General features: G+C 50.6%; 1 protein-coding gene across 4 annotated transcripts; it reads right to left on the reverse strand.

Annotated features, from left to right (window-relative positions):
* Positions 1-4,906: 4,906 nt before the first annotated feature.
* On the reverse strand, positions 4,907-185,666 carry SSBP3 (single stranded DNA binding protein 3). 4 transcript variants are annotated; one of them, XM_050803302.1, is made up of 18 exons: positions 185,224-185,666; positions 184,140-184,212; positions 183,859-183,920; positions 181,162-181,246; positions 59,141-59,230; positions 35,398-35,478; positions 34,455-34,514; positions 29,201-29,267; positions 29,023-29,099; positions 20,675-20,739; positions 19,625-19,673; positions 18,963-18,998; positions 18,388-18,442; positions 16,662-16,732; positions 8,184-8,262; positions 7,884-7,912; positions 7,690-7,791; positions 4,907-6,606 (listed from the first exon to the last, which is right to left on the reverse strand). In XM_050803302.1, the coding sequence occupies exons 1-18, from the start codon at positions 185,277-185,279 to the stop codon at positions 6,577-6,579; spliced, it is 1,167 nt and encodes a 388-aa protein (XP_050659259.1). In that variant the 5' UTR covers positions 185,280-185,666; the 3' UTR covers positions 4,907-6,576. The 4 variants fall into 4 exon arrangements, with proteins under 4 accessions (XP_050659259.1, XP_050659248.1, XP_050659276.1 ...); XM_050803291.1 differs by having other exon boundaries at positions 20,675-20,763; XM_050803319.1 differs by lacking the exon at positions 35,398-35,478 and having other exon boundaries at positions 185,224-185,644.
* Positions 185,667-287,354: the final 101,688 nt, after the last annotated feature.

Below are 287,354 nucleotides of genomic sequence, written 5' to 3' on the forward strand. Positions count from 1 at the left end.
GTGTCTTGACAGCTGCCCCCTCTACAGACAGGTCCTTGCTTCTCCAAATCCCAAATGTCTATCAGCCTCGTCCCCACTCCCTCATTCAATGCAGGAGAGGAAGTGATGCAGCAGAACCTGAGGGCCTCAGCCAGCCTCCAGCCCAGTGCAGGCTCCCCAGCCAGTGAGCTGGTGAAGGAGCAGGAGCATGCTGCAGGGAGAGTGCTGCACCAGGTCATGCTGGATAGTGCAACCCCACGATAGGAACTTCCAGCAACAGACTTTTGGAAGTGAAATGGTGACATTCCCATTGTGAACATATTTTTCACTGTCTCATGTATTTAAGTGCCTGGTTGATCCATTCAAAAATTCTTCAGTTCATTTCCAGCAAGCTTCAGTGGCAAGGGAATTCTAATTTGGCTGGGGGAGAGCCACTTTCCCCCTCCTGTATTCCAGCTGCCCTGTCAGATCCTCAGCTTCCTCGCTGGCAAAATGGGGATATGGCACCTCCCTTCCAGGTTTCCCCACCTTTGGATCAAATAGATTCCATTCGACAAGGAGGTTTCAAGTCGATGGGTTTGGAGTTCTCAGAAGCCTGGTGGAAAGGTGAGCTTGCTTGAGGGGACCTGACTTTAGGCTGCTCTCTGTTCTCTCCCAAGGCTGGCTCAGGCTGGACCCAGGGCAAGTGTTTGGCAGAGGCTCTGTGACAACTCACAGGGCTCTGGGAAGGAGCAGGACAGGTTCCTCTTGGACTTTAGACAGTATCTCCCTGGTTCCTTTTTTGCTGTGGGTGAAAGTCTCAGAAAGCATGCAGGTGACACGAGTGTCTCTGACTGTCTCTCTTTAACATGGACACTCAGATGTCCATGACCCACAAGGCCTACCTGCTTCACTGCTGGAAGACCCCCCCCGGTCCAGGGACCCTCTCCCCTCAGAATACATCTCCTCATACCCAAAGACTACATCCAGGGAGTGGGCTTGCTGCCCAGGGCAGGACCTCCATCCCTTAGAGGCCAGCCTGTCAGAGCAACGTGGCCCCTGCCATGTTCACTCTCACACACGCACACGTGCGCACACACATGTATGCACGCACACCACACTCCCACACATGCCCACAGTCACACTTCCACCCACACACACACACCACACCCCCAGACATGTGCCCACATGCACGTGTGCACGTGAGACCCATGGGTCTCCTCCTCCCCAGCTAGGCCAGTGATGGAACCCAAGAATAGGTCCAGACTGGAGATTGAGCCCTGAGGTCCCTCACCATAGACCTCCTCTAGGGGCAGCCCATTGAATAAGCACCTACTGTGTGCCAGGTGTTGTGCTGGGAGCGACAGTTACAGAATGAGGGAGATGTGGTCCCCGCCCTCTGGGAGCTCCCGGGGTACTGGGTGGAGACGGCCAGAGTAGTCGCCTTTGGATTGGCAGTAGCAGGTACCCACAAAGGCCACCTCCTTCCCCACACCTGGGCACCTACCCACCCACAGGTGACAGCATGCCATAGGGAGGGGTGCCACTGAGCACATTCTGGGGCGACTACTCAACAACATCCAGTTATTCCAAGAGCACTCATCATGTACCTACTGGGCACCAGGACCTGTGCTGGCAATTCTGGGGACAAAGAGGGCTTGTACATGGTCCCTGGCTTAGAGGATCTCCCAGCCTGATGGGGGAGGCATACACTGAACCAGGCTGTGGGGACCCAGGGAGAGCGCTATCCCGGCCCAGAAGGCTTCCAGGAGGAGGGGCCATCTGAGCTAGGTTCCAAAGGGCAAGTAGGAACGAGGAGGGGCTGGCAGGAACAAAGGCCCTGGCTGGGCAGACATCCACAGAGTACCGCAAAGTTGGAGGTGAAGTGCTGAGGGACAAGGAAAAGCAGGAGTGCGCATGGCCCTTCCATGCCCTGCAGCTGCCTGGAAGCTGTGAGGAGCGTGGACTTGGTCCCAGAGTCACAGTGGGCGTAGCCACCTGGGTTCCCCACTAGCAAGAAGCCCTCTCCTCTCTGCACCCCTTTTCTTCTCATGGTCACCAGGGCATCTCGCTCTTCTTGCTCTCCTGGTCTTCTTCTCACTGCTTTGCCACCTTTGTGGGTCGCTCCTATTCCCCAGATCTCAGGGCCCAGTCCTTCAGCCTCTTCTCCATTCATTCCCTAGATGATTTCAGCCAGTCTTATGACTTTAAAGACCCTCTAAATGGCAACAACTCCCACGGTATGCCTCTAGTTCAGACCTGCCTACTTGATGTCTTTACTGGATATCAAATCAGCATCTCAAATTTAACTCACCAGAACAGAGCTCTTCCTGCAGCCTGCCCCACCTCCACAAACGGCATCTCCGTCCTTCCGTATCTGTTCACTACTGTATCCCTAGTGCCAGAACCACCCCTGGCATAAAAGGGGTGCTCAGCAAACACATGAGTGGATGGATGGAAAGAAAGAAGTCTACGGAGGCTCAAAAGTGAGATGGTCTTTGTGGCATTGGAGGGCTGACATGGAGGCAGGAAATCAAGGGCATGGCTGAATTCCAGAAACCAGATGCCAGGTTCTGTGGCTCCGCAGGCGCCCTGGGAATAGAGAGGAGGATAGAACAGAACCTCTGTCTTCCAGCACCCACCCTCGTTGGTCTTTTATTTCCAAACCCCAGCCCCAACTCCAAGCCCCCAGTGCTTATACCCAGTGAGCCCAGGGCTGGGCAGAGCAAGGCTCATCTGCGTGTAATCCCACCCTGCCCAGCCACTCTGCCCAAGTCCAGGGGAGCCCCATGGCCTTAACTCCAAGAGGCCCAGCTCCCCTCAGTTCAGGGCCAGAGCCCTCTGGAGCACCCCGGGCATGTTCTGGGCTCAGTCTCCTGGAGTCTGTGGAATTTGGGAACACAGCTGGTGTACCACTTCATGGGAGAGCAGAGACTGGGGCAGGGGATTTCTCAGGTCACTAGGGAGCCAGCCTGAGCAGCCTTACCCCCAGCTGGAGCCCTGCTCTGGCCTAGCGCCTTAGTGGCTGTGCTGCTGCTGGTGTCAGTGACTTGCCTTAAGTTTCTTCTTTCCTGGCTCTGGGGTAGGGGGCAGTGGGGATGCCCAGCAGGGAGGCAGGTGAGGGGTCCGCTGTCTCAGGCCTGGTCCTAGCTCTGGCCCCCTAGGCTGGCCAACCCCTAGAATCGAGTGCCTGCGGACAGCGATGACTCCAGCAGGAAAGCTGTGGTCCGGCCCCCGACTCCGGCACCTCTCAGTGATGGCCTGAAGCCCTTTTTTGTGAAAGAACTGGCATGACGCTTCCTTTTCTCCTGCTCATTTCAGTATCTTTCCACTGGCTCATGTAGAGCTCTGGTCTGGCCCCAGGCAGTGATGAAAATGCTTAGTGAACAAGAACCAGTTCTTTGCTTAGAGATCTGCCCCCGAGGAAGGCCAAACTAACCTGCATCCTGGCCATTTGTGTTATGAAGGCAACTGCAGGGCTGCTGAGGGGCCCCAGGCTGAGGGGTAGCACAGCACACAGCAGGCGCTCCCCCCAGGCTGGGCCCCGTGACCTGCCTTCCTCCAGCTAGGCACCCCAATCCCATGGCTCTTGTCTGTGCCTGACTCCTGCTCCAAGGAGCACAGGTATTAGATGAATATCCCATCCTCCCAACCTCCTTTCCCCAGCCCTGGGTCAGCACCATTGATACAGGTTAGTCACAGCCTCAGTCTCTTCATCTCTCCAATGGAGATGCTTTTCCAATAGTTCAAAGGTGTCCGTGCTGAGCAAAACCCCAGGAAACCTTGTTCCAAGGTGAAGAGGGAAGGACCAGATGGAATCTTCTAGATCCTCCCAGCTACTCCCCAACACACCCATTTGGACTTTCCCCACATGAGTAACAACATCACTTGCAGCGAACACATGCTGCTCTTAGTCCGTGCACGGCACTGTTCTGAGCACTTCATGGTGCTAACCTCCTCACAGCCCATGAGGCAGCCAGCCCGTCAGCCCCCATTTTGCAGATGAGAGAACTGAGAACAGAAATATCAACTAATTTGCCCACGGCCACACAGCAAGTTGCAGCAAAGGCAAGATTTAAACCTGGGAATTTGCTATCTGGTCCCCTAAGGGCCTTATAAACATGGGCTAAGCCTATCCTTTGCTTGGACCCTCTGTCTCCCACCCACCCCGGCATCTACTCCTGCTGCAAACCTAGAATGAGGTCCCCAGAGCTCCAGGGAAGAAGAAAGTTCTTTCTAGTCGTGCAAGTCAGCATCCATAGCGGCTTACCTCACCCTAGCCCTCAGCATTTCTTGCCTAAATGTCATCTGGGAATGGCTCTCTCCATATCCTGCCAGCCCCACCTGATTCATCTCCCAGGATGCCACCAGCATACACTTTCCAAAATTTACTAAGTAGACTGCACTACTCTCAAAACCCTTCAAGGGCTCCCAGTGCCTTGGAGCCTTAGGAAAAAAAAAATATATATGTATCAACCTCCCTGTGCCTCCCAGTCGCAAACAGCAGGCACTTGAGGTTGGGGGCTTGGGGTGAAGCCAGTCCCACCTGAGGGGAGAAAGCAGGGAGTGGCTGTGGTTCTCCTGGCTGATAGCGACTCCTCATAGACAACAGAGGGCACCAGGAACCTTTTCCTACTTCCAGAAAAATAAACAACATTCCAGCAAACCAAAATGTGTTTGCAAGACAATAAATGGAAAATGGCTTTTAGAAGGCCCCCAAATATTTAAAGACGGATACCTCCCTCCCTCCCAACCCACCTTCCGCCGAGGCCATCGCGACTCCACAAGAACACAGAACTCGCAGGCCCAGGAAAAGAAGGCAGACGCCTCAAACACAAAACATCTTGTTATGCACCAGGAACAAAAACTGTGCCCAACAAGTCACCTTGCATTTTGTAATCAGTGTAATAAACTCCAACCCACGTTCCCCAAACATGTCAGGAAGGGCTGCGGAAAAAAGATGTCCCTTTAATAAAACGTTATCAACATATATCGTACACAAACTACAATGTATCATAATTACTTTTTTTCCTCTCTTAATTCAGAACCAGACTACAAGGTAAGAAAAAACACAGAAACAGCTACAATGTTCCCAATAATCCGCACAAAGTCTTTTTTCAGGCAGATGATATCTCACATAATATGATATACATGGATCAGAAAGGGAGGGAGTAAAACAAAGACCAGCTACAGGGGAGGGAGGAAGGAGAAGGGCATGTCAATGTACAAAGAATTCGGGTGTCTTCCAGGGCAAGACACAAAGGTTTCTGTGGGGTGATGAGGTGAGTGGGGCCATGAGCACCCTCCCGGGAGGGGACAGGCTCCACCGTCGGGCTTGTTGGTTTTTGAAAATAAAAACAGGACCGGAGACAGCACGTCTGTTTGGTTGTTGGTGTCCCCCCACCCCCCACAGCTGCTCCAAAGTCTTTCCATCCAGTCCCAAGCATATACAGAGCAATTCTGGTCAGTATCCCATCTTTGAGAAAGGACGAATAAAGAGAAAAAGAAAACCGGAACTCGAGCCCCCCAGCCGGTGCACATGACGACGCTGATGCCAGGATCTCGGGACCAGAACGTGGAGGTCACTGTTTCCATGTCCCAGGTCATAGCCATCCTGTCAGTGGCAGCCTCTCCTACTCTGCGTCAGGCCACCACCCAGCTGGCAGGATTCTCACTGGGAAGACTGGGGTGGGGGCGGAGGAGGGGCTGGGAGGTCCAGGAGAGGAGGAGGAAGGCGTCCTGGGAACGGTGCATGCCACCGGGTCACGGCGACGGGCTGGGCTGTGGTGGAATCCTGAAAGGGGCCGGTAGTCCGGCCCCTCTGGCCACAGGATGAGGGTGCTGGGTTCTGAGGTCCAAGCGTGCCGCTGCCGTTGCCGTAGAAATCAAGCTAGAACAAACGCGTTCCCGCTCCTCCCCTGCCTGTTGCACAAACCAAAACCCCAAATGGAAAACGGTGACTGCCTTTTCTTCTTTCCAAAAAAGGCCTTTTGAAAGAAACCACCGATTGTAAACTGTCCAGTTTATTATTATTATTTTTGATGGCTACAGACAATGTGGGCTCTCACACCTAGACTAGCGTTTCTGGTGGAAGGGCTTGGGGACAGACAGACAGCAGGGCTTCTGGTTTTTTTTTTTTTTTTTTTTTTTTTTTTTTTTTTTTTTTTTTTTTTAAGAAGAAAGCATAGAGGTTGATTGGGGTGGGGGGCTTGCTAGAAGCTTCCATTTAAAAAAATTTTCCCCAAAAAACCCCCCCTGAAAACAAATAAAAAAATCCCAACGGTAAAACCCCAAACAAAAAACAAAACAAAAAAGTGTCGTGTACGGAAAAGGTCCTTTGGGGAAAGGGCAAGGGGTGCGATTTTTCTGGTCACTGACTTGAAATACATTTTTGAGTTTTGTCCTTCATGTTTTATGGAATAAAAAGTTCGGCCTTTTTATTGCATGAAACTAAAATTGGGAAAGGTGGGGGGCGTGGATGGGGTGGGAGGGGGTTGAGGGGAGCAGGGAGATGCCCTCCCCACCAGCTCCTGGATAATGACACCTCACTTCTTGCATAATTTCTGGCATCTTCCCGCCTGCAATGCCCGCTCTCTCAGCGTCTCGGAGAAGGGGGGATCACACACTCATCGTCATGCTTGGAGAATACTGGAAGGGAGAAGCAGAGAAGGAGGGGGTGAGGATTGTGGGGAGGCCGCTGACACACCGAGGTGCCAAGAGCCTGGTTTGACTGCACAGAACTGAGCAGGGCTCATTTGGGGCTGTGGTTGGGCTGAGGGGTGCATGGTGGCATGGAGTGCGCAGGGGGCCGGCAAGGCAGGGTAAGGGTCAGGAGGTGGGAGCTAAGAGCCACTTCTCAGTGCCAGCCTGACCTTCTGTTGGGAACTATGGCAGCTGACGGTGCCTCCCCTGCTCCTGCCCTTGTCTGAGTCAACCTCTTCTCTCCAAAGGCAGTCACAGCCCCTGCCCCTTGCCCAGTGCAGGCCTCCAGACTGCAGGGAACTGGGCTTTGACGAGCCAGAGCACAGCCAGGGTGCCCTGGGGTGGGGCCAGTCTGGGATTCTTTCTGTTTTTGTTTTTGAGACAGGGTCTCACTCTGTCACTCAGGCAGTGGTGCGATCAAGGCTCACAGCAGCCTCAACCTCCTGGGCTCAAGCAATTCTCCCGCCTTAGCCTGAGTAGCTGGGACTACAGGCATGCGACACTACACCCGGCTGATTTTTGTATTTTTGTGTAGAGATGAGGTTTCGCCGTGTTGCCTGGGTTGGCAGTCTCGGGTTCTTGAAAACTGCTTAATCATAACACTGTTTCTTCAAATGAGAATGCACACAGAAGCCCACTACAGAAAAGCAGCCAGCCAACCCCGCTCTGTGTTGAGAGCCCTGAAAATCACGGGCTGCATGAACCTTTTCCCACTGGACAGATGGAAATGGACCTGTGGGGCAATACTGCTCCAACTCCCTCAGCCCAGGCTCTCCCGGCCATATCAGCTTAATTAGTGCCAGAGGCATCCAGCCTGCACCGAGCTGCCTCCAGAAGGCCCCACCAGCAGGCAGTCTCGGGGCAGCGTCAAGGCTGCACACTTCTGCTAAAAAAATAACTGAGGTGGAAAGCCCATAACATGGTCACCAGCTCAGCTGGCAGGCTGCGGCCCGGCTCTGTAGCTCGCAACTTGTTAGGTAAGAGTCCAGGCCGTGGGGACAAGAGCAGCGGGCAGGGGGCGAGGCTTACATTGTCGTTCTGAAAGGAGTGGAGGAAGTTCCCTCCTAGCTCGCCGTCATCTCGAGGGGTGCCTGGAGGATTGCTAATGCCACTTATGTTGTTAGGAGAATTCTGTAGAAAGAGGAGAGGAGGTGAGCGCCTGTGTCCCCAACAACCTGCCCACACAGATGGGGCGCCACCAGGGAGACCGAGTGCACACTCACTTTTGGAAGTCCGTCTATGTCGCCTGACCCTGGAAAGAAAAAATAATCCAATTCAGTTTCTTGCTTGCTCTTCCACAGAGGGGTCCCCCCTCATCCCTGGGCTCCTCGGGCCTCTAAGCCCTTCCATCCCAGTCCCACACTGTGCGGAGGACTTTCTGTGTGGCATCCCTCTCAGGATCTTCCTGTGTGCCCAGCCAAGGCAGGCCAGGGCTGTGTACCAAGCCCAGCTGAGCCAGGAGCTGAGGCACACAGCTGGTTGCCCCGGCAGGGTGGGGCATGGTGAGGGCAGGGGCCGCTCACCTAACGATCCATTCATGTGGTGTGGCTCCATGCCGCCCATGCCGCCCATCGGACCGTCCGAGCCGGGACCCATCGGGAACTGGGGAAGAAGCACAGGGCATGGCAGCTCAGCGGGCCCAGGCCCTCTGCACCCCTCACAAGCAGGGAGCTACAGCCATGCCAGAGTCCTGGCCCTGAGGAACCCCTGCTCCAGCAGGCTCTGCTCACACTCGGACATGTCCTGCCTGGCAGCTGGGCCAGGCTCCTCACCTCAGCCCTCCGAGCTGCAGGGCAGAGGTGCTCATTCCAATGACCCAAGTGAGGGAGAGGGACTGGCCCGCTGCCACCCAGCTCCGCGCAGAGGCAGCTTTCAATCTGAGCCTCTCAGATCCCACCACAGGGCCCCCTCCATCCCCCGTGTGGAAGGTGTAGTTCCCCAGACAGAGATACATGTGGATAGCTCTCCGACCGTGTCAGGCCAGGGACCAAAACACCAGTGCTTCCCATCCCCACTTCACGGGTGAGGAAACAAGCACTGAGAGCAAACACTTTGCTTGAGGTCCCAGAGGCTGGAAGTAGAGGAGCTGGGACTGGAACCTGGCAGCAGGCCTAGAGCCATCGTGCTGGCCCTCTCCAAGCTAACAAAAGGAAGAAGTTAGAAATGAATGTTTCCTAGGGCTGGGCGGTAAGAAGAGGTGGGGTTTGATGAGTGGGGGGGAAGAGGGAGCTAGGGCACCGGCCTAGGAGGGACTGCATGGCATCCTGGGACTGTGGGGTGGTGGTGGGAGGTCACTAATGAGGCTCCCATGCACAACTGATGGTGTGGCAGATGGGGACTCAGAGATAAGAGTCGATTCTACCCACCCGCAGGCCTATCTGAACTATCAAACCCATCTCGGAAAGGAAGGCCAGAAAGGTCACATCCCACAGCCACGAGTCACAGGGCTGGGGAGGGGTGGCTGAGCCCAGCCTGGAGCGCCAGGGCCCTGTGATGCAGACTGGATCTGCATCTAGTGGGAAGGGAGTGGAGGTGGTGGAATGGAGGGCTGTTTTGGCACCTGGCCGGGATTGGGCACCGCAGACGCAGAGCTGAGTCACACCTGAGCCCCAGCCCAGAGGAGCAGCTCATGGATACCCAACTGCCCCACAGGAGGACAGAGATGCTGACTTCCAAAGACAGCTGCAAAGTACAGCTGTGGCTTCAGAGCAAGGCAGAGAAATCAGAACTGGCTGCCTGGAGGAGGAGGAGAGCATCGACAAAATTGAGGGGTAAAATCTGGGCAGGCAGAGCCCATCACGGAAGTCACTCTAGGCAGGGGTCCCACATGAGCAGGGGTGCAAGGGGTAAGGCTGTGACCAGGCTGCAGAGGCACAGCTAGGGTATGAGCTGCTTCCCTGTGCCTACCCAGACTGGGGGAAGGGCGGCGCATCCTTCCCTCTCCAGTGGACCCCCCACCAAAGCAGCTCACAGGCTTTTGGGAACATTTTGCCATCTAGCAACAAATTTCATGCTTATTAACCCAAGTGATGGGAGGATGAAAGTAACCAGCTTTCTAGGGAGTCAACCCAGGACACAGCCATGCCAGACCCCAAAAATCCCCAAACATGATAATACAGAATTATGCATATGTATGTCATTACCATAACATGAATATGTCATTAACATCAATGTATTAAGAAACTGGTAGTTCTTCAAAATGACGTATTATTGTATACTTTCTGTGTATTATCTTAACAGTTTTATTGAGATATAATTCACATGGCATACAACTGATCCATGTAAAGTGTAAAATTCAGTGGTTTTCAGTATATTTACAGGGTTGTGCAACCATCACCACAACCAATTTTGAACGTTTCCATAACCTCAGAAAGAAATCCTGTACCCGACTGCAGTCATTTCCATCCCCCTCCAATCCCCGGCCCCAGGCAAACACTAATCTACTTTCCGTCTCCACGGATTTGCCTATCCTGGACATGTCATATACACAGAATCATGTGAGCTTTTGTAGCTGGTTTCTTTCACTTAGCATGTTTTCAAGGTTCATCAGTGTTGTCACATGAATCAGTACTTGATTCCTTCCTATGAACAAAAAGTAGTCCATCGTATGGATGTACCACATTTCATTGATCCATTCATCAGCGGAGGGAACGTTCAGGTTGTTTTCACTGTTTGGCTATTCTGACACTAATGACACTGATGTACCAGCTGCCGTGTGGACATACGTTTTCATTTCTCTTGGGCAGATCCCTAGGAGAACTGCTGGGTCATAGGGTAACCCAATTCTCATATCACAGTGGACATCACTAGGCTGTCTGATCTTTCAAGGAAACGTGAAGCTGTTTAAAAAAGCAGCTATGCCATTTTACATTCCCACCAGCAGCTCTGAGAGTTCCACTGCTTCCACGCCCTCGCCAACACCAGTCATTATCTGTCTTTTTTACTACAGTCGTCCTAGTGGGTGTGAAGTGCTATCTCACTGTGGTTTTGATTTGCATTTCCTAATGACTAACGATGCTGAGCATCCTCTCATGTACTTACTAGCTATTTGTAATTTTTGGAGAAATGTTCATTTATATCCGTGTCCATTTTTAAATTAGGTTGTTACTGAGTTTTTCTCAGAGTTACGTATTTTGAATTCAAGTCCCTTATCAGATACCTGATTTGCCAATATTTTCTCCATTCTGTGGTTTGTCTTTTTACTTCCTTGACACCTCTGAAGCACAAATCTTCATCTCCTATGAAGTCCAGTTTGTCTACTTTTTTCTTTTGCTACTTGTGCTTTTGGGCTTGCGTCTAAGAAGGCTTCGCTTAACTCAGGTCATGAAGATTTACTCCTGTGTTTACTTCAAGTGTTTTGGAGTTTTAGCTCTAACATTGAGATCTACGGTCTACTTTTATTTATTATTATTTTTTAATTTATTTTTGAGATGGGGTCTCACTCTGTCAGCCAGGCTGGAGTGCAGTGGCGTGATCTTGGCTCACTGCAACCTCCGCCTCCTGGGTTCAAGCAATTCTCATGCGTCAGCCTCCCGAATAGCTGGGACTACAGGCACACGCCACCATACCCGGCTAATTTTGTATTTTTAGTAGAGACGGGGTTTCCCACGTTGGCCAAGCTGGTCTCGAGCTCCTGACCTCAAATGATCCACCTGTTTCAGCCTCCCAAAGTGCTAGGATTATAGGTGTGAGCCACCGTGCCCGGCCCCCCATAATCTACTTTAACTTTTGTGTGCTGCTGTAAAGACACAGTTCAATCTCATTTGTCCGCATGTGGATATTCAGTTGTCTCAGTATCATTTATTCTGTATTACCTACTTTTCCATTATATTAATGCTATTATGTAAACAACAATAGGAACTAGTTAACAGCAGCAATTAGTAGCAATTAGAAGGTGGACTAGTTAAATGATTGATATGTATGAGAAAAAATATTAATATTTTTATAACGTTTCTGTCCTCTGATAGAGAAATAACTTTTTATTGGAATACTTAAATTTGACAGGCTATGTTACGTTAATTATTTTATTTTTTAGAGATGAGGACTTGCTCTGTCACCCAAGCTAGAGTACGCTCAAGTGATCCATCCACTGCCTCAGCCTCCTGAGTAGCTGGGACTACAGGCTCGAGCCACTGCACCTGGCTTATTATTTATGTTTTTAAAAAATAGAACATAAGCCAAGCGTGGTGGCTCACACCTGTAATCCCTTTGGGAGGCTGAGGCAGGAGGATCTCCTGAGCCCAGCAGTTCAAGAACATCCTGGGCAACATAGTGAGACCTCATCTCTACAACAACAAATTAGGGGCAACATAGTGAGACTTCATCTCTACAACAACAAATAAAATTAGCTGGGTGTGGTGGCACGTGCCTGTAGTCCCAGCTACTCAGGAGGCTGTGGTGGGAGGGATCCCTTGAGCCCCAGATGCTGAAGCTGCAGTGAGTCATGACTGTGACAGAGACCCTATCTCTAAATAAACAAACAAACATAAACACAATAGGATTAATGAAACGAACATTACTAATATTTAAATAAAAAATGTTTCTTTCTGCCCCAGGATACATTAGAACATTCTGCTCTGCTTCCTTTCCCATTGGTCTCTGAATTGCCTAAAGCCTTTATAGCCTTTAGGACATCTTTTTAAAAAAAAAAAAAAAAGATGGAGTCTGGCTCTGTCATCCAGGCTGGAGTGCAGTGGCATGATCATGGCTCACTGCAGCCTTAAATTCCTAGGCTCAAACAATCCTCTTGCTTCAGCCTCCCACGTAGCTGACTACAGGCATACACCACTGCACCCAGCTTAGAACATCTTTCTTTTAAATGCACTGGTAAAACTGAATAAAGTCAAACTTAAAACCCATTTGACTTGTCACTCTGTTTATTTAAAGCCCATGTTACACTGACTCCTGGTGTCAACCTAACACGATAACACCAAACTAAATATCCTCTCCACACAACCCTTGCACACAAAGTACTTTGGGTTTTACTTATAAGCACAGGTTTTGGGACTTGTAGGAATTCACGTCCAGCTCTCCAAAGATGCCCATCCATTTTTGTCCAGGGGCTGGCTTTGGTGGACCAGCTGCTTGTCAATCAGGCCTTTACATCTGTAATTCATCAGATGGGCTATCCCTGTCTAAGATGCCCACCTTTTTTTTTTTTTTTTTTTTTTTTTTGAGACAGAGTCTCGCTCTGCTGCCCAGGCTGGAGTGCAATGGCACAATCTCTGCTCACTACAACCTCCACCTCCCAGGTTCAAGCGATTCTCCTGACTCAGCCTCCTGAGTAGCTGGGACTACAGGCGTGTGCCACCATGCCTGCTAATTTTTTTTTTCCCCCCAAGACGGAGTCTCACTCTGTCACCCAGGCTGGAGTGCAGCGTTGCAATCTCAGCTCACTGCAACCTCCACCTCCCGGGTTCAAGCGATTCTCCTGCCTCAGCCTCCCGAGTAGCTGGGATTACAGGCACCAGCTACCACGCCTGGCTAATTTTCATATTTTTAGTAGAGACGGGGTTACACCATGTTGGTCAAGCTGGAACTCCTGACCTCAAGTGATCCTCTCACCTCGGTCTCCCAAAGTGCTGGGATTACAGGCGTGAGCCACCATGCCTGGCCAGATATTCATCATTTTTTAACACTCCAAAGCACACTAGATGATGTTCTAAATTAAATTATAAAAACTGATTTTAAAGCACAGAGGTAATCTGAAGTTGCAAAACCCAAGCTGGATTCCAAATATGTTACAGTCTTAATGAAGAAACTGAGAAAGTCCTGTTTAACTTGACTGCCTTTTCTGGTGACATTTTTTGAGTTCTCAAGCATTAAATGGGTCATCATTTCTGCTGCATGAGTTTTTGTGGCCCCCTCCCCGTGATACCCAACGATCCAAGTGTGGCTGGCTAGCCCTATCTAGGCTCCTTAGGGCTTCTTAAGGAGCATCAGACAGTACTGGCGAAACAGTATATACATTTCTATTTTATTTTTTATGTATTTATGTTTTTTCTTTCTGAAACCGAGTCTCACTCTGTCACCCAGGCTGGAGTGCAGTGGCGTGATCTTGGCTCACTGCAACCTCCACCTCCTGGGCTCAAGCGATTCTCCTGCCTCAGCCTCCCGAGTGGCTAGTACTACAGACATGCACTACCACACCTAGCTAATTTTTGTATTTTTAGTAGACATGGTGTTACTATGTTGGCCAGGCTGGTCTTGAACTCCTGACGAACCCCAAGTGATCTGATTACCTCGGCCTCCTAAAGTCCTGGGATTACAGGTGTGAGCCACCGTACCCAGCCTATGTATTTATTTATTTTTTTTATTTTTTTGTTGCTGAGATGGTGAGGATGTGTCGCTTTGTTATCCACGTTGGTCTTGAATTCGTGGCTTTAAGTGATCCTCCCACCTTGGCCTCTCAAAGTATTCAGATTACAGGCATGAGCCACCGTGCCTGGCCTCTATTTTATTGTAATTCCTTTTTCCATTCTCATCTCAATGCATTTCCAAATTAGAGAAGGACATCCTTCTTGTCTCGCACTTTAAAAAATAGCAGTTTCCACGGCAAGCCAACATTTTAACATCTTTTCTATGGCCAGCAATGACAGTCATCTCGTGGAAATGTCTGAGGCATTCTCCTGTCTGTAAAGTCAAAGATCTCATTAAGTGCTTCAGCATGTTTTGAGGAAATTGAAAAGTGACCCAAAACTTTCATTATGAAAGCTGGTATCACAGGTAAGCAAATTACACCCCTTTGTGGCAGCGTTGGGCACAAGGTGTGAACATTTAGCAGGTAAGATGTTTTCATTTTCATTGGTAAGAAGCTTATGGACTAAATGAAATTTGCTCAAATTAACTGTGTACTGTCTGCCAAATATGTAGATAAATGAGCAAAGTCTAGGTTGTATTTGGACAAGAGAACAACAATCTCTTACGTCTTCAGTGGCTTCACTAAGATCTTCACAGAAATCGAGATGATTTGAAACTCCAGTTTTCAAATCAACATACCTAAGAGCTAGTGGAAACCTATTGCCGTGACTCGAGGCACACCTTTAATGCTCTCGGAAGCATGACTGTTGGAAGGATCAGACAGGGTCAGCACTACTGTAAAGAGGCAATGCATCTGTTACCGAAAGTCCCTCTTCCCTTTGGTTCACACACAGGACTTTTAGTTTGTAGCCTCCAAATCAGGAAATGTAACCTTGGTTTGTGGTGCAATCAAGGGAACAAGATGATAATGGTGCCCATTCAAGGAGCATGCCCAAGCTAATTCCGCAACCGCTGATTTTGACTGAGAACTGCTGTCTCTTTGGAGGTCAAAAAAATCTTGATTTAGAAAGATATGCCTCAGACTTGAGACTCAATGTCCAATGTGCCTCCACCTCCCCTTCTCCACAAGCCCAATCCCACATTCTTTTCTGCACACCGCGCAGTACATTCTGTTTGGATTCTTTCCTCCCTAATCCAGTTGTGTCCTTGCATCTGTCATTAAAGTCACATGGTCATTTAAACTTATTTCCCAGTGATGTCTGGGTCACGCTGGTGCTGGCATTGTCACCATTCTCATTTTCATCATCTGAACTCTTAGGAAATACGGTCACAACATTCACGATGTCAAGACTGAAACCAGCCCCGTCTAGACAAAAAGCCCAACATTGAATCTGTAGCAGACTCCTAGGCGGGTGCTGCCAACGTGCATGACTGCAGTGCATGGAGTTGCAGCCTGAGTGATGTGATCCATGGTGAATCACAAGTCCTGATGCCAGCATCCATGTCAGGAAACATGGCGACAGTGACCACTCGAGGCAGATCGTCTACGCCATTTCCATCCGATGCTAGAAACAGTGTTGTCATCCCTCTGTGTGGGGGTTTTATACTTTCCACCCAACCTTCTGCATCACTGACAAAACCCATGACTTTTTGTGTCCTGGGATTCCTCAGGATGTATGGCTTTTAGTGTTAAAAGCCAGATGCTTGGTCACACCAGTGAGGACCCTGACGAAGGAGGCAGGCCAGAGACCCTCCCTCAGAGGGCTGCTGGGAGAGAAAATGTAGGCAATATCCAGCACGGGGCAGCCCACGTTTGGGGTTTAACACGTGGGGTGATCCGGGTGTCACCTCAGGAACAGAGCCAACAAAACCAGAGTGCCCCAAAAGGCCCCACCCCCTCAACCAGGCCAAAGCCTCGCAATTTGAGGCCCCAGGCCCACTCTCTGGCTCTATAGTCCATAGACCTTCTTTCCAGACCCTGAGCTCCTGGAGGGACAAGGCTGAACAGGTTCACCTGAGGCCTGCATGGAGGAGGAAGGGAAGGAATTGGAATGGAAGGGTTGCCTGTGGAGGGGAAGCAGATCAGGCCCTGTCCTCAGGGAACTCCTGCTGGGTGAGGAGACAGGCTGCAGCTGACTAACCAAGTCCCACCCAGTGGGTGCAGGAGACACAGGAGGAAGTGGGGCAAGAAGGAATCAGAAATGGGGAAATGTGAGCTGCAACATCACCCAAGGGCTGCAACTCTGAGGCAAAGAAGCTGCCAGGTATTGGAGTTCCAGAGCTCCTGGCAGCAGCATAGCCAGGCAGGTCCCCCAGCGAGCCGTGTCCCTTTGCTGCTGGCTCCACCCTCAGCTCCGCAGCCCCAGGAACAGGCCCAGGAGGAGGAGGATTGCCCAGGCCAGCATAGCCACTCAGCTGGGCAGAGACCAGGCCAGACCCCACCTGCAGTCTGGCCCTTCCCCCACCGGCACGGCAGGAGGTGGCAAGTCCCAGCAGCACAGCCTGCGCCCTGGCTCTAACCAGAGGGTGGCTATCGTCCCACCCCTTCCTCTCCCATCCCCTGCTGCCTATGAAATGGGAACTGAGTTGCCCAAGAGTTAATCACTTTTCTGACGGTTTATTTTATTCATCTTTGGTAACAAATGGCTGAAATCAATTAAACTTGCTTTCCCCTCAGCTGATGAAGTTAATTATGATTTGTTATGGTGTCTGATATGTAAATTATTAGAAAGCAGACTTACGTTGGACCGGCTGCCTCCAGGCGGCACCGGATTAATCATTGTGTAGATGTTGTCACTGGAATTTGTTGAATCTGTAGAACAGTGGAAACCCACAAGTCGGGGTGATTAATTCGTTTCTTAATTAAAACAAACTCATGGCACTTGAACTCATTCCTTTGTATTTTATCACCTAAAATTTCCTCTAAGTACCACCATTTTCTGGCTAATTTGTATTTAATGAAGATTCACAAAGTTTTTAATCACAGAAAATTCAACTGTGAAAACCACTCAACCCCAGCAGTGTGGACACGGCACAGGAGGATTACAGGTTCAAACTCTTGTCTCCCCACCCTACACCAAATCTGGTCCCCAGACACTGCCTGGGACAACATGGGGGCAGCAGAACCACGACCTGTGCTCTCCCCCCACCCCCCTACAAAGTGGTTTTAATCAAATCAGGGAGAGGGAAATGTGGCAAATTACCCAGAGGCCACCCTGCCAGGCTGATGGGGCAGGAGGGAGAGGCAGGGATGGGGCTGGAGACGCATTCACATATGGAGTGGGTGCATGTGGCCCAGTCGGAATGTAGGTCATGCAGCTCATCAAAATGCAGCAGCAGAGAGACAGCCGGAGCGGGAGCCCAGGATCCCGGCTGCGGCCAGCTCCACCCCTGCGGCCGAGCAGCTTCCCTGCTATGGGGAGCCGAGGAGGGGAGGGGGCGGGGGAGAGTCCCCTCCATTTCCCCAATTAGCCAAAAAAGTCTCCGGCTAAAACGTTTCTATCAGGAGCAGGCACCGTAATTCTTGGGCAGAAATCCAGCTACCTCTCACTTTTTATTTTTGGGGTGGGTAAGGATCGTATGTTGAATTCCTTCTAGCTGGCTGGTACGCTATTCTTAGCTGGGAAAGAAACATAACTGTGATGCTGTGTGTGTGTGTGTGTGTGTGTGTGTGTGTGCGTGCGCGCGTGTGTGTGCGCGCACATGCCCACGTGTGTGCACGCATGCCCTCTTTTGTTTAAAGAAACAGGGAGGACCGGGTGCGGTGGCTCACGCCTGTAATCCCAGGACTTTGGGAGGCTGAGGCGGGTGGATCACCTGAGGTCAGGAGTTCAAGGCCAGTCTGGGTAACATGGTGAAACCCCATCTTTACTAAAAATACAAAAATTAGCTGGGCATGGTGGTGCATGTCTGTAATCCCAGCTACTCGGGAGGCTGAGATAGGAGAATTGCTTGAGCCCGGGAGGTGGAGGTTGCAGTGAGCCGAGATTACGCCATTGCACTCCAGCCTGGGTGACAGAGCAAGACTCCGCCTCAAAAAAGCAAAAAGGGGAGAAGGGATCTCCTATATAGAGGACCAGAAGCCAGGAGCTATGGAAACTCGAAAGGTAGCATGCCTCAGAATCCTGGTCCCAGGATATCAGAACTCCAAAGCCCCTTTTTGAGTCATCTGGGGAAATGCCCACCCCGAACAGGGTTCTTCCCAACAAGAGGGGTTCAAGGACAATGGAACCCGTTCCTGGACTGCTCTGCTCAGCCCTGTCCTTTATTCAGCAGCATCAGAGAAGAGGAGTAGGTTAGCGTCATCAAGGGACTCCTGCCCCCTAAATGCCCAGTGGAAGATGTGCTGCTCAGGAAGGAGTGGCTGGTAAGCTTTGGCTCTGCAACAGTGCCCTCCCTCCAGGACTCTCTGGCAACATGCCCCGCCCCCACCACCAGACCCTCCGCTTTCCCCTCAAGCGCTCTTACCTGCGGGACTGGGCATAATGGGTGTTCCTGGAGGGCCGCCACCACCAGGGGGTCCCTGAAGATGAGAAAAACTGACATCAGACGCCCATAGTGGTGACGAACGTGGGGAGGGGCCAGCATCCTCCCTCCCTGGTCAGCAGCAACTGCTCACCCCGGACCCAGCCGCTGTTCATCTTGCTACACCCCCAGCGCTCACTCAGGGACAAAGTGCTTAAGCTTGAGAAGGGGACTTGGATGTCCCCCGTACCTTTCTTCAGACCAAGAGGCCCCTGTGGGTGTGTGTAACTGCATTATGTGCTCACAGGCATGCCCCCTGGAGAGGCCAGCAGTGGACGCCGGGGGGCCCACTGGTCAGCTCCCCAGAAGGCAATTCCACCCCCAGGTCTGGTTTGGGGATTTCTGGGCCACCTCGGGTCCGTACAGATGACTGAATATTGACAGCAAGTTCTAGCAGGTTAGAACCTCTGCTCAGAAGAGTGTGTGAAAGGGAAAGAAACGGGGACCCCAGAGCAGTTCTCTTGCACACTCAGTCCCACGTGGCTAGACAACACAAGGCTCCAAACCCACACACTTACCACATAGGTACCAGGTGATGAGGAGGAGTATGGAATCTAAAAACAAGATGTCAGGGAGCCCCGCGTCAGAGTCACTGAGTGCCCTCAGCTGCCACACCTCCCTGAGGACACGACCCACTCTTCACAGGAAAGACATCGCCACCCAGTGAGCTGGCCACCTGCTTGGTTCCCCTGGGAGGGCTGGGACATGGCTGAAGCCCAGTTCTCTCTGCTATATCGAACTGACCCTGAGACCCTGGTCTCTCACTCCCCAGTCCTGGGAGGGAGCCACAGACACAGGGAAGACATAGGAGGCCCTCCGGTTTGAGAGGACAGTAAACAGCTTTACCCCACATTCCTCTGGCCTTCACTCCACTGCCTGTGCTGAGCCCCTTACCCGCACCTTCCAGCCCTGCTGGGGAGGAGGTAGGGGCCTCCACTCTGAACAGTACTCTCTGAGCCCAGGTTCTTAGCTTACTCCTTCAGCGCAGGGGTGGAGCCCTTGCTGACCCCTGCACATTACTGCCAGGCCTCCATCTCCACACGGCCTTCTCCCTAGAAGCATCAGGAGAGTCCTGCTGCATCTCCCCTTCCCCGTGACACCTACACCTAGGGAGAGTAGCTCCCCTGCACCCAGAACCCCTCCCCTGACAAACGCCACCCCACCTGACCTAGGTACTCACTGAGTTAGCACTGTTAGGATTGGGCCAGGGTCTGCCAGCTCCCGGGCCCCTGGGACAGGGAGAAAGAGATGTGAACAATGAAAAAGGTGCTGTAAACTCCAAGGGGTAGAGGCAGCAGGGGCAGAAGGAAAGGGCTGAAATAACCAACAGGAAGTCCTTCCTACAGCCCTGGGGTTTACAGCCTTCTGGCTCAGGGCAGTAATGGGTAACTTCATGGATGGAAATCTATGAATTGCTTTAAATTACAGGTAAACTTTACAAAATATATAAAATTAGATATAAAATATGTAAAATTCCCTCTCCATGTACATTTTCCTAGGAAGGGAATCCACATTCTCACAACGGGGTTAAAGATCACAAATGCACTAGAGAACAGTGGCTGAACTGTCCAGGGGTTCAACTCTTGAACCTGCCACTGAAAGGTACGTGAGCCTGCGCAAGTTACTTCACCTTTCTGTGCCTTGGTGACCTCATCTGTAAGGGGGGTATAATAATGACCGCATCAGGCTGGGCGCGGTGGCTCACACCTAGCACTTTGGGAGGCCGAGGCGGGCAGACCATTTGAGGTCAGGAGTTCGAGACCACCCTGGCCAACATGGTGAAACCCCGTCTCAACTAAAAATACAAAAATTGGCCAGGCATGTTGATGGGAGCCTGTACTACCAGCTCCTCACGAGGCTGAGGCAGGAGAATCGCTTGAACCCGGGAGGGGAGATTGCAGTGGGCCAAGACTGTGCCACTGTACTCCAGCCTCGGCAATAGAGTGAGACTCAGTCTCAAAAAAAAAATAAAAGTAATCGCGGCATAGGGTAATCATGAAGATGAGGCGAGCTGATGCACGAAGCATGCCTGAACTGTGCCCGGCACACAGAGGTACTCTATGAGGCTGAGCTCTCATCACCAGGATCATCAATATCCTCATATTACCGAGGAGGAGACTGAGATCCAGAGAGGTGCCAGCAATGACCCCTTATCATGAGTCTCACAGGGTGCCAGCAGAGAGGGGGGGAGACATGGGCCGAGTCACTGGCCGGGTCGTTTTTGCCTTACATGTTAATCCCGGGCATGGCGGGGCCGAGGGAGTTGGGTGGTGGTCTCATGCCGCTGCCATAATTCTGCAACGATAACCAAGGGTCAGTCTATGAGAAGGAGAAGGGAACCAGAGAGAGGAGGAGGGAGGAGAAACAAACAGACAAAACATAGTGAGAGGGTTAGTCTGTGAAAAGATCGATGAGAAAAAATAATACATTCTTTCAAAAACGGTGGGGTGGGTGGGAACCAAGTCACAGGGACCACAATGACAAGCCAGCACAGAGGGACAGTCACAACATTCAATGCATTTTCAGGAGCTTTCAAGATGAAGTTTTCAAAAACATGTGGGTATCCAGCAAGCTGCTGCCGTCTCTGGGCTCCCACGATGTCATCCTGTACCTTCCCCATGGGCTCAGGCAGGTAAGAGGGGATGGACTTGGTCTTGGAACCCACTAAGAGGCTCTGGGGTGAGGAGACAGAGAGGCGAGGGGTGGGTGTCAATGTGGATGTGAGCAGACACTCCTGAGAAGCCTGTCCGGGGCTGGTGCAGGCCCAGGCCCAGCACATACAGACACCCCAACCTGCCCCAGGTCTGGGTCATAGTCCTACCCCACCCATGTGTCAGCATCAGAGGCCCTCCACAGACATGATGCTGGGAAGCTGGAGAAAACCCCATTTCTGCACTCAGACGGATCATCATTACGTGTGTGTGGTTTTTTTGTTTTTTGAGATAGCATCTCGCTCTGTTGCCTAGGCTGGAGTGCAGCAGTGCAATCAGAGCTCACTGCAGCCTTGACCTCCTGGGCTGAAGCAATCCTCCCACCTGAGCCTCTCATGTAGTTGGGACTACAGTCATGCACCACCATGCCCAGCTAATTTTTGTTTTTTTTTTTTTTTTAGATGAAGTCTCGCTCTTGTTGCCCAGGCAGGAGTGCAATGGCACAATCTCAGCTCACTGCAACCTCCACCTCCCAGGTTCAAGCGATTCTCATTACTTGGCCTCCCAAGTAGCTGGGATTACAGGCACTCACGACCTTGCCAGGTTAATTTTTGTATTTTTAGTAGAGACGGGTTTCACCATGTTGGCCAGGCTGGTCTCGAACTCCTTACCTCAGGATCCACCTACCTCGGTCTCCCAAAGTGCTGTGATTACAGGCGTGAGCCACCATGCCTGGCCTGCCCAGCTAATTTTTAAATTTTTTTGTAGAGGTGGGGTCTCACTTTATTGCCCAGGCTGGTCTCGAACTCCAGGGCTCAAGTGATCCTCCCGCTTCAGCCCCACAAAGTTTTGGGATTACAGGTGTGAGCCACTGTGCCCAGCCAATGTTTGAGAGAGAAGTCTACACAGAACGCACGAAGTCCCAGCAGTCCAGATTCAGCTCAGGATGGCCTACTGAGGCACAGCGGGGTAGGTCACAGGCACCAGGCCTCTTACCGCGTGCATCTCTTGCTATATAACCAGGCCAGTGTTGCCTGTGACCCTCTCTCCAAGTGTCATTTTCCCTACAGTCATACATGCCTCGCTTCCCTGCTCCCCTCATGGCAGGCTCCTACTTGTCCTCCAATACTCAGCTCCAACAGCAGCTCCTCTAGGAAGCCCTCCTGACACTCCACCCCTTGGGGCTGACTACTCCATCCGTTACTCCCACAATGCCTTCTAACCTCCCTCCCCTGCCACCATGCCACACTGGGTTCTGATCATGGCCACGTGTCTGTCCATCTCCCATCTCTCCTAGTGGACTCCAAGTGCCTTCTGAAGGTGGGGCTGTGCCTTGATGATCATAGCCCCCCGCCCCATGCACCCAGTGGCACAGACTGGTGCTCACTACGCCGACACTGAAGCAATCAATGAAGGACTGAAGAAGGGAATGCATGGAGACCAAAGGGAGCCTGGCTGCAGCTTAAGCTCTGCCCTTGCAGGAGAACTTGAAGTAGGTTGCTGGAATTTTGATGGCAAAGGAACAGCCAGCATTCACTGCCCTTTACGGAGTGCATGACATACTTTCTGTAGTCTCTCGTTTGATCTGTATGAAAACTCCAGGAGGCTGGTATTGTTCCCACTTTACAGAAGAGGAGACTGAAGGTCTGAGGGAGAAAGTTTTGCCTCAAGTTGCAGTGAGCAAATGCACAGCTAGGATTTAAACCCAGATCTGCCGGTCCCCAGATTCTGCCTGCTTAGCCAAGCAACTGGTGGGAGGCGGGTGGGAAGGGGGACAGAATGGGAAGACGGAGACCTGGAGCTGACACACACAAAGCCAATATCGGGCTGATGGTGGGTTCTGCATCCAGGGATCATCTCCCAAATCTCACCATCCTGGGGCCACCTGCTCCGCTTGCTCAGCCACTGAGGGGCTTGGAGTCTAGAAGAATGTCTAGACAAGATGCAGAGGATCACAGGAGCAATACTAGGCTGGCTGACAAAGAGCCAGACCCAGAGCCAGAGAGGGCAGGGCCTGCCTCACCCTGCGGCTGCTCAGGGCACCGGCTTCAAGCAAACAGTGGCAGCCTTGGGGGAATGTGCTGGGGCCAAGCCCACTCTACCACGGGGTAAAGAGCAGAACTTGAGACCGGAGGTCAGAACACAGGAAGGCTGGCCTTGGTTTGGCTGCCTGCTGGTGACGATGGGCAGATTACCAAATGACAACAGTGCTGACTCCATGCCCAGATGTACCACAGACTGTGTGTGCACTGCCTACAATTAATTGTCACAATGACCCCTTTCCTCCACCCACTTCAGAGACCAGAAAACTGAGGTAGAGAGGAAGAATGATGACCCCACCGTGCAGCTGTGAGTGGCTGAGGTGGGGCAAAGCCCTGCAGCATGGCTCTGGCTTTAGAGCCACAATCCCCTCTGCTCTGCTGCCTTGTCTACAAAATGGGGACAAAGAGCCCCATGTGTTTCCAACCTTGCAGGTCTCCAGTGGATCAAATGAAACAATGGTTCTGAAGTGCCCCGTAAGCCCCAGGAGGTGTGCACTGATTTGGGATGTCAGCAGCAGAACAAACACCAAAGCCCTTAATGCTACCACAGCATCGCAGAAGCTCGGGTCTCAAAGGGCCTTTTCTAATCCCCTCTACAAATCTCAGCCTCATCTCCCCACCTGCTGCTCCAGGACAAGCAGCTTGCCACCTCCCCAGGCCTTCTCCCCACTCTGTGTACAGGCCAGCTGACTAGAAGTCTTCCAGATGGAGTTCTTTTCCAGGACTGCAGCTGCCTCTCCCTCCAGGAGAAAGGCCTGCACCTCACAGCAAGAGCGGAAGCCTGGGATGTCTCAGCATGGAGTGGGGTGAGAGGAGACGACAGGTAGGCGCTCACTCCATAAAGCCCTCCTGACACGCAGAACGCAGCTCTGAGCTGGGAGGTTCCGAGTGCACTATCCTGTCGCTCCTGGCCCCGCTCAGCCTCTCCAAGAGTTGGCATGGCAGCTTCCTAGAGGGAGCTTCTCCACCAGTCCCGCCGCCTATAGAGGCAGAGACCCTGAAGGGCCACTTGCACCTCATCATTTCACAGATGACAACTTGGAGGCCCAGAAAGCCAGAGACGTGTCCAAGGCCACAGAGATGTCAGGAGCAAGTAGCAGGCTGAAATCTGGTTTGCAGCAAAGTTTTCTCACATAGGGCAGGAACGCCTAGAAGTTCAGACTCAGTAGAAATGGGCTCCCTCTTTGGCCAGCTCCTGCCTGCCTGCAGCACCACATGGCTGGAGGTGATGACGGTGAAGCCGTGCAAGGGTCAGTTACCAACCAGATATCCCTCTGCCATCGGCACCACTCTGCAGGGGCAGGGGCGGCTGGGCAGAGGAAAGGAGCCTCCAGTGCAGCTGTGGGGCTGGACACATTCACAGGCGCCTGTCTTCCCTAACCCCTCACCCTAGTCCCCACTTGGGTGCCCCAGACCATGGGCAGAGGGCCTAATCCACACTCAGCAACAGTGCAGGCGCCCCGACCACTGTCTCAGCTCTGTACTCCGCCGGGTCCGCAGGGAGAAAGGACCAAGCAGCTGGCTGGGGCTGGAGCCTGGAGGTGGTGACTGCTGCTCCCTCCTGCCACATCCTCAGAAAGGCTTTTGAGGTGCCCACTATGTTTAAACCTGGATCTGCCAGCCCCCAGAGTCTGCATTCTTAGCCAAGCATCTTGTAGGAGGCAGATAAGAGAGGGGGACCACCCAATGCTGTAATTACCTTAGGGGATAGCTCTCCTAGTCTTTAGGACTCACCTACCACAGTGGACTTGAGGCTGTCCAGGCCATTTTCTGGGCAGTGGGGGCCTGGCCATCTCATGCAGGACGCCCCCCAGGGGCCACCAGAGTTAAGTTCCTCAAGGGGCCCTTTTCCTTCCTCACCAGCCCGGGGTGCTCAGGACCAGGATTAATGACCTACCCCTCTCTTTTGGGGGCCTCTGCTCAGTGTCACTGAGCTTGCATTGGCCCTGGATCAGCCCCAGGAGGTGGGGGCAGCACAAGATCGTCCCAGGGGCTGTGGATTCTCTCCTTCATCTGAACTCTCAAATGCAGACAAACCAGGATAGTGACCTGATTCTACTCTGTCCTGGCTTCAGCCCTAACCTGAATACCAGAAACGCCAACATGTCGGTGGCTCCGGGAATCGGCACCCGGGAGTCTGGGAGCCACTGCTCTTCTGACGGGGGCTGGCATTCTCTCTACTAAGTCCGACCAGGGGCGCCTCAGTTTTAGCTTCATCCTATTAGAATTCATTTTTGAAACACTAGGATGAGAGGTTACTACCTGATACTGACATACATAAAACTTTCTGGAAAGGAGAGTTCTAAGTGGAAGTACTATCTCCTTTCTGGCACTGGCACTTTACGAAACCAGAGTAAAATCCGTCTGAAGCACGGAGGATGAAGGACGGGGTGATGCCTGCACTGCTGGTTCCTTTGAGACATTTAGGCTGACATGTGACACAGACTCACACAATGCAATGTCACTCCATTTGGTTTTGAAATAAAGTAGCCCTTGACCACACTGTACCTATTCTTTGTTCAGGAAGTTCTGGAGTGGTCGCTGGCTAAAAGCAATCGAATTCCTGGCTATGAATGACATGCCGATGGTCTCCCACCTTTGTGCCTGGTCTCAGCACAGCACTGTGTGCGTGGTGGCACTTACTCTAGGCTGAAGGGGCTGGCCGCCCTTCCTGACAGCCCGGGCTGTGGCAGGCTGCCTCCCCCACGCTCAGGGCCTGCGGGAAGGGGAAGGGATCCACAGGATACCGTGTAGGGACACAGCTGCTATTTCGCCCGCCCTCCAGTAGCCCCATGAGGCCACCACTTGCTGCCCATTTTGCAGATGACGAACTGGAGGCCCAGCCAGGCTGAGCTGCTGTCAAGACTGCTTTCCAGAACTAAGTTCTGTCCTGTCCACAGGGCATCACCCTCAGGGGAGAGAGAGAAAGGGCCTGGGGAACAGGGACAGTCTGCCCTCTCCCTACTCTCCACCTCAGAGTCCAAAACCGCCAGGCTCTGCCGGGCCCAAGATGAGCCCTAGCTGACCACAGACCCTGTAATCCATCCTGCACCATCAACCTTGTCCGGGCCCAGTGCTTCATCAATGCCAAGCTTTCCTGACCCCAGTGATGGGCCAGTGCAGACACCCTGGGTTGCTTCAAGGGACGTTTGGCTCTGGATTTAATACTTACCCTACCCAGAGGAGTACAGGAAACATGGGTGAAGCGCTTTAGGGTCTCCACATTGACAAAAGTAAAATAAAGAGCAGGAGAGATGCTTCCAGAGCTCCTGAGGTTGGCAAGGGTGTGTAATGTAAACAAAGATGGGTGAGCCTCTCCCTCTCCTGCTGGAGACACTCCTGGAGTCTAAGGGGAGCTCCACCCCTTGTACAATGCTTGGGTGAGGCCAGGAGAGTCTCAGTGCACGGCCTCAGCCTCTGGGACCCTTACTTCTTTAAAGTGTGCCAGAGTGTGCTGGACTACGGGTCAGGGGCAGACATGATGAGACATCCACCATGCCCAGAGGAAGTCCTGAACTGCCAGCACACCCTGCTGCTCTTAAACAGCCTGACATCTATTCCCAGCCTTTAGAATCTCAGTGTTACGATGGTCCAAACAAACTGTTAATGACTTTGCCAGGAAAAAAAGAAGAAGAAATTAAAAGCAATCACCAAACCCAAGCAACTAGAGGCCTAAACATTGGTTTTAAGTCCCTAAAGTTGGAAAACACAAATATCTTCCTTAGGGGGAGCACCCTGTGGCCAGCATCACATCGAGAACTTGACTTGGCCGGGCACGGTGGCTCACGCCTATAATCCCAGCACTTTGGGAGGCCAAGGTGGGGGGATCGCTAGAGCCCAGGAGTTCGAGACCAGTCTGGGCAACATGGCAAGATCTTGTCTCTACCAAGACCTTGTCTTTACTAAAAATACAAAAATTAGCCAGGCATGGTGGTGGGAGCCTGTAGTACCAGCTACTGGGGAGACTGAGATTGTGGTGAGCAGAGATGGCGCCACTGCACTCCAGGCCTGGGTGACAGAGTAAACCCTGCCTCAAAAAAATAAAATAAAAAATTTTTAAAAATTAAAACATTTTCTTTAAAATAAAAAAATATTTTAATTTTTTAAAAATAAAAATTAAAAAAAGAATTTGATTCCTGCTAAAAGAAAAAAAAAAGGAACTGGACACTGGACCCTGCTCCTTCCAGCAGCCCTCCAGGTCAGGCACCGTTCTTATTCCCATTTTACAGATGCAGCTGCTGAGCGTCAGAATCCACAGGCTGGGCGGTGGCATTCAATTTTCCCTCCTCAGATTCCATCCTCCTGAGTCACACAGACCCCGTGACATCTGACAATCCAAGGCCACTGCTGATTTCTACACCAATAAAATGTGACTGCTGTGCGGCTCAGGCTGTGGGGAGGGAGAGCTGCATCTGACTCAGGAGAGGGGAAGCTCTGCTCCTACTCTGCCCCCCACCCCCTTCCCTAGGCAGGCAGCCCTGCAGAGGTCAGCTCCAAGCGTCTGCCAGGCAGGGAGGGGCCACTCTGGCAGCTTACAAGGAGCTAGCAGAAACACGAATTTTGGAGGATTTGAGGAAGGAACAAAACTAGAATACTGGAGCTGCGACTACTGCGGGCTTGCTTCCTTTTAGGATTATGGGGCTGGCAGAAGACAAGGACCTCCCTAAAATCTTTCACCACCACAGATGTTCCAACCACCACTGAGAAGAAAGCGGTGGCTTGGGCTTGCTGTAAATACAATTCTGGGATGGAGCAGAGGGCTGTGGTTCTGTGGGGCAGATGCCTCTCCCTACAAAAGGGAGCACATGTGGGCGGGAATGGGGGGTGCACTACTCCACCCCCAGGGGACCCAGAAACCAGTGCAGGGGGCCCAGAAAGTCCTGAACACCCACATGCAACCGAGGGAGCGACCAGTGCAGCGGACTCCAGGCAGAACAGAAAAGAAGGGAAAGAACACCTGAGAACAAGCCCCTTGCCTTGTTCAGATTTCCAGCTTCCTTTAGTCAGAGGCTAGAGAATTCCCAAGGCGAGTGGAACACCGCGAACGCTCTGCCACGGCTACTACAGGAAACAGAGCCACATGCAAACACCCAGAGGGCTCAGGGTAAGCAGCGAGATGGTTCCACAGCAGAACACCTGTCAGACCTTTTCTTGGACACCCCTACCTGGGGTGCGGAGCTGGCCACAAGGGGCGACGACTTTGTTGTGACCGTAAGAGGTATGTGAGGGCACCTGAAATGCTTTCTTCCAATGGCTTCTAAACTGCCCTTTGTGGCAGCGGAGCCCTCTGGTCAGAAAGAATCCCGGCTGAAGTGGGTGCTGGGGTCCTGTCAGTGTGGCCCCCTCATCAGAGAATCATGGACACAGTCCTCATTTAACAGGTAGGGAAACTGAGGCCTGCTGGGGCCCACAGAGGTCAAAGTCATTCATCCAAGGACAGACGCATGCTGAGCTGCAGGCAGAGCTAGGAAGGCCACTCATCCGCCCCGCCTCTGGGACACAACCAATGCTGGCCCTAAGCCATCCCAAGTCTACCTCACCCAGGGGAGGCAGCTCTGGGGTTCAGGAGCTCCCTGCCCTTCAGATCCCATGATAGGATACTGCACCCCAAAAGGGTCTGCCAACTAGAAGGCCTCAGCTGTCCCCTTTTTCCTAGCTCCCTGGGGGAGGGGGGCCTCAACTCTGCCTGTCATCCGCGAGGGGCTACCCTGGGCAGCGCGAGGCCAGTCTGCCACAGAAGGGGACAGGAGCAGGGGATGTGGCCATGCCCTTCCTCTCACCCCTGCGAACTGAGAGATGTGGGAGACTGACAGCGTGGAAAGAGGAGAGAAGGCGGGTGCACACAGATGGCCAGGGAGACAGACAGACAGGCAGGCAGTGGTTACCTGTGGGCCAGGACCCATGGGCCCCATGCCTCGGGGAGGGTTCATTCTCTGCATTGATCCTCCCATGTTGGGGTGGCCTGTGTGAGAGAGGAGGCGCGCCATGGGGTGGCAGGAGTCGAGGGAGGAGCCGCCCCTCCTGGCATCCCCAGCCACCCTAGGCCCACCCTGCCCTCTCTACCTTGTTGTCGTGTGGGATCCATGGAATTGGGCAGCAATGGCTGTGTCCCAGGAACTCCTCCTGGAGGCTGAAAGAGATGCAAGACACAAGCTGAGCAGTTGCTCCGGAGCTGCTGGACATGGGGAGAGGGATCTACCTGTCCCACCCAGTTCCCCACCTGACCACGTGGGGCCACTCATGGCCTCCCTGAGACCACTTCTGCTGCCTGCCAACGGGAGAAGGTCACCCCAGGCCTACCAGTCAGCTCAAACTGGTGTTAGCTAAAACCGTGTCATTGTTTGCGGGGCTCTGTGGGAGGGAAACTGTCACCTCATCCTGCTGTCTTGGGGTAGGGAGTCTGGGTACCTATCAGAGCTCTGAAATGAGGCAGGAGACCAAATTCTCTAGGTCTTGCTCTGGCTGCAGCACCGACCACCTTGTTCTCAGAGGCAGCAGTGCCCACTCCCTCCTTCTGCCCAAATCCCATCTTGCCTTTGTCTCACAGAGACACACCTCATTTTAGCTCTATCCAAATTACGGGGACTGAGACACCCACTACCTAAAATCCTATCACTGTGGGAAGCCCTGTTTAAAGGGGAACAGAGGATGAGGAGGATTTTAGGATTGAGATGGGGAAACTGAGGTCACAGGCCTGAGGGCTCCCAGTCACAGGTTGCAGAGCCAAGCAGCACCCAGGTTATATCCCATCAGCTTCTACAATATGGAATGCCACCCAGCCCTGGGGTGGGAGAGGTGGCCATTAGGAGAGGGGCAGGGGTACTGGATGAGAACCCGGCTCCGGAGCTGGGGCCATCGGCGGTGCTGGTGTGGTTGCTAATGAGAAGATAAACGTGGGGGCCACGGGTTTCCTGGGTGAACACTTGGCCCACCCGCTGTGAAAACCTATTAAAAGCGATTTACTTGAGACTGAAGTTATTTCAGCTGCAACTGGAAAAAGAGAGTAGGATTTGCTGGGGGAACTTTGTTTCTAGGACCCCATCCCTTAGGGCTAAATACGAGCCTTTGCCTTTGAAAGGAAAAGCCTTTGGTGATGGCTGGTCATCTTTCCCTATTGGCAGGTGCCAGTGCTGCTCAAAGGCTGGGCATCTGTGACAGGGGTCTGTCCTCAAGGGCCCCCAGCCCAGGCTGTGCTGCTGTGGGGGAGGCTGAGTGGGGAGCTCCTCTGCCTTGAGCTCAATGGTGAACTCCAAACCGGTTTTGAAACGAGGTGGTGGAAAGCGAAGGGACAGACTGTCACTGATTTCTCCAGCTTCAGAATGGAACAGGGGAGCAGGTGGGTGTGGTTAAGGTGCAAGAGGATTGTGTGAGGGCCTAGGGAGTGTCTAACGTTCACGAAGTAGAATTGGTTTTTGTTTTGTTTTGTTTTGTTTTTTAAGACAGAGTCTCTTGCTCTGCTGCCCAGGTTGGAGTGCAGTAGTGTGATCATAGCTCACGGCAGCCTCGAACTCCTAGGCTCAAGCAATCCTCCTGCCTCAGCCATCCCAAGAGCTGGGACTGCAGGCACGCGCTGTCACACCTGGCTAATTTTTAAATGTTTTGTATTGATGGGGTCTCACTATGTTGCCTAGACTCCTATCAAACTCTAGGCTCAAGTAATCCTCCTGCCTCAGCCTCCCAAAATGCTGGGATTACAGGTGTGAGCCTCTGCGCCTGGCCCACAAAGTGGCAATTAGCACCTGCTGTTTCCGTCTGCCTGTGGGGGCTCAGTGTCTTTCCAATCCCTGGATTTTAGTTTTCCGGCCTCTCACTGTCTCCCAGCCCTGCTTCCTGGCCCCAGGTTCCCCAGCTCTGAATCACTTGGCTGGTTTGTGTCTGCCCACTGGGGGTTTGTGGTTTTTATAGAGTCCTGGTGACTCAGGAAGGCCCGCCTCTAAGGCTGTCTGGAGTGCAGGATCCCAGGACACGGAGGTGGATGGGGGACCGTCAGGGTCATGAGTTACCCAGTGCAGGACCACCTCATCCAACCCTGACAGTGCAGCCGTGGGGCTTGGCAGTCACTCTCTCCAGGTAGCCCAGTGCTGACCACCAATTCTTGGAGAAAGTTCCTCCATGGGTTCCTCTAACCCTCCTATGTATCGGAACTCCAGGGGCACAGCTTGGCTGTCCAGAGGCTCAGAGGAGGCCTGGAGGTCGCGTCCCTCACTGAGGTGACCCTGAGACAGGGACAGACAGTCTGGGCCTCTTCTATCAGGGAAAGAAGCTGTGCAATCACCAAGGGAAGGGGTCTCACCCTGAGAGGGCTGAAGCCCTCAAACTTAAGGAGGAAAAACAACGGCTTGTATATGGGGCCATAATTACAAGCTGTGCACACACCCTTGGCGCCTACAGGGGAGCGAGTTGCTCTGGGGCTCCTGGACAGAGGCCATCTCTTCTCCTACAGCACTGCGTGTGGGGCAAGGCACAGGAAGCATCTGCCCAGGAAACGGACAAATCCCTGCTGCATCCGCGTGCTGTCTCACCTGCCCCGCCAGCACAGCCAGCCTGCCAGGTGGGAGCTCCGCCGAGATGCGTGTGGGAGGGCTCTCCGACAACCCTGGATTCCAGCCACTCCCTCCTAAACCCAGCTGAACTCCACTGTCACCACCCATCCAACCACCCGCACTTGAGAAAACAGCAACTCTCCATGCACAGCCTCTAGCCAGGGAGGCAGATGGGAGGCAGGCTGAATCACCAAGGACCCTGAGGCCACGTCACTGACCCTTTGCTTCTTGTTCCCCTAAGGGCCCTTCTCACTCCCCTCACCCAGAAGGCACATTCATAATGGCCTGTGAGCCCCAGCAAGTCCTCTAGTCTCTGCTCCCTCCACTCATCACAGGAGAGAACTGAGCTAACTCGGGTGGCACAGGACTTCTGTTAACTGGCAGCCCCGACGAGGGCACTCTTCAAGAAACCCCCAGGGACAATACCTGTGGAAGGGGCACATGCCTCTTTGGAGGATAAAAATTTCTTGAGGTCAAAGGGAACTGGAAAACCAGAGTAGATTTTTTTTTTTTTTTTGGAGATGGAGTCTCGCTCTGTCACCCAAGCTGCAGTGCAATGGCGCAAATTTGGCTCACCGCAGCCTCCGTCTCCTAGGTCCCAGTGATTCTCCTGCCTCAGTCTCCCAGAGAGCTGGGATTACAGGCACACGCCAACATGCCTGGCTAATTTTTGGATTTTTAGTAGAGACAGGGTTTCACCATGTTGGCCAGGCCGATCTTGAACTCCTGATCTCAAGTGATCCACCTGCCTGAGCCTCCCAAAGTGCTAGGATTATAGGCATGAGCCACCACACCCAGCCCCAGTGTAGATTTCTACTGGGGGGTGGCAGGGAGGTTGGGAAAACTGGTGTGTAATGCAAAGTACAGATGATGGATTTATCCCCAGTTTGCTCTCCAGTGGTTGCTCATGATTAGTTGCTGAGCAGAAACATACACACCCCCTCTCCATATCCTTTAATTGCCGGAAGAAGGGCCACAATTATGATAAGGAAGTAGCTCCTCTCTCCGTGGCAGAGGCCAGTTTGGACCAAGAAGAGCTCCTGGGTGGGCTGGTGGGAAGGCTGCTGCTGGGGCCCCTATGTGCCACGGCAAAGCAGGCCCAGTGGTGATGGGTTAAAAACACAGATGGGGGCAGCAATCTTACATCTGTGAAAGCTGATGAATGGGGTGGGGTGGAGTACAATCAGCACTGGGCTGGAACCAAGATCAACTCCAGCCCAGCTCACTTTGGGAAGTCACTCCTCCACTCTGACCTTTTGTTTCCTCATCTGTGATGTATCCAGGGACCCCTTCTTTTGCTCAAAAAGCTGCGTCTCTAATTCCTCTTGTCCAAATTTGTCCCCTTCATGTCAGAGAAAATAGAAAATGAAGGACTTTTGGAGAAAAAAAAAGAAAAGAAAAAAAAAGATGGGAACCCGATAGGCAATTTAACATGAAAATTGGAGAGCTGGCCAGGCACGGTGGCTCATGCCAGTAATCCCAGCACTGTGGGAGGGCAAGGCAGGATGAAGTCAGGAGTTTGAGACCAGCCTGGCCAACATGGTGAAACCCTGTCTCTATTATAAATACAAAAATTAGCCGGGTGTGGTGGTGCACACCTGTAATCCCAGTTACTTGGGTGGCTGAGGCAGGAGAACTGCTTGAACCCAGGAGGCAGAGGTTGCAGTGAATAGAGATTGCACCACTGCACTCCAGCCTGGAAGACAGCGAGACGCCGGTTTAAAAAAAAAAAAAAAAAAAAAGACAATTGGAGACCCCTGGTTATGATCATCTCTACATGGTGCCTGCATTACCTCACTCAGGAGCCTTCTTGTAGAGCCCTGAGAATGAAAAGCATCACACTCCGACAATGCCAATTTAGCTGGTGACTAAACTCCCAGTTCCAAAGGCAACAGGAGCTGGATGCGCTGGCACTGCTGTCAGATTTTTTTGAAGGGCTTTTGCAAAGTCACCGAAATAATTCTGTTTAAAAAAACTGGGGCATAAAATTTCCCTGATGTTTCTTGAAAGTTTAAGTCTGTCTATCCTCAAAAGAGGCATCTATTCATATTTACTTCTGCAACTCCTCTCCTGCCCTGAACCAGGGAGGGTGGCATGGGGGCTGATTTCTCCAGACCACCTAGAACTGCCAACCCTAATGGGCCAGCAAAAGGCATATGACCCCAGGCAAAAGGCCCTCCCCATAATCAGACTCCTTTTCTAATTACATGAACAAATCCTTTCTTGTTTTGAGTTGGGTCTGGGAAGCAGGCAGACATTGCTGAAAAACTCACAAATCTCCTGCTCCGCTGCATCCAGGCTCCTGATCTAAGCATTCCTACGGGCCATTTCCCCCCCTAATAGCAGGATTATATTTACCAGCCTTGGCAATTCTCAAAAGCTTCCAGGAAAAAATGCACATTGTCAATTAACTTCATTAAGGAGGAAGACCCTCTTCCAAGAAGGGGGTGGAAGGGAGGGGCAGGGCATTACCATCTTCTCTAGAATAGCCGAAACCCTGCAATCCCAGATGCGCCTTGGCTCCATCTGCTGCCACCTTCTGAACTCCAGAATGGGCTGTCCAAAGGCCATCTGGAGAGGCAGGTGAACTGCTGCACCATGGGCACAGTGGGGACGTGGGGCCCTCTCTGGGGAACAGCTAGTAAGCTACCAGCCACGTTAAACCTGTTCCTCCACCCCTCAATCCTTTCCCTCAACTTTCATTTTGTGTCAAAGTCCACCTAGGGCCAAGGATGGCTGAACGAGGGGAGAGAGAACATGAAAAGGTACAGTACCTGGTTTCCCATTCTGATCGGGGGCCTGGGGCCGCCTGCGTATCGCGGTGACATAAAAGGCTGCAATTATAGGGAATTAGTTCAGTGACAGCCTGCCCTACTGCACAGTGACAAACACAAATGCTCTCCACTCCACAAAGTCCAGTTTTGTTATAACTAGTGATCTTTCTCCTGGTAGCCTCTTCCCTTTGAGCAAAACTTCCTTTGGGCAGAGGGAACGATAGATCCACACAACAAATGCGTCTCCTGAATCCACATTTGTTTGTGGAGATCTACTCTGGGTGGACAGGCAGCGGCTGGGACTTTGCATAAGACACGGAAAAACAGTTAAATCAATGCAAGGCAGAGGAGGAAACCTCTGCTCTCCGTAAGGGCAAATAAAAGGCTAAGAAGGACTTATATGTAACATTTTAAGGGTCTGCAGACAAAGCTGGACACACGAGCACGCACACAGGCACACACACACAGAAACCACCAGCAGGGATGGAGATGGGAGCCAGGACTGGGGGGGAAACGCCATGGAAACGGGAAGGAGACAGCGGGCTCCCTAACTTAATGCAGGGGAATGGCAGGAAAGCTTTCTCAGCAGCGCGAGTGCACAAAGAAAAGGCTTGGGATGCAGCTTCGGTTACAAACAAATGGTGAACCAAACTCAAAACCAAACCAAAAGTGAGAGAGGAAAAAACAAAAACGCAAAGGCCGCTGACAAGGTCACAGAAATATATATATTTTCCTTTTGGTTTTGTATCCAAGCTGGGTGTGAGGTCCGAGGACTGAAGACTATCTTTAGAAAAAAAAGAAATTTCTAAAAAAATTTAATTTGTCAATAAAGACTCGCAGGCAGTGGCTAGAGCACATTTTGATTTTTGTTTTTCCTCTGCGGGCTCTCTGCTTCCTCCGCGCCCCGCGTCCCCGGCGGGCGGGAGCGCCACGGTGCGTTTACCTGACTGTGGGGTCCCATCATGCTGCTAGGATTGTGAGGTGGAGGCTGTGCGTGCGGCGAGGGCTGTGACCCCGGAGGACCCTGTGAGGCCAGACAGTAGAGGCAGGTTATAGATCACAGCACATGGAGAAGCGCAGAAGAAGCTTAAAAGAACAAAAATTAAACCAAAACGAAGGGTGGGCGGCGGGCGGGCGTGCGGGGGGCGGGCTCTGGTTGGTGGGAGGTGGTGGAGCTGCTGCTTTGGTCACCGGCTCAACGGTGTAAAACGGTGAGCGGGAGCGAGAGAAGCTGATAAATACATTCACAGAGGGTTGAAAGAACAAAAAATGAAGCACCTCTGTCAAAGCACACGGGAGTACAGTCCTGGACACAGCCTACCCTTGGAGCAGAGTTTGCCATGTTAAATACGTTGGTTGAGACAGGCTCAGAGGGAGTACAGTGACGCACAGAAACAGGGGACCCAGGTGCAAAGCACGTAGGTGCCACTTGCGTGGGAGGTGGGGAAGGATCGGGAAAGGCCTTGCCCTCAAGGAGCTCACAGTCTGGGGGACAGTGACACGGCTATAGGTGACTCGAGGCAGGACTGATCGAGTGTCAGGGAGATGCCCAGTTGACAGGTTTCCTGGGGTCAGGAGGGCCAGGGGCACTGATGGATAAATAACAGAGGCAGGAGGGGCAAAGGGCACCACAGATGTCACACACAGGGAGTGGGGGGACAGTGAGTGAGGGCCACATGGTGTGGGCAGTGCACACTCGCAAACCGTAAATTCACCTGCACTTCAAAGCAGCTCTGGGAGGTGGGGTTTCTCACTCCAGTTTTTACTGATGAGGAATTTGAGTCTCAAGGGATGAAGGAACTTGACCATGGCCACAAAACTGGTCAGTGGCAGAGCCGGGATGAGAAACCCCATGGGTCCGATGCCCATCTCCAGCCCTGAAACCCAAGAGTTCCAGTGCAGAGGTGGGGAGACGGGGAAGTGCATGAAGGGTGGGAACCCCTGCCTGCTGGGCGAGTGGGTGGGTTGTCCTTTCCACACCTCAGTTCCAAGCTGATCCCCACCCCCACCGCCTGAACCCTGGGCTATGCTGACCTCGACCCCCCACCCCCTCACCCCAGAAGACATGGGCAGATGAATTCACTTCAACCTTGGGATTACAAACTATGGGTAGAAACTCACTCAGCAATTTAGCAAGCTGCAACAATTATTTCTTAAAAATCCGAGGTAATAAAAAAAAATCAGAGAGCTTTGTGTACTTTAAGGCAAGTGTCTTTCACGAACCCTGGTTTTGTGTGTAGATATTCATGTGTGTGTAGACTGGGTTACACCAAAGGACTTTCCTACCATGGGTCCGTAAGCGTAGAGGGCTGCCTCAGAAGCACGTTCCAGCCCACCCAGCACGGGACGCTGATGCCAGGGATGAGGAGACAGGCCTCCATTCGCTCTTCCCCACCCATGACTGTGCTGTTTTTTAGAAGTTGGTTTTTAGAAAAACTCAAAATGTGCACAGGGGGTGAGTGTGGCTAAATTAGAAAGAGAGAGGAGCTGCCTAGGTAGGGTTTCCCCCTCGGCCTTCTCCTGCAGAGCCAGGCTGCCAGCCGCCTGCCCACTGGAGAGGAGGGGCGGGCCCAAGCCGGTGGGCGTGGGCCCACAGAGAAGAGGTGTGCAGAGAACATCGCAGGGGGCTGTACAGGAACCCGAGGGCGCCGCCGCTGACAGGCCTGGGAGTTTCTTGGCCAAGCGAGGAGCTGCTCACTTCCGGAAAGCTCCGAGGAGCAGATGTTCCCCTACCTGCCACGCTACTAATTTCAACAAGTGTGTGTCTTTCTAGCGGCTGCCAGCAACGGCATGGTTTGTTACCATGAGCAATTTTCTTAATTAACAGACATTAATTAGCCATTTAGCAATTTTGCAAGCATTTGTTTAGCGGCTTTCCTAAACATGAATACCACTGTGATAATGGCACTGATTAGAGGGTCCCCTAATTAACAGTACAGGGAAGGAAAATTGAAATCACATAAATTAAAAAGGGAGGGGAGTTAATGAAGGCGGGACATATTTGCACCTGCAAGTCTTTTGTACCATGAAACTTGGGTGTAATGTAAACAAAACAAGATAATTTGAAGCCAACCCCAAAAAAAAGAAATATGAAAAGAACAGAGCAGGAAGGTTCAAGGGTGAGGTCCAGTTGCCAAGAGGGGGTGAAAGGCCTCCTGTCAGTTCCTCGGCTCTTGGCAAGAAGGGAGAGTGCCTCCTCCCTCGCGTCCTTCCCTTCCTGGTAACTGAGTGCTTCCTCAGGGCGAGCAGCAGGGCTCTGGGCAAGCCCCTCACACCTGTGTGCCCAGTGGTCAGGGAGGGCAGGTGGCTGACTCACTGACCCATTAGAGAAAACAGATGTGAAACACCTAAGAGCATGTGGCACACACGGTGGGGCCTCAATCTACGGCAGCCTTTACAAAGGACCAGTGCTCCAACCTGGGTCTGCTGAGACCCAGAGAGCAAGGCTGGCGTGTGTGCCTCCCCTGCGCCTCCCTCAGAAGCGCCCCTGGGGGACTCTGGTGACCAGCCCCTGGATAAGCTGAGGGGGCACAAGCTTGCTCTTGGCGCAGCTGCCTCAAGAAAAAAGCTGACAAGCAGTAAGGATGAAGCCAGGCTGGTCAGGGAGGCCCCAGCCCAGATCCACAACCTCTCTGGCTCATGGGGAATGGTGTGGAGCGAGCTGTTAAATCTGGGGCAGGAACAGCAGCTAGAAGTCTTCCCTCCGACTTGGAGCTAGGGGGTTGGAATGATGAGGACCAGGAATCTTGGCCCAGGCCAGCCAGTCACTTAGGGAGAAAAATGATACCACATTCTTGACAGAAGCCAAGCTAAAGCTCAGTGCCCACCTCCCCAGGGCACAGAGCTCCTCTCCCACCCGCAGTGAGGCAATGACAGACTCTGCCTGCCCACCTCTCAGCACAGAGCCAAACGCCTGCCATTTCCCAACAGGCCACCCATGTCCACATCCACGGAGAGTTCCTCTGCGTCTCCGCTATCTCCACTCAGCCCAGAGCTCCGTCACTACGTTCCCTGTGTCTAGGCTGTGTGCCTAAGACCCTGTGGCATCACAGGAAGAACCCCACATAGCCTAGCGGTCTCATGGGTGGAGAACCCTGTTTGTGGAAGCATTTGCTTCTGCAAAGAACATGACAGATGAACTGCCCATCTCTATGAGGAGTCAGGGGCTCTGCTGCCCTGTGTTTTATTAGGCCACAAAAAGTGGTCTCATCTTCCTTCCCAGCCTGCATTCTCAACAAGAGATCCACAAGTAGGTCTGGAGAAGACAGACTTTGTGCTCTTTTGGATTTGTTACCCACTCGGGCAAAAGGCTACACATGAGGAAGACAACAATGAAAAAGGATCTAGGTTGAGGGCTCTGACCTTTGATGGGACAGGGGCTGCTCTCTTCCCCAAACTCTGAACAGACCCAGCAGGCAGGCAGAGTGGACTGTGGTGGAAGGTGAGAGGAAGAGGGAGTCTCAAAGTTGATGATACTGATGTGCTCTTCCATGCAGGACAACTCTCTGGTGAGGCTTCCACTCGCTGGAAGCTTTTGAGGAACCCAAAAAGGGTGCATCTGGAAGGCTGCTTGGCCAGCAGGCCCAGCTCCATTTAGACCATCTCCCCCTATGGGCGCTGGATGCCTTCGGTTGCAGATGCTGCCTAATTAACCTTCCAGGGATGTGGTGCATCAGGGCAGATGGCACCCGGGAGGCTAGACTAGGGTGGCTGTGGTTCCTTACTAGATGCTTAGGGAGAAAGGCACCTGTTCAGGGGCCACCTGTTAAGTGGCTTTGACAGATTCTATCATCCTTTCCTCCAACATTTGCAGGGGAGGAGAAAAGAGAGGCCCACAACAGAGGTGTGACCTCTCCAAGACCACAGAAAACTAGCTGGCATCTGAGCCACATCTGCTAACTGTAGCCCAGGGCTCTCCTCACAACATCACATTCCCATTCATATCTCTTTTAGATGAAGAAATAAGGTTTGGAAGGAACTGGGTTCGAATCCTGGCTCTGCCCCGACTGCATTTCCATTTTCTCATCAGTGGAACGGGGCCATGAGAGTAACAATAACAGGGAGTGTGGCTTCTACCTACATAAGCTCATCTAATCCTGGACTCCTTGCAGTAAGGGATCAATCACCCCATTTTATTGCCAAGGAACCGAGGCTTGGAAAGATAAAGGCACTCCAGGATTGCATAGCTATTACATGGTAGAGCCAGGCCTTGATGTCTGATTCTAGAGTCTAACGGGGTCCTGGGTAGCCCACCATTCTACAAGACTGAGAGCAGCACCTCCATGTCATCTGTCAGGGCAGAGAGCAAAGGGCAAACTGGAATGAACTCAAGGCTGAAGGACTTGGGAGAGCACCGAGATGCCGGGTGCTGACCTCCTATGTGCCCAGCCAGCCCCATGCTGGGGTCTAGAGGCACATCAGGCTCGTCCTGGCCCTGAGGAGCTGCCAGGCTAAGGAGAAAAATGAGGACACAGAGAGAAATAAGCTTAAGTGTTGGCTTAACCTGCCAGGGGCTATAAGAGAAGGTGACGCCTACCTCCCTGTCACTCCCAGACTGGTAAACTGAGGCCCAGAGTGGCCACAGCATGTAGGCCTGGTACCCCCATGAGCCAACCAGAACTGGGATGAGAACTGGGGTCCACTGATGGGTCAGAGCTCTTTCCACTGCACTGCACTGCCTCTGCAGGGTGATGGCAGCAGGATCAGGCCCCGGGGTAGACCCCAACACGGGGGAAAATCCCCGCTCCTGAATCTAGGAAAAGGAGGCAGGAAACACGTCCACTTCCTGTCCAGCCTTCCAGCTGCCCTGGACCCTGTTAATGGACTCGCTATTCCATCTCAGCCAGTCCCAAGATCTCTGAGTGGAGACAACTAACTCCCGCAGTGCTTTGTTATTCTTTCTCCTGTAATTTCAGCACTGGGTGGTGTTCCATCCAGCAGCTCCTGAGAGCCACTTAGGCAGGGCCCAGGAGGCTCTGTTATGGGTGTGATCGAGGCAAACACTGGGCCATTGCACAAAAACTCTGAAGTGTGGACACTGATGGTTAGTGAAAAAGCCTTTACCCACACTGACACCGTGGGGAGCAGAGCACTCCCACTGCAAAACGGATTCAAGGACTCCGCGGAAAAACATTTCAGAACCATCAGCAGGACCCCCAGCCCTCCCGCACGCTCCAGCTAAGTCCCTGCACTTCATCTGAAGCTGTCCTGGAGAGGCGAGTTGTGGTGTGACAGGAAGCGCCCACCATTATGCAGGCCTGGGGTCCAATCCCAGCTCCTCTGGTTCATTCCGAGAGTCTAGTTTCCCAACGGCTCTGAGCCTCACTGCCCTCATAAAGGAAACAAGGACTACTCCACAAACGCTGCAGGGCTGTGGCACAGCTGGCAGTGCGAGGCACACAGGGTCCCCAGTCCTGGTCCCCATCCTCCTGCTCCTGTGGCGACTCACTTGCCCTTTACAAGGAAAGTAAGAGCTTGACGTCTGGCCTCACCTCGCCAGGTCTGCTGAAGACCACTATCTTTTTTCATGAAGCCTTTCCTGCTCCAGCCCTTCAAGTGCTCTCTAAACACGGAGCCTTTCCTCACTCCATATCTGGGGGTGCCATGTGGACCCCTCCAGGCTGGGCCGCTCACCCCACAGGTACCTCGGGGCAGGGCCCAAGCAGAGCAGCAGGGCTGAGGCAGCAAGGGCCACACTGCCATGGGCAAGGGGCAAGACCCAACAAGCCCCCGGGCAGGCACAGCTAACACTCTGGGGCTCATACGAACCAGGAAGAAAAGTTACTACCAAAAGGGTGACGAAGTTGGTCTTCTGAGCTAGATTCTTGGAGCTGGATGGAGGATAGCTCCTTAAAAATAAAACCAAAAACCAAAAACAAAACAAAGCAGGCTGGGCACAGTGGCTTACACCTGTAATCCAGCATTTTGGGAGGCCGAGGCAGGAGGATTGCTTGAGCCCAGGAGTTCGAGACCAGCCTGGACAGTACGGCAAAACTCCGCCTCTATAAAAGAAATACAAAAGCTAGCTAGGTGTGGTGTTGTGTGCCTGTGGTCCCAGTTACTCAGGAGACAGAGGCAGGAGGATCCCTTGAGCCAGGGAGGTGGAGGCTGCAGTGAGCTGTGATCATGCCACTGCACTCTAGCCTGGGTGACAGTGAGGCCTGTCTCAAAAAATAAAAAATAAAAAAACACACAAACCCAAAAAAACCCCTCAAAACAAAACACAACAACAAGAACAAAATAAACCTATACCAATTTTTTAAAGGAGAAAATAAGCTATGTGTTAAGTTAAATATTCCCCAAACTCACTGCTTCTTCCTCAAATGCCACCCATATTCCTCAAATCTGCCTACACCTGTCTAGAAATCATGAGCTTGCAGAGAAACAAAGCTGAGACTAAAGTCCTGGCTCTCTGGGTTCAGAGCCTGCCTGGGAGGGGCATATGTGAGGACAGGCTGTGACCTGTACCGAGGGCACTGGTCCCAAAAACCCAAAAAGCACTGGGGCTGGAGTCCTAGCCTTGTCGCCCTGGGTCTTGGGCAGCACATCCCTAAAGCGAGGTGGGGAGCATAGGCTATGATTCTCTCATGGGTCACGAAAGCTATGAGAGTTCTCTGTAAACTGCTGACAGCTACCCAGACAGAAGCCATTACCATCCGGCCAAATCTGCCTTTTGTCTTCACAGATGGCTGCTGGGGAAAGGGGACTTGAGGTTTTAGGTTGTTAAGAGATAAAACACTCCACACATCCTCGTCCCTCCTGACTCCTAGGACACTGGCCACTGGTCTGCAGAGGCTGAAGGAGTGGGTTTTCTCGACCAGCAGCGGGACACAGAGGACCTGCGGTACTGGTGGCCTGTGTAATCTGCCTGTTAGGTGTGTCACTTTAATTGAGTGAATATAAAATTACAATAATTACACACAGCAAAAGGCACTTGACAGACAATCCAATTTGCTCCTTGGTCACAAATACTACAGAAAATGCCGTAAGCTCAGTCTGGGGAGAAGGCCAAGGTGTGCTCAGGTGCCACGGACATCCGGAATCTGTCACCATGGTCTGCCACACCCACAGCCCCCGAGGAGAGGGAAGCTGACCACCAGACAAGGGAAGGAAGGGAAAGCAAGTCAATTTTACATGCAGCTCTTTGGAGGAAAACTTACTTCCTCGTTTCAACCCATGGGAATGAACTTGGCATGGCTTGGAGAGGGGTGTGTGTGAAGGGCGTGTGTGTGTGAAGGGTGTGTGTGCGTGTAGGGTGTGTATGAGTGTGTGTGTTTACAGGCCAGAGCTGGGGCTGAGACACCAACTTGAGGGCAGAAGGCGACTAAGTTGCCCGCCTGCACACCCAGTGTGGGCCTGGCACATGCACAGTAGGTGGGTCCTCAGGGGGCTGAGCTGGGCCACACAGCTGCCCGGGCTTCTGCATGGTCTCCGAGAGCTCACAGTCAGGTGGGGCTCCTGGCTAGCCGGCAGAAGAGCCCATGACAATCAATGGCCCTCTGTGGGGAGAGGACAAGGAGGGAGCTGGGTTTAGAGGTCTGGCAATGGTGTGGACCAGCTTCCTGGGACAGTGGGGAAGTTACTAATTAGAGAAAGCAGGAATGTACTGCATCTCCCCTTTATAGTCACTTCTGCATAAATACCAGGGATCCTTACAGCCACCAAGGTTCCATTCCTTGCAAAGGTGAGCAAATGGTTCATCGATTTCCATGTGAGTAAGGGCCCCAGCTGACCTCCCTTCCTCCCAGCAGTCTCTCCAAGGAGCCAGGGCAGCACTGGGCAGACAGCGAGGGTGCGGGGTTTGCACCATTAGGAATCTGGCTTCCCTGGACAGCCCTGCTGAGGCATGAACAGGGGCTGCTCAGTGAAGGCTCTGCTCACCAGGCATGAAGCTCACTTGCCTCCTGGAGGAAAAGAATCAGCAAGTGATGGTTTCCCAAACAAAGGGAGGAAACATGGCAAATGAAAAGTATAGGCAGTGTCTTGGCTGGGCGCGGTGGCTCAAGCCTGTAATCCCAGCACTTTGGGAGGCCGAGACGGGCGGATCATGAGGTCAGGAGATCGAGACCATCCTGGCTAACACGGTGAAACCCTGTCTCTACTAAAAAATACAAAAAACTAGCCGGGCGTGGTGGCGGGCGTCTATAGTCCCAGCTACTCGGGAGGCTGAGGCAGGAGAATGGCGTAAACCCGGGAGGCGGAGCTTGCAGTGAGCTGAGATCCGGCCACTGCACTCCAGCCTGGGCGACAGAGCCAGACTCCGTCTCAAAAAAAAAAAAAAAAAAAAAAAAAAAAAAAGAAAGTATAGGCAGTGTCCAAAACCTAATGCGTAGCTCCTCCACACACTGCTCGCCAGCGCCTTTCTCCAGCGCCTGGACTGCGACTGCCATGATACAGATAGGAAGACTGAGCCTCAGAGATGTGAGCTCACTGGACTGGTTCCAGGTCCAACCTGCTTCCAAAGTCTAGGCTGGGTCCCTCACCCCAAGCTGCATACCAGGGCGAAGGCTGGTCTTGGCTGCAGCACAAAGACCCCAAGAGCACAGCCACCAGGCTGAGCTACACAGTCAGCTCAAGAGCCAAACTAGCCTGCTACCTGTTCTTAGAAATTAAGTTCAATTAGAATACAATGTAAATAAAGTTTTATTGGAACACAGTGCAAATATAGTTTTGTTGGAACACAGCCACCCTCACTCGTGTTCTGTCCATGGCTGCTTACAAAGACCTGATGGCCCACAAAGTCTAAAATATTTCCTAGCTGTCCCTTCACAGAAAAAGTCTGCAGACCCCTGATTTGGATGATGGTCCTCAAGACTGAAGAGGGAATAAACTGGAGTCTTCTTTAATTCTCAAGGAAAAACAAAACAGTGCTGCACTTTTATTTTAACCTCACATTTCTCTTGTAAGGCAAATGAAACAAAAGTTAACCCCATTTTACAAAGGGGGAAAACTGAACTATAGTGACATTAAGGCATTAATCATCAGAGCCAAGATGTATGCCACTTAGGACAAACAGAATGAGCACTGGCCAGGCATCGGCACACATGAATTCGGCTGCCACACCAACACCTTCCATGCTCACCAATCAATGAACCCTGGGTCTCTTGGCCACTGCTCCTGAACACAGTGACAGTGCGTCATCAGAACACAAAACCCAGTGCTCACGCCCAGCTAGCTGGTCACAACCCTCCTTGCTGATGGTCTCCCCAATTTCATTCTTGCCACAATGCTGGGGAAGAAGCCCTTCCCTTGTTTGCCAGCACAAATATTCTGGGAGCTTGAATCCCAGCCTTGAGTTCTTTTGGCAGGTTCAAACTGTTTGGACCCCTCCTGTGGTGTGAATTCACAAAGAACTGGATTCTCTGGGGCCATCTCAGGCAGGAAAAGGCTCCACCTCGAATGGCTGTGGTTGGGAAGGGGCAGATAGGTATGAGAGACACGACTTTGCCTCCAGCCACTAAATGCTTAAGGAGGGCTTTCCTGCAGGAGATTCTCCGTGTATGTCCACGTGTATCCATACAACGGGGCACTCTTTTCAAGAACACAGCTCAATATCCAGAACACATGGGCAGAGCCCACCTCTACCTAGCAGTCACTCTAACCGGGCACTAGGTCCCACTACCCTGAGCTAAATGCTGGAGACACGTGAACAAGCAGTATTCTGCCCTTCCCTAAAGAGCTCCAGGCTGGCCAGGGAGACCAGGGTGCAACACTTTAACAGAGGCAGAGGTACCAGTGCACTGGGGAGGAGGAAGCAGTGACCACAGAACAGTCACATTTAGGCAGGACTTGCAGAATGAACAGGTGTCTCCTGGCAGAGAAAAGGAAGGGGATTCTGGACCGCGAGGATGGCATTTATGCAGCCCAAAGACAGGCTTGGGTGTGGTTCTAGAGGACTTTATGCACCAGATGGTGGGGATGGGACCATCAGGCCAAGGGGAAGGATACTAACATCTGGGGGCTTGATCAAGGAAATGGCAATGCGATCTGTATCTTGGGAATCACATATCTATTCTGTTCCTTTCCAAAGATGTTTCTATGCCCTCTCTCAAGTTGGAAACCTATTAGATCCCCATCTGTGAGTGATTCCTTCCATCCTACCTGCTGCCCTAAGTCACATCCCAGTCCTGCACAGCCAGCTCTATTAAAAAAAAAAAATTAGAGACAGGGTCTTGCTATGTTGTCCAGGCTGGCCTCTAACTCCTGAGCTCAAGCAGTCCTCCCACCTCAGCCTCCCAAGTGGGTGGGACTACAGGCATGGGCCACCATGCCCATCTCTCAGCCTTCTTTAATGCTGGCACAGAAGCTGGGAATCCTGTGCCCCAGGGGAGAGTCCAGACAGCACCCCTCTCTCTCCCCGACCTCTACTGGTACAGGAAAGACAAACCTGGGGAGGAAGAGATGGGCCCGGAATCCAGACCCACTCCAGTCGTCTGGAACATGGGGTGAATGTGGCCTTGCCAAACTGATCTTCTCCCCCCAGAAAAGATTTCCTTTTGCTCTGAAAATGGATAGTGCCGCAAAAACACATTCCACTCCTGCCCGCCGGCCTCCGCCACTGCTCAGGCTCCACTGTTCATCACGACAACACAGCGAAGGTGAGGTGCATATTAAAAAGGCACTGCCTCATCCACCCAGAGAATTCCTGCTCTACTTTAAGCTCTCCTGACACACGGGTGTAGACAGCCTTCCTGCCCTGCCCCTTCACCCCAGACAGTTCCAAAAAGCAATGATTCATCATATCCAACTAGGAAGGGGGGCTGCAGGGCCTTAGAAACCACAAATCCAGAATGCCCCTAATTCAACCCCAGTTGCCCACTGAGCAGAAGAAGGCTAAGGATGAAACAGCAAAGTCTGCCAAGTTTTTTCCCTTTTAGTCCTGCAGCCCCCTGGACGACTGGGTGGTTTTTCATGCCTCTTCTTCCCTCAGAAGCTTGGGGAATGGCCCAAGACCTCTTCCTCCTTCCTCTGTTAAGATGAAGCAACAGGATGGAGCAGGGAAAGAACCAGGACTCTGGGAGACACAGGTTTGGGAGGTCAGGCCCACAGTCACACGGGCAGGTGCAACAATACCTGGCAAACTTGGCGGAAAATGAGAAGCAGCTCTGTAGTGCTGCTGGAAAAGCCCCAGATTCATGGGGCTTGGAGCCTGGCGTATAGTTCCCTCTCAAACTTATTTATCTCCCTTATAAAATGCGGCCACCCTACCTGTCTCACGAAGAACTATCTAACTGAGGTATCAGGAGTCAAGGACTTAGTTCAGCCCTTACCAAGGGTAGCTGTTATTACACCAAGCTGTGGCTCAGAATCTGACCCGCCTCGTGGAATCCGTCAGGAACCGCCTTTCTTTGGCTCAGCCCTCCTTATTACCCCACACAGGGAGCTTATTAGCCGAGGGAGCTACCCCTCTTGCCTACAACACGTAAGCTGTCCTAATCTGAGCTGTTCTTGGGGTTGGAAGCATGCCCCTCAACAAAAGAAACCCCACCTGATACTGGGTACTCTTCAGCAAACTCCACCAGAGTCATCTGGCCTGAGAAGTAGTTCCCCATTTCTTTTGTCCCCAAAGCCTTTGATGGCCCAGAAGACAGGGGCCAGGTCTCTTCTGCTCATCACTGGACTCTCACATCCATGCTCTCTAACACTGCTGCATTTACAGGTGGGGACACTGTGGTTCAGGAAGGTAAAGCTACTTCCCAAAACAGACTGAAGTTTCTATAGCTCTTGGACCTTTTCTACAACTCCAGAGTAAGTTCCTCGGTATTGGCTACTACAATTAACCTAGCGAAGAGGAACTTAACTAGATTAACACATGTTGGGCACAACATTTTTTGACCTTGAGACAAGGAAAGGGCAAGACTTTGTCGAAGTCTTCTTGAATAAAAGTGACCTGAGAGGGAAGAAGTTTCAAGAAGGGGAGAGGAGAAGGCTGCAGCCCGTAGAACTCCCCAGTAGACTGATGGAGGGGCAGAGGCCAGGTCTGAGAGCCAGCAGCTCTGGTGCTTGTCCTGTGGAACAACAGCTGGTCCAACAGTGGGGCGAGGGTAGAACGGCTAGACCACGAAGAGCTCTGACTTCATTCTTCTAATGAAGGGGCACCACTGATAGGAAAAGCACCTGACAGAGGAGAATGAGCCACATGCTCACCTTTGGTTCTGCCCTGTGAACTATGACCGCATGGGGGTCAGAGGCTGCCCTGCCTCCCAACCCTGGGAGCCCAGTGGGGCTGGGCAGAAAGCCATGGCTTGTGAATGTGTGCTGAAGGAAGGAATGACCAGATGCCAGCCTCTGGGAAGGAGCACTTGTTGGATTTCCCATCTGCCATTCATTCTGACCACACACCTTACGCTGGTATAAGGCATAGCTGATGAACCAGGGAGGGGCTTCTGTTTTACAGGTGGGGAACGCAAACTCAAATGATACTCAGGTGAAATTCACCAGTGAGAGAACGCAGGCGCACAGGTGAGACCCAGCTCCCCAGGTCAGAGCTGGTCTCCATCAAACTCATGGTACCAAGCCTGGGAGGAAAAGAATCAGAGGCTCCCAGACACACAACACCTGCCTCCCAGCCTCGCCCTCCCTGGGCAGCTCCTGGGCAGTGGAGCAGGGCACTAGGAGTCAAGGTGGCAGGGGCTAAGGGAGGTAAATCAGGTGGACAAGATGAAGGGAAGTAACGTGTTAAAGGGTCAAAAAGGGCCTGGTGCTTAGGCATGCCAAATATGTTGGTCAAACTGGAGGGTTAAACACTTAGCTAGCGGATCTCAAAAATACCCAGAACCTCTTCCACACATCAGTGTCACTAAGGCTGTGTCATGCCCCTAAGACTCCCTTCTGGAAAGAGAAGAAACCCTGAGGCAGCTCTTGCTCTTGGGTAAACTGAAAGACCTGGGCCTCTAGAAAAGAACAGTCCCAGACATGCCTGCAACAACTCTAAGGTCTCGAGAGTCAACCCAGCACAGACACCAGGTGAGGCTTCACACAACATCTCACAGCATTCTCGCAGTGGACCTAAGAGGGCAGGGCTATCACTGCCCCCAATTACCAGATGAAGCAACTGAGGTTCGGAGAGGTGAACTGACTTTCTCAAGAGAACCCATGTACCCACCCAGACTGCGTGACACCAGAGGCCGCCAGGAAGGACGGACCACCTTCACAGAAGGTGAAGGAGGGATGGGACCCAGCACTGGCCTGTCCAAGACAGAAGGGACAGATGAGCTGACTGGCATGCTGGGAGCTCCAGGCTCAGCTGCCGGTCAACACGGATCCTGAAGCCCAGTCATCTTTCCACAGCAGTAATAAACCACTACTGATGTGAACATAGATTTCTGAGTTTCTTTTGAGACAGGGTCTTGCTCTGTTGCCCAGATTGGAGTGCAGTGGTGTGATCAAGGCTCACTGCAGTATCAATCTCCAGGGCTCAAGCCATCCTCCCACTTCAGCCTCCAGAGTAGCTGGGACTACAAGTCTATGCAACCAAGCCTCGCTAAGTTTTTAATTTTTCTTTTGTAGAGACAGGGTCTACGTTGCCCAGGCTGGTTTCAAACTGGCCGAAAGCGATCCTCCTGCCTCGGCCTCTTAAAGTGCTGGGATTTGCAGGTGGGAGCCACCACGTGTGGCCTGAATACAGTTTTGTATGTATAGTCAATCCTCACCAGAGCTCCAAAAAGGACACAGTATGATTTGCTGCATGATTGTTCCTACAGCACAGCTGAGGAAACAGTGCCTGAAGAGGCTGGGTCACTGCCAGGATCACACTGCCAGCCAAGTGCAGGGCCATCATGCTCCAAAGACCCTGTTCATAGCCATTCTGTGGCCTTCCTGACACCGAGCTGGGTGCCCTCCCATCCCTATGTGTGTGCCCCTCTACCCCACCACGTCCCCAGTCTCTTTGGTCTTGAGCAAGAAACAAGAGATGGGGCTTTTCTTTTCTTTTTCTTTTTCTTTTTTTTTTTTGAGACAGAGTCTTGCTCTGTCATCTAGGCTGGAGTACAGTGGCATGATTTCGGCTCACTGCAACCTCTGCCTCCTGGGTTCAAGCGATTCTCCTGCCTCAGCCTCCCGAGTAGCTGGGATTACAGTCGCGTGCCACTATGCCTGGCTAATTTTTCTATTTTCATTACAGACGAGGTTTCACCATGTTAGTCAGGCTGGTCTCGAACTCCCGGCATCAGGTGATCCGCCCACATCGGCCTCCCAAAGGGCTGGGATTACAGGCATGAGCCACCATGCCTGGCCTGAGATGGGACTTCTCTGAGAGAAACGTTTAGAGGATCACAGGCAGGCCTGGCCCAGGAGCTTCATGGATTCTAAGGCCGTCTTTTGGAGAGGGAATGTTTCAGGGAGAGGCTGCCTGGGAGTTAACTTAGGCAGAAACAGGACATGAACCTGACCCCAAACTGTGGGTCCCTGCACTCAGAACAGTGCCTCACACCGAGCAAGAGGCTGGAACGGCCTCTGACCCCCAGGGCAGTGCCTGGGCCCAGAGCCCAGCCCAGACTCCCTTGAAGGGCAGGTTCCTCCCACAGTGGCATGAGCTTACTCAGGGGGTCTATCCTGATCCATGTCATGCCGAGGCGTGTTATTACAGGATTCTGCTGGAATTATCTTCCTCAAACCTCTTCTGCTACAAGGACTAAGGAATTTGACCTTTTTTTTACTGAGAAAAACCTCAGTACAATTTGCTGAGAAGGTAGGTGGGGACAGGAGCAAAAAGAGAGTCCACCCCTCAGTCAGCTATGAAGAGACAAAACAAAAGTACTCTCCAGCCCCGCAGGAGTCTCCACTCCCGTCCCCCTGTGAGGGGCAGAAGGACCTCGTGGGGGCAGGGGAAGCAGCCACGGCACCGTGCTGGGAGAGCTGCCAACCTGCGGCAGAGCAGCTTCCAGGCACAGAGAAAAATCACTCCACTCTAAGAAAATGCAAAGTAAAAACTCAGGTCCAAAGGAGAAAGGATAAACCAGCCCAAGCTCTTAATAAGCATGAGGTGAAGGCAGCTACTGACACCCATCCTTCCAGTATCAGATCCACAGAAGCCAGAGTCGGGAGTCAGTTTACAGCCCCACTGAGGGTTCGGCCAGGAGCCGCAGCAAGAACAGAGCCCAGGCCTCCCAAATCCAAGAGGTCAGAGACTCCTTCCCCATTCCCTGCCTCAAAAGGTTAAAGAAGGGAGTGAGAGTCCCATCCCGGGCTTGGGAGGCCAGGAGGAGGTGGTGTGTAGCCCAGCGGGGCTCTGTGGCAAGGGGCTGGCTCTGCATTAGGGGGCAGTCGAGGCCCAAGCAGCCGCTGGGTGCTTTGTTACCGAGCAAATCTCCCAGGCGCTGCCTGCTGATGCATAGCTAACTGGGCGGCAGACATTGATTTATATTCAACTTTCCATTTCATCAGTGAGAGTTACGGCACTACATGTGGAGTTCACGTTTTTCACAGGGGGAGGGAGAGGTGGCTCGAGTGTGCAGACACAAACATGTCCACATGCGTGCACACAGGCATGCGTGTACACAGGCACGCACACAAGTCAGGGCCACAACTTTTTTTCCTATTTAAGAGGGAGGGCGACCGGGCTGAGCCAGCCGCCGCTGAGGCAGCCTGGCACGTCAGGAGTAACCTTTTGTCCACTGTTGCTAGGAGCCCCGGTGCCGGTCATCTGCCGCTGGGCAGATGTTAGGCACCAGGCTGGCTGCCGGGCAGGGAGGGGAGCACAGCCTGACCTTTGCAGGGGAGGTGTTGGCAAGCAAAAAAAGGCTTTCTTCCCTCTCCTCTGCCCCAGGCCTCTTTTCACTGGCCAGGAGATTGTGGAGCGCAGGACCAGCCCAGACCCGTGTGCTTCAGAGTGGCCAGCACCCCCTCACTGGACAGAGGAGCAAGCTAAGGCCAAGAGAGGGAAGGCTGGCTCCCTGAAGACACACAGGGATTTGGCAACAGGGCTGGACTCCAACCAGAGTGTCCCACTCCCAGGACAAGGGGCTTCAGACTTAAGAGCCTGCAATGGGCTTCATCACAGTAACCAGAGGAGGGGCTGCTGCTCCCAGAGCCAAGCCAGTTTGGAACAGGTGGGGCCTGGGGGTGGGGAAGAGCAGTGGTTCCCCACCTCCAACTGTGGCCTGGAGCCCAGCAGTTGGGGCGCCCCGCCTCCTCTCTAATCCTTCTCAGCAGGGGTGACCCTGCCTTCTGTCAGTCTGGAGGCGGACAGCATGGCGGAGGAGCGGGAGGGGGTGGTGCTTCTGTCCCCTGAGGAGCGAACACATCCACCCCTGACACAGCACCTCCGTCCTCCTCCCCAGTAGGAGGCCACATCTATAAGACAGACTCCCCCACCTGCAGGGAAGCAGACAGGGCCAGGGGAGGCCCAGAATGGGGAGGGGGTTTTATTACCCCACAGACAGGCAGTTATCAAGAAGCTGCGGATCCCACAGCCCCATCCAGGCCTGTCTTCCTGAGCAACTGGCCAATTTGAGCCTCAGTTTCTCATCTATACGGTGGGAATGCTATGGTTCTCAGGACTATCTCATAGAGTCAAATGAAATCACAGCAGGGGACAGCTTTTCTAACTTGGAGAGTGCTTCCACCAGCAACTATTAACATAAGAGGGTGTCAGACAGTTCTACTCTCAGGCCTGAGAGCACTATCTGGGATGGGTGGGGAGGGCTAGGCTGGGCAGCCCCAGGTAAGGGGTCTGCTGAGAGAGCAAGCACCAGCCTCGGCCTCTCACCGCTACACCTGCCTCCTGCCCTCGACCTATGTGGGCAGCAAGCTGGGCCTCCTTTAGCTTCCAACATCCACTAGAGGCCACCAGCCACAGGCAAGTAAGCTGCCTTCAGTCTCACCCAGCCACCACTCCTGCTCGGGTCACAGCCACCTCCAGAGGGGACTGCAGCTGGACTCCACACTGGCCAGCCAGCCAAGGGCCCAGCCCCTCCAGGCCATGGAGCCTCTTCCTGGGATTGCGTTGCTCCCCTTGTTAGGAACCTTCCATGGCTCTCCCCGACTTTAAGTCCTTCCTGTGTCTATTCCTGGCTCCATCTCCACACACCAGCCTGCCATCCAGGCCCCTGCCCCAAACTTGCCCCGTCACATCACATCTTGGCACAGGCTCCCTCTCGCCTGGCACACTCCCCCACCCCTATTCCCTGCCAACTGCCTCCTCCTCCTCAGTCCAAATGTCAGCCCCTCGGAGAGGCTTCCCCAGACAAGCCATGCTGGCTGTGCCCTGAGCCTGGCCCCGACAGTATTCTTCCTGTCAACTTCTCCAGCGTGGCACACAGTCACTGCCTGCCCCCTCCACCAGACTACAAGCCCCTTGAGGGCAGGGTCCGTGGCTACCTCTTGGATGGCTGACAGGTCCCTGCCCTTACACACCATGTCTGACCGAGGGGCTAAGGGACGACCAAGCAAGCCTGTCCAGGTCTCACATGATCCGGGCTTAGCTCCTTCCCTTGCCCTGCCTTCACTTCACCATCTGTCAGATGGGTAGGGACCCCGGCACCCCGCAACCAAGCTTCCACTAGTAACAGGCTTTGGAAACCAAAAGCAAACAAGGTGGTTTAATTCTTCCCAAGTCTCCACTTGTCACAAAACTTGTCCTCGTCAGCACAGAGAGGCCTTTCCTGCCGCAGCAACTTTCTGGCAGGAGGAATGTCCGCTCCCTCTGCTGGCTCCCGCTTCCCGCTGGAGAGCAGGGCAGGAAATGGACAGCATTTGGCTCAGCTTTTGGGAACTGCCCCAGTTGCTGCCAGGGGTATGTTCTCATTTACTGGGCTCTGACCCTCCCTGTGAACACATCACCCACCCCACAGCTCACAGTGCCCAAGGCTCTCCACTGGCATCCTGCCACTGCTTAGTTACCACCACTGTCAAGCAGCTCACCACTTCATCATTAATTTGGCAGATAACAGAAATGTCTTCCATGCAATGATTCAAATTGGCTTCCCTTTTCTCTTCTCTGAAGGACTTGGGATCTGGGGCTGAGGGCTCACAGGGGAATGTCTGAGTACATGGCAGGTTCTCTAGACAGTCATCAGAGCCCTCAGGAGGCTGCCCTTCTCCCAGAGAAACCCCAGCTACTTCTGCAGGAGATGAGGAAAGATTTTGGGTCATGCATATTTCTCTCCCCTCTTACTGTATGGGTCATATCTCTGGCTCTTGGGCTACACACAGTATTTGCTCTTCCTTGTCCTCTCCCCAAAACTAATAGGAAGGGTTCTCTAGGAACCTCAACATCTTTCTAAGGCTGGTGGGCCTGGCTGGCAGGAATGAGGACTCAACAGAAAGGGATGTGTCAAATACTCCCTACTATCCTTCACCAAGGTGGCAAGTCCCTATTATCCTTCACCAAGGTGGCAAGTATCTAGATGTTCAAAGCATGATGAGCCAAGCTTTTGGCAACAGGAGCCGGGACCCCTCCTCCAGGACTTTTCCAGAGAAGGCAGTCTTTAACCCTGTGACCTCTGCTGGGTCCCTGTCACGCAGCATCCATCATCAAGATGGTCAGCTACTTCCTGTTGGGCGTGGTGGCTCAGGCCTGTAATCCCAGCCTGAGGAGGCTGAGGTCGGCGGATCACTTGAGGTCAGGAGTTTGAGACCGGCCTGGCCAACATGGTGAAACCCCATCTCTACTAAAAATACAAAAATCAGCCGGGCCTGGTGGCGAGCACCTGTAATCCCAGCTACTCAGGAGGCTGAGGCAGGAGAATCACTTGAACCCGGGAGGCGGAGGTTGCAGTGAGCCAAGATCGCCACTGCCCTCCAGCCTGGGTGACACAGTGAGACTCTGTCTCCAAAAAAAAAGGTGGTCAGCTACTTCCTGAGCACCGGCCACAGTGCCCAAGTCCCTGTCTCCACGAAGCCACTGGAACGATTGCAGAGTAACTGTTTTGGAACACAGATCTGGCCAAGACATTATCCAGCCCAGAGTGCTGCCCTGGTGTCCCACTGCCCACTGGATCAAGCCCACACTCAACAAGGTCCTTCAACAACTGCCCGGCAACCTCTCCAGACTCATCTCCCGCTGAGCGCCTGTCAACCACCTCATTCCAGACACCATCTCGGCCAGGGCTGCACTGCCTCCAGGAATGCCCTCCTGATTTCTCAGCTTGGCAGGCAGGCAGGCCTGTCCTCTGTCCTGCCACAGGGCATGGATTATCTGTCAGTCTCTCTGCTAGGCTGGCTGCTCCTGTGGGCAGACTATGGTTGATTCAGTTCGAGCCTGGAACCAAGCCCCATGCCTTGCATATCAGAGATGGCCAATGACAGTCATAACCACAGTCCTTTCTCCTTCTGTGATTTCATTTCCCCATCTATAAATGAGAAGCTTGGACTAGATCATGGATGGCAAATAGGACGTGTACCACCACTGACACATTCACGTTCATGGTAGACATTGCCAGTCACTATCTGTTGACAAACAGCTTCAGAATCATTCTCACGGTGTTCTGAGCAGCCACCACACATCAAGCAGAGCTGGCATTTGAATGGAAACTTATTTGCTACTTCTTTAGATAAGAGTTATGGTTTGTCTATCTCCTTTTGGTCTCTCCCTCCTTTTCTCTAATTCTCTACTCTCCCTGCTTCCACCGTCCAATCAGATGTGTATCTACATTTGGACTTTGGAGTGTTTGTGGAAGAGCACCCCATGAGGAAAAAGGAAATCTGGGTTTAGACTCTGATTACAGCCCCCGGTTAACTTCGGGCAAGTCATTCACCTTTCTGAGTCTCTCTTTTCCAATCTGCATGCCTTCTCTGCAGAAACACTGATGAAAATGAAAGTAAGTTGCATGTTTAAAAACACTATGTAACTGAAAACAATTATTGGAATTTAAAAACAAAACAAGAAGAAAAACAGCCTGTACCCAATGCTCAGTTCTCCATGACCCCTGCCCTCTTATGAGTCCCGTTTTGGACTTAGAAATCCTTACTGGACAGTGCCCTCCTTAGGACCACCTTAGGGCCAAGGAACTTAGAAATTCTTACTGGACAGTGCCCCCCTTAAGGACCAAGGAACGAGGGGACCCACCCAGATCAGTGAGACTGGCCAAAGCTAAGCTGGGTTTGCCAGATGTGCAGCCCAACCAAGCTAAGCTGCGTGGAAAAAAGAAAAAAAAAAAAAAAAAAAAAAAAAAACGCCACTGTTTGATTATGTAAAATCCATCTGGATCCAAAGCAGAAAATCAAAGTTGGAAGGGCCCTCAGAGACCACCTGGTCCAGCCTGCTCCATCTACTGGTGAGAAAACTAGAGTCCAGAGATGGGGAGCAACTTGCCCAAGGTCACTCAGCAAGTATGCGGCCAAGTCCTCTTTGTCCTTCCCTGCTGCAAAACACCAGAACACCACTCCTGAACTCCCAAGCCAGCTTCCTGTTAGGCCCTCCCTGATCAGAATGTTGGATCTGGTGCTTTGGGGCTGCCTGGGCTCCCGTTCTGTAATGTGAGCAATACAAATAAACTCAGTTCAAACATTTACTGCGTCCTTAGTATATGCCAGGTGCTGGGGATGCCAATATTAGGGCAGTCTTTTTTTTTTTTTTTTAAAGGAACTCAGAAGTAGAATGCCGTTGCTAAATTCTACCAACACCCCAAGAAACCCATACTATTCCCCAACAGTGAGGTATGGTCAGGTCAATTTCCAAGGCACCTCCCTGCCAGACCTTAACCTGCTACCACACACATCTCATGCCACAGGACCGGAGAGGTACTGCCTGCCTTGGAAACCTGGACATGGAAGAAGAGAAAGCTGATGGCACACCCTCATGCGTGGATGGCCAAAACTTCTGACCCCAGGAGCTGAAGCCTGGCAGTCAGAGGCCTGCAGAAGCAAGGCCCCGTGTTGCTTACTGAGGTACCGGGATGGAGGTGGGCGGCTGCTCCCTCCCACCCAGCCTGGAGGCCTGGGGCTTCTACATTTAGGACCAGCTAGGGGTGAAGTCCTGACCTGAAAACTGGGCTGGCCACCCTAGGCCAGGGTCTGGCCATAGCTGGCTCAGCCATCCCAAGCCGACTCCCTGGTGCAAAGCCGTCCTGAGGCAGAGTTTCCTACCCAGGCCTTGGCCAAGCAGGGGAAGGAGTGCAATTGTTGGTAGCAGATAAAATCCTTGATACCATCTCTATTTCCCCTTCTAATATCAGAGTGGCCGCCTGCAATACCAGTGAGGCGCTGGGCCGGCAATCAATAGCTAATACTCCTGTTGTAAGCAGGCCTACTCCGGAAATGGGCAGCCAGTACCTCCTTCCAGAGAGATACCCTTTCCCCTTGGCAGTGACCCCAGCCTGAGCGGTTCAGCATCATGGCTGGGAAGGACCAGGCCAGGTACCTGGCCTAGCCCATCCCCCTGCAAGTGACTGATGCGGAAGTGATGCCAGGAAGTGAGAGAAAGGAGTCACCAACGTCACCCAGGAAGCAGAGAGGCCAAGCCATTGCTCTCTGCTGTCTGCTGGATGACCCCGTCAGCTCTTGATGGCATGCCGTGCCTGGGAAACAGAGGTGACCTCAAGTCAAGAAGGTCCAAAAGTTACCTCTGTTTGATGGTGGCTAGTAATGGCTAAATAAGGACAGGAATCAGTCTTGGCTTTCTGACCACACAACCCAAACGTCACAGGGGAGGGCCCAAGAAGTATGTCTGGAATTAGGCCTTAGCCATGGATGATTATACCAAAGCAGGAAGTTGGGAGCTGCCCACATATCAGGCAGACCTGAGCCTTGTCCTAGAGTCAGGCCAAAATAGAAGTCAATGGCCTATTTTTAAAACATACAATTGGGTATTGTCTACCTCTTTCTACCACAGTGGTCTAATCTGCACCGGACACCCAGATGCCAGCAAGCAGCCTCAATCAGGATGCACACAGATGAAGCACAGTACCTGGGTGGGTCTACCAGACAGGGAAGCCACACCCGCACTGCATCAAGAGCATCCATGGCATGTTGAGCCTAGAAAGAATTCCCAACTGGACAGAATGCCAGTGGGAAGAGGCCCTCTGATGGGTGTGGGGCGCCATCTGCAGTGGCCAAGAAGATGCCTGCCTTGGTGAGTATGAGCCTCTCACACACTGGCCCCTTGGATTTCCTCCCTGGGAGAAGGACAGCAGCCCCACTGGCTCCTGCCTTTCTTGGGCCCATGGGTTTCCAGCATTTTAAGGTCTAACTCTCAACCCATCTTCAATATGTCACAGCCTTGCCCCAAGCTGAGACCCTGGCAATGCCTGGTCCAGTCCCAACCTGGAGCTCACATACCTATTTCTGGGGCTACGCTCATCTCCACCCCTTGGACAAGGCCCCAGTTTTGGCAGTGTTCTGGGAATGCATACAGATCCACATGTGGCCATCCAATGCTCCCGATGGCCATCCTGCGTCCCTTTCTCTCCTCCTACCACCATCACGTGACCTGCCACTTCTGTTTTTGGGGAACACCTGAATTTCACTGCCGTCCTTCTTAGCTGGTGAGCAGCATGTCCCAGCCCTCTTCTTTCAGGAGTTAACACCAACCCAAATACAAAACCTTGCCAAGTAGAATCATCTTCCAGGTCATCTCTCTCCCAGAGGGAAACCCCTTTAACGTTCCTAAGAGATGTCTGTCAGTCTTTGCTCAGACGCATCTAGGGCCAGAGAGCCCCCCGCCTTGATGTGGGGTGAGCCCAGGTGCTAAATTCTGGCCTACACCAAGCAAAAGTGTCTTTGGACTTTGCCTCGCTGGTCCTAGTTGTGAATTCTAGGGCTGCACAGAAGAAATTTCTGCCTCCCTTTCCACGTAACAGTTCTTTCCATGTTCTTATCTGGGAGTGCCAATCTTTCAAAAGGTGTGGGGAACTCGGGCGGATTCTCAAACTCAGCTGCCGACAGGCTTGAAAGAATGAGAGATGTTATGATCGTGAGTGTCATCATAAAAGTTCCTTACAGCCCTGCACGCTATACCTCTCTAACATGGCATTTCCCAGTCTCAAGTTGGCTTAAATCACATGAACCGCCGGGGAGAAGGTAGAGATGGAGGAGGCGGTGCAGAGAGGGTGGCAGCCGCGCCCAACCTGGCAAAACAGAAAGCCCAATTTCACACACCCCAGAAAAAGCCGAACAAGGTGTCTCTTGGAGAAGGCCAGGCTCTCAACCCACGTGGGATCTGTTCCTGCCTGTGGCGGGCAGAGCACGGGCACAGATGCTTGTGGGATGCTGTCTGTGATCACACTCGGAAAAAATCAAGTGGTTAACCAGAGGGAAAGGATTCTGAGACCTGCCAGGATGGTGGGTTTTTGTGTTTTTTTAAGATTACGCCTAAGGTTTGTAGTTTGGACAGGCAAAGTAAACGATGACAACAGCAGCAGCAACAAAACAGAAACAAAGAACGATTTACTGATATTTTTTAAAGCCTTTTGTTAAAAGAAAGCTCCACAGTGGCCTGGAAGCAGCCCCCACCGCCTCCCTGGCCAGGGGCACACTGTGTCGCACCTACGAAGCTGGCATGAAGAAAGCAAACTCCAGCAGAAGTGCAGGCAATGCAGGAGGTGTCTGCTTTCCCATCTTTTTCTCCCTCTCAGCTTTTAGAAGGACTGGTGAAAGGGATGGGAAGGGAAGGATTTGAACCAGCATAAAGCAACTGTATTTAGACCATGGCAAACTGAGCTACTTACTTCTCTCCCACCCTCCCACCTGCCCAGGGCCTTGGCCTAGAATACAAGGTGGAGCACGAGACTCACGGGCTCCGCACATACCTGAAAGAAACCTGGCGGGATGGGGCCTCCCGGCATCCCATCGTTGGGGGGAATGTTGCCAAGCACGGGGCTCGGGGCAGCTGCTGCACTCTGTGGAGACAACAAGGCAGAGGGTTAGTGGCCAAACCCCCAACCAGAGACACAGAGTTCTGACCCCTGGCCTTGGTTCTCCCCATCTGCCCGCATTCCCTGTGGACCTTCCTCACAGGCCACTTTCTACTTAAATCCCTCCTAGCATCCCAGGGAAGTGTCATGTTCCCACTGACAGGAAGCAAGTAGGGCTTATACACTCAGACCTGGACTCAATTCCCAGGTGCGGCCCCCACTGAGGAAGCAACCAATTCCGAGGCTCTTTTTCCTCATCTCTAAAATGGGAGGGCCGGGTGTGGTGGCTCACACCTAAAATCCCAGCACTTTGGGAGGTTGAGGCAGGAGAATCGCTTCAGCCCAGGAGTTCAAGACCAGCCTGGGCAACATCAGGAGACCGTGTCTCTACAAAAAATAAAAAATTAGCTGGGCGCAGTGGCATACGCCTTTAGTCCCAGTTACTCGGGAGGTTGAGGTAGGAGGATTGCTTGAGCCCAAAAGGTTCAGCCCTATCTATTATAATAATAATAATAATAATAAATGGGGGAGCAATGTCCACCATTCAGAGAGGCTGCAAGGACAGCCTGAGACAAAGTGCCAAAGGTACTTCCTGCGGTGCAGAGCAGGGGTGCATGGCCAATGTGCAGTGGCTGCTCCTGGCATTATATGGCCCCGGGCTGTGTCTGCCCACCTACTCTTGAGAAGCTCTTGGCAGGGGAGTGATTTATAAATTTCTGTGCCCTCTGCAAATGGCTGGCATGTCATATAAAGCAAAAGATCAATAAATATCCATGACTCAATGAATAAGTGAACAGACCAACCGGGAAACACTACTGGAGAGGGTGACAGAGGGCAGAGCGTGTTCTTGGCCCCGCAGGGTCCTAGGTGCCTCATGAGAGAGAAGGGCCTCATGAGGTGGGGGGACCGTCATTCCTTTTCTCTTTAAACGCTGCTATTCTGGCATTTGCCTGGTATATCTGCCACAACAAATGCCTCCCAGGGGTGAGCAGACATTGCTCTCCCTAGCCTGGCCTCCTTCCAAAGGATCTGTGTACAACCTATTCAAGGTGGTCGGCGCATCTGTGCCTGTCTGTGCCTGGCCCCGTGCTCACACAGGCAGGGGTGAGGCTGAGGCATCTGGGCCCCAGCTCTGAGGAAGTCACAGGTCTGACAGTCCTACCTGGAACTGGGCCCTGCTCCTTCCCACTGATTCTAGGCCTCCAGGGGCTCCTCCTCCAGGAAGCCTACCTTCAACCTTGGTGGTCCCCAAACCCCACCATGACTGAGAAAGTGAAACTTGGTCATCTATCATCGCCCAGGGTTTTGACTGATTCTCTGGAAGAGGAATGAGCCCCTTGGGGTAGGAAACAGAACGCCTCTTTTCCTCTTAGAAACACAGCCTCCCATCACCACCTTCGAGAAGCTACTCTCTTTCCTTTCATCAGTGGTAAAATAGGAACCAGACGCCAGGTGTGGTGGCTCACGCCTCTAATTCCAGCACTTTGGCAGGCCAAGGTGGGCAGATCACCTGAGGTCAGGAGTTTGAGACCAGTCTGGTCAAAATGGCGAAGCCCCGTTTCTACTAAAAATACAAAAATCAGCTGGACGTGGTGGTGGGCGCCTGCAATCCCAGCTACTTCGGAGGCTGAGGCAGGAGAATTCGCTTGAACTCAGAAGGCAGAGGTTACAGTGAGTCAAGACTGTGCCACTGTACTCCAAGCTGCATGACAAGAGCAAAACTCCCCATCTCAAAAAAAAAAAAAAAAAAAAAAAAGAACCAGAACCTCTAACTTCCAACTCTGATGGAAGGAAATGAGGTAATGTGCAAATCCCACTAATACACTGCATGCAACAAAATGAACAAACAGACCTGGGAACAAATGCACCCGGTTTTCAGCACTGTCACCTCTACTAGTAAGTGGGATGACTGTGGGCAAGCCACTTGAACTTTCTGAATTTGCTTCCTGTAAAAAATACGATAGCTGTTGTCCCACCTCCTCACCAGGACTGTGGGGGATAAAATAACAGAATGGGCTGTGTTTCGTAAGCTGAGACAGCTCTGTGAATCTAGAAACAAAGAAGTACAGGGCATACAGTGGGTGTTGAGCAGAGCCAGGTGAAGAGAATGGGCAAGCTGCATGTTACTTTTCAAAATGATTCTGCTTACAGAAAAACAGCCCTCTCTGCAAAAGCTATCCTGCCAACCATCCTATAACGTGTTTGTAAGTTTCAAGCATCTCCAGAAATTAGGATTGCAGATCTCCCCATTACCAAGGTCTGAGGTCATGGGCCCCTGCCTTGCCCCTGCCTCACCCCTGCCTGGCACTATCTGAGATGGGGTCTTGTGGGGGAATCGTCAGCTTATCCATTAGCTGCATTACTGTTGGCTGCATTATTGTTTCTCTGTGGTCAGTGGTTCTGTGAAAATGGCAACTTTTTGTGATTAACAGCCAACAATCACTCCTCAGCAGCAAGAGCAAAAAACTTGTTTTAAAAATGGGGGGAGGTAAACACCCATCTACATTTTCTTCAGGTTCTTTCAGAGACTGGTGTTACCTTTAACAATTTCATTCTTCTTATGTACCATTATTTAATCAGTTTATTTTGTTTGTTTTTAGAGACGGGGTCTTACTATGTTGCCCAGGCTGATTTCACGTGATCCTCCCACCTCAGCTTCCCAAAGTGCTGAAATTACAGGCATGAGCCACCACACCCAGCCTATTAACCAATGAAATAACAGGCATTAAATCTCAGTGTCTGCTAATCTGGTAGTTAGTATCCCTTTGGTATTTGGTATCCGGAGTTACCTCTTAGGTCATTACCTTTTGAAATGGTTTGCATTGGCCACTTGTAGATCTAATTTTATGGCAAATCATTCATGTCCTTTGCTATTTGGGTATTTGACTTATTACATATTGAGAATCTAGAATAAGGGTAAGTTATAATTTAAAAAAAAAAAACCTAAAAATTATTATTATTATAATTAGAGACCTGGTCCCCAGGCTGGAGTGCAGTGGCCCAATCACGGCTTACTATGGCCCCAAACTCCTAGACTCAAGAGATCCTCCTGCCTCAGCCTCTCAGGTAGCTGGGAATACATGTGCACACCACCATACCCAGCTAATTTTTAAAATTTTTTGTAGAGATGGGATCTCACTATGTTGCCCAGGCTGGGTCTTGAACTCCTGCCCTCAAGCAATCCTGCCACCTCAGCCCCCAAAAGTGCTGGCATTACAAGTACGAACCATCATGTCTGGCCTACAAAAAATTTTTAGATAAAAACTTGAACCTGCGAGTGCTTTGTTGCCTTATTTATGAGGCTCCTTCACTCTAAGATATCATTTTCCTATGAGATCAAGAGTGAGTCAATGGTTCTAGGAACTGGAGGTAGTGGGTAGTCCACGGTTCTTTGAATGCAATGGCCAGGGTCACCATGGTTCTAGTAAATGCACGGTGTAATTCTCTGAAATGTGGGGTGGAAGACGGAGTTTTGCTGTTCTCCAATGAAGAAGGACAAAAAACCAAGACCATGTTAGCAGTGACTAAGGGGCAGGAAGCTGAGGAGACGCCTTTATCATTTAAAGCTTCTCCAGTAGCAAAATTAAGTCGTCCCGCAGTGCTTAAATTTGTGCCTTGAATTTTGATAGTTATTGCTGTTCCCCTTTGATTATGAAGCAAACATGTGCTCATAACAAAAAAAGGACAGAAAAGTACGAAGAAGAAAACGAAAAGCAGCAACCAGTGGTATAGGGCAACAAAAGAGTTAAGAGGTTGGGAAAGGCTCAGAAGTAACTTGCTCACAAAATCTAAACCAAGGTACCCTCCCCCCAACCATATTTATGAACATTACACTGAATCCCTGTACCAACGCTCCTGCAGCTCAATGGCCGCAAGGCCTGTTTCTCCTGTCTCTGAGACCCAGCACAACGTGAGGCATACAGCAGGTGTATTGGCAGGATCTAGAATAAGGGTAAGTTATAACTGGAAAAAAAAAAAAGCTTAGAAATTATTATTATTATAATTAGAGACCTGGTCCCACAGGCTGGAGTGCCGTGGTCCAATCATGATTACTACGCATATTGTTCAAAGACCTGCTCAAAGCTGACCGTCTGGAGCCAGGCCTTTCCAGACTGCAGGAATCGGCCTCTCCTGATGGTTTCCAACTTTGAGCTGGAGCTCCATTAAGGCACTCAGCAAAGCATATCATGAGTTTTCTCTAACGACACAAAACCAAAACCCCTGAAAACCCTCGTCATTCACCGAGGCCTACAGCATGCCAGGGCTGTGGTGGGTGCACGGGCTAGAAGTCCCCGTGGAAGAAGAGAGAAAAGAACATTGGATTCAGAAGCTAGAGATCTCCTAGCTGGGAGCCCATGGACAGGGCCCTTTCTCGTTCTGGGACTCAGTTTCCCCATGTATCCAATGATGGGGTTAAAGGAGATGACCATTAAGGCTCTTTTTCCAAGCTGCTCTCCCCAGCTAAGTCTACACACCTAGGGGAGCTAGGACTGGGAACAGCAGCTCTTACATGAACAGGACAGCAATCCTCTTTCCAGGGGACCTGGGTTTTAACTCTTCCCTGTTCATTATAGGCCATTTTGTGATCAAAGATTAAAAACTACCTAGAGACCTGTTACCTGAGTCACAGATAACAGTGACTGACATTTGGGTTCCAATTGCCCAGGCCTTCCTCACCAATGCTTATCCACTTTTTGGACTCGAGAAAGCCAACTCAAACAACCCATGCAGTTTGGTAACTCCCACTTTAAAAAACAGCAACAACAACAACAACAACAACAAATAAAGCTAATTTAAAATTCTTTTCTAAACAGAAAACAGGCCTTAAACAGGGTGATGCGGCCCATTCCAGCCACCTGCCGCCTCTAAACCTATAGTCAACTTGAAAATTCCGAGGTGCTTTCCCAGAGCACTGCCTGAAGTTCGCCATTCCCAGTCAGGGAGACTTGCGAAGAGGACTGATCACGGGTACATAGCCATGGGGCTCAGGGACTGCCCCTGCCTCCACCCCATCCACGCTCCAACGGGACAGACACATGCCACTGCAACTAGAGATCCCCCGCAATCCCACTCCAAAAGGACACCTGAAAACCTTAGCACCAGCCCCGCAATCCCACTCCGTAAGGACACCTGAAAACCTCAACACCAGTCTCACCCCAGGAGATGGATATTCCCCCTCTACCCTCCAGGGCAGAGAAGCAGGGTTCAAACCTGGGGCCTACCTACGGCCTCAGAAAGGTGCTTCCGAGAGAAAGTGCCTTGGAAACCAGGCTAAGGAATAGAACTTTCTGCTCTGGGCAATGGTGGGGGACTTCTACTGTCCCACCTCACCCTGAGCCAGGCACACTCACGCTTGCTCAACAAATCCCAATACCACCAGAGTACCCCAAACTACAGGAGCAAGTGGACCTGACAAGTCCCCACACTCCCAGTGGCCTCTCATCCCACCTACAGAGAGAAGTATCTCATAGTAGGCAACAGTGTTCATGCTTTTCCTTCAAGAAGCAATGGTCCAGGGGCATTCCCTGCAAGATACTATCTTCTGGCCTCATTTCAAGAACCCCAGCTATCCTCACTCACAAACTAGCCTGGGATCCTCCCTCCAACCCTCTCTTTAAAATTAGTTCTAGGCACATGAAGCTCCTGGAAAACTAAATAAAAACAAATGCTCAGAGGGAAATGTGGGACTCCTGCCAGGTTGGCCAACCCCTCCTGACTGATTTACAAGGCTGCAAAATGGTACTTTGTTCTGCAAATCCCCTCCCCTCCTTGCCCCGCCCTAATACTCAGGCCTTGGCGTGCAGCAGCTTGGGGGCCACATGCAGAACTGCATGTGCAGACGACTTCCTAGACTGAAACTCAACACAGGCTGTGTGGCCCAGGGCCCAAAACACCAGGGGGTGGGAGGCGTGTGCTGGGGGTGGAGCCATGTGCTCAAAGCTGGGAAACGGAGGTCACTTAGGGGAGCTTGGGGCACTCCTGTGATGACTACATGCAGAGAGCAAGTGAGACAGGAAGCCTCCAAGTGACGCCTGTCTGGTGGCCTGGGGAGGGAGGGAGGGAGGGGGGGAGGGAGGCTGGCACTAGTTTCAGCAAGACAGGGGCTTCTGTGCAAACTATGGAGTAACCTGGGTCCCTCTGGGGCCAGGTTTCCTAGAGGGAATTTCAGCAGCATCAACAAACTAACGACACAAATCAGGAATGGAAGCGACTGGGGGAATGTCATCATCCAGATGGAAAGGCCAAGGCGGACAGAATTGGGGTTCAAAGAAGGGAAGGGGACAGGAAGAGGATTCCTGGTTTCATATGCAGACCACAGAACAGAATCAGTTTTGGAGAACAGGGGCTCTAATTGTGCAGCTTGGAGAAAACAGAGCTGTTGCTACGTGAAGAGGCAGAACCAGCTGACGTTAAAAATAGGTTTGGATGACACACAGGCGTGACACAGGATCCCTGCCTTCAAATAGTCAGGGGGCCACGGTGTGGGAGGAGGGATGGACGTGCCTCCTGGCACCAATGGATGGCCCTGGGTCCAACAGCAGATGCCCCGAGCTACAAAAAGCCTCTTGGCTGCCTCAGGAGGGGGCGGGCTGTGATAATTTGGGGTCACTCCCAGTTGAGACATGGCACAAACCATATTAAAAAGGGATTGCCATAGGACCCACCACCACCTGGGCCTGGGGATTATTAAGACAGAAGAGCCCTGGACTGAGGGTCCCAGGATCAGGATTCCAGCTGTGGCTGCAAACCACCTACTGGGTGATCTGATCAGGCCTTTCTGTCCCTGGCCTCCACACAAGGCAGCTGGGGTCTGCTGCTCCAGTGACACTGTGGATGTCAAACGAGCTCTTCAGCAAGCAACCTGAAAAGGGCCACATATAGACAACAAAAGCCTCAACCTGCCATCAGACCCAGATGAGGATGGTCCTGATACCTGAGCTTCTTTTACTAAGTCCCAGCTCACATCTGCCACCTGGGTACGACCCTGGAATGCAAGAAGGGCTGGAGAAGCAACTGCCTTTTCATTTTGATCCTATAAATCAGCGGGGGTGGGGGGTAGTATTTATTCCCCAACATCGCTGGGAAGATGTCATTTGTTTTCCTGGTAAGGAAACTGAGGCACAGAGAGGTGCACTATTTCAAGGTCAGGCAGCTAAGTGGCTCTAACGTTAGTCCCTCTGTGCTTCCACCTTGCATCTTGGGTTCAAAACACAAAACCACAGTCCACTTTGGGAGGCTGAGGCAGGCAGATCATGAGGTCAGGAGATCGAGACCATCCTGGTTAACATGTGAAACCCCGTCTCTACTAAAAATTCAACAAAAAAACAAGTTAGCTGGGTGTGGTGGCGGGCGCCTGTAGTCCCAGCTACTCAGGAGGCTGAGGCAGGAGAATGGCATGAATCCAGGAGGCGGAGCTTGCAGTGAGCCAAGATCCAGCCATTGCACTCCAGCCTGGGTGACAGAGCAAGACTCCATCTCAAAAAAAAAAAAACACACCACAGTCATGTACTGCCCACCCCTGTAGTTCCCAGGAAAAGTTCTGTGTGCTTTGACTCTTATGAAATAGCCGGCACTTCATTAAACACAAGAGAAGCACAATCCATTCCTGTTTGAGACTGTCTATACGTTTTGTGCTTCCCCAAGTAGCCGGACCTAGCTCTGGTCTTTCTGACAAATACTTCAATGAGTTGGGGTGTGTGTGTGTGTGTGTGTGTGTGTGTGTGTGTGTGTGTGTGTGTGTGTGTGTGTGTGTGTGTGTGTGTGTATCAAGGAATGCAAGATCCCATTGAAGAGTCTGTTGAATCTAACTGGCCAATTACCCTGGGAGGAGGAGAAACAGGTGGGGGCTGGGGGGAGCTGTAAAAAGGTTACAAGTGCTTTTTACACACTGGATGCATCAGCAAACACTCGCTTCTGGGGCCACCCAGACTGCGCTGTGCTCACCAGAGCCGATGACAGGGCGCGGGTCTGCCCCACAGGTCAGGAGGATGCAAGGAGTTGTGGTGACACAGAACTGAGGGACAGGGAAGGTGCTCTGGGCAGGCACTGTGAGCGGGGATTAAGGGGATCAGGGAGGCTTTGTGGAAGAGATGGTACTTGAGCTGGGGCCTTAAAGAACGGCAGGACTCGAGGATGCAGGAGGTGATACAGGGGTGAGAGATTATGCTGTCATTTTAACCCTCCCCGGGCACAGGGCCTCCTGACAGCCTCTCCTTAAAGAGCAAATCCCTCCAGGACGCCACCTGCCCCCTGCACCATCTCCAGGATAGGCGGTGGGCGTGGGGCTTGTTCACTATCCCTCCCCCAGGATGGGGGGGCTCCCCCACAGGAGAGGGGCCAGCCACCTAGTCAGAGAAGGCTCACTGTCCCTAGGCGGTCCCTTGTGACCCAGCTCATGGTATGGCTCATCCAGTCTCTCTCCCTCCATCCTCCCAACAATCCGCAGTCACTACCAGAACACAGAGGCTCTGAGGAGTAAAGGGACTTGTCCAAGGTCACATGGCCGGAAATGGGCAGAACCAGAAGTTAAGCCCAGATCTGCTAATACCACAGCCCCAGCTCTTGGCCATACCTCAGCTTCTCTGATCCAAGTTTCAGAATCAACACTTATAAGTGGTCACCTGCAAACAGGTCAGGGCCCAGTTCTTCCATTCACCAGGGGTTGAGTCCTCAGACACCTCACTTTACCTTCTGTGCCCCTCATCATTTGCTAAGGAAGGGAGCCCCCCTACCCTCTGTGGGGGGCATGGGAAACTTAAATATAACCCTTAGGTAAGGTGCCCAGCCAGGCTCAGCCAAGGTGAGGGTTCAGCAACCAGCAGCCCAGAGCCAGAGACAGCTCCAGGCAAAGGACCACATGCTGACGTCCTAAGATTCCCTGACCACAGCAGGCTGGGGATGGGGAGACGAAAAGGGGCTGAAAGCTGTGGAAAGACTAGGCCTTCTGATGGACAGAAAAGCCGCTCTTCTGAGAAGGGGCCTCTCTCTTCTTAGTGGCCACCTTAGGAAAATACTATTTCTTTTTTTAAAAATGAAAGAAAGGTACCACAGTAAGAACATTTCCCCCAAAAAAGGAGGAAGTGAATTCCCTGGGCTGAGAAGTCTGAGGCTACCATACTGCCGGGCCCTGCCCATTCATCCCAGGAAGCACCCGGCTTCTTCTGGGGACTGGATCAAAGGTCACTGTTTGGTAAGAGGTGAAGTCCCATGTATTTAATAATTAGTACCTGGTGAGAGAGTGGATCCCAGCCAGCACACCCTCCTCCACAGGCAGATACCTCCCAGCTGGGCCACATGGCACAGGGCGCAGGTCCCAGGCGTGTGCATGCAAGACAAGGAAGATTAAGGGCTAGAGGTCCCCCCCAGATGAACACTGCGGAGTGGATCAACAGCTCAGTATTTGTACAACGTTGATTTTCTTCTTAGAGAGAAATGAGCTTCAGGCCCTGGTTTACACCATTAGCAAAACACACACACACACGCACACACACACTTCCCACTGTCTTAAAGGAGCTACTTACAACCACAAACATGTCATAGTAGGCCAGTGACAGCTCCTTAACAAGAACACTGGCAGTTGCTTCTGCAAAGTGGAAAATTCCCTGGCGTGGACTCGCGCACACGCTCAGTTCCAATGACAACTTAATCCTGCCAGGACCGAGGTGTGCAGAGAACAGAAAACCACCCGCTTCTAGAAACTTTATTTATTTTTTTAAGTTTAAAATACATCATTAAAGGCAGGGCCCTCAGAACATCTTTCAAGGATGGGAGCCCACACTCTCCTCAGTAAGTATCAAATTTAGTGGGGACCAAGTCACTTTCCCTCACCTCCTCCTCTGCTGTGACAGGACACAGTCTGACAAGTTCACCCAGGTCCCCCAATGCCAGGGAAGGGGCACATAATTCAAACCCAACACCTCCTCTTCCGTGTAAATGAACAGCCGGGAGTCCTTGAGCTCCTCGGGCCAGAAGGGAAGGCAGTGAGCAGTGGACCACCGTGGTCTGCACAGCCGTCCCAGCGCACAGTTGCCACGCAGGCTCGGTGCTGAGCAGATGCCGTCTAAGCCTTTAAAGCACGCGCTAATTGCGCTAATTTAGCTAACAGTCTCTGTTTCGTCCCCCACCCTGAGTCAACCAGCGTCCTTTGGTACTGCTGGAGAGATGCAAGCTGTTGGCTTTAGTGTTATTTTGTCAGCCATTAAACGATTCATCGGAGTCATTAATTGATTTATTACTGCTGCCTGCTCAGAGAGTTTAGCAAATAAAGAATGATGTAGGTCACAAAGCAAAGGAAATTGGACCCAACAACACTACGAGGAGCTAGGCACTTAGAGTGTCTGCTGCTGTCCATTCAGGCAGCCCTCCACACCCAGCTGTCAGGCAAGGAATAGCGGAGATGGTTCTCCTGCCTGAAATCCAGGTGCCAGGCCTGCATCCTGCTCAGGCACCGGTGCTGCCAATGGGGAACCTTGTCTGGAGCCTCTGGAAGGCAACTCTCGGGCATCTGCCACATACAGCTGAGTAGGAAGGGAGAGAGGCCCACACTGACCCCCTTACCCACCAGGTGGGCGCTGAGTAGCAATGGCTCGGCCTGCAGCTGGGCCCTCTAGTGTTCTAAGAAGCCAAGGACAGACCCCTCAGCCAAGACTCTACTCCCCTGGAGGTGACAAGCTCCAGCCAGGCCCTCCCTTTCTCCCCTGCACAGCCTAAGGGAGTGGGAGGAATGCCACAGTTGGTGCATTCACAGGTGCCTCCTAATGCCTGGCCTTTCATGTACTTATCTCTGATCCTCTCAACAGCCCTATGGGGTAGACCCGCATTATCTTCCCTGTGTCACAGAGAAAAACACTGAAGCTCTGAGAGCAGAGACCGCATCGCAGGCCAGGAAATGGCGGTCCTGGGATTCAAACCAGGTCTACCTGACTTTAAAATCCACAATTCTTCCCCTCTACCAAATTCTTCAGACTGACACAAGAGAGGCCTACAACTTGGCCTTAATGAAAACTCTGACAGAAACTAGCTAGGTAACCAAGAGCAAGGCAACCCCTTCCCCTCTCAGAGCCCCAGATGCCTCATGTACAAATGACAGGGTGGGTGAGCCCCAAAGCTACAGGAAGGGATGAGAGTCCAGGTCATGTCCTTCTACGGCCCCAGCTGCCCTGGCCACTGTGAAGCCTCATGTCAGTTCCCCCAAGAACGCTCCTGTGTTGTGAGCGAGGCCCTGCATGAGCCCTTTGAGGTCCCCTGCTGCCGTTCAAACCCCAGACTCCAGGGTGCAGATCCAGGAAGGTTTGCTGCACTCAGACCAGACAGCAGTGATCCTCATCCCACCCCAATCCCAACCCTCAGGGCTCTGAACAAACGGGAGAGAGGGGTGCCAAAGCAAGGGAATGCTAAAGCCTCCAAAAGGAAAATTCACCAGGTCATGTATTCCATGTGCGTGCGCACATGTGTGTACATGTGTCTGTCTCTGGGGCAAGAAGGGTAATATCGCCGGTACCTGATACCCCTGGGAACCAAATACAGCCATTCCAGATGTCTCAAATTCTAGCATCACAGTTATCAGCCCCTCCACAAGGCATCACATCCCCACCCTGCCAAGTGGCCTTCTAGAACAGAGCCTGGCACGCTCTCAGAGGAGGCTCTTGGAGGATGGTGGCTGGATGGTTTGCTCCAAAACTAATACAGAGGGGACAAAGAGGTGGTTCAGGCACCCACCAACAACCAGCCTGCTTCTGACCAAGACACAGCACTGGCCTGCAACCCCAGTCTGTGGCCTGCTAAAGTCTGGTTGGAGCCACAGAGCTGAAGGGCAAAGCGGGGCTGCCACTTTGGAGCTCACTACAGATTACTTGTTGGGCGTCTACCAGGTGCACAAAGCAGGGCTTTCTTGTTTGCACCCACCAAGAACAGGGCCAGAGCACCCAAGAACACACACATCACTTAGGATCCCAGTGAGAGATCTGCTAAGGGGGTGGGGCCTAGGAGGATCGGAGGCATGCAGGCTGGTCAGAGGCTTCTGAAGGGACACGGGAATTCATCTACTGAGAATTCTGACCCAAGTTCAGCTTCCGAAACAAACACAGGACTTCTCATAGAGGTGGCCCATCCCCTACTCATACCACCCATCTATATGGTACTGAAAACACAAAGGAAGGTCTTTATGAAACATGTATTGGGGTCCCATTCAGAGAAGAATAACCTATTATTACTTACACATATTTAGTACCTAGCACCAGCTTACAAAGGCCTTTCTTTCACACATATTTACAGCAACCACCCTCCACACAGGCAGGTTCCTCTCTCTGCAACACTCTTTCTCCGTAGTCAGGCCTGGGTGATACCCTTTCGTCCTTTATGTGTTTCTCAGCACAGTGTTTGTTACACCTGACTGTTAATTCCTTATTAAATTAGCCAGCTATCTCCCAGGGATGGGGGCAGGAATGGTGTGCACAGCACGGGGAAGATGCTGGCTCAGTAAATATTTCTTGGATAAATAAAATTCTTGCAGAAATCCTGCTTTTCCGCCGGGCATGGTGGCTCTCGCCTGTAATCCCAGCACTCTGGGAGGCTGAGGCGGGTGGATTACCTGAGGTCAGGAGTTCGAGACAAGCCTGGCCAACATGGTGAAACCCCGTCTCTACTAAAACTACAAAAAAAAATTAGCCAGACATGGTGGTGGGCACCTGTAACCCCAGCTACTCGGGAGGCTGAACTGGGAGAATCCCTTGAACCTGGGAGGTGGAGGTTGCAGTGAGCCAAGATCACGCCACTGCACTCCAGCTGGGGTGACAGAGTGAGACTCCTCCATCTCAAAAAAAAAAAAAAAAGAAAGAAATGAAAAGAAAAAAAGAAATCCTGCTTTTCAAGAACAGTCACCAAATCTAAAAGGTCAAACTCTTAAGACTAGCTATCTCAGTCACCTTCCATTAACTTAGCATTTGGCTACATCCAAACAACTAGCCCCTCCCCTCCAAATAACAACAACAAACGAAACACACACACCCTGCCACACGCTGTTCCCTCTGCCTGTAAAGCCCTGGCAAACGACTTGGGCAGGCCACATCTCCCAGAGTCACTGGTCATTAAAATAGAAATCGTCCTTGTATCACCCCCTCCCAAGACAATGGGAAAGACAGCTTCAGCTAGTGTCTGGGGAAAGCATTTGTAGCTCCAAGGAAGGACAAAAGCAATGAGAGGGAGTGGGGTGGCCTCACAGAGCTGGGGCCCTGTTTTCATTCCCATGGTGGAAGACCAGGCCCAGCGGGCTGGGCACAGGAAGGGGTTCAAGTGGCCTCTGTGGGTTACTGAGACCTAGTAGCCTCTCCCAGTCCTCTCAGCCAGCCTCCCTTCCATCTCCAAGATGAAGCCTGCTATTTATACTCAGACAGGTTGGATTCCCTGGCCTCTCTGAAGATGGCTGTCTGCTCCACTAGCCTAGGGAGCCACTTTCCCACGGGCTTTGGCTGCCCACCACTGGTGGGGTCCAGAGACGGCAGAGGAAAAAGGGGCTGGGACGCAAGCTGAGAACAGCAGGGTGTGGGGTACCACCCTGTGATACCCTCCTCCACTTCCCTGAAAATGCATCCCACAGCAGAGGCTCCTCCACCCAACTAGGGACTGCCCCTTACAGCTAGACCCTCTAAGCCACAGATTTATAGCAGATATGGTTTTTGCAATCAGAGACAAACCACAGAGCAAGCCCTGAGCTCATGCGGGAGGAATGCATCACCCCCAGCCTCCCCTCCCCGTCCCTTCCTCAGTCCCTCACTTGACATGAGATGAAACTTGAGAGGGGTAGAGAGAAGGGGAGAGTGGAGAGACCAGGATCTCTACAGCCCATCAGGGCCCCCTGGCCGCATCTCTACTCTGCCCCAACCCTGCGCTGATCATGACCTGGGAATGGCTCCAGCCCCTAACAGATCAAGTCTCAGGTTCCTCACCACTGCCTCCACCCCGGTCCATGTATCTACCTAGAGAATTCCCAGTTATCCATCAATGCCCAGCTCAAATGTCCCTGTTCCCAGTCCAAGTGAGTACTGAAGTCCCAAGTAGGTTCATGAGCTAGAACTCAATACTAGAAGTCACAGTTTCCACCTGTGTCCCTTTCATGAGGCATCCCATAGAGCATGCAATACCAATGGCCTCCTAACCAAGCAGACAGAGCACTAGATTTAGGGCAGGAGCTCCAGCTCTTGGGCTCCCTGATCAATTCAGAGAGGCAGGCAATTCACCTCTGACTTGAGCTGCACCCTGTAATACAGGACAATCTCCGGGTTGACATGAGATTTTTTAAAAACAAGGAGATAATGAAAGGGCTGTGATGTCATCTCAGCTTCTCTTCTCTGCCTCCCATTCCAACCTCCCCCTTTTCTCATACCCTAAGCTTCAGCCACAGGGGACACTAGCTGGTCCCCAGCCTTTGCCCATGCCCTCCCTGCTTCCATCTGGAATGCCCACGTCTCTGCTAGTTTCTGCCATTCTAACATATCCCTTAGGCCATCCTGGACACAAGGCAGGATGATTTATTCACCCTCCAATCCCACATGAGACTCTATTTTAACTCTTCCAGCATTTTCTACCTGGTCTTCTTATATAGACAAAGGTTATCTCCCTGCAGGACTGTTGGTACCAAAAAGTGGAATCCAAATATTTACAATGTCTACTATCAATAAACATCAAATGGCCGGAGACTGCAAAGGAGCTTCCTGGACAAAGCTAGGCCTGGTTCTTCTGGGATATTTCTCCCTTCTTCCTTATTTGTCTGCTTTATAAAAATGTAACTTTAAGGAACAGACCAGATTCTGGTAAACCCAAATGTCAAAAGGTGAAAAAAGCAGCCTAACTCCCAAAGGTTCTCTTGTCTTTCTCCTCAAACAACTGTTGGAAGAGACAAACACGAAAACCTCTGGAGAGATCTGAATGGGAATGCTGGTTCTGTTCCTAGCCTGAAACTTGCAAGTCAGAGATAGCATAGCAGGACCATTCTTGACAAGGTCCCCACTTTGCTGCAAATCTGGCCTAAGGCGGTCTGTTTTCCTTCTATTTTTGTCTAATTCCATTTAAGGCCATTGCCATGGTCCTCTCTGTCCAAAGCAGGAATTATTAATTTAGATTTGGGCCTTCGGACACTTCGAATCTACAACCACAGTACATGAAGGAGTCCCACAGCCAGGCTGGACAGATGTGGCCTCTGGTCCATACACCAGCGGAATCTGGTTTTCCCAAGATGTCTGTGCCTTGGCTGTGTCATCTAGAAAATGAGGATAATAAGCACTGCCTGCCTCACACGATTTGTGAGGGTCACGTTTCTGCTGCATCCCCTGGAACAGTGCCTGGCACGCATCCATCAGGTGCTCCAGAAATACTTGCCAAATGGGTATTCATTCTAAACCCTCTCTACCTGTTCTCCCCAAGGATGGCCTGTCCCCTGGGGACCAGCTGGGGACCACTCTCCTGCAGAGCAGAGTCCCAGAGCCCTGCCATCCCTGCCCCCAAAGCCTCCTGGCTCTGTGTCCCAGGAACAATAATAAGCCCTACATCCCGAGACTCATGTAGGCACCAAAGGAGGCTGATCTCACTTAATCCTCCCAACAACCTCCTGAGGTGAGTGAATCCACTCCTTTATTTTATAGCCGACCTATCTTGCTGGTGACACGAACAGTTAAGTGTCTTGCACAAGGTCACAGTTAATGGATGCTGGGATTTTTCTTCCTGGCTGGATCCAGACATCACAAACTCACATACCACCCACCACTACCTCCAGTGGGAACCAGAAGGAAGATTTAAGTCATGGAAGGGAAAGACCTTAACCCTGAATCAGGCCCTTTGGGTCTGGCACCAGTTTGGGACAGGAGTCCAACCTGAATTTGCCTATCTGTAAAAAGAGAAGCCACCATTCCCTGCCTGGCCTCCCTCACAACAGTGGCATGAAGCACAAATGAAGAAACAGACAAAAAACCGTCTGAAGGCTGGGCGCAGTGGCTCACACCTGTAATCCTGGCACTTTGGGAGGCTGAGGTGGGCGGATCACTTGAGGTCACGAGTTCGAGACCAGCCTGGCCAACATGGTGAAATCCCCTCTCTACTAAAAATACAAAAATTAGCCAGGCGTGGTGGTGTGTGCCCGTAATCCCAGCTCCTCAGGAAGCTGAGGCAGGAGAATCATTTGAACTTGGGAGGCGAAGGTTGCAGTGAGCTGAGATTGTGCCACTGCACTCCAGCTTGGGAGTCAAAGTGAGACTTTGTCTCAAAAAACAAACAAAAAACTGTCTGGGAACAGAAGGGCAACACCACCATCCCCATCACCCTGGACAATCAAAGGAGCTGGGAATAAAGATGCCACACGAGAGCACTGGGTGAGGAGTCAGGCCTGGCTGGCTGCCCCCAAAAGGCCCTTCCCTGTACCTATAAAACAAAGGGAATGGATTCACTTCCTGGTTTCCAAGCCTGGTTGCACATCAAAATCATGTAGTGAGCTTTGCAACACCTAAGCTGCCTGTCTTCCTGAGGGGGCAGGGATCCAGCTTCTGGGAGCTCCTGGACCAGATGTTCTATCAGATCCCTCCTCGGTTCTGTCTCTGCCCCGACCCCAGCAGGGGAAACAGATTCCAAGTTATGGGGACGGCTGGGCCAGATGGGCAGGCCTCTTCTGCCCCCTCATGCTCCCCAACCAGTCTCCTAGGAGGCCTGCAGGAAGCCTCCGGGTGCAGGTCAGGGCTTCAACAGCCACCCAAACAGGTACGGGCCCAGATTTAATTGGCCTCTTGGTTAAGCTTTCTAATCTCATTAAAGCTGCCTCCATCAAGCAGATCGAGGCTCTCAATTGAATCACAGAAGAGCACTGCCCCGCCCCACTGTAAGCTGATTAGGTCTGGGGAGGCCTAGCTTGGACCCCTCTCTGCACTACCATGCCTTACTGTCACACGGAAGGCACGAACCCAGACTCACCAAGAGGGGCACACTGACGAGGGAGCAGCAGGCAGGAAGCTCAGGGAAACAGTCTCAGCAAGGGTGTGGTACCAGACCTGCCTACCCCCACCACTCTGGGGAGCCAGTACTGTCCCCAGGATTTTCAGTAAACACAAACCACAGAGTAATCTGATTTCCTATCTTATCAGTGTGCAATGCCAGAGGCCACCCGGCTCCAGCAGAAAGCTGCCTTATGGGCAGAGTGTGAGACTCACAGTTACCTCTCCAACTTCTTTTCGTAGCTTTAGAGCTCTACTTCATTCAGATGGGGAGGAGGCAGCAGAGGGGTATGGTGTGGGGCCCAAACACCTGCGTTCCATCTTTGGAAGAGAGGACTTGTCTTGCCACTCACTCTCTCCCTGACCCCTTCTACCTCCACAAGGAGCTACACTGCGGCTCTTCTCCAATCCAGCTCCTGGACGTCAGCTTCAAAAACACCATGGTCAGCGTGTGCAAACAGCCCTGAGCAAATACGCGTCGCCCACTTCTCCATCATCTCGCTTTATCTAAATATATCCCAAGGAAATAACTTGGCAGTGGTGAGAAATTCTGCAGAGGCTCCAAAGTAACAAAAACAAAACACACACACACACACACACACACACACACACACACACACACACGAGCTCTGTTCAAGGTGCCACGCTAAGCTGAGGACAGACATGGAGATACAAACACCCACAAGCGACAACCATCCAGGGTGTGCTGGGGGTTCAGTCCCACTTAGGGTTCGTGCTTGGTTGTTATTAATATTTAATAGGAAAGACAATATTTTAGAAGAGACAGGACTGTGTGCAGGTTCCGGGCCAGGCTAGCACGGATGCCCTGTCCAAGGGAGATGTTAAGGGGGCACGCCTAGCCAAGTACACACACACACCCATCCCACACCCTCTGGGACTTGCTGCAAGACACTGGTATTTTCCGCTCCACTTGCCAAGAATGGAGCCACCCTGCCCTGCATGCTTGATCCTCAAACTCCTGGAGACAAAGGCGGCAGTCACGGGGCTGTGCTAGTGCACCTCAGGCACTGATCCGATGTTCCCGTACCCACTGCCATTTTCACTAAAAGGGACACTAAGGCCTAAAGCAGGAGACAGACATGCCCAGAACCTGGCCAGGGTCCCTCTTATTCCACCACGTTGTCAACCTTTGGATAATTTGGATAGAGGTGGCTTTTTTTTTTTTTTTAATGCATTCCACAAATCCAGGCTATTCACAATCACCCCCAAGCCCACCCTTGTGGGCACAGGGCACCATATTATTAGGAAAATGTCTGAGAGTCAAAGGGGCTATGGGCAATCCCCCAAATCATGCCAGCTCTCAGCAGGCCGGCCCACTTTCTCAGGTTCCACACAACTACCCCAGTGCCTGCCTTCTCCATCTGCCATCTAGACATGGACATGAGGCCTGGACCACTACATCAGGCCCCTCACTGGTTTATTAGCCTTAATCTACTCTACTTCTTTCTCCAAACAGATCAAACCCAGATCACTCACACTACAGGCTCACAACTTGAGGATTTTCTGCTCCTTGCCACACACCAGCTCAGCCGAGGCCTTCAGGACCTGGCCTGAACAAACCTCATTCCCAGCTCCACCCACATAATTCCTCCTCCCCTGAACACTGCATGTCTTTTTAAGCTTCTATGCATTTGTACAGATTCTTCCGAGACACTGGAATGCTCCTATCACAGTCTTCCTTCTCAGTCACCAATACCAGAAAACTCAATAATCAGAGATACCATTCAATCCTAGCTATTTAAAGACAAGAAAATGAAGGCCCAGAGAGGATAAGGGAGTGCCACAGAAGATAAGGTTAGCAGTGCTGGACTTGTGGCTGGCCAGAGTCTTCATCGACTCCAAAAGTCCTCAAAGACCCTCTCCAACTCACCAGCTCTACAGCAAGATCAAACCCAGGAGAAGGCCACTGAGGACCAAATATCCAAGAAAGAAGGCCCTAAGGGAGTTCTAGAGGCAGCGCAGGAAGAGCTGGCCCGGGGTCTCAGGAGGCCAGCGGAAATGAGACACATGTATGGGCCTGGAAGCCCAGAGAGTGGAGAGTATCATCAAGTCAGTTCAGCTCAGGGGCCCAGAGCAGGTGCTTGGGGAGGACGTGCAGAATGACCAAGAATGGTACCTGGCACGCGGAGACACTCACACTCGGTCAACATTTGCTGTTGCACACATAAATGACACAAATGGCCAATGACAAACCAGTGCAACACAGAGTACCACACAGGCCTGTACTCAGCTCCGGGATCCCAAAGAAAGGAAGGATTATTTCTGCCGGAGGGTGGGGCGGTCTGGGACAGCTTCACAGAGCGGTGACATCTGATCAGACGCCATCTGTTATTTTTCTCTAATTGTTCCACATGTGTGAAATTTTGATTCCCAAGCTAGAACGTAGACTCTGAGAGGGCCAAGACCATAGCTGCTTTCTCTGCCTTCACCTACTCTGTCTCTGAAATGCCCATTCCATGGATGGGCTCCCAGTAGATACTGAAAGAACTCCAAAAAGAGCAATGGACCCCATTTTTTTTATTTCAGAGAGAAGGGCAAAGCAAAAAGTTGTTTTCCCACAAATCTGCTTTACCTTGAGGAAGTTACCTGAACCCCATCAGGAAATCCACTGATATATACGGGCATTTCCAACATCCCAAATGCTGTGCCCCTGGTGTGGCATGTAAGAGATGGGCACTCTTAGGATGTCCTGAAATCTTCCCCCATCTGACAGGTGGCACTGGGTCTCCTAGACAGCTTATCTACTTCCCCCTCAACAACCCTGCAGGACAGGAATCAACATCCCCACTTAATTGGGAAAACTGGGGCTCAGAGAGGTCACTTGGCAAGGTCATGAGAAGACCTGCATCTCATCTTTTACCACATCACAATGCCCATAATACTAATTATCTGCCAAGAGTTTTCCACAACAGAAGCCTCACCTGGACCATTTGGCAGGAAGGAATTAATGCCCATTCAGAATCTCATCAACAATAAAGTGGTATTGAAGACCAGCAGCAGCAGCACACCAACTTCGATTCAGCAGCACAAACCAACTTAAGGGGCACACTGTACCAGGGGATGCTCACTCATCCAGACTGTGCTGTACCCCGAGTTTCTGCAGACTGTGCCCCACTTTTGTGAGGTCTCAACATCCCCCACCCACACCCAGCCACATCCCTGTTTCCATAGGGGCCCAGAAGAATGCAAACTCCAGTCACTCCCTTTCTTGTTCGGATAACGGCCACTTCACAACTCTCCCTGCCACGCGGGGACCCTCGCTGCTCCTAAGGCGCATCACCCTGAAGAGGCGCTCAGGCCAGGGAGAGAAGAACAAACGGGAAGGGGGATGGAAAACACACACAACAGTAAGCTCCAACCCAAACAGAACTAATCCATTCAGAGCCAAGTGAGGCTGAGCAGATGGGAAGCTAGGCATCCCCCACCCGCCCGCCAGCCTGCCACCGCCGCCACCACCACCACCCCAAGTTCCGGGGCCTTCACCACAGTGGTATAATTACAAAGGGTGACCCAGCCACATGCTCCCGGGGCCACCCCTGCTCCCAGGCACCCACAGGCACCGCCTTCATCTGGTTTGGGTTTAGAATCCTACCCGAGCCTCCCCCAAATTATGTGTGCAAAGGCAGGAACACAAACACCCCAGCCCTGTGGCACCAATCCCTGGGAAGGATGAAGACAGAGGCACGAACTATGCACTCCTCTCTGGAACTCCAGAGGGCGGCTGGTGGGGGGGAGAGGGGGTACCGGGACCCCCATTCTTTCCAGCCTGGTGCCTGCCACTCCCACTCAGACCACCGCCCCACGTGCACAAGGACACCTTCATTCTGTGTCTGTCTGTGTGTCTTCCCCTCCAGCCTGTAAGCAGGAGGACAGGAACAGGACAGCCTCTCTTCCTCACTGTGGCACCTACCCCCTGCCCCCGGTGCTTAGTTAATGTAGACAAGGCTGTGCAGAATGTATTCTAATATCTGCTGAATGAATGCAGCTCACGACTCTTAGTATAATTTTTTTTTTTTTTCTGAGATGGAGTTTTACCCTGTCACCCAGGCTGGAGCGCAGTGGCGTGATCACTGCAACTTCCATCTCCCGGGTTCAAGTGATTCTCCTGCCTTGGTCTCCCAAGTAGCTAGGATTACAGGCGTGCACCACCACACTTGGCTAATTTTGTATTCTTTAGTAGAGATGGGGTTTCATCATGTTGGCCAGGTTGGTCTCATCTTAGCATAATGTTGATGTGTTTACTCCTTTAATATTTGTTTTTTTCTCTAGCTTTTAAGCACCCTGAGGGCAGAAATCCCACCTGTCTTATCCATCATTCCCTCCCCAGTAACTGACACTCAGTGGGTGCTCAATAAACACTTGTTGTGGCCGGGCGTGGTGGCTCATGCCTGTAATCCCAGCACTTCGGAGGCCGAGACGGGCGGATCACGAGGTCAGGAGATCGAGACCATCCTGGCTAACACGGTGAAACCCTGTCTCTACTAAAAACTACAAAAAACTAGCTGGGCGAAGTGGCGGGCGCCTGTAGTCCCAGCTACTCGGGAGGCTGAGGCAGGAGAATGACATAAACCCGGGAGGCAGAGCTTGCAGTGAGCTGAGATCCGGCCACTGCACTCCAGCCTGGGAGGCAGAGGGAGACTCTGTCTCAAAAAACAAACAGGCCGGGCGCGGTGGCTCAAGCCTGTAATCCCAGCACTTTGGGAGGCCGAGACGGGCGGATCACAAGGTCAGGAGATCGAGACCATCCTGGCTAACACGGCGAAACCCCGTCTCTACTAAAAACACAAAAAATTAGCCAGGCGAGGTGGCGGCGCCTGTGGTCCCAGCTACTCAGGAGGCTGAGGCAGGAGAATGGCGGGAACCCGGGAGGCGGAGCTTGCAGTGAGCTGAGATCTGACCACTGCACTCCAGCCTGGGCGACAGAGCAAGACTCCGTCTCAAAAAACAAACAAACAAACAAACACTTGTTGAGCAAAGGAATAACAACTCACTGCTCTGAGAACACTGACATGGTATCACCCAGTGGAGGAATCTCCACCACATTAGAGGATGTCAGGGCTGCATGGGGGCTCAGAAACCACCTGCTCATTTATAACAGGAGGGAGTATGACGTGTTTGTAGCTGCAGACCAAGTCAGTGCAGTCAATGCAGGACTCGAACCCAGGCCCCAGCCAGGCTCTTGACACCCAGCCATGCCCTGGCAGTGCTAGGCCCTGTTGGGGGAGACAAAAGACACGAAAGATGGCGCCTGTTGCTCAGGAGAAGCAGGTGATCTAGCGGGGCAGACGAGACAGACACGTGAAACAATTAGTGAACAAGATAACTGCCAGGCTAGCGGTATTATATCCTGATATAATAAAGTACACGCTGTACAACACAATTAGAGACAAGAGGCAGGCACACCGCGCTAATTACACAGCACAAAGGGTGAGCTCACAGGAGCCATGGGGTGCTGGTGCTGCCACAGAAAGCTCTGGAGGCTAAGAGAGCAGAGGTGAGCTCGGGGTGGGGGCGCCTCTGCCATGCAGCCTCTCCTGACTATCTCTCCGTCCTTCTTGGCGCTCCTGCTACCCAGTCCCTGTCCTAGATGATCCCTTCTGACACTTCTGACACCTCGCTGCTCGTGTTCGGGCAGTTTGTTATCGACCCGCCTAGACAGTCAGCCCAGGGGGCAGGGGGCAGGCCCTGGCACCAAGCCAACCTCTGGCTCATTACTTCAATGTAAACAATCACCCGAATTTCCCCTCACTATGCGCTGGGCTCTGTGCTGAGCCCTTCCTTGCACTCATCCCGTTCAATCCTGACAACACCCTATGAGGTGCACATAAGCTCGGAGGGGGAAGTCACCCACCCGAGGCCACGATGCCCAGAAACAGCAGTCAAGAAACTGCATTAAACAGGTTCACGATGCTACAAATCTCGTGCTCTTAAATCTTTACACCCACACGGTCCTGTATGGAAGCCCGAGACACAAGCAGCTACCAAGTACTTGAAATGTGGGTGGTTCAAACAGAGATGCACCATAAGCATAAAATATGTACCAGATTGCAAAGACAGTTTGGGGGGAAAAAGAATATAAAAGATGTCATTAATAATTTTTACACTGATGACATCTTACAGTGCTATTTTGAATATATTCGGTCATAATTAAAGTATATTACTGAAACTAATTTCGCCTACTTCTTTTTACTTTGTTATGTGGCTACAAGGAGCTCTGAAATAACCTGCACGGCCCTCAGTACATTTCTACCAGACAGCGCTGCTCCACACAGCAGTGCCTCCACGTGTTTGCAGAACGAATGATGGGCAGGATGGAGACAGGGGACAGAATGGAGAAGGTGGCACTTGTCAAGTTTCAGACAAGGGGAAACTTGAACCAAGATGTGGCAAAGGGGGCACTCCTGAGCCTGTGCAGGACAGGGGAGCCATGATGAGTTCTGAACACAACTGGGGAGCACTTGAGTCGGGCATGTTGGAACCAAACGACAGAAAATGAGGAGGTTTTGGCAATGCGAACAGGCGGCAAGGCTGTTTACCATGCTGAAAAGGGAGCTGGGAATGATGCCTCCATGAGACCACAGTGGCCTGGAACCAGTCACCTAGTGTCCTTCCAGAACATGACAACAATGCCTCAATTTCCTGAATTAAAGAGCTCTTTGGGGGACGGGAGTGGGCGGTGGGAGGGGGCTCTCCTCCAAGGAACAGGGCACCAGAACATCTTCTGGGCACAGAAGCTAGCTGCATGCAGCAGGAGTGAAGGGGCTCCCCAGGGAAGAGAAGCCAAGTGAGGCTGAGTAGGGAGTTGCAGGTGATGGTGGGAAAAGGACACAGCAGGCTGGAGTGTGGAAGAACAGCTAACTCTGGCAGAAGGTCCAGTGCCTGCAAAGGCTGCATGGAGAGCAGGCGGTGAGAGGGCAGCAACAGGCAGAAGAGGAAGAAAGCACAGTCCAGCAGGGTCACTGGAGCCGGACCCCAGGTCGTTCTGCTAGACAGGGAACACTGCTGGTGCAAGGTTGAGGGTTGAGTTTGTGGATGCTGTCAGAGAACAGACAGGTGCCTCACCAGTGGAAACAACCCACAGCCTTGTAAAAAGCCTCTCAGCCGTCCTCTGCTGAGATGAGTTGGCCTACGCAGGGTAGCTGCTGAGAAGGCAATCACAGATAAACACATTCACAGAGCCTGGAAGACCACCTCCCTCACTGACACCATGAGGGAGCGAGGATACGTGGGACCCGGAGCCGCTCTTAGTGGAGCATGCGCACTCCACCAGCATGGCGGAGGCCGTCCTCCACGCCAGCTGAGATTTACCATGACCAGAGAAAGGCCGAGCAGAGACCATGTATGCCTGGCGGGAGGCGTGGTGTGGGAGGCTAGGCCAGGGGTAACTAACTTCAGCTTTGCCATCGCTAGCCGAGCAACTCTGGGCTCTTTCTTAACTGAGTAAGATGGAAACCACCACCCTTTACTGCCCAGGGCCTGGACGAGGAATAAGGACATTCAGTAGCTATAAGTTTCCCAGCACAGACCCAGCCCTGCCCTTCCCAATATCACTGGTCCTCCAAATGTCTCCTTTCCCTTTTCACAGCACCTGCCTAGCACACTGGCCAGCACATGGTAGGGGTTCGTTAAATAGCACATTTTCTATTATGAGACATCACAGCTGAGGAAATACCAACTTAGATCCATCTCTGGCTGGAGTTGGAGTTCAGGAGAGCAGAAAGTTTACCTAACTGAGCAATCACAGAGCCAAGGAACATTTTCAAAATGGAAGAAAGTTTCAGGCTCCAGGCCACTGGTTTCCTTTGCCAGATTGAGCAATTGGGAGCAATGGAGAAGAAGCCAGGGGACTTGAGTTTGGATGCCATTATTTAGTTATTTTTCTTTAAAAAAAAAAAAAAAATAGAGACAAGGTCTCACTATGTTGCCCAGGCTGGTCTCGAACTTCTGAGCTCATGTGATCCTCCCACCTTAGCCTCTCAAAGTGCTAGGATTACAGGCGTGAGCCACTGTGTCCGGCTGAGTTTGGATTTATCATAAAAGATGCACCATAGGTGGAAAGAAACTCTCGCTTGGATTGGGGGCTCAAAGATGGTCACTATTATCTTGCTCTCTGTCTAGCAGATGTCTCTCCCTGCTGTCAGTTTCACCTCAAGACCAGTTACTCTTATCTGCAAGCTGTTTCCTATGATGTTGTCTTCTACCATGATACCCTCCCTGAGTCCTCATTTGTAAAAGTAGTACTAACTTGCAGGGTCCTGGGGAAATGCCACATTTCTTGGTAGCCCTTCCCAGACTTCCCCCAGCTGGAGGTGCTCCCTCTCCCATCCTATCCCCAACTCCTTGCACACTTCTAACCAGACTGGCAGCTCCTAGGTTCATTTCTTATTCCTCCTGCTAGACTGTAAGCACCCCTTCCACCCCCTATCCCGCAAGACCCAGTCTTGCCTGCACAGCACAGAACCCACTGGGCCCCTCCCAAGGAGTGAGTAGATATTACACGCTTGCTAAGTGAAAGAATGAGAGAAATATGATAACGCACAGCTTGGTGTGATAAGCCTCAGGCTGGTGTCAGCCTTGTGTCAAAGAGCACATCCACTGGAGAACAGGGGACAGTTACAAATCCAAACAGGCGTACGGTTTCAGTCCAGGACACCAGGCTCATTACTGGCAAAGACTGGTTATATGAAACCCAATTGTGCAACAGAAGTAAAAAGCCTGGCCACACTGCAGCCTCACCTGAGGCCATCTTCAACTCTCACCTCCGTCATCCCTTGCCTGAGTGGGAAAGCTGCTAGCTGGGTACACCAGGGTCAGGACCCTGCATTTCTTAGGAGCTGTCACTGGTATTATCATTAGAAAATAATAATAGTAAACATTTTTTGGTATTTCTGTGTGCTGAGCGCTTCATGTGATTGCCTCTCTTAACCTACCTTGATACCAATCCCAAGATATAAACATAAAAACCACCTCACAGGCCAGGCCTAGTGGCGCTCATGTATAATTCCAGGAGTTCGAAACGAACCTGGGCAACATAGCAAGACCTGATCTCCACAATAAAAAAAAAATTTTTTTTTTTTTTTTTTTTTTTTTTTTTTTTTTTAAATAAAAAAGCACTTCCCAGAGCAGGAAACTGAGGCTAGACTGCCCAGGATCACCTGATGTAGTGGGCAGAGGTGGCATGCATTTAACACGAGGCTCTTTCTACAACTCTCCACAAGGACCCTCCAACTACTGCTTACCTTGACTTTCAACCTGGAGATTCTAAAGGCCAAACTATGAAGACTCAAGCAGCATTCCAGCTGTCCCCTGCCCACAGCCTCAAGGAGGAAGGCCAGGCCTCGACAGGCCACCTAGGCCCTACTACCTGGGCACCCTACCATCCCATTACTCGGTCAGACTGTGCTCCCTCTACTTCTGCCTTCTGGCCCTAGAGCCCAGGGGCCCAGGGCCTCTTCTGAAGGAACCAGCTCCCCCCTGTTATGGCCACACCCCCACTATGGTCCCATCATCTTACACTATGGTCTTCCAGCAAACACCTGCTCTACTCTACTCCCAAAACAGCTCCAGGTCACCTTCTCTATCAACTTTTACATCCACTCCCATGCACCCCGACCCAGGGAGAACCAACCTCTCCCTGTCTCCCCTAGCCCGGGCCAGGACTTAATGCTGATCTGGGCCCAGCACAGAGCATACACTCCCTTACTATGCTGTGTTTAACACTTTCTCTGGCTCTACTAGTCCTGGGTTCCTTGAGGGCAGGGACCTTGTCTCAACTTATCTTCATATCCCTGTCAGAGGTGTATGAACCAGAGCAACTCCATCTTGAAAAGGAGCTGGGTAAGATGAGGCTGAAACTTACTCAGCTGCATCCTAAGTCACAGAATGAGACAGGAGGTCAGCACAAAATACAGGTCATAAAGACTTTGCTGATAAAACAGGCTGCAGTAAAGAAGCCGGCCAAAACCCACCAAAACCAAGATGGCAACAACAGTGACCTCTGGTCGTCCTCACTGCTACACTCCCACCTGCGCCATGACAGTTTACAAATGCCATGGCAACATCAGGAAGTTACCCTATATGGTCTTATAAGGGGAGGCATGAATAATCCACCCTTACTTAGCAGATGATCAAGAAATAACCATAAAAATGGGCAACCAGCAGCCCTCGGGGCTGCTCTGTAATAAAGCAGCCATTCTTTTATTCCTTTACTTTCTTAATGAACTTGCTTTTACTTTGCACTGCAAACTTGCCCTGAATTTTTTCTTGTGAGAGATCCAAGAACCCTCTCCTGGGGTCTGGATTGGGACCCCTTTCCTGTAACATCCCTAGTGCTTGTAGAACCATTAAGCCATGTTTTAAAGCACAACTTCCAGCGAAACAACCCCCAAACTCCTCACCAGTGATGCTCTTCAATAACTAAAATAACAAAGAAGAGGCTGGGTGCTGACATCTGTAGTTCCAGCACTTTGGGAGGCCGAGGCGGGCAGATCACTTGAGGTAAGCTAGAGTTTGAGACCAGCCTGGCCAACATGGTCAAACCCTGTCTCTAAAAATACAAAAATTAGCTGGGCATGGTGGCGCACACCTGTAATCCCTGTCACACAGGAGGCTGAGGCAAGAGAATCGCTTGAACCTGGAAGGCAGAGGTTGCAATGAGCCAAGACTGCACCACTGCACTTCAGCCTGGGTGACAGAGCGAGACTCAGTCTTAAAAACAAAAAGAAGAAGAAGAAGAAGAAGAATAGGATAAGCCATTGATCACCAAGGAAAGCAGCGATTTTTCCAAGGTCCGCTCTGAAAACTAAGACTCTTTAAGAATACCTGAGCTTCAAGTCAGTGACTCCCACCTCTCCCACAAAAAAACAATACCTAAGAAAAAGGCAATCTCTGCAGGTGGCTTGCACAAGAAAAATCTCACTGATTTGCAATAATTAGGGACAGGAGACAAAAAGATGGTCTAACTTAACACTGCAACAAAATCATAATGCTCTTCTGATGAACTGGGGCATATGTACATACAGCTTTAGTGACTCAGCAGGGGTCACTTGTCAGTGGCGCATCCCATGCAGGCAAGCAAACCGACACACTGATTTCAGGCAGTTTAAGATTATCAAGCAGGTTTTGTAATCTTCCCACATCTTATTAACACCACTCATTTGCTTGGCAAACCTGCCCTCTGGTCTTGGACTGAAGGACGGAGGCACGAGCCCTGCCCTGAGGCCAGCTATAAATTTCAAACTGAACCACCCCCAAATAACACACAAGTTTTCCAAGTAGCCTAACGAGAACTGACGATGCTGAGTTGGGCCAGCCCAAGTTGACACTGGTGAGTGAAGTTTTTAGCCGAGCTGCAGTAACAGGATAACCAAGACAACACAGGCATCCCTTCTCTGCACAGCAAAGGCAAATGAAGCTGGTTCTCAAACAGCCAGCCTTGCTTTGGACTGATAAAGGCAGACTGCACTGTGAGAAATCATTTGTCCTTTGCACACAGTCAATGAGCTTAGACAACGCCAGGCAGTCAGAAAGTTGGCTTCTGTGCCACTCACTTGTTTCTGACACCACTCGGTAACTCAAAGACCCTGGAGTGGTCCCGAAAAATCCCTAACTCCCCAATTGCCCTGTACTCAGAAATATCCAAAAGCTTTAGCTGCTGCCAAAAAAGGGAAGAGAAAGAAAACCCCAGGAACACACCAAATCCATGTCCAACTCCTTTGCCCCCTGGAACAAAACCCATTGCAGACGCACACAAAGCGGGGGAAGGCAGGACAAAGAAGAGGCCAGGTCACACTCGACAAGGCGCTTTCTTGTCGTTTCCAAAACAGAACTGTCCTCTATTAAAATGCTCTTGTTGCTCGGATGTTGGTGCGGGGGGAGGGGTGGGGGGAGCACAAATCTCCAAACAAAAGGCGAGACGCGGCATGTAGGGAAGCCCGGGCAGGCTCCTTCTCCCTGTGCACTTCCAAGCCTTTGAACGCTCACAGATCGCGGTCCAGAGCTGGCAGCTGTCTGTTATTATCCCAGCAACTCCAAGGGCCCCAGCACCAGGGAGCGTGTCCCGAGCAGGTGAACACCATCTGCCCGGCTGACAAGATGCCCATCTTAGTGCCTGCTGCTGCCAGCAGGCCGTGTGGACCTTGGGGAGGCGCAGCCAACCTCCCCACCCTCTCTGGGATGATTCTTCAACTCTCAGCCAGGCTTTCTTCTCTCTCCCCAGGGGCCGCAGGCTCAGTCACTACCTAGCATTTATCACAGGAGGAGAGCTCTTTTAAAAAACACCTGGTCACCTTTCATAGCAATTTCTAAAGGCATTGAGAGCATGGTTTTTCTACTGGGGGGGTGGGCTGGGGGAAAATGCAGTTAGGTACACATAAGAAAAGAGAGTCCATGGACATACCTTCCCAGGGGTTAATTTTAAGAAGGGTTTTTAATTGATCTACAAAGAGAAGAAAGTTTTCTACCCGCCTTTTAAAAAGCACTCCCTGCATTAGCTAAACCATTCCCAACACACCCCAACCCATTTCCTCCCTCCCCAACCCTCGCAGTTTTAATTGGGGTAAGTGGCTCCCTGATGCAATCTGCAAAGCAGCAGACCAGACCAGGGCAAGAGCAAGAGCTAAGTGGAAAAGTGGGGCTGGGTGGGTGGGTCTAGAGAGTTCCAACTCTGTGCTTCCACTCCCTGGAAAAGAGGGGCCTCCCCTCACCACTATTTTACAGATTCAAGTACAGTATTTCCTTGAATCTTTTCAAACAACTGAACTACCTATACCACGTGCGAGGGTGCGGGGAGAACCACCCCCGCTTTATGCGGTGAGGGAGCTGAGCTGACTCACTGGGAGCACGCGGATTGGCAGTGGCGAGCATGCCTGCCTTTGGGTCTGGGTCTCTGTGGGGGCTGACGTCACCTAGAAGGACCACAGGTCCCCACCCGCAATCTCTCTAGGGCTCTTGGGCAATAAGAAATATGTGGCTTGATGTCTTCCAAGCCACACATGCTTGGGTCTATTTCGCGGACCCTAATCGATGGCTGACTTCTTCCTCCGCTGCTGACCAGGGCCGACTCTTTGATGGGAAAACAAGGTGGGGGACACATCACGGGGAGAGAACCGGCCATCCCAGAAGGGGGCAGCAGAGGGAAGGTCTGGCACTGGGCAGCCTCTAGGCTCAAGATGGAAATCCACCACCAGCCTAGAGTGAAGACCAGGGTCCTCCAGACTTAATGCACCAACTGCTGAGAACACCATAGGAAGGGCTGAGATGGAGGGTTCCCTGCTTCGGAACAGAAGCCAAGGAGGAGAGAGGCAGCAGTGTGGAGGGTCTGGCATGTCAAAGTGGGTCCAAGCCCTACTGGGCCCCCAGGCCCTGGGGAAACTTTCCAGGCAAAGTGAAGACAATCACCCTGCCTGCCTGACTTGCAGGACCTGTCATGAGGCTCATCCAAGGACAGTGGAGGTAAAAGGGCTTGAAAAACTATTAAAGGACCTACCCACAAGATGTCAAAATCACGACAACCCTGCCTACCCCATGGGGCCCATTGAGAGCACGTGAACCAGCCCCACAGCCCACAACGGTAAGACACCCACAGCCGCAGCATCACCACCGTCACTCGGAGGGGCAGCAGGCTCAGGAGGGCAGCCTGACCACACTGAGCAGCAGCCCTCCTGTCCTACCCTGCACCCGTGCCAAGTCAGAGTCTCCGATTTCTAAGGTTTCTGGCTGGAAAACAAGCCAAATCGTCATCACTATAAAAAAGCAAGGAGGTGGCATGTAGAAATAGTCCTCGTATGACTCTACCCAAAGCAAGCTCTGTGTTGTTCCCTGGAGCCACAGTTCCGGGGACTCCTTGACATCTACAGCAGCCAGGGCCCCTGCCCAGTGTACCAACAGCTGGGGAGGCTCTCAAACAGATCATCTAAGCCTAAACCCAACTCTGCCTCTCTCCAGCATCCACCAGCTGATTTGCCTCCACAGAAAAGGGGCTCCAGCACATAGCACCAACTCTGAGCTCTGTAGTATTTCAAAGCAAAGTCTTGCTGGGGGCAAGTGGTCAGAGAGGGCTTCCTTTCGCAAGGAGGGTGCAGCCTGGGATGTGTGTTAAAGAATATGCAGCAGCCAGGCACAATGGCTCATGCCTGTAATCCCAGCGCTTTGGGAGGCAGGGGATCAGTGGAGGTCAGCAGTTTGAGGTTACAGTGAGCTACAGATTGTGCCACTGAACTCCAGCCTAGGTGACAGGGTAAGATACTGTCTCCTATTAAAAAAAAAAAAAAAAAAAAAAGAGAGAGAGAGAGAGAGACCGGATAAGGTGGCTCACACCTGTAATCCCAGCACTTTGGGAGGCTGAGGTGGGTGGATCACCTCAGGTCAGGAGTTCGAGACCAGGATGGCCAACATGGTGAAATCTCGTCTCTATTAAAAATATAAAAAATTAGCCATGTGTGGTGGCGGGTGCCTGTAATCCCAGCTACTTGGGAGGCTGAGGCAGGAGAACTGCTTGAACCCGGGAGGCAGAGGTGGCAGTGAGCCGAGATTATGCCACTGCTCTTAAAAAAAAAAAAAAAAAAAAAAGAATTTGCATGATGACATAGAGGACCAGTAACATGTCCTGCTCACTCCTTTCTTCACAGCCTCTACTATAGGCCCAAAGGAAAGAGATGGCCTGTCTCCTCTTAAAACTGGCCAGACCAGACTACCACAGCCATGTCAGGAGGCTACCAGGCCTCACAAGCTTGAGTCCCACCTGGGAGTCAGAGCCCACAGCACAGCGCCACATTGCAGCCCTTGGGTGTCTCTCCCCTCTGACCTCCCCCTCCGGTGGGGTTTGATCGGTCCAGCTTCCTGGAAATGTCTCTTCCACTTTAAATCCACTTCAGAAAGGCAGGCCCAGGAGGGAGGCCAGGAGGGGGTGGGATGGGAAGGAACATCCTGTCTGCATCAGAGCAGGGGAGGTGGCCCTGAGCCTGCCCACGTGTGCTTGGAGCTTTTTTTTTTTTCATCCAGCAGGAAGTGTTCATTCGACCGACAAACAAGCATCTGGGGTCGTGCTAGGGTTAGGGCGGTGGAGCCAGCCTCTGATTTGTAGAAGTGAACAATCTAAGACAATGGGTGTACAACAGCGGAGAAATCAGCTCCAGATGCAGGCCAGAGCCAGTTGCCCAGGGACCAATTGGGGTAATCAATCCTGTTGATATGTTTGTTCTCAAAAGAAGAACCTGGGGGAGGGGGGCTGCAGCCTCTCTGCCTCGCCAGACAATGGAAGGCAGCTGGGAACATAGTCTATAACCCTTCTTTCTGGGGGCCCTGCCTTCTCTTCTGTCTCAGGGCTTCCCTGCTCCTCAGCCAAGAACTAGGGGGGCTCACACCAAAGCTGTGTGTCTGTGCTTTTTTTTTTTCTTTTCTTTTTAAAGAGCTGGGATCTCACTGTGTTGCCCAGGCTGGGTTCAAACTCCTGGGCTCAAACAATCTTCCCACCTCAGCCTCCCAAATAGCTATGCCTATGCTTTTTGACATCAACAGTCAAGTACTCTGGGGTCAGTGCCCAAGGTCTTGCACAAAAGCATGGGGGCCTGGAGTGTCCCTGCCCTGCAGCCGCAGGCTGCCCATCACTTCTGCGCAGTGCTCGTAAGCAGATGTTACTTGCAGTCAAGATAGCTAGGCTTTCCCAAATATTAGGGCAGCTGGTGAGGAGGGAGTCTAGGATTTTTACTTTTTATTTATTTATTTATTTATTTTTGAGACAGAGTCTTGCTCTGTTGCCCAGGCTGGAGTGCAGTGGCAGGATCTCAGCTCACTGCAACCTCTGCCTCCCAGGTTCAAGCGATTCTCCTGCCTCAGCCTCCCAAGTAGCTGGGGTTATAGGTGCCCACCACCATACCTGGCTAATTTTTGCATTTTTAGTAGAGATGGGGTTTCACCATGTTGTCCAGGCTGGTCTCAAACTCCTGACATCAGGTGATCCACCTGCCTCGGCCTCCCAAAATGCTGGGATTACAGGCGTGAGCCACCGCGCCCAGCCAGATTTTCACTTTTCAGATATAAGAGGTATCAGAGTGGCTGAGACAGAAAATGGGAGCCAGCCAAGGGGGGCTTAGTCAGTTACTAAGAAGCAGAGTTATACCAGCACCCAAGGTATAACCTAGACCCAGTCTCCAAGGGGAGACAGGATTACCTGATTGTCTGCCAGGGGTAGGGGAGGAAGACCACATACTGACAAGCCACACCAACCAAGTATATGCGGGGACACATTCAAGTAAGCAGTTCTGAGGGCCTGCCACGTAGCGCCAACCCCAGAGGGAAGCAAAAAGGACGAAAGACTCCCCCACCTCACAGAGCTGTGAGATCCAGAAGAAGGGCACAGCAACCCTTCTATATCACACACGTCACCAGGGGCTGTGGCCCGAAGTTGTGCCTACACCTGGCTAGTGCAGTTTCACCAACATTGGTGGGGACAGCAAAAGCTCCCTACCTGGCCCTCACAAATAAGGCCTCAACATTTTCTTCAAAAAGATTTGTGAAATAGACTGTTAAATGGATGAGCAGTTAGTTGGGTCTGATACCTTGAACATGCTTCCCTAGACAAAGATTCTATGAACTTAAATATTTCCTTAGATCCTGCCTAAAAGGGACCTCAAAGGGCTCTTAAGGAAAAGAGTTGTTCTTTTTGTGGAAGTGGTCTCACCAGAACTGCAGAGGGAGCTGCCTAGTTAGACAGTGAGCACCCGGTCAACTGGCAGTGTCCCAGCAGAGGAGGTGAATGAAGCTTCCAGTGTCCCCTCCCAGTATGAAGTCAAAGCCACCTGGGTGCAGATGCTGGACAGGGAGGGGATACTTGTTGATCTGCCCAACCTTCCTTGATAAGCAGGAAAGGGGGAAGGGAGCTGAAAATCCTAAGAACAAAAGAACGGCAGAGCTTGTCACTCGGCCCTGATCATCCATGGCACCCTATCCAGCCATCTGTCACAGCATATAGAAATTCCCCGCGTGTGATTCTGTCTGCCTGGAGAGGCTGCTGGCTCTTATCCATCTCCCTATTCCCACTGAGTTTGGTGCCCAGGAGGCCCCCATAAACATTACTGAACAAAATGTTGAATCAAGGCTACTACCAGAGCCTCCTCATACAGATCAAGCACTGGCTGTACCCACTCCTCAAGGCCAAGGCTCTCTGGGCCACATAACTCTGTCCTCAACTTGTGAGAGCGCCCACAGCTCACACTGCACACAGTAGCACAAGACCATGCCTGATCTACCTCTGTTTCCAGCCGCCGCCTGTCCCTCCTCTCTTACATAGCTGCAAGTCTCTGGCAGTCAAGGAAAAGAAAGAACTCACCACACACCACTTGGTACTATGAGAAGCACATAGCAGTTGAACTTGGTACTTGGTACAGAAAGTAGAAAAGTCAGAGTTATAACATTTTTCATCTAGAGCAAGCAAAAAAAGAGATTCCTCAATGTTTAATAACTTCCAGTGCAAGTAAAAATGCGGTTAGAGTACCCATTTATCTATTGCTAGCCTCAGTATAAATTAAAAAGCTTTTTTAATTTAAATAAAAAACAGAAAAAACAAGGTCTTGCTCTGTCGCCCAGGCTGGAGTACAGTAGCATGATCTCTTTTATTTTTATTTTTTTAGAGACAGGGTCTCTCGCTCTGTAACCCAGGCGGGGGTGCAGTTCCACAATCATAGCTCACTGCAGCCTCAACCCCCAGGCTCACGCAATCCTCCTGCCTCTACCTCCTGAGTAGTTGAGACTACAGGCTTACGCTACTATGCCCAGATAATTTTTTTTTCTTTGGTAGAGACAGGGTCTCACCATATTGCCCAGATTGGTCTCAGACTCCTAGTCTCAAGGAATCCTCCTGCCTTGGCCTCCCAAAGTACTGGGATTACAGGTGTGAGCCATTGCAACTGGCCAAGACGACCCTCCTGAAAATAATTTGGCAAAGGATTCAAGGGCTTTAGCGGGAGGGTCCATATTTTCTGACCCAGTAACTACATTTCTGGGAATTTATTCTAACTGGGCACGGTGGCTCACGCCTGTAATCCCAGTACTTTGGGAGGCTGAGGCGGGCGGATCATGAGGTCAGGAGATCAAGACCATCCTGGCTAGCACAGTGAAACCCCATCTCTATTAAAAATACAAAAAAATCAGCCGGGCGTGGTGGCTGGCACCTGTGGTCCCAGCTGCTCGGGAGGCGAATAGTGTGAACTCAGGAGGTGGAGCTTACAGTGATCCAAGATCGCGCCCCTGCACTCTAGCCTGAGCGACAGAGCGAGACTCCGTCTCAAAAAAAGAGAAGAAAAGAGAAGAGAAGAGAAGAGAAGAGAAGAGAAGAGAAGAGAAGAGAAGAGAAGAGGTCTTAGTCTATTCCTGCTGCTATAAGAAAATGCCTTCACGTGAGTAATTTATAAATAATAGAAATGTATTGCTGACAGTTCCAGAGCTGGGCAGTCTGAGATCAAGGCACTCACAAATTCGGTGTCTGGTGAGGGCCTGAGCTCTGCTTCCAAAATGGCACCTTCTTCCTGCATCCTCACGTGGCATCCCTTTGGCCTTTTTTAGGAGGGCACTCGTTCCATTCATGAGGATGGAGCCCTCATGACCTAATCATTTCCCCAAACGACCCACCTTTCAATACTATCACACTGAGAATTATGTTTCAACAATGTGAATTTTGGGGAGACCTCAATATTTAGATCATAGCAAAAATCATCCACAATGAAAGACAAAGATGTTCACTGCAGTGTTATGTACAATGGCAGGGTGGGGAGGCAGAGGACAGGAAGGAATCGCCAATTAAGGGAATGATTCAATAAAGCCTATGAGGCCATTAAACTGTAATGATAATACACATATTTATCAAAAGAAAAAGCATCGGCCAACCGTGGTGACTCACACCTGTCATCTCAGCACTTTGGAGGCCAAGGCAGGCAGATTGCTTGAGCACAGGAGTTTGAGACCAGTCTGGGCAACACAGTGAAAACTTGTCTCTACAAAAAATACAAAAATGAGCCAGCTGTGGTGGCAGACGCCTGTGATCCCAGCTACTGGGGAGGCTGAGGTGGGAGGATCACTTGAACCCAAGAGTCAGAGGTTGCAGTGAGCAGAGGTCGCACCACTGCACTCCAGCCTGGTGACATGAATTGATAAACATGTCTATCAAACAAAAAAGCATCAAACCACAAAAAAAATGTGTAGATCTGGGCAGTGTTTTGTCCAAGTCTAGAAGTCACACAGATAATAGTGAATGTTTTCCTTTCACTTTCCAAAACATGTCTAAAGTTGTCTACAAGAGATGGGATGCCGTACTCAAGGAGTGAAGACAGTGAGGTCGTGTCTCCATTCTGTGTGTGTGTGTGTGTGTGTGTTTCTGCTTTTTTTTTTTTTTTTTTAAAGATGGAATCTTGCTCTTGTAACCCAGGCTGGAAAGCAATGGTGCAATTTCGGCTCACTGCAACCTCCACCTCCTAGGTTCAAGCGATTCTCCTGCCTCCGCCTCCTGAGTAGCTGGGATTACAGGTGCCCGCCACCATACCCAGCTAATTTTTGTATTTTTAGTAGAGATAGGGTTTCACCATGTTGGCCAGACTGGTCTCGAACTCCTGACCTCAGGTGATCCACCTGCTTCAGCCTCCCAAAGTGAGGGATTAAAGGTATGAGCCACGGCGCCAGGCCTCTCCATCCTCTTTCTATGCCATCTACCTCATCTCCAGGCCTGGGGTGGGAGCAAGGTGACGTGGGTAAAGACTTTGAACCAAGGCAAATGAACACGGTTCCAGGCAGTGTTCACGTGACACCTCCAAGGATGACATTTAACCAACAGGAACCTTCCGGGAGTATTTCAATACCCTCCAAAAAACCAAACCAGGGAAACATGCTTTATACATGTAATGTGCATGTGCGTACAGAGAGCCGTAATTTTCAATATAGAGAGACAGCTATACCATTCCGTTCCCTAACAGCAGCAGTGGCCAACTTTCTACCCCAACCAGCCATCTGGGGCTCAAAGGGAAGGTGTCAGATTGATCACCAGGGTAGGATTAAATTTTTTTTTCTTCTTAAATCCCCTTAACTGAGAAAGCAGCTTGAGCCAATTCTGCTTTCCTCACAGACACCAAAACACCAAGCTATAGTTACACCAGTTCATCTTCACACCCCAGAGTTTGGGGGGCTGGGGAAGGATAAAGCTTTCCAAGCAGCTCTCTGCCGAGTCTCACCTCCTGGTGGAGGAGCTGGAGGCACAGGCTGTAAGGAACAGGACTGCCAGGAGAGGAATGTGTCCGCAGCCTTCTCTCCCAGGTCCCCTTCAGATGCAGGAAGTGGCATCACCTCTCAGGAGCCTCTCCACATCTCCTAACCCCAAGCTAGGAATCTTCCCCCTCCTCTCACTACAAAGATATTCCAGACTATTATACCACTGTACCAGCCTTACCTATGCCAGTTACAATATCCTTAAAACTTAGTGAGAGAGTGACGGGAGGGAAGAGGTCGTCCTGTCCCAGGATGTACCAGGCACCTTTCCCAGCTATGATTTTATCTATCCCCCGCAGCAACCCAGTGAATGGGAATTCCCATTCTATGGATGAGCGAATTGAGGCTTGGAAACACTGCGATTCTTTGGCCAAATCCTTAGTGTTCTAGGCTGTCCACACCACACTGGCTGCAGCAGGTCACGCTCAACGGAGTAGAAGGGCAAAGAACCAACCAGCCCTGAGCACTGGGAACCTGCAGGTGCTTCTACATGTGTTCTTTCTAATCCTTCTAATAACCTAGAGAAGTGAGGAAGTATCCTTATCCCCAGCCTACAGATGAGAAAACCGAGGCTTAGCGAAGAGCTAACATCCTTCTCAAACAGCTTCTAAATGATGAGCCAGACAGACTTAGGAGCTAGGGCCCATGTCCCCTTGCACAGTGACAGTCACTTTCTCCCTACTCTCACCATTAAATGGAAAGCTCCTCTGGCAATGTAGACCTGGGTGGGAGTTGCAGAGTGACCTGCTCTGCAACTCCCATCCAGGTCTACACCTGGCACTATGTAGGTACATAAGACATCTGCCTGTGCTGAGGGAAGGAAGGGAAGCAGAAACCCCTCTAAAGGGGAAACTTCCAAACACAGAAGCAGCAGGTGCCTCAGGACTCAGCCTTACCCACTCAGTGTCACTTTCAGCCCCACAGGTGGGAAGGTCCTCAACGTCCCCTACCTTCATGCAAGCCAACCTTCTGTGTTCCTGCTTGTACCACACAGACCCTCCCTGAATTTGTTAATAATCAACCTTCCAGGCTGGTGTCAGCCTTCCAAGGGGACAATGACCACCTGCAGGAAAATGGCCAGAAGCAGGTTCTGCATCAATTTATTAGGTTTAAAAAAAAAAAAAAAAAAAAAAGTCCTGAAGAAAAAGAAGCAGCTAAGACATGGTATTTCCAGAAAATTTGTATTATTCTTTTGTGGGACTCTTCTCTTTGAAAGACGCAGGTGGCCTGGGAGGCATGTGAGAAATGAAGCAACCACAAAGATTAGTGCTGGAGAAACTAGTTTCAAACTCACTGTCTACATAGACGTCATGATTTTTCAGAATTTGACAGAAGGAAGGCTCCCTCAGTGCCCAGACCCCTCTGAAATGCACCAACAGGAGGCAGCTTGCCATCCATTCCTGCCCCAGGTACCTGCTTCATGCCAGGCTGGAGAGGGAGCAGGACTTCAGAGGTGAATCAGAGGTCTCCCTGCCCTCTAGAGACTTCCAATCTAGCAGAAGAGTCAAATGCCAGTGACTTCCAGGGGTGGAAAAGCACTGAATGAAAGTGAAAGGAAAGCCAGTTTCGGAGATGAGAAATGGTGACGCTGGCCTTTCTTTTTCAAAAAAGAAATAGACCACAGAGGGAAGAGATCTGCCTTCAAAGAAGCCAAAGACAGGTTATACCAAAAAGGCTTTTTTGTTTTCTTTTGTGTTTGAGATGGAGGGAGTCTTGCTCTGTTGCCCAGGCTGGAGTGCAATGGTGCGCTCTCAGCTCACTGCAACCTCCACCTCCCGGGTTCAAGCGATTCTCCTCCCTTTGCCTCCCGAGTAGCTGGGACTACAGGTGCCCACCACCACGCCTGGCTAATTTTTTTGTATTTTTAGTAGATACGGGGTTTCACCGTATCAGCCAGGATGGCCTCGATCTCCTGACCTCGTGATCCGCCCGCCTCGGCCTCCCAAAGTGCTGGGATTACAGGTGTGAGCCATCGCACTTGCCCACCAGAAAGGTTTTAAGTTAATGCCAGAGTCCTGAGAGGCGGGAAGGTGGTCAGGAAGTAGATGCTGAACATCATCCAGGTGCTAGGAACTGGGGGCAGACACAGAGGCACAGGCCGTGACTTCAAGGAAACCAGGAGAAAGAGGAGAGCAGATAAGCAGATAGCTTCAGTCCACACACACAAGCTTCTGAGGCTTTCTCAGAAACTACAGCGACTAGAACAGTGCCTGACATTCAACCAGTGAATTTGTGGAATGAATGAACAGGAGTACAAAAAAAGGGTGCAGTTTATTCTGCTCTGGGAGGCAGGAAAGCTTTGCTGGGAAAATAACCTGGAGCTCGGCTGCAAGGGGAAGCTTGGCCCCCTAGCAAGCAAAAGCAGCAAGGGGCATGTCAGGCAGAAGAAACTGCACAGGCACAGGCACAGGCACAGTGGCCTGAGGGAACAGGGTATGGCCAAGAACTCCCAGGAAGCCCTTCTGTTCATGCTGGACAGACAGGGGACGCTGTGACAATGGCACTGGCCCACAGGGCCTTGGGGGCCCAGCCAGAGAACTCGGGCTTCACGTTGAAGAACAGGAGAATGCCCTCAAGACTGCAGGCACTGGTGCAGCGTGGCCAGACGTGTGTTTCAGACGGTGAACTCTGGCAGCAGGCTGGATTCATCTCAGTGCTCTCAGTTTCTGGATGAAGAAACTGTGGACTTGAGTGGGGCCGTCATTTGCCTGAGGTCAGGTGGCTGGGTGGTATCCATCCCTAGCTTCTGTCCCAGGGCTCCTTTTACCACACCCTGCTACCGTCCCGAAAGCGCTCACTGCATTACCTCAATATTCCACAAATGCTACAAAGGCTCTTCTAGGTGAGTGTGCACAAACGAGTAGGGCAACTCTCAGGCCAGAGGCCTGGGAAGTCCTTAACCTGACTGCGCTTCAGCTTTCTCCGTGGAAAACTGGGAAATCGATACTAAACCTAGAGTTCCCATGCAAATCAAATGAGGAATGCACGTACTTCAGCTCACTGATTTGCAGACGGTAAGCCCTCCGAGGACAACCGACTAGCATCACTCACCCAAACACACTGGAGCGTCTTCCATGCGATATTCTGGAAATTAAGAGCAGAACGGGGAAAAGGGAGCTGAAGTCCACCAGGCTCAAAATGGACAGAATGTCCCCCATGAGAAGGAGGTGGGGTCTGAGCCCACTGGCCTACAAAGTAAGGAGGTTCAGTGAGCATGAGTAGAGGCATGATGTTTTGAGTACTACTTGATTGCCTGGAGATAAAAACTGAAAGCTGAGGCCGGGCGCGGTGGCTCAAGCCTGTAATCCCAGCACTTTGGGAGGCCGAGACGGGCGGATAACGAGGTCAGGAGATCAAGACCATCCTGGCTAACACGGTGAAACCCCGTCTCTACTAAAAAATACAAAAAACTAGCCAGGCGAGGTGGCGGGGCGTCTGTAGTCCCAGCTACTTGGGAGGCTGAGGCAGGAGAATGGCGTAAACCCGGGAGGCGGAGCTTGCAGTGAGCCGAGATCCGGCCCCTGCACTCCAGCCTGGGCGACAGAGCGAGACTCCGTCTCAAAAAAAAAAAAAAACCCTGAAAGCTGGTTGGAAGAAGGGCTGGAAAATAGGATGCACTCTGCTCAGCCCTGCCCTTCCAAAGCTTCAGGACTGGAAAATGAGTAGGTCTACCAGACATCAAAGGCTGCAGGTGGGAAGTGGGAGGGGCACAGTGGTGGCCCCGGTTCCAGCCTTTCATGTCATTTATGACACCACTGTACAAGAAGGATCTGGTTTCTCACAAGTCTCCACGATTTCTCTTGTCCCTCCCGGCTGCTGGGAAAGGCTGACCAGGCAGGAGAAAGGAAGACACAGAATCAGGCAGTAAACAGGGCTGACAAGGACTAAAGACACCTGTGGATTTGAGGCATCAGCGATCCACTGCAGCACTGCTGGTGAAGTTTTGTAGCACTGTAGCAGAGGCTTCAGTGGGTTGAGATGTGTGAGAGGTGAACAGCCACGGCCAATAGCCACCAACACAGACAATGGCCAGCCTTCTCTGATGTGTGCCCACCACACATCAGAACGTTTTGGGAGTTCTTGGGCCAGGAGGCAATCCCCTCCAGGATCTAGGATGTAGCTCATTCTTACTGCCACATCTGATAATGTACCTGGCCACACACATTCAAGATGGCACCTATCAAATACCATGTGAAAATGGCCATAGTCAAGCAGGAATATGGGGTCTACATTATGTATGCTAAAGAGACGTACGAAGCAAGAAGCAAGATCCTCCGCTGCAGGAAGGACAAAAGAAAGAAAAAAAGGAATACCCACTCTCCTCTCCAAGCAACAACTCACCTGTTTCCCCACCCCCTAACCCCCCACACCTCAATCAACCAACCCAGGTTCAGGAAAAACCATCCATTCACTTATGCCTCAGGTGTTAAGTCAGCTGGCATTACCAGGTGGCCTTTGAAAGTCCCAACACAGCACTCAACATAAAACAGGAACCCATACAATCACTGGTTGCCCTCGAACTGCCCCAGGCACTTACAAGGGGGCTGGGAATAAAAAGCCGTAATTGTCCCAGGACAATACTGACAAATAGTAACTTGTACTCCAGGGGTCTGTTCACTGAACTCTGACCTATGATTTTCAAGAGAACTCAGGAGCTGAGACTCCAAACCTCCAGAACAAAGACAAGGCAGAAATACCTTTCTGAGTTTATTTGGACCTTCCTGAAGTGAGAAGGTACAGGGCCCTTCAATCTCCCAGTTTCCAGCTCAAAGAATCAATGGGCAACCCTTAAGCAAGTCAATGAAGCTCCCAGAACATTTGACTACTCTTCAGTGGGGAAAGAAAAATAATTTAACCCCCAATTCTTCTTCCAGGACTTCATCAGTGTTGTAAAGGCCAGAAGATGCACAAGGTAACAGATACTTTTACTGTAAGTGGGGAGAAGAGTAAATCACTCCAGGAAACAGGCAAGACCTCTGCTCTCAGGCTTCTCGAATCCCAAGACCCCTCCAGCAGGTGGGGCTGGGAGTCAGGCCCTGGAAACCAGTTCCTCCAGCAGGGCAGGACGCCAGGCGTCCTGCTGGAAAGAGGCTCCCCATCTTCCTGGGAGGAGGTGCTGCTCCAGCCTCCTGTCCCGGCCTGCTCATCAGACCCTGTCCCAACAGGCAGGTAAGGACTGCTCTTGGCCTCACCTCACCATGCTATCTGCCTTCAGGCAAGTGAAGGGCCGGGAGAAGGCCAACAGAGGTGTGGGTGGATGCGGGTGCTTGGGGGCAAAGCTCAGCCTTGGATTGCAAAAGCCTGGATTCCAATGACAGCTGAATTCCCACCTATCTGGAGGTGGAATGGACTCACCCAGAAGAAGCAGAGGAAGGCTCTGCCCCAGAGACTGTCTGACTCTACCACAAAAGTGAGGCTGCAAAGACTGGGTGGTAGTGGAGGGAAATAGGGAACGAGCAAAAAAGAGGGTCTTCCTCCTTCAAGCTAGCACAGGCCCACCTGAGCAGGATGTACACGCAGAGTGCGGCAGGTATCCTATGTGTCTCCCCAGAGGAGATTTACTGAGTATCATTTATAGAATGCCAGCATTGCACTAAGTATTATCCTAAGCATTTTACAAGAATTATCTCATTTAATCCTCAAGCATCCTTGGAGAATGTGTTTTATCCCCATTTTATAGGTGCGGAATTAAGGAGCCCAGAGGTTAAGCATGTTGCCTGTATTCCTGAGGTTAGTGAGCGAGGAACACTGGCATTTCAAATCCAGGTTTGCTGGGTGGGCTCCAACCAGCTCCTGGACAGCATCTTCTTCCAAAAGGAGAAAGCCTTCCAGTCACAGAAATCACAAGTGGGGATGGACTCTTTCAACAGTCTTCAGGGCTGCAGACAAAGCCCCTTTACAACAAAATCCCTCTTGGCAATCAGAAAAGTCAGGCAAGGGGTTGGTCCCTTCCAGACAGTCCTTGGCACAGCCCCAGCACCAGGCTCAGCTTCCGTGCCATCAAGAAGCCGGCTGCATTCTCTGCAGCTCTTCCTGATGACAGTCCCCACCCCCACACCCCTAGAGAACACTTCACTCAGTGACCCCACAGGCCAGAGCAGGATACAGAACAGCAGCCCCTTAAGACTGACATCCGTCCTGGGGACGCTCCCTCGAAAGCTTGGAAGGCTGCAGCTCTACCCTCCCACACAGCAACCCATCACCAAGGCCGGAGTGGCCGAGGAGAGAAGGCCAGCCTGATTTACAGAATTTACCAAATGGGTCCGTTTTTCACCCCATTCCAGTCCTTTTGGGAAAACTCCAGGTTTTTAGGAGTAGATTAATGGCAGGGAGTTAATGGGGCAGTGATATATCCTGCTTGAAATTTTTTGAAAAGTTCTGCGTCAAGGCATCCAAGCCCAGTGGCCCCGCTGTGATTTAGTACGCTGGCCCCTGAGAACAGGCAGGTCCAGTATGTCGGTAAATCTGCTAAACGAGGTGGTTTCTGGAGGGCGGTTTTCAAGATATACGGCCTGACATGTTGCCAAACTTCCAGGCTAGCTGAGCCCCAAATGTGAAGACAATGGGAGACAGCCAGGCAGAAAGCCGCTCTGCATTACCAAGAGGAGAAGGCGCAGCCTGTGGCAGCCAGCACTGGGGAGCAGAGAGCTGGACCTATGTTCTCTGGCTTTCTGCTTTGGCGGGAAAATGGGGTCTAAGAATAAACAAACTAAGAGAGTAGAGCCAAAAGGGAACTTTGATATCATCTACTGCAGTTCCATTTTATAAACGGAAAAATGGAGCAGCCGAGTGTCTGGGCCCAGGACCTCATCCCAGCACGAGTCACTCCAGCACTGAGCGCCCAGTGCCTTTCAGCATTATAGCTCCATTTCTGCCCACTCCTCTAAATCCCAGCCAGACCCCACAGCCTAGCTGCCCTTTCCTCTGAGAACCATGTTAACCAACACGATGGTTTGTGAGCCTCTGATCTCACTAGGAAAAGGCAGAAACAGAATCTTACTTCTCTAGGCCCAAGTATCATGGGATTCACCAGCTCTTCTGGATCTACAGACGTGGCTGAATGAAGACAGGAGTGGAAGGTGGGGAAAAGGTCAAACATGCCATACCAAAGCTTTCCAAGGGCCAAGGCTTTAAGATGCAACATATCCAATCACAATCAGTCCTCCCAAGATGAAAGACTCCCTTATTTTGTAACTCTTGCTGATGTAAAACTCTGTATCAGATCAATTACGACGCCATCATTCCCCATTACCTTTGCTGGGGGATTCAATTATTGGATTAATTTATAATCTGCCTTCCCGGTTGTTTTTTGCCTATTGCTCTCTTTATACTAAAATCACATGTAAGTAGAACTTAATCAAACAGTTCAAAAAGGATTTTGAATTTGTCTCGACTGCTGATGTCAATTCATTAGAGGCGTTACTGTTTTTCTCTGGTGTCCTCCACACTCCTCTCCTTATTTTGAAATCCCTAGAACCAAACCTCTTATCTGCGGACTTAACACAGTGGCAAAGATAATCAAAGGGAAAATCCTGCTTGACATCAGGGGATTGTACTCTCGGGTGGATTTCACAGGCAGCCCCCGCCCCCCGCCCCCCTCCAACCAGCAGCCTGTCACACCTTCATGTGCTGGCTTAGTAAGCACCGGCCGGAAGCAGGCACAGAGGCCAAGGTATAAGAGCAGGTTCCTTTTAGCAGGGATAGTGGTGCTGATGGCAGCAGCAGCCGCAGCTCAAACTCTCAAATCTCCCTCCTGGAGCTCAGGGTAATCTGATGATCGCAGTGGATAATTAGAGTCTCTTATCAAAACAATTAGCGGATGAATGAACAGCCAGTCCCATCTCTGAAACAACTGCACACAGTGCAGCAACAAGACGGGGAGGCAGAAGCAAAGGAAATGACGAATTCCAGCCCCCACCATCATGCCCATTCCGGGGGACACCGAACTCTAGCCTCACCTCCAGCTTCTCTAGCATCTGCCCGGAATACCCTCCCGCATCCCTTCCTCTTTGCAGCCAGGTCAGCCTCCTTTTCCTTCCAAGCCTGGTTTGGTATCTCCTCCAACTCTGCAGATACCAGCTCCTCTGTGCAGAAAGGTCCCGCCAGCCAAACTGCTCCTCTGCCCCAAGCTTACTGTATATTTAGCCAGGCTGGGACACCCTGGGCAGGATTCAAAGCTCTTCTTTGACACAGCTCCGGGCACCAGGAAAGGGCACCATAAATGTTTGTGGTGCACACACGCGAGCCAGGCCTGCCTTTCTCCCTCATGGCTGACCCCGGCGCGTTCTGACTCTAATAAGTGTTTCATGGGAATACCCAGGCTGTTCCACCCATTGCCCGTCTGCAATTTCATTAGCTAATGTTTAAAATTCAAAGCTCTTCCATCATTTCCATGTCTCCCCATCTGTAAACAGGCCTGTGGGTCCGATACCATTTGTTTCCACCACTGAAAATACACAAGGATTAGCCAGAAAGCCCTGTGGAAATATAATCCTAAGTAGCGCAGGCCATAAGGCAGGAACAATTTATAAGAGCCCAGAGTTGGTCCTCCCTGTTTGGTTTGCGGACCTAGGAAATGGGGCCAAGGAGGTGGGGGGGTGCTCAAGATGTTTCTGGGGATTTCAAGGACAGGCAATGCCAGGGCAGAGCTGGGCCTCCTGGTTTCTAAGCAGTAACTCAGGCACTTGGGATTAGGGGTGCCTCATCTTGGGCCCAGCCTCTCTCGGATCTTACCCTAGTGCCACACCCAAAAGGGACACATTCTGGGGTGCTCTGAGGGTGCAGGATGCCCTTCCCCCACTTCCTAATGCTCAACAGGAAAGAGAGGGAAAAGGAAAAAAAGAAGGAAGGAAGGAAGAAGGAAAGAAAGAGAGAGACAGAAAGAAAGAAAGAAAAGGAAGGAAGGAAGGAAGGAAGGAAGGAAGGAAGGAAGGAAGGAAGGAAGGAAGGAAGGAAGGAAGGAAGGAAGGAAGGAAGGAGGGAAGACAGAGAGAGAGAAAGAAAGAAAAGAAAAGGAAAGAAAGAAAGAAAACAGGTAAGGGCCAAAGCAGAGTTCTCCATCTGCTTTTGTTTTCCATCACGTTCCTTTCAAGGCCTGGGATCTGCTAAGCCCCCGGAAAGCCATGGCATCATCTGTCCACTTCCCCCTCTGCAATCTGCCGCCCTGCCCGCTCCTGACAGCCATCAATCACTCTGTAATGTGCTGACCTCAAGGCTCAAGGGACAGAATTTTCAAGTCAAATGTAGCCGTTAACATAAATAAAGCATCGCCCTGGATTTCTTTCTTTCTTTCCCTGTCTCTCTCTCTCTCTCTTTCTCTCTCTCTCTCTCTCTAATGATACTGCAGCTGCTGCTGGGGACTCAGTAGGCAACAAAAGTGAGGGCAGACAGGCATAGTGGAAAGGCAATTCTACTTTTCTGAGTCATAACAATTATGACGTTGTAATAAGAAACATTTTCTATGAATTTTTAAGTACCAGTTATCCCGTTTTGCAATTGTCCCCAGGGAGAAGAACGACAGATTCAACAGGACTGTGGGTTACAGTCAACTGTCCGCAGCCAGGCAGACCCCTGGGTCCCGTCCCCTCCCCCATCCCAGGCCCCTCTAGCTGGGGCTCACTCTGCATCTTAAATAAAGCAGTTGTCCTTTAAGCACATTTACATGCAAACGACTTCCATATACCAAATATAGTTCCGTAAGCCAGCGTTTATTTTTAAACACGAAGAAGAGTCTCCCATAATAAAGCTCATGATAAATGTTATGATCCTCAAAATGGTTTACAGGGAAGAGGAAGGGCGACTCTAGGGAGTGGGAGGGAGAATGGGGGCTTGTACCCTGGAGTCATGCCACAGCCGCCTTGACCTCATACCCAGGCAGTCACATGCAGGGAGGCGCTCCTCATCTCCCATCCTCTCTCCCTGAGAGCAACAGGGCCTGCAGTGAACAATGAGCCAGAGGCAAGGACCACATGGTCCAGTGTGTTCACAACAAGGAACACACGCACAACCCTGCCTGAGCGAGGTGTTCATGTGCTAAAATCAGGACGGTTGAGTCGCCAGCACGGCCCACCTGAGGCAGGAGGCTGAGATGACAAAAAGCTTCTGGTCAGAAGAACTATCTGGCAGGGCTCTGGTCCTGGCTCTATTGCTGATCTGCTGTGTGACCTTGCCAAGTCACCACCCTCTCTGGGCCTCCAGGTCCTCGTCTACATACTCACAGAGGCTAGCCCAGGCCTCACCATGTGTGACTGCCTCATCACACCAGCTCTCCCAGCAGTTCTCGCTCAGGCTCCATGCTACCTTGTCCACCAGAGTTTCTGAGTTCCTCAATCAGCCTAATGGTGTTTTGACATCTTCACTCACATCTTGAAAAACCCTGGCGGGGGTTCCTCCAATTCCTTCTGGGAGAAGCATCTACAGCCATGTCGCCAAGGCGCCTTTATAAAAGCTACACACAATGACAACCCCACAGACCGGATTCCCTCTCCAGTGGCATCTCCCTTACCTGTAACCCAACACCTACCGGGACCTTAACGAAGCTGAGAAGGGACCACTACCCCAACCTTGGAAATGAAGCTCTGGTCACAGGCACCGCATCAGAAACGCACCAGGCCCTGCTTCCTCCACATGACAGTGGAACGGGGAGCCAGTGCCTGCCTGTCCAGGAGAGCAGGGGTTGGTGTGTGCATTCTCCTCCTCTTCATCTTCTGGTTAGTGGGATTTTGTAGGAAATGAGAAGGATGCCCCTGAAGGGTACCTAGATCCTGCCTGTTTTGCAAAGTTCCAAATAATATTCTGGAAACTCTGTATGGCTTTCTTGACCAGCCTCAAAACTGAGAAAAGAAATGCATCTCCTGGACTTCTGGAAGGAATGGGGTTTGGGTCTATCCCTCTCCCCCCACCAAAACTCAGCTCCCAGAAGAGGTGGATAGACCATCAAAGGCAGGGAAGGAGGCGGGGAGGGAGGCAAACAGCCTGTGACCCTGAGGATAAATGATATACTTTTTTTTAAAGGGCTGTTCAAGGCAGACACATTAAGAAGGCTGCATATTTATCTTTCTGACATTTTAAAATATGCTGCAAAAAGCTGAATCTTAAATCAAGGTGCATTTTTAAAGGCATGTTAGATCAGGGACAAAACCTCTTCCTTTCTTCCTTCAAGGAGCATGCCTGCTGCGAAGCAAGGATTACTGCATGTGACAGTTCCAGCCTCCTGCACAATCAATACTGAGTTATGTACTGGGAGGAAGCAGGATGGCCTGCCAGGCTGGGGCTCACAACAACAAGAGGGTCCGCTATCAGGCCTCTGCCACCTGTCCCTGCTTGGTCCAGGGCCCCAGGCTATAGGGGAGGTGAGCAAGCTTCAAGGAGACCATAGGCTCTGCAAGGGGTCACCAGAAAATGACATTTTTCTGATCTAATTCAAGGATCTCCCTCCCCCCATCAACTGTTCCAAGTTACACAATCACAGGCAGGGAGCCCCCAGCTTCTTGGGAATCTGGATGCCATGGCAGCAAATGTTCAACACAAAACAGCGGTCCAGCCGCAACCCTCCCTGAGAACTGGGGGAGGGGACAGCCCTGGTTGGCTGTCCTTCTCACTCCACAATCCATCTTGGGCTGCTAGGGCTGGAGTAGGGAGGAGAGAGGAACACTGCACTGCTCTTTGGGTAGATTTTGGTCAATACCCGGTAGCTGGAAGGAGAGCCTCCAACATACACCAAGGAGACCACGCATCCCAGACTTTGCACATTCACACCTGGTGCCCCACCATACCGATGAATAGCACCGCCTGGTTTTAAAAGTATCCTGGTTGGGATATTATATGGTCCCCAAATACATACACACAAGAGTCTTGAGCCCAAGAACAAAACAGATTCCCCCACAGGCAGCCCCCAAAGCAGAGAAGGCAGGCCTGAAAATCAACCTAAGCCAGAAAGAAACCCGGGCCAAACAGAAAAAAAAGCAAAAATCAATCATCGTTAATTACCACCAGCGAGGAGGGAGGGCTACCCCAAAAGGCACTGGTTCCGGGCACATGAGGACTGCTGGTGACCAAGAAGGAGGCCTCAATGGCCTTCCTTAACAGAGGCTCAAGTAGTGGTTCAGGGAGGAGCAAATACTGTGCCCAAGGAATCACCTGGCCTGGACCCCCCCCCACCTCCACGGCCGTCCATTCCCATTTTATTCATCCTTATGGCTACACCAAGTTCTTTCTGGCATTAAGTGTAAAATTCTATTATGAATCCATTGGCTAGCAGTCCCTGAGGACAAACCAGAGCAAGGGCGACCCCTTTGTTCACAGCAGTCCCTCCCCACTATCAGTCCATCCTAGGTTCCTCATGCACATCCCTCTGATGGAAGTACTCAGCAACGTCTGCCTGTCACCCGCAAGGTGAGGACGCAGGCTCTACCTGCTGACACAGCCCAAATCTCAACACTCCAACCTTGTGCAGTCAAAAAAATCGCTTTCAGAGCCTAACTCTCAAGGATATAACCAGCCCAGAAATCTCTCAGGACAGGATCCCACCCATGTCAAAACCAGGCAGCAAAGAGACACCCTTAACAGATCGCCAACGCAGGCCATCCTGAAGTCCATGCCATCTCCTGAGCATGCCAGCATGAGTGCAGATCACTTCTCCTGGTGCCAGGGAGCAGGGGTCCCCCAATGTATGATTCGGCAGAGCCTGGAAGTAATGAAGAAATGGCTAATGACAGCCACTGAAGGCACTGTTAAATGGCTTATTACACTTTGTAAAGAAAAATACATCAACATCCATCACTGCAAACGCTTCTGCACACATAAAGCCCTTGAAAATTTCCTTCTTCCAAGTAGAAATAAAGGTTTATACATGTGTATGCCACACACACATACGCCTGGATATAATAACCTCTGCAAGTAATGTCCTCTATATAGAAAGAAGCACAGGTATATGCCTGGCTAGAGAGACAAAGGCGCATTGTCTGGACACAGGCACTCTGTATTACAGAAGTGTGTGCATGCACGCACACACTCCCTCAGACCAGATGCCCAACCACTTCCAGATGCTACAGTCTCGGATATCCTTGGTTAAGGAAGAGGAAGAAAAGGCTTGCCCTTCACGTCCAGATACTTGGGTTCGGGTTACATGAAACAGGATTAGTTCAGAAAATAGTGCCACTTCACAGCCAAGACAAAAACCCAAGAATGAAAACCATGTATACAGCCAACACAATACCAAGACTGAAGACAGCGACAAAGAGAGGCTTCTGGTTCTGCTCTGATGCCTCTCCCTCCACATCATACCTGTGACCTACTGTGCATAAGATCTCGCAGGCCCAGAAACAGGGCTGGGGTTCCTCTTACATGACACAGGATTTGGCGTTTGCCTGTGCCCGGCTATCACCCCTGCCCTGCAACATGCTGGTCAGCTGGCGAAGCCTGCCACTCACACACTCACCAGCAACCTCTCTACCCTGGATGGTCACCAAAAAGGAAGAGCAATGTCTGTGTTCCCAGCATCGGTGCAAAGGAAGTGGCAGAGAGGTGACAAGGAGGGTGGTCCCTTGCCCCAACTGCCCGCCGGCACCCACAGCCAAGGCAACTGTTCTCTGGTGAAGGCAGAGCTGGAAATGCATGCCTGAGCCTCCGAACACAGGGTCTTTCCCACCAGTCCACGTCATCTGCCCTTCCCAAGAGCCTCCAACAACAGGTCAATGTGGCTCTTGCTCCCTTTCATGAAAATCACCAGCCACAGGCCTGTGCAGGGCTGCAAGGTCACTGGAGGTTATCTAGTCCAAATCATCTTATCTCCCAGATGAGAAACCAGGGCTCAGAAAGGTCGAAGGACTTGCCCATGGTCGCACAGCTCCTAGGTGAAGGGCTGAGAGTGGATTCCAGGCTGCCCAGCCAAAGCCTGTGAGCCTTCCCCTCAGTTCCAGCTGTTGCTACTAGCTCCCAGGAGGCAAGGGGGGTGGCAAATAGGATAATCAGATATTGGCAACCAAGAAAGGTGGCAGGAGCAGTAGGTGAAAGGACTCCCATGTGGCAGTCACAGATACATGCATCAGCCCTGCAGGAGAGGCAACAACAAGAAATGAGATCCAAGGAAACTAAAAGTGGAGCAGGGAGCTGCTGGGAGGGGTGGGAGTGTGGAGGAGAGGATGTGGGATTTGGAGCCAGGAGACCTGAGTCTAGTCCCAGCCACCTCGAACGCCTCCGCCAGGTAAAGCTGCCCATCTGGCTGCATTGCCTCATCTGTAAATGAAAGGGATGGGCTAAAGAGATCATCTTTCCAAACTCCCCTGACCCCAGTCACTAGGGCCTGACTATAGCTTTGGCCCACATTTGCTAGCTATATGGCCTCTAATAAGTCATTTCACCTCCCTGTGTCTCCACTCCCTAACCAGAGCCAAGGAAGTGACACGCTCCCAGGAGTCCTTGACAAGAGCTCCAAAAAGGCCACGTAAGCCTAAGGTGTCCGTCCCTCTGTCTGCCCTGGCTTAGGGAGAAAGATCAAAAAAACGGACTTGCTCCCTTGCCCCACAGCCAAAGCTGCCGCTCAATGAGGGCGCATCGGAGAGTCAGATTCAGTGCCCACAGGGGACCAGAAGGGACAAGTAAAGTGTGTCACTGCTGGCACTCAGGTCAGGAGGAGAATAAGCAAACATACACACACGCGCGCGCGCGCGCCTCCTCCCCACGCAGCATTGTTCCCCTGTGTCACTGTCAGCAGTTCTGCTGCGCTTGACAACCAGGGCTTCCTAATAGGGCCAGGCTGGACCTGGCAAACACCTGGTCACTTCCCCTCCTGTGGTCCACAGGGACCATCACCACTGAACACACCACTGCTTGGGGGTGGGGAATGTCCAGGAAAGCTGACCTTGTACTCAACAAAGCCCTGGGAGCCAGCCAGCTATGTGGGTGTGCCTGGAGACCTCGCATACCCCACAGAATACGGAAAAGATTTTCATAACCTCATAGACTCTCGGGGGAGAAGATGGTCTCCTGCATCCTCCCGCCTCCTCTGCCTATTCCTGGCCATTTGGTGTGCAGAGTCAGGAGAGCAGATGCCTCTCCCATTTATACAGCCATGCTCAGGCTGTAGCTCTGTCCTGGATCCAAACAGGACAGCCATCATCCTGCCAAAAAACACCGTTAGATTTCTCACCACCCCAACCCACCTGACTCTCCGTAAGGCTGCATGGCCTGGTAATTAAAAACTCCAAGAGGCCAGGCATGGTGGCCCACGCCTGTAAATCCCAGCACTTTGGGAGGCTGAGGGAACATAGTGAGACCCCGTTTCTACGTAATAAAACCAAAACCAAAGATCTCCAAGACAGGATATCTGGGTTTGAATCCCAGCTCTGCCACGTATAAGCTGTATCATCTTGGGCAACTGACTTACCCTCTCTGTGTCTCAGTTTTCTATCTGTAAAACAGGGATAATAATGGGAGTTGATACATATAACTGTTTAGAATGGTGCCAGGTACACAGTGAGGGCCATATAAAAGTCAAATGTAGCCAGCACAAAGCCTTGCACCTGTAATCCCAACTTCTGCAGCAGCTGAGGCAGGAGGATCACTTAAGCCCAGGAGTTTGAGACCAGCCTGGGAAACAAAGCAAGATCCCATCTCTATAAAGTATTTTAACACTAGGCAGGCATGGTGATATGTTGCCTGCTACTCGCAGGCTGAGATGGAAGAATCACTTGAGACTAGGAGTTTAAGTCTGCAGTGAGTTGTAATCATACCATTGCACTCCAGCTTGGGAGACAGAGTAAGACCCTCTCTCAAAAATAAATAAAATAGGCCGGGCACGGTGGCTCATGCCTGTAATCCCAGCACTTTGGGAGGCCGAGGCAGGCAGATCACGAGGTCAAGAGAATGAGACCATCCTGGCTAACATGGTGAAACCCCGTCTCTACTAAAAATACAAAAATTAGCTGGGTGTGGTGGTGCGTGCCTGTAGTCCCAGCTACTCAAAAGGCTGAGGCAGGAGAATCACTTGAACCCGAGAGGCGGAGATTGAAGTGAGCTGAGATCGGGCCACTGCACTCCAGCCTGGGCGACAGAGCAAAACTCCGTCTCAATAAATAAATAAATAATAAAAATAAACAAATAAAATACAAGTCAGATGTTACAAAGACTCTGCCTGCAAGTTAAATGCTGTCATTTCCTTCAGTGTTTCTCCATTCCAAATCTCTACCATCTACGAACCCACTCACTAGCTCCAAGTGGCACAGGCTCTGAGTCGGACTTGGATTGCAGTTGGTTCTGCCACTTTCTTGCAGTTTAACATTGGTCAAGTAACTTAACCTCTCCAAGCCAGGGTCTCCTCTTCCAAAATAGGAGGATCATATGACCTACCTCAAAGGATGGTTTTAAGAATGGAAGGATAATGCATGTAAAGCACCTAGCTATTAGGATGAATTATTAACAATAACAACATCATCTTTCTCCTTGCGGACATGATACCTGTGCAGCGAGCCTGTATTACTCTCTTTAAGTGATGGCCAACTGCTGCCACACAGAGCCGACTGTCAGCTACATTCAAGGGCCACTTTCTCACTCGCCGTTCAAATGAATCTTCTTCATCCTGTGCCTGTGAAGTTGAGTTTTTTGAACCCACATTGTAGGACTTTACATTTATGCCTATTAAATTTCATCCTGTTGTTTTGGACCTGGAAATGGGAACAGGAGGCTGAACTAATAAGCTCTGACTCAAGCAGCAGAGTGACTGCCCCGGGAAGAGCTGCAACCCCCAGGAAAGGACAAGGGCCTAGAGGAGCCAAGCTCTCAGAACTAAGGTGACAGCCACAGCTGTGAGGGCCTCAGCCAGCTCTGCCCTTTGTTTGCCCAACACCCGGACACAAGAATCAGCTCTTGTTACCAGAATCCCATCAAGAGGGGCAGAACACTACGCTTTCAAAAATCAAGCCACATGTGCAAACTGTTGTCATAAACATAGCCCTGTTCAAGGCCTCCACTGCATTCCTCCTCGGAGAGCAATATGTTTCATTTCTTCAACATAAACAGAATCAGATTTATTACATTCCGACAATGTTTCTAAGATGGGGACTGAGAAAGCTGCATTTCTGGGAACAAAAGGCCCTTGCACATAAGTGTGCAAAGAAAAAGGAGAGAAGAGGCAAAAACCACCTTCCAGACGCTGGGTCCCGGCAACTGTGATCCACATCAAGAACCCTCATGCAATCTGCCCTGCGTGGCTGGCAGAGATAGCAGGAGACAGAGGCTGATTTAAAGCTAGGGCTGAAGATCATGTGTCCAGCCAGACACCACGGGCTGCCATGGGCCCCGGAGTTTCACAACATTTAAAGTCTATCTCCCCTGTGCCCGAACACATTGATTCAAGGAACCCTCCCTGAGACCCTGAGAGGCCCAACAAGGTGCAAGGCTCACTTCTGCCTGTCCTCAGGAGCCAGGGAGGCACGCACAATCCGGTAATTCAAGCACTCTGATCCCTGGAAGGTGTCAGAGAAACAGCAAGGGGCTGGGTTCTCATCAAATGGTCAGCTCTTGTCGCTTCTCCCAAGCTGGACAAGGCAGCACCACAGAGGAATTCCTGGGGAATCCAGGCAGGAAAAGGAAGTAGCTGGGGGAAGGGCAGGAGAAATAAGTCTTGCAAGGGAGGATTAAGAGCAGGAGCCAAGATGACATCACAGGACAAGCATGGGCACTACAGACAGAGAGATGGGCGTCAATTCCAGCTTTGCAGCTTCCTGTGTGGCTTCGGACCGATTACTTAACCTCTCTGAGCTTTAGCTACTACATCTGTAGAAATAAGGGAATAAACAGAACCATCTCTAAGGTTCTTCTAGCACTGGCACTCTGGATTCATTGTCAGGGACTTCTGTACTTTTGGTGACTGTAACTTCTTAAACTTCTAACTATCCATTCCAGAAAAACTATAATCCAGTGGGCTATCCTGTTTCCTTTTACCCACTGGGTCTCTGCAGTAGGAAGCGCAAATATGAGATGGGATTAAATGGATGCTGACTGACATGGCCCCCCCTCCTTGGGGGACCCACCGGAAACCTTCCTGAAGCCCTCAGAGGCCCCAGCCCCTGACTGCCTCTCCTCCTTCCCTCACAACACTAATTGGGAGGGACTGGATTCCATTCCTGACCATTCTCGGTGAGCATCCCTGGATCCCATGCACACGCAGGTGGGGAGGGGAGAGCCATCACTGTCCAGAGTTTCCCAAGCCCACAGAACCAGTGGGCTCCAAGCAGATGTCCCAGACTCTGTACAGATGGGCTGGGTTCAGCAGCTTTTCAAAGTCAACACAGTAAGGTTTTCAAATCCTAAAAGGCTTCTCAAGCCTCTTCTAATCTGTCTGCCATTTTGTTTCGTCTGCTCAGCGCAAGTCAAGGGGAACTTGACATTTGGAATACTAACTGCAAATAATCCCACACCAAGGACAGCGCTTTGGCGTGCTGCAGCGTCAGCACGTGGCTCACAAGGATGCTGGGGACACTCGAGCTATATGCAGAGGGTCCCAGAAGGCACACGTTAGGTCAGGCCCCTCAGCCACCCGTGTGGTAACCATCCTGAAGAGTCAGCTCCCCAAGGACAGGGCTGAGCCCAATTCACTGGCTTCCTCAACCCCATGCTCAGGGTGTGACAGAGGGGAGGTCCCAGCAGAATCTACTCTGGATGGAGGAATGCACACAGAGGTGGAGGCGGAAAGCGTGTGCAACTGGTATCTTGACAGCTCTCAACGTCAGCCTCTGCCCCAAATCAGCCGTGCAAAGTGCGCTGCCCCGGGTGAGACACACTGCTTCTCTGGGCTTCTGCTGTCTTCTCTTCCTTCCATTTTGTGACAGTTACTGACTTCCCAGTTGACCTTCACAGTGGAATATGCCAGCAACCCCTTCACCCAGGCCACACACCTCCACCCACCCAACGGTTCACAGGGCACACAGGCAGGCCTCATGACCATCCCAGCTTCACACACGCTCACACACACAGTGCATGAGCCAGGCCAGGACCTGGTGTTGCGGAAGCTGGTTTAACCCTTGCTTTGCAATAACCCACCCTGGCCTGACCTCTCAAGGAAGAGGCACAGGGATCTTAGGGCAGGCTTTGTGCTGCTGAGGCTGTTCTCACTCCAATCTCTGACCTCAAGCAGCAAGGGCTTGGCTGGACCAAAGCATTTTATTTTCCTCAAACTTGCTTTTTTTTTTTGAAATGGAGTCTCACTCTGTTGCCCAGGCCGGAGTCCAGCAGTGGCACCATCTCCGCTCACTGCAACCTCCCTCCGTCTCCCCGGTTCCAGCGATTGCTTTGCTTCGCGAGTAGCTGGGACTACAGGCATCCACCACCACACCTGACTAATTTTTGTATTTTTAATAGAGACAGAATTTCTATTGAGAAATTCCAATTCAGACCATGTTGGCCAGGCTGGTCTTGAACTCCTGACCTCAGGTTATCACCTGCCTCGGGCCTCCCAAAGTGCTGGGATGATAGGCGTGGGCTACCGCACCCAGCCTCCTCAAACTTTTTGAAGACAGTGAGTTTTTTGGGCACAAAAAATAATATCTGGCTGAGCACAGTGGCTCACGTCTGTAACCCCAATACTTTGGGAGGCCAAGGCAGGGGGATCACTTGAGCCCAGCAGTTTAAGACCAACATGGACAACATAATGAGACCCCCATCTCTATCTTTTAATTTATTTTTGAAAAATAATAAAAATAAAGTCCCAGGCCCCTAATAAAATGAGATATAATGATGGTAACCATCCATGACATCATGTATGTATATCACGCTCAACAGCAACTAAACCGGAAGTACTTCTCCTCCAGTTTGTGAAGGCAGCTCCTGCACTCACTGTCTGCTCCAGTAAGTTGCCTCTGACTGCCCTTGTCGTCCAGGTGTCCCTCTCCTGTGTTCCCACAGCCACGGTGCCCCTACTACAATGGGGCTGCATAGCCGGCTCCTAGGGCAGGGCGGGCTGATATGCTTGCCTTGCATATGCTAAAACGAATGTTTATTTTTCCATTTCCCCAACTAGACTATAAAATCCTTGAGGGACAATACCTTATTCTACTTTACTTTGTAAATACCTGGGAAAAGATCTAGCATGTATCGCACACTGAAAAACCATCTGTTGAATAAATAACGGAAGGGGTGAGCACATGGCTGCTCGCCTATGCTTCCCACCCTCTCACTCCTGGCCCCCCACCCCCACTTTCTCCACCCGCTAGAAGCATTCTGAAGAGAATGGAAAATCTAAACTAACTATTCAGGGTTAACTGTCCAGTCACTCTGCGTCCCTCTGCCTTTACGGCAATGTATATACTAAAGGGTATGAGCTCAAGTTTCCATACAGACCCAGGCAGCCAAGGGAGTTCTCTCTTCCCAGCCGAGGCTAAACAGGGACCCAACCACAAGCATCCAGTAATTCTGAACATGACGTGAACAACGTAAAAATAGCTCCTGTATCTCTTTGCCCCCACCCTTCTCCCCAGCAACACAAAGGGCAGAAGACAGTGACACCCCTAACAAGCCTTAGCTTGTTCTAGCACAAACAGCCCCAGCCTCCTACATCTGGACCAGCTGCTGTGAGCCAACAGGGTATTCTAAATTATATTTTAATTACCATAATTTTTCACAGGTACCTGAAACCAGATCATGACAACGGTGCAAGAAATCCCCAAATAGGATGCACAAGGTCCAAGTTAAAGCTAGTCTTCTAAACACACACCTTTTCTCACATGCCTTTTATTTCATGCAGCACTTTACAGTTTGCAGAGTGCTTTCATGGGCCTTCTCTCTCCCACAGGCTCTGGATTAAGACAACATGGTTCAATTCCAGCCTCCAAAGTATCCTGCCCTCTCCAGAGACCCTTCACCTATCACCATTTGGTGCAATCTGTAACAGAAAAAAAAAAGAAAAAGAATAGGAAATGGGGAAGAGGGGGTCTTATCTCATGGGTTACTAGAAATGTTAAAGATTAAATGGAAAGCATAGTGAAGATTTTCAAAGAGAAAGCACCTATTGAGGATAATTGATGCTGGACAGATAGCAGATTCTTGGCAGACACACATTCTCAGTGTGGACGTGTCTACAGCTAATGGTTAGAAGCCTGAGCTCTGAAATTAATCTGCTTAGATTTGAATCCGGACTGCAACATTTTAGCTATGGGGCCTTGGGCCTCAGTTTCATCAACCAGAAAACAGGAATGATAGTAGTAATGACCTCACAGGCTCTTGTGGAGTTCATGAAATAAATGCAAATAAAATACTAGCCTAGCCCTAGCACATAGTAAGCACTAAAAAAAAAAAAACATCATTGCGGGAGAGGGGAATCTCTAGTGCCTTAAGAAAGGGGAAAGATCAGCTGGGCGCGGCGGCTCACACCTGTGATCCCAGCACTTTGGGAAGCCGAGGCAGGTAGTTCACCTGAGGTCAGACCAGCCTGGCCAACATGGCAAAACCCCATCTCTACTAAAAATTCAAAATTTAGCCGGGCATGTTGGTGGGCACCTGTAATCCCAGCTAGTTGGGAGGCTGAGGGTAGGAGAATCACTTGAACCAAAGGGGCAGAGGTTACAGTAGGCTGAGATCATGCCACTTCACTCCAGCATGGGCAAAAGAGCAAAACTCCATCAAAGAAAGAAAAAGAACGAAAGAACAAAAGGGTAAAGGGGGAAAGGTCAAACATATACTTCAGCATCATATACTAATTCTGGAAGGGAGGGTGGGGTAGGGGCAGGACCCCATGCCTCTGGCTCTACTTCTTTAACACTTACAACCTTTCTTCCCCCACCTAGAGGATAAGCGCCTTCAAGGAAGGCATTTGCTTTTTGGTAAGCTCTCAGGTCCCTGACATGTGACTTGGCATAAAACTTCTGTTCAGTCAATATTTACAAAATTAATTGAACAAATTAATTTTATCTCTCTTGCCTCTGTGCATTCCAGATATCAAAAAGAAACAGCCTGCACAAAGAAAGTCCTCTAAAGGTAGCTTGTCTCTTTTTGGCTGCAGTAGTATTTGCAAAGGGAGTCGGTATCCCGGCCTATGCCAAAGTGCCAACCCACCAATGTGGTGTTTGCTGCCACTGAGAACCAGAGGTGCTTCCTCGTAGAGGCTCAGGGGTTCTGCTCTCCAGAGATGTGAGCAGCATCAGCCCAGCCATCTCCCCGAGTTGGGGGAATATGCCTGCCCAGGGGTGGCAGGGAGGGAGGGAGGGACAAAGGGGCAAGCGGCTCCCGGGAAACTCCAAAAACAAGTCCATGCACAGCAAGGAGAAGAAATTAGTACACACTTTATTTTTAGCCACACATGATGGAAAGTTACTCTGGGAATGGTGCAAATTTTGCTTCATCACCCTAGGTACCTTTCCAGGATCCTCAGTGGCTTCCCAGGGAAATAACTGATAAGGGGACAAAGGAATTTCTGAGGTTCTTTCAGAGATGGAGAGGCAGGAGACAGAAACGAGGTAAAATGAGGTTGGGGAGAAAAGGTGGACTCCATGAACACCCAGGACACTCCCATACCAGCCCAGAGGGCTGCAGGCTCCTACAAGTAGGTATAGCCCCACTGGCTAAGAGGAGGAAGAAGGTCCCTACCAGAGCCAGTCCAAGAAACAAGGCTGTCATTCCACCCCGCCCCGCTGGAAAGCAGGGCAGTGGAAAGAACCAGGCTACAGAATCAGGAACATCTGAATTTCAATCCCACCTCTGCTGTGTTTTGAGACAAGCAACTCAAGTTCCCCAAGCCTCCATTCCCTCCTCTGTAAATCGGTGCTGCCAAACTGAGTCGCTCTCCAGGCCAGTGAAACAATGTCTGCAGAGTAAGTCGACTGGCACCTGGTGCTGGATTAACTCTCTTTTCACGATTAAACTGAGGCTCAAGGAGAGGTCTCCCAAGGCTCTACTGTTGTGTGGTCTTGGCAAAGTGCGTTCTGTTCTCCAGGCTCCACGTCTCTCCACCTACCAAGGGAACATGTTGGCGGAGATCTTTCAAGGTCCCTGCCTGTTCTGGGATGCTGCTAAGCACCCTGGCCTGCTGGACTGCTGGCAGACATCTCCCCTTTAATGTGTTGGGGGCTCCACTCTGAAACCATATCCTGACCTCACAGTGAGCCCATACCTGAGAAACCTTAAGAAATTACAGGGATTTATGATTATAATGTTTATTTCCTTGTCCTCACCCAAACTGCATCCATGAGTCAGACAGAATAGACGCTGACCTGCCATCCACTCATTCCACAAGGATTTACTGAGCTCCCATGGTAGTAAGTGCTGTGCTGGGCAAGGGATATTTAGCCAATGGTGACCAAGGGCAAAAATGAACAGGACAGTAGAGAGGATAGCCCAGTCCTACCTTCCCAGAGCTTAACTGCTACCTGCTGTAAAATATAAGTTAATTCCTTTATTACGCTCGTGGAGGAGGTATAAAAGAGAAGTCCTGGGAGCCAAGGGAGTGCACGACAGGAGGCCTGACCCAGCCAAAAGGCAGGACAGGGTCCCCAAGAAGTACCCTCTAGGCTGAGGTCTGAAAAATGAGCAGATACTAACCTGGAGAGCAGGGGAGAGAGGGGGTGCTTCTCTGCACCTTCCAGGCAGAAGGAACAGCATGTGCAAAGGCCAGTACCTGGCACTTCTGAGAAACCAAAAGAAGCCCAGTGTGGCTGGAGGGCAAAGAGGGAGGTGGCTGCAGGGCAAAGTTGTCCAAGTCAGGGCTACGAAGGCAGGCTTTCAAAATGTGGACTGGCACCACACTGTGTAAGGCCACGCGCAGAGGGATTTCCTGGAATGTCTGGATCTGGGCAAAGGCTCCCTGCGGAGAGCACCAGGAGAGATACTGATGGCCCAAGGCACAGGAAAGCAGCGCAGCCCAGGCTGCAGAATCCAGGCATCCAGGTCTGGAACTGGAAGGTACTTCATGAAGGTCCCTCCTCAAACGCCCTTTCCATTTTCCAAAGGGTTTGCTCCATTCCTGCCCCCACACCCACTTGTTTCACTTCTTATTTTTGCTTTTTAAACCAGGGCCTTCTTACGGTCAGGTTAATGCATTTTTAAAAAGAAAGCCCTGAATGTGTGGCCCTCCCTCCCTGGGAGGAGATGGGTGGATCAATAGCCCTCTTAGCTCTTCCTCTACCACCAGCAGTGACCAGAGCAGTGGGTGGGGCCTGGGCAGGTGTCGGCTCCCAGCAAAGTGGGCCTGAGAGCCAGGCATTTATGCCTTCCCTCCCCACCCCTCCCATTCCCAGGCAAGGCCTCCCACACCCTGTCCTTCACCATCTACTGTGGTAAAGCCCAGGAACAAAGGGGACAGACTAGGGGAAGGCAGAGAACACTGGACAATCTAAAAACCCAAGTTCAATCTCTGCTGCTCAGCCTCTTAGCAGCCTTGAAACTCTGGACAAGAAAGCAGTTAACCTCCCTGAGCCTCAGTATTCTTAAGTAAAACGTGGGCATTTGTGTAAAAATTAAGTGAAGTCATGGGGAAAGGACCTGGCACACACTGGGCAGGACCCTTCCCTGAGCCTCCCACACCCCAGCCTCCTGGATCCACTCTGCTATCACAGACCCTTCTGCCACCGCCCCTCCCGGTGAGCTGACATGCTTTGAGCTTCCTCAAGGGAAAACGCTCCCCGATGCCGACAGATGGGGAGTCCTAAAATACAGCGTATGGATCATGTTTCGTGACTAGCAAAACACGCCAGCCGGGACACTTTGAGAACCCGGCCGGTTTTCAGGAACAGGATTTTACACATTTCCCAGGATTGGCGGATCTGCGCTCGCCTCCACCCGCCTGCGAGCTCCATAGCCCGGATCCTGTACCGGGGGATACTTAGGACAGGTGGGGGCCTGCGGGAGAGGGGAGGCTGTGCCCTAACCCTCTGCTACTTTTCATACTGCTACTACCATTTATGTATTGGACACGTGATACATTCCTTGCTGCGTGTCAGGGGTTTGGCATGTGTTCTGAAGCCACCCTGCCTGGGTCCCCATCTTGGCTCTAACTGTATGACCCTGGGCAAGTCACTTCATCTCTCTGAACTTCACTTTGCTCATCTGTGAATAGGGATGATAGTACCTTCCCCTCACGGGGCCAGGGTGGGAACTGGGTGAACAACATCAGAACTCAGTAGACATGAACTGCTGCTATAATCAAATCATGGGGTAACTATCATTGCAGCTATCCTACCAAAGGTAAAACGGACACTAAGAGGCCATGCCAGCTGTCCAGGTCACCCAGTGGCAGGGGAGCAGGTCTGCCTCTGAAGGGGATCAGGGATGGACTTCAGAGCGTCTGCAAACCCCAACCCCTGGCCTCATGGCGCACATTCACAATTATACATGTGAATGTGCAGTGTTTAGAGGGGAGGGCAATGAATTCCAGTCTCCCAGGGATCTACGGCCCCATAAAGGTTACAAACCATGGCTTCATATGACCATATCTACTTGACACACATACTTGACCTGGCACAGCAGTCCTGAACTCTAGGATCTGGAGAAAGGATTACACCCCACCCCCTCTCCCCAAAGGAAAGACATTGGTTCTTGGCAACATCAATCACAAAAAGCTTTGGACCAGGAGAAGGAGCTAAGACAGCCACTAGCAGGGAAGTTTGTTAACACAGGTTCCGGAATTTTAGAAGAGGACATGCAACTCAAGAAACTGAGGAAGAATAGTCTGTACTTCCAACGGCTCCAAGAAGACCCGAAGGAGAAAAAGGAGAGATAGTGGGAAGCTCAGTACCTGGCAACTGAGGTAGCACCTGGGGGTGCGGGGCACGACGGCCAAGAGGTGCCTCTGTTTAGACACCTGGGCTCAGTCACTCCAGTGGACTGACATTACCCTACTGGACTGGAGCTTGTAAGGGCAGAGACATGTTTAGAAAAAAAAGTCACACCAAGACATGAATCAGGATACGAACAATATTAATATTTGAAAAGTGGAATTACCAGAGTTTTGTTTGTTTATTATCTAATTTCCTTCACAATGAACGTATATCCGTACATCCACTGGAAAGAAGACACAAAACCAATCTACTTACAAAAACAGCTATGCACTGTACAGTCTTGGCATAATAAATACTTGTGCTCCTGCCCAAAGTAGGCTCTTGAAGCCTCCTTTTGAGAATGAGTGATTCAAGCCACTCCCAGAAAACGTATCATTTTGGGAACAGAGAATGGGGTGATTTGAGTATGTTCAAGATACTTCTTCTGTGGGTGATTCGTTTAGGGGCATAAAGATGAGCTCTGCTTCCCCATGATGACTGCTGGGGCAGCTAATCCCGTCACCTCTTAACACTCTCAGTGTCATCAGTCTGGGGAAGGCCTTGTAAAGAGAGGAAAGAATTGGGGGAAACATCTGATCAATTTTTTTTTCTCTTTTTTTGGGTGGGAAGAGAGGAGCAAAGAGATGAGAGATAGCAACAGAGAACAGGTTCTCAGGCCGGGTGGTTCACACTTGCAATCCCAATGCTTTGGGAGGCCAAAGCAGGAGGATCATTTCAGCACAGGAGTTCGAGACCAGCCTAGGCAACACAGCAAGACACTGTCTCAAATTAAAAAGAAAGAAATTAAAAAACAAAACAAGCTCTCCCCCTGCTTGATCCCGTCGCTGGCAGACAGTGCCCATCAGTCCACGTGCACACAGCTGTAAACTGCATTTGGTGCGTGTGGTTTTTCCTCACAGCGCTGAGGATACGTATAATACAGACTTCCTATTTACATTACACTTGTTTCCTCCAATACAATGGCTACAAATGCTTTCTACTCCACTCCTGTCATCTGTGCGGAAATTCTCCTGATACACAGGGAGACGAGAAAGTCACAAGCTCTCGTGCGTGGCCAGCAGGTTCAGTCTCAGTTCTCTCTGCTCAGATGGGAAACTTCTGCAAGGGAAGAAAAAGGGCTGAACCCAGCCATTAGAAACTAACTTACACTTGGCTTCTTCATGCTTATCCACAGCAGAAACACAGGAGCCCCTGTAAAAAACATCCTTATTGACACTACGCAATATTTGCCCTTCCAATAAAACAGTTCCTAGCTATCAAGGCAGCCTGGAACAAAGGACACCAAGAGCCGCACTCTAAAAACCACCCAAGTCTCAGCCCTCCCATCCAAGGAGAAGACCAAGGCACTGGAAGAACCTCCAAGTCCATAGTCCCGGCTACCTTCCCCACACCTTCCTTCAGAGAGAAGGAAGAGTAATCCTCACTTGAGCCAGCTGGCTCAAAATTAATAGGGCAGAAAAGAAAAGCCTTCCACATTTCAAAGGCCCCCTCTGAAGTGCTTGCATGAACATCTCCTTTTAAGATTTCCTTTAAAATCCTCGGTTTCCAAAGAAGTAGCTAGCGTCTCACCCTAAAAGCCAAGCAAAGTCTCTGCCTGACCATGCCCTGACCATGACACAGAGCAGATTCCTAACAGAAGATTACTGTACTGAGGCCAGGCGCGGTGGCTCATGCCTGTAATCCCAGCACCTTGGGAGGCCAAGGTGGGTGGATCACTTGACGTCTGGAGTTCGAGATCAGCCTGGCCAACATGGTGAAACCCCATCTCTACAAAAATACAAAAAAACAAAAACAAAAACAAAAAAAAATTAGCCAGGCATGGTGGCACACGCCTGTACTCCCATCTACTCGGGAGGCTGAGACAGGAGAATTGCTTGAACCCAAGAGGCAGAGGGTGCAGTGAGCCAAGATCATGCCATTGCCCTCCAGCCTGGGTGACAGAGCAAGACTCCATCTCCAAAAAAAATAAATAAATAAAAGATTACTGTACTGACTAAAGTTACAGGATAGATTAAGATCTTTAAGGCCCCTTGTAACAGGAGTGTGGATTTTGATTTGCGGCCTGGCACTGTCACTCTGTGCTGGGGGGTTGAATTGTGTACCCCCAAAAGATATGCTCAAGTCCTACCCCCAGTACCTGTGAATAGGCTCTTGTTTAGAAATACAGGCCAGGCGCGGTGGCTCACGCCTGTAATCCCAGCACTTTGGGAGGCTGAGGCGGGCAGATCACAACTTCAGGAGATCAAGATCATCCCGGCTAATACGGTGAAACCCCGTCTGTACTGAAAATACCAAAAAAATTAGCTGGGCGTTGTGGTGGGCGCCTGTAGTCCCAGCTACTCGGGAGGCTGAGGTTGGAGAATGGCGTGAATCCGGGAGGTGGAGCTTGCAATGAGCCGAGATCACACCACTGCACTCCAGCCTGGGGACAGAGCAAGATTCCGTCTAAAAAAAAAAAAATAGAAATACAGTCTCCTGTGGTAGCCTTTGGGGATTGGGTCTAGGCCCTCATTCCCCAACCCACCTCACGGATACCAAAATCCTCAGATGTTTGAGTCCTTTATATAAAATGGTAGAGTACATGCACGTCCTCCCACATACATTTTTAAATTTTTTCAGACACTGCACTCTGTCATCCAGGCTGGAGTGCAGTGGAATGATCACAGCTCACTACCTCCTTGGACCTGGGATCAAGCAATCCTCCTTCCTCAACCTCCCAAGTAGCTGGGACTACAGGCATACACCACCACACCCAGCTAATTTATTTAATTTTTTTGTAGAGATGGGGTCTCACTATGTTAACCAAGCTGGTCTTGAACTCCTGACTTGAAGCAACCCTCCCACCTTGGCCTCCCAAAGTACTGGGGTTATAGGTGTGAGCCACCATGCCCAGCCCTCCCATATACTTTAAATCATCTCTGGGTTACTTGTAATATCTAATACAATATAAATGCTAGGTAAATAGTTGTTAGGCTGTTTTTTAATTTGTCCTTCTTTTTTTTTTTATTTTCTTAAAGAGGTGGAGTCTTGCTATATTGCCCAAGCTGGTCTTGAACTACTAGCCTCAAACATTCCTCCCACCTTAGTCCCCCACAGTGCTGGGATTACAGGCATGAGTCACCACACCAGGCCTGTATTCTTTTCGTTGGTTTGTTTTCCCTGAATATTTTTGATCACTGAATCTGCAAATGCTGACTGAACCTGCAGATGTGGAAGGCCGACTCTACATCCTTTTCCAAGTGTCGTCGAGCGAAAATGAGGTGATACTGGATTAGGGTGGGTCCTGCCGCAATGACTGGTATCCATATAAAATGAGGGGAATATAAAATGAGACGTACAGGTGCCATGTGATGGCAGAGGCAGAGACTGGAGTCCTGGGGGTCAAGGAATCCAACAATTGCAGCAACACTGGCAGGTAAGAAAAAGGCATGGGGCAGACGCTCCTCTAGAACCTCCAGAGGGCATGGCCCTGTGGGCACCTTCGTCATGAACTTTCAGCCTCCAGAACGCTGAGACTAAGTTTCTGTTGTTTAAAGCCACCCAGTTTGTGGTACTTTGTTACTGCGTCTAGAAAACTAACAGGTCTGGAATTCATTCACTCCAAGGCTGTCAACACTCTCAGCCACCCAGTCACCCATCCTTTTCCTCATTCTGTGCACTGTTGCCACTTGAGGGTTATATGACTCCGTGCAACCAACCCTGACCTTCCGCAAACCCCATCCGGAGAGGTCACAGTCCCCATATCCATCTGGAGACAGCAACACAAAGTCATCTTTATTGGGTGGCGGACTCTGTCCCTCAGTCCGCCAACTGAGAACCGCCAAGGAAAGTCTGAGGTAACCCACAAGGTATTGGGAAACCGAAGGCATGGGGAGCAGGGCGGGGTGAGGACGGGTGGAAATTAGCAGGGAGTGAGCAGAAAGAGAGAAAAAGGAAAAGGTTCAAAAAGGAGCTTGTGGGTCAAGAGGACACACAAGCGACAACAGGAAGTAGACACCCTTCTGCCTTGCCCCTCAGCCAGTCACACGCTTCTTTCTCCCTCACACAACTGAGGTCCGCCTGGGACAGCCTCCCACAGCCTGCCAAACAGGTGACACCCAGAGCACTGGCTACCCACACAGCTGCTGCACTTCAAGCTCCCACAATGAGAATACGAGCCTACTTCCATCCAGGGCTCGGGCTTTGTTTGTTTTGGATTTCCAATACCTGGGACTTGCTGGGGCCGACTCAATACTGGAAGGCCAAGGAGATGGCTGGGCAGACAGGATGGATTGCCTGAGCTCAGGAGTTCGAGACCAGCCTGGGCAATACAGTGAAACCCCGTCTCTACCAAAATACAAAAAATTAGGCCCGGCACGGTGGCTCACACCTGTAATCCCAGCACTTTGGGAGGCCAAGGTGGGTGGATCACTTGAGGTCAGGAGTTCAAGACCAGCCTGGCCAACATGGCGAAACCCTGTCTCTACAAAAATACAAAAAACAAAAACAAAAAAATCAGCCAGGCATGGTGGCACATCTACCCCCTGTACTCCCATCTACTCAGGAAGCTGAGACAGGAGAACTGCTTGAACCCAAGAGGCAGAGGCTGCAGTGAGCCGAGATCATGCCATTGTACTCCAGCCTGGGTGACAGAGCAAGACTTTATCACAAAAAGAAAAAATTGGCCGGGCGTGGCAGCATGTGCTTGCAGTCCCATCTACTCAGGAGGCTGAGGCAGGAGAATTGCTTGAACCTGGGAGACAGAGGTTGCGGCGAGCCAAGATCACGCCACTGCACTCCAGCTTGATGTAGTGCAAGGTTCTACATGCTGCCTCACCTGTGCCAGCTTAGGGTCTGTGGTCATGGGGCAGCGGGGCAGATGCACCCCATTCACTTCCCCACCACACTCACAGCTCAGATGGAGGCACCAATGTGCCTGGAAGAGCAAGGCCAGGGCCTTGGAAGTGGGTTCACAGGAATGTGGAAGTGAACGGCCTCTAAATCTCACCTCCTCTCCTTCCTCTGGCACTCACCGACACTCAAGGCAAGTCACAAAATTAGGCCAGTGAGGCCTGGAAGAGGAAGGCTGGTGTCTTGTTGAGAGCCAGAGGCAGGCTAGAAACCCAACTCAATAACCAGCAAGCTGCTGCTCTTCACCCATTCAACAAGAAACAGGTGAGCACCTACCCATTCTGTGTTCTCAGCAGCTTCATCTGCAAAGACAGGATGACAATTACCTGTCTGAACAAAGCTCTTCTGAGGATGGAACATGATAACAAATAAAAAATGCCCACCATAATGTTGGGCACATCAAAAAGAGCCACTATGGAGGAGAGATTATAATCACTAGGGTCACAACTTCCAACCCAGAGCTTGAGACCCAACCAGGTCTCTGTATCGTCCACCAGCATGTCAGCTCCACAAGGCAGGCAGGGATATTCCTCTGCTGTTCCCTGTGGCATTCCCAGCCCCTACAACAGTGCCTGGCACACAGTAGGCACCCAAATGTTTCTATGTAAACAAAACAACTGCCGGGCATCCAATGCCCTTAAGGTTAGATGCAGAAATATCAAAACAGCATGATACACTGACCATCTTGGGGACAGAAGAGCATACTATGAAGTTACTCAACAAGCAGCTTTGGCCCCCATCCTGGGAACAAAAGGCTGCTGGTTCCTCCCAAATGTAGCCAAAATCAAAGAGGAGACCAACACAGAGCTCCCTCAGGCTTCAGCCTTGAAGAGGCATGTTGGCTCTTCCAGGAAGCAGGGAAGGGTTTAGGCATGCCACCTTAGTCTCACTCACGAAATGATGGCTGGGGGTCACAAGAGATGGATACCCAATGAGGAAACAGTGTGGATGGGCCAAAAAAAAAAAAAAAAAAATTCCAAATCATTATTTTACAGACGTCTTTTTCAAGAAATGGCTCCCGCTTCAGTTGGGATTCATAGCCATTTCATCTTTTAACCTTCCTCTCCTCTCCTCATTTCCATTTTAGGTTCAACCATACCTGGCGGGTGTCCTGGAATAAATAACACAAATTGCTGGCAATCTGGAGCCCCTGGTACATCTCTCACCTGGGGTCCCTTTAGCCTCTGCTGTTGGCTGTCATTCCAACCCTTCTGCCCCAAATTAAATCGCACTAAACCCCGACCCTGGGTATTTATTTAACCAGAAATGCCTCTACCATTTCCACCTCTACTGGCTGTACCTCACCTGCCACGCCAACCTGGGACTATGAAAACCCACCAAGATATATTAAGTAGGGGCATCCACGTGAAAAGGCATCTCGACAGAGTGACAGTGTGAGGATCTGGGAAGCTGAAGGCTCCACGGCTGCTTCCTTTTAGGTGGTGACTTGAGAACAGGTTGCTTACACTATCTGAGCCCCGACTGTGCCATGCATAAAAATGGGCAAAATATCGGCCGGGCGCGGTGGCTCAAGCCTGTAATCCCAGCACTTTGGGAGGCCGAGGCGGGTGGATCACGAGGTCAGGAGATCGAGACTATCCTGGCTAACATGGTGAAACCCCGTCTCTACTAAAAATACAAAAAACTAGCCGGGCGTGGTGGCGGGCGCCTGTAGTCTCAGCTACTTGGGAGGCTGAGGCGGGAGAATGGCGTGAACCCGGGAGGCGGAGCTTGCAGTGAGCCGAGATCACGCCACTGCACTCCAGCCTGGGAGACACAGCGAGACTCCGTCTCAAAAAAAAAAAAAAAAAAAAAAAAGGGGCAAAATAATAATAGTGCCTCCCAACGGGGTTGCTGTAGGGACAAAACACAAGAGCAGCCCCTGAATGCTTCTTTTTGAAAGTGTGGAACAAGCGCTGTTTCTAGGAACTCTAGTCTCCTTTCTCATCCGTGCAAGAGGTACAAGCTAGAAAACTGTGCCCAGCACAAGGCAGCTCTGCAAAGCAGAAGTAGTCCTGTTTTTCTCAAGTGATTAACAGGTCCAAGAAAGGCTGTGGTGCGATTTACGAGGGCCACAGCCAAGAGAGATTTATACGCGTATGGCCTTCGGATGGTTTTCTAAGACGTGTGCACAACCCGGGTTTGGCTGAGGAGCTCGGCAGCAAGTAATTTTCTAATTGATTCATTAGCACTCCAATCAACTACTACTTTAGACACAAAGGCCTTGCTTGGGTCTGAATGTCTCAGCCTGGGAAGCTGAGCTGAATAAACCATTCTTGCCCTGGGGGCGGCAGCAGCCCAGGGACAGGCAGTAGAACCCACACCATGACCATCCAAAAATCATATCAACATGTAAACAAACTCAAGAGTCTGGACGCAGAAATAGAACCCGCACACCTTCTTAAATGTTTTTTTTTGTTTTTGTTTTTGTTTTTTTGGGTTTTTTTTGAGACAGGGTCTCACTCTGTCACCAATGCTGGAGTGCAGTGGTGCAATCATAGACTCCACCTCCTGGACTCAGCATTCCTCCGACCTCAGCCTCCCGAGTAGGTGAAACTACAGGCACATGCCACCACGCCCAGCTAATCTTTTTGTATTTTTTGTAGAGATGGGGTCTCACTATGTTGCCCAAGCTGGTCTTGAACTCCTAGCTCAAGCAGTCTGCCCACCTCAGCCTCCCAAAGTGCTCCCAAATTACAGGCATGAGCCATCGGGCCCAGCCTTAAATGCTATTTTTTATAAGGCGAATTTTCTGACCAGAAGATGATGATGTGAAAACAGTTAAGTAAAAGTAGGAAAACAGACTGAAAAGAAACACTTGAAAAGTTAGCACAAAGTTAGTCCTGGTGGTGGGTGACTTTCTTTTCCTCCTTCCTCCTACTTTTCAAAATGAGCATGTATAGAACACATAACTTCTTCGGTTCTCTCAGGTATAGAATGGCAGCAATTATACCTGATACCCAAGGTTACCGGAAGGATGAAATTAGATTATGTATGAAACAAGCGGAGCCTGAAGAGCCGGGGGCGCCGGAAAGGCGGAGCGTGAAGAGCCGGGGGCGCCGGAAAGGCGGAGCGTGAAGAGCCGGGGGCGCCGGAAAGGCGGAGCCTGAAGAGCCGGGGGCGCCGGAAAGGCGGAGCCTGAAGAGCCGGGGGCGCCGGAAAGGCGGAGCCTGAAGAGCCGGGGGCGCCGGAAAGGCGGAGCCTGAAGAGCCGGGGGCGCCGGAAAGGCGGAGCCTGAAGAGCCGGGGGTGCTGGAAAGGCTGACCCACCAGATCAGTGACTCACGGACCCCCCCTGCCTCCTGGGCCAAAATTCAAGTTATGCTCAGGAAGGTTATAAATGACTCCAGTCACTTACGAATTATTGAGGCCACAAAGGCTAAAAGTCACAGATCTCAAGAGTAATGTTGTAATAATCTAAATACAAATGAAACTTTAACAATCTTCCTTCATCTTTTCATATTCCTCTGGCATTTGGGATATTCACCTAAGACAGGGTTCCTTAACAGGCCAAGCTAGCAGGGATGAACCTCCAGCAGACACTCCCACGGAGTGAACTCGCTGGGCCCTTATGGGAGCCCCTGTTTTGGGACTAGCTTGCTGCCTGTACACCAGCTGTAGAAACATCCCCAATGCCATTTGGGAAGGACCCCTGACTCAATCTAGCCCAGCTCAGCATACTGCCTATCTATCCATCCACCCACCCAAACATCTGTATGTTTATTCTCCAGAAGGAGCTCCTGGTGAGCTAAAAAGCAGTGTGAACTCCAGCAAACCAACAGGCTCCCACAGCATGGAAGGCAAAATACACGAAGACCCCCAATCTTGGCCAGGCCTGGTGGCGCACGCCTGTAGTCCCAGCTACTTGGGAGGTCGAGGCAGGAGGATCCCTTGAAGCCAGGAGTTTAAGACCTAACTGGCCAACATAGTGAGACCCTGTCTCTACAAAACAAACAACAACAACAACAACAAAACACTCCCTTCAGTCTGAACAGCCTTGGCCTAGACAGGGCTCAGGGTACATAAAAGGATCAAAAGCCTAAAACTTCGGAAGCAGCACAAGGTGCCTTAGGAAGCTTGAAGTAAACTGATTCAAGTCCTACTTCACCTAGCAGGGAATTACCTTGTTATCCTACTAAGTGGCAATCTCCAGAGAGGCAAAATGGATCCAAATTTCTTGACTGATCGGTAAGGTGGCTTTTTCAAGTGACTTCTCCAAAAAACACCCCTTGGGAACCTTCTGTCAGAAACCGTCCCCACTGGGTCACCCCACTTCCTATGAAGCTTCATCTCAGCTCCAAAATCCTTCCTCCCCTGCCCTCACCTCCCAGCCTCCAGAAGAGAAAGTCATCCATCTGGGGTCTTACTATAGTAATGTTAATGGAACAAGGCAAGCGGAGGGTGGGCTGGCCGTCATCTCATGAGTCTCACCTTGTAGGATGTGCAGCGAAAGGAAGCTGCGCCTCACCGTTTGACCACATGAGCATCTAGCATGATCGACTGTGCTCATTGCCATCACCACTAACAGAAACACGCAGACAACACAAAACCTGAGAACTCTCATCTCAATCAACTGCTCGGAAACTTCAATCTGAGAGTAAACTGTCATGTTTTTCCCACTCTAAAACAGGATGACTAATGACAGAGGAACCTCAACACAATCCATGGGGCTCAAGCCAGATCCCTCACAACAGAGCACAAAAGCCACCCAGTCCCACAAAATGTAAGCTGACACTGGGCCCCTCAATGGATTCTGAACGGCAAACCCGAGAACTGCCAGAGAGACAGGAGGCAGTGGGTAAAGTGGGGAGGCGGCCCGGCTGGACAGCGCCGTGTCCTCAGACCATCACCCCATCCCCTGCATGGCCCTTGGTTTCCTCACCTGCATGGGGGCCCCAGCTGCAGGCGCTCCATGGACGAGTCCCCACACACCCGTGCCACAGGGAGGACAGCTCTCAGAGGGCCCCAGCCAGTTTTAGAGCTAGATACACAAGTTTGTTTTATTTTGCATCTAACAAGGCCCTGACACTCTAATTGGAATAGGGCAGACCCATTCTTTCCGTGGAAATCAGGCCCACTGTGAGGGGAAAACTGTGGGCCAAAATCCAAGTTGAAAGGGTAAACTGGAAGGTCACCTCTGCTTTCAGATCCTAGAGATTCCAGAAAATCTTCAGCTCAACAGCCCCGCTCCTGCCCTGTGACTTACACACATGTGGCCAGGCCATCCCCAGAGGTTTCAACCTTAAACGTTTTTCCCTTTGCTCCTCTGAGATGTGTCCACTCTGAAACACCCTGTACACCCTCTATGCTGGCCCTGCCAAGTCAAGATTTCTCCCAGAAGGGGAATGGGAGTATTTTCAAGTATCCAGGTGACCCAGGTGCATTGTCAGATCCCAATTCTGGCCACCTTCTCGCAGGCTCCATGGAAGTCAGAGGTCAGAGGCTGCAGGGTCAGAGGCTGCTCTCGAAGGCTGGCCTGCCCCATCCTACCCATGCTGCAGCCCAGGGCAAGGGAAGTGGCATTCAGCAAACCCTGTGAAACTATACTGAATGGGGCAAAATTCACACAAGCCAGATAAACCCTAAAGCCACCTTCCATACCAAGAAACCAGTCTGAGGCCCAGCAATGCACAGACTCTGCTGAGACCTCTCTTTCCATTTCCATCCAGACACGGGCTGAGGGACTGAGAGGGACTGTAGATGATCAGGTCAGCACCTTCATTCTACAGATGAGGAGACTGCTGCACAGAGGGGACCGACTCCCCCAAATCATACAGGGACCGGAAACCGAACTGGACCCAGATTCAGGGCTCTCAGCGGCTGACCACTCCCCCGGCTCTGCAAGAGCACTCCTACATCCCAATGCTGGATCAGGATGCCCAACAAAAGATAGGACTCCCATTTCACTATCCTCAACCTGACCTTAAAGCCTGGAGCCAGTGCATACTACTGTCTACAGACTCTACAGCCTTACAAGGCTGCATGTCTGCTGCGCTTCCTGCAGCCATCAGTGCACCTCCCAGCCCCTCAAACTCCTACCCATCAAAATCACATGCCAGGTCGACCTCTCCCAGGCACCTGCCACATGTAGGGCAGGTGGACAGCCCAGCGATGACACGGTACAGTGAGGCAAGTCTTTCCACCCAAACCCACAAAACGTAAGCCAACGCTGGGACCCTCAATGGTTGTGAGGGTCACCCCACTGAACAGCAAACCCGAGAATTACAGGAAAGACACAAGGCAGTGGGTGAAGTGGGGAGGTGGCCTGCCGGATCCCAGAGTCCCAGGAGGGTACACGCTACCACTCTTGTCGTGTGGTCCTCGGCGTTCACGTCTAACGTGGGAGCAAGGAACTTTCACAAAGACCTGCTGGGCCTCTAACACACAGACCTCTCCTCCAGGAGCTTACAATCGAGATGGGGAGGGGGAGTAAGCCATATGAAGTCGTAGTAAGTACCCTAAGCTCCTCTCCAGCCCACCCCACCCTCCCCCTCACAAATTCCAGGAACACTAACCTCTCCCAGGGAAAGAAATTCAGAAAAACAAGAAACCCAGGAAGCCAACCAATCGGAGATCCCTGTGAACCTGGATCTAATGTAACACACAACTCTGTGTTAGGACACGGTGCCTTAGGGAGGAGTGGACTTCAGAACACATCATCTGTACATGCCATCTACCCAGCCTGTGGATTTCCCAGTAATTACATCCAAAGAGAAAGGTGAATGAAAAACCATGAATGCCTCATGCCTTTCCAAGGCCAGAAGACTGCTTGCTGCCCTCGACACAAGGTCCCTCTAAAAGGAAGGGGAGGGTGAGGCTGGGTTGCTTCCTCCTCCTCTCCTGCTCTTGCTTTGAAGGTCCGTTACACAATGGGAGGCTCTCAGGCCAGGACAACGGTGTGACCTGCCCCTTCTCTGCAGTGCCTGCCACATGCGGCGTCCAACAAACGTCTGATGAGAGAATGAATGAGACCAGGCACTCTCTGTCCTGTTTCTCTCTGTGCCGGGCACACAGCAGACATGAGGTTACTGTGCTCAACTAAGCCAAATTTCTGGACAATATCTATCTGGAGATAAAAACAAGAGGAGGGCACCGACCACAGACATTACAATGGAGATCTTCCCCAAATTTATTTTACTGATTTATTTTTTGAGACAGGGTCTCACTCTCTTGCCCAGGCTGGAGTACAGTGGCACAATCTTGGCTCCCTGCAACCTCTGCCTTCTGGTTCAAGCGATTCTCCCGCCTCAACTTCCCGAGTAGCTGGGAGTACAGGCGCGTGCCACCATGCGTGACTAATTTTTGTATTTTTAGTAGAAACGGGGTTTCACCATGTTGGCCAGGCTGGTCTGGAACTCCTGACCTCAAGTGATCCACCCGCCTCGGCCTCCCAAAGTGCTGGGATTACAGCTGTGAGCCACTACGCCCAGCCTCTCCCCCAAATTCAAACAGCTCCCGCTCCCCTGCCTCCCAAATTTAAGCAGGCTTCTTGGAAAACTGAAGGAGTTATCTTAAAGCCCTCCTAAAACGCCAGTCCCTCTTTATGTGAGGTGGTGTCTCAAGAAGGCAGCTATTGTACGCAGGAGGGCAAACCCCTGCACACATCCCTCTATCCACACCTCCTGCTTTGTGGGGGGGGACACAGTCCCACGTGAGGGCTCCTGGAACCCAGCTCCCTCTCCTCCGCCCACCCTGCCTGGCCAGACCCCATTAACGCAGTGCTCGTGCCATCAACACTGTTGTTTTGGAATGTGCCAGTAATTCTAGTGGCAGGAACAGCAAGCTTTAAGCTCAGCAGAGAAACCAGCTGGAGAGGCAGCCTCATGAAATAATGAAATGCCAAACCAACCCCTACATCTTCTCCAGTCTCTCAGGTCACCTACCAGATTAGAAGGCCTGTTGCTACGGCAACCATATCTTGCAAGTGCCGGCTGAACTTCCCCATAATTTTTAACCCTTTAACTAGCTCAGAGAGGGTGGCGTGCAGATGAGCCCAAAACCCAGGGAGTTGGCTTGCTCTGGCTGCGTTTTTACAAATTAAAGCAAGAAAAAAGAAAACCAGCGGCTCGGGGGAGGGGTGAAAGTCCACAGTTGAACAAACAGAAGTGGTGCAAAGGAAACGCCACACATATCCACCTTTCCTTCCCGCCGGCGCCCCACCAAACAACCTGATGGGCCACGGCGCAGCAAACTTTTCACGCACCTGGCAACTCCCAAGCGAGAAGCTGCAAAGGAGATGGGAATAAACAGCGGCAAAATGGAAATGTGCCTGCCCCTCCCAGCCAGGCCCCGTGCCCTTGTGCTGCAGAACAGCGCGGGCCCTTCTGTGGGAAGCAGAAGGCGGCCGGGAGCTAGGCGGCGGGGACAGATGGCCACGCAGGCACTGGCACTTTCCAGTTGTCTGATGGGCGCCGGCTGCCAAACAAGCCCCCCACCGCCTTGCAGCCGCTCCCACCCCAAACACAGAGCTTGGGAGTTGCAAAGGGAGGTGCAAAGGGGGCCGACATCCAAAGGGGGCCAAGCACGGGTGCCCCGGGAGACGTTTCTCCCTCCAGCATTCTACCCACATCTGCAAGTCATCGGGCGTCCACTCGCCTTCTCTCCATTTCAGAAAGTCTTCCTCCACCCACTCCACCTGCTTTGTGCTCAGCAACCAGCATTCAGAGAGGTCTTCAAAGAATAAATGCAGGGACTTTCCTCAGCCTCTTGGTTTTGACAGGACAGACTTCATAAAATCACACAGACGCAGAGAAAGGCCTGGCACAGTCTCACCACTGGGGGCAGAGCCCCCTCACCTCACTCCACATCTTCTGGGTGGAGGGAACGCGGCTCACTGGTGTAGCAGAGGCCTGTCTGGTTTCCCCAGAGAATCAAGAAAAGGCCCCTAGGAAGGGCAGGAGGGAAAACAGGAAGAGAGGACTGAGTCCCCAGTGAGAGGAGACAGAAGGCTAAAGGGGGTAGGAGGGGAAGGGAGAAAAGGAAGAAGGCAGTGCGGAAGGCAGTGAGAAAGGCAGCCAGGTAACCTAGGACTCTAATTAAAGGCTTTGCAGCAATCGTGAGTGCCTAACACAGTGGCCCAGGGTGGGCACTCGACAAATGAGGCCACTGTGCTACACAGAGATCCACACCCCCACTCCTGACAAAAAGCTAGGGGCTCACTTACAAAGTCAGGCAGACGGTAGGTGGAAGGAAGGTCAATGTGGGGGTGGGCAGTGCTTCAGTAAGTTGTTTGGGGGCTGGGGGTAGGGTGTACCATAAGGGTGCTAGCACTATTTGTGGAGAAAAGAGAGAAAATTCAACCCTGCACATCCTTGCCACCACATCCTCCTGCTCCCCAGCCAGTCCCGCCACCTCCACTTCTCCCCCATCCAGAGGGGACCCATGGGGTGAAATCCAGCCCAGTGAATTAAAGCCCTAATGTCCTAAGCTGGGCACAGTGGTGCACACCTGTAGTCCCAGCTACTCAGGAGGCTGAAGCCAGAGGATCACTTGAGCCCAGGAGTTCCAGGTCAGCCTGGTTAACATAGCAAGACCTTGTCTCTGACAAAATATTAAATAAAGTCCTAATGTCTTCTTTGCCAAGTAATAAGACACACCACAAATGGCCTGGCACCCAGGAAGCAGGGATGATTTTTGCTAGCATGTTCACCTGTCTCCCAGTCTTTCCACATGCAGAGCAGTCATCAGGTTCCAGAGGACCCCTCAAGGGTGGACTCTCCAAAGTGAAGGCAGATGGGCAACCAGCACTTCCACACCTACACCATACCGTCCAGGCATGAGGGTGCAGTGCTCTTACAGAAGGGTCTCCTTCCTTAATCCACTCGTGGGCAGGGCTGAGACAGCACCTCAATAGCCCTCTGCAGCATCTGGGACAGGACAGGAGCTCTGAGAACATTTTTGAGCTAAAAAGGAACGAGCTTTTTCCATTTTAACCCACCAGATGGGCAGGCTGCCACCAAGCTTATCTTCATTGGGCACTATGTGCCAGGCGCTGCACATACAAAATGAAGACTGACATGCCTGCCTGACCTCAAGGAGTACCTCTTAACTGGCAACTCAATGCCACACTCTGACAGGGCTCCATTTCTGCCTTGTGTGCAACAGACCCTCAGTATTTAGATACGGTGGACTCTTGGGGGCTTTTCAGGTGTTTCCCTGAGGCTGAGCCAGCCCACCCAGCTCAGGAGGCCAGGAGGGCAAGGGCAGAGTCTCAGGGCTTCTGTGCAAATCCCAGTGCTGGTTGACTGGCTGACCAACTGGAAGCTTTGGGAGCAACTCCACAACTGCTAAGCTATAGACCATTTATCCAGGGCTGCAGCTCACACCTTGCTCCAGGGCTTCCAGCTGCTTGACTGGAGAAGGGGAGATGGGATAATCTCCGTCCCCTGGGCCTCAGTATCCCCTGCTGGTAAAGTGAGGAGGATGCCCAGTCTGACCTCTGAAGACATCCTAACGAACAACACTGGGAGACCAGTACCATCCTAGCTGCATGGGGCTGTGGGAACGATGGATGCAAGACAGAGGATTCCAAGTGGGGAGGGCATCCCAGCAGTGTGTCCCCACCTACGCTCTCGACGACACAGGGAAATTCTGCCCACAGCTCTGAATAATCAAAGAAATAACATTTAGGTAAGGTTGGGGATTAAGCTAAACGTCACTTAAGAGGCAGGGATGTTGGCATTTGGGAGCAGGAAACAGGCCTGGGAACGTAGTTAATACCTACCACAGAGCAAAGCGGATCACCGCCAGCTCCTGACTCAAGAGCGTCTTCTACCCGCCACACTTCTCCCTCTGCCAACTCCAGGCGCTTCAAAGGGGCCAGGCCAAAAAGTGGGGGTTGGAGGTCAGTTGTGGAAGTCACATTATCAGAAGAACATTGGCAAGCCAGAAGCCAGGGAGATGCCTTCCAAAACTGAACAGAGGCTATTTTAAACGTAAACCCACTGGTGGAGGTGGGGAGAGTTTTATGGGAAGAACAGAGACATATATGAGTTGCTATAATTACCCTCCCCTCAAAAAAAAAAAAAAAAAAAAAAGCTATCATAGGAAGAAGTCTTTCCAGTTGGTGATGGTAATACCTAGGACACAGATTAGAGCTGTTCTGTCTGAAACAGAAATGGGCTACCCTGTCTGGTAGTGAGTTCCCTGTCACTGAAGGTAAAGCAGAGGCTGCAGAAGGAACCAGGGCCAGGGAGACTCTCATAGTCACAAGGGATTTTAGAGGTTATTGACTGATAAAATACTAATGGGAAAATAACTCAAAGCCCTTCATGCTTTAAAACAGCCTTTCCTTTAAAAAAGCACCTAGGATTCCTACAGAGGACATGGAAAGGTTTTGCATGCCCTCACTGACCTACAGAGAGCTTTTTATAAACATAAGGTTTCCCTGGCATCCTTGGCCAGACTCCACCCACTCTTCTTCCCGGCTGTAGAGGTCACTGTGTTTTTGTGGCAAAAGCTGCAGGTGGTGACAGAAATGCTGGATAAGTAAGAAAAGCTGTTATGTAAAAACTCAAATGTTTAGGGCACTTCTGTGGAGCAAAGAATCAGAAAATACGTTTTGGAGAGCAGAAATGGAGCAGGTCGGCATTCATCATTTCAGGAGGGTGTGCTGCCATCTTGGTATCCCACAGCAACAACAATGGCCTGACAGGCTGAGGATAAGTGGGGACCGCTGTGACCAGTTAACACTCACCTACCTTGAAGAAATGTTCAGATCACAGGTTGATGATCACTAAGGAGTCAAACCATGACCTCCCACCACTACCGGGTGTGTGGATCAACTGCCAACACCTTCAGAGTCTTGTTCACTTGCAAAATTGTTAGGACCTAGAACAGTGCCTGGCATATACCCTGTGCTCAAAGAAATACTTATAAAAAGAATACATATTAAAAACAAATAAGCCAACCAAGTGTCTTTTCTCTCGGTTTTGGAATCAATTACGTAACTTCTTTTCTTCTGCTGATTCACCTATCTCCTTGACTTCAACCCAAAAAAAATTATACCAAAATTACTCTGCATTCCCTGAGTCCACAGAGGGATAAAAGAGCTCTCTAGAAGCTTAGGGGGGAAGAGGAAAGTTAGAACACGGAAATATGGAAACGTCCATTTGAGCTCCCCGAATGTCAGAATGTTTGTGTTTGTTCATTGCTCTATCATGTGTTCTAATACTGGCACACAATAGGAACTCAACACCTAAAAAGAATTAGCAGACAAATTCACTGTCCAATCTTGGCAATCACTTCACTCTCTAGAACATCTTTTCTTAACTACAGAATAACAGTGCTGGAAGGGGCTCAGGGGTCCCCAGCCAGCTGTAATGTATCTGAAAGCCTGTGACCCAGGTAAACTGGCCTGGGAATGGCTTTGATCAGAGAAAGCCTGCATGGGTCCCCCCAAGTGTTTCCACCAAAGAAGAAGCTAGGAGGCAGTGTGGTGCCATAAAAAAAAGAACCCAAATTTAAAGCCCAAAATGTTTAGGTAACAGCTCTGCTTAGGACACATGAACTTGGGGAAGTCACTGAACCTCCTCGAGCCTCAATTTCCTCGTCTGCAAAATGGGGGACCATGCCCCAGGTCATAGCCTGGATTATAAGATAATACATGTGGCCAGACACAGTGGCTCACTCCTGTAATCCCAACATTTTGGAAGGCTGAGGCAGGAGGACCACTTGAGGCCAGGAGATTGAGACCAGCCTGGATAATATAGTAAGACTGTGTCTCTACTTTTAAAAAAAAAAAAAAAAAATCTGCCAGATGTGGCAGGGGGTACACGCCTGTAGTCCCAGCTACATGGGAGGCTGAGGTGGGAGGACTGCTTGAGCCCAGGAGATTAAGGCTGCAGTGAGCTATGATTGTACCACTGCATTCCAACCTGGGAAGCAAAATAAGACCCTGTCTCAAAAAAAAGAACTAACTAAGATAATGCAGTAAAAGCAGTTTGCACTGAGAGTAAGCCTCCACAATCACTCACAGAGGGACCTACTTCATTTCCAGCTCTAAACCTTACCATACTTCTACCCTAGAAGGGAGATGCTAATTCAGGACAAAGGATAATCAAGACCAGTTCACACGATAACATTTTATGAAAATTCACATCCTGTAACCTGGCCTGTTCTAACTATAAAGAGGTAAATTTTCAGAAAACCTAATTCATCTAGAGTTTTTTGCTCCCTTCTCAGGAAATTGAACAGATAGAGGTTTAAAGCAGAAATGGGGAAACATTTGGAAAACCGAACAACCCTAAAAAGAAAAGAGGCCTTCGGAAGCTGCAGATGAACCCCACACGCGCTCCCGCTGAGTGTGGGATAAGCAGAGAAACACTGCCCCCAATAGAGCAAGGCCCTCCCAGGCTGAACAGAATTCACAAAGAGCCTCTTGGATAACTCTGGTCCTGAGCACGGGGCCTCAGAGACGAGGTGTCGAACCTGTTCTCGCAGAGTGTGGATATCCCCTTGCGCTCCCCAAAGCCCGGCAGCGAACTGAACAAGCAAAGCCACCATCAGTGGTGTCTATCAACAGAGCATCTACAAGTAGCAGACAGATGTGACAACCAAAATCAAGACAAGTGGCCTTTCTAGACATGCCAGATCCACTCAGCCTCCCCACCACCACCATGATACTACTGGTCAATGTGGATTCTCATTTAATGGCAAAAGCCCTAATTTTTAACTGTCCCTGACTGGGAGGCGTTGTCATCCTCCTTTCACCATGGGTTCAGTTCTCCCTTCCTCACTGAAAGAGGGTGCAACCACAGAAAGCTCTCCCAGAAAGAGACTGGAGGCATAATTTTAAAAGCTCAGGAAGGAGAGGTGTTGAAGACCTGGCAAAGATTTCTCGGGTGGCTTAAGGCAAAATTCAGAATTTATATCTTTTCATTCCCAGCCTGCCATCTTAATTATCTTCATGCCCATCTTTACCACCATGGTAAGGACAAGCGTAGGAGACCACGAATAAACACACCCACACAAATATATCAGCAAGAAAGATCTCTCCCTTTTCTCACTACTCATTCATCTCCTCACGCTAGACCCAGAGCTCCCAAGAGCAAGCTCAGTGACCCTGCCAACAGTGGACCATCCTGGCAGCAAGCAAGCTGCTCAATTAAGAGCAAATCTCCACATGCCCAACATGTGGCATCAGCCAGCATGCTTTGAGACAGAGCAGTCCCCAGGGTCTCTCTCCACAAACCATCCTCTCTTCCCAAACAAAGGGCCTGGCAAAGAGTGGAGGGCCCCCAGGGGTTGCTTTGTGGAAAGACTTGCTTAGTGAACAAATGGGATCGGAGGTACCCAGGCCACAGACAGTCTACTTGGTGAGTGAGGACCCAGAAGGCGGAAGCGTCTACCCGACCTGGGCTCCTCCGGGCAGCCCCTACATAGGCGCAAGATATTAGACCAGGAAGGAACACTCAGTGGTATATCCCCCACCCTATAAGCTCCTGGCCTTGAAAGATCAGAAAATAGCAGGCCCCAAATCTAACCTTTTTCACAGACCAGGCAGATGGTTTTATTCATGTAAGTTCTAGTTTACCTTCTTAAGCTGTCTAAACATTTGTCTGAGCATCTGAGCCACATGCTAGACTGCCCTGGGGATTAGTTCTGCTTTCAGTGGTGGGCTGCTGCTGTTGTTGTTTTACCCCTCGTTTTCTCTCCCAGATAACAGCAAGGACAGGCATTCAGAAGAGCTGTGTGCTGCCCAGGAGTAGCAATCTGACTGGATGGAGGCCTGGGAGATCAACAGTCTCATGGCGGGCGGGGCAGGGGGGATACTCAGTAAGACTCTGTTATCTTACTAAGATTCCATATTTATACTGGGAGTCTTGGAAAGAGGGTGCAGTCCTGCCAGCCTCCACCAGTGTGGATACAATGCTGTCTAGAGGTCATTCCTGGGATGAAAGGCACCAGGCATTAGGAAGCCCACTCTAGCACAGCCCCTGAACAGCTGGATACTGTTTGCTGAGTCGCATCTCAGTTTCCAAGGGAATATGATAAGACACTGCTTGTCACAGCCACATGAACTTTTCAATCCAGAACTGCAAACCTCCTAACCGCACAGTGCCTTGTTTCACCAATCTGGGAAATAGGGACAAGGGTGCCCTCTCCCTACCAGCCATCTCAAAAGGAAAGACCCACACAGTTCTCAGCAATGGTGTGAATCATGAGTATTTCTTCACCTGGAGAAAAAGTACTTAGCACAATTCAAAAGTGTTTAGCACAATTCAAAATTATGACAGCTAACTGTGCTACCAAATCAGCAATCTGATGCCAAAACAGACAATTACAAATTAGACAAGTAGCCAAATTTGCCCTTCATTTACACTCTATGCCCCTTACTCTCACACCAACCACAATCTTCTCTGGCCCTCAAAGAAACAGACTGAGGCCGGCACAGTGGCTCACGCCTGTAATCCCAGCACTTTGGGAGGCCAAGGCGGGCAGATCACGAAGTCAGGAAATCGAGACCATTCTGGCTAACACGGTGAAATCTCGTCTCCACTAAAAAATACAAAAAAATTAGCCAGGCGTGGTGGTGGGCGCCTGTAGTCCCAGCTACTCGGGAGGCTGAGGCAGGAGAATGGTGTGAACCCAGGAGGCGGAGCTTGCAGTGAGCCGAGATCGCACCACTGCACTCCAGCCTGGGCGACAGAGCGAGACTCCGTCTCAAAAAAAAAAAAAAAAAAAAAAAAAAGAAACAGACTGAAAAATAAGTTATATGGGAGGGAGAACAACACTGTTATCCCTGAAATCACCCTCTGCATCACCATTTTTTAATGTAAAAATAAAAGGTCCCCAAAAACAAAAAAAAACCCAAATTTTAAAAAGCAACCAATGTTTGATTTTTTTCCCTTCCACTATAAAGGTATACTGCAGAGGAAATGTATAGGGAAAGGTATACTGTTTTGTGGTAGAGACTTTCCTTAATCTGACTTAAAATAGGATTTACCAAATCTTACAACTCTTCAGGAACAGGGTGATTTGCATAGAGCTAGGCACACCTGGGTCCCTAGAGAGGCCTGGACAGGCCACCTCCCCAGCAACCAGAGGGGAAACAAAGGGGGCAGACCAGATTCATGGCAAGGCCAGGCCTCAGGAGGGTTCAGGTGTTGGTCCCTTATTCAAATAAGAACTTCTTCCTTACAGACTAGCCTGGTGTATGAGAAAACATTATGGCAGCCAAAGAGAACACTCTAGAGTGTAGGTTGGCAAACTAGTAAGGCCCAAGGGCCACATCTGGCCCACCACCTGTATTTGTAAATAAAGTTTTATTGGCACACAACCACACCCATTCATTTCTGTTCTGTCTATGGCTGATTTCTATGCTACAATGGCAGAGCTGAGTACTTGCAAGAGAGACTGCACAACCCACAAAGCCTAAAATATTTACTCTCTGGTCCTTTATAGAAAAAGTTGGCCGAACCCTACTCTAGTGTCAAGTACATTCCATCACAAAGGCTGCTGTAATAGACAGGTTCCAAAGAATAAGGACAGCTAGTTCAGCACTTCCACTTTACAAATGTTTACTGAGACCCAGAGAAGGGGAGATGACCTGCTAGAGTCAATCTGCTAGAAGGACTGAGGTCCCACCTGCCTCCCAACCTAGCACTCTGTTTAACAAAGAGGAAGGGGTGAGGCTTCTCAAAACAAAACACCAGCAGTAGGGGAAAATATAAATAGAATATCAAGTCCCACAAATAAACATTAATGCTTGGCTCAAGCTTAACATGAGAAATGTGAAAAATGGGGAGGGGAAGAAGAACACATGGGATGGTCTAAGCAAACTAATATCCCAAGGGCAACCTATCTTCAGCCCTTTCCAAATACCCCTTCCACACACCCAAAAGCACGTGTGCTAATGATCAATCCCGCCTCTCCCTGCCCAGACTATGGCCACTCCTCCTCTCAGCAATGATGGTGAACTTCGCAGTACCGAACCCAAACAGCCTTTCTCTCCCCATTGCCTGCAATGTCACCTTTTCTGCTTCTCACACAACTCTGCCTGTGAGGAGTCCAAATTAGCGGGGTTTGTGCTACATTTTAACATTCCAATAATTAAGACCTCTCCCAAAAGGAATGGCCAGCACTTCCCCCAAAACAGCTGTGGAAAATCAGGCTGAGAGGGAAATGCAGGCTGAGAGGGAAATGCAGGCTGAGAGGGAAATGCAGGCTGAGAGGCCCCAGGCCTGCACAGAGGGGCAGGAGGGAGGGAAAGGGGCTGAGGAGGAGGGTCGGCGAGAAGACAAAGGCGCCGAAGAGCTTTCTTTGCACCCGCACCAGGAAAACACCAGACAACGTGAATGGTGCATGGAGATGAAGCAACATCCCAAAGTTAAAATTAATTAGCTGGCATATTGACAGAGGCTCCATTGTGCCATGCAGTGAAGCAATCAAAGTGCGAGGGCATCACACACAATGTCGAAAGGCCCTTGGCAGCCACAGGTACAACAGGGTGAGGACGTGCTCTATCGTGTCAATAACCAGGTTCCCTGAAGAAAGGTGTGTGCGTGTGTGTGTGTGTTGGGAGGCTAGTGGTTAAGAAGTGTCAGTGTTAAGACTTTCTTAAATTAATTTCAAAACTGCAGTAACCAAAGCATCGATGCTAATACTCTACTATTTGAGAGCCTAAGTGAAAGGCAACAATTGGGGCGCAGAAAAGCAAGGAGCCACCTATGAGCTACTGAGTGGCCTCAGCAGGTTAGGAGCTGGCACGACGTGTAGGAGGGCAAATGCCCTCCCACTCAAGTCACAGAACTGGGTGGGCGGGGCCCAACCGTCAGATATCGGTGATCCTAGGTACTCCCTTGTCTGCCACAATCACCCTACCCAGCTCCATCATGAACGGCCACAGCCCCTCACCTGGAAAGGCTCCCTTCTCCCTGGATCTGCCGACAGCTTCTGCACACCCTGCACTTTGCTCACACTGGTTCCTGTGCTTCTCTGGCCCAGTCTTTCCTTGAAATCTGGTGGGCTGCACAACCTAACTGTTAAGAGCCCTGACTCTAGAACTAGTTTGCCTATGCTCAAATCCTGTCTCAGCCATTTACTAGCTGTATCACCTTGGGCAGGTTACTTAACCTCTCTCTGCCTCAGTTTCCTCATCTGGGAAACGAATCGCAGTTCTGACCTAACAGAGTTACTGATACAGGCTAAATTAGTCCACTTAGAACACTGCGTGGCACAACGTCAGGGGTGAATTAGTATCATGAAGGTCCCCACCCCTCCTCGAAGGGTACTTTTTCCAGAAAGTCTTCCATAATGCCCTCTGTGGGTTAGCCGCTCCCCACCGGAGCCTGGAGCTCCAACTGCTGCTAACACCCCTCTGATGGCATTTATAGCTTATCTTTACTCATGCCTATTTATATCATTGTTGCCCACACGACTCTGAAGGCAGAGTACTAACTATACCCATTCCTGCAGCATGGAGGCGGAGGCCCCAGTCCCTTCCCTTAGTACCTGGTACAATATATTTGCACCATATACTGGGCCATTACATAGTTATCTCTCAACAGCCCTAAGATACTCTAGGACTATCACCCCAAGTGTACAGATGAGGAATGTGATGCTTGATCTCTCCTGGATAAGCAACTTACCCAAAATTACAGACTAGTATGCTGCTATTTAATTCTGGTTTGCTAAAATTAAACTAGGGGCCTTCATTCAGAACTGAAATGGCTTTCGGGGTTGAATCAAGACAGGTATCAATTCATGTGAACGCACAGAAAAGGGTCTAGAAGGACATCCTCCAACTGGTTATACCTGGTACCAGGATGCAGAGGAAGACAGTGAGGGGCAGGGAGCTTCGCTTCATTTCTTATTTTGTACACTTCCATATTTTAGCAATTTTTAACAAAAGAAGTACTTAGGTATTACTTGTATAATTAAAAATAAATAGCTTACTATAAAGAATCATATTAAACTTACGTCCTACAAAAGACCTTGAAATCATTCTGATTGAATTCTAATAAAACTTGAGAAGTGTTCAATTTTCCTGGACTGAAAGCTTGGTAAGAACTGGCTTTGGATTCAGACAAACCTGGCTTCCAGTCTCAGTAGTTCCCTCTCCCGTTTACAACTGAGTGACACTGTTCGTGGCACTAAGCCTCTCAGAGCCTCCGAATCCCTTGTACTGGAAAGGGAACTGTGCTATTATTTACCCTGCGGATTCTCATGGGGATCACCTGAAGTAGCATGCAAAGATCTGACACAGTGCTACGCATATCAGAGGCCAGAAGTAGGGCTGCCTCTTCCCTTTGCTGCTAGAGTCTGAGCTGGTTTTTAAGGGTTAATCCTAGTCTACATCCATAAGCCAGTTCTTCTCCAAAATGATCTACTTGGGCAAAAGATAAGTGCAGGGGAGAATGCCACCAATCGCTCTTGCCTATAAACCCTCGCCCTGATACTCGCCTTCTGAGAATACCAGCCGTCGTTTTGGAGTCAGGCATGATCCAGGCAATAAAAGCAGAGACAGAAACCTTCTTGCGAACAAGGTCCCTGATGCCCCATTGTCTCTGTAGTCCAATCTGTGCCTCTCACGCAAGGTTTCAGGAACGTAAAAAGCATTCAGACAAATGGGTCTCCACTACTAAGCTCTTACACAGGGAAAAACATCTGAATCCAAGTCAATTAATATGTATTAAGTCCCCACAGGGCCCACTGCTCAAGCAGAGCATCGGAAGAGTGAGTGGAGAAGGGACGAGGGGCAGAGTCCCAGCACTCTGGTGCCAGACTAGCCAGACAAGGTAGCACAGTAAACTACATGAGGTCCTTCTCTGATGTCCCAGAGACTGGTTACCTGAGCCAAAGGCTGCCTCTGTGGCAGGTCCCCACCTTTGCTAGGATCAACACTTCTAGGAAGTAAAACTCAAATCATTCTTAAGCAATGTGCTGGCAATTCTGATGGACTTTTGTTTCTCAAGTGTGCTCTGTGCACCAACAACTTTACATTTAAGAACACCATCACGTTTATGTGCACAAACATTTAGCCATGAGGATGGTCATCACAGTATTGTTCACATTATGAGAAAGCTGAAAAGAATCTTAATGCAAAAGAATTCTTAACTGGAAAACTAGAAACAAGCAATAGTAAGGAACTGGTGAATTATGCCACATCCAAGAAGCATAACACGTGATCATTAAAAAAGAAAGAAAACCTAGGCCGGGCACAGTGGCTCATGCCTATAATCCCAACACTTTGGGAGGCCAAGGTGGGTGGAACACTTGAGGTCAGGAGTTCGAGACCAGCCTGGCCAACATGGTGAAACCCTGTCTCTACTAAAAATACAAAAGTTAGCTGTGGTGGTGCACACCTGTAATCACAGCTACTCAGGAGGCTGAGGCAGGAGAATCACTTGAACCCGGGAGGCAGAGGCTTCAGTGAGCTGAGATCATGCCACTGCACTCTAGCCTGGGCAACAGAGCAGGACTCCATCTCCAAAAAAAAAAAAAAAGAAAACCTTAATGACATGGAGGGACCCATGGGAGCCCTTCACCTAACAGCAAAATAGATGCTTAATGAAGAAAAACAGGGGCTTTCCAGGACAGACACACTATGCTGCAGCCAGGGAGAAGGGACTTGTTCATGGATTGCCAACTGGACCTACAATTCCCCACATTTAGGGAAAAAAAAAAAATCAGAAACGAACTCACAACCCGTTACCTCCCTGCCTGAAGCATTTCTGAAACCATTTTAGGATTCTTTAACCAGATAAGGTCTTGCAATAAACCGGTGTGAGAATCACTGTCTTTTTTTAAAATCTATCCCATCCACTTCTGAGATCTGCAATGCACGTTAGTACACTACAAACTCTGAGAAGCCCTACGTTAAAGAAGCTGCTTCACTCTTCCCACTCCCCATAAAGAGCTGGCTATAGACCCTTCATTGAAATGTGCCTGAACATCTCACTGAAAAGCTGGGAAAGCTGATAGACTAAAAAGCACCCTAGATGTGGCAGGGAGGCCTGGGGGCCCCATGACTCTCACTTACTAGGGGTATCTTCAGCCAAGTCATCTCTCTATTCTACGCACAACTTCTCCAACTGGGAGCTGACTAAATCAGAGGTACCTAGATCTGTGCTCTCTTCAAAGGTAAAACCCTTGGGGGCATGAGAGGAGGTGTAAAGGTGGGAAACCCAGTGGGCAGAATTCGCAGCACCCCCTAAAATAAGTAGATGGCTCCGTTTTTGTTTTATTATTTGCACTTCCATGTAAGACTTCATTTAAAGAAAAACTCTTTCTGCTAAAATGAAAAAAAGTCAGTCAGAAACCACTGAAACCTATGTCCTGTGTGGTCCTTCCTAACTGCAACCATTGACTTTCTTTAAATCTGCATTTCACATGGGAAAAAGTCCTCTCGAGTGGGGGGGCCCAAGCCAGGCTCCCTGGGAAAGGCGAGGGTTTGAGCTGAACTTATTCCTGCAGAGGCTCCACGGGATTGGGGGGGCGCGGCGGGGGGTGGCAAACTGAGAGGCCTGCCTGTGCAGGAAGGCAGGGAGCTAGGGTGACCATTGCTGGGAGAGATGAGAGGGACTGCGCAGCTAGGTGGATGGATAAAAAGGCATCTTGAAAACCAAGGTCAAGAATATCCACGTGGAGGCTGACAGCAAGAAATCAGCTAATGTTTGAAGAGTTATGTGATCAAAAAAAAGAGAACCACTAGTTAGGTGACCGTGGCAGACGGTTTCTGTGTCTCCACGTGGAGGAAAGACTGGAGGTGAAGAAGTCCTGCAGTTGTCTGTTCTTGTGGTCTGGCTGTACAAGGGCAGATGCAAAATTCAAGGTTCAACTTGAATGAGAACTTCAAACTCAACCTCCACCTCAAATCTGGTGTACGAAGATGCTCAGAACAGAATCAGACACTCAGACTTACCAACCAGTCAGAGAATGTGACCCTGTCCCTTTGGTTGAGATGAGATTCCCAAGATTAGTACTCTCAACGGTATCCTGGGCACAACACTGCTCCATTTTTTTTTACCCTGTCGCCTCTCTCGGGATCCCCATATCCCATGAGGGTTTGTGTGATATTAAAAACCATCCTTGGAACATCCCAAGAGAAATCAAAATGTGGAGTAGAACTCAAGATGCCTGGAAGAGAAGCTTTCCTCCTCTAAGCTTCCTTCAACTGGGAGGGTTCCATCATGTCTCTGCAATTAGCCTGTCCCACCCTCTATCCGCTTCAGGGTCACCACCTGGCACTCCAATGCAAGCAACCCTTCTTTAGTCAATCACCATGCACCTCCCTAAGATCCTCCAGGGCCTTCCTGGAAGCTGGTAGCTGAGTGTCAAGCAGGTACAGGGCTTCCAAACGGAATTCATTTACTGTCTGCATCCAACTTTCACTTATCTGGAAATCCAAACAACCAGGAAACCCAAACAACATCACTGGCCAACTTCCAGCCTGATCTGTGACTCCGATGACAACAAACTCATCCTGCATGGCGATGCTATTCGATTGATAATGGCTGACTAGAAGGCTGTGTTCTGAAAATAATTCTGAATGCGGGTTGGCAGAAAAAGAGTTACTGTGATCAACTTGCAATGTCTGACATGAACAAGGGAGGAATGCCGGAGTATGTGCCAAGCATTTACCATCTGTCCCGTGCACCATCACTAACCTTCAGATTGGATTTTTACTCTTAGCTTCATCATATACTGAACACGTGACTTTAGAAAGTCACTAAAGCCACCTGCCTTTTTATCAACAAAATGGGGTAATAAGGCTTGTCTGTCACTGCCCCAGGACTGCTAGAGGGTGCCAATGAGCTCACATACAGGAGATTGTTCTACAAAGTGTCCGGTGCAGGGGATTATTATATTTAAGGGATTACAGTTCTTCTCCGCAAGAGTGGCCCTTAGGCACTACACGATCCTGAAGAGGCTTCCAAATCAACAAAGAATGAGCATGAGTGTGGTGGTTGTGAGTGGTGGCAGCCCTTAGCATGGCTCAGCTCAATTTTAGACTTGGGAACGGTTCCCCCGTCATATAGAATCAAGGGATCCCAGTGTCTTCTTAGCACTGTGCCGTAAGCACACATGGTCCAGAGACCCAAATGCTGTAATGCCCCAGGACTCAGTGATTGAAAAGACAGGGCCAACCCCCTTTCCAGTGGTGGCTGGAAGGGAGAGGAGCAACAAGACTGCTGCCAGAAGACCACCCAAGGCGGGTATGCCGAAGGGCCACAAGAAGGGTCTCCAAGCACCCCAAAGCTACAGACACTTGTTCCACTGCATTATTTTCATAGCCGTATCAGGTCGCCCTGCGGGCAAACACCGTCTTCTCAGATAGGAGCTGCATGTTCTTACAAGACTGAGTTGTCAGAGTCAAGATTAGGTTTACAGCACATTAACTCCAGCACCGAGGAACACTCCATTGTGGACTGAGTAGAGACACTACCACGCGCTCAAGCGCCCAAGTGGGAGAAAGCATGTGTGGATGCCATGTGTGTGTGAACATGTCACACCTTACATGGTGGCTTGCTTCAGAAGGCTGGCTCTGGGGAAGGCTTGGGCGACTTTAAGCCTTGTTTGCCAACACACAGGGAGAGCCTGCTGGGGCCTTCCTGTGCTGTGACATGGGCGCAGGAATGGGAGAGAGATACACCCAATTTGGTGTTTCAATGTGTCTGCAATGATGGTGCCTCTGGATGCACTCTCCACTCCCAAGCTACACCTCTTCTAAAGTGAGGCTAAAATCACCCATAGGACTGACGAGAGGACCATCGGTAACAATCACCAATATCGAGAAAGAAGACACAATAATAAAAATGACAACTGCGTACAGGGGCTGTGCATGTGCCGGTGCTGCACTGGGCACTATGCCCACATTTTATCTAATCCTGCCAAAGCTGACAGGCTCCTGGCCTCAAAAACGAAGATGGTCGGGCAGGGGTGGGAGAGTGGCTGCCTTAAGATCGAACACCTTTCTACCCTGCAACCACACCTGGTAAAGGAGCCAAGGAAAGAGCCTCCCACAACATGAGGCATTCTCTGAGCACATCTCTTATACCAGCTCCATCCAAGAACCTCATCCTTTCACGGACATGGGTTATACTCACTTTACAGATAAGGAAACTGAGGTGGAAGGGACTCACCAACTCTCCCAAACCACTAGTTAATGAGTATCTCCAACAACCAGACCTGGGTTCCTGTCAGGCAAGGCAGGCTAGGCATGTGCCTGATCTCCACAGCCTGACTCTCAGGGTTTCCAGACTGAGTCCCACATGCTGTGTAAGCCCTGACAAATTACTTCCCTTCTCTGTGGCTCGGTTCTCCTCTGCAAAATGGGATAATACCTGCCTTGCAGGGTTGGTTTGGAGGATTAAACTACTTCATATTGCAAAGCACTGAGAACAAGGGCAGGCACAGACTGAGAGCTCAATAAACGTCGGGCACTATCAGTGTTCACCGCCCATAATCCTCCAAGACAAAGATCTGCACCTGCCTGGGATGCCCCTTCCCCTCCACTTTCTTTCTCACTCCTTCTTTGAGGCCCAGCAGCAACACCCTCTCCAGGAAGCCTTCCCAGCCCCTAAAGCAGCCAGTGTCTCCCCTCTCTGGGCTCCCTTCAAACTCTGCCTCTGTTCCTCCTGAGCATGACCACTACCTGCCTTGTCAATTAGCCTGTCTGCCCTTACAGACAACAATCAACGCAATCCTGGCTCAAGTCTGCATCCCCTTGGTGCCATACCTGTGGCAGGATCTAGGCTACACTCAATAAATGGTGACCATGTGACTGGAAATCCACCCACTGCAGGTTTCCGACGCTCTTCCACCCACAATCCTTTCCTGAGGGTTCAGGAGCATCAGGCACGTGGCTGAGCACTGCACACCTGTACTGCTAGTGTATACCTGTACCCCGTCCCCTCTTTTATGAATGGATAAACTGAGGCCCCAGGGGCCAGGCAATTAACCCAAGGCCACACAGCTGGAGAACGGCAGGGCCAGGACAGGGGCAAAGCCTCCCTGACTCCAGCAGACCCTATGCCTAGTCCTCCTCTTTTTCTACGTTCTTCTTCCTTTTCTGTTCTTTTGTTGGGAGGCAGGGGGAGATGTTTTTGTAAAGAATGCAATGTCTCTATATAATTTCCCCATGGCTGGGAATGATGAAGAGCAAACCAACGGGTTGTGCATGCGTGACTCTCTGTGCCTGGGCCCTCTTCCTGGTGTCACCCGCATAACCTGCTGGCACAGACACTCATCCGTCACCTGACAGCATTGCTTCACCTTCTTCCCTCTTCCCCTCCAGGGCCCCCAGAACCAACAGGGGAAGTTGGTTGCTAATGGCAACAGCCTTGGGAGCAAGGTGAGACCTACCAGCCCACCACTGAGGGCTGAAGGGAAATTTTCAACAGCCTCTGGGGCCCCTTTCTGTCAATCAAGCGGCCTCTTCCCTGTCTGGGACTCGGTTTCCTCTTCTATAAAAAGCGAGTGCCGCCCTTCATGATTCTAGTTACAGAGCTGAGAAGGGTTACGGGAATCTAGCCAATCTGGGCCTCTGGGGCTGCCCTGGATGGATTTAGAAGGGTCGGCAAACAGTTGTTTTGAAAAAAGCAGCAACAGGCTGGGCTCAGTGGCTCACATCCGTAACCCCAGCACTTTGGGAAGCTGAGGCGGGCGGATTGCTTGAGACCAGGAGTTCAAGACCAGACTAGACAACATGGTGAAACCCCATCTCTATAAAAAATACAAGAATTAGCCAGGTGTGGCGGTGCATGCCTGTAATCCCAGCTACTTGGGAGGCTGATGGGGGAGGATCGCTCGAGCCAGGAGATGGAAGCCATAGGGAGCCGAGATTGCACCACTGTACTCCAGCCTGGGTGACAAAGTAAGACCCTGTCTCGAGAAGAAAAAAAAACCAAAAAACAGGAATGCCTCTCGGCACCCCAACTCAGCAGAACTGCCCCAACTCCCTACTCACACGCAGGGGCTGCTCAGGGGCAGTGTCTGAGCTGAGTGCCAAGGGCTGACCGGGGGAGACATGAGTTGTTTCCCATGGTGTGTGCATCTGGACCACTGGAGCTGCGGTCAGTGTGATGTTCATCCCATTATCCCCACTACACTCTCTCCTGCTGGACAGGAAAGGCAGGCTATTACAGACTTCTCCAGAGCCCTGCACAGGGACATCATGGGAAGCGGTGACTAAAGGGCTCAAAAAGCCCAATGGGCACTGGCTGGAAGCCTGTCTTTGAGAACGGCAAAGCAACCCAGGGCAGCCTTCTTAAGAGAAGTCAGGGCTTATACAGAACCTTGGAAGGCAGTCTGGGCAGGTAAGACGCAGGTGCGCAGGAATGTGTGTGCAGCAAGTGGCCAGCAGCCCACAGCGTGTCAGGGACCCAGAGACTGGGTAGCCAGGAGGCCTGAAGCCCTGGTTCCTGCCGCTACTCACAAGGAGCACAGGCTCTGGGAATACGACTCTGAGCAAACACCCCAGGTCATCCCACACAACCTTTGTCATTAATCTCTTCAGCAAGCCCCAAAAGGGCATCACAGTTTCTTGAGGCCCTGCTCCTTCCCATCTAGAAGTTTTTGACCTGTCCAAGCCTTTCCAGGACAACTGATACCAAACACTTCACATTCTCCAGGATGAAATTTGTTCACAAACCACCCTCAACTGCCCTATAATGGATGCTTACATTATCCCCATTTCACAGAAGCCGAGGTGAAGATGCAAGGCAATCGGTAAAGCCTGTTGCGGGTGGAACAAGCGTTCCCCATACCTTTCTCCCTTCATCCCCCACCCCACCTGGCAGGGGACAGAATGCAAAGCAAATCCATGCTAACCACACCCAGCCCTGGCCCCCAAGAACGCAGACGGAGTGTAAAAGGCAAACCCCCACCTAATCCAACATGAGCTATCAAGGGACTAACCAACTTGCAGAGCGCGAACTCGCTTAAAAACATTCTTTAGTCCTCATTTCATGAAAACGTCATATAGCCAAAGGACAAGCACCACTCAGGTGGGTAGGCGGCCGGGGCCAGGGACAGGGAGGGGACAAGAGCATTCCCTGGGAAGATGCACAACACCCCACCCATCACTGCGGGACTCTTGGTTCCCAACCTGTAACCTTATCCTGCGGCAAACCAAAAAAGGCAGCAGCGGAGGCTGGGCCAGGACTCGCCCCTGGCCCTGCACATGCCACCCATCTTCTCCACTAGCTGTCCACAGGGCCTGCTTCTGTCTCTGTGTCCCCAGGTGTTGGGCAGGACCCTGTGATCAGAGCCTGGAGGGCTCGGCACGCAGCACAATAGCAATCAATCGTCAGACAGCCTGACAGTGCTGAAAAGTCACCACCGTGGGACTGCTAGGGACACTAAGGATCAGACAGAAAAGCCCACATGTGGATGACAAACCACCTAGGGGAATTTATTTATTCCTACTTGGGGGGTCACACTGCATGCATTCATTCAATTTATTTATTTAGCAAAGATGTGTGGTGGACCAGCCAGACTGGGGTCTGCCAGGGGATCCCGCTCTGAGCTCTTCCCCACAGGCCAGTCCACAGGCACCTCGACCTCATCCCCATTCTGAGGCCTGCTTGAAGCTGCTACAGTACAATCCTGCTGCCAGCCACTTTCACACCAGCAGCTGACTGTGACTCCAGTGCTTCTTCAAGAGTGTCAAGTTGTGGGCCCAGGAGACAGGATCCAGAAAAACCATTCATGAGAGGCGCCCCCAGCCAGTCCCCCCTCCAGAAGCCTCCAGTCCTGGTGGAAAGGATGGTGAGGGGCGAGTACCTCCGAGCTCACATAGAAGCCATCTGTGTAAAGTAACAGCCTTTAAAGGGTGACCCACAGCCAGAGCCTTCCTCTGGACTTTATCTTGACGCTACAGGCGGCTGCGGTAGCCCTGCCTGCCACAGGGCCCTGGCGGTGGCAAACCCTGCCTGCAGGGAAGCAAAGGCAAGGCCAGCCCAGTGCCATCCACTGCCCAGGGGGGCCACAAGGTGGTGCTGACCAGGCTCAGGGAGGAAAGGGAGGAGGTGGAGGAGAGCAGGGAAGAGGAGGGAGAGGGATAAGTAGGAGAGGGAGAGGGAGACGGGGCAGGGAGGGAGGGGGAGGAAAGAGCCTTTGTGCTGGCTTCCCCCCCTCCACAGTCCCCAGGAGCAACAATCAGTTATGCAAACAGGCAACCCCTCCCCCAAGCCCAGCCATCTACTCCTGGACCCCCCTTCCCCTCCCTTAGTCTCTGGTCTCCCCTACACCCCTTTCACTCACATGCGTGCGTGTCTGTGTCTGTGTCTGTGTGCGTGTGTGTATGTCACACACCTCTAAGAGGTATAGTGGCCCTGAGGCCTTGCCCATTCAGAAAAAAACCTGCTCCCACCCTACCCCTTTCCTCAAGTTCTTTCATCCACACAATTCCACTTTTAAGCATGTTACCACTGCCAACAGTGCCAGCGTCTAAACCCACTACCCGTTTCTTGCTTTGGCCCAGCAATGGTGAGTCAAGCAATGGCGCTCCCAACCTGAAGACGCAGCCCTTACAGCTCCACCAAGTAACAAGACACACTGCCTGCTCTGACTTCATTTGGCTAATTCCCTCAATGAAATGCAATAATGCGAAGGAAAAACTCCTCTTTGGGACAGGGCCTTCAACATATGGTCAGCCTGGACTCCTTCAAACCAAACGAACTAAAATCTCAGCCAGGTGACAACTTCCAGGAGGGGGACTTTCACCCTCCTTTTCTTCTTCATGAGATAGACTTTTGATGGTTTCAGTTTCAAATTACATCAAACATCTAAATTGGGAATCCCAGCTCCTCCACCACCAGCGCATCAAAGGTAGATATTCAAAGCAGCACTTATTTACAAACGGCGATGCAAATCTGTCCCGACAACCTGGACACCCTTGACAGACACTCCTGCCACTGCCCATCCCAGGAGTTTCCGTCCCAACTGAGGCCTAGGGGTGTGACTACCATCTGTCACCCAGTGACCAACAAGTCATGACCATGACAATGCTAATTCCCACGCAAAGAGCCTGGCCCCTCTGTTACAAGTCCAGGTAAGCTTTTGTCAGCTTTGCAATAAAAAGCATCAAATGACAAAGCTTTTCTAGAGACCGAAAGAGAGGTAAGGCCCTCTCTCACCTCCAAGACACAGAGTCCCCAACCAAGGGCATTTAAAACATTCCACTCTGAAAATGCCAGAGGGCTGGCAAAGAGACACTACGGTTAAAAGGCAAGCAATCAATAAATGAGGGGGGGGAGCCACAGGCCTCATCACCATTACTGAAAGCACACCCCCCTTCCCCTGGAATGGTTTCCCCACTCCAAAACCCAAACCTGAAACCCACGGCGCTCCTCGCTTTCCCCACAAGGTCTGCCTCCAGGCCCTGTCTGATAAGCCCTCAAGGTTACTCTGTAAACCTGAAGGGCAGGAGTGCTCCAACAGCCCAACCTCAGTGTGCTGAGTGCTTACTGTATACAGGCCACTGGGCGCACACTGAATCCTGAGAAGTGAGCTCTAGGCACTGCTGTCTGCTTCTTCTAGATGAGGATACTGAGGTTGAAGAAAGAGCAGGGTCACACAGGTGGCTGGAGGTGGGACACCCGCACCCAGGCTCTTAACACTCAGGAAGGGCAGTGCCCCCCACTCCCCGACCCAGCATCACAGCAGAGATCTCAGATCTGCTGGAGCATTTCCAGCGACAGACACCTATGAGACACATTTTTACAAAGCCACTGTTTTCATGTTCTAATGGATTCCTGTGGCTTGGGACAAAATTCCCAGAGGAAGCATCATACACAAAGCAGAAAAATAATGTATGTCAAACAACTTGGGAGTGTTGGTGATACGTCCTAGAAAGGTGGGTTAGAAAACAAAAACTGGCTTTGATGACAGCATTTATGACACTGATAACAAAAACGCATATGAAGACCTAGAATAAAATATTTCACGTAAATTGAAGGTGGAACATAGTATTTCTAAATTTATATGTTATCTTATTATTTTAAACATGTGTGGTTAAATAAATTAGATATTTTAAGGAAGGAAAAATACTTCCAGCAATAATGAAGCTGCGCCGATTCACAATTCTGCTCGGCCTCAACAAGGCACAAATCCACACCGAGTCTACCAAACCTCCACAGGCCCCAGTCCCTTCACTCTCCTGACATGCAGGCCACACACCCCCAAAAAGCAGATGCCCTGAGACCTCCGGCCATCAGCTTAGAAACAAGGTGCCAGAGTTCCCATTTTTATAACAAATGAACTGAATCTAGCCCAACTTTCCCATATTCTCATCAACTTTCTTTCATGGACAGATTTTCCCCAACTTACAGTTTTTCCTTCTGATTTTTGTTTAACCCCCTAGTTATCGCTAATCCTTGCTTAAAGGGGATTAAGACAATCATGTAACAAATATGGGTGCGTCGCTACCCAGAAGTGTGGGTGGGGTTCTGTTACAGTTTGCATGTCCATATTTCTGGCCACTGCACAAAGAACCCCAAACCACTCAGAGCAGGAAAAAGAAGGGCTTTGGTGGAGAACCTAGGGCCCTTTACCAGGGAAAAGGGGTGTAAGGCCAGGTCTCGTGGCCTCAGCTACAGCCCCCAATCCCTCTGGCTGGGGCAGCAACATCCCCTCCAAAGCTGCTCCCTCTGAAGGGAGGGCCAACAGTCAACGCCAAACTTCTAAATTAACTGCCACCTTTGGGGGCTGGGACGGCGGTTTGGTTCCTTTTAGTCCAAGGCGCTGACAGCCAGGCCTGCCCTACTGGCTCCTTCTGTTGTTTCGAGGGGAGTGAGGCCTGGGGCTGAGTTAAGTTTCGCTGGTGAGTGGCCGGCGGGCACAAAGGAAGGAACCGCTGGGGGAGGGGAGGCCGCAGAGCTGGAGGGCTGGGACAAAGGGGACAGGAGACAAAGGGACAGGAAAAGAGAGCCCGCTTTCTCCTCCTCCGAGGAAGGAACTCCCTATTTAGTCTAATATTTCACTCACACATCTCTGGGCAAGAAATGTCCCACTCAACATTTTCCGAGGTGGCTTCAGGTGTCTCCCACACCCTCCCCACCCACGCCAGACACAGGACACTGGCTCTCCTGGCCCCACCACCTGGCCGGGCCCCCACCCCGGCCCACTTGTTCATAGTCAGCCAGGCTGCTTTTGACGGCTGCCTCCCTCCAGCCCCGATCTGCCACCCTGAAGAGAGACAAAGAATTATTTATTTGGAGAAAAGAAAAACCCTCAAAGTGTCAGCCAGTGACAGACATGACACTTGCTACACAGGAGCGAGATGCGGGTTTTCTAGTCCGCAGGAGGGCCTTCGCCAGTAACACACCTCGGCTACCCTGGGTGCCCTCAGATGCTCTCTGAAGCCCTACCTGTGCGGCCTTTTTCTGTTTTCTCTTTCCTTAAGACCACTGCGTACCACACCTGGAGGTTGTGAGAATTAACCTGTATTGAAAGTGAGTGCCCAGCACCAGGATGGGGACGTCTGTAATAAACATGGCAAAATCTGAAAAGCAGGTGAGGGTCGACCGGGCTCCCAGGCTGAGACAACAGAACCCTCAGGGCTGTCTTCACTGAGACTCTTGATTTGTTTTGTTTTGATTTTGGTTGGAATTTGATTTGAGGGAAAGACATGATCCCACCACATTTTACATGAACAAAGCAAATCTGACATCCACGCCCAGGACCAAGCCAAAAGAGGCGGTACAATGGTATGGCCAGGAGGCTGGCCGGCTGTCACCATCGGCAGGGACAGTGGAAGAAAGCCAAGAGACACGGTGCCCCTTCCACAGACCACAGCCCTCCCTACTGCCACCCACTCCTTGCCCAAGCCAAAGTCCTGCTTTCTCTGGACGTCACTCTGTTCACCCAAATACCTAAGCCCCTACCATGTACCAGGCAAAGCACAAGGCAGTATCGTCCCTGCCCTTCCTGTAAGAACACAGCACGTCAAGTCCTTCCCGCTCGCCGTTCTAAAACACGAGGCTTTCACTCTGTGCCTGGCATTGGGAGCTCACTCATTTTTGGGGGCCGGGAAAGGGGCATTCCTAGTCTCCCAGTGGGGACAATGGGGCTGGAGGAGGGCCTCTGTTAGCGGAGAGAGCCTGTACACCCAGGGGTGAGAAGGCTCTCTGGTCAGAGAGGAAAATGGAATGTGTCCAATCTCGCCAGGGAAAGGCTGCTCCAGGCTCCTCCCTCCCCTAGGGTCTGGGCTGGGCGCCCAATTTGGTGGCAGCCTGAGCTCCCACACCAGGTCATAGGCAGACCTCCCCGCAGAGCAGCAGACACTGCTGTTTCACTGCTGTTCCAGGGTGAGTGACTGGCTCTGTGGTCTGGACAGGCTAAGTCACACCCCTCCCCTCCTCCTTTTTCCTTCCCCTCCCCATGGTTCCTCCTCACCCACATGCCCAAATGCTTGAGTCTTAATTATACCCTGGACAGGACCCCAGCACCTGGCCTGCCAAATAATTAGACCCAGGAGCAGGCCACAATCGGCTCTGGATCAGAACCAGTGTCTGCTGCGTGCCGTGACAGCTTCTGTCCTCGTGAAAAGAACGCCATGCCGACACATGCTCCGAGTTAAAAACATTTTCAAAAAGAAAACGGGAGGGGGAAAGAAGCCATCTGTATCTCAAGTCTGCAAGGCAGCTCTGGCCAGGGCCAGCTTCGGCTTCCTGAGAAGCTACGGTCCATCGTGGTCCCAGTCCAGGACCTCGGCTCTCACCTAGGGAGGGGTATTCCAGACAAACTCGCTGACTCACTGGAAAGGGTGGCTTTGCGGCCAACACCTGTGCCTCAGAGGTGACCACAGCCTAGTTGTAACGCCCAACCCCTAACCATGGGTTGGGGGTGTTGGTAAAGCCTAGAAAAATTAAGTCAAGTCTGACAGAGTGTGGGCCCCTGAAAGCTTCCTTAAAGTCAGTATATTAGGCAGGGCATGATGGCTCACACCTGTAATCCTAGCACTTTGGGAGGCTGAAGCAGGACAACTGCTTAAGGCCAGGAGTTTGGGACCAGCCCGGCAAACACAGCGAGACCCCCTCTCTACAAAAAAAGAAAAAAAATAATCTGACAATTGGCTGGGCATGGTAGTACATGCCTGTAGTTCCAGCTACTCAGAGACTGAAGCAGGAGGAGTTTGAGGCTGCACTCCATCCTGAGTGACAAGGTAAGACTCCAATACTTTTAAAAAAGAGAGGGCAGGAGTGGTGACTCACACCTGTAATCCCAGCACTTTGAGAGGCCGAGGCGGGTGGATCATGAGGTCAGGTGAGCAAGACCATCCTGGCCAACATGGTGAAACTCTGTCTCTACTAAAAATACAAAAATTAGCCGGGCGTGGTAGCGTGCGCCTGTAGTCCCAGTTACCCAGGAGGCTGAGGCAGGAGACTCACTTAAACCCAGGAAGCAAAGGTTGCAGTGAGCTGATACCACGCCACTGTACTCCAGCCTGGGTGACAGAGTGAGACACTGTCTCAAAAAAAAAAAAAAAAAAAAAAGAGAGTCAGTATAGTCTTCATTCTTTTAGTTTATGTCCTTGTAGATTTGTGTTTCCAATAACCAATTTTTAACACACTTTTGCTAGAATAATAGTCTTATAAGGACATTTTGTTTCAGCTACATCTCCAGTTTATGCTCTCACCAAGGTGATCACCACTTTCTCCAAACTGTCACCCCCACCTGGGTGGGGCACCTAGCCGAGGCCCTCAAATGACTTGGCTCAACCAAGTCCACACCCACCCACCCATGCTGGGACCAAAAGGTATCATTTACCACCACCTTACAGAGGAGGAAGCAAAACTCAGGTGAGTCCAAGCAACAAGTCCAAAAATGACAGAGCCAGCCAGCGCAGCAAGACAGGGTGACCCCACAATCTCATGAGGGGATGCTGGGAAGCATTCCTGTGCCCTCCTAGGGGACAAGTCAACTGGAACCAGCAGGATATATCTTATATTTAAAGATGTGCAGTTAGGCCGGGCATGGGGGCTCATGACTGCAATCCAAGCACTTTGGGAGGCCGAGGTGGGTGGATCATCTGAAGTCAGGAGTTCAAGACCAGCCTGGCCAACATGGTGAAACCCCATCGCTACTAAAAATACAAAAATTAGCTGAGCATGGTGGCAGGCACCTGTAATCCCAGCTTCTCCAGAGGCTGAAGAAGGAGAATTGCTTGAACCCAGGAGGCAGAGGCTGCAGTGAGCCGAGACTGTGCCACTGCATTCCAGCCTGGGCAACAGAGTGAGACTCTGTCTCAAAAAATAAAAAAGTAAAACGTATATATGTGCAGTAACCTTTTATTTTTATTCTTTTTTTTACAGACAGGGTCTCACTATGTTGCCCAGGCTGGTCCTGAACTCCTGGGCTCAAGCAATCCTCCCACCTTCGCCTCCCAAAGTGGTAGGATTACAGACATGACCCACTGCACCCAGCCAGTTAGCACTTTAAAATATATAAACGCCAAATAAAGGGGAGGAAAATAGTCTATGAGCTCTGTGAGGGCAAAAGATTTGCTGGTGTCTTTGCTTCCATAGCCAAACAGCAGAGGCATCAAATATTTAATGAATGGAAGACCAGACAGATTAGATGAATATGTGAGAAAAACAAGTATCTTCGATGACCTATGGGTGGATTTTTGGATAAAATATCTTCCTAAACTGATACCATTAGGACAATCGTAGCAGAAAGTAGTTGTTTAAAGGGGGTAAGCATTTTAGGCCCTTGGAAAAGCCCGGATGGCAGGCTTAGAAATAAAGAAGCCCCAGCAAGGCATGGTGGCTCACGCCTGTAATCCCAACACTTTAGGAGGCTGAGACGGGTGGATCACCTGAGGTCGGGAGTTTGAGATCAGCCTGACCAACATGGAGAAACCCCTTATCTACTAAAAATACAAAATTAGCTGGGCGTGATGTGTTGGCGCTTGCCTGTAATCCCAGCTACCCAGGAGGCTGAGGAAGGAGAATCCCTTGAACCCAGGAGGTTGCAGTGAGCCGAGATCGTGCCATTGCACTCCAGCCTGGGCAACAAGAGTGAAATTCCGTGACAAAAAAATAAAATAAAGAAAAAAATAAGTCCCGGCTGGACATGGTGGCTCACGCCTGTAATCCCAGCACTTTGGGAGGCCGAGGCAGGCGGACTGCCTGAGCTCAGGAGTTTGAGACCAGCCTGGGCAACACAGTAAAACCCTGTCTCTATTAGAATACAAAAAAAAAAAAATTAGCCGGGCGTGGCGGCGTGCGCCTGTAGTCCCAGTTGCTCGGGAGGCTGAGGCAGGAGAATTTCTTGAACCCAGGAGGCGGAGGTTGCAGTGAGCAGAGATTGCGCCACTGCACTCCAGCCCGGACGACAGAGCGAGACTTCGTCTCTAAAAGGAAAAAAAAAAAGAGAGAAAAAAGAAAGAAGTCCCTGTACTACAGTGTGGCTAGACCCTCCTTGAAGAACAGATAAGAGCCATTCACAATTAGAAGCAACCCTGCACACAGAGACCACAGCCCCAAGCCCTAAGCCACCCACACTGGAATCTTGTTTATCCTTGGCTAAGCAAACGCAAGTCTTCTCAGATAATGCAAAGGTCAACTGCAGACTTGTATGGCCTGATAAAATCGCCACCAACCCTGAATTACAGGTGGTTCAATAATAAAATATTTCTACACAGTTATGAGGGAGAGAAAGAAATCAGAAGGGGGCTATTTTCCATCATCCTCCGTTAACACCCCACTAAGACACAGGCTGAGTGATGGAGTTCTGGATTCCAGACCACATCCCTGTCCACCCTATTCCCCAACTCCCTTTATAAAAAGCAAGAACTGGGCAGGAGAACAGTCACGGGGCTTCTAGCCTGAGAGGCCTCAGAAGTTGTCAAAAGGCTGGGTTAACTGAACAGAGAGCATTTTCCCACACACCTCTGAGGACACTTCACATCTGAAGCTCCATCAATGAGTCAAAGACCTACTTCAGAAAAGAAAGGCAAACACCAAGGCCAGGGCTCGAACTCAGCAGACGAACTTGGACTTGTTCTGAGGGCTTTAAGACTTCAGGGAGCTGTTCAAATGCACAGACTGCACAGAGAGGCCCTGGGAGGTGGGCAGCCTCCTGATCCTCCCTGATCACTCTTTCAGCCAACAAATGTTAAGTGGGGATCCACCAAGCGTCAGGGCCTCAATTTACAAGACCCACCACAAGCTCTGCCCCCAGAGGCTCAAAGATTATTAGAAGCGTCTTAGAATCACGTGATGTCTAAACTGAGACATGAAAAATAAACAGGGTTCCCCGAGAGGAGAAAGAATGGCAGCAAGTGCTCCAAGCTGGGAGAACAGCCTGTGCAAAGGCCCCAAGGCAGAGAGCTGGCCCTTCCCTAACTACAGCCCAGGAATCTCAGGCTGCACATTCCACCCCAGCAACAAAAATAGACATCTTTTTTTTTTTTTAATGTTAGGTCCCCAAATAATTTTTATTTCAAAACACAGAAATATTCCATTAAGTCCCTCTAAAATTTTTTTTCCAACATACAAGGCCCATCACCTTCTCATCTCTCCCCATTGACCACCTTTCCATTTCTGCAGTGGTTTTCCAAAAGCAGTAGCTTCTATTCCTAAACAGTTCACATGGGCCTCCAGTTGTGGACACACCCTATCTCCTCACTGGTTACTGGTGGCCCCAGCTGCCTGTTCACATCTCCAGAGCAGGCCTGGGCAGGCACAGGGAAGGACAGACTTCCTAACCAAAAAAAAAGATCAAACCACAGGCCGGGAAGGAAGTAGGAAGTCATCCTGAGCACAGATCCCTAGATGAGGCCTGAGCACAGCCCCTGGTGGCAGACAGTGGGCAGTCCCTCCCCAGATGGACTGGGGAAGCTGGCACTTAGGAAGAGAAAGATCGTTTAGGGACAGGGAGCAGGATGAAACACTTCCCTGGCCCTTCTCAAGGACATGGTGTGTGCTGGGGACATATAAACACTTCTAACCTAAAAGCATTTGGCTCCCTTGGCTGTCTTTGTCCTCACCCCTGCTCCCCACCAAAAACAGACTTCAGGAAGAAAATGAATCAAGTTTTACAAGCTTCCCTATTTACCCAGGGCTACAAATCTATCAGTGGGTAAGCTTTTAAAATGTTCTCTCTCCTAGCACTGTCCCTTCCCTTCTATCTACCACTGCCCCCAGCCCCAAACACACACACACACACACATAACCTCTTATGGGTTTCTTTAACCTTGACTATGGATCCTGTATCTGAAGGAGGAATTCCAAATTCAGAATACACACGAGTCCACCATTCATAAATACTTCCTGCTTTTCATTCCACTCCTCTCACTTATTCGTGTTTCTAAACGCGCCCCAGAATCACTCCCTAAGCACAGATACCTTCCTTTCAGCCTCTCATTCTTTCATTCCTGAAATATCTTCTAACATGCTCTGCTTCATTATCTCAAAGCAGTACTGCAGGCTGAGTACAATTCCCATTTTACAGATAAGGACACTGAGGCTCAGAGGTTAATCAACTGGCACAGGTTACACTCTGGATGAAGGCTCTTGTGGGGATTATAACCCAGGCTGCTTAACCTTCAAAAGCTCTCATTCTCTGCACCTTGGGTCCCCAGTATCCCATATCCATCAGACACAAAAACTAAAGTTGTTTCCTTTTTCAAGGAAAAATGACCCATTCTGGATCATCCACAGCTTTAAATATTGCATCTTGAAAGCTAAAGCCCATTTTAACTGATGCTTCAAAAAGTATCATGGAAGACTCAGCCCACAAGAAAACCATCCAGAAAGTAGAGACTGTGCGTAACATGCGGCATGGTTCAGTGCAGTCCTAGAGGCACAGATGTTTAGGATGGCTCTCCCTCAAGACAGGGATGCTGCTGTCCAGTGGGCAGTCAGGGGCCTGGGGTTACAGCTTCAACCCCTCGCTCCCCACAGGAGGAGGGGTTTCCTTTGTGCAAGGAAAAGCAAGGGCTGGGTGGCCTTCTTGCAGTGGCCCATGAGCCTATTCTTAGGATTGACATCCTTCAGATAAATTTCATCCTTCAGATAAAATGCCCCATGGGCACAGCATCTTACAGAGCTGCCCACATCATAAACTCCCAGGAGCTGGGGAGGATGGGGAGATGGGATGGTCCCCTCTGGCCAATGAGGGGATCCACACTGTACTGGGGCCCTTGGCTGGAAGCATCTCAGGTGTTCTCACCCCCAGTTTCAAGGTTGCTCATATCCCGTATTCCAGTGTCAGCAGGGGAAACAGGGGGAAGCAATGACATAGCGTTCACCAGAAAAACAAAGCAGGAAGAAGGACCTACTCCATCTTCAAACCCATCTACCCGAACCATGCTAAATTACCTGGCTGGCTTCAATCCATAATCCATAAACTGATCCTACTTTTTTTTTTTGTTTTAAGAGACGGAGTTTCACTATGTTGTCATGAGCATGATCATAGCTCACTGCAGCCTCCAATTCCTGGGCTCAAGCAGTCCTCCTGCCTCTGCCTCCCAAGTAGCTGGACTATAGGTGCACACCACCTCACCCAGCTGAACTGGCCCTACTTTCTGATCCCATCTTCCTTCCAAGCAAGAGGCCTCTCTCCTGTCATCCCCAGCTATTACTTAACATGAGTCCCTTCTTCCGCCTGTCAGCACCTGCCCCCAGTACATTCTCCCCCTGACCCTCCACAACAGGGCACCTCATTCTCCAGCTCTCAGCTTTCCTCTGGCAGTCGGCAAAACTTATTCTATGAAGTAAGAAGGTCCGTTCCATCCGTCCATCTTCCTGAGATGCCGGTGTATGAGAAGACACTTGATACAACACTGGGTATGATTACTCACACGTGCTGGTGTCCCAAAGAGCCCACTGGGCTTCCTTCACAGGGGATTCCTCCCCGGATCATTTACTATTGCTTATAGTTTCCAGGGCACTGGCCAGAAAAAAGCCTGAAGTTGAGAGAATCAGGGAGACCCTCAAAAAGAACTCAATAATTCGACCGCTTAAAGCTGAAATCCAACCTCTCATTGACAGCAAAAACGGAGCTGCCAAAAACCAAGCCATGCCTCTTCAAGAAAGGAAGGATTTCCAACTAACCCTTTCAACTAAATCCAACGTGGGTTCTTTGCTGAAATTCCTCCTACTCTACAGAAGGGCCTTCTCGGATTATTTTCCTTCAAAAACACATCATTTACACATTGAGTGTCTTTACTTTCCAAACCATTCAGAATTAGGGAAAGGGGGGAAAAACACGTCTGTTTCTATTTGAAACTGTCAAAATTAGCATTCAGTAATTAAAAATCACACCCTTTCTCTTAATAACCTAACCAGCATGATACAATCAGGTTGTGCCAACTCTTTAATCTAATTGACTAATTACAGATTTTAATTTAGTCAGTTACTGAACAACTGTTGACAATTTGTTTTCATTAGGGACAGAACAGAATAAATATTTAGGCTTCCAGTCACAAAGACTCCTGCGATCGGCTCTGCACCGTGACCCCAACTTCAGAGCGAGCTTCGGCTCCATCAATATCCTCAGACACAGGTACCCTTGCTGCACTCAAGTCACTTCTCAGCGAGGCCCTGAGCCAGAACAAGCCTTCCCAAAAGTCCCTCTTAAGGCAAAAGCCTTACGTACAAGCAGCGGCCTCCATTCCCAAAGTACAGGCAATTCCCAAATTCACACACGTCACTCAAGAAGTGGCAAACACTTAAATGTTGTGAAGAAAAATAAATTCAACGCTACATGTCACTGGCTTTTAAGCAACAAAATAAGTTAACAGTCAAAATAGGTTTATCTGCATTCATCTCACCGAGAAGCAAACTGTCACTGACATTTTTTTTTTAAGACACACGTTTACAGGTTTCTACTGAAATGATCCAATTCTTTCAAAGTGCATTTTTCCTCAAGGTCCCCATCTCCCAAAGTCATGCAAAAGTTTGTCAAAGTAGCAGCATAGCTCAAAGGTAGAGTGGGGTCCTGGGTTCAAATTCCAGCTCTACTATCTAATGACTTCATAACAATGGGCTCATGCCTTCACTTCTCTGAGCCCTGGCTTCCTCATCCAAGAAATGGGGTCATAACAGCCCCTACCTTGTAGAGTGTTACAGGGATTAAATGTCATGCCCACATACAGTGCCTGGCCTGGGGTAAATGCAGTAAATGGTGGTTACTGCAGTTTCAGAAACTGTTGTTGTATCCCTCACTGTCCCCATGCTACAAATTAGGAAAGAACGCAGACAATAATCTGTCAAAAGTTACCAAGCTATTAAGTGGGAAAGCTTGGTGGAAAAGGATAATTTCTGGACTTGTTGTCCAGTGATCCATCTCCTACAGGTAATGCCAGCTCAGAACCGCAGGGAATATGGGACCCCTGCCTTGGGATATCTGTAGGGAGAGGAGGCTCTGCAGATGGGAGCTGTCCATGCAGGCTCTTAAACCCCCAGTGTGTCTACCCTCCAAGCTGCACTGCCCTAACAGAGAAGCCTTGCTTGCACAGCCAGGAGAGCAGGGGTGGATGACCTACAGAGGGCTCCGCCATCTCCGGAGAGAACACTGCATTCTAACCTTCCTCAGTCCTGAGGGAAACATGAGGGATGCCCCTCTACAGAGGTCAACCCTGGCCAAGCCAGGACAAAGCGAGAAGGCACCACTGCTAGGTGGGTCCTGCCTAAGGATTCTAACCAGGTCCCTGGAAAACTTTACTGGGGGCTCTTGAGCCATTGCTAATATTAAGTTCTAGAAGAATCGGGTCTGCCTCAATTGACATGGAACTAAAATTTCCAATGTGTTTCTGTTGACTAGAATTCTGTTCTACCAACCTGGTGTGCTCACGTTGGTTCCTCTGAGGTGATGAGAAAGTCTCATCAGCAGCTATATAGTTCTCATTTTCCACATTTCTTCATTAAAATTAATGGTGACTCGATGCATGCAATCTCTTTGTAAATAAAATATTTTCAAGTGTGGAGTCCACAGGAGGTGGTAGGAGATTTAATAAAAGGGGGTCTTTTCAGTGAAGAGAGAGGAGAGAGAGCAAACCTTTTCTTTGTTACATAGGTCCCAAAGCCAAGATGTTTTCTTCCTGGATGAGGTCATTAATAAACCAGCCCAATCCCTCTACCCACAGAGAAGCACCGCACCAGTCAGGAACCCTACGAGCCCAGGCCAGGCTTCAGCTGGCTCATCTCCCTCAGGACCCACCTGGTCCTGCCAGTCTCAGCATCAAACCACCCCAGGCTGGGCAGGAGGTCGTCAATTAACGAGACAGAAAAGATGCCAAATCTGGACCAGGCACAGTGGCTCACACCTGTAATCCCAGCACTTTGGGAGGCCGAGGCAGGAGGATCACTTGAAGCCAGGAGTTTGAGACCAGCCTGGGCAACATGGCAAACCCTGCCTCTACCAAAAGAAAAAAAAATAGAAAAATTAGCCGGGCATGGTGGCACATGTCTATAGTCCCAGTTACTTGAGAAGGCTGAGGTGGGAGAATCACCTGAGCCTGGGGAGGTTGAGGCTGCAGTGAGCTGAGATCATGCCACTGCACTCCAGCCTGGGCAACACAGAGAGACCCTGTTTCAAAAAAAAAAAAATTTTTTTTTTTTTTTTTTTTTTTTATTAAGAAGACTAACCTATTAAGTCTACCTTGCCCATGGCTGAATCCCTCTAAGTGCCTCCATTTCCTTCTCTACAAAATAGGAATAACAGAACTTAACCCACAGGGCCGTTTTGAGTATGACAACAGACAAAACCTAAAGCACTTACAACAGTGCCTGGCATACAGTTAGTACCCAATAATTGTTTGCTATTGTCATCAGTTCTTCTGTCATGAAACAGGAGGAATGCCTGTCCTCTATACTACCCAACAGGGAAATAACGAAGAATGCCTTTTAAGGGTCGGAACACATAGTAAGTGCTCCATAAGCACCGGTTTGCTTTGTTAAATAGAAAATTCATTATTACTAAGCCATAATGCTGTCATTTAGAAACTCATCCCTCACCAAGAATTCACCACCCCAACTACCAATGGTTAACCTCCCATGAAGACTTGTCACTCTCTAAAATCCCGGGGACCAGAGGCAAACATCCTGATTTCCTCCTAGTCTTTTCTCGTCCAGCTCCCTCTGAAGAAGAGGCTGCCAGCAAAGTAACACCAAAGAAAGTATGTGGCGACAGTCAACTAGATTTAAGTTCATTTTCTGTAGCTTGGGGTCAGAATCGACTGAAGCACTCTGGTGATCAAGTTTTCTGCAATTCCCTATTCCACGCATTAGCTCGCTGACAGAAATTCACTGCGGTATTTAAAGTGGCAGCCATCACAACTAACTCAAATTGTATTGGCTTCCCCGATGCTGAAATGCTCTGCTGAAACCATCAATTGGCCAATTCGGAGATAACGTGGTGGCTGAAATTCCCTGTCATGCTGTAAAATCCCCTTTTGAAGCGGCTCACCAGCGCGGAGATCGTGGAGAGCCTTGCCTGGAGCTGCGGGCCAGGGCCGCCGCCCGTAACACAAGCGGGCTCCGAGCGGGATCTGGCCAGCAGGCGGGTGGCGCTGCCAAGAGGAAGAGCCTCCAGAGAGAGGATAACATTTTCTACTGGAAGCCTTCTAAAAGCCGGCAAGCAAAGACCGGCAGCGCGCACACGCCCGGCACCAGGCCTGCCCACTGGGCCGTCTGCCCCCTCAGCACCAGCCGGATGGCCAAAGCCACAGGAAGCTCTCGGCCTCTCCCAAAGAAAGCTGCAAAATTCCTAAAGGATGGCACAGACACAGACACGAGCGCCAGTCTCTTAGGTGGAGGTTTTCTCAAGTCAGTGGTGGCCCCAGGCTTGCTGTGTCACCAGCCTGCTCTAGCCTCAGTGTCCCCATCTGGAAACTGAGTGTCTCCTTCTTCTTGCACATCTGAAACAGCCTTCTCAAAGGGGACTACAACTCACAAAGCATTTTCACGAGCTCTCACCCAACTTCCAAAAAGCTGGAGGGGCAGAAAAAAGCTGGCCACTGTTTCCTATCATTTTGCAGATACCAGACAACTTACCCAAGGCCATCTGAAAGAATCAGATCTTGTACTTTGGTCATCCAAGTCCAAATCCCATGTATGGTCCACAACACTGCATCTAATGACAAAGACCTGCAGGCAGCGGGCGCCGGGCAATAACTACCCACCAACCATCTGCTATTTCCATCCAGTCTGTAAAGCTACGCTCTGCCCCTCTCAAAGCTCAAAGCACTGCAGCCGTATCCTAGAATGTGGGAGAGGCCTGCTCCCCCCAACTGCCTCCTCTCTCAAACAGCCTTTTGTGACTGGGAAAGAAGGATCAGAGGAAAACCTCAGGCAGCGGCCCCAGGGAGCAGTCGTGCTTCTTAAGGTCAGAGGACTGTGAAACAGAAGTGAAATGTCAGGCGCTTCACCCAAACACAAAGAGCAGGGGACACAAAACCTGCCCTAGAAGCTGTGCAAACAGCTGTCACCAGGAGGGGACAGGGAATTTGGGAGGCTGGGTCAACCTGGGTCAGACAGGATGCCTTACGACCTATGCTCACCACCGCTACTGCCTGAGCCCTGTTCAGACACAAGCTCCACAGGGGGCAAGGGACCCCCCCACCTCAATCACAGACAGGCAGGAGGAGCCGCCCCACAGCCAGCCAGCAGGGAAAGGCTGCAAACTTCTCCAGCTCTGCCTAGAGAGCCACGTGGACTCAGCGATGAAGAAGAGTGTCCCTGCACTCCCAGGCCCTCTCCTCCCGCGCCCACTCCAGAGGGGTCCAGGCCACAGTCCCGCCCCCTCCAACGGGAGCTGTTGCTTACTCTGCCTTCAATAAGCATCTGTTGAGACTTTCTGTGCATTCAATGCACTAAGACTATGGCAGCAAACCACAGAGACAAAGATACCAGGTGCCTGCCAGGCACCACTCTGAAAGCACAAGAGGTGGTGGGGGAACAATTCCCCGAGAACTCTCTAAGGGATGGATCATTTCCTTCTAGTACAGATCTGGAAACTGAGGCTCAGCAATTGCTTGTCGCTTGACACAAGTCACTTAACTTGTAGGAACTAAGATTCAGTCTCAGCTCTCTCTGGGCAAGTGGCCTTCTGACTTTGCGTTGAGCCCCAAAATAAGGCAAATTCTACAACACAAACCCAGGGCACACTTACTTTTATATGCACACGTAAAACACTGAAAACAGACATTTCCGGAAACAATACTTGTGTTTACTCTGTGTAATACGGTTGTTTCTCTTTTGATAATTACCAGTCATGACCCACTAAGTTGGTTTCATGATGGACTAATGGGTCACAGCTCACAGTTTACAAAACAATGCTTCACCATGTGCCCCTTGTCCATCTTCATTAAAACATGTACTTAACACACTTGATGCCTGGGCAGGAATCAAATCCTTCTCACTTCTCAAGGCTCAGAGCCTTGCTCACCGACCTCAGAATGCTTTCAAGACCTGCAACAGGCACCAGGAATGGGGTAGCAGAAAGGGCAAGAAGTTCTTCCCCTCAAGGAGCTTTCATTCCAGAAAGGGGAAGGGAAGAGACACAACCTTAACTGAAATAACTCTCCTTCCAGGCAGCTGGTAACAAATGACTAAGAGAGTTACAGAGTTAGTTCCTGGGGAAAAAAACAGAAGAGGGATGTCTTCCCATAGGTGTCGTCCTGGCAGGCCTGGTAGAGGCAGCCACATTCCAGGCTAGCATCAGCTCTACAGAAGGAATAGTCGGCAGGCGAGGAAAAAACCCTCTCAGGTGGTACGGTACCAAGCAGGAATCATGGGGAAGAGGCCAAAGTGGCTGGGGAAAGTGCCTGTTCCAGATTCCTAGAAAATGAGAAGTCACTGGGAGAGGAGAAAATGGACAGTGATGGGACAACTTCAGGCCAGGAGCATCTGAGCGTCTACTCTCTTCTCATCCTCACAAGCACCCCGGCTGGCTTGGAAGCTGCATATGTGACTTGCTCCTCCAATCACTGGGGCGGGGAGAACATATGTGACTTGCCACCACAATCCCTCGGGGGTTACCTGAAACCCAGGGATCCAGAGAGCTGATCAACAGGGGAACCAGCCCATGATGGTTCACACTTCACAGGCACACGCCTCTCACCCCAAGGTCATTCTGCTGGCCCCTTGTTATCAGTCACTGAGAACACTGCCCATCAGGAAGCCAGGACTCAGAGCAGGCCGGAGGTGAGGTAAGAAAAACGACAGCACAGGCCGGGTGTAGTGGCTCACGCCTATAATCCCAGCACTTTGAGAGGCCCTGACAGTAGGATCCCTTGAAGCCAGAAATTCAAGACCAGCCTAGGCAACAAGCAAGACCACGTCTCTACAAAACATCAAAAATAAATTTAAAAAAAGAAAAATGACAGCACACATTTATGCAGAACTTACCCTGTGCTAGGCACTACTATATATGGTGTGTATGTGTGTAAACTTAATCTTTATGACCTTATAAAGGTATACTTTATTTTTTTATTTTTTTGAGACTGAGTCTTGCTGTATCACCTAGGCTGGAGTACAGTGATGCAACCTCGGCTCACTGCAACCTCCACCTCCTGGGTTCACACTATTCTCCTGCTTCAGCCTCCAGAGTAGCTGGGACTACAGGCACCCACCACCACGTCCAGCTAATTTTTCTATTCTTAGTAAAGACAGGGTTTCATCATGTTGGTTGGCCACGCTGGTCTCTAATTTCTGACCTCAAGTGATTCGCCTGCCTCGGCCTCCCAAAGTGTTGGGATTACAGGCGTGAGCCACGGCGCCCGGCCTGGTATACTTTATTAACCCCATTTTCCACCGGAGGAAGTTGAGGCTCAGAGGTTACTTAAGGTGCCCATGTTTGCACAGCTTGTAACTGCAACAAGGCAAAGGAAAGAAAGCATCCTGGACTCCTGATGAGGCTTGCAGGTTTGAGTTCTACTGGTAACTTCACGCAGGGCACTTTTCCCTCTGGGCATGTTTCTTTAGCTACTTGAAACAACACTAGGTGACCTCCAGTTCCATCACCTGCAATCCCGCTATTTTTATCTACGATAAATGTATATTTCACTACAACACAGGGGTGGGACTGTTTACCTCCCCGCACCGCGCCCCCAACTCCATATTGACTCTGTATCTTGGTCTCTTAGAAAAACAAGATCATGGCCGGGCGCGGTGGCTCACGCCTGTAATCCCAGCACTTTGGGAGGCCGAGACGGGCGGATCACGAGATCAGGAGATCGAGACCATCCTGGCTAACACGGTGAAACCCCGTCTCTACTAAAAATACAAAAAAAATTAGCCGGGCGCGGTGGCGGGCACCTGTAGTCCCAGCTACATGGGAGGCTGAGGCAGGAGAATGGCGTGAACCCAGCAGGCAGAGCTTGCAGTGAGTGGAGATCGCGCCACTGCACTCCAGCCTGGGCGACAGAGCAAGACTCCGTCTCAAAAAAAAAAAAAAAAGAGGCCGGGCGCGGTGGCTCAAGCCTGTAATCCCAGCACTTTGGGAGGCCGAGGCGGGTGGATCACGAGGTCAGGAGATCGAGACTATCCTGGCTAACATGGTGAAACCCCGTCTCTACTAAAAATACAAAAAACTAGCCGGGTGTGGTGGCGGGCGCCTGTAGTCTCAGCTACTTGGGAGGCTGAGGCGGGAGAATGGCGTGAACCCGGGAGGCGGAGCTTGCAGTGAGCCGAGATCACGCCACTGCACTCCAGCCTGGGAGACACAGCGAGACTCCGTCTCAAAAAAAAAAAAAAAGAAAGAAAGAAAAACAAGATCATTCCCCACAATTCTTTTTAAGCCCACATCACATCCTGGACTGCATCTGTCTCTTCAACTAGACAGTGAGCATAGTAGGAGCTTGGTAACCTCAAAACATGGTAGTGTCTTATTCTCCTGGTCTGACAGCCGCCTGATCAAGGCCTCAGGATCACCCCAGGAAGTCAAAAGAAAAAGAAGCCAATGTGGTCAGAACCAGCTTCCCTGCCATGGCTGGCACTTCCCTTCTCAATCTCACTGTCTCCTTAAGACTCCTTTTTTTATTATATGTGGGAATCCCACAAAGGGGATTCCCACATACAATAAAAGGGGAAAATTCCCTCATAAAACAAAAAAAAATCAGGGACAGTCTGAGCACCTGCCAGGGCAGGATACCTACCAAAGAGAACAGTCCAAGACCCCTCATTTCATCCCTGTTAACAAAGACACAGGATTTCACAGCACAACCAACTTTCCCTGGACAGCTTTCCAAGCCTCTCTCACAGCCATCCCCATGGTGGGCTGCGCCAGGACAACCCTTGAGCCTATTTTACAGTAAAGAGATGGACCTTGAGAAATGAAGGCCCCCACAGCTATCAAGGACGCGAAGCTGAAATGCAAATCTAGATTCCTGCTGATGCCAAGCTTCATGCCCTCTGGGCCTTACCACTTAAGCCATGCAGTGGCCACACGCGGGAGTGGGAGAGGACCATTCTGCCCAATACAGATAAGGGACACAGACATCTCAGGGGAGCATTTATCAGTACCAGTCTGTGACAGGACCGCCAGCTCTGCCCCTTGAGAGGGTGCGGGGGTGACACATGACAGCAGGGACGGGCAGTGGGGGGGTTAGAATCAATTCTCCCTGGATACTGAGGGATGACTGTACTATATTACTTAACTCTCACAACCACTATGCAAAGGAATCACCATTCCTCCATGCTACAGATGGGAAAACTGAGGATCCCGGCCAGGAAGTGAGGATCCCTGACGATTTCCAGCCAGGAAATGACAGAGTGGAAACTAGAATTCACATGGGAGTCTAAGCCACCAGTCAGAACCCAAACCCTTTAAAATCCAGAGGATTCAAAACCCAGGAAAAGAAATGCAGAACACAGAGAGAAACACTGCTAAAACTCATCTTGCCAAGGCTACAAAAACCCCATTACCAGCCAGGCGCGGTGGCTCACGCCTGTAATCCCAGCACTTAGGGAGGCTGAGGCAGTCAGATTACAACGTTAGGAGTTCGAGACCAGCCTGGCCAAGATGGCGAAACCCTGTCTCTACTAAAAATACAAAAAATTAGCTGGGTGTGGTGGCACATGCCTGTAATCCCAGCTACTCAGGAGGCTGAGGCAGGAGAATCACTTGAACCCGGGAGGCAGAGGTTGCAGTGAGCTGAGATCGCACCATTGCACTCCAGCCTGGGCAACAAGAGCGGGGAAGAAAAAAAAAACATTACCCCAGTGAATCAAAAAAAACAATCATGATTGTCTATTTGCTGTAAGCTCCCAGCAACATGTATTAAAGAAGTTTATGTGAATCGTCTAATGCACTTGTACCATGGTCAGAATTATTACCAAGCTAAAAAAGATTAATTTTTCTAAATACTCTAAACCCTCAGACACTATTATAAAGGCTACAGCTAGTGTAACATTTCTGTTATCTTGGCTGACAGACCCCCAAGCACACACACCTCCCTGCCACTTCTCCCTGTTAAGGCGTAAACACACACAGTCTCATACAGAAAGAGGCAGGGAAGCCAAGGGAAGGAGGCACCCTTGACCTGAGGTTCTCCACTTGAGAACCTGCCTCCCTCACAAAATTCAGACGACCTAAGGAACTGTGAGGAGAGCTGGGTGTCTCCCAGCTCCCTCTGAGTGCTGGCTGGCACAGAGCTAACTCTCAGTCCAAGTTTGCAAATGCTTAGCTAACAAAGATGGCATTATGCGAAAGATTGGTGCACACTGCTGGTCTGGGAGTTCAAATGAAGTGACCACTGCCAAAAACTTTGTTTGGGTCCCCACCACTCCCCCCGCCCCACCTCCTGCCTTGAAATAAAGGGCAAGGATTTGCAATTTGGGGTCTTGCCGCCACTTGAAACCCATTAAGGTGGCTGCATTACTCGGGTTCTGGCAAAATGCAATTCCAGTTTCTCATTTAATGTTTAATTAGATACCGATGGAGGAGTCTGGCAGCCTCTGGGGTTAAGAGGAATTGCAGAAAACGGGGCGGGAGCCTAAAGAGGGGCCGCAACCCAAAGCCTCCGCTCCAAGGGGAATGGGGGAGAGGGAAAAAAAAGTGTGTATGTTTTGTATTTTTAATCTGCCACACAAGGGTGCCAAGGGTCAGAGCCAAAGGCAACACCGTGAACTTGCCAGGACCTCTGGGCAGATAGCTAGCCTGGCTTATCACGGGGCAGCACACTCCCCCAGCTCCTTGAAGCCCAGCTGCAAGCCTTCTCCACCTATTCCAGCCTGCACTGCCACCCTCTCATCCCCCTCCCCCTAAAGGGTTCTGGCAGGCATGGACACTCCCTGCCTGGCAGGAACCTCAGCTCAGCACATCCAAGGAGAGCCCTCTCAAATATCACTTTGCTATTTCAAACCCACCAAGGATGCTGGACCCCTGCCACACAGCCACAAATACCTCAGCGCCAGCCCACGCCCACGACTCTGGGGTACTTTCTTGCTTTAACCAACCCTCCTCAAGGCAGTCTCCCCTCTGCTGAGGAAGGAGTCAGCAGAGTCTTGCTGGGGTGGGAGCACAGGGCCAGGAAGCCAGCCTCACTGAGGTAGAACACAAAACAGTCAAGATGAGGCCGGGCGCGGTGGCTCACGCCTGTAATCCCAGCACTTTGGGAGGCCGAGATGGGCGGATCACGAGGTCAGGAGATCGAGACCATCCTGACTAACACAGTGAAACCCCGTCTCTACTAAAAAAATACAAAAATTAGCCGGGCGCGGTGGCGGGCACCTGTAGTCCCAGCCACACGGGAGGCTGAGGCAGGAGAATGGCGTGAACCCAGGAGGCGGAGCTTGCAGTGAGTGGAGATCGCGCCACTGCACTCCAGCCTGGGAGACAGAGCGAGACTCCGTCTCAAAAAAAAAAAAAAAAAAAAAAACAGTCAAGATGAAAGGGAACTCAGGTCTACAGAGGAAGGAAACTGAGGCAAGCAAGGAAAATTCATCAAGGTCATGGAACTCCATGTCCATTTCACTCCCAAAGTTCTTCACCGAGAATCATAGAGGGGCCTGGGGTTGGAGCAGCTGTCCCTGAACCTCCCGAAACCATGCACAAGTCCCCTCTATGAGGGCTTTCTGGAAATACTGTCCACAGCTTTTACCACATTTTCCCTGCCAAAAGGTAAAAGCCACTGCACCACAGCAAACCCGCTTCCCAGAGTTCAGGTCTCACCTCTGCCAGTGACTCCGCAATTCACCTTGCAGAGGCTCCGTTCAAATTCTGTTAAGTTCGTGTCTTCAGTGAACATGTGGGGGGGCACCAACCAGCATACCTGGTGCCAGATATGCTTCAGGTCAACTGCAAATACCTCCCCTCTGTTTTGCAGGGATTCTCTATCAAGTAAGTGTCAATAAAAGCTGTGAGGTAAAACTAGAAAGATGGAGGATTTCTAGTCTCAGCTCTGCCAACACCTGGCTGCCTGCCCTTGGACAAGCCACCTAAACTCTGGGGTTCAGTTTCCTCATCTGTAAAACAGGAGTGAGATTTTATAACGAAACCCAACCAACAAGGCAGCTGCAAAGCCCAACCACAACCACACGAATGAAAACGTGTTATAAAAAAGTACAGCAAGTATGTGTGGTGTAAGAATCCATCGCTATTCTCTAGTCTCTTTAGCTCAAAGGCCACTCATTTCTTGGCCTTTCAAATGCCACTCATTTCTTGACACTGAAAGGAAAACACAAAATTAGCTACCACACAGGGGGAAAAGGATTGCTTTTTGTTTGAGAAGGCACCAAAGACACTTCCCTGCAGGTCCACCTTGGAGAAGGTCAAAGCAGAGAAGGTGGCCAGGACACCACTGGGCGCATAGTAAGAGACGCTCATGCAGCTGGAAGTGTCCACTCTACAAAAGGTCAGGACCCAGACAACAGTGTCTAAGAGAACCCAAAGAGATGCCCCAGTGGGATCCCATGGGCTTTTGTCAACACTCTGAGATGCACTGCTCTGGCCTGAGGGTAACAGCAAGGAAATTACAATGGGACCCTAACCCTCCTCCCACGGCCCGGGGACCTCTTCTGATTTAATGCAAACCAATTTATCAGAAAAGTCCACTCCAGACTTGAGTTCTCCAATGCTCCTATTGCCCTGTAAGCACTTCCTACCCACTGAAGACAGGTATGGTATCTGGGCTGCACAAACTCCCCAGACCCTAAGAATCTTTGGATCTCCTTGATAGAAAACAGAAGGGCAGTCAACAAACACTTACTCACACTCGATTTTCTAAAAATCAGTTAAGGCAACTAGTTAACTAACTTTAAAATCACCTTGTTCAAGAGCACCCGCAACAGTTAAGTCTCTACAAGAACACCATCCAACGCTCACTGACCCCAAGCGACTTACTCATTCTTACCGTTACCTGAACTCCTTCATACAATCAGAACATGTGCCTGCTACATGGAAGGTACTGTGGGAGCTACAGAGATGAACAGTTCACGGTCTCAACCACGGAAAAAATGAATAGGCTGTTGCCAGAAAGACAACCCTAAGTGAGAAGTTAGGTGGAATAGTGCGAACAAATGCTACTTGCCATGGGCCTGCAGGGCCAAGCCTGGTGGGCTTAGAAACACCCATTCCAGAGTCAGTCATGACTCCATGGGTGTGCATTCTAACTACCACTTCCCAGGCGGGAATTAACCGCTGTGTGCCTCAGCTGCCTCATCTGCAAAATGGAGTGAACAACAAGCCTTCTCTCATCGGGTCTCTGGCAGGATATGAGGGACTGAACTTACAGCAGTTAGCAGAGTGATCTGGCACATGGAAAGCTGCCAACAGAGGCTTTGTATAGGTGGTTTTTATAGATATGGAGATGAAGGGGTGATCACAGAATGCAGAAAACTATCTCGTAAGTTCTCCAAGAAGGAGGTCTTAAAAGACGAATAGGATTTGAATGGGTAAGAGAGGAATGCACTCCAGGCAAGAGGAAGGAGTCAGCAAGAAGCTACTGCAATCATTTTAGCCAAGAAGGAATGAAGGTTAACTAGACAGTAGTCACAGGAAGGGAGACACTAGATGAAGACTTGAGAAAGACAAAGAGAAAAGTGGGTTCCTTTTCCTAATTTTCTCAAGTTTTTCTCAGTTTTCCACTTGCTTCTCAGCTGTCACCCCTCCAACTCAATGCTACCCCTTAACTCCTTCATAATCCCCATTCATCACTCCATCCCTCCTCCCACATGCTGACTCTCGGGCCACATTATACCAGGTGGAGCCCAATTCAGGAAAAAAGGTTTTTACACCCCACACGTATGAAATGTGGGCCTCAATGAGGGTGAACTCATCTCTTAGTAGGATCTTCTAAATGTCAACGCCAACCTCAGTGATCTCTATACAATTCTACTGCCATTCCTTAGCAAATTACTGAAAGCAAACCCATGTGCAAACTTTCACTGCCGCCATATTGTTTCAAGATGGAAGACTACACCACAAGTTGCCGAAGAGTCTCAAGTTTATAGAGCACCAAACTTAGTTAAATCACTAACTTCTCTGAAAGGTACAGCCAAAAAATAGCATAGATATGCTACATCAAGAGAATGAAACAGACACACCCACCCACCCCAGATTCTAAAATGAAACTATTTGCATAGTAGTCAAAAACTAGCAACAGTGTTGGCTGTTCACAGTTTAGGAAAAAAAACATGCAAGATTTTTACTAGGTAGAAAGGTCAAATTCACCAACTATTTTTATACAGCTGTGTACCTCTTAGCCTCCCTGAACATCCAGTTCAGGAAATCTTATCGTCACCATGGGATTTTCCCAGAAGAACCACATCATAAGTGAACCAGTGACCTCTCCCTTTCACTACTACGTAAGTTTATCAGACCAGACATATCATTCACCAGCTTCTCTTTTTCAGCCCTGAAGAGGGCACAAGGACTGCTCAATTTCCTCAGTGTTCCTTTCCAAGAGCATTAACTTTTCATTCACAACAAAATTGCATCACATTGAATATTCTCAAAACCAGTGGGCCACCATCTGGGTCTCTACTCCTCATATTACAGGAGAAATTTTCACCACGAAGACATTGGTGATCATGGGATTTGACCACTTGTGAAACAACCAAATGGGTCTGGTCTCCCAGCCAATTTCAACCTCCACGTACAGGGAACTCAGATGGCTGGCCCAAGCAGGTGGGACCTAACGACGTTCAAGAAACCAACTCCCAAGGACCCACGGATTCCCAGGACCATTCCTACCCCCTGCACGCAGAAGAGCAAGACCAATTAGATCACCTGCTATATGGACATGCTTAACCATCTATAGTGTCAGCAAGCAGAACTGAATGGAGGCTATGGAAGACCTTCAGACACATCCTCTTCCATCTCCCCAAGATGGGTCCTAACCTATTTCATCGGATCTTCATGTGTGACTCCAATCCAGGTTTGAAACCTGGGTTGGTTTGTTTTTCCTGAACAGGACTGCTATGGGAGATGAATAGATGGCAGACAACTCTCTCGTAATAATTTCATAAATCTTAAGAAACTCATCCAGGTAGAAAGTGAATAATAGGGTAAAAAAAACTACAATCTGATGATGTTAACTATCTTCACAAGAATATTTTGGCCACAAGATTATGAACTAGCTGATGATCTCAGAGTACAAATCTTCTTAGTGGATACAGTATGAACCCACCCACACCAAACACACACACACACACACACCCCCCCCCCCATAATTTGAAAGATCCCTCTCTGGAAAGCAGAGCAAGAAAGTTCCATTCCACCAAATTCTCATTCAACTCCAAAACACAAGTTTCATACTGGGTTTCGTTTGTTACAATTTCTTCTGAAACCAACACTAAAGAGGCTTAGTCCCCTCTCAGCTAACTGTCCACTCTTAACGTAAGTCTCACATAGTTCTGAGTCCTGTACAACACCATTTAATTCTCCACATAGATAGCTACACAATTTTTCACAATCACAACATTATGAAACACCGTTCCCCAAGTCAGAACACTGCTGGAGAAGAGTACCATGGGGAGGGCTGCAGAGAGGTGGGCAGGGGAACAGAAAGAAAGGCAAGGAGAAAATAAAGACCACTGCCAAATGGCTGTGTATTTGCTTTTCGTACTAGAGAACTTAGAGCTATCCAACCCTATAATTATTGCTAAGATTAAAAACGTGTTACTCACATAATCATGAAAGGCTTTTGCTTCACTCGAATGTTCACAAGTGTCTCTCCTTTCAGGAGCGGCACAGTAAAGGTCCCAAAATACACTGCAAGGAGGAAAATACAATAAGGTCAGATTACTAATTATTACTTGTGTACACAACGGCAAGTGCACAATGCATGGCGCTAACAGTACTAGGTCTCCCAAAGGCTCAATCCCACCTTATCAGCTCTCACTGGGCAAACAGCCTAAAAAACAGAACACGTCCAACTTTTTCTGGCAAGTCAGCCATTAGTAATGGGAGTAATAGTTCTTATATATCAAATACCTACTGCGTGCCCGATGCCTCACACCCATATTACTTGTGTCTACCATAGACTGTAAGGTAGGCAATTTTCTCTCCACTTTACACAGGGGGCAACTGAAGCTCAAAGGGGTTAGTAGAACCCACTCATGGATGCCCTAGGAGGACGAACGCAAATGTGGATGAGAATCCATACTGGTCTCATCTGTTTTCTTTTCACCACCCAAACCAAAATGGCTGCATATCCTAAAAAAGGTTCAAGTGCCAAAGTCAGGACATAACTATGATTCATACATCCAGCAATCTAGGAGAGACTCTGTCAATAAAGGAAATTTTACAGGTTCTTAATCCCAGAGCCCACACCTCCACCCTTCCCACCCCACCCCCACTCCCACCCAAGCCCTCCCCCAAGGAATTCTTATGCAAGAACCACTCCTCCCTCCACGCACCAAAAAACACAAATCAGTTAGGCAAAGACAGGTCATGGACATCCAAGTATCTGGTCCTTTCACATTGCAGTAGAGGGCCCTCTTCAGAGAAGCACCTGTCAGCAAAGGGAAGAAGGAAGCAAGCCCAGAAATGCCTGCCTCATCCCCCACTAAAGATTTTGTAGGGTCACTCCAACATTTTGTACGAGAACAGACATACAAGTCCTATGTCAACCAATAAAGCCCTATTCAAAGACGGAGTTGTCACTGTTATTAACAAGGGACCTAAGGAACTCTCCAGATCAGGAGCCCAAGGCCCAGGGACAGAACCAGCTTAAAGGGTAAAGTGGGCACCAAAACCAAAGTCCGACTCCTGGTCCAATGCTCTTGTCCTCGTCACAAACAGGCAGCTCTGCAAGTCATCAGACAAGCATCTCACTCAAGGTGTGTGAATAATGCAGCCTGCCCCTCACCAGACAAGCTCCACTGCTTCCTCCTTGGGTCATTTTGCTCAGTGTCAAATCGCAGGAACCAACTTCTACCAAACAGGACCACAGCCACTCATAAGCCACCATCGCCCGGGCCTCACACAACAGACTCTACGTTCCTGTGCCTGAGATAAGAATGGAGAAGTTTCAGGAGCTCCTGGATATAACAGGAAAATCAGGGACTTCTACTAGCTGCAGAGAGGGGCTAGAGAACATTTCTTTCTGTCTTCTGGAACTGTACACATCTGACTACCTCCTCCACACGTTAAAGGTTTCCAACACTACAAATTCCCCAGCGCCTTCACTCATAAGCCTAAGTAACCTTCAATCATAAGCCTAACTTTCTACAAGATCCAAGCCGATCAGAGCTGCCAACCCCATCCACACACTCCCTCCAAAAACAGCCACAGAAAACCTATCACCCACTCCTACAGGTGGAATCCTTCCGCCACACTAATGCCTCCAAGACCTGCAGTTCCGAGGTTGGCAGAAGTAATTAAAAACTCATTTTCTCTGCACAAGTTAGAACAGACACTTCATCCTCCTGCTGTTCTAAGACTTAGAACAGTAACCTGAGCTGGCAGGTAAACCCGCTAAGATGCCAACAGACATGAGACAGGACACACCGTTTTGCTGAACTCCATCAAAGTATCAAAAGCCACTCTGCTTTCTTTTCTGTTTCAAAAGGATGTTAAAGACTCCACCAGTCAGTGGCACAAAACACCGGGGTCATACACTTAGGGCAACTGGGTCCGGCTGACCCTAAGCTCCCTCTTGGCTGTCGTATACCCAACAGAGACCAAACCTGCGGTGGCCCCACACCCAAAGGACACAGAGACCTGGTAAGAGAGTCACAGAGAGTGGGAGCCCCTAACTACAGACACTGTGAGGTCGACTCTGACCAGTTAAGGTTCTGCCTAAAACAACACTTTGTGGTTTTAGTGGGGGAGGGGGGCGGGGAGCTCCCAGAGGAAAGGAAGGACCAGTCAGTCTGAATCAGTATCTTTAAAGGAAGTGGCAGCCCTTTCTTGCTTTTTCTCAGGGTGCCTGGAAAAAGCCCCGTAGATGTCCTATCTTAAGGTTGTAAGCTCCGAGGAGAAAAAGGAACGGACAAGCTAGTTGTAAAACAGACCTGGTATCCCCTCCACGCCGCCCCACCCCCACTCCTCTAATTAAAGCAACATGCAGAATTGACAAAAATCCTCCAATGTTTTTTCAAACCCTTGCCTAGAGCCCCAGAGTGAGATGTAAAAGTAAGGAGTTTCTACCCCAACATCACAGATTATTTTGTCGTCTTTCCCCCAAAACTTCAGGTAGCATCCTCTTCTGCCCTTTTCCTCCTTGGCCAGCTGGGCCGGAGTGCCTCGAGGTGCCCCGCTCTGTGCAACGCGGAGGGCCACAGGGTGGAGGGCCTGCTCCAGGCCTCCCTTCTTTGTTCACTTGGACCCAGGGCTCAGAACAAAACAAACACACATGCAAAACTATCACACAAACTTACCACCACCACGAGTGCAAAAACCCAGGCGGTTCTCCCAACGTGATGTTTTTTTCCCATCGAATCTGGAAAGGTAAGAGCGGAGGCAGCTTAGAGGAGTAGACACGGGGTGGGCTGGGGGCTTCCTAGAGCCAAAAGGCTGGGAAGACCAACTAACAATAAATGCCAAAAGGTGATAAAAATTCAAAATGGTGGCCACAGTGGCTGCTCCTGAAAACAAAGGCTCTAAGAATAGTGGGGAGGGGGGTGTCAAGAAATTGGATGCTGGGGGGAGTCCCACTCACCTCCGATAAGAAGGTCTGTGCAGATTTCTGTGCTCCTACGTGCAGTAAATATTCGTAGACGTATAAAGCTAACCTGGAAAGTGGGCAGGGAGCAAAGAGAGAGGGGAAGGAGTCAGATCCCACCGGCGCTCTCCAGGACCTTGCCAGCAGGCTTTGAGCCCTGTCTACGCCGTCCCATTGTGGCCCCGACCAGAGGTAAGCAGCTAGCTAACCCCAAACAGGGCCGCCAGGTGCGAACAGTTAGGGGGTGGGGACCGGGGAACGCGTTACCTCAAGCAGTGAGGGATGGAGAGCAGCCCCAAACTTGAACTTCCAAGTCGCGTCGGGGACAAACCCACCTAGGTTCCTCAAACTCGCAAGCCACTCGACCCCACAGCCACCTTGCCTTTCCCGACCCAGTCCTCGCTACGCTCTCCCCGGCTTCGGAGGTCCAGGGAGACTCAGCCCTGGACTCCGGGTGCTTGGCGCGCTCTAGAGAGGGCAGCAAAGCACCACCCTCGTCACCTCCCCCCAAACAACTGTGCCCCAAGTCTGGGGCCAAGCCGGCGCCACCGTCGCTGCCTAGCCCAGCGTCCGAGGACGCGGACCCAGTGACGAATACGAGGGCAGGGAAGGGAGAGCGCTCCCGGCCGAACAAAGCCCCCGGCACGCACTCCTCACGCCGCCGGCGGACAAAAGGAGGCTTCGGGGCTGCAGAAGCCACGCGCCCCCTGCCCGCGCCCGGTGGGCAAAGTGCGGCCACCGCGGCGAGCGCCCGGCTGGAGCGAGCGTCCAGGCTCGCTGGCGGGACCTCGCCCACCACTCACCGCGGGGCCCCGCGCCCGGCCCGCGCCACGGCCACCAAGTACCTCCTCCGGCGGCTCCCCCCGCCGCCCCTTCCCAGATCTCCCAACCTCCGCCGGCTCCCAACAATGGGTTCTCCCACGCCGCCCGCCCCGGCCTCGGGGAAGGGGCCAGGCAGGCGGCGCCTGGACCCGGGGGCCAGAGGGCGCAGCAGCCCCCGGCCCCCGCCCGCCCACCTGCCTCCCACCGCCCGCCCGCAGCCCGGCGGCGGCGCGGCCGCCACTTGCAAAATAGGGCTTACTTTTCCCGAGCCTGCCCGTCCGAGGGCACCGCCGAGCCTTTGCCTTTGGCAAACATGGTTTGCAGGGAAGAGGGCGCCAAGCCTCGCCGCCGCCGCCGCCGCCGCCGCCGCCGCTACCGCTCCGGCTCTCCCGAGCTGCCCCTCGCTCCCGGCCCCCTCCCCGGCGCTCGCTCGCTCTCTCGCTCGCTGGCGCTCTCCTCGCCGCGCTCCCCTCCCTCCCCCCCAGGCGCTGGCTCCGCGCTCTTTCCAGCTGTCAAAGCGTCAGCCCCGGCCGCGGCCCCATCGCCCTGGAACTCCTCCCGCGCCGGCTCGGCCTGGAGTGCCGCCGCCGCCGCCCGCACGGCCGCCCGCTCTCCGCTCGCTCGCGCGCCCTCCCGGCTCCGCCTGCGCCGCCCTCTGCGCCTCCAACACCGCTGCCGCCGCCGCCGCCGCCGCCGCCGCTGGTCTACTTGGAGCTCAACCGAACGTGGCTACCCGGGCGAGGGAGCGAGGCGGGCGGCAACGTCCCGTGATGGATGGCCGCGTCGACCAATCGGCGCACGCGGGGGCGGGCCCGGGCCGGCCGGGAGGGACGCCCTGACAGCGCCGGCCGCGGCAGTCCCCGCTGCGGCCGCCTCCGCGGAGCCGCTGCCTGCTCCTGCGAGCGAACTGGGGGCGTCCGGGGGCGCGAGCCTCTCTTTTCTGTCGCCGGGGCGGGGGACGACGTGGATCGGGCTGGGGGCACCCTGGTCTCCTCGCCCCAGCGAGGAGGGGGATCTGACTGGCGCTCCCCGCGGCGTGGACCACTGGGGGTTAGGGGGGCGCTGCGGCAGCGTCCGGTGGGAGGGGGCGCAGACCCCCAAGCGGTCGCCGCTCTCTCCCTCCTGCCACGTCCGTCTCCCTTATCTGCTCCTCACCTCCCCCCCGCCGCGGCCCGCGCCAGCCCAGCCCTTATCTCGCCCTTCCCTCTCGGTAGTCCTCCCCCTAGGCTCCGACCCCGAGCCCCTCCCCAGACTCCAGCCCGGCCCCCAGCCCGCCCCGCCCCCGGGCCTCACTCTCGCCCAGTCTAGCTTCCGAGCGCCGGGCCCGGGGCTCCACGCTGAGAGCGGCGCGGCTCGAGCCGGCGCCGAGGCGCGCGGCTGCTCCTTTACTAGATCATTAAAATACTTTGGAAAACCCCAAAGTGGAGCCGCGCGAAAATGGCCTTTGGCGTGCTTTGGGGAGCTGGGGGGGTTGGGGACAGGGGACTTCAACTAAGAGGAACGAGAGTGATTTCTCCCAAATTTCCAAGGTTTGCCAGTCCTGGCAAGTTAGCCCTTCGGCTTCTCCACGGGAAAGGGTGCCACTCGGGGATGGGGGGGGCGTCACCTGGGCGGCCTGCGACGCGGAATGCGCGCCACAGAAATGTGCAAACTTCAAATAAATGGAGCTAAATTGGGGAGTAGGGGACGAGAGTCAGGCGTAGGGGGAGGGGAAGCTTCCATTGTCAGTGACCCAGGTGTACAATGGGAAATTGAGGGGGGCTGGCAGAGTGACCCAGCTATTTGCTGCTGACTCCTTTCTGCCCACGCCGAGAACCCAGAAGACACACTGCGTGCCCCTCATTAGAGACTCTTAAGACCAGGTACCGGCGAAATAGGGGAAGGCTCCCCCATTTTCAGACTGTTTTTAGAGAGCGGATCTCTTTAAATGGGATAAAACACTGTCGGCACTGTCTCTTTAAAAGAGTCAAGCAGAAAAAGCTGTGTAAGCGCTGATTGGCTGCCTGTTTGGATACATCTTTAGGGGAGCCTTGAAACTGTTAGCCTAGGTTGATTTTTTTTTTTTTTTTTTTTTAACTGCGCTGTTCCAATAAACAAGTAACGCCCCTCCCCCTAACATGCCTCGCACCAAACAATTAAAGGATAGGTCAGTGTCCTGGGGAAAACACGTTTCAAGTAGGAAAACTCAGAACTAGATTTCAACAAAATAAACAATAATTCCCTACCATTAAAGTTTGCTTATTTTGATCTGTAGAAGAGAGAAAAGGGGCTTTTAAAAGAAATGCCCCGCAGCTAAAGGATCTGCGTTGGTTCAGGAAGGAGACTCTGGGTGCATTTTTGGAATAATATTCTACTCAATGTAACAACCTCCTTAAATTAGAATACAGCCAGGCCCTGCGGACACTTCCGGACTCACTCTGCTCCCTTCCAGGACCCAGCGCTCACAGGGGAAGGGGGCAGAAAAAAGGAACGCTGAGACCTAGTTTATGGGTGTCTCTGTGCTAGTCCCTATTTTAAAGGTTGTTTTGTGAATGAGGGAAGCATGGAGGTTGGGAGTTGGAATACAAGGATAGAGGAGAGAAGGAAATAATTACAGTTATTTTTTCCCCTAGGCAGTTTAAATTCAGTAGGGCTAACTTAAGGTACCTTAGAGCCCACACTAATTAAATTGGCCTGCTCATACCCTTCCCCTGGACTTCCATCTATTTTGAATGGGCTAGGAATGGCCAGGGATGGCTTGTCAACAGACTGACTCACAAGAAGCCTGACTCATCTTGTGTCTGCAAGGCCCACAAATTAGGAGTATCGGTTTGGTCCTGGCTAAAAAAAGAGAAGACACTGCCCTTCTCCGGCCCTACTATGACCCAGGACTCTACCAGATTGGCCATGCCTCTACCAACTTCATGGCTGCAACACAAGCATATCTATTTGAGCATCAGTTGCTTCATCTGTCAAATGGCAAAGGGAGGTTAGAAGATCTTCAGTATCTCTTGATAATCTGATGTGCTACAATGTTAAGATTTCCCTTCTATATTTTTCTCTCCCTACCACCACCCTGGAAAAAGGACAGAAGGACTAGCACCTCCTTTCCCATGTGACAAGAAGAGAAGGGTAGTGTTCAGAGACCCTGTGCCAGGCATTCTGTGGTCAGCCCTTTGCTGGAACTTGACACAACAAAGCTGCACGTTGGTTGGTAGATTCCTTGTTGGAGCTAAAAGAGATGGTGAGAGAGTCCAGGCAGAGAGAGCAGGGAGAGTCTTAGCCACCCCTCACCCCTGCTGGCTAGAAGATTGCTGAGGGGTTCCCTGGAAGTGGGACCACTCAGCAGCCCTAACTAGGTGTGTGGCTGCTGGCACAATTATCCAAAATGTGGTCAGATCAGAAGCAAGTCCAAACACCCATGAGCAGCACTCAAGGCCCCAGTCTACCTTCCGCCTCTGGATCTCCCCAGGCCCCATCTTTGGGCCTGATGTCTCTCTTCCTGGAATGCTTCCTGCCCCACCCAGTTCTCTTCTTCTGCCATCCTTTCAGGCTAACATCCCCTCCGGTGCCATCTCCTCCACAAAAACCTCCCTGCTTTTCACTCCTGGAGCGAAACCTGTCCTTCTGTCCCTCCAATCTTATCTCATTTTGCTTGCACCATTCATTCTCCCCATTGTTGTAGCCACTTGTTTACTGTCTGTCTCCCCCACCAGACTGGGAGGGTAGGCTCTCAGTTTGAGTTATCTGTGTATCTCCAGCACACAGCACAAGCTGAATACCTGTGTGTATATTAACACTCAGTGTAGGCACCAGGAGCCCTCAGGGACTGAGAGACGGAAAACTCACCCCAGCCCCAAAGTACTGGGCCCCGTGGAGAGATAAGGAACGGACAACACCAACAATAGGGTTAGATAAGGCCACTCCCTCGGCTCAGCCCCACCCTCCTAAGCTACAGCCACCTGGAACTCTGTACTTTCAGTTTCCAGAATGGCCATGCCATTTCACACATCCACCCTGACTCATATTCTCTCTGTCTCTTTCTCCCCTATCTTTCTCTTGCCTCCCTCACTTCCTTTTTTCTTTCTTTCTTTTACCACCTGCTTATTGAACACCTACTATGTACCACACACTGTTGTAGGCCTTGGGTCATAAACGGAACACAAATCCTTACCCCGTGGAGCTTACACTGTAGTGAAGTCCCCGCCCAAAGCCCCCTCCGGTGACAGACTCCTACTAACACTTCTCAGATCCAGCCTGGGCAGGGAGGGTCTCCTTCAGAGAGCCTTCCAGATCCCCCCTCTGAACTCCCAGTTCAGGGCAGGTGTGCCCTCCATGTCCCCACTGCATGGGTGTGGTTCAGGGGTGTATTTTCCCCCTGGGAATATGACTCCTTAGGGTCAGGGAATGACCATCATTCTCTGGGGCACCCTCAGTGCCCAGTAACGTGGTGAAAGGAACAGAAGGACAGATGAAGAACTGGGTAACCAGATGTTGCAGGACATGCAGGTGAGGTGGGAGCGAAGACGGAGAGGTGGATTCCAAGCTTAGGCTAGAAGGGCCGCTTCTTCCTCTCTTGGCTGCCAGCAACTGGGACAGCAGAAATCCTGGGCTCTGGCACCAGATGGGTGGGGTCCAGGCCTCCAGAAGGAGGTGGTTAAAGGAAAGGGACTTCAGGCCTATGAACTCAACCCAGGAGACTGTGCTTGCCAAGGATGCCAGAAGACCTTGTTCGCTTTCCCTAGTTCATTCAAAGCTCTCTTTCAGTGCTCCTCACTGCTGCTAGGAGGACGGATGCAGGCTCCCCTGGGGGCTGTTTCAATGGAAGCTGAGTATGCAGCCCGTCCCCCTTCTGCACCCATCATGCTCAGTCCTAGAATTGCCCGGGGACACCTCTGATCAAAACCTTCCGGCTGGCTTTAGCAGAAGTTTCCCTGAGGGATCAGGGGCCTCCACAGGAGGAGTACAAAATCCAATACCCAAAGACCTGGCTTCACTGGCTCGCTGGCAGTCTTTGGGCAAGTGACCTTCCCCTCCAAGCCTCAGCATCCTCTCTGTGCAATGAGGATGTTAATGCCTATGCCAAAGGCAGGTTGGGAGGACAAAGAGAGGTAAGTGATGGGGAATAGCCCACTAGGCTATTATTAGTCAGTGTTGGCTGAGCCCCAAGTTTCTGTTGATGGAGAGTAGCCGCTTGAGATGGTTGTTTGGGGGCTCAAGGGAGACAGTAATTGGGGAAATGTTTCGAAAATTGAAAAAGATGATTACTCATGGCCAGTAAACAGAGAGGTGCTAAGAAAGAAGTGTATTTGAATTTAAAACCAGCTGGGCACGGTGGCTCGCGCCTGTAATCCCAGCACTTTGGGAGGCCGAGGCAGGTGGATCACAAGGTCAGGAGATCGAGACCATCTTGGCTAACACGGTGAAACCCCGTCTCTACTAAAAATACAAAAAATTAGCTGGGCGTGGTGGCGGGCACCTGTAGTCCCAGCTATTCGGGAGGCTGAGGCAGGAGAATGGCGTGAACCTGGGAGGCGGAGCTTGGCTCCAGCCTGGGCGACAGAGACTCTGTCTCAAAAAAAAAAAAAAAAAAAAAAATTAAAACCAAATGTGTTTTGAAATGTCTTCCAATAGACACATACTTGTCCTGAGCCAATTTGTCATAGCAAAACAGGCTTCAAGTATAGAATGGGTTAGTTCAATTTGAAAGCACCTATGTGCTCAGCCTTGTTTTGTTTTGTTTTTTTCCTATTTCCTTCATAAGAATTTAAGCATTTGGGCTGGGCACGGTGGCTCACACCTGTAATCCCAGCACGTGGGCTGCTGAGGGAGGCAGATCACGAGGTCGAGTTTGAGACCAGCCCGAACAACATGGTGAAACCCCGTCTCTACTAAAAATACAAAAATTAGTCGGGCATGGTGGCATGTGCCTGGAATCTCAGCTACTCGGGTGGCTGGGTCAGGAGAATCACTTGAACCCAGGAGGCGGAGGTTGCAATGAGCTGAGATCGGCCACTGCACTCCAGCCTGGGCAACAGAGCAAGACTCCGTCTTGAAAAAAAAAAAAAAGAATTTAAGTACCCTGGCAGGGCATGGTGGCTCATGCCTGTAATCCCAGCACTTTGGGAGTCCTAGGCGGGAGGATCACTTGCACCAGGGACGCTGGGAAGTACTAGAAAGCAGAATGCTGCCGGTGCGGTGGCTCACGCCTATAATCCCAGCATTTGGGGAGGCAGAGGCGGGCAGGTCACGAGTTCAGGAGATCAAGACCAACCTGGCTAACACGGTGAAACCCCGTCTCCACTAAAAATACAAAAAATTGGCCTGGTGTGGTGGCGGGCGCCTGTAATCTCAGCTACTCGGAAGGCTGAGGCAGGAGAATGGCATGAACCTGGGAGGCGGAGCTTGCAGTGAGCCGAGATCGAGCCACTGCACTCCAGCCTGAGGGACAAAGCGAGACTCCGTCCAAAAAAAAAAAAAAAAAAAAACAAAAAAAAGTAAGCAGAAGGCAAGGCCCTATCCTGGGTAGCTGGGGAGAGGAACCTGACACCCACCACGGCCTCTCCCAACTCCGCCTCACCAGGGTGCCCTGGCCTCTGAGTTCCCTCAGCCTGGGACCAGCAGGGCTCTATTTTCATTCACTTGCCAATACTTTGCTCTTGCTGGTCACTCTTCTCCCAGGCAAAGGCTTCACTCCCTCCTCATTTCCTCCAGGTCAAATCACCAGAGCCCCTACCAAAGGAACCTCTTTAGAATGACAGCTGCCCTCGGCCGGGGGCAGTGGCTCACGCCTGTAATCCCAGCACTTTGGGAGGCTGAGGCGGGTGGATCACCAGGGCAGAATATCGAGACCATCCTGGCTAACACAGTGAAACCCCGTCTCTACTAAAAATATAAAAAATTAGCCGGGCCTGGTGGCGGGCGCCTGTAGTCCCAGCTACTCAGGAAGCTGAGGCAGAAGAATGGCGTGAACCCGGGAGGCGGAGCTTGCAGTGAGCCGAGATCGCACCACTGCACTCCAGTCTGGGCGACAGAGGGAGACTCCGACTCAAAAAAAAAAAAAAGAAAAAAAAAGAATGACAGCTGCCCTCCATTCTGTTGTTTTTCTCCATAGCAACTATGCAACTATCACCACTGTGTGTGTGTGTATGTGTGTATGTGTGTGTATGTGTGTGTGTGTGTGTGTGTATATATATATATATATATATATATATTTTTTTTTTTTTTCCCCCTACCTATTTCCTTCATAAGAATTTAAGCATTCTGGCAGGGCATGGTGGCTCATGCCCATACTCCCAGCACTTTGGGAGTCTGAGGTGGGAGGATCACTTGAGACCAGGAGTTCGAGACCAGGAGTTCGAGACCAGCCTGGGCAACAAAGCAAAACACTGTCTCTACAACAACAACAAAAAATAGCCAGATGTGGTGGAATGCACCTGTAGTCCCAGCTACTCTAGAGGCCAAAGTGAAAGGATCGTATGAGCATGGGAGTTTTAGCCCCACTTTTTTTTTTTTTTTTTTTTTTTTTTTTTTTGAGATGGAGTCTCGCTCTGTCACCCAGGCTGGAGTGCACTAGCACGATATCAGCTCACTGTAACCTGTCTCCCAGGTTGAAGCAATTCTCCTGTCTCAGCCTCCCAAATAGATGGGACACAGGTGCCCACCACCACTCCCGGCTAATTTTTGTATTTTTAGTAGAGACGAGGTTTTACCGTATCCATCAGGCTGGACTTGAACTCCTGGCCTCAGGTGATCCGCCCGCCTTGGACTCCCAAAGTGCTGGGATTACAGGTATGAGCCACCGTGCCCGGCCTAGCCCCACTCTTAATGAAGGGTGTTTTTTGGCGGGGAAGGATGGACAGAGTCTCACTCTGTCACCCAGGTTGGAGTACAGTGGTATGATCATAGTTCACTGTACCTCAAACTCCTGGGGTCAAACGATCCTCTTGCCTCAGCCTCCCAAGTAGCTGGGACTACAGGAGTGCACCATAATGACCAGTGAATTTTAAAAAATTTTTTGTAAAGACAGAGTCTCGCTTTGTTGCCCAGTCTAGTCTTGAACTCCCGGCCTCAAGCGATCCTCCTGTCTCAGCCTCCCAAAATGCTGGGATTGTAGGCATAGCTATCGCACTGGCCTGTCCGCACTTCTTTTAGCACAGGTACTCAGTTAAAAAAAAAAAAAAATTACATGTTTTTTGAATAAAATGATTCTTTTAACAAGGGCTTCCTAAATATTTGGTATGGACTGGGCATCGTGGTAAGTGCTGAGGATGCCGTGGTGAACAGGGTGATTATGGTCTCCCTCCGTGTGGAACTTACAGCCTAGCAGGAGAGGCAAGGATTAATTCAATAGGCACTCAGATAAATAAGCCATTACAAACTATGCCAGTGCCAGGAACCATGGAGAGAGGATGCTGTAAGAACAAATAATAGCAGGGCTGATCTGGTGGGGGAAGAGGTGCTGGTCAGGGAGGACTTCTCTGAGGAGGTGACATTTGAACGCTAAAGAAAGTGTGGGAGTTAACCTTGCAAAGGTGAGGAGGAATGTTCCAGTCAGGGGAAGGAAGTCTCTGGCAGGGAGGAGCCTTGCCAGGTGGAGTTACTGATAGCTTGTCCTTGTGTCAGGAGTAGAATGCCCCGCAGTTCAGCAGGTCTCCCTTGCCGTGGTGTCAGAGAAGCCCCAGGGCAGAAAATGAGAGCTCAGTTGGCATCCCTGAGAGGAGACACTGTCAGGTAACACTGCAGGAAGCCAGTTACTGTAGCAAAGTATGGAGTCAGACCCGGGCTGACCACTTCACACCCATTAGCATGGCTGTTATAACAAAACAAAAACAGAACGTAGCAAGTGTTGACAAGGATGTAGAGAAATTGGAATCCTTGTGCATGGTTGGTGGGATGTAAAGTGGTACAGCCACTGTGGAAAACAGTATGGTAGTTCCTCAAAAAATTAATCATAGAGTTACCGTATGATCCATCAATCTCACTTCTAAGTACATACCCAAAAGGATCGAAAGCAGGGACTCAAACAGATATTTGTACATCCATGTTTATGGCAGCATTATTCACAAGGGCCAAAAGATGGAAACAACCGAAACATTCATCGAGAAATGAATGGATAAATAAAATGTGGTACAAACATTGAATGAATATTATTCAGCCTTAAAAAGGAATGCAGTTCTCGCTGGCGCAGTGGCTCATGCCTGTAATCCCAGCACTTTGGGAGGCTGGTCGGGAGTTCAAGACCAGCCTGACTAACATGGCAAAACACCGTCTCTACTAAAAATACAAAAGTTAGCTGGGTGTGGTGTCATGTGCCTGTAGTCCCAGCTACTCAGGAGGCTGAGGCAGAAGAATCACTTGAACCTGGGAGGTGGGGATTGCAGTGAGCCAAGATCACACCACTGCACTCCAGCCAGGGCGACAGAATGAGACTCCGTCTCAAAAAAGTTTAAAAATCAGTAAATTAAATAAAGAAAGAATAAAGGAATGCAGTTCTGATACATTCTACAGCATGGATGAACGTTGAAGACATTATGCTAAGTGAAATCAGCCAGACCCAAAAGGGCAAATACTCTGTGATTCTGGTCATATGAGGTACCTAGAATAGTCAGATTCAGAGAGACAGGGTAGAAACATGGTTGCCAGAGCCTGGGGGAGGAGGGATTGGGGAGTTAGTGTTTAATGGTAATAGAGTTTCAGTTTGGGAAGATGAAAAAGATCTGGAAATGGATGATGATTCCATTGGTTACACAATAATGTGAACGCACTCAATGCCACTGAAGTGTACGCTACAAAACGGTTACAATGGTAAATTTTGTTATATATATTTTACTGCAATTTTTTTTTTTTTTTTTTTTTTTTTTTTGAGACAGAGTCTTGCTGTGTCACCCAGGCTGGAGTGCAGTGGCGCGATCTCAGCTCACTACGGCCTCTGCCTCCCGGATTCCAGAGATTCTCTTGCCTCAGCCTCCTGGGTAGCTGGGATTACAGGCACATACCACCACGCCCAGCTAATTTTTGTGTTTTTAGTAGACGGAGTTTCAACATGTTGGCCAGGCTGGTCTTGAACTCCTGACCTCGTGATCCACCCACCTCAGCCTCCCAAAGTGCTGGGATTACAGGCGTGAGCCACTGCGCCTGGCCTGCAATTTTTTAAAAAACTAAAAAGAGAGGGGTGATGACCCAAGTATAACATGTGGGAAAGACTCACGGACATGGTGCAGAATGGTGCAGCACACCCCTGTCTGAGCATCAGAGGTTCCCAGGCTCCTGAAACCCTCTCCTCACACAGCTTCAGGGCTCCACTCTCTCCTGGTTCTCCCTCTTCCTCTCGGGCTATTCTTCCTGTTATCCTTTAACGGATTATTTTTTCTCCAGCCTCTTCTAAAAATTTTATTAGTCAAACTATTGCTGATACAGTGTTACATAACACACAGCCCCCGAATCTCAGTGGCTTATAATAAAAGCCATTTATTTCTCACTCACAGGTCTGCAGTCAACTAGGCAGCTCTGCTTCAGGGTACAGCTTGAGTCTGTCCCATGTGTCTCCCATTCTGGGGTACAGGCTGAAGGGCAGAGGCTGCCTGGCATGTTCTTTCCAGAGTAAAAGGAGCATCAGTGGCCAGGCCAACTCACGCAAGCCTCACATCCGCTTCCAAGTCACATGGCCAAGCCGAGCATCAATGGGGCGGGAAGGGGGAGTGAATGTTTGCTGAACAGTAGTAAAATCTACCACAGATGGGCTTCTCTCAGACTCTGTCCTGGACCTTCTCTCTCTCTTTGGGCAAGTTCACATGGCACTGATTGCACCTGAACCTCAATGACAATGACTCCTGAATCCATCCCACTGGTGCGGACCCTTTTCCTTAGCCCCAAAGCCATGTGTGTTCAGTCACAGTGCATTTCCATCTGCTTGTCTCTCTGATGCCTCAAAGTCCATGTGTCCAGAGCTGGCCTCATTATTTCTCCCCATCCAATTCCTGTAGTCAATCTCCATCTCTGTACCTGGCACCAACACCCTCCCGCCGGGTGAGGAGAGCACACAGAAGGTGCCATGTTTACCAGATCCAGCTGGCCAAGCTTGGCACTGGCTGGGAGTGAGAAAGAGGAGGAGCAGAGACTGGCCCCATGGTGTGTGGTGGAGATGGTTGGGTCCAGCCCTGAATTGTTGCACAGCCCCTGACTGGTCTCCCTGCCTTCAGAACACTCCCCTTCACCCTTCCTTCCCCAGCCAAGGGATGTGTTTAAGGCACAGGTCTGACCATGTCATGCTCCTGCTTAAAACTCTTTGGGGAATCCCCATTTCATCCAAAATGAAGCCCAAATTCCACAGCAAAAAGATTCAAGGTCCTTCATGCTCTATCTCTCTCCATAGCCCGTTGCTTGTCGGGGATTGTCCTGGATGTGGGGGATGGGTGTGTGAACAAGAGAGCTGTGGTCCCTGCTCCGTGGAGGTTTGTCGCCTGTGGGGAAGCAGATGACTCCATTAGTACCTACGAGATCCAATGTGACAAGGGTGGTGATGGAACACACAGGCCCCCATGGGCACAGTGCAGGGGCGCTAAGCTGCCCCAGGGCTTCAGGGAAGGTAGCTGGAGGAGGTGACCTTCCTTCCTCAGGCTGTAATGGGAATGGGTGAGCGCTCTCAGGGGGAAGCTAGGGACAGGCTCCTAGGTTTACCAGCAGGGCTGATGCAGGAGGAGCCAGTGAAGGAGACCAAGGAGGACTGCCCAGCACCACAGATGAGGAGACAGCAGGGAAGACAGTGCTTCCAGGAGAGAGTGGCCGAGCAACACAGCTTTTGGAAAGAGCTCTGTGAAGGGCACAGCTGGCCTGTGTAGAGCAGTTTTGTTTGTTTGTTTGTTTTTGTAGACGGAGTCTCCCTCTGTTGCCCAAGCTGTAGTGCAGTGGCGTGATCTCGGCTCACTGCAAACTCCGCCTCCCGGATTCAAGCAATTCTCCTGTCTCCCTCCCAAGTAGCTGGGACTACAGGCACCTGCCACCATGCCCAGCTAATTTTTGTATTTTTAGTAGAGACGGGGTTTCACCATGTTGGTCAGGCTGGTCTCGAACTCCTGACCTCAGGTGATCCACCCACCTCAGCCTCCCAAAGTGCTGGGATTACAGGCATGAGCCACCATGCCCGGCCACATAGAGCAGTTTTAGGGGAGTGATGAGGCTGGAGCCAGACCCTGGCAGTGGAGGAGTGGAAGGGAGGCAGAGGAGAGAGAATGCAGTGGAGGAGTGGGAGGGAGAGCGGAGACAGCAAGTGTGGATAACTCTTGGGGGAAGAGATAGCCAGCACCCAGAGGTAAGAGTGTTGCTGTGTTTTGCTGGAAAGTGGAAGACACTAGAACCTGCACAAATGCTGATTGCAGGGAGTCCATGCAGAGGGCAAGGCTGGAGGAACTAGGTGGAGGTTTAGGGTGAAGCTAGCATGGAGTCCCTAAGAAGAGGGAGGAGAGTGGCCTCAGCGGGGTTGGAGAAGTGCCTTTACCTCTCTGGGCACACAGACATGGAGGTACTCAGCCTGCACCATCGAGGCACTCGCTTTCTAGGGGATGAGGCTGTCCAGGGGAGATAAGTTTGGAGCTGTGACTTTAAAGGATGAGTAGGAGTTTGCTAGGCAGAGCAGCAGGGGTAGAGGGATGCCAGACCATGGGAACAGCATGGGCAAAGGCACAGAGGCATGAGGCAGCCAACTTGTTAGTGCAATGGTTGGTTGAGGGAGTGCACATGGGGCTCAGGAGGAAGTGGTGATAGATGAGGGTGGAGAGGTGACCAGGGAGCTCTTGCAGCTTCACATAGGAATTCATGAGCATGAACTCAGGACCCAGCCTGGACACCTGTGGATGCTGAGGGATGCCATGTTCCTGTTCACCTCCGTGTTGCCCGGTACTTGGCTTACATGTGTGCTGAATAAATGAAGCATTCATGTTTTGTGGCAAAGCATAACAGAGTAATTTCATCCTGAGGATGAGTGTGCTGGAAATGGCAAGGTTTCTTCATCTGAGCCACTCATTCCATTCCATCTGTGTGCCCGACACTGCATGGGTGGGGATACAGAGGTCAGCACTAGACGCCCAAGGAGTGCTCAGTAACGGTTGGTTATTCCCCTATGGAGCCCTGTGTTCAAAATCTCCCTTCTAGCCACCCCTCCTGCAGGGGCTCCAGCCCTGCTTCCCTCCCCCGTCAGCCAGTGCTGGGGGTTGAGAGGACTCCAGAGACACGCGGATGACACATGGAGTGTGCCAGTCAGCGGCCCTCTCACCCTCGCAATCTGGGGCACCAGGAGCAGAGCTCGCAGGCTCATTCTCTGATTCTGATTCCTGTTTCCAGGGAAACAGACATCGGCAAACGTCAAAGTCCCAGCTTTCAAATACAGGTCTCTTCCAAAACTTACTGTCACGTGATTCATAGGCTCCACAGTTGTGGAGGCGGCAGAAACCTCTGAGAGCACCCCACCCTCCGCCTCACCACAAGGGTCCTAGCTCCCAGTTGAATGCTCTGTCCTTTATCTGGCACTGCTTCCAACCCAGGAGGCCCAGGAAGCCATCCTGAACTGTTAGTTTGGGCCTAAGTTTACCCATCCGTATGATGAGGCGATAGTTCCTGAAGTCAACAAATGTTTGTTGAGCACCTCAGGATCCTTCCAGCCAAATGCAAGAGAGCCCAGGGCAGTGGGTACAGGGAGTGGCAGTGGTTACATTGGGAGCTTGAAGAGGACACTGGAAGGAGGGAATGAGAGAGCACCAGTCGCCCAGGAGCACTAGTGCCATGGCGCTGAGCAGGCTGGCAGGAAAAGAGCTTATCCAGCAGCGCCCCTGGGCTGTGGCTCTCTCCCCATCTGGAATGCTGGCCCTCTGCTCCCTCTCCTGGGAATCCCACCTTCTCATCTCTCTACTATGCCTCTGTCTCTGCGTCTTTACACGTTTCAGCCTCTTCTGTCTCTATGTCTTGGCTTATCTCTGTCTCTGGGTCTTTCTGGACACTTGCCCTTCAGTCTCTTTCTGTGTGCATCTCTGATTTTTTAACCTCTCTCTGAGGTTCTCCATTCTCCCACTGGAAAGACCCATGAGGACAGAGATTTTGTCTGTTTTGTCTTTTGTTTTATTCTCAATGCCTGGAATGGCACCTGGCACATAGTAGGTGTTCAGCAAGCATTTGTCAAATGAATTCTCTCTTTGTCTGTTTCTCTCTCTCCCACCCCGCCTTCTTGCGTATGTCTGTCCTCCTCTCTTCTCATCTCTCCTGGTTTCATCTGCTGTTTGTGTATCTTTTGCCTTCTGTTTCTCTCTCTCCTTTCCTTTCTTTGTCTCTCTCCTCTTTACTCAGTCCCTCTCATTCTCGCTCTCGCTCTCACTGTTCTGCCTCTCTGTTGCTGCTGGCCCCTCTTGAACACATGCACGCACACACACATAAAACCATCTGCAGCATTCCTTCCCATAAATGTTTCCTAGGTTGTTATGGGTTTAGGAAACCTAACTTCAAGCCTTCAGCTCCAACCCTCAGAGAGTCGCCCACACACACTCCCCCACTTCCCCAAATTACCATTATAAACAGGACAAGGCATTGGGCAGCCCACAGCAAAACTGGGCAGTCAGCAGCTTGTTTCTGAAGCCTTCCGCTGGCTCCTGAGTCACTGTTACCCTCTGCTCAGTGCCACTCCCTGAACAGAAGGACCCCAAGGCCAAAGGACGGCCTCTTTCAATTGTCTGTGCTAGGAAAAGTTTCTGACACCAGCCACTCATTGCCTTGGTGTGACCCTACTCACCATCACACTTCTTCAGAGGCCTGTCTAAAAGTTTCTTCTCTGGGGGCTGAGCATGGCATCTCATGCCTGTAATCCCAGCACTTTGGGAGGCTGAGATGGGAGGACCACTTCAGCCCAGGAGTTCAAAACCAGCCTGCAAAACCTCATCTCTCTCTCTTTTTTAAAAATAATTTTAAAAAATTAATGCCTGGTCTGGTGGCTTATGCCTGTAATCCCAGCACTGTGGGAGGCCAAGGCGGGTGGATCACTTGAGGTCAGGAGTTTGAGAGCAACCTGACTAACATGGTGAAATCCTGTCTCTACTAAATACAAAAAAATTAGCCGTGCGTGGTGGCACACGCCTGTAATCCCAGCTACTTGGGAGGCTGAGGCAGGAGAATCAGTTGAACCTGGGAGGCAGAGGTTGCAGTGAGCTGAAATGGTGCCACTGCACTCCAGCCTGGGCAACAGAGCAAGACTCCATCTCAAAATAAATAAATAAATAATAAAAAATAAATAAGGCCAGGCATGGGGGCTCACACCTGTAAACCCGGCACTTTAGGAAGCTTAGGCGGGTGGATCACTGGAGGTTAGGAGCTTGAGACCAGCCTGGCCAACATGGTGAAACCCTGACTCTACTAAAAAAATACGAAAATTAGCCAGGCGTGGTGGCGTGCACCTGTAGTCCCAGCTATTCGGATGGCTGAGACAGGAAGATCACTTGAACCCAGGAGGGAGTGGTTGTAGTGAGCCGAGATTGCACCACTGCACTCCAGCCAGGGCAACAAAGCAAGAGTCTTTGCAAATAAATAAATAAATAAATAAATAAGCGACAATAACTATAAAATGCTTGGCCAAGTACCTAGCCTGGTGTTTGATCAGGAAATGGTAAAAGGTACTAGTTTTTTTTTTTTTTTTTTTTGAGACAGAGTCTCACTATGTCACCAGGCTGGAGTGCAGTGGCACGATCTTGGCTCACTGCAACCTCCACCTCCCGGATTCCAGCAATTTTCCTGCCTCAGCCTCCCAAGCAGCTGAGATTACAGGCACGTACCACCACACCCAGCTAATTTTTGTATTTTTAGTAGAGACAGGGTTTCAGCATGTTGGCCAGGATGCTCTCGATCTCCTGACCTCGTGATCCGCCTGCTTTGGCCTCCCAAAGTGTTGGGATTACAGGCATGAGCCACCACACCCAGCCAAAAGGTACTAGTTTTCTTAATGTTATCTTTTTTTTTTTCTTCAATTCTCTTTTTACTTCTTTCTTAAAATAAAAAAAAACAAAAATAGAGGCCAGCCGCAGCGGCTCATACGTATAATCCCAGGACTTTGGGAGGCCAATGTGCGAAGATCACTTGAGGTCAGGGTTCAAGACCAGCCTGACCAACATGGTGTAACCCTGTCTCTTCTAAAAAAAAAGATACACCGGGCGCGGTGGCTCACGCCTGTAATCCCAGCACTTTGGGAGGCCGAGGCGGGCGGATCACAAGGTCAGGAGATCGAGACCACGGTGAAACCCCGTCTCTACTAAAAATACAAAAAAATTAGCCGGGCGCGGTTGTGGGAGCCTGTAGTCCCAGCTACTCTGGAGGCTGAGGCAGGAGAATGGCGTGAACCCGGGAGGCAGAGCTTGCAGTGAGCCGAGATCGCGCCACTGCACTCCAGCCTGGGCGACAGAGCGAGACTCCGTCTCAAAAAAAAAAAAAAAAAAAAGGCCGGGCGCGGTGGCTCAACCCTGTAATCCCAGCACTTTGGGAGGCCGAGGCGGGCGGATCACAAGGTCAGGAGATCGAGACCACAGTGAAACCCCGTCTCTACTAAAAATACAAAAAATTAGCCGGGCGCGGTGGCGGGCGCCTGTAGTCCCAGCTACTCAGGAGGCTGAGGCAGGAGAATGGCGGGAACCCGGGAGGCGGAGCTTGCAGCGAGCCGAGATCGTGCCACTGTACTCCAGCCTGGGCAACAGCGTGAGACTCCGTCTCAAAAAAAAAAAAAAAAAAAAAAAAAAAAAAAAGATCCATATATATAATATATATAATATATTATATATTATAATTATATGATATATAATTAATTTATAATTAATTTATATATTATATAAATATAAAAATATATATTAATAAATATATAAATTATATAACATATAAATAAATTATAATATAATTATAATTGTATGTATACTATATATTATATATATATAAATAGTCAAGCATGGTGGCATGTGCCTGTAGTCCCAGCTACTCAGGAGGCTGAGACAGGAAAATGGCTTGAACCTTGGAGGCAGAGGTGGCAGTGAGCGAGATCAGACCACTGCACTTCAGCCTGGGCAACAGAGTGAGACTCTAGCTCTAAAAAAAAGAAAAAGAAAAAGAAAAGAGATGAGAGTCTCACTATGTTGCCCAGGCTGGTCTCAAACTCCTGGTCTCAAGCCATCCTCCAGCCTCAGCTTCCCAAAGTGTTGGGATTATAGACATGAGCGACTGCATCCAGCCTCTAAATGTTATTATTATTATTACTATTATTATTATTATTTTGAGATAGAGTCTTGCTCTGTCACCCAGGCTGGAGTGCAGTGGTGAGATCTTGGCTCACTGCAACCTCAAACTCCCAGGTTCAAGCGATTTTCCTGCCTCAGCCTCCCAAGTAGCTGGGACTACAGGCATGTGCCACCACACCCGGCTAATTTTTGTATTTTTAGCAGAGACAGGGTTACACCATGTTGGCCAGGCTGGTCTCGAACTCCCTGATCCACCAGCCTTGGCCTCCCAGATTGCTGGGATTACAGGTGTGAGCTACTGTACCAATAAAATGTTATTTTATTGGCAGTCACAACAACCCTAAAGGTGGGTATTATGTCACCTGTTTTCCAGGGGAGAAGCTGAGGCTTGGAGAGGAAGAAAGGGCAATTTACCAGGTTACCCAGCTAGTAGGCAGCAGGGCTAGGATTGGAATCTGCACATCCCAACTCCAGCCTCTTACCCAGCATCATCACTGTTTTGACCTTCTCTCTCCCTCCCAGAGCCCCCAGAACCTGAACTCCAAGTCCCAGCCCATAAGGGTTCTGTGAACACGCTCATGTCCTTGTTCTTACTAGACAAGGATGTGATTGCGAGAACAAGACCCTTGCCCTAGGAAACTCAACACCAGACCTCCCAAACCTATTCCTGAACATGCCGTAGAACCACAACTGGTGATGGGGCCAAGAGCCATGAACAGTGGGACATTTGAAACCCCTCAGCAAGCATGCTTGCTAACATGATTTCCAGGGAAGTGTTATTGATGAGTGTGGTTCATCTTACATACTTACGTGAAATAATAATAGGCATGTCACCCCACTGGGTGCCATGGCTTCCTATGGAGGGAGAGAAGCAAGGGAGGTGGGAGCTCACAGGATTAGCCTGGAGATGGTGAAGAGATCTCAAGGCAGAGAATCCAACTGGCCCATCTGGGGCCTGCTGACTCCATGACGGGGTCCTCCAGATGCTTTGAGGTCAGGGCCAAACCCGATGGGCAGCCTGGTGTGGGAGGACCAAGCTCAGCCATAAACATCTGGTCACATATGCCCCAGTCCCTCTGTACCTTCTCATCTCTCTGCTATGTCTCTGTCCCCTAAATGGCTCAATTCCAAAAGCAGGGTGAGACTACTAACTGAGCCATCTGCGGTGGGTAGAAGGGTGGGAAGTCTGGAAGGAGGGCAGGAATAAAGATTACCAGCAGTGTCTTTGGTTGATTGGAGTGCCTGATAACATTAATCCCCCCCATTTTTGGTACCTGCTTTGTATTTTTCCAACTTGTCAGAGCTGTGAATCACCCTCTGCATGGAGGGATTCCCACGCTTAGGTGCCGGTTGGTTGGCAGATGCCAAAACAAATCAAAGACCTCGTCGTGAAGTGCTTGGCTAGGTCTGAACAAGGTGCTGGGGCGGTGTTCTAGGTGAGGCATTGTCACTTCCTGGAAAATGAACTGTCTTCAGAGCAGCAAGTCCCTCTGCTAGGCATTTATTTATCCCCTGCCACTCAGCAAAAATGATTCCAGTTTAAAGAGATTGCAACAAAAGGATTGTGTGTAAGGTTAATTAAAGAAAAAAGAAGAAACCAGGAGAACCAAGGAAATAAGAAGAGAATAAAAATGAGCAGTGTATCTTCTGTGAATGAGCACCAGATGAAACTATAAGCTCCCTGCTGGCCAAGGCAAAAAAGGAAGCATGATCACTTTATGGAGCTCTTGACATAACTAACATTTGTTGAGTATAATTCCAAAATTTTTATTTTTATTTTTATTTTATTTTATTTTTTGAGACGGAGTCTTGCTCTGCTGCCCAGGCTAGAGTGCAGTGGTGCAATCTCGGCTCACTGCAACTTCCACCTCCTAGGTTCAAGTGATTCTCCTGCCTCAGCCTCCCAAGTAGCTGGGACTACAGGCATGCACTGCCACGCCTGGCTAATTACTTTGTGTGTATTTTTAGTAGAGACAAGGTTTTGTCACGTTGGCCAGGCTGTCCTCGAACTCTTGACCTCAGGTGATCTACCCACCTCAGCCTCCCAAAGTGCTGGGATTACAGGCATGAGCCACTGTGCCCAACCAATTCCAGAATTTTTATTTATTTATTATTTCTTTTTTGAGACAGAGTCTCACTCTGTCGCCCAGGCTGGAGTGCAGTGGCACAGTCTCGACTCACTGCAAGCTCCTCCTCCTGGATTCACATCATTCTCTTGCCTCAGCCTCCCGAGTAGCTGGGACTATAGGTGCCCGCCACCACGCCAGGCTAATTTTTTGCATTTTTAGTAGAGACAGGGTTTCACCGTGTTAGCCAGGTTGGTCTCGATCTCCTGACCTTGTGATCCACCCGCCTCAGCCTCCCAAAGTGCTGAAATTACAGGTGTGACCCACCCCACCTGACCCAGAATTTTTAACATTATCTCATTTCCTTCCCAGTACCATGCCAATAAGCTATTGTTATTCCCATTTTATGGTTAGGAAAGTGAATCTCAGATGTTGCAGTGGATACTGGGGTGGTAATTCACCAAGATGTCCTCTCTAGGGCCAATATGCTCATCAGCTTCTTGAAATATTGGCTGCTAACAGTTCACAGGAGCATTGCTCCCTGGGAATTGCCTTTGGCTGCAGGGAATGACTTTATCCAAAGTTATACCATCTTTAAGGGGAGCTTCCTATCCCTGCAACACAAAGCTCTGCAGGTCTAGAGCTCCCAGAGGGGGAATGTTTCCACTGGGGACACAGTAGAAGTTCCTTTGAACTTTAAACTATGACTGCTTCTTGATTCTTTTGAATGTCTTGAGCTAAGAGACCATCAGCAAGGAAAGGAATCACCATACTGTTGGTGATAATTACCCCTGGTCATCAGTAGGAGGTAGGGTGTGTGGCTAAATAATAGGAACAGAGATGAATATGTGTCATGCTCAAGCGATGCACTGGGGGTCTTCTGGTGCTACTGTGCCTGGCTTTATTCGTACATGGACAAGTAAAGCAGCCATGGCTTAAGCAGGGCACAGTAACCTGAGGCTCGGACCCTTCAGGGTTGAGGATCTGGATCTCCACCGGACAAACTGCCCAAATCAGAAGAAATGCTAGCAATGCCAGGTGTGATGGCTCATGCCTGTAATCCCAGTACTTTGGGAGGCTGAGGCGGGTGGATCACTTGAGGTCAGGAGTTCAAGACCAGCCTAGCCAACATGGTGAAACCCCCTCTCTACTAAAAATGCAGAAATCAGCCGGGCATGCTGGTGAGCACCTGTAATCCCAGCTACTTGGGAAGCTGAGGCAGGAGAACCCCTTGAACCTTGGAGGCAGAGGTTCCAGTCAGCTGAGGTCACACCACTGCCCCCCAGCCTGGGCGACAAGAGCAAGACTCTGTCTCAAAAAATAAAAAAAAATTAAAAAAAAAAATAAAAGAAATTCTAGCAAAAGATAAGGGAAATCTAGGACAGGTGGTAAAAGAGTGTGATAACAAGTATCTATTACAGTCTTGATATCAACTTCTGCAACTAATTCTACAGTTCATCTCACTAACCCTTCTTTTTTGAGTTTCACAGGAAACAAACCCAACCAGAAACCTAGAGAAGCTGTTCCCAAATGGGTCAAATTTCACAGAAGCAAATGGAAAGGAGCAGTGCAAGGGGTGGACTGTAGTGGGTACTCTGATTCTCTGCCTAGATCTCCCTTCTGGCTGAGCTGCCCATCGTAAGCTGCTTGGAATACTGGCTGTGGAAGAACGCCAACTGCATCTCTCACAAGGAATTTCCTCAGCTGCAGAGATCCTCAGTCAAGGTTATGCCCCCTCCCAGTGGGTGGCTCATGGCCAATGCCTGGCTAATATGGAGGTACAATGGCCAGCTGGCTGCCCTTGCTTCAGCTTAGCCTTTTTTTTTTTTCTTTTTGAGACAGAGTCTCACTCTGTTACCCAGGCATGATCTCAGCTCACTACAACCTCCACCTCCCAGGTTCAAGTGATCCTCCTGTCTCAGCCACCAGAGTAGCTGAGGATACAGGCGTGTGCCACCACCCCTGACTAATTTTTGTATTTTTAGTAGAGACAGAGTTTCACCATGTTGGCTAGGCTGGTCTTGAACTCCTGGCCTCAAGTGATCGTCCCACCTCAGCCTCCCAAAGTACTGGGGTAACAGGTGTAAGCCACCATACCAGCCCCCCAGCCTTTTTTTTTTTTTTTTTTTTTTTTTGAAACAGAGTCTCACTTTGTAGCCCAGGCTGGTGTGCAGTGGCACAATCACAGCTCACTGTAACCTCCACCTCCTGGACTCAGGTGATCCTCCCACCTCAGCCTCCTGAGTAGCTAGGACTACAGGTGCATGCCACCACTCCCAGCTAATTTTTCCATTTTTAGTAGAGATGGAGTTTCATCATGTTGCCCAAGCTGGTCTTGAGCTCCTGGGCTCAAACAATGCCCACGCCTCGGCCTCCCAAAGTGCTGAGATTACAGGCATAGGTCACCACAGCCAGCCTACTTAGGACACCTCTGAAGGGCTGTCTCCGCTCTAGGGCACTCCATGGGATCAGTGGAGGCCTCAATGACAGCCAATGAAGGTCGGTTTCTGCCTCTGCCCAGTCCAGACTTCCTACCTGCCTTCCAGGCACATCTTCTAAGAGCACTTCCCTAAGAACTTTGAGCCACAACTCTCTGAATCAGGGTTGGTTTCCAGGGAACCCAATCTAAAGCAGACATGTCAGTAAGATTGTTCAAGGTAGCAGTCCAGACATACATCATGTCTTCTTGTATTAAGCTATAAAATCTTTTTTTTTTTTTTTTTGAGACGGAGTCTCGCTCTGTCGCCCAGGCTGGGGTACTGTGGCCAGATCTCAGCTCACTGCAAGCTCCGCCTCCCGGGTTTAAGCCATCCTCCTGCCTCAGCCTCCCGAGTAGCTGGGACTACAGACGCCCGCCACCTTGCCCGGCTAGTTTTTTGTATTTTTTAGTAGAGACGGGGTTTCACCGTGTTAGCCAGGATGGTCTCGATCTTCTGACCTCATGATCCGCCCGTCTTGGCCTTCCAAAGTGCTGGGATTACAGGCTTGAGCCACCGCGCCCGGCCATTATAAAATCTTAATGTAGTCTTTTTTTCTCAACATTTACTAGCACTGTGATTTAATTTAGCATTTACTAAATAGTCAAAACGTTTAAAATGTGTGTGTGTATGTATGTGTATATATATATATATATATATATATTTTTTTTTTTTTTTTTTTTTTTTTTGAAACGGAGTCTCACTCTGTCACCTAGGCCAGAGTGCAGTGGCGTGATCTCAGCTCACTGCAACCTCCGCCTCCTGAGTTCAAGCGATTCTCCTACCTCAGCCTCCCAAGTAGCTGGGACTACAGGCATACGCCACCGCGCCTGGCTAATTTTTGTATTTTTAGTAGAGATGGGGTTTTACCATGCTGGCCAGGCTCATCTGGAACTCCTGACCTCAGGTGATCCGCCTGTCTCGGCCTCCCAAAGTGCTGGGATTACAGGAGTGAGCCACCGCACATGGCCAGAAATGTGTGTATTTTTATAAGAGAAATTGCGTTTATTCCAGGTACTATTGTTGCATGACCACCACCCTGAACGTAGTGCTATAAACAACAGCTGCTTGACTCTGCTCAGGGATTTTTTGTACCTTGGACAGGGCACAGTGGGGATAGTTATTCTCTTCTGCACAGTGTCTGAGGCCTCAACTGGGAGGACTCCAAGAGCTCAGAGACGGAATCCTCCGAAGCTTCTTCTCTCACATGTCTGATGCCTGAACTGGGATGAGTTGAAAATTGGGCTCAGCTGGGATTATGGCCGCTCCTTATGGCTTGGGCAATTCACTGCATGTCAGATGGGTTTCAAAAAGGAGAGTCCTAGCCAGGTGCCGTGGCTCACACCTGTAATCCCAGTACTTTGGGAGGCCGAGGCGGGTGGATCACCTGAGGTCAGGAGTTCGAGGCTAGCCTGGCCAACATGATGAAACGCCGTCTCTATTAAAAATACAAAAAAATTAGCTGGGTGTGGTGGTGGGCACCTGTAATCCCAGCTACTTGGGAGGCTGAGACAGGAGAATCACTTGAACCTGGGATGCGGAGTTTACAGAGAGCCAAGATTGCTCCATTGCACTCCAGCCTGGGCAACAGAGTGAGAGTCTGTCTAAAAAAAAAAAAAGAAAGTCCTGAAAGGGAATATTCTAGGAAACCAAAGTGGAAGCCGCATGAACTTTTGTGATCTGGCCTCAGAAGTCATACCTTGTCACTTCTACTGTACTCTAGTGGTCCAAGCAGCACAGCTTCACCAGATTTCAGGGTTTTGAAAAAGGGGATGTAGACCACGTCTCTTGATGGGAGACATAGCAAATAATTTTCACTTATCTGGTTTTGAATTGTTTTCATTAAGTTTTTTTTTTTTTAGACAGGGTTTCACTCTGTCACCCAGCCTGGAGTGCAGTGGTGTGATCTCAGCTCACTGCAGCCTAGACTTCCCGGGCTCAAGTGATCCTCCCACCTTAGCCTCCTAAGTAGCTAGACTACAAGTGTGCGCCACCATGCCTGGCTAATTTTTATTTTTATTTATTTAATTAATTGACTAATTAAATTAAATTTATTTATTTATTTGTTTGTTTGTTTGTTTTGAGACAGTCTCGCTCTACCACCCAAGCTGGAGTCCAGTGGCGTAATTTTGGCTCACTGCAACCTCTGCCTCCCAGGTTCAAGGAGTTCTCCTGCCTCAGCCTCCTGAGTAGCTGGGATTACAGGCACGTGCCACCACGCCTGGTTAATTTTTGTATTTTTAATAAAGATGGGGTTTCACCATGTTGGTCAGGCTGGTCTTGAACTCCTGACCTCGTGATCCACCTGCCTCGGCCTCCCAAAGCACTGGGATTACAGGCGTGAGCCACCATGCCAGGCCAACCTAGCTAATTTTTAAAAAATATTTTATTTTTAGTGTATAAATACAATTAAAATGTATAAATAAATAGAGACAGGATTTCACCATGTTGGCCAGGCTGGTCTCAAACTCCTGGCTGTAAATGATCTGCCTGCCTTGGCCTCCCAAAGTGCTGAAATTACAGGTGTGAGCCACCTCACCTGGCCTAATTTTTTTAGATTTTTTTGGTAGAGATGGGGTCTTACTATGTTGCCCGGGCTGGTCGCAAAATCCTGGGCTCAAGCAATCCTCCCAACTTGATCTCCCGAAGTGCTGGGATTTCCAGCGTGAGCCACTGTCTGATTTTTTTAAACCACATACCACTCTTAGGGATTTATCATAGGTAAGTAACACAAGTGTCTAAGATCTGTGTAAAAGGAAGTTTACCACAACTTTGTTTATAATACTAAAACATTGTTTATAGTATTGTAAATTTATAAATTAGTATGTAAACATTGTTAGTATATACCACAACATTGTTTATAATGCTAAAAAAAAAAAAGAGACAATCTAAATGACCAATCACTGGTAGGGGTTGAATAATTTGTAGCACAGTGTGTCAATACTATGCAATACTATGTAGCTATTAAAATGACACAATATGATGGAAAGTTTTTTAAATAATATATTGTTAAATAGAAAAAACTGGTTACAGACAGAATGGATGGTAAGATACATTTTGATTTAAAGAATAAAGTTTTTGGCTGGGGCGGTGGCTCATGTCTGTAATCCCAGTACTTTGGGAGGTTGAGGGGGGTGGGTAACCTGAGGTCAGGAGTTCAAGACCAGCCTGGCCAACATGGGGAAACCCAGTCTCTATTAAAAATACAAAAAAATTAGCTGGCGTGGTGGTCAGGTGTCTGTAATCCCAGCTACTCAGGAGGCTGAGGCATGAGAATTGCTTGAATTCCCAGGAGGCAGAGGTTGTAGTGAGCCGAGATCTCGCCACTGCACTCCAGCCTGGGGGACAGAATGAGACTCCATCTCAAAAATTTAAAAAATAATAATAATAAAAGGTTTTTTTTTAGTTTTAGTTTGTTTTTATTTTAAATTATACAGAGATAGTGTCTTGCTATATTGCCCAGGCTGGCCTTGAACCACAAGCCTCAAGGAATCCTTGAACCTCAGCTTCCCAAAGTGTTGGGATTATAGGTATGAGACACCACACGTGGCCTAAAGTTGCTGTTGTTATTGTTGTTTTGTTTTGTTTTTTGAGACAGGGTCTTGTTCAATTGGCCAGGCTGGAGTACAGTGACATGATCACAGCTCACTGCAGCCTTTACCTATGGGCTTAAGTGATCATTCCACCTCAGCCTCCCAAGTAGCTGGGACTACAGGCATGTGCCACCACGCCCTGCTAATTTTGTTTTTTAATTTTTTTTTTTTTTTGTAGAGATGAGTTTTTGCCATGTTGCCCAGGCTGGTCTTGAGCTCCTGGGCTCAAGCAATCCACCTTCCTCGGCCTCCCAGAGTTCTGGGATTACAGGTGTGTGAGACACCGAGCCCAACCTGCTGTTTTTTAATTACAGAAATATTCAACAACCGAATTGTTTCTCCTGTGTACCAGCCTTGAGCTAAGCACTGGGGATACAGAGTCAATAAGAACCAGCTTCTTATACAGGAAGAACTGGCCAGGTGCAGTGGCTCACGCCTGTAACCCCAGCACTTTGGGAGGCCAATGCGGGAGGATCACGAAGTCAGGAGATCGAGACCATCCTGGCTAACACGATTAAACCTCATCTCTAATAAAAATACAAAAAAGTTAGCCGGGCGTGGTGGCAGGTGCCTGTAGTCCCAGCTACTCTGCAGGCTGAGGCAGGAGAATGGCGTGAACCTGGGAGGCGGAGCTTGCAGTGAGCCGAGATCGCGCCACTGCACTCTCGCCTGGGCGACAGAGCAAGACTCTGTCTCAAAAAAAACAAAACAAAACAAAACAAAAAGCAGGACAGAACTTACAGTCTAGTGGGGCAGACAGACACATCAGAAGGGGGATGTTGTCTTTTGATGACTATTCATAGGAGTTAACACTTGAGTTTTGAAAAAATTAGCCAAATGAAAAAGGCAGGTGGCGGGATGTGGTGGCTCACACCTGTGATCCCAGCATTTTGGGAGGCCGAGGCAGGCAGATCACCTGAGGTGAAGAGTTCAAGACTAGCCTGGCCAACGTGGCAAAACCCTGTCTCTACTATAAATACAAAAACCGGCCAGGCGCGGTGGCTCACACCTATAATCCCAGCACTTTGGGAGGCCGAGGCGGGTGGATCACGAGGTCAGGAGATCGAGACCATCCTGGCTAACACGGTGAAACCCCGTCTTGACTAAAAAAAAATACAAAAAATTAGCCGGGTGTGGTGGCAGGCGCCTGTAGTCCCAGCTACTTGGGAGGCTGAGGCAGGAGAATGGCGTGAACCCGGGAAGCGGAGCTTGCAGTGAGCTGAGATCGCGCCATTGCGCTCCATCCTGGACAACAAGAGCAAAACTGTGTCTCAAAAAAAGAAAGAAAAAGAAAAGGGCAGTTGTTGGAGTCATGGATGGAGGTTGACCCCCTAGATCCCTTCCACTGATTTTAATCTCACTTCTGTTGCTGGTGGTTAGTTTAGGGACAGGCATGTGACCATCCTGGCCAATGTGAGGTGAGGAGAGGTCTGCTAAGGGGCTTCTGAGAAGTGTTTCTGAGCAGCTAATACAGAGACACCAGACGTGGCCCATTTTTCTTCCTGTGGCTGTTGTCATGTCTGGGTGTGAAGTTTGAATTTGCTGCTGTATTCTTCCAACCCAGGGAGGATCCAACTTTAGAATGAATCTGACCCCATGGATGGCAGAGAAGAGACAGAAAGAGCTGGCTCCTCAACATTCTTGAGCTGCTGATTGTATAGGGCCTGGGGCCCATCTTGCGAGATAATGTGTTTCCTGATGGTTTAAACCAGTTTGAGTCAGGATGTTCTGTTACTTGCAGTTGAAGGCATACTTACTATTGCAGAACAGCATTCCAGTCACCAGGAATAGATAAAAGAGAATGGCCTGTAGTTCAGTGTGGCTGCCGGGGAAGCTGCATGAGGGAAAGAGGAATGGCTAATGGAGAGGCCTGCAGGGCCAGGTCATGAGAAGATTATGCCATTTAAGGTGCCAAGACTTTATCTTGAGGGCAATGGGGAACTGGTCAGGAGTTTTAAGCAGCAAAGTGATTTTTTTTTCTTTTTTTCTTTTTTTGAGACAGGATCTCCCTCTGTTGCGCAGGCTGGAGTGTGGCGGCACGATCACAGTTCACTGAAGCCTTGATCTCCCAGGCTCAGGTTATCCTCCCATCTCAGCCTCCCAAGTAGATGGAACTACAGGCACATGCCACCACACCCAGGTAATGTGTGTGTGTGTGTGTGTGTCTGTATACATTTTCATTTTTATTTTTTATTTTTTGTAGAGACTGGGTTTTGACATGTTGCCCAAGCTGGTCCCGAAGTCCTGAGCTTAAACAATCAGCCCACTTCAGCCTCTTAAAGTGCTGGGATTACAGGTGTGAGCCACCACACCTAGCCAGCAGTGATTTGTTCAAATCTGTCTCTTAGGAAGATCACTCTAGTAGCTAGGAACAATTTGAGAGAGACAGAAAGGGAGCCAGTGAGTGTGGGAGGACCAGTTAGAAGACTGATGCACTCAGGGAGGGATACCTGGACAGTGGCCGTGAGACGGAGAGCAGGCGAGTCTGGAAGAAGGAAGGAGGCGGGGTCGCCAAGCTGGGGTCCACTGGCTCCCGTGGAAATGAGGGGAGATGAGGGCCTCATCAGGCTTGGGCATCTGGGAGGACAGTATGCCATGTACCAAGGAAGGAATGCCAGAGAAGGTTTGAGTGGGAAACACCTTGGGTTAGGTGTGGGGTGTGTGAGATGCTCCAGCACCTCCTGAGTGTGGAGAAACCCCAGTGAAGGGGATCTGTTGCACTTCTTCTGATAACCATATTGATTGGCTTGGGGACCTATCTCTCCACGATGGGACAGAGTCACGTGGGAACTTCCATCAGTCTGGCCAAAGGCTAGCCCCTGATCTGGGCCCAGCCAATTACAGGTTTACCCTTGGAATTGGAATCGTAGCCTGTCTCACAAGGTAGTCAGCTTATCCCCAAGCTGGAGTTTAGTCTTTTTTTTTTTTGAGACAGAGTCTCGCTCTGTCGCCCAGGCTGGAGTGCAGTGGCATGATCTCAGCTGCTTCAGCCTCCCAAGTAGCTGGGACTACAGGCACACACCGCCAAGCCCAGCTAATAATTTGTATTTTAGTAGAGATGGGGTTTCACCGTGTTGCCCAGGATAGTCGCAAACTTCTGAGCTCAGGCAATCCACCTGCCTCGGCCTCCCAAAGTGCTGGCATTACAGGCATGAGCCACCGACCACACCCAGCTGGGGTTTCATCTTAGTCTGGGCTCCCCTGAACTTAGAGCCTGAGCAAGGACTTGGGTGCAGGATATGCATTTGGCAAAGGATTCTAGGGAGGAGAAGGGAGAAACAAGGAAGAGAGAAACAGGGAAGAGACTAGCACAAGGATGATCAGGCTGCTGCTCCAACCCACTGGAACCTTCGAAGGAGTAGAGCATGGGTCTCAGAACAGTGTTGGAGAGGGGTGGGGAAAGGGAGAAGCATGTGTCCATTGGCTGCTCTCCCCATTGGGTAAGGGTGCACTTTTCTGGGATCTGCTTCTCTGGGATGCCCAGCAGGTTCCCAAAGGCACCTTAGGTGGCTGTTGGGAGAAGCTTGGGGCAGGAAGCCTGGGGCAGAGGCTGCAGAACACCTCATTTCGAGATGAAGTTCTGTCCATGCATATGCGACAAATCCGTGCAGAGAAGACCACAGTGGTAGTAGAGGGGAGCACGAGAGGACGTGAGCACAAGAGATGTCCGATATGGGCTTTTTTTTTTTTTTTTTTTTGAGACAGAGTCTCGCTCTGTTGCACAGGCTGGAGTGCAGTGGCGCGGTCTTGGCTCCAGCAACCTCCGCCTCCTGGGTTCAACTGATTCTCCTGCCTCAGTCTCCCGAGTAGCTGGGGTTACGGACGCGCGTCACCACGGCTGGCTAATTTTTGTATTTTTTTTTTTTTAGTAGAGATGGGGTTTCAACATTTTAACCAGGCTGGTCTCAAACTCCTGACCTCAGGTATTTACCCGCTTCGGCCTCCCAAAGTGCTGGGATTACAGGCGTGAGCCGCCGCTCCCAGCTGGGCCTTTTTTTTTTTTTTTTTTTTTTTTTTGAGGCAGTCTTACTCTGTTGCCCAGGCTGGAGTGCAGTGGCGTGATCTCGGCTCACGGCAACGTCCGTCTCCGGGTTCAAGCAATTCTCATGCCTCAGCCTCCTGGGTAGCTGGGATTACAGGTGTGCGCCACCACACCTGGCTAATATTTTTTATTTTTTATTTTTTATTTATTTATTTTTTTGAGACGGAGTCTCGCTCTGTCGCACAGGCTGGAGTGCAGTGGCGCGGTCTCGGCTCCAGCAACCTCGCCTCCTGGGTTCAACTGATTCTCCTGCCTCAGTCTCCCGAGTAGCTGGGGTTACAGACGTGTGTCACCACGCCTGGCTAATTTTTGTATTTTTTTTTTTAGTAGAGACGGGGTTTCACCATGTTGGCCAGGTAGGTCTCAAACTCCTGACCACAGATGATCGCCTGCCTCAGCCTCTCAAAGTGCTGGGATTACAAGCGTAAGCCACCGTGCCTGGCCTTGATATGGGCCTTTAAAAGGCCGTCTGCTATAATCCCAGCACTTTGGGAGACCGAGGCAGGTGGATCACCTGAGGTCAGGAGTTCAAGACCAGCCTGGCCAATATAGTGGAACCCATCTCTACTAAAAAAAAAAAATACAAAAATTAACCGAGTGTGATGGCAGGCACCTGTAATCCCAGCTACTCAGAAGGCTGAGGCAGGAGAATCACTTGAACCCGGGAGGTGGAGGTTGCTGTGAGCCATGATCACGTCATTGCACTCCAGCCTGGGCGACAAGAGCGAAACTCTTTTTTTTTTTTTTTTTTTTTTGAGACAGAGTCTCGTTCTGTCGCCCGGGCTGGAGTGCAGTGGTCGGACCTCAGCTCACTGCAAGCTCTGCCTCCCGGGTTCCCGCCATTCTCCTGCCTCAGCCTCCCGAGTAGCTGGGACCACAGGCGCCCGCCACCTCGCCCGGCTAGTTTTTTGTATTTTTAGTAGAGACGGGGTTTCACTGTATTAGCCAGGATGGTCTCGATCTCCTGACCTCGTGATCTGCCCGTCTCGGCCTCCCAAAGTGCTGGGATTACAGGCTTGAGCCACCGCGCCCGGCCAAATAAAATAAAATAAAATTAAAAAAAATAAATAAAGGCTATCTGCCAGTTCCTGCTACTTGGATCTCCAGAACTATCCCACAGCGTCCTCTCCAAGCCTGCACGCTTCAGCATTTTCCCCGGTTCCACAAGCTACATCATAGCCTTCACAGGGATTCCTTTTGGGCTCACATTAGCCACAGTCAGTGTCTGTTGCTTAAAAACAGAAACCCTCAGCCGGGTGCGGTGGCTCACGCCTGTAATCCTAACACTTTGGGAGGCTGAGCAGGCAGATCACCTGAGGTCAGGAGTTCGAGACCAGCCTGGCCAACAGGATGAAACCCCATCTCTACTAAAAACATAAAAATTAGCTGGGCATGGTGGTGCATCCCTGTAATCCCAGTTACTCAGTAGGCTGAGGCAAGAGAATTGTTTAAACCCAGGAGATGGAGGTTGCAGTAAGCCAAGATTGCGTCACTGCCCTCCAGCATAGGCGACAGAGAAGACTCGGTCTCAAAAAAAAAAAGAACGGGTCAGGCACGGTGGTGCACGCCTGTAATCCCAGCACTTTGGGAGGCCGAGGTGGGTGGATCATGAGGTCAGGAGTTCGAGACCATCCAGGACAACATGGCAAAACCTTGTCTCTACTAAAAATACAAAAATTAGCTAGGCGTGGTGGCGCACATCTGTAATCCCAGCTACTCAGGAGACTGAGGCAGGAGAATTGCTTGAACCTGGGAGGCAGAGGTTGCAGTGAGCCAAGATAGGGACATTGCACTCCAGCCTGGGTGACAGAGTGAGACTCCATCTCAAAAAAAAAAAAAGCACAAAAATCCTAATGGATGCGGCTGGGCGCTGTGGCTCACACCTGTAATCCAAGCACTTTGGGAAGCCGAGGCGGGTGGATCACGAGGTCAGGAGATCAAGATCATCCTGGCTAACACAGTGAAACCCCGTCTCTACTAAAAATACAAAAAATTAGCCGGGCATGGTGGTGGGCACCTATAGTCCCAGCTACCAGGAGGCTGAGGCTGGAGAATGGCCTGAACCCTGGAGGCAGAGCTTGCAGTGAGCCGAGATCGCTCCACTGCACTCCAGCCTGGGCGACAGAGTGAGACTCCATCTAAAAAAAAGAAAAAAAAAATATATATATATATATATATACACACACACACACACATATATATATATATCCTAATGGATGCAGTGTATGACATCACAGAGAATGAACTCAAAAACTGTTATAAAGCAAATAACAAAACATTTTCCTGTGGTATTTCTTGATAGGTTGTTGTTTAGTAAAACTGGAGGGCCGAGGCATGTTGATGGGGGTGTGGCTTTCCATTGTCCTCCCCAGATCTAAAAGAGCACTTGGAGGCTTCAAGTGAGATGCCCACCCACTCTTGTCTTTATCATCCATATTCCTGTCTGACAACAGCAAAGACATACCTGTATTCTTATCAAAAGTGCTGAACTAGGCCGGGCACGGTGGCTCAAGCCTGTAATCCCAGCACTTTGGGAGGCCGAGACGGGCGGATCACGAGGTCAAGAGATCGAGACCATCCTGGCAAACACAGTGAAACCCCGTCTCTACTAAAAATACAAAAACTTACCCGGGCGAGGTGGCAGGCGCCTGTAGTCCCAGCTACTCGGGAGGCTGAGGCAGGAGAATGGCGTGAACCCGGGAGGCGGAGCTTGCAGTGCGCTGAGATCCGGCCACTGCACTCCAGCCTGGGTGACAGCACGAGACTCCGTCTCAAAAAAAAAAAAAAAAAAAAAAAAAAAAAGTGCTGAACTAAAAGTGGATCTCAAAGGTATAGTATCTAAGAATGGGTCTGCTTAGAACAAGGTCTGCTCTTGGCCCGTGGGGTGGGGAAAAGCTTCATGAGTTTATGGGCACAGATGGAAGCAAACTGTGAAACATGAGTGTCTGTGTGTGTGTGCCCATGTGTGTACACGGGAGTGCATGTGGTGTGCATGCATACATAGCCAGCTTTCCTCCATAGAGACAGTGCTCACAGTCACTTATCGGGTATCCCTTTTTGGGTACCATGATGAAAAGACAAGGAGAGGAGACAACTTGGCAAGTAAAGACAAATGGGTGGAATAGAGACATGCCAGCCAAGTGGTGTGCTCATTTTTTCATTCCATGAACATTAACTAAGTTTAGAGATTAAATATCTGAGCCCTCAAGGAGCTCCAAGTCAAACAAAGCTGACAGGCACACATATACAGTTTAATGGGAAATTATAAGAACTAAGATAAGGGGGCCGGGCTCACACCTGTAATCCTAGCACTTTGGGAGGCCGTTGTGGGCAGATCACGAGGTCAGGAGATTGAGACCATCCTGGCTAACATGGTGAAACCCTGTCTCTACTAAAAATGCAAAAAATTAGCCGGGCGTGGTGATGGATGCCTGCAGTCCCAGCTACATGGGAGTCTGAGGCAGGAGAATGGTGTGAATGGCATAAACCTGGGAGGCAGAGCTTGCAGTGAGCCAAGATCGCACCACTGTGCTGGAGCCTGGGTGACAGAGCGAGACTCCATCTCAAAAAAAAAAAAAAAAAGATAGAGGAAGCCAGGCACCGTGGCTCACACCTGTAATCCCAGCACTTTGGGAGGCTGAGGCAGGCTGATCACTTGAGCTTAGTAGTTGAAGACCAACCTGGGCAACATGGTGAAATTGTCTCTACCAAAAATACAAAAACTTAGCCAGGCATGGTGGTGTGTGTCTGTGGTCCCAGCTACTTGGGAGGATAAGGTGGGAGGATTGCTTGAGCCTGATAGGTGGAGGTTGCAGTGAGCCGAAATTGTGCCATTGCACTCCAGCCTGGGCAACGAGAGCAAAACTCCATCTCAAAAATAATAATAGTAATAATAATAATAATAAAAGAACTGAGGTAGAGGGATATGCAATGTGGCACAAGGGAACAAATGAGTATTTTATTTCAGAAAATCTGGAATGATGACCCAGAGCGGGAAGGGCTTTGGTGAGTCTTGAAGGATGAAGAGGAGTTGCCAGGCAGATGATGGGGGGCTAGGAAATGGTAGATGAGGAGTCAGCAAAGTAAAATCACAGAGGTGTGAAGCAACAGGGAGCATTAGGGGACTTGGTGCAAAGTTATGGTGGGGAGGTAGATAGAGAGTTTGGCTTTGGTCCGACGGGCAATCCCAGCAGTTTAGAGTTTACAGTTTCTGATGATTCACTTCAAGTATTTTCTACATATCTCCAAACATGTTTATGTATATATTTTTTTCTTTTTTTCCTTTTTTTTGACACAAGGTCTCTGTCACACAGGCTGGAGTGCATTGGCTCGATCATGGCTCACTGCAACCTTGACCTTTCTAGGCTTAGGGGATCCTCCCACCTCAGCCTCCCAAGTAGCTGGGGCTATAAGTGTGCATCACCACACCTGGCAAATTTTTGTATTGTTTTGTAGAAACTGGGTTTTGCTATGTTGTCCACGCTGGTCTCCAACTCCTGGGCTGAAGCAATCCACCCACCTCAGCCTCCCAAAGTTTTGGGATTCTAGGTGTGAGCCACTATGTCCAGCTATTCTTTTAAATTATTTATTATTTTTTGAGATGGAATCTGGCACTGTCACCCAGGCTGGAGTGCAGTGGCATGATCTCGGCTCACTGCAACCTCCGTCTCCTAGGTTCAAGCGATTCTCCTGCCCCAGCCTCCCGAGTAGCTGGGACTACAGGCATGCACCACCACGCCTAGTTAATTTTTACATTTTCAGTAGAGACGGAGTTTCACCATGTTAGCCAGGCTGGTCTGGAACTCTTGACCTCAGGTGATCGTCCTGTCTCAGCCTCCCAAAGTGCTGGGATTATAGGCGTGAGCCACCGTGCCAGGCTCCTATTCTTTTTATTTCTAACAAATGAATTCATCTTATATTTACTGTTCTGTAACTTGCTTTTTTCACTTAGTATATCCTATATGAACATCTTTTCATGTTACATTCTTTTTTTTTTTTGGTCTAATTCTTTTTTTTTTTTTTTTTTTTTGAGACAGAGTCTCACTCTGTCTTGCTCATGCTAGAGTGCAGTGGTGTGATCCTGGCTCACTGCAACCTCCGCCTCCCGAGTTCAAGTGATTCTTCTGCCTCATCTTCTGAAATAGCTGGGATTATAGGCAGGCACCACCACACTTGGCTACTTTTTTTTATTTTTTAGTAGAGACGGGGTTTCCCCATGTTGACCAAGCTGGTATAGAACTCCTGACCTCAAGTGATCCACCCTCCTCAGCCTCCCAAAGTGCTGGGATTACAGGCGTAAGCCATCATGCCCAGACCATCTCTTTTTTTCTTTTTTTTTTTTTCTGAGATGGAGTTTTGCTGTTGTTGCCCAGGCTGGAGTATGATGGCACAATCTCGGCTCACCGCAACTTCTGCCTCCCAGGTTCAAGCGATTCTCCTGCCTCAGCCTCCCGAGTAGCTGGGATTACAGGCACGCATCACCATGCCTGGCTAATTTTGTATTTTTAGTAGAGACGTGGTTTCTCTATGTTGGTCAGGCTGGTCTTGAACTCCTGACCTCAGGTAATCCGCCCACCTCGGCCTCCCAAAGTGCTGGGATTACAGGCGTGAGCCACTGTGCCCAGCACATCTCTTTTTTTTTTTTTAGTAGCTTCATAGTATCTTGTAGTATAGGTGAACAAATTACCTTCAAAGTTTATACAGCACCAAGAATGTTCCATTGAGTCTACTCCCTTGTCAACATTCGAGCAATCTTTTTTTTTCTTTTTTTTTTGGGACGGAGTCTTGCTCATTCACCAGGCTGGAGTCCAGTGGTGCGATCCTAGCTCACTGCAACCTCTGCCTCCTGGATTCAAGCGATTCTCCTGCCTCAGCCTCCTGAGTAGCTGAGATTACAGGCACGCGCCATCATGCCCAGCTAATTTTTGTACTTTTAGTAGAGATGGGGTTTCACCATGTTGACCAGGATGGTCTCGATCTCCTGTCCTCGTGATCTGCCCGCCTTGGCATTCCAAAGTGCTGGGATTACAGGCATGAGCCACCATGCCCAGCTGCAATTTTTTTTTTTTTTTTTTTTTTTGAGAGGGAGTTTCATTCCTGTTGCCCAGGTTGGAGTGCAATGGCGCGATCTGGGCTCACTGCAACCTCTGCCTCCCGGATTCAAGTGATTCTCCTGCCTCAGCTTTCCGAGTAGCTGGGATTACGGGCATGCACCACCATACCCAGCTAATTTTGTGTTTTTAGTAGAGACGGGATTTCAACATGTTGGCCAGGCTGGTCTTGAACTCCTGACCTCGTGATCTGCCCGCCTTGGCCTCCCAAAGTGCTGGGATTATAGGCGTGAGCCACCGCGCCTGGCCCTCAAACTTTTTAATTTCGACAATCTGATAGGTGAAAATGGAGTCTCATTGTTTTAATTTGCATTAACTTAATTATAAGTGAGGTTGCTCATCTTTTTACTATATTTATTAGCCATTTGTAATTCTTTTTCTTTTCTTTTTTCTCTAAACCATGGAACGGTGCTCATGTATTTCCTTTTATACAAACAACTTCTTCATTCCTTTATCCACTTTTATGTTGGTCTGTTCATCTTATTAATTTATGAAAATTATTTATATTTAAATGAAACTAGACTTGTTTATAAGATAAATTAGACTAGTTTCTCTGTATATATTATCTTCTGTTTTGTTTACAGTGTTTTTGGCATTTGGAAATTTAAAGTCTTTTATGTTCTCAAATTTATTATTATTTTATTTTATATCTTCTAGGTTAATGTCATGCCCAAAAGCGTTTGCCCGTTTCCAGGTTATAAAGTAATTCATCAATGTTTTCCTCCAACACCTTTATGATTTTATCATTTATGTTAACATCTTGATTCTATCTGGAATTTAGTTTAGATGTGTAGATTCCTGAGCACACATTTGCTAGCAACTTGCTGTCTTTATTGCCCCCAGATTCTCAATTACTTCTTCCATTTGCTTAATCATGTTTAGACTTCCTTCCATTCCCAACTTATGACTGAGGTTTGTAACAAGGACCTATGAACAAAGTGCAAGCAATAAAGACGAAAGTAACAGCAAATTCTGGAGTCTGCTGTCTTGTCCACATCTGAGACCTAGATAAGGTGGGTTCACTACTGACCAGTGCTGGTGAGGCTGTGGTAGCCTGGGTACCCTCATGGATGTCATTGAGACAGTTCCTGGCACCAGCCCTTCTAAAGGGCAGGGTGGCAACCTATGTCAGCAGCTTCATTTTGTTTGCCCAGGAAGTAGGCTTCTGGGAATGAACCTGAACACATACCCAGAGATACGAATATTCACTTACTAGAGAGTTTATCACAAAAAAATTTAAAAGACACATTGAAGGCCAGTTGTGGTGACTCACGCCTGTAATCTCAGCACTCTGGGAGGCCGAGGAAGACAGATCACTTGAGGTCAAGAGTTTGAGACCAGCCTGGCCAACATGGCGAAACCCCGTCTAAAAATACAAAAATTAGCCGGGCATGATGGACTCCTCTAATCCCAGCTACTCAGGAGGCTGAGGCAGGAGAATTGCTTGAACCCAGGAGGCAGAGCCAAGATCGTGCCATTGCACTCTAGCCTGGCTACAGAGCAAGACTCCGTCTCAAAAAAAATAAAATAAAATAAAATAAAATGAAATAAAATAAGTCACATTGAAACAGCTATAATAGCAATAGGTCACAAATAGATAAATTAATCAGTCATATCAAAGAATATTTTACAGCCACTAACAATCATTTTTTGGTTTGTTTGTTTGTTTAAGACAGAGTCTCACTCTGTTGCCCAGGCTGGAGTGCAGTGGCGTGATCTTGGCTTACTACAACCTCCATCTGCCGGGTTCAAGTGATTCTCCTGCCTCAGCCTCCCTAGTAGGTGGGATTACAGGCATGTGCCACCACACCCATCTAACTTTTTTTGTGTTTTTAGTAGAGATGGGGTTTCACCATATTTGCCAGGCTGGTCTCAAACTCCTGATCTCAAATGATCTGCCTACCTCGGCCTCCCATAGTGCTGGGATTACAGGAGTGAGCCACCACACCTAGCCAACAATCATATTTTAAATAAATAATCAATGTCATAAAAAAGTTTATGATATAATTTTAAGTGAAAACATAAGAATACAAACTACCTATATGAAACAATTTGTTTTTCAAATTATACATGTATGATGTGATTATACATCACTTAGTAACTCTGAATTTGAGCAAGTCATTTTCTCTCTAAGCGTCAGTTTTCTCCTCTGTAAAATGAGACACTGATGGTCCTTACCTCAGAAAGTTGCTGTAAAGATTAAATAAAACTGAATAGGCTGGGTGTTGTGGATAACACCTGTAATCCCAGTACTTTAGGAGGCCAAGGCAGGAGGATCACTTGAGGCCAGGAGTTTGAGAACAGCCTAGACAACATAGTGAGACCCCATCTCTACAGAAAATAAAAAACAAGGTTGAAATTTAAAACATGAAAAGAAATTGAAGAAAGACAAAAAAGAAATATCTTAAAATTTAAACCATGGTGGGGTTGTAGATGCTTTTAATTTTCTTCTTTTTTTTTGAGACAGAGTCTCTCTCTGTCGCCCAGGCTGGAGTGCAATGGCATGATCTCAGCTCACTGCAACCTCTGCCTCCTGGGTTCAAGTGATTCTCCTGCCTCAGCCTCCTGAGTAGCTGGGATTACAAGCACTTGCCACCACGCCTGGCTAATTGTTTTTGTATTTTTAGTAGAGACAGGGTTTCACCACGTTGTTCAGGCTCGTCTCGAACTCCTGACCTCGTGATCTGCCCCCCACGGCCTCCCAAAGTGCTGGGATTACAGGTGTGAGCCACCGTGCCCAGCCTTAATTTTCTTCTTTACAATATTTTAGTATATTTCAAATTTTCTAAAATGACATAACAAGAAATAAATTTAGGTGAAAAATCAAATTGTTTCTATTGTTCTTTAAATAACAAGTTACATGGCTTGAATGTAAATGAATTTTTTTAAAAAACAGAAAATACATTCTAATGGTCAAAAAATGTAAAAGGCATGAAACTGTATGCATATGGAGAAAGTGAGTCTACTACCCAGCTCTGTCTCACAAGCACCCACGGGCTGTCTGTGAAAGCCACTATTGTTACTAAATGACTTTTTCCTAATGTGATCCTTGAAATAGAAAAAATTTCCACACCTAGTGATTTAATCTGCACATAACAAGTCTGGCTCAAACTGGTTTAAATAAGACACCGAATTTTTTGGTTCATGTAACTGAAAAGCCTTGGTGTAGCACCAGCTGCCAGTCCTGGCTGGGTCTGGGCTTCAAATGTCACCATTAGAAACACGTTTCTGGCCAGGTGCACTGGCTCACACCTGTAATCCCAGCACTTTGGGAGGCCGAGGTGGGTGGATCACTTGAGGTCAGGAGTTTGAGACCCACCTGGACAACATGGTGAGACCCCGTCTCTACTAAAAACACAAAAATTTGCCTGGCATGGTGGTGCACACCTGTAATCCCAGCTACTTGGGAGGCTGAGGCAGGAGAATCACTTGGATCTGGGAGGCGGAGGTTGCAGTGAGCCCAGATTGTGCCACTGCACTCCAGCCGGGGCGACAGAGGGAGACTCCATCTTAAAAAAAAAAAAAAAGAAAAAAAGAAAAAAGAAAAGGAAAGACACAGTTTCTAATTCTTCACTCTGCTTTCTGTGGTGTTGGCTTCATTCTCAGGCAGAGATCCCCAAGGATGGCCACTAATGGTTTCAGGCTTATGTCCTACCAGCTTGGTAACCCCTATGAAAACCTCCTTGGTAACTTTCCTAGTAGCTTTGCCAAGAATCCCAGCTTTCCCTCTTTGACCAGACCTGGATCGCATGACCATCTCAGAACCAATCACTGTGTTCAAGGTGCTGGATGCTCTGATCAGCCAAGCCAGCCTGAGTTCGGCCTCACTGGGGCCAACAGGAAGGCAGAGCCAGTTCCAGAGAGGAGTTAGGTTTAGTCCCCAAAGAAGAGGGAATCCAGGCTGAACATGCAAAGTCATATCGGTGGCTGCCACCCTGCCCTAGTGCTCCTAGAATATTCCATTTGCCACTCTACTTGCACTTACACTATGCTGTTCAGAGTCAGGGAGGTGGCACCCACATTCTTGCCAGTGGCTTTGCATGGGTTTCATGTGAACATCCTTGGGAGGCTGAGTGTTGCTAAACCCCTTCCCAGCTACTCACATGGACATCGCTTCACACCAATGAGTGCGTTCCTTACTTTTCTGATTTCAATGAATTAAGTAAGTGTTTTTAAAGGCACAAAAAAGTTGCTGTGTATCATAAGAGGGAGAGAGGACTGGCCTGGGTCAGGGTAGGAGGCTGTTGGGGAGTGCTAGTGCAAGAGAAAGGAAAAGATTAGCTCCTGCCTTAGGGTGGGAAGGAAGCCAATGTATGAGGGCCAACCACATGCCAGACACTTCCACTAACTAACTTCATGTATTCCTCACACCCACCCAGGAGGGATGAGGTATTATTATCTCCATTTTATAGATGTGAAAATGGAGGTTCAAGGAAAATAACACATTTTCCAAAGCCACTCAGAGAATCAGGCGCAGAAAAGGGATTCAAAGTCAGGTCTATTTTACTTTTCTTTCAGATCCATCTTGCTGGTTCGGGAATTCACAGGTGACCCTATGAGGTTCCAAATGGAAACCAAAATTCAATCTCCAGTTGTAGGCCTCTCTAAATATTTCTTTCTATAGCGAGCCAACCAGGCAACAGTGCTGCTTAAACAATGCTAATAGTCCTACTTGCTATATCTGGTCTGATATATTAGCAGCCCCTTCTCTCCCTTGTTCACTTTTGTTTGCCACCTACCACTTCTACAACTATATCCCTTCTTCTGTTCCTCATATTCCCTGGAAGAACTGTTTCTGCCAAGACCAGATAGAGAACTGACCCTCTTTATCCATTCACTTATCTCTGCATTCATTCAACATTCACTATATATATATATGTGTGTGTGTGTGTGTGTGTGTGTGTGTGTGTGTGTATATATATATATTTTTTTTTTTTTTTAGATAGGGTCTCACTCTGTTGTCCAGGCTGGAGTGCAGTGGCATGATTATGGCTTGTTGTAGCCTCAACACCCTGGGCTCACCAGTCCTCCCGCCTCAGCCTCCTGAGTAGCTGGGACTACAGGCACATACCACCACACCCTGCTAATTTTTAGAAAAAGTTTTCAGTGGAGATGAGGTCTTGCTATGCTGCCCAAGCTGGTCTTGAAATCCTGGCCTCGAGTGATCCTTGTGCCTCAGCCTCCCAAAGTGCTGGGATTATGGGTGTGAGCCTAAGCGTCTGTTGATGTCAGGTGGCAGAAAGAGTTCAGTGCGACCGTCCTGCCCACAAAGAGTTCATAATCTAATGGGGGACAGAGGGAGGCCAATCATAGCTTGTTAGCATTTTGTGATCAGTGCTGTGAAGTCTCTGGGAGCACTTGGGAGGCACCTAATCCAGTCCAAGTGGAGTGGGATGGGGTGAGATTAAGGAAGGCTTCCTAGAAGAAGTGAGACTGAGGATGCTTTCAACAACTGAGTTTTAGCTCACTAGATATGGAAAAAGGCATTCTGGGTTGAATAAACAACATGTGGGACCGGCACAGTGGTTCACGCCTGTAATCCCAGCACTTTGGGAGGCCGAGGTGGGCAGATCACATAAGGTTGGGAGTTCGAGACCAGCCTGACCAACATGGAGAAACCCTGTCTCTACTAAAAATTACAAAATTAGCCAGGTGTGGTAGCACATGCCTGTAATCCCAGCTTCTCGGGAGGCTGAGGCAGGAAAGTCACTTGAACCCAGGAGGCAGAGGTTGCAGTGAGCCAAGATCGCGCCACTGCACTCCCTGGGCGACAGATTAAGACTCCATCTCAAAAATAAATAAATAAATAAATACAAATAAAATGAATTACCTAGTCTTGGGCAGTTCTTTATAGCAATGTGAAAATGGACGAATACAGGAGCAATTCTGAAAGAGCTCAGGCCTGGGATTTAGGGTGATCATCCTTGTTTTGCCATAGTCATGATGTGTGACCTTGAACAAGATGTTTCCCCTCACTAAGGTTTAGTCTCTGATGTATGGAATTTGAGGACTAGATCTCTGATCCTGCTTCCATGTGAGCCAGCTCTTCTGTCTGACCCGGGGCTTGCAATCACTGCCTATGCCTCTGTCCCCTCAGCGGACATGGAGTTAAACCCAACCTGAATACTTTAACCACTTGACCTCTTGTTGACACAGCTGACTACTCCCTCCTTGGGATGTGGTTTCCTTAACTTCCTTGACACCTGGACTCCTGGATTTCCCTCATCTTTTCTGGTTGCTCTTTTTCCATATTCCCTGGCTGCTTCTTTAGCCTACTTCTTTTTTTTTTAATTTTGTTTTATTATTATTGTTTTTTGCGATGGCGTCTGGCTCCTGTTGCCCAGGCTAGAGTTTAGTGGTGTGATCTCCACTCACTGCAACTTCCACCTCCCAGATTCAGGTGATTCTCCTGCCTCAGCCTCCCGAGTAGCTGGGATTACAGGTGCCCACCACCATGCCCGGCTAATTTTTGTAGTTTTAGTAGAGACGAGGTTTCACCATTTTGGCCAGGCTGGTCTCGAGCTCCTGACCTCGTGATCCACCCGCCTTGGCCTCCCAAAGTGCTGGAACTACAGGTGTGAGCCACCGTACCCAGCCTTCTTCAGCCTACTTCTTAAATGTGGGCCTGTTCTGGGCCTCTCTTCTCTTCACTTTGCACTGTCTCCAGGCTATGTCCTCTGTTCTCCAGGCATCTATCACCTCCTTTAAGCAGAAGACATCCACATTGACATCTCCACCCAGACCCCTCCTCTAAGCTCCAGTCCTCTGTGGCCACCTGTGTCCTAGACAGCTCCATTTATTTTTTATTATTATTATTATTATTATTATTATTATTTGAGACAGAGTCTTCCTCTGTTACCCAGGCTGGAGTGCAATGGCGCAATCTCAGCTCACTGCACCCTCCACCTCCCAGGTACAAGCAGTTCTTTGCCTCAGCCTCCCTAGTAGCTGGGATTACAGGTGCCTGCCACCACACCCGGCTAGTTTTTGTATTTTTAGTAGAGATGGGGTTTCACCATCTTGGCCAGGCTGGTCTTGAACTCCTGACCTTGTGATTCATCCACCTTGGCCTCCCAAAGTGCTGGGATTACAGATGTGAGCCACCACGCCCAGCCTGTAACAGCTCCACTTATATACATAATACATTCACTGTCAGCCACAGACCTACGGTCCCCTTCCCTGAAGATGGCACCACTATTATCCACTTCAATGCCTGAATCAGAAGCTTTTAGTCTCTATAAGCCTCAAATCTAATTTGTCACCAAGTCCTGCTCACTCCACCCTCTCAGAGTGTCTTCCTCATTCACCACAACTTAGGCCTCTACCTTAACTCAGGCCCTGCTCCTCTCTCCCTGGGGTCTCTCTATCAGGCTTCTCACTGGTCTCACTGTCTCCAGTCTTGCTTATTCTGATCCATGCTATATAATGATATATGGGTAGGATGAAGTGGGGCTTATTCCAGAAATGTAAGTTTAATTTAACATCCTAAAATATGTTAGTATAATTTGTAACATTCATAGAAGAAAAGATAAATATGATCATTCCGGTAGAAGGAGAAATAAGCATTTGATAAAATTCAATACTGGCTCATAATAAAAACTCGCAGCAAACTAGGAATAGGAGTAGAAGGGAACTTCTTTAATATAAGAAAGGATATCCATGAAAATCCTATAGCTAAATTCATATTTAATATGAACATTTTCCCTCTGATATCAGGAACAAGACAAAAATATCCAATCCACCATTTTTGTTCAACCATTGTATTAGTAGTCCTAGCTAGAATAATAAAGCAAGAAAAAGTAATAAAAGACATAAGCGGCTGGGCATGGTGGCTCACGCCTGTAATCCCAGCACTTTGGGAGGCCAAGACAGGTGGATCATGAGGTCAGGAGCTCAAGACCAGCCTGGCCAAGATGGTGAAATGCTGTCTCTACTAAAAAGACAAAAATTAACCAGGTGTGGTGGCACGCACCTGTAATCCCAGCTACTTGGGAGGCTGAGGCAGGAGAATTGCTTGAACCTGGGAGGCAGAGTTTGCAGTGAGCCGAGATTGCGCCACTGCACTCCAGCCTGGGTGACAGAGCAAGACTCCGTTTCAAAAATAAAAAATAAAAATAAAAAATAAACATTGAAAAAGAAGTAAAACTGTTATTATTTTCTGAAGATATGATTGTGTACATAGGAATTCCAAAAATTTCTATACATGAAGTATTAGGATTTATGTATCAAAGTTGCTAGATATAAGAACAGTATACAAAAATAATTGTATTTCTATATACTAGCAACAGTTAGAAAATGAAATATGATGGTGGCTCACGTCTATAATCCCAGCACATTGGGAGGCCAAGGTGAGCAGACTGCTTAAGCCCAGGAGTTTGAGACCAGTCTGGGCAACATGGTGAAACTCCATCTCTTGCCGGGCGCGGTGGCTCAAGCCTGTAATCCCAGCACTTTGGGAGGCCGAGACGGGCGGATCACAAGGTCAGGAGATCGAGACCATCCTGGCTAACACGGTGAAACCCCGTCTCTACTAAAAAATACAAAAAACTAGCCTGGCGAGGTGGCGGGTGCCTGTAGTCCCAGCTACTCTGGAGGCTGAGGCAGGAGAATGGCGTGAACCCGGAAGGCGGAGCTTGCAGTGAGCTGAGATCCGGCCACTGCACTCCAGCCTGGGCGACAGAGCGAGACTCCATCTCAAAAAAAAAAAAAAAAAAAAGAAACTCCATCTCTTAAAAGAAAAAAAAAAAGAAAAGAAAAGAAAAAAATTTTTAAGAAAATGAAATATGAAAATAATAGCACTTACAATAACATCAAAAAATCAAATACCTAGGAATAAATGCAGTGAAATATGTGTAAGACCATTATACTGATAATTTTAAATTATTGCTACAGGAAATAAAAGAAGACCTAAATAAATGAAGGAATATACCACATTCACAGACTGCAAGATTCAATATTGTTAAGGTGCCAGGTCTTCTCAAATTGGCCTAAGCACTCAATGCAATTTCAATAAAAATTTCAACAGTTTTTTTTTTTTTAAGTTAACAATTTTATTTTAAAATTCATATGAAAGTGCAAAGAGACTAACAGTGTAACAAAGGACCAAGGAAGACCACATTCCAAGGAGCAAGTGGTCACCTGTGTCAGCAAAAAGTAAGGTGGTGAAATAATCCAGATTGGATTTAGCTCCACATGCCCTGGGGGGACAGAGGAGGAGGCAGAGCTGGAGAGCCCTGGGTCAGAGAGAAGAGCTGGTTCTTGTTGGAGCAGGATTTGGGAAAAAACAAAGCTTGAGGACTTGCACTTTCCTATATAGAAACTCAATATAAAACTTCAGTAATTAAGAGGTCATATTCAGTGGCTCATGGCTGTAATCCCAGCATTTTAAGAGGCCGAAGTCGGGGGTGGATCACCTGAGGTCAGGAGCTCGAGACCAGCCTGGCCAACATGGCAAAAACTCCGTCTTTACTAAAAATACAGAAATTAGCCAGCTATTTGGGAGGCTGAAGCAGGAGAATCGCTTGAACCTGGAAGGCGGAGGTTGCCGTGAGTAGAGATCATGCCACTGTACTCCAGCCTGGGTGAAAGAGTAACTGTTTCAAAAAAAAAAAAAAAAAAAAAAAAAAAACCCAAAAAATACTATTAATGGATAAGTAGTAACTTTGGCTTGTTCCAACAGTAACACTTCTGAGATCCCTCTCCAGTCTCCCCTCCACAGGTTTCTGAAATCTTTCCAGTATTCTCCAGCCCCTGAAAGCTGCTTACCCCTGCCCAACATGCTGTGTTCTTGCCCATCTCCAGCCTTTGAATGTGCTGTTATGAAATTGCATGTGCTATCCTTTCCCCTTTCTCTGCAAACTCCTGCCTATTTTCCAGGTCCTTTTGTGTGACCTCTTCCCCAAACTCTCCCACAACATGCTCCTTCATGCTCTTGAAATTTGAATACAGGACTACAGGCGCACATAGTGGTGTGCACCTGTAGTCCCAGCTACTAAGGAGGCTGAAGTGAGGGGATCACTTGAGCCCAGGAGTTCAAGGCTGCAGTGAACTATGATCACACCATTGCACTCTAGCCTGGAAGACAGAACAAGAAAATAATAAATAAATAAATAAATAATTATCTGGGCCAGGCGCAGTGGCTTATGCTTGTAATCCCAGCATTTTGGGAGGCCCAGGCAGGCGGATCACGAGGTCAAGAGATCGAGACCATCCTGGCCAAAATGGTAAAACCCATTTCTTCTAAAAATACAAAAATTAGCTGGGCATGCTGGCATGTGCCTGTAGTCCCAGCTACTTGGGAGGCTGAGGCAGGAGAATTGCTTGAACCCAGGAGGCAGAGGTTGCAGTGAGCTGAGATCATACAACTGCACTCCAGCCTGGCAACAGAACAAAAAAAAAAAAAAAAAAAAGGAAAATATGTAAATAAATAAACAAAAACAACAAAAAAATTGAACACAGTATTTATCATTTTGTCTTTATTTCTATGGTTCCACAACTCATTGACTTTGACACATCAACTAACTCTCTAGATTGGATACTCTGTTTACACCACCCCTTCCCCAAGAACTATTCTTTATCTTTCTCCTGCCAGCTCTGTGCCTCAGCAGGCTGACCTCCATGGACTAATCACCCAGGAAACCTTGCCTTCCGGTTTCTTGTGGATTCAAAAAATGGCAAGTCCCAGAAGGAGAGAGGGGAAGGAGTATTAATTCCCCACCTCCCACCCTTATTCTCTACAGCCACAGTTCCTGTCAGTCGACCCCATTTCCACAGCTCCAGCTCTCAGGTGGTTCTAGTGACAATATTTCTTTCCCCCTCTAGACCTATAAGTGGTAATTGTACCCCACTGTGCTAACCCAGGGCACCTCACCATCCCCTGTGGGTTTCCTTAACACTTCCCTCACCTCTGTAAGTAGTCCCTTTATTAGACTCTCTTCAAGAAATCCTTTTAGTTGTTATCAACTTCCTACTGGGACTCTGACTCACTTACTCTCTCTTTTTTTTTTTTTCTTTTTTTTTTTTTTGAGACAGGGTCTGGCTCTGTCACCCAAGCCGTAGGGCAGTGGCACAATGTCGGCTCACTACAACCTCCACCTCATTTGATTCTTGTGTCTCAGCCTCCTGAGTAGCTGGGAGGCCCGCGGACTCACATATTCTCTGACCCTCACTTTGCTGGTTTGTTAACTGGAAGGCAATGATTTTATAGCTCATAGAGTTACTGTGATGATTAAATGAGATCACATATGGGCAGTGCTTAGAACAGTGATGGGCCATAGTAAATGCTCAAAGAACGCAAACTATCTTTTGTTTTTTATTTTGAGATAGAGTATCACTGTGTGGCCCAGACTGTATGTAGTGCAGTGGTATAATCAGCTCACTATAAGTTCAAATTCCTGGGCTCAAGCAATCCTCCCCGCTCAGCCTCTCGAGTAGCTAAGACTACAGGCACACGCAATCACATCGGACTAATTTTTTTTCTTTTTTTTGAGATGGAGTCTCACCCTATCGTCCAGGTTAGAGTACAATGGCACGATCTCGGCTCACTGCCACCTCGGCCTTCCAGATTCTCCTGCCGCATCCTCCTGAGTAGCTGGGATTACAGGCGTGCGCCACCACACCCAGCTAATTTTTGTATTTTTAGTAGAGACGGGGTTTCATCATGTTGGTCAGGCTGGTCTCGAACTCCTGACCTTATGATCCGCCTGTTGCCCAGGCTGGAGTGCAGTGGCGTGATCTCTGCTTACTGCACGCTCCGCCTCCTGGGTTCACCCCATTCTCCATGCCTCGCTAATTTTTTGTGTTTTCAGTAAAGATGGGGTTTCACCGTGTTAGCCAGGATGGTCCCGATCTCCTGACCTCATGATCCACCTGCCTCAGCCTCCCAAAGTGCTGGGATTACAGGCGTGAGCCACCGCACCTGGCTACTTTTTTCTTTTTGAGACAGAGTCTTGCTCTGTCACCCAGGCTGGAATACAGTGACGTAATCTCAGCTCACTGCAACCTCTGCCTCCCAGGTTCAAGCAATTCTCGTGCCTCAGCCTCCTGAGTAGTTGGGACTAAAGGCGTGCACCACCACATCCAGCTAATTTTTGTATTTTCAGTAGAGATGGCATTTTGCCATGTTGGCCAGGTTGGTCTTGAACCCCTGACCTCAAGTAATCCTCCCACCTTCCAGAGGATTACAGGCGCTGGGATTACAGGCGTGAGCCACCTCACCCAGCCTGAATTCCCTTTTAATTTGTGATTTTGCTCCATCACTTGGCTGTGTGCTCCTTTGCTTCATTTGTTGAATGAATATTGTTGAATGAATGAATGGATGAGCAATGATCCAGAGCAAGATAACAGTTACTGTGTTATTTATAGAATCATAGAATCTTTGCATTTACCTGAAAAGCTTTCTAATAAAATTGTCTAATAAAGGTAGTGAGATTCCCATGTCTGGAGGTGTATAAGCTCTGGAGGTAGACAATCAACTGATTTGTCATTTCAGCAGAGCAAGTGGCATGGAGGTGGGGGCATTGGTTAGACTTTCAGAGAGAGGCCTTTCCAGGCCCAAGGGTAGGGAATTCTCTGACTCCCTTTGGCTCAAGTTTTGAATTATGAACCTACACATAGATTCATGATACTTTGGTCCTGGCAGTTCTTAAATACCATCTAGTTGACCACCTTTATTTAGAGAGGAGCCAGTAGTCGGGTGCAGTGGCTCACGTCTATAATCCCAGCGCTTTGGAAGGCCGAGGTGGGGGCAGATCACTAAAAATACAAAAATTACCAAGGCATGGAGATGCACACCTGTAATCCCAGCTACTCAGGAAGCTGAGGCAGGCAGGAGAATAGTTTGAACCCAGGAGGCGGAGGTTGTAGTGAGCTGAGATTGTGCCACTGCACTCCAGCCTGGGTGACAGAGCGAGATTCCGTCTTTAAAAAAAAAAAAAGGGCCGGGCGCGGTGGCTCAAGCCTGTAATCCCAGCACTTTGGGAGGCTGAGACGGGCGGATCACTAGGTCAGGAGATCGAGACCATCCTGGCTAACACGGTGAAACCCCGTCTCTACTAAAAAATACAAAAAACTAGCCGGGCGAGGTGGCGGGCGCCTGTGGTCCCAGCTACTCCGGAGGCTGAGGCAGGAGAATGGCGTGAACCCGAGAGGTGGAGCTTGCAGTGAGCTGAGATCCGGCCACTGCACTCCAGCCTGGGCGACAGAGCCAGACTCAGTCTCAAAAAAAAAAAAAAAAAAAAAAAAAGGGAGCAAATGGAGCCCAGAGAGAGAAAGAGACTGGTCCAAGGTCACATAGACAGGCCAAAAGCCAGCTCTTCTAACACCCAGCCTGGTTTTGCCTTAATATGCACCAGGAAGGAAATGTACTTTTCTTACAAATCTATAAAAATGACTCCTCTCTATACCTTTCTGGACTCAGACACGAATCACTGCAATGTGTTGGTGGATCAGCAAGGGACCAGGCTTGGGGCTGGAGGGGAGCTGTGTCAGGGCGTGCGGGGCATCATCTGAGATCCTCTTGAGGGTAACTCACAAGGCAAGAAGATACAGGTGGGGGTGGAGACAAGAGCCATGTCCTCATCTTTTGGGGGCATTGGAACAGAGGGAATAGATGCAGTCAGTGTGGCCCAGAGCAGAACAGGGAAGCAGCTACAAAGAAGTAGCTCTCAGAACTTCCCAGAAGATTAGCCGGGCATGACAGCTGGTGCCTGTAGCCCCAGCTACTAGGGAGACTGAGGCAGGAGGATCACTTGAGCTGGGGAGGTGGAGGTTGGAGTGGGGCAGGAGCACACAACTGCATTCCAGCCTGGGAGACAGAGGGAGAGCCTGCCTCAAAAAAAAAAAAAAAAAGAAAAGAAAAGAAAGAAAGAAAGAAAGAAAAAACTTTCCCAGAAGGGTGATGGATGATGAATGGGGGGAGTGAGCTCCTTATCCCTGTGGGGCACAGCAGGGGCTGCACACTCATTAGTCACCAAGTTTGGAACTGAGATTCCTGCCCACATCGGGGAAAGGAACTAGGAGTTTCCAAGGTTTTTTTTTCCCTAATCTGCAAAATTCCAGAATCACTTTTTTTTTTTTTTTTTTTTTTTTTGAGACGGAGTCTCGCTCTGTTACCCAGGCTGGAGTGCAGTGGCCGCATCTCAGCTCACTGCAAGTTCCACCTTGCAGGTTTACGCCATTCTCCTGCTTCAGCCTCCCGAGTAGCTGGGACTACAGGCGCCCACCACCTCGCCTGGCTAGTTTTTTGTATTTTTTAGTAGAGACGGGGTTTCACCGTGTTAGCCAGGATGGTCTTGATCTCCTGACCTTGTGATCCGCCCGTCTCGGCCTCCCAAAGTGCTGGGATTACAGGCGTGAGCCACCACACCCGGCCTCCAGAATCTTAAGATTGGGAAAAATTAAATTCATCTGGTATGCCATCCCCCTGGGATAACGGAAGCATCTCTAAAGCACCCCGTGGTAGCCCAAGATGTATCAGGAACCCTCTCCCTGGGCCCCTATAGTATCCTGAGCCTCCCTCATCTCACGCTCAGGCTCTAAGTTGTGATTGTCAATGCCCTAGTTAAGCCACCATTGAACCCTACGCATAGGCTCCCAACAGCTCTTCTTTTCCCAGCCCTCTCCATTCTCCACCCAGAAGCCAGGGCAACTCATTTATGATGTGATTATCACTCTCTTCCTAAAGCCTGTTACACTTAGCATAAAGTCCCAGGGTTCACAAAGCCTTTCTGCTGGCCTTTGCTTACCTCTCTGGTTGCTGTCCCGCAGCTCGTCCCTCACTCAGCACACTTCACTCTCCAGCCACACTGGCCTTTCTGTGCCTCAAGCAGGCAGAGCTCATTTCTGCTGCAGGGCATTGCTCGCTGTTCTCTCTTTGGAACACTCTTCCTCCAGATCTTTGCAGATGCTGTTGTGTGCCCCTCAGATCTCCCCTCAGGGCTGAAGTACTCCTTTCCCTAGGGGCTGAGAGTGTTGGTAGTGACTGCTCTTAGTTGGCACTCTGTGGGAATGACTCTCCACCAAAGACAGCCAGCTTGCCCCAAGTCCTGCCCCTTCCTGGGTGGCCACATCCAATGGTTGGTCAGTGAGAGGTACAAAGGCCTGGCCCTGTTGCCTCCATCTGGGACAACTTTGAAAAGCTATCCTCCCAGCTTGGGCAACATAGTGAGACCCCCATTTCTGAAAAAAAGGTTTAAAAATTAGCCAGGTGTGGTGGTGCACACCTCTAGTCCCAGCTACTCAGGAGGCTGAGGCAGGAGCATCACCTGAGTCCAGGAGTTTGAGGCTACATATAGGAAGCTATGATGGCGTAAGTGCACTCTAGCCTGGGTGACAGAGCGAGGCCCTGTTTCCAAATCAATCAATCAATCAATCTGAAAAAAAAAAATAATCCTAGCACTTTGGGAGACTGAGGCGGAAGGATCACTTGAACTCATGAGTTCAAGACCAGCCTGGGCAGCACAGTGAGACCTCATCTCTATTCAAAAAAAAAAATTAGGCGTGGTGATGTGCGCCTGTAGTCTCAACTGCTTGGGAGGCTGATGTCAGAGAATCACTTGAGCCAGGAAGGGTGAGTCTATGATGAGCTGTGACTGTACCACTGCACTCCAGCCTGGGCGATAGAGCAAGGCTGGGCGCAGTAGCTCACGCCTGTAATCCCAACACTTTAAGAGGCCAAGGCAGACAGATCGCTTGAGCACAGGAGTTCCAGACCAGGCTGGGCAATATGGGGAGACCATTTCTACAATGATACAAAAATAAGCTGGGTGTGGTGGCACAGGCCTGTGGTCCTAGCTACTTGGGAAGCTGAGGTAGGAGGCTCGCTTGAACTTGCCACTGCACTCCAGCCTGGGGGAGGGAAGGAAGAAAAGGAGGAAGGAAGGGAGGGAGGGAGGGTGGAAGAGAGGGAGGAAGGGTGGGAAGCAGAGAGGGTAGAAAGGAGGAATTAAGGAAGGAAGGAAGGAAGGAAAAAAGGAAGGAAGGAAAGAAGGAAAGAGGGAAGGAAGGAGGGAGGGAGGAAGGAAGGAAAGAGGGAAGAAGGAAGGGAGGAAAGAGGGAAGGAAGGAAGGAAGGAAGGAGGGAAAGAAGTGAGGAAGGAGGGAGGGAGGAAGGAAGGGAAGGAAGGAAGGAGGGAGGGAGGGAGGGAAGGAAGGAAGGAAGAAGGGAAGGAAGGAAGAAAGTGGGGAAGGAGGAAGGGAAGGAATAAAGGAGAGAGGAAGGGAAGAAAGGAAGGAGGGAAGGAAGGAAGGTGGGCAGGCGGGAGGGAGGGAGGGAATGAAAGAAGGAAGGAAGGAAGGAAGAAGGGAAAGAGGGAAGGAAGGCGCGCAGGTGGGAGGGAGGGAGGGAAGGAAAGAAGGAAGGAAAGAAAGAAGGAAAGAAGGAAGGAAGAAAGGAGGGAAGGAGAGAAGTAAGGAAGGCGAGCAGGCGGGAAGGAGGGAGGGAGGGAAGGAAGGAAGAAGGGAAGGAGAGAAGGAAGGAAGGCGGGCAGGCAGGAAGGAGGGAGGGAGGGAAGGAAAGAAGAAGGAAGGAAGGAAGGAGGAAGGGAGGGAGGCAGGGAGAGAGCGAGGGAAGAAAGGAAGAAAGGCAGGAAGGAAGGAGGGAGGGAGGGAGGAAGGAAGGAAGGGAGGAAGGAAGGCAGGAAGGAAGGAAGGATGGAAGGAAGGAAGGAAGGAAGAGAAGGAAATCGATCCTTGCTCTGGAGCTCCATGGGAGTCAGCCAAAGCATTTCCTGTGACTGCAGTGCTGCTCAGCTTCTCCCTCTACCCCACCCTGCTTCCCTACTACCTCACAGGATCCAGCCAGAAGTGCTCCCCAATAAGCTTCCTGCATGCAGATCTCCTGACCCGCGCCATCTCCTCATCTCAGCTCCGTTGTCATCCTCTCTGCCCACTGCCCAATGTTGTCCTATCACTCTATCACCCTACCCTATTTTATCTTTACAGCCTTTTGAAACTACCTCTAATTTGTGTCTGTTCGAGCATCTTTTGTCTCTCTGTCTCCCCCTGGAACACAAGTTCCATGCGAGCTGCTGTGGAACTTCCCTTCCCAAGTAGCTGCTGTCCTGTCCTCTACTATGTCCCCAGTGCCAATGATAGTACCAGTGTAGAGTTGGTGCTCACTAAATATTTGTGAACTGAACAAATGTGTTTGGAGGAGTGAGTGGGTGAACGAATGGATGACTGTGTGAATGATGCCTGCCTTTCCTGCTCTCCCCTGCCCCGCCCCACCCTGCTGAGCCCCTGAGCCAGGCATTGGCCCCCTCCCCCATGTGACCCTGGCTGAGCTGGGGCCTCCTGGGAGGATGGAGCCTGCAGCCGTCTTGGCTGCTTGCCCTGTATTGATCAAAGCTGGGAGGCTGCTGGCTGAGGTCTGTCCCAGCCCATGGGGGTGGGGGAGTAGAGAGGGCTTCTGGCTGAGATTTGTGCAGGGCTTGCCTGGGGCACACTAGTGCCACTAAAGATCCATCTGCTTCAGGGGCTGACAACACCCCTTCCCCACACCTCTCAAGGGAGTCCACACTTGCCCCAGGAGGATGGCTGAGCAGGAGGATGCAGGAGACAGGGGCAGGGCTGCAGTCGGTCCTGGGCAGTGAATGCTTCTGGCCTCCTGCAAAGTCATGTATTTTTCAAAGTCATGTCACTGTTTATGGAGGTTCTACTGTACTCCCTTGGGTGGGGAAGGAGGGAGGGAGGGAGTGGAGTGGACAAGGCCCTTCTTATACAGGCTGGTCAGCAGCCCGCTGTGCAGACCACGGTGCGGACCCGGGGATGAGGTTCTCAGTGAGCTTGGGCTCCGGCTGGAATTGCATTTGAAACAGCTCATCATGATCATGGGGTACAGGAAAGAGATCGCTGAGGGGAGGTGCCAAGGAAGAAGCCCAAGGATGGTCCCTCCTGCAGAATCCTGACCTGAGAATAGGGGTAGTCCTATGTGGCCAAAAGGGACAGGTCACACAGCTATTAGTAGTTCAGTTGGAACTGGAGTCCCATCTCCTATGCTGCAGTTGGATTCAGAGTACACAGGTACCAAGCACCTCCTCTGGGCCAGGTCAGGTGATGGGTGTTGGAGATGACGTGGGGATGGGTGGGGCACCACTCTGATCTCAGGAGCTCACAGCCCAGGAAATAGACACACACACACACACACACACACACACACACACACACACACACACTCAAACATACCAGTAATTCAAAACTGGTCCCATGATAAAAGTACAGAGTACAGAGCTGGGAAACTGGATGGCGGAGGAGATGAACAGCATCAGAGACAATCTGAGAAGACGATGCAGGAAGTGGTCCTGAAACCTAGCTAGCCAGGAGGATCCCTTGAGGCCAGGAGTTCGAGACCAGCCTGGGCAAACCTGCCCCGCCCGCCAAAAAATATATATATATACACACACACACACACATACACACACACACAAACACATATGTGTATATGTATATATGTACGTATATATGACTAATGATATAAAAATATAAAAGCAGGAGATACTAGGAAGAGGCAGAGGCAGGGCAACCAAGGCATGGGGCAGAGCATAAGCAAAGGTATGGAGGCCACCATCTTTGCCACCTGGGCAAAGGCAGCAGCCCCTTCTGTGTCTCCAGATTACAGACTCCCCACCCCTCCCCTTGAATCACGCCACTACCAGAGCGAGTGCTCTGAAAACACTCTGATCACACACCCTCCCGCTCAGAGCCCATTAGGGCTCCCTGCTGCCCTCCAGGCAGTGTCCTGTTATGAACTTGAATGCTAAAGGTTACTGTAGGCCTCCTGGGTCCACCTCTGCCCCTTTTACAGAGAAGGAAATTAAGGCCCAGAGAAGATCACAACGTGAGTCAGATGCCACGCTGGAACTGAAATAGGGCCTTCTGAATGCTGGGCAGGGGTCTTCTGTGGCACCACATCCTCCACCTGCCCCCTACCACCCAGCTGGTATTTAAAGAGCTGAGGAAAGTCTGGGCATCCTTAGGTCTGGCTATAGACTCAGAATAGCAAAGCTGAGACTGGGTCCTGGCTAGTGCTGAACTCAGGCCCTCATTTTACAGAGAAGCACACTGAGGCCAGGAAGGTTTGCAAGAATCCTTGTGAACCATCAGCTTTGCAGCTATTTTACTAAGACACTGGCATAAACGTTCTTAGTTACCTCTCACAACTGTGGGAAATAGACTGGATAAAAGTTATCACGACCATCTGATAGATGACGAAACTGAGGCCCAAAGAGCAGAGTGATGGTTCGGGGTCACACAGCAGGTTCATTTGTTCATTCTTTATACACACACGGTGCATCTGCTCCACAGCAGACCCAGGGCCAGGGACACAGCAGGGGACAAGACTATTACCACCCGGAGCTCATGGTACTCACACTCTACTTGGCGATTTAGCCAAGCTAGGGGGTGCAGTGTCCTGCAGTGAATGCCAGTATGGGAAGCCCAGGGGCTGCAGAGCCCATGGCAAGGCTTCGGGGAAGGGGCGGATATTTCAGGGGAGTTCAGAGTAGGGGCTGGGGCAGAGGGAGTTCCAAGCAAGACCCGGGTCTGCCAACCCAAGCTCCTTCCTGGAGGATTTAAGACTGTGTTGAGCAGTTGTTTTGAATTTCCGGGCAGGGGGCTGCGAGGGAGGCTGGGGGAGGTGGTGCTGCCGCCTGTCTGGGGTGCGGGCTGCTATTTACCAGGGCCCTTTGTGGGACGCAGCTCTCCAGGCTGGGGGCTCCCACAATTGCTTCCAGCTGGGCTGTCAGCCAGCTGGAAGGAGTTGGGGGTAGGTGAGGGGGGTGGCAAGAGAGGACCACAGGGCACAGGGGTCCCTTCCAGCCCAGCGTCCCCTCTGCCTTCCTGGGCGGCTGCGCCTACTGAGCGTCAGGCCCTGGTGGAGCATCTTTGGGCGTAAGTGTGTCCATAAACCTGGAATCCATCCGGCCTGGCCGCTCCCGAGCTTTATGGCCTTTATGCACTTAATCTTTCATTTCCTCTCCCTGCTTCATCTCCCTGCTCACTTCCCCTCTTTCCCAGGAGGAATTGCTCGGCTCCACCACGGACTCCTCCCCCTCCACTGCCCCCCCAGCGTGTGGAGGCTCCAAAGCCCCTTTGTCAGAAGGTACCTGTATGGACAGCTGTCCCAGCTTCCATGACCTCTGCCTAGGGCCCCAGCGTTCACCCCCTTTCCTATAAACACTCCTGGCATAACATCCCACCCCTACCTGGCTAAGGCTCCTCAACAGGCCCAGGACAAACTTCTAAGGCTGGCAGCAAGACCCTCCAGCCTCCTCTCCTGCTCTGGCCTCAGGCACACCCTAGGCTCCAGCCCAGGTGAACTGCAGCCAGAGTCTCACTGCTGTCCCTTGCCCATGGGGGTCCCTCAGCCAGAACCTCTGTCACGCAGGCTGAAAAGTACACATCTTTCCCCATTCAGCTCAGACATCTCTTTCCAGACACTCTGTTCCAGGGTGGGTAGGGACCTGTCCTCAGTGAGCCCAGGGTGTCAGGCCCTGGTGGAGCCTTATTTTCTGTGGAAAGAGGACAATATTTGGTCTTGTTTGTCAACAAGTTTGTTGATACATAAACAGGGTGCACGAACTTTGTAGGTTATACAGGACTGTACCAACGTGAGGGTTGGGAGTCTAGCCCACTTCCACCATTTGGGGGGCTCTACTTTAATGGAACCATGTTATGTTTGCCCCAAGAGTCGCCTTGTGCTCTTTCCTGATGGAATCCTAGAACTAGATTCCGGGAGCGTGGCTTATCTTTGATATCCGGCACCTGGCCAGGGTCTAGCTCAGAAAATCTCTCATGTGGGAGATCCTCCATTTTACCCAAGGGAGACCAATGCCCAGAGAGGGAGAGGAGCTCACCCAACATCACACAGCAAATCAGGACAGGGTTGGGACCAGTTCCTTTAAAACACACTGAAAAATCAGTTAATGAAAAGAGCTCTTGGCTGGGAGCCAGGAGAGTGAGTTTTAGCCCCATTTTAGCTCCCATCCCAATCTCAACAGGTCACATGACTGCAGTCTCCTCAGACCCCTCTCTGGTCCTCCTCCCTTATCTGGTTTCCTTCCAGCTAATTCTGATCTTGGGGGTAGGGAGTGTTTTCCGAAAGAAGGCTCTGCTCCTTTAAGGCCCCCCCCTCCCTCTCCTGAGCAAAGCCTCCCCAGAGAGCTTGGCTGGGACTCCGAGGGAAGGTGGCAGGTCCCAGCTGCAGGGTATGGTGGGTCCTGCACTTACAGAATGAGTCTGCACAGGACAAAGAATTTCAACTGTCCCTTTTGTTCTGGGGGTCGGAGAATGGGGGTGGGGTGGAGGTGGGAGGCCTGCACCAGGGTGGGGAGGGATGAACAGGATGGGTCTGCCTGGGCCAGGATGGGGTAGGATTGGGTGTGGGTCCAGGGAGGTGAAGAGGTCAGACAGAGGTAGCAGTGTGGAGTCTGCCCTTTCAGGCCTGAGAGTGCTTTGGGCTCCTGGGGTGCAGTGTGGGTGATGGAGGGAGCATCACTTGCTTCGTCCTTCGGCAAGATGGTGGGGACTTTGCAGACCTCGGTCCCACAGCTAACACTCACTATACCTTCTCATTGGGTTTCTCTCCACCCCTCACCCACTGTCTGTGGGGCCCTCCGCCTACGTCTTCTCCCAGTCCTCAGAAAAACCCCATGAGGATGGTTTCATCACCCCCATGTTTGTTCACAGGAAGTGAGGTTCAGACAGGGGAATGGCTTGTCTCTGGCCATTCACCTAGGGAACAGTAGACCCAGAACTGGCAATCAAGTCTTGCTCCAAAGCCCAGGCACTTATCACCTTACTCTCAAGGGCAAAGATCACTCCACGCCAGCTTTTAACTGGACAGAGGGATCCTCAGAAAGGTGAAGGGACTTGCCTCAGGCCGCCAGTATTTGTCAGGGTCTGGCCAGCCCAGCCCTCCTGCCCTGCATCCTGGTGAAGGCTGCATGACCTTCTCCAGGATGCCCAAAGCTCTTCTTCCTCCCCCGGTCAGTTTAAACTCCTGGATTCACCATGGAGCCCTAGAATGATGGGGGAAAGCACAAAGGCTGACTCCCTATCAATGGTGTGACTTCCTTCAGAACATCTAGGGAACTAAGAGTCCTCCTTTGAAAAGTGGGTTCTGTCCCAGAAGGTGGCTGGGAGACTCCATGAGATGGTGGAGGCAAAGGTGAGTGGCACTGACCAGGTGCTCAATGGAGGCCGATTCCCTCCTTCCCTTCCTCCTTTCCTCTCCCTCCCTCCTCTTTGTGGCACTTTGGCCTTGAGGTTAGGCTGGGCCTGATTAATGGACTGACAGGAAGCTAGGTCAGCAGGGGCTGGAGGAGAGCTTTGTCTCAAGTTCCTGTTTAGAGGCAACGTTCATTTCCTGGGGGCTCACGCCACTTGAGTTACTCACTCCTATCTCAGCCTCCAGAAGCCCAGACTGTCTGTCCTGGAGGGGCATGATAGCCTCTCCTCGCCGCATAGTCAGGTGAGGAGACCAAATCAGGGCCTGGGAAGGCCTTGTCCGAGCTCTGGCAGAGCAGTCACAGGGGAGGGCCCACCCCAGGCCTGCCAGGGTCTCCCTGCCACATGGGCAGGCCACCCACTGGCTGAAAGGAAGGTGAGCCAGAGGTGGTGGAAGAGCCTGCCTTGAAGCCAGCGAGCACCCACCGCCTTTCCTCAAATCATTGCTTATCTAGGGTGGCCCAGGGAGACTGGTGGATCCAAAGCTGGACCGAGCCCCTCACCCCAGGGTTTCCTTGGACCCCCATTCAAGAGTCTGTTCTACCTACACCTACCTGCTCCTAGCCCCCCACTTAGTCTTAAAAATTAAAACCTTCAAATTAGGGGCGAACCTTCTTCTTAAGTTGCCTCCCTGTCCAGCTGGATTGATTCCTGGGCCTCCTGCTGAAGACGCTCAGGCCCTTTAAAAATAAATAAATAAATAAATTGAAGACCAGATTTAAAGTCTTGCCTGAATGCTCCCAGCCCAGCTTCTCCTTCTCTCCCTCCTCCCACTGGAACTCTCACGGCCCCCACTGCCTGAGCCCCTCCTGGGCAAATTCAAGCCTTCCACTACAGTGGGAAGAGCAGGATGGGGGGGGTTGGAAATCTCCTGTTCTTTGAGGACCTCTTGTGTGCCTGGGCTATGCTGAATGCTTTTCCTCTCTTGTTTCAGCCTCCTGACAACCTCACCAGGCAGGCGGTCGGTCCCCATTTTTACAGGACCTGGCAGCGGAGAAGAGTCAGGCTGAGAGAGGGTGGGGAACTTGCCCTGCAACCACATAGAGGCAGAGCTGGGGCTTATCCTCCGGTCTTGCAAGCGGGGTTCATTCACGGGGCACCCTGCCCAGGGTCTCCAGGGTGAAAGTGCAGGTTAAAATCGCAGGCATCAGCTGGAGGGGGCCTCCCAGACCAGCTCTGATGACCCCTCTTCATATGGATGGGAAGACCGAGGCCCAGAGAAGGCAATAAGATTATCCCGGGTTCCATAGCAAGTTATTCTCAATGCCACATGAGGTCCTAGGGACTGGGGAACCACTGTGAATAAAAGGACAAGATTCTGGTCTTGTGGAGCTTTTTTTTTTTTTATCTTTCTTTTTTTTTTTTTGAGACCGAGTTTTGCTCTTGTTGCTGGAGTGCAATGGCACAATCTTGGCTCACTGCAACCTCCGCCTCCCAGGTTCAAGCAATTCTTCTGCCTCAGCCTCCTGAGTAGCTGGGCTTACAGGCATGCACCACCAAGCCTGACTAATTTTGTATTTTTAGTGGAGATGGAGTTTCTCCATGTTGGTCAGGCTGGCCTCAAACTCCCAACCTCAGGTGATCCGCCCGCCTCGGCCTCTCAAAGTGCTGGGATTACAGGCGTGAGCCATTGCACTCGGCCTCACGGAGCTCTTATGGATGGGGGACCAGCAGTGCAGACCACCTAGGACTTCAATAAAGGAATTATGATAGCTTCTAATTACTCAGAGCAGCCCTTAACCCCACCTATGAATATTCTGGAAAGCTTCCAGGAAGAGGTGATTTCTGATCATTGAAGGGTAGCAGGAGATAGGCAGAGAAGTACCGGTGAGGGAAGAATGCTCGCAGCATATGGGAGTTTTGCTTATCCTCTGTCCCCCAGGAAACCTCTAGAGAGTTCAAGTGATGAAGTTACTGGTTTAAGATTGCCAAGTGAAATACAAGACACTCAGTAAATTTAAATTTCAGGTAGATAGCAATAAATACACTTTAATATAAGTACATCCCCTCCTGTATTGATATGGTTTGGCTCTGTGTGCTCACCACCCAAATCTCATCTTGAATTGTACTCCCATAATTCCCACATGTTGTGGGAGGGACCTGGTGGGAGATCATTTGAATCATAGAGGCGGTCTCCCCCATACTGTTCTCGTGGTAGTGAATAAGTCTGACAAGATCTGATGGTTTTATCAGGTGTTTCTGCTTTTGCATCTTCCTCATTTTATCTTGCTGCCGCCATATAAGAAGTGCCTTTCACCTCCTGCTATGCTTCTGAGGCCTCCCCAGCCATGTGGAACTGTAAGTCCAATTAAATATTTTTCTTCCCCGTCTTGGGTATGTCTTTGTCAGTAGTGTGAAAACAGGCTAATACAGTAAATTGGTACCAGTAGAGTGGGGTGCTACTGAAAAGATACCCGAAAATGTGGATGCAACTTTGAAATTGGGTAACAGGCAAAGGTTGGAACAGTTTGGAGGGCTCAGAAGAAGACAGGAAAATGTGGGAAAGTTTGGAACTTCCTAGAGACTTGTTGAATGGCTTTGACAAAAATACTGATAATGATATGGACAATGAAATCCAGGCTGAGGTGGTCTCAGATGGAGATGAGGAACTTGTTGGGAAGTAGAGTAAAGGTGACTCTTGTTATGTTTTAGCAAAGAGACTGGTGACATTTTGCCCCTGCCCTAGAGATCTGAGGAACTTTGAACTTGAGAGAGATGATTTAGGATATCTGGCAGAAGAAATTTCTTTTGTTGTTGTTGTTTTGAGATGGAGCCTCACTCTGTTGCCCAGGCTAGAGTGCAGTGGCGCCATCTCAGCTCACTGCAGCCTCCGCCTCCCAGGTTCAAGAGATTCTCCTGCCTCAGCCTCCTGAATAGCTGGGACTACAGGCACACACCACCACGCCTGGCTAATTTTTTGTATTTTTAGTAGGAACAGGTTTTCACCATGGTAGCCAGGCTGGTCTCGAACTCCTGACCTCAGGTGATCCACCCCTCCTTGACCTCCCAAAGTGCTGGGATTAAAGGCATGAGCCACCACTCCCAGCTGGCAGAAGAAATTTCTAAACAGCAAAGCATTCAAGAGGTGACTTGGGTGCTGTTAAAGGCATTCAGTTTTAAAAGGGAAGCAAAGCATAAAAGTTTGGAAAATGTGCAGCCTGACAATGCAATAGAAAAGAAAGTCCCATTTTCTGAGGAGAGCAAGGAGCTTAATGTTAATCCCCAAGACAATGAGGAAAATGTCTCCAGGGCATGTCAGAGAACTTTGTGGCAACTTCTCCCATTGCAGACCCAGGTCTGGGAGGAAAAAATGGTTTTGTGGACTGGGCCCAGGGTCCCTGTGCTGTGTGCAGCCTAGGGACTTGGTGCCCTGCATCCCAGCCGCTCCAGCCATGGCTGAAAGGGACCAAAGTAGAGCTAGGGCCATGGCGTCAGAGGGTGCAAAACCCAAGCCTTGGCAGCTTCCACATGGTATTGAGCCTGTGAGGGACACAGAAGTCAAGAATTGGGGTTTGGGAACCTCTGCCTAGATTTCAGAAGACGTATGGAAACACCTGGATGCCCACACAGAAGCTTGCTGTAGGAGCAGGGCTCTTATGGAGAACCTCTGCTAAGGCAGTGTGGAAGGGGAATGTGGGGTTGGAGTCCCCACACAGAGTCCTTACTGGGGCACCACCTAGTGGAGCTGTGAGAAGAGAGCCACAGTCCTCAAGATGCCAGAATGGTAGATCCTCTGACAGCTTGTGCTGTGCACCTGGAAAAGTCACATACACTCATTGCCAGCTCTTGAAAGCAGCTGGGAGGGAGGCCGTACTCTGTAAAGCCACAGGGGCGGAGCTGCTCCAAACCATGGGAACCCACCTCTTGCATCGGCATGACCTGGATATGAGACCTGGAGTCAAAGCAGATCATTTTGGAGCTTTAAAATTTGACTGCCCCACTGGATTTCAGACTTGCATGGGGCCTGTAGCCCCTTTGTTTTGGCTGATTTCTCCCATTTGGAATGGCTATATTTACCCAATACCTGTACCCCCATTGTATCTAAGAAGTAACTAGCTTGCTTTCGATTTTACAGGCTCATGGGTGGAAAGGACTTGTCTTGTCTCTCAGATGAGGCTTTGGACTCTGGACTTTTGGGTTAATGTTGAAGTGAGTTATGACTTTGGGGGATTGTTGGAAAGGCATGGTTGGTTTTGAAATGTGAGGACATGAGATCTGGAGGGGCCTGGTGGCAGAATTATATTATTTGGCTCTGTGTCCTCACTGAAATCTCATCCTGAATTGTATCTCCCATAATTCCCATGTGTTGTGGGAGGGATCTGGTGGGAGATAATTTGAATCATGGGAGCAGTTTCCCCCATACTGTTCTTGTGGTAGTGAATAAGTCTCATGAGACCTGATGGTTTTATCAGGGGTTTTGCTTTTGCTTCTTCCTCATTTTCTCTCGCCGCCACTATGTAAGAAGTGCCTTTCGCCTCCCGCCATGATTCTGAGGCCTCCCCAGTCATGTGGAGCTGTAAGTCCAATTAAACCTCTTTTTCATCCCAGTCTTGGGTATTTCTTTATCAGCAGCATGAAAATGGACTAATACACATGTGACATTTGGGATATACTTATACCAAAAAACTTTTATGGCTTATCTGAAATTCAAATTTAGCTGATTTGAAATTTAATTTAAATTTTATTTTATTTTGAGATGGAGTCTAGCTCTGTCGCCCATGCTGGAGTGCAGTGGCACAATCTCGGCTCACTGCAACGTCCGCTTCTCAGTTTCAAGAGATTCTCCTGTCTCAGCCTCCCGAGTAGCTGGGATTACAGATGCCCGCCACCATGCCCGTAATTTTTGTATTTTTAGTGGAGATGGGGTTTCACCATGTTGGCCAAGCTCGAACTCCTGACCTCGTGATCTGCCCCTCTCAGCCTCCCAAAGTGCTGGGATTACCAGCGTGAGCCGCCAAGCCTGGCCTAAACCACCATGCCCAGACTAAATTTTATTTTAGCCTGTATTCCCAACACTTTGGGAGGCCGAAGCGGGCAGATGGCTTGAGCTCAGGAGTTCAAAACCAGCCTGGGTAACATGATGGAAACCCTCTACATGGTGGAAAGTCTCTACAAAAAATACAGAAAATTAGCTGGGCCTTGTGGTACATGCCTATAATCCCAGCTACTCTGGAGGCTGAGATGGGAGGAACACTTGAGTCCAAGAAGTTGAGGCTACAGTGAGCCGTGATCATGCCCTTGTACTCCAGCCTGGGCACTGAGAATGCGATCCTGCCTCAAAAAAAAAAAAAAAATTGGCCAGCTGTGGTGGCTCAAGCCTGTAATCCCAGCACTTTGGGAGGCTGAGGCGGGCAGATCATCTGAGGTCAAGAGTTCAAGACCAGCCTGGCCAAGATGGTGAAACCCTGTCTATACTAAAAATACAAAAATTAGCTGGGCCTGGTGGCACACGCCTGTAATCCCAGCTACTTGGGAGGCTGAGACAGAAGAATCTGTTGAACCCAGGAGGAGGAGGTTGCAGGAGCCGAGATCGTAACATTGTACTCCAGCCTGGGCAACAGAGTGAGACTCTGTCTCAAAAATAAATAAATAAATAAAATACAAAAAGTTAACTGGGCATAGTGGCACATGCCTGTAATCTCAGCTACTTGGGAAGCTGAGGTCAGAGAATCGGTTGAACCTGGGAGGTTGAGGTTGCAGTGAGCTGAGACCGTGCCATTGCCCTCCAGCCTGGGTAACAAAAGTGAAACTTTGTCTCAAAAAAAAAAAAAAAAAAAAAAAGAGGCCTGGTGCAGTGGCTTATGCCTGCAATCCCAGCACTTTGGGAGGCTGAGGTGGGTGGATCACAGGAGTTTGAGACCAGCCTGGCCAACATGGTGAAACCCTGTCTCTACTAAAAATACAAAAATTAGCCAGGCATGGTGGTGCGCGCCTGTAGTCCCAGCTACTCAGGAGGCTGAGGCAGAAGAATCGCTTAAACCTGGGAGGTGGAGGTTGCAGTGAACCGAGATCATGCCACTGTCCTCCAGCCTGCGTGGCAGAACAAGACTCCGTCTCAAAAAAAAAAAAGAAAAAGAAAAAATATCATTTTAATTTTAATTTGGACTCTGTCTCCTACCAGCTTGGTGATCGCTGGGCAAGTTACCTCTCCTTCCTGAGCTACAATGTTCTCACCTGTCAACTGGGAATAATTCTGCCAGAGTCAACAAGGAGGCTAGCTGGGTTCCAGGCCAGAGAAGAGGGGCTGGGGTAGGGTGGTGGGCTGCAGAAAAGATCCTAGAGGAATTGGGAGATTGAGTTTGGATGCATGGGTGACAGGGAGAAGAAAGGGGCAAGATCAGCACTTTTACTTCAGAATGGACTAGTGGAAGATGAAGGTGGCACTCGAAGGAGGGTGCTGGGAGGCTGGCAGGGTGCATGGTGAATTTAGTTCAGGAATTTAGCAGTTCTCCAGGGCTCTCCAAGTGGAAATGTTCAGGTAATAGTTGGGGACAGGGTTAGAGGATAGCAGTTGACATATGCTGTTGGCAGACGGGGGAAGGAAGATTCCAATGGAGGGAACAGCAGGGCCTGAGACATAGCGTTGTCTCCTCCCAGCGCCCCATCATGTGCCCCAGGTTTTACTACCTACTCAGGGAGGAGTTTGTGGGGGCAGGCGCCTGGCTGCAGCTGGCCCCCGTCCCTGGTGGTACCACCCCAGGTCTACCTCTGCTAGTCGGTTACAGCCTCAGTTTTGAGCACTGGAATTCCACTTTATCTCCCCAAAGGTCACCTTGCCCAGGGCCTTGCCCTGGGGGTGGACATTCCTCACATTCCGTGGCCCTCACCAGGATGGTAGGCCCAGGTTTCCAACTATCCTCAGCCCCTCTTGGCAAGACTCATGGAAGGCCTACTGTGGATCCCTGGGATCTGGGCCAGGGGTCTAACCAGCCTGAGTTTAAATTCCTACTCTGCCTCCTACCAGCTGAGTGATCCTTAGACAAGCTGCCGCCCTGAGCTCCACTGTCCTGTCCTCACCTGCCCAGTGGAGATAGTTCTGCCAGGTTGTGAGGGGCATCTTATGGTGGAGTTTTTGAAGGCACCGAGCTCCGCGCTTGGCATTCAGTAGCTGCTCTACACTGTCGCTCCTCCTTTGCCTTCCCTCAGGCTCTATTTCCTCTATTTTTTTTTTTTTTAAAGACAGGATCGCACTCTATCACCAAGGTTGGAGTGCAGTGGTGTGATCTCCACTCACTGTAACCTCTGCCTCTTTGGGCTCAAGCAATCCGCCCACCTCAGCCTCCCAAGTAGCTGGGACTATAGGCATGTGCCACTATGGCCAGCTAATGTTTTATAATTTTTTTGTAGAAACAGGGTTTCCCCATGTTGTCCAGACTGCTCTCGAACTTCTGAGCTCAAGCAGCCCGCCTGCCTCAGCCTCCCAAAGTGTTGGAATTACAAGTGTGGGCCACTGTGCCCGGCCTGTTTCCTCATTTCTAAAAGAGAATTATTAATATATTACCTCCCATGACAAGTAAGGGACTGGGCACGTGTGGGATGTGATGGCCAGGAGGTAGTTGTGTGGGACGCCTCAGGATTCCATTTTCCCCAGGGCCAGCAGAAGCTGACTGTGGCTGAAGGCAAAGATTGAGGTGACCTCAGCTGGTCAGGGAGGACACTTGGCTACAGCCTCTGTGATACGGCTGCTGGGAGCCATGGGTTGGCCAGAGGCCCTTGGTGGGAAAGGCTGATAGGAACAGAGGCAAGGGAGCCCATATTCCCAGGCAACTGGGCTCCTGCTCTGAACTCTATTTTATAGAGATCCCCGATGCCGTCCTCCAGCCCCACCACTCCCTACAAGGTGAGGTGTGCTCCCCTTGAGGTGAGGGGATATGCCCACCTGGGGCCCAAGCTCACCATTCTAGATCACATTTCGGGTATCTGAGATCTAGAATTCCCTGCCCCAAGGGCTGTGAGCCTGTTCCCAGGACTGGGTCTGTCCTCCCAGTGGACTGTGCTATAGGCGTGTGCAAACCTGCACCAAGGGGTGCACAAAGGAGCTGTTGGGGGGCAGGAGGAAATTAGCTCAGGAGCTTGGATATGGGGGCTGGGGTCCAATGTATGCACACAAGGACGCTTGTGGTAAGGGATGAGGCAGGTGGGAAGAGAAGGAGGAACCTGGTAGGAGGACTGCCATTTGACTTTTGTCCCAGGCTGTGATGTTAGGGGTGGGCCATCTGCTGGAGGGCCTGGTGCCAGGGGAATCCCAGGGTGACAGTTGGAGGCTTTGATTCAATGGTGGGCAAGTCTTAACAGCAGATTCCCAGACCCTCCCTTGGAAATGCATATTCCTGATTCTTAGGAGGGATCCTGGAATTTATGTTTAACAAGAGTGCCTTCCTTGTGCCAGAGGCCATGCTGGGAGCTTTGTGTCCAGCATTCCATTTAATTGTGACAGTAATCCTGCATGGTAGGTTCCAAGGAGGAAACTGAGGCTTGGTGAGAAGGCTTGCCTAAGAGCTCACGCAGATAAACATCCTCCTTGTATACACTATCTCCTTGTATCTTTCTGCCCTGCTCTGACTCCAAAACAGCTCTCTAAACTCCAAAAAGCTCAGAAACACAATGGCACACATAGAGTTTGTGTCAGAACTCCTGAATTTCTTTTGGACAGATTTCACTTGGACCCCTGGGAAAGGATACTGAGAGCTCAATCAGAAGACTGGTCCTCCTCTTTTGGAGGACAGAAGGCTTCTCAGCTGGACAGCACCTCCAACTCTTGCTATACACATACAACTCCGCATCTTCGTCCCCACACCAGACCTGCCCCTCTCCCTGCCACCCTCCCAGTGCCCAAGCCAAGCACCTGAGCGTTCTTGTCCATTGCTGCATCCAATCCATAGGTCACCATTCTGCCATGTTACTTCCTTAGTAGCTCCTGATTTTGTCCCCACCTTCCAGTGATTTTGCATCTGCCCTTGTTCAGGCCTTATCTTTCAGAAGGACCACAGGTCCCTCCAAGCCATTCCCCATATGGCAGCTAGAGTGGTCTCTGGGAAAGGAAGGGGCCACGTCACACCTCTGTTCAAAATCATCCATGGCTATTGTCCCAGGGTTCTCCTTCTAAAAGTCCAGTTCTTCTACACTCCCCAGCAACACTCAGGGGCTTTGCCCGTCTCCCTCCCCACTCACCTACCCTCCCATACTATTTTCCACCTTTGTGCCTTTGCTGATGCTGTTCCTCTTCACCTTGGCTTCCTCAGTAACTACTACTTCCTCAGATTCCAGCCAGCCTATCTTGCTGCCCTAGCCTAGGTTAGGGCACTCCACTTCTCCCTCTTGCAACACTTGCCCCTGCAGTAGTAACAATAACTGACATTGATGGAGTGCTAACTCCATGCATTTTTCTTTATTGACCCATTTACTCCTCCTCATAAGCATTCTCTGAGGCAGGTTCTATGATCACCTGCATTTTTCAGATACGTAACAGGTTAAGGGGAATGCTTGCAGTCACACTGTTTGGGGACTGGAACCCAGGCCAGCTGCCTCCAGAAAGCTGGCTTCTAATTCCAACATGCTGCCTTCTGCCGCAATGGGGGGGGATTCGGGGGTCTCTCTGCCTCCAGGGTTAGAATGTGAGATCGCGGAGGGTTGAGTGGCTTCTGCCCCACATCCTGCGGCCAGCAGCCAGTCATGGCTAGGAGAGGCGCCCGACGCCTGACGCTGCCCGTCCGGGTCTCCGGCCGCTGAGAGGCTGTGAGGGCCCCAGGCAGGACCGGCCGCGGGTGGCCCAGCTGGGGTGGGCTTGGGGCCAGATGGGCTGCGCAGCGGCGGGGAGGCAGGGCCGGCAGGCCGGGGCCGCGCGTTGCCATGGGGACGGGGGGGGTCGGCGGCCCCGCCCTGGCGCAGGGGGAGCAGGTGGCGGGACGGTGCGCAGGCTGGGGGAGGGGCCGGAAGGGGCCCGCGGGGTCGGGGCGCGCCCCCCGCTTCTCCACCTCCTCCCAGCCTAGTGCCTCCGGCTGCTCCCTCCGCGATCCGGGCCCGCCGTCGTAGAGCGAAGGGCTGAGCAGCTAGGACATCCAGGCTTCAGTCCCGGTTTAGGCTCTGATTACCTGGGCATCTTGGGCAACTCACCACCTTCCCCGTCCGCCTCCTAGCCCCAGTTTCCCCCGACTATGAATGGAGGGGTTGGACCAGGTTTCCAAGGACATTCCCAGCACATACTACTTTTTGTGGCTCTGGGATAGGGCGGGGAGGACTCATGGGTACGTAATTTTTCACCCTCTTCCCAGGTGAACACTTTATTTTTTCAACAGATGACACCCACCATTGTATCCTGAACCGGGGAATGTCAGTTGTCAGAGCGGAGAGAGTCTCTGTACCCACCACCTCCATCGTACAGAGGGGGCCGCAGCAGCTCAGAGGCAGTGCGGACCGTGTGGGTCACGCAGCGCATGGGAGGCAGGGGCGGGGTGAGAAACCCGGTTGGAACCTCACAGCACCCCACCATCAACTCCTGCCTTGGAGCCGAAACCGGGTTTGGGCGTGGGGGAGGGGCCGTTGCTGTGGGAAGAAAACAAACACCCCTGCGCTCTGGTCTGCAGGCGCCAGCTGCCAAGATGGCAAGCAGACTGCCTGAGCGCAGAGCCGAGGCAGGGGCTTCCTGTCTGCGAGGAGGCCCCGGTGGCTGTTCTCCCACTGCCCATACCCTTCTGGTCTCCATCAGTGACTGCTACAGCGCCGTCGCCCTGTTGCCAGCCTCCATAAGAGGTGTGGAGGTGGTAGCCTCCCTCCGCCCACCCTAACCCTAGTAAGCGGACAGCCAGGATCCCAAACAGACAGTTTTGCCCCAGTGCTGGGCCTCCTCTCTTCCCGGCCCCCAGTTCTCAGGGGAGGCCCAGCTTTCCTGGGGAATAAAGCCCCTTTCTATTTCCTCCTCTTGGAGGACCCATTTTTGAGTTCTCAAAGCCTTGGCTATGGAGGGGGTGGTTCTGAGAGGGCTGGGCTTGCTTCTCTGCCCTCTTGACTGGAGTCGCTGGGGACTGGCTCTGCTCGGGTTCCCAGCTGAGGGTGGTAGGAGGTGCTGCTGGGGATGGGGGATGGTAGAGGGGAGCAGGCAGAGGCAGGGTCTGTCCCTTTAAGGTACAGCTTGCTGCTGAAGCGCCACACACACACACCCCACACACGCCAGTCCCTCTCTTGCACACAGCCACACACACACACACACTCCCCACACGCCAGTCTCTCTCTTGCACACAGCCACACACACACACTCCCCACACGCCAGTCTCTCTCTTGCACACAGCCACACACACACACTCCCCACACGCCAGTCCCTCTCTTGCACACAGCCACACACACACACACTCCCCACACGCCAGTCTCTCTCTTGCACACAGCCACACACACACACACTCCCCACACGCCAGTCCCTCTCTTGCACACAGCCACACACACACACTCGCAGGCTCTGTTCTCTTTCCCTCTCCCTGTCACCCTCTCTCTCCACATGCACACAATACACACACTCCCAGGCTCTGTTCTCTTTCCCTCTCCCTCTCTCCACACAGGATATACACACTCAGCCACACACACACAAGCATCCACACTCTCTCTCTCCCTGTCTCCCCAAGGTCTAGTTTTGAAAAATATAGGCAAGGGGAGGAAGAGCAGGGGCAAGGAGTTCTGACCTAGAAAATGGGCCTGGCCTCCTTCTGTCCCTCCCACGCCCAGGAAAGGGGGCTTATTTTTCCATTTGGTTTCACTGCCCTGGGTCAAGGCCGCAGGGAGAAATGGAGGCCCCCATGCAGAAGGTGGGGGTTACGCTCCTGAAGAGGGAGGGAAGGGGGCTGCTGGGCTATGGGCCCAGCCTGTTGGACACAAACCCAGGAATCAGGGAGGAGCCTCCCCCTTCCTTCCCTACTCATGCAACATGGGGCTTGCTTCTAGCACAGAGGAAGCAGGTTTAGAGACAAGGTAACCAGGGTAGCTTAGCCACAGAGGGATGGACCAGTTGACCTTTTGACCTGATTATGATGAAGAGGCCCTTGACCCTTCTCAAGTCATCTTACACCTAGAGTCAAATCCTGAACTAAAATTCTTCCCAAACCCCTGGGATAAGTCCTTCCTTCTTCTTTATGTTTTAGAGACAGGGTCTCGCTATGTTGTTCAGGCTGGCCTTGAATTCCTGGCCTTAAGCAGCAGTCTTCCTGCCTCAGCCTCCTGAGTAGCTGGGACCACAGGTACAGCACCACCAAACCTAGCTCCTCCCTTCTTTTTAACGAACATTCTTGCTGTGGTTCCCTGTAGGGGCTGGGAGTGTACTCTCTGTGTGACTCTCAGCCTCCTCATTTCAATTTCCTCTGACCATGCTTTAGTTCCTAAGCCTCATGGCCGACTCAATGGGGAACTCCTACTAATTCTTCAAAGCCCAACTCAGAAGTGCCCTGGAAGTAGAGAGCTTTTCCTGCTTCAGCCCCTTGGGCAGAATGAGTTTCTGTTTCCTGAAGGCATCTGGGCTTTCTGTGCATTCTGTAGTTCGAACACTTGCATAGTTTAATAAGCAGGTGTGTACCTGACCAGTGGATGTTGCTATTCTCACAGTATCTAGTTTATCCATCAGACCCTTTCTATCTCTGTTCGGGGGGGGGGGATTAAGATCACTACTTAGCACACAGGAATACTCCGGCTCAGCTAAATCAGCTAAAGACTCTGGTTGAACAGTGAAACAGGATCTGAACCCACTTCTACCTGGTGTTAGATCCGGCATTTCCCTTGCCTCTTGAAATTCTTCATAAACACCTTCATCTACAGGAGACTTGATGGAGGAAGAAGAAAGATCAGATGGGAACTGATAGCACCACAGTGCCCGCTAACATGTCCCCTCGCCCTCTTCAATTCAGCAAAGCTTTTTTCTGTTTTGAAGCCTGATGAGAGCTGTTCTCCACTCTAGGGGCGTGGAAGTCCCAGATTCTCTCCTTAGGGCCCCCCAATATCAAATGAATGAGGTTGATAATGGCCTAAGACCAGCCATCCCAGCTTGGGGTTCCTTCCTTATCTCCATTTCACAGGAGATGTGGCCAAGGTGTTGTAACTTGTATTGTAACCAGTATTGCTTTCCAGAAACAGAAGGTAAATATAAAATAAACGTAATGAAAATGAACCAATGCTGGCTTAGATACTCTTGCTGGCTGGGAGGTCTCTCTCTTCTATAAAGGGAGATTCACAGGTGTTAGAAAGGCGTTAGAGACCTACCAGCCCCAAACTGAGCCTTTTTCCTTCTCCCAGACTTAATCAGAAGTAAGAATTGAAAAGGAATAACTTTCTTTCTTTCTTTTTTTATTTTTTATTTTGAGGCAGAGTCTTGTTCTGGCGCCCAGGCTGGAGTGCAGTGGTGGGATCTCGGCTCACTGCAAACTCTACCTCTTGGGTTCAAGTGATTCTCCTGCCTCAGCCTCCCAAGTAGCTGGGATTACAGACACCCGCCACCACGCCCAGCTATTTTTTAGTAGAGAAGGGGTTTTGCCGTGTTGGCCAGGCTGGTCTCGAACTCCTGACCTCAGGTGATCCACCTGCCTCGGCCTCCCAAAGTGCTGGGATTACAAACATGAGCCACCGCACCTGGCCAAAAAGGAATAACTTTCCAGAAGATGAGATTGAGGTTCCATTTTTGTATGGCCAGGCCTGTGGACTCTCTGACCTCATCCCTCATCCCACTGGATGTACCTGTCCCACACTTTGGGAGACACTGCCTTAGCCTAAGCCCTTTGGTCCAGAGAGAGGAGGAGAAATACCCAAGGCCGTTCATCAAGGGAGGAGCCAACCCAGGAATGTCTGACAGAGGGTGGGTCCAGCGGAGAGCTGAGGGGCCTGGCACCGGGAGCAAGCACTGGGCTGTGCATCGCCAAGTACCAGCTCTGCTTTCCTACATGGATGTCCTTGAGCAAATCCCAACATCTCTCAGAGCCGCAGCTGTAGGGTAGAATGAACTGTTGTTCCTGAGGACTCCTCCAGTCCAAGCTCCAGTTCTGTGTTACTTGATTACTCCTGAGGAGATATGAACCCCTCTAGACGTCCCTGTAGCTGGCAGGGCAGAGTCCTGACTCCCTTGCAAGACAGACAAGCCCATCCCCATCTCACGCCAGACACTGCCATGGTCTGGCCCCTGCCTACTCCTCCAGCATGAACCCTTTCAATCCAGCACAGCAATCTGGTGAGCACGGTGCCTGGAACATCACAGGCATGCCATCTCATCACCATTCGGGTGCATGAATGAATCAGTGAATACTTTGCCACGTGCTCCATGTTGCCTGCTCTCTGCATCAGCTGTTCCCTTTGCTTGGAATGCCCTTTCTCCCTTTCTTGGTCTCCAAGCTGTTACTCATTTCTTAAAACCCTCCTTAGATGCACCCTTCTTCTAAGAAGCTTTCCCTGAAATTTCCCAGAAGAGCTAATCACCCATTAATTCAACAAATATCTGTTGAGTGCTCATCATATGCCAGGCATGATGCTAGGTGCTGAGGAGGCAAGAGTGAGCAGGACAGACAAGAGTTCTTCTCTCTTCAAGCTTCTGTTCTCGAAGCTTTCCAGCATCCAGTTCTGGTTGCACCGTAGCAGTTATCTGTTTGTGCACAGAGCTCCTAGATTGTACAGGAGCTCCCAGCTTCAGACAAGTTGGTGCCCCAGCTCACGGCCCTCAGCTTGACAAACTGGGTTGCATTGTCAACCACCAGACAGCCTTCCCCACCCCCAGAACTGGGATTTGTGGAGCAATGTGAGTAGGAGCAGAAGCAGTGCTGGCTACCATTTGCTGAGCCCCTGAGAGCCCACTGTGTGCCAGGAACCTGACCTACATTCTCCACCGCCCTGACAGTACACTGTAAGTCGGTGACCGTGAACTGGGACTCCACCCTGGCCCTGCAGGCCACACTTCTTCCCAGCGGCCCCCCAGCCCTATGGGAACCTCTTCCCGAGGCTGAGGCTGGATTCCAGGAGCCTCCTCATTCTTAGTCCTGCTCTGCGAACCCCCATCCCCCCAGCACTGGCCTGGCTTCCTGGAATTTGTCCTCCTAATTGAAACCAAACACCAGGGCTCCTCAAGGGCTGTGCCCCAGAGGCCCGGTGGGTTTCTCTTTTCCTCCCTCCTCCCTTCCCCAGCTGGGGGTGGGGTGCTCAACCAAAGGCAGCCTGTGGGGTGGCAGGGGGTGGGGGTGGAGGGGCACTTCCCCTGCAGAGTGTGGGCTGAGGTGCACTCCCTGCCTCCGGGGTCTGAGTTAAACTCTGCCGACTTCTCACAGGCTGAAGAACTAGAGACCAAGCTTGTCCAACCCGTGGCCTACGGACCACATGTGGCCCAGGGCGGCTTTGCATACAACCCAACATAAATTTGTAAACTTTTTTTTTTAATTCTTTTTTTTTTTGAGACGGAGTCTCGCTCTGTCACCCAGGCTGGAGTGCAGTGGCCGGATCTCAGCTCACTGCAAGCTCCGCCTCCCGGGTTCACGCCATTCTCCTGCCTCAGCCTCCCAAGTAGCTGGGACTACAGACGCCCGCCACCTCGCCCGGCTAGTTTTTTGTATTTTTTAGTAGAGACGGGGTTTCACCGTGTTAGCCAGGATGGTCTCGATCTCCTGATCTCGTGATCCGCCCGTCTCGGCCTCCCAAAGTGCTGGGATTATAGGCTTGAGCCACCGCGCCCGGCAAATTTGTAAACTTTTAAAAAACATTATGAGATTTATTTTTGCATTTATTTATTTATTTATTTATTTATTTATTTTTGTAGTTCATCAGCTGTCGTTAGTGTTAATGTATTTTATATGTGGCCCAAAACAATTATTCTTCCAGTGTGGCCCGGGAAAGCCAAAAGATTAGACACCTCCGGTATAGATGAAGGGCAAGGCAGCAAAGGAGGGGGAGAGAGAGGGGGTGGGCTGGTCAACCAGGATCGCCCTAGAAAGCCCAGGACTGGCCCTGTCTCAGGCTGAAGGCCTGGGAACTGGAGGATGGATTTGTGAAGGTCCATTCCCCCCAGACCGACTGTGTGAGCTTGGGCAAGTCACTTCACTTCCCTGAGCCTCAGGTACAAAAATGGGGATACGTGGAATCTATCTCACAGGATTATGGAGAAGTTTAAACAGGATAACCCACGTAAGTGTCATGTGGTCTGTGGTCGGTGCTCAAAAAAGGAAACCCAGCCACTATCACTGTTACCCACAGAAAAATGGGTCAATAACGTTGGCAGAAGGGTCTGTAACGTTGCAGTTGTGGAAGGACCTACTTGGAAAAGATACTCAGGGTCAATAAATGTTTGTTGAACAAAGAAATTCACTCAATTTTCAATAAACATTTGCTGAACTGAGGGTCTCTCCTGCCCCAAGCCCTGGCACACAGCATGAGGAAGCAAGGCAGGCACTGCCCTCGAGGCCCGGAGTCTGGGCAGGGAGGGGCGGATGGGCACACCCTTTAAAGGCCGCGACAACTCAGACTGATCAGTGCTGTGGCAGGGAAGTAGAGGGGGTTGGGGGGCTCCCAGGAGGGCCTGACCCAGGCTAGGCAGATACAGGGTGGTCAAGGACAGCCTTCCAGAGAAAGTGATGGGGTGACAGCTGAGCCTGACTTTCCCTGATGCACTCACTTCAACCAGTACTTGTCATTCTATGCCATTTGGACTCAGGTACTGCCTGAGGCATTCAGCTATGCTAGGAAGGCTGAACTGACCAGCATGGGAAGGCGGTAGCTGCCTGCCCCTCCCTCCCCGACCCCGCCTGTGCATCCAACACTCTTGTTTCTCACCAGGCCATCAATGCTCCTCTCACGTGACCATTGCTCCTACTTGTTTGCATGTCTATGCTGCTCACAGCACTGTCCCATAGCATATAATACAAGTCACAATGGGAACCACATCTGTCATTTTAATTTTTATTCGTTTATTTAGAGATGGAGTCTCGCTCTGTCTCCCAGGCTGGAGTGCAGTGGCACGATCTCAGCTCACTGCAACCTCTGCCTCCCAGGTTCAAGCGATTCTTCTGTCTCAGCTTCCCAAGTAGCTGGGACTACAGGCGCCCACCACCATGCCCGGCTAATTTTTTGTATTTTTAGTAGAGGCGGGGTTTCATGATGTTGGCCAGGCTGGTCTCGAACTTCTGAACCCAACCTCCCAAAGTGCTGGGATTATAGGCGTGAGCCACTGCACATGGCCGTCGTCTGTCATTTTAAATTCCCTAGTAGCTACATTTTAAAAATAAACAGGTGAAATTACTTTTTTTTTTTTTTTTGAGACAGGGTTTCACTCTGTTGCCCAGGCTGGAGTGCAATAGCGCCATCACAGCCCACTGCAGCCTTGAACTCCCAGGCTCAGGTAATAAATACTCTCACCTCAGCTTCCCAAGGTGGGACTACAGGTGTGCACAATCAGGCCCAGCTTATTTATTTATTTATTTATTTATTTATTTATTTATTGAGACGGAGTCTTGCTCTGTCGCCCAGGCTGGAGTGCAGTGGCATGATCTAGGCTCACTACAACCTCTGCTTCCAGGGTTCAAGCAATTCTCCTTGTACTTTTAGTAGAGACAGGGTTTCACCATGTTGGTCAGGCTGGTCTCCAGCTCCTGACCTGGTGATCCACTCACTTTGGCCTCCCAAAGTGCTGGGATTACAGACGTGAGCCATCACGCTTGGCCTCAGGTCCAGCTAATTTTTATATTGTGTGTAAAGATGGGATTTCACCCAGTTGCCCAGGCTGATCTTGAACTTCTGACCTCAAGAGATCCACATGCCTCAGCCTCCCAGAGTGCTGAGGTTATAGGTGTTAGCCACCATGACTGGTCCTTGAAATTACTTTTAATAAGTTATATTAAACTCCATATATCATAAACATCCAATATATCCAAATATAATAAACATGTAATCAATAATAATAATAACTTCTTTATATTTTTGAGACAAGGTCACTCAGGCTGGAGTACAGTGGCGTGATCACAGCTTACTGTGGCCTCATCCTCCTAGCAACCCTCTCGCCTCAGCCTCCTGAGTAGCTGGGACTACAGGTGTGCACCACCACACCTGGGTAATTTTTTATTTTATTTTTTTACAGAGATGGAGTCTCACTATGTTGTCCAGGATGGTCTTGAACTCCTGGCCTCAAACCACTCTCCCACCTTGGCCTCCCAAAGTGCTGGGATAATGGGTGTCAGCCACCACGCCCGGCCTAATATAAAGAAACTATGGGCCAGGTGCGGTGGCTCACGCCTGTAATCCCAGCACTTTGGGAGGCTAAGGTGGTGGATGTTCTGAGGTTGGGAGTTCGACACCAGCCTGGCCAACATGGAGAAACCACGTCTCTACTAAAAACACAAAATTAGCCGGGCATGGTGGCACATGCCTGTAATCCCAGCTACTTGGTAGGCCAAGGCAGGAGAATTGCTTGAACCCGGCAGGTGAGGTTGCAGTGAGCTGAGATTTGCGCCACTGCACTTCAGCCTGGGAAACAAGAGCAAAATTCCGTCTCAAAAAAAAAAAAAAGAAAGAAACTATGAACAAATTAATTTATGTTTTTTGGTACTAAGTCTTTCAAACTCTGGCACGTAGTTTACACTCACAGCACCTCAATTTGGATTGGCCACATGTTGTGGCCTCATTAGCCACATGTGGCAAGTGGTTGCCATACTGGATAGTGCAGCTCTAGAATATGGGCTCTTCTTGGTCAGGGACTCTGTATTTTTCATCTCTTTCTTTAGTGGCTAAAAGGGTGTCCTAGGTAGAGGACACAGCATTTGCAGATACAGAATCATGAAAGAACAGAGAATATTCAGGGAACAATACGCTGTTTGGTGTGGCCAGGGTGTAAGGTAAATCAGTGGGGAGGAGTGAGCTATGGGGGCTGCATGTGTGCCTGGAGCCAGGTGAAGAAAGGCCTTAAATAATGTGCAAAGGAATTTGGACTTCGGTTATGTGGGCAACTCAGGTCATCGTTTATTTATAAGCAGAGGCATGTTGCATTCAGGTTAAGGCTTCAGAAAGAGACTTCTGGTAGGCAGCCTGGAGGGTAATTTGGAAGGGATAGTGACGAGGCAAGGAGACCAGCTAGAAAGCTGATGCAACAATATACGTAGGTGAGGAGTGATGAGGCAGCAGGGAATGCCTGGAGAGGGAGTAAGAAGGCAGAACCTCAGGACTTGGAGACTGGCTGCCTGGAGGTGGAGTGGGAAGTCAAGAATAACTCCCAAGTTTCTAGCTCGTGGTGCCAGTTTTCCGAGCCAGGACACATAGGAGGAAGGGGAGGAGGAGCAGGTCTGATGAGGACATGAAGAGTTCCATCTTGGTAAATGCTGACTTTGAGATATTAGCAAGACATCTTGGTGGATACCTGCAGCAGTGGTTAGGATAGACTGGGCTAGAGTTCATAGATGGTAAGTGAGCTCTCTGTCACTTGTGGCATTCAAGTGGGGGCTGGACACACACTAGCCTGGGATGTTGTAGAGGGCCTTTGTGTATCTCAGGTGAGCTGGGCCCTGTGATTTCTCAGCCTGGACAGTTTCTGACCCTAGGGTTTTGTTGCATGTGTGTATGGGAAGCTATCTATCAGAGCTTGAGCATGTCTGTAATTTGGGGACCTCTGTGGTCTAGAGGTGGTTTGTTTTTTTGGACCTTAGCTCACAATTGGAACTGGGGCAGGATTACAGGCATGACGGCTGCATCGGGGCAGAGGCTCCATCTCCACAGGCCACAAGGCACAATCACCCCACTGTCCTGTTGGACATATATCTAAGAACCACAGAACATGAAAGATCCTTGATCTTTGAATAGCCTTCCTCCACCCCAGTTTGATTTGTGGGCAGACTGAGGTCCTTGATCAAGGTCACAGGATAGGGCATGGCTTCGCTGAGGTGGATTCATGCTAGATCCTGGTACCACCTCCTCAAACCCCCAGGGACCTCTAGTGTTTGCCTCTCATTGCCTTTCCTTAGCATGAGAGATGTTCTTTAACACACATGGAAAGAGATCCTAATTCTTTTTAATTAGGAGGATACAAAGGGAGAAGTCAGGAGACTGCCCCCACCCACGGTTGGGAGACTAAGTGCTCCCCAAATTACACAGCAGATGCCAGGGCTCCGGCAACAAGACCCAGCTTGATAGCTTTGTGGTAACCACAGCCAGCACAATTTTATTTTATGTTTTAACTCCTCAGTGATATATGGACCTCTCACAAGCAGGAGAAATGGCATCCAGAACTTCTCCCTTTAAAAAAAATAATTTTTGAACTTGCGCAACACACGCCCAGTTTAATTAACCCTTTTGTCAGGAAGCTTGGTCTGCCCCAGGCGGTGTGAGAAAACTGTTTCTGCTCTGTGCGGTGGGAGTAGTACAAAAAACATATGCCAGCTTGGGCACTGCCTTGCCCTGGGACCCATGGCTGCCCCTCTGGGTCTTCGCTGGACAAATTACTCTGTGGGCAGTTTCATGTGCCTCCTCTGGGGTCTCTTATTTTTTTCTGCTTTTAAAATTTCAGTCTCAATTGTGCCACTGCTCTCCAGCCTGGGTGACAGAGCGAGACTCCATCTCAAAAAAAAAAAAAAAAAAAGTCAGCCTCTGGTGCCTGGGTGCCTGTTCTATAGGAGACTGCATCGCATCTCTGCACCCCTCAATCCCTATTCCCACACAGCCTTGCTATTCAGAACTGGAACCACAGTGTCTCTTTTTTCTTTTTCTCTTTCTCTTTTTTTTTGAGACAGAGTCTGGCTCCGTCGCCCAGGCTGGAGTGCAATGGCACAGTCTCGGCTCACTGCAACCTCCACCTCCCAAGCAGGTTCAAGCGATTCTCCTGCCTCAGCCTCCCAAGACGCTGGGATTACAGGCGCCCCCACCACTCCCAGCTAATTTTTTTTTTTTTTTTTTTTTTTTTTTTTTGTATTTTTAGTAGAGACAGGGTTTTGCCATGTTGGTCAGGCTGGTCTAGAACTCCTGCCCTCAGATGATCCACCCACCTCGCAAAGTGCTGGGATTATAGGCGTGAGCCACTGCACCCGCCAGGCAACCACAATGTTTCAAATCAAAGCTCACTTCTGACCCCCTCCCACTCCCTCATCTGCATGTACTAAAGGGACTGAGGAGCCCCCACCCCACCACACCCCACCTCACCATCTCTGACTGTGTCCATTCCTCCCTGGCCACACTAACTCTGCTTAACGTTGCTGGTTTTACTGCACCTCTCTCTGCCCTCTGGTCTCTTTGCTTTTTAACACTCAGCTCTGTTCTGTCACTTCCTTGGCCAGAAAGCTTCAGGCTCCCCACTCCCCAAATTGTCTGAGGGAAAAAGCCCCAACTTCTGCCCCTCCTAGGCTTGGGGTCCCAAGACCTAGCCTATTCCCAACCCCTTTCTGTTTTCCACGCTCCATTCATTCAATGTGCAAATATTTGTTGAGCCCTTACTATGTGCCAGGAATTATGTTGGGCATTCAGGAGATTGTTGATGCACAAATGCACAGAAACCAAGTGTGTTTTGAGAGCTCAGGGGTTCAGGGGCTCTGAGGAGGGGCACCGAATTGAGAGAGGGACTGGGCTGCCGCCAGCTCTCTTCTCACTGGTTTCCTGTTTACCATTAGCAGCTGCCCATCCCTCCTTAGCGCACAAATACCCAAGTGAACCTTGGTATGTTTTCAGACCCGCAGCTCAATCACAAGCATGAAGCAGGCGACTTGAAATCCATCTTTAGCTGCCTTGAAAACCTGCACAGGACCCCCTTTAGATTCTTCCTGCCCACACTCTCCCCAAGTTCTGTCTTCCTCTCCCCCTTTTGAGGACATATGGCCCCTTGAAGTTTTTGTTTGCTTGCAGTAGGAGAAAAACAGCTTTAAGTGTAGGGGGTTTTTCCTTTTTTTTTTTTTTAATTTTTTTTTGTTAAGCATCAAGAGACACAGCAATCTGCTTGGAGATACTGTACGTGCATAATTAATAAAATCGCATTATTTATTTATAAAGAGACACACGAGGAAAAGGAGAATTAGGGCTATCCCCATTATATATGAAGAGAGAGAGAGAGAGTGGAGAGGCAAAAATACTTTTTGAACATTAGATCCTTCCAGAGAAGTGTCTCGTAATAGGCGGTGAATAAAACGGCCTGTGCTCCTCATCGAAGCCCTGTGCCCAGAAGGCATCAGAAAGCAGAAACCTGGTTTAGGGGCTTAAAAAAGGAACAGGATCGATGTGGCGCTCGCAGTGCCCAGCATGCCGGCGTTGGGTAGTTGGCAGGAGAGCAAGAGAGAGAGGAGGCGCGGTTGAGGGTTTGGCCGCCGGGATAGAGGCTTGAGAGCCAGTCTGGGGCTTCCAAAAGAGGGGGCCTTGGGCCACAGAATCTCTGGCAGGTGGGGGAGAAACGGCTACCCCACTCGGCACCGCATAAATAACCCAGATGCCGGCGAAGGGGAGCCCCTGGTTTCGATGAGACCACTGCAAGCCAGGTCACATGAACTTGGTGGTGGTGAGGGGGTTCTAGATAGCAGCTTTGCCCTTGGACCTCTGCATCCTGGATGCCCGGGCAACACCGCCAAAATCAATAACCCAACTTATTATATAACAGCCTCGGAGACCGGGAGGCAGGGGTCAGGTCCTCCCAGGCTTCTAGAGCTGTCGGTGGACCTTCTCTCTCCTTGTCTCTCTCCCTTTCATTTTTTCTTAAGACATGCTTTAAAATAGAAAACAGGCTTGTGTAGGAACCAAACACATAGAAAGGGGGTGGTTTGTAGGGATTTTTCCCCCCATCTCCCTCGAGGGCAAGCAACTCCTGCAGCGCCACTCTCGGCCTTCCCCGGGCTGTGGGCTTGGCACGGGGGGCGGCGCTGGGGGAGCGGCGTCGGCCGGGGCAGCAGCCTCCGCAGGGTTACCCGGGCGCGTGCAGGGAAACGTCTCAGCAATTCCAGCGCCCGAGCGGAGCGCGCGGGGGGGTGGGGGCGCGCGGCGCGGGGCACCTTGAAACCGCCGGCGGCCGCGCGCTGATTGGCCGAGCCGCCACCTCGGCGTTCCAGCCAGGCTCCCCTCCCCCCGCGCCGTCCACCCCGGAAGGAATTTCCTCCTCTGGCGGCCGCTATTGTTGTCCACCTTCGCTGTTTGGGTCGGATCGCGTAACCATAGTATCCAAACTGTGACTGTGCGGGGCCCCAGCCTGGGACCCCTGTGCCCCCACCCCCCAGCCAACCCCCCACTTTTTTTTTCTTTTTGCAGCCTACTTATCATGACTTCATCGGACTCCGGGGAGCGGGAAAGGGGGTTGGGGCGGGGAGCGGGGAGCGGGCCCGCTTCTGGCGGCCCTTCGAGATGTTTTCAATTATAATTTTTAAAAAAGTCTGCTTTGTGGGTTCGGGGCTTAAAAATTCTTCCTACTTGCCCCCCTCCCCATGAAACCGTTGGACCAAACTTGAATGGGGGTTTCCTCCTTTTCCCCTTTACGGTCTATGCTCCAGCCCCTGACTTTACGGCTCACGGCTGGGGGTTGGGGGAAATTCGCAGCAGGAGTCGCCCCCCACAAAACGCTACCCTTCGGATCGTGGCTGTGTCCTAGCCCCTGGGCTTGGGTTTGAGCTGGGGAAGCGAGGCTGGTGGTGGGGTGGAAACATCACCCACTGCAGCAACCCCCACTCTGGGGCGCTTCCTGGCAGGCTTGGGGGATCCCCGGAGATGGATCTGGGGTAGGTGGTACTGGGTGGATGCCCATCAGACATCGGGGAGGGGTGACAGGGGGTTAAAGGGGAGACAGGGGAAGCAGCTGACAGGTTATTGGAAGAACAAGCCCCCTCGCCCCTCGAATTTCTCCCACGAGTCTCTGAGCTCAGACATCCTAGTCCGCGCAGGCAGCCCGAGCCGAATGCCTGCTCCCAACCCCGGCCAAAAAAAAAAGAAAAACCAACCCCAGACAAAAACCCTGTCCCCAGAAGTACGGCTAGGAGAGGTGGGGAGCCAGCAGCAAGTCCGCACCGAGCCGGCTGCGCGCAGCGCGGGAGCCCCCGGGCTGGGGCCGGCAGCGGGGGGCGGTATGAGTGCCGGGCGGTGGAGGGGTTGTCCAACATTCCCAGAACTCAAGTATTCTCCCGGCGCTGGGCCGGGCGGGGGCAGTGGCGGCAGCGGCCCAAGTTCGGGGCAACACTGCCCCCTAGGGGCCGCCACGGCAGGTTTGCAGCTGGGGCGGCGAGGGGTCTGGAGTTTCGGGTCTAGCCCTGGGACCAGGCACTTTACTTTGGCCCACTGTGTTTCACCGGCCAGCAGAGCCGGGGAGTACCCGGGCGGGGCTACCGTGATCCCCTGGCAGACCACTGACAGGCCAGAGGAGAGCCTTCAAGTGCCAGTTCAGGGAGCTGGGGAGATATGGTAGTAGGGCTTGTATTTTTGCTCTAGAATTTAAAACTTCGGCAGACAGTTTCCCATAAGCTCTCAGTGATGGATGGGAACTTAAGATCATTGACTGAGTCCCCTCATTGTGCATTGGGGAAACTGAGGCCCAGAGACGGGAATGATTTGCTCAGGGATATGGAGTTTGAACCTAGTCCTCCTGGTTGTCATCTGGGGACCTGTGGCTTTTTTGGTGCTCACGGAGCCCTCTTTGATTCCTCTGACACTGATGGCTCCCTATCAGAGAGGCATCACCGCTCTCATTTTACAAATGAGAAATCAGAGAGGTCTCGACTTGCTCAGAATTTCTCCCACGGGTCTCTGAGCCTGCCATGGTCCCTGGGCTCACACAGCCCATCTTTTTTTCTAACCCTCTAGACCATAGGAACTTGGGGGACTTGAACCTTAGGGTCAGTCAGCAGGCCAGCTTTCTGCTCTGGGGCCCTATGGTATTCTACAGTCATCCCTTCCAGACCCGGGTGGAGGTGGCTGCTCCAGACTGGTGGTGGGGCAGGGGTAATCCAACAGCAGGGTTGAGTTTGCTGAAATCTGGGCTCTTGGCCTCTAAACAGCTGCCATCTCTGGGCCTCAGCTCCCCCATCTCTAGAATGGTTGGTAGCAAGAGGATGGAGAAGGCGTCTGGCAACTCCCAGTCGGGGGTGACACTGTATGGCCCCGCCTCTTTGGTCTGCCACGCCCGCTCCTCTCCTTCCCTTCTAGGTTGGGGTCTGCAGGCTAGCTTTCTCCTGCCCTCCCTTCCTCCCTCCCTGCAGGGCTCCTGCGGCCGCCCCTCCCTCCTTCCCCTCCCGTCTCCCCTCCCCTTCTCTCCTCTCCTGGCAGGCGCAGAGCTGACTGCGGGAGGGAGCGGTGGGCACGGAGCCAGCAGAGCGTCAAGTCAACCCCTGGGGAAGACGGGGCGTGGGGGGCTGCTGGCTGCTGCTGAGGCGCTGTCAGAGGCTGCAGCTCTGCGCTGGCGGGGGCAGAGTCCCTAGGGGTTATTTGTGTCCAAGGTAACTGGTGTCCGAGCTTGCTGCTAGCCTCCTCCCTGTCCCTAGAGACCAGGGGAACTGCTCTGGGAGTCATCTGGAGACCTCCCTCTCCCTCACTGCCCACGAGCAGTCAGGCATCAAGTCTGGGCCTTTCTCCCCTTAAATATCTCTCGTCCGGTTTCCTCAGCCACTGCCTCCTGATCTCCCAGGGGCTCTAAACTGTCCCCTCCAGGCCTTCCTCCAACACTGGGAACCTCTCCTGTGAAGCCTGGCCTTCTGCTGCCCTCATGGCCAACCCTCTGGCACCTGGGCCTGCCCGCCTGTGCAGCCTCATTTGGAGTCTCTCCCTGACACAGATGTTCTGTCCTGGTGACATTGCATGTGACTTCTGGAGCCTGCCATGCTCCCTGGGCTCACACACGTCATCGGTCAGGTCCTGCCCAGCCTTGGGGACACTGAGGTGAATAACTCCAGTCCTTCCCTGCAAACAGCCCACAGACCCGTGGGGGAGACCCCCGGCCTGGTCACTGAATGATTATAGCAGAATGGGGTCTTAAGAGGACCCTTACCCACCCTGGGGGGAAATCAGGGAAGACTTCCTGCAGGAGAGGGGGCTTGTGCTGAGTGCAGAGAGAGGAGTAGAGGTAAATGGGGAAGACTCCAGAGAGAGGGAGCGTGGTGGGTAGGCATAGTTCTGAGAGAGCATGACTCCTAGGGCAGTGATAAGAGTGTAGCTGAGGTGTAGAGAGAGAGAAAGCTGGAGGGAGGCAGGTCCGGGTGGTCCCTGTGTGTTGGCCTAAAGCACTGGGACTTCCGTGTGCAGGTCACTGGGAGCCACAGCGGGCCCTGAGCCCTGGGCTGGACTGCATGTTGGGAACACTCTCCCTCTGGTTTCAAGAGGGAGAGTGTTCTGGGGATACAGAAATGACTTTTTTTTTTTTTTGAGACAGAGTCTTGCTCTGTTGCACAGGCTGGAGTGCACTGGCATTATGATTTCAGCTCACTGTAACCTCTGCCTTCTGGATTCAAGCAATTCTCTCCTGAGTAGCTGGGACAAAGGTGCCCGCCACCATGCCTGGCTAATTATTATTATTATTTTATTTTTATTTTTTTTTTGAGATGGAGTCTCACTGTGTCACCCAGGCTAGAGTTCAGTGGCGCGATCTCGGCTCACTGCAAGCTCCGCCTCCTGGGTTCGCGCCATTCTCCTGCCTCAGCCTCCCGAGTAGCTGCGACTACAGGTGCCCGACACCATGCCCGGCTAATTTTTTTGTACTTTTAGTAGAGACAGGGTTTCACCGTGTTAGCCAGGATGGTCTCGATCTCCTGACCTCATGATCTACCCGCCTTGGCCTCCCAAAGTGCTGGGATTACAGGGGTGAGCCACTGCGCCAAGCCTAATTTTTTTTTTTTTTTTGATATGGTGTTTCACACTTGTTGCCCAGGCTGGAATGCAGTGGCACAATCTCGGCTCACTGCAACCTCTGCCTCCTGGGTTCAAGTGATTCTCCTGCCTCAGCCTCTCCACTAGCTGCGATTACAGGCACTGCCACCACACCTAGCTAATTTCATCGTGTTTATTTATTTTTTTGAGACAGAGTTTTGCTCTGTTACCAGGCTGGAGTGCAGTGGCATGATCTCGGCTCACTGCAACCTCTCCCTCCCAGGTTCAAGCGATTCTCCCGCCTTAGCCTCCCAAGTAGCTGGGACTACAGGCACGTGCCACCACACCCAGCTAAGTTTTGTATTTTTAATAGAGATGGGGTTTCACCTTGTTGGCCAGGAGGGTCTTGATCTCCTGACCTCATGATCCTCCCACCTCCACCTCCCAAAGTGCTGGGATTACAGGCGTGAGCCACCGCGCCCAGCCTGTATTTGTTGTTGTTGTTGTTGTTTTGAGACAGAGTTTCGCTCTTGTTGCCCAGGTTGGAGTGCAATGGCACGATCTCAGCTCACCGAAACCTCCGCCTCCTGGGTGATTCTCCTGCCTCAGCCTCCTGAGTAGCTGGGATTACAAGCGATTCTCCTGCCTTGGCCTCCTGAGTAGCTGGGATTACAGGCATGCACCACCACACCTGGCTAATTTTGTATCTTTAGGAGAGACGGGGTTTCTCCCTGTTGGTCAGGCTGGTCTTGAACTCCTAACCTCAGGTGATCCACCCGCCTTGGCCTCCCAAAGTGCTGGGATTACAGGCGTGAGCTATCGCGCCCGGCTATACCTCAATTAAAAAAAAAAAAAAAAAAGCCATGGGAGCAACTAAAGCTTATAATATTCCTTATGTCTGAAAAAACACTGAGAAATAGTTATTTCGTTATTACAAAACAAAAAACAGAAGCACAGTTGGTGAGGGGCGGGCCCCTCAGGTACATACTTGACACATGTAACCTGTCTGTAAAGCCCTTGTTGGCCAGACCTGATTCTAGTCCCCTGTGCCATCTGGAGGGCCCAAGGAGGCCTCCCAGGGAAATGTGGTCCTTACAGAATGGGGGGCCCATCATGCTGAGAGAAGGTGTTCAAGGAAGGTTTTGTGAAAGTCCACGGCGTGTCAAGGCCAGAAGCTTAGTCTAACATGGTGTCATGGTTAGAAGCATGAAGGCTTCTATGTGGTGAGGCAAGACTGCCCAGATCAGCTGGGTCCAATTGTGGAGGGCACTGAATGCTCAGATAGAGTTGGAATTAGTGTCCAGAGCCAATGACTCCCATAGAGCACTGACCTGAGCTGGTTTTACAGGAATCAGTGCTTTGGGGGTGGAGGGTGCTGATTGCCGGCCAGTATTTGTTGGTCTGGATTTGGAGGGGCCAGAGCTGAAGGTGGGGGGCAGCCAGGGCACAGAGGCTCACAGAGGAAAGGTGGAGGCTGCGGCAAAGGCTGGGGTTGGAGTCCCAGCAGGGCCAGTGGATACCCGAGGCCACAGCATCAGATGGAGAAGAAAGGCTGGCTGGTGTAGCCAAATCCAGCATTCAGCAGAGATGGTATTGGGGTGAACTCAGGTAGGGAGGAGGCCAACAAAGTAGCCAAGGCCCGGGTCAACACCTGGCCCTTCTGCTCACTTCCACAACGGTGTGACCTTGGACAATATAAGCCTGTTTTCTCTGAAAAAGTGGACATACTAATAGAACCCACCTCATAGAATTATTCCAAAGATTAAATGAGCTGATACAGAGCTCTAAGTGCTATGCCTGTCTCATAGTAAATGCGTAACACATACTGGGTTTTTACCTCTTCTCACCCCCTCCCATCCCTAGTCTCCTCTTTCCATGAGCGCTCACTCCAGCGAATCTCACTTATGACCTTAAATATGCATGCATCTTGGTAAAAGATGTTGTGTTGTTTTGAGTGCTATAGGTCTCCTGTAGCATTTTCCCCCCGAATCAGCTCCGTGTGTTTGAAGATCTCAGTGTTGCTTCCCGTTGCTGTAGAGTTTCCCGCTTGCACATTCACTGCATTTTACTCATCCATTCCCCAGGTGATGGACATCTTGGCAGGTCATGGTGGCTCATGACTGTTAGTTATCCCAGCCCTCTGGGAGGCTGAGGCGGGTGGATCACTTGAGGTCAGGAATTCAAGACCAGCCTGGCCAACACCACAAAACCCCATCTCTACCAAAAATACAAAAATTAGCCAGGCGTGGTGGCATGCACCTGTAATCCCAGCTACTCAGGAGGTTGAGACAGGAGAATTGCTTGAACCTGGGAGGCGGAGGTAGCAGTGAGCTGAGATCACGCTATTGCCCTCCAGCCTGGGCAACAGAGCGAGACTCCGTCTCAAAAAAAAAAAAAAAAAAAAAAAATGGAGATCTCTGTTGCCTCCAATGTCCTCATCTCACTTGGCAGAACACCCTTGGACGTGGCCCCTGCGGACCTGTGTGAGAACTGCCCTGGGATATGCAGGGGCGCAATTGCTACGGGTGGGACATGAACATACTTAATTTTACTCAATATTGTTAGGCTGCTTCAAGAATGATGGAATCATTTTGCACCCCACCAGGAGTACATGAGGGTTCCCACCACCCCACATGGCTGTCAGCACTTAGTATTATCCACTGTTCTAATTTCTGCCATTGTGATGGGTATAAAGTGCTAATACATTAATTTGTGTTTCTTGGTTTATTACTGAGTATTGCCCAACAAGTGTATGAAGAGGCACTTACACTCACTAAGAATCCAGAAATTGCTTGTTATTCTGTGAATTACTTTTATGTCCTTCGTCCACCTTCTGTTGGGTTTCATCATGTTTTCCTGTTGGGTGCTCCACAAACAATTGCCATTGAAGGCAGTCTCTGGCAGCTGCCTCAGAGCAGGTCGGTCCTCTGGCTACAGGGTGGTCAGGTTGGCTTCATGGGCCTGAGGTCGGGCAAATAATCCACCTTGATCCAAATGGCATCTGCCATCTGAATTGCTGTTATTTCATAAACCTTTCCTGAGTGCCCTGTGTAGGCCCCCAAGACCCAAATAAGTCAGACTGCCCTGCTGCTATGAATTCACAGTGCAGTGAGGGAGACGGACTAGACAGAATAGAGTTACTCTAAAGATTAAATGAGATTATGGATCCAAAGCACTTCTCCACTAGAGACCCTGTCCTACTAGATGGTTCTGGCTCGGGCAATGGAAGAAAACATGTATCACTGCACCAAGGAGTCCACACCAACCTACTAAGGAGACTAAGGAGGCAGCTCTGAACTTGGAAGACCTTCGGTTTATGCTGAGCATCCTGAAGGGTGCCTGGGGCTGAATTCAGGGCAAGGAACCCTGGAGAACTGCTTAGCTTAGCTGACAATAATTTGAATTGGGGTTGGAGTTGGGAGGAACAGGTGGAGAGAGGAGATAAGAGCTAGGGTGAGGTATGCGGAGTGAAGAGATCCAGGCATAAACCTCGGCCATGAACAGGGGTGTCTAATATTCCATTTCAAGTCACTTGAGTTGCTCCTCTGTCTCCTTAAGTCCTTAGCAGAGCCCACATGCCCTCATTTGCCTTAGGTGAACATTTTGTGGAAACTGAGGAAGGGATTGAGTTTCTGTGGAGGGCATGTGGCTTGTGACAGAGTCAGCCCCCACAGGATGGTGAGAGAGTCCAAAAATTGATCAAATACAGCAGAAGTAGGAATTTGGAATCAGAGGTGATCATGGAAATATAAGTCAGACCCTGGGGGACTTGCAGAAATGGGGAGGCGTTAACTTGTAAAGGTGAAGGGAGGGTTTCAGGTGGTCTTATTTAGATCTAAGCGGGTTTTGTAGCAAATTGTATTTTCCCAAAATGGTCACAATAATGTCTCTCATCTCACATGGCTCCTCTTTCAATGTGACTTTGACACCACCATCAAATCAAGAGGCCGGGGCTGTATCTCCTCCCTTTGAACCTGGGTGGAACTTTAAGATTGCCTTGACCAACAGAGTGTGGCAGAAGTGGCACTATTTTTATGACTGAGGCTGGGTCATAAAAACGCTCTGTACTTCTGCTTTGTTCTTTTGGGAAATTCACTGTGGCGGAAGCCAGCTTCCAGGGAAGCACTTTGACTGCCCTGGAACCGCCATGCTGTGAGGAAGCCCAAAGGAGTTTAGAGAGATCACATGGAGAAGCCCAGAAGCTAACCAAAGAGACAGTGCCCAGCCTTCTCCAGCTGCCCTGGCCTCTGCTGTGCCGTCTCCAGTCACTGTCTGACTGCAGTGCATGGGAGACCCCAAACTAGGGCTGCCCAGCCATGCCCTTTCCCAGTTCCTAACCCACAGAAATCATGAGGGATTCAAAAACGACTGGCTATTTTAAGCCACGAAGGTTTGGGATATTTATTATACAGCAGTAGATAATCCAAATATGTTTATATTTATTCTGTTATCAGCCTTTCCTAGTAGACTCTGGTTACTGTTTTCCACTCTATTTCTAGCACTTAGTTTGAAACATACTAAGTGCTCCACCTATATGTGTTGTATAAATGAACGAAAGTGAACAGACTATATCATATGGTGTTAGGGGGAACCAAGGGGGCTGTGGGAGCCATAGGGGTCTCCTAACTTGCTGGAAAGATCCAGGGAGGCTTCCTGGAGAGAGTGGTGCTGCTCCAAAGCCCTGGGTAGGAGAGGCACACAGGAATACCTGTTTCTCTTCTCTAGGTGCTGCTTGTTTGTTTATGGCCCACATGACACTTCCCAGCGTGGTGTGTGTCCAACAGGCCGGTCCCCATGTCCCCATGTCCACAGGGGCTCTCCTTCCCTGCTGCTTCTCCTGCTCTCTTTTCTCCCTCCCTCTCTGGGCCTGCAGCTCACTCCTCCTGCCTCCTCTGACTCTGGGTCTGGCTAGAGAAAATTAAGTCAATGGGGAGGGAGGAGTTGACAAATAGACGTCCAGTAATTGAATTTTTTTCTCTCTCTCGCCCTCTCTCCACCCCTCAGAGAGCAGGAAGAATTAGCTCTCTAGACAGTGGTTTTCCACGCATAAGGAGCTCTGGTGGTTGCACCACCCCCTCCCCCACCTAGACCAGCAGGAAGGAGAGTAGAATGGCAGGTAAGAGCCTTCTTAGGCTCCTCCAGGGCTAAGCCTTGTACAGAGGAGGAAACTGACGCCCAGGGAGGGGCGAGACTTGCATCAGGCACTCAGGAGTTTAGAATTTGGTTGGGACTAGAAGGGAAAGGCCACCTAGGCCAGCTCTTGCACTGCCCCGGGAAGGCAGGGAGCAGAGACTGGGAAGGGTTCACTGTCCCAACCTGGGGATCCTGAGTCCCACGCAGGAGGCAGCCCTTTTGCCACAGCAATTGGTTGGGGTTTCCTTGGCTGGGAGCCCTTGGATTTGGTAGGCGCCAGCCTGTTGCTCTGCACATCCAGCTGCCCTGCAGCATCTGGCTGTGAACAGGTCTTTTTTTCTCACAGAGCACCCTCTAGGGGCACAGGTGGGGGCAGCCAGCTCAGTACTAACCATGGGCAGAGGGTATCAGGACTGAAAAATAATTGGCCACAGGCTCCAAGACTCATTATGGTGAAAAATGGAGATGGCAGTTTGGATCTCACCGGGCTGCAATGAGTCAGGGAGGGCACCGGCACTTAGTTGGCCCTCAGTCAACGGTGTGTTATTGGTTCATCGTGGAGATGAAGATACCGAGGCTCCGAGGAGACCCCGGTTCTAGGTAGCAATCTAGCCAAGTGACAGTGCTAGGATTCCGGCGTCCTGGGGCTCCCAAGGCCTCTCTCCATATGGGCAACTTGACTCGGAGCGAGGAGGTGGGGGACGAAGGCGGCGGCGGGATGGGGGTGCAAAGCGTGGCTCCTCAGGGCAGGAGGGAGGCAGGCATTCTGGACCCGCACCCCCAACCCCGCCTCCGCCACAGTCCCAGCAGGGGTGGGCGCCGCGGCCCCGCCTCGCTGAGCGGCGGCGGCTGCCGGGCTCCGGGAGCGCTTGATTTATTAAGCTAATGTTCTAGCACATTTTCTCCATCCCGTAATGAGCTGTTTCCACCAGGGGGTGTCTGCAGAGCGACTGCGGCTTCCGGCTGCTCCAGGAGGGAGCAGGGCCGGAGGGCGGGCGGTCTGCGGGAGGCTGGGGGCGTCTGGTCGCCCGGGGAGGATTGGGGTTGCAAGGTCTGGGTAGAAAAATCATCTCTGGTGGGGCGCCTGTGAGGGGAGGTGGGAAGCGGAATGCCTGTCCCTCCGCGCTACAGCCTAGGAGCGAACCCCACACTTACCCCTCTGCCATCCTGCCAGCTTCCCACCAACCTCAGGGGACCTGAGAGGGACCCCTGCCGGCATCCTGGCCTGGTGCTTTCCGTGCCCCCTCCCCCGCAACGACCCCTCAGCTTGTGAGGATGCCGAGCTCAGCCTGCCTGCCGCGTGCTTGTTATCTCCCCAGAGCTGGCATTTCTGTGCCTTCAAGCGTCAGTTATGTCCTTTGCAGTCAGACAGATCTAGGTTCAAACCCCAGCCCAGCCACCTGTGACCTCCCGGGAACCTGTAACTGTGACCTCCGGGGAATCTCTGGGCCTCAATTTCCCATTTGATGGGGTTGTTGTGAGGATCTGTGATAATGTATGTGATAATGTATGTGGTAATGCACAGTGATAACCCTGTTGATGTTGGTTGGGGCGGATCTGCTGGGGGCATAACTCCGCCCTGGCTCCTGGGGTGCACAGCAGAGACACCTGGGCACCATATCCCAACACAGGCAGCCTGCGCCTACAGCCCTTAGGTGCTGACAAGCCCCACTCCAGAGGCTTTGCTTTCTTCATGCCGGGCAGGGACAGTAGGTGGTATTTGGGCTTTAAAAGACCAACTTCATTTTTCCTCAACAAATTCACATCCCCCAGAATCTGGACTTGCTGGTGGATTGGGGGACCTGCTCAGTAGTAGAACTATTGCACTTAGTGCTCGTTCTTTTTTTTTTTTTTTAATTTTTTTAAGACGGAGTTTCACTCTTGTTTCCCAGGCTGGAGTGCAATGGCGCGATTCTCGGCTCACTGCAACCTCCGCCTCCCGGGTTCAAGCGATTCTCCTGCCTCAGCCTTCTGAGTAGCTGGGATTACAGGTGAGCACCACCATGCCCGGTAGTTTTTTGTATGTTTAGTAGAGATGGGGTTTCATCATGTTGGCCAGGCTGGTCTTGAACTTCTGACCTCAGGTGACCACCCGACTCGGCCTCCCAAAGTGCTGGGATTACAGGCACGAGCCACCACGCCTGGTCGGTGCTCTTTCTTGTGTTTTTAGTTTTTTTTTTTTTTTTTTTTGAAACGAGTTTGGCTCTGTCACCCAGGCTGGAGTGCAGTGGTACGATCTCGGCTCACTGCAGCCTCCACCTCCTGGGTTCAAGCAATTCTCCTGTCTCAGCCTCCCAAGTAGCTGGGACTACAGGCGCATGCCACCACACCCGGCTAATTTTTATATTTTTAGTAGAGATGGGTTTCACCATATTGGTCAGACTGGTCTTGAACTCCTGACCTCAGGTGATCCACCCGCCTCGGCCTCCCAAAGTGTTGGGATTACAGGTGTGAGCCACTGTACCTGGCCTGTGTTTTCTAGTCTTTATTGCTGTGTTTTCTTTAGCATGTGCCTGACACCTAGAAGGTGCTCAGCAAGGGGTAGCTGTCACTGCTCTTCTCATTGGAGAACATACTGACTGTCCCACTGACCCCATCCCCCAAGAAGGACAGTAGGATGACTATGGGCCGCTTGGGATTCATACCCCATTACACAGTGCCAAAGTCCACTCACCCTTCCTAGGAACTGTCACTCTATGGTATAGGGCAGGGTGGTTGAGTGCCTTGCCCAAGCACCCAGGATATAAATGGGAGAGCAAGATTGAAACACTGTCTGCTCAACTGACGCCCAAACCAGTGCTACCCCCACTCCTCACTGGAGGCCACTGAGGGAGACTCCTGGCCGTTAGCAGGCCCTTAGGACAAAAGTGACTTCTGTCAGCTTCTTCCTTGCAGAGGGCTAACCAGTCTTGGCCCCTGGATGAATATGGACTTTTGTGGAACCTTTTCAGGAAGGGCTAAGATTGGAGTCGGATGGGCTTGCAGGGACCTGCCCGGGACCCCACTGTGTACCCACATCTGTTCTTTGGTTTTTGTTCTTCACTGAACTTCCCTGACTCCTTTCCCACAAGAGAACTGAGCCACCCAAAAGCATTAATGAGCAAGTGGGATGAACTGAACATTACAGCAAAGATGGACAAGGCCATTTCTGTTTATGCCCTACAGCAAAGAACCTAAAGATAGCCACCTTTGTTTTTTTTGTTCTCCCATTCTCCTGCTCAGCTGCCTGTCCTGGGGTGGCTCCCCTGACCTCACACACCACTCCCTGCCTTGCTGGGCTCTTTCTCTCCCGCCTCCCTCACCAGCCTTTGGTCTCTCCTTGTGGCTTCCCTCTGCATGGCTGGTGCCTTTAAGCATTTAATCCTCTCTTGGCCACCTCCTTCAGGAGGCCTTCCCTGACCGCCTGATCCAGAGAAGCTTCCAGCCAGCCCCCATCACATTACTAGCATCTGTTGTCTTTGTGGCATCGTCTGAAGGTTCCTTATTTATTGCCTGTTCCCCTCTAGGATTGAAACTTTGCTGCCTGGTATCCAGAACGTGCCCTGAAACACAGTAGGGGGAATATTCCACTTTCAAGCTCTTTCTTCTCAACTTCACCTGTGCCTCAGCTCCTGGCTTCAGACTTGCATGCCTCAGTTTCCCCCAGGACTCCAGTTAACAGGGATTTTGTGTCAACAGCGTCGTTTTCTGACTCTTGCTAACACTTGGGTGTTTGCTAGTTAACAGGCACTAAGTTCTTCCCATCTACTAACTCAAGTGAATCCTTTCCACAGCCCAGTGAGGTGGGTACAATTATCATCATCCCCACTTTACAGATGAGGAAACCAACAGCAGAAATAACCAGCCCAGTCTCCAAGCACAGTCAGTAAGTGGCAGGGGTGTGGCTGAAACTGAGATGGCTGGTTCTCAGGAGCCCCCACTCCAGACTACTGTTAGAAGCAGCACAGTGCTCCTATCTGCCTCTCAGAAGGTAGCCTCCCCACTTTGTGGAATGTGGACAAGCCCTTGGAACTTGTTCTCCCACGTACCCATCACACTCCAAATGGCTTTTCAAAGTATTTCTTCCAGATACATATGGTGTTTCTTCCAAACTAGACATGTTTGGGAGAACAAAATTTCCTCCATTTTGTTACACATTTAACAGAAAGCAGCTTAACTGGCCAGGCATGGTGGCTCACCTCTGTAGTCCCAGCGACTCAGGTGGCTGAGGCTTGCTTGAGCCCAGGAATTCCAGGCTGCAGGGAGCTCTGACCGTGCCACTGCACTCCAGCCTGTGTGACAGCAAAACCTTGTCTAAGAAAGAAAAGGAAAGAAAAGAAAGGAAGGAAGGAAGAATGTGCCAGAGGCATGTGAACCAGAGCAACTCTGTCTTGAACAGGAGCTGGGTAAAATGAGGCTGAAACTTACTGGGCTGCATTCCCAGACGGTTAAGGCATTGTAAGTCACAGGATGAAATAGGAGGTCAGCACAAAATACAGGTCATAAAGACCTTGCTGATAAAACAGATTGCAGTAAAGGAGCCGACCAAAACTCACCAAAACCAAAATGGCCACGTGAAGAAGGTCATCTTCACCGCTACACTCCCAGCAGTGCCATGACAGTTTACAAATGCCATGGCAACGTCAGGAATTTACCCTATATGGTCTAAAAGGGGAGACTTGAATAATCCTCCCTGCCTCATTTAGCATATCATCAAGACATAACCATAAAAATGGCCAACTAGCAGCCCTCTGGGCTGCTCTGTCTATGGAATAATCTTTTTTTTTGAGATGGAATTTCACTCTTGTTGCCCAGGCTGGAGTGCAATGGCGTGATATTGGCTCACCACAACCTCCGCCTCCCAGGTTCAAGTGATTCTCCTGCCTTAGCTTCCCAAGTAGCTGAGGTTACAGGCATGTGCCACCATGCCCAGCTAATTTTTTATTTTTAGTAGAGACAGGGTTTCTCCCTGTTGGTCAGGCTGGTCTTGAACTCTCCTTTTTTTTTTTTTTTTTTTTTTTTTTGAGACAGAGTCTTGCTCTGTCACCCAGGCTGGAGTGCAGTGGTGCGATCTCGGCTCACTGCAACCTCCGCCTCCCAGGTTCAAGCAATTCTTCTGCCTCAGCCTCCCGAGTAGCTGGGACTACAGGCACCTGCCAACACGCCCGGCTAATTTTTTGTATTTTTAGTGGAGATGGGGTTTCACTGTGTTAGCCAGGATGGTCTCGATCTCCTGACCTCGTGAGCCACCCGCCTCGGCCTCCCAAAGTGCTGGGATTACAGGCGTGAGCCACCGCGCCCGGCCCTGGTCTTGAACTCTCAACCTCAGGTGATCCGCCAGCCTCGGCCTCCCAAAGTGCTATTACAGGCGTGAGCCACTGCACACGGCTGCCATTCTTTTATTCCTTTACTTTCTTAATAAACTTGCTTTCACTTTGCACTGAGAACTCGCCCTGAATAATTTCTTGTAAGAACCCTCTACTGGGGTCTGGATGGGGGCTCCTTTCCTGTAACAAAGGAAGTCAGGAAGGAGGGAGGGAGAAGGAAGGGAGAAGGAAGAAAGGAAGAAAGAAAGGAAAGAAAGAAAGGAAAGAAAGGAAAGAAAGGAAGAAAGAAAGAAAGAAAGAAGGAAAGAAAGAAAGGAAGGAAGGAAGGAAGGAAGAAAGGAAGAAAGGAAGGCAGGCTAGGTGCTTTGGCTCATGCCTGCAATCCCAGCACTTTGGGAGGCCGAGATGGGCTGATCACTTGAGACCAGGAGTTTGAGCCCAGTCTGACCAACATGACTCTACTAAAACCCTATCTCTACTAAAAATACAAAAATTAACCAGGCATGGAGGGCACAGGGCTTATAATCCCAGCTCCTTGGGAGACTGAGGCATGAGAATCACTTGAACCTCAGAGGTGAAGGTTGCAGTGAGCCGAGATCACACCACTGCACTCCAGCCTGGGTAACAGAGCTAGATTCTGTTAAAAAAAAAAAAAAAAAAAGAGGCCAGCCGCTGTGGCTCACACCTGTAATCCCAGCAGTTTGGGAGGCCGAGGCGGGTGGATCACGAGGTCAAGAGATCGACACCATTCTGGCTAACATGGTGAAACTCCGTCTTTACTAAAAATACAAAAATTAGCTGGGAATGGTAGTGTGCGTCTGTAGTCCCAGCTACTCGGGAGGCTGAGACAGGAGAATCGCTTAAACTCGGGAGGCAGAGGTTGCAGTGAGCCGAGATTGCGCCACTGCACTCCAGCCTGGCTATAGAGCAAAATTCCATCTCAAAAAAAAAAAAAAAAAAAGAAAGCCAAGCTGGGTGTGGTGGCTCACACCTGTAATCCCAGCACTTTGGGAGGCTGAGGTGGGCAGATTACGAGGTAAAGAGTTTGAGACCGGTCTGGCCAACGTGGTGAAATCCCTGTCTCTACTAAGAATACAAAAATTAGCCAAGTGTGGTGGCAGGTGCCTGTAATCCCAGCTACATGGGAGGATGAGGCAGGAGAATTGCTTGAACCTAGGAGGCGGAGGTTGCAGTGAGCCGAGATTGCACCACCGTACTCCAGCCTGGGTGACAGAGCAAGACTCCGTCTTGGGGGGGGAAAAAAAAGAAAGAAAGCTGGGCACAGTGGCTCACGCTTGTAATTCTAGCACTTTGGGAGGCCAAGGCAGGTGGATCACCTGAGGCCAGAAGTTTGAGACCAGCCTGGTCAACATGGTGAAACCTCATCTCTACTAAAAATACAAAAAATTAGCTGAGTGTGGTGGCAGGCATCTGTAGTCCTAGCTACTTTGGGACGCTGAGGCAGGAGAACTGCTTGAACCTGGGAGGCCGAGGGTGCAGTGAGCTGAGATCATGCCACTGCATTCCAGCCTGGGTGACAAGAGAGAAACTCCATCTAAAAAAAGAAAAAAAAAATTTGCCAGCTGTGGTGGCACACACCTGTAGTCCCAGCTACTTAGGAGGCTGAGGCAGGAGAATTGCTTGAACCTGGGAGGCAGAGGTTGCAGTGAGCCGAGATCATGCCACTGCACTCCAGCCTGGGTGACAGAGCAAGACTCTGTCTTGAGGGGTCGGGAAAAAAAGAAAGAAAGAAAACTGGGCACGGTGGCTCATGCCTGTAATCCCAGCACTTTGGGAGGCCGAGGTGGGCGGATCACCTGAGGTCAGGAAGTTCGAGACCAGCCTGGTCAACATGGCAAAGCCCCATCTCTACTAAAAATACAAAAAATTAGCTGAGCATGGTGGCAGGCACCTGTAGTCCCAGCTACTTTGGGAGACTGAGGCAGGAGAATCGCTTGAACCCAGGAGGCAGAGGGTGCAGTGAGCTGAGATCATGCCACTGGACTCCAGCCTGGGTGACGAGAGAAACTCTATCTCCAAAAAAAAAAAAAAAAAAGAAAATTTTGCTGGTCGTGGTGGCACATGCCTGTAGTCCCAGCTACTCAGGAGTCTGAGGCAGGATAATCACTTGAACCTGTGAGGCGGAGATTGCAAGGAGCCAAGATTGCGCTACTGCCCTCTAGCCTGGGTGACAGAGTGAGACTCTGTGAAAGAAAGAGAGAGAGAAAGAAAAGAAAAGAAAAGAACTATGTTTAAAGGGGACAAGAGCCTCCCGGATCCAGGGGAACCAGGTCTAGAGAAGGCATGGAATAGGCTGGCAGAGCCACCTGAACGCGTTTTGTCTCTCGGTGCCCCTCTTTCTTTTCTTTTCTTTTTTTTTTTTGAGACAGAGTCTCTTGCTGTGTTGCCCAGACTAGAGTGCAGTGGCACAATTTCGGCTTACTGCAACCTCTGCCTCCTGGGTTCAAGTGATTTTCCTGCTTCAGCCTCCCGAGTAGCTGGGACTACAGGCGCCTGTCACCTCATGCCCAGCTAATTTTTGTATTTTTAGTAGAGACAGGGTTTCACCATATTGGCCAGGCTGATCTTGAACTCCTGACCTCACGATCCGGCCGCCTCGGCCTCCCAAAGCGCTGGAATTACAGGCATGAGCCACTGAGGCCGCCTGGTGCCCCTCTTTCTTTTCCTTCTTCATGCTCGTCCCTTTTATTTGCCTCTCTGCAGCCCAGTTTCCTCTGTATTTTCTGGGCTCCAAGGGGACCATAACCTCCCCTGCAGCATTTACACATTCTGCATCTTGGAAGCATTATTCCCAGGGTAAGAGAGAAAGTCCGATTGGCAGAGCGTGGACCAGGGCCATCTGAATCCCCTGTGATGAGAGAGGGTGTGTGGGGTACACACAGGAAAGTGGTGGTGGTGAGCTGAGCAGATAGCTCTGCAGGCACCCACCATGGGCATGAAGAACCTGGGCACCAAACTAAGGAATTGATTTTTGAGGTGAGGAGAGTTTTAAGCCAAGGAGTAGCAGAATTCAGCTTGCAGTTTTGCTAGTTCTGGTGACTCAGTTAGGGTGGAGGAGGGCTGGAGGGGCCAGCAGGGACACAGCAAGAAAGCTGCACCTCCTGTGTAATGTGGTGTTTGGGGGCACAGAGTCCCCTGAGGAGGAAGCAGTGGCCACCCTGCCTCCCCTCTGGGCCATTTTTGCTCCCCCCACCCAGGCCTGCTCTGACTCATTCATCCACTCATTCTGAGAACTTGCTGCGCACCAGGCCCTGTGCTGGGGCTGAAGCCTGCCCAGGAGCTCACTGCCATGGGGGAGACAGGACAGGGACACAAACTTCAAGCACGTTAGGAGGTTGGTGTGCGAGAAAGGAGGGTCAGAGGAAGCGCCACAGGAGACCCAAGGGGGCCAAAGTCAGTCGGGGGTGGGAGCAAGGGTCTGGGCCATATCCCGCAGAGTTTTGATGCAGGCCTGGAAGAACAGGTAGAAGTTGAAAGCATGGAGCTGGGATGAAAGGCTTTCCAGGTGGAGGAATGGCACAGGCCAAGGAACGGAGCTGGGAACATTTGAGGCGCGGCTGGGGACGCAGGCAATTCTATTGCAGGGTGTGTGGAGTGGAGTGATGGAGACGAGACTGGAGGAAGGTAGGGAGCTTCTTCTGTGGAAGTTCATAGGCACAATCATAGTGGCTATTCATAGGCACAATCATAGTGCACTATAGTCTTGAAGTTCAGAATTCTCCCACCTCGGTCTCCTGAGTCACTGGGACCACAGGTGTGCACCACCACGTCTGGCCTATGCTGTGGCAGTGGGGAGCCACTGGCTGTGAGCAGAAAGGGATGTAGTCGGTGTTTCCCTTCAGGACGCTGATGGCATGGGTTCTATACATTAAACCAGGGGGAGAACCCTCGGGCCTTCAGAGTGCCAGGGTCTTGGGGAGATGCCCACAGAAATGCCCATTGCTGTGTCCCAGGGCATTTGGCAGCACGACTGGGGGTGGTCGATGAGGCCAGGAGTAGTATGTGCAGGTACAGGGTAGCCGTGGCAGCCGTCACATGGCGGAGGACCTGCAGAAGCTGCTGATGGCTGGAAGGTAATTAACAATTGTAATCACTCCTCTCATGACATCATTAAACTCCAATCGTGCTGGCTGGGTGGCTGATAGATGGGCCTGGGAGTCACAGCTGGGGGCGGGGGACAGTCAGCATCATTTGTCAGCAGGCAGAAGACCAGCAGTGGGGGCCAGGTCTCTCTATATGGGGGCGCTGGTGGGCCCTGAGGTGCACCCTCTACAGGCCCAGACTCCATAGTGTCTGATAGTAAGTCTGGGCTGGACGATTTTGAGAAATCATGTAGTAGAGGTGTCCTGGGTGGGGGTGCTGAGGGAGGGCAGAGGTCGTGGGGCTCCAGGCATATTCCCTTGCTTCAGACCTCTCAGAATTCTTTTTACTTTCTTTTTGAGACACGGTCTCACTCTGTTGCCCAAACTGGAGTACAGTGGCACGACCTTGGCTCACTGTAACCTCCGCCTCCCAGACTCAAGCGATTCTCCTGCCTCAACCTCCCAAGTAGCTGAGATTACAGGTGCACACCACTACCGCCTGGCAAATTTTTTTTTTTTTTTTTTTTTGAGACAGAGTCTCACTCTGTCACCTAGGCTGGGGTGCAATGTTATGCAATCTCGGCTCACTGCAACCTCTGCCTCTCAGGTTCAAACGATTCTCCTGCCTCAGCCTCCCAAGTAGCTGGAATTACAGGCACCCAATGCTACACTCAGCTAATCTTTTTTTTTTTTTTTGAGATGGAGTCTCGCTCTGTCGCCCAGGCTGGAGTGCAGTGGCCCGATCTCGGCTCACTGCAAGCTCCGCCTCCCAGGTTCATGCCATTCTCCTGCCTTGGCCTTCCGAGTAGGACTACAGATGCCTGCCAACATACTAATTTTTTGTATTTTTAGTAGAGACAAGGTTTCACCATGTTAGCCAGGATGGTCTCGATCTCCTGACCTCATGATCGGCCCACCTTGGCCTCCCAAAGTGCTAGGATTACAGGTGTGAGCCACCGCGCCCGGCTACACTCAGCTAATTTTTTAGTTGAGACAGCGTTTCACCATGTTGGTCAGGCTGGTCTTGAACTCCTGACCTCAGGTGATTCACCTGCCTCAACCTCCCAAAGTGCTGGGATTACAGAGGTGAGCCACCACGCCTGGTCCACACCTATTTTTTCTTTCTCTCTATTTGTCTTTGGGAAGGGAGACAGAGTCTTGCTCTGTTGCCCAGGCTGGAGTGCAGTAGCATGATCTCAGTTCACTGCAACCTCTGCCTTCTGGATTCAAGCAATTCTTATGCCTTATCCTCCTGAGTAGCTGGGCCTGCAGGTGCGCACCACCATGCCTGGCTAATTTTTGTATTTTTGGTAGAGATGGAGTTTACCTTGTTGGCCAGGCTGGTCTCAAACTCCTGACCTCAAGTGATCCACCCGCACTGTAACCCCAAAGTGCTGGGATTACAGGCGTGAGCCACTGCACCCACCCTCCTCTTTTTCTAAATGGAAATATCATCCCTGTGGATTTTACATAATTATTGAGAAAGAACTCCAGACAATATGAAGGAAGCATAAGTCCTCTATGATCCCATTCCCTAGCCATAACCATTGTTAAAAGTTTTGTTAATGTCCCAATTCCAAGGGTTCCCGGAACTACCATCCAGATTCATGCCAAGATCCTTACTGTTCTGTGGGGCTATCTCAGTAACCTCGCAAGAAATCTCCCTGTTTGGTTAAAAATAGGTTGATGCTTTTCCTTCCAGGTGTGGTCAAACTCAAGAAATAGGAGACTTTCCCTCCAGCTGCAATCTACCCACTTCCACCCTATCCACACGAGGCTGGTTGCATAGGTCGAAGCCTGCTATTTTCATTCAAGATAAGCTCAGGAACAAGCTGTAATGTCCCAGCTTCATGCTGGTTCTTGGTGTTGCCAAAAGTGGAAGCTGGACAAGAAGGCTCTGTTTCGCCAGGTTCCTGGCTTGATTGCTTGGGTGGTGGGGAGGAAGGAGAAAGACCTAAATTGCATAAAGAAGCAGCAGGAAGGCTGAGTGCAGTGGCTCATGCCTGTAATCTCAGCCCTTTGGGAGACCAAGGCGGGCAGATCATGATGTCAGGAGATCGAGACCATCCTGGCTAACATGGTGAAACTTCGTCTTTACTAAAAAATACAAAAATTAGCTGGGCATGGTGGCATGCACCTGTAGTCTCAGCTACTTTGGAGGCTGAGGCAGGAGAATTGCTTGAACCTGGGAGGCGGAGGTTGCAATGAGCCGAGATTGCACCACTGCACTCCAGCCTGGCAACAGAGCGAGACTCCGTCTCAAAAAAAAAAAGCAGCAGGAATTGGGGATCTGTACCCAGCTGGGCAGAGGGTAGAAAGAAAAAAGGCATAGGTATGTAAGCGTGTGTTGCCGGGGTGTCTCCTCCTGCCTCTATTTCCCCTTCTCGGCCCATAGTTGAAGGTATGTTGGAATGAACATTCTCAGTCTCTCTCTCCACTACTCTTGTTTATTCCACATTTCATTGATAAAATCACAGGGAGGCAGGTGAGCTTGGGGTAGAATCACTGCTTTAAAATGTGGTGTATTTGGGCCAGCTGTGGTGGTTCACGCCTGTAATCCCAGCATTTGGGAGGCTGAGGCTGGTGGATCGCAAGGTCAGGAGTTTGAGACCAGCCTGACCAACATGGTGAAACCCCATCTCTACTAAAAATACAAAAATTAGCCAGGCGTGGTGGTGGGCGCCTGTAATACTAGCTACTCAGGAGGCTGAGGCAGGAGAATCGCTTGAACCCGGGACGTGGAGGTTGCAGTGAGCCGAGATCATGCCACTGCACTCCAGCCTGGGTGACAGAGCGAGACTCTATCTCAAAATAAATAAATAAATAAATACAATAAAATAAAATGTGGCGTATTTGGAGCCAGGCGCAGTGACTACGACTGCAAACCCAGCACTTTGGGAGGCTGAGGCGTGCGAATCATTTGAGGTCAGGAGTTTGAGACCAGCCAGGCAACATGGCGAAACCCTGTCTCTCCAAAAAATACAAAAATTAGCCGGGCGTGGTGGCGTGCACCTGTAATCCCAGCTACTGAGGTGGGAGGATCACTGGGTGTCTGGGAGATCAAGGCTGCAGTGAGCCAAGATTGTTCCACGCACTCCAGCCTGGGTGAGAGTGAGACCCCGCCTCAAAAAAAAAAAAAAAAAAAAAAAAAAGAAAAAAAAAGCCGGGCGCGGTGGCTCACACCTGTAATCCCAGCACTTTGGGAGGCCGAGGCCGGCGGATCATGAGGTCAGGAGATCGAGACCATCCTGGCTAACACGGTGAAACCCCGTCTCTACTAAAAATACAAAAAATTAGCTGGGCATAGTGACAGGCGCCTGTAGTCCCAGCTACTCTGGAGGCTGAGGCAGGAGAATGGCGTGAACCTGGGAGGCGGAGCTTG

Source organism: Macaca thibetana, chromosome 1 (assembly GCF_024542745.1).
Source record: "Macaca thibetana thibetana isolate TM-01 chromosome 1, ASM2454274v1, whole genome shotgun sequence".
NCBI classification, from domain to species: Eukaryota; Metazoa; Chordata; class Mammalia; order Primates; family Cercopithecidae; genus Macaca; species Macaca thibetana.

What these genes read in the sequence shown, in the direction of transcription:
- SSBP3 (XM_050803291.1), bottom strand. Translation starts at nt 185,279, where the DNA reads ATGTTTGCCAAAGGCAAAGGCTCGGCGGTGCCCTCGGACGGGCAGGCT. An exon ending in CATTATGCCCAGTCCCGCAG is followed by an intron (nt 16,733 to 18,387) that starts GTAAGAGCGCTT and finishes ACTGTTCTACAG; the next exon opens with ATTCAACAAATTCCAGTGAC. An exon ending in CCACATGAATGGATCGTTAG is followed by an intron (nt 7,913 to 8,183) that starts GTGAGCGGCCCC and finishes TTTTCTTTCCAG; the next exon opens with GGTCAGGCGACATAGACGGA.